General features: G+C 39.0%; 1 protein-coding gene and 1 non-coding gene across 21 annotated transcripts; both read left to right on the top strand.

Moving 5' to 3' along the window:
* The first annotated feature begins 35,479 nt into the window (after positions 1-35,479).
* On the top strand, positions 35,480-35,586 carry LOC123285377 (U6 spliceosomal RNA). Its single transcript, XR_006527128.1, has one exon. It is a non-coding gene; the product is annotated as a U6 spliceosomal RNA (small nuclear RNA).
* Positions 35,587-81,066: 45,480 nt separating this feature from the next.
* On the top strand, positions 81,067-287,847 carry RBMS1 (RNA binding motif single stranded interacting protein 1). 20 transcript variants are annotated; one of them, XM_070507950.1, is made up of 15 exons: positions 81,069-81,782; positions 196,067-196,242; positions 242,881-242,939; positions 248,428-248,519; positions 257,569-257,726; positions 260,197-260,276; positions 273,940-274,046; positions 274,891-274,940; positions 275,067-275,160; positions 277,633-277,680; positions 278,573-278,623; positions 281,346-281,456; positions 282,825-282,905; positions 284,426-284,510; positions 285,224-287,847. In XM_070507950.1, the coding sequence occupies exons 1-14, from the start codon at positions 81,708-81,710 to the stop codon at positions 284,501-284,503; spliced, it is 1,260 nt and encodes a 419-aa protein (XP_070364051.1). In that variant the 5' UTR covers positions 81,069-81,707; the 3' UTR covers positions 284,504-284,510; positions 285,224-287,847. The 20 variants fall into 20 exon arrangements, with proteins under 20 accessions (XP_014715484.1, XP_070364051.1, XP_014715474.1 ...); XM_014859938.3 differs by having other exon boundaries at positions 81,212-81,782; positions 273,940-274,055; XM_014859949.3 differs by having other exon boundaries at positions 81,315-81,782; positions 196,070-196,242; positions 273,940-274,055.
* The last annotated feature ends 511 nt before the right edge of the window (positions 287,848-288,358 follow it).

Genomic DNA, 288,358 nt, shown 5'->3' with positions numbered 1-288,358 from the left:
AAAATTCATATGAAAATTCAAGAGACCTAGAATAGCCAAGACAATCTTGAAAAACAAAAGCAAAGTTAGTGGACTCTCACATCCCAATTTCAAAACTCAAAACAAGACAGTGTGGTACTTGCATAAGGATAGATAAAAAGATTCAGGGAATGGAATTGAGACTTCAGAAATGAAACCCATACATCTACGGTCAATTTATTTTCAGCTAGGATGCAAAGACAATTCTATAGTCCTTTCAACAAATGACACTGAGGCAACTGGATATCTTTATGCAAAAGAATGACCTCATATCATACAAAAAAATTAACTCAAAATGAATCAAAAACTCTAAAACTCTTAGAAGAAAACATAGGAATAAATTTGATTGGATTAAGCAACAGATTCTTTGATATGACACCAAAAGCACAAGCAAGAAAAGAAAAGATAGATAAATGAGACTTCATCAAAATTAAAAACTTTTGTGCTTCAAAGAAAGTGAAAAGACAATCCATAGTATGGAAACAAATAACTGCAAATCATATACCTGATAGGGAACTTGTGTCTAGAATGTATAAAGAACCCTTACAACTCAATAAGAAAAAGACAAATAATCCAATTAAAAACTGGGCAAAGGGGCCAGCCCTGTGATGTAGTAGTTGAGTTTGGCACACTCCACTTCAGCAGCCCAAGTTCACAGGTTCAGATCTGGGGCCCGGACTTACACCATTTGTCAGTCATGCTGTCACGGCAACCCACATATAAAGTGGAGGAAGACTGGCATAGATGTTAGCTCAGGGCTAATCTTCCTCAGCACTGGAAAAAAAAAAAAAAACCCTGGGCAAGGGATGTGAATAGACATTTCTCCAAAGAAGATATTCAAATGATGAATAAGCACATGAATGGATGCTCAACATCATTAGCCATCAGGGAAAGTAAATAAAAACCATAATGAGATACCATTTCCTACCCACTAGAATGACTGTAATAAAAGGACAGATTACAAACAAGTGTTGGCTAGAATTGGAGAAATTGGAACCCTCATACATTGCTGATGGGAGTGTAAAATGATGCAGCCACTTTGGAAACCCAGCAGTTACTAATAATCTTAAACATAGATTTATCATAAGACCCAGCAATTCCATTGCTAGCTATGTAAACCATTTATCCACACAAAAACTTGGGAAATTAAAACTTATACTCACAGAAAAACTTATATGTGAGTGTTCATAGCAGCATTATTCATAATAGCCAAAAAGCAGATACATGTTCACCGACAGGTGAATGGATAAATAAAATATGGTATATCCATACAGTGGAATATTATTTGGCCATTAGAAGAAATGAAGTACTGATACATCCTTCAATATAGAGGAACCTTAAAAATATACTAAGTGAAAGAAGACCACATACTGTGTGATTCTATTTATGTGAAGTGTCTGTAATATTCAATGCTCTGGAGACAGAAAGTAGATTAGTGATTGCCTAGGGCCTGGTGATGAGTTGGGGAAAATGAGGAGTAATTGCTAATGGGTATAGGATTTCTTTTTCAAGTGAAAGAATGGTCTACAATCAGTTATGGTAATGATTGACAACTTGGTGAATATACTAAAAATCATTGAATGCTTTAAATGAGTGAATTGTATGGTATGTAAATTACATCTCAATGAAGCTGTAACTGAAAAAGGGGAGAGAGAAAACAAGAGGAGAATTAGAGGACTTTGAGGAGACCAACTCTTTCATGGAATTTTCTATAAAAGGACAGAGAAATGGGACAGGAGCTGGAAAGAAACGTGGGGTCAAGGTATGACTAGTCTCTAAGTGGAAGATATTACATACATTTGCATTTTAATTAATGTTCCAATGGGTGGTGATGCAAGAGAGAGAGAGTGCACTTAGAATTAGGCAAGAGGTGATGAGATCCATTGCAGAGTAGAGGAGTTGGTCTGAAGTCAAAGCACAACCTTGCAGTTCAGCTCATCCATCGCATCGGGGCAGGCAGAGAGTGTGGTTACAGATGCACAGAGGCTGCAAGATTGGTGCTACAGGCATGAGGAAATTCTTTGTGAAAGGGAAGAGAGAAAGTGGAAATAAGAGAGAGAGAGAGAGACAAAGAAGGAGCAACAGGGAATCCAGGCAATGAGCCTGAGGGATCTAGGTGGAGGAAATGGCACCAACAGAGATGTACCAACAACCCAAGACCACTGCTCCTGGTAAGCCCTCCCTGACCCCAGATCCCTAGGGATTGTGTTTCACTCAACAGGAGAACAGATATAATTGAGAGGCAGCCAACTCCCAGCTCTAAGCTGTCAGACCCCAAGAGAGGAGTGAGATAATAAAGGCACTGCCACAGTACGTCTCTAGCCCCATGACAGTCTGGCTGCATTTTACTCACCCTGGTTTCCCTGTCTGCTTGTCATGTCATCCACCCTCTCCCTGCTGGGCCTCTATCTCAGCAAGATTGATCTTAGATTCATCCACATACTTAGACATTGATATCTCCACTTGACTTTGACATCTCTCCGCTATGAACTCACTATCTAACCCCAGCCTGCCCTGAGTCTGCTGTCCCTTCACAGATGCCTCCCTGCTCCTGACTTCTGACCTCAGCCTACCCTGGCCTTGGTATGCTGTTCCCAGCTTGGCTCTGGAAACTCCTAGTGATCTCACTCCACTGCAGAGCCTAGATAGGACTGTTGTGTTCTAAAAGGTCACCAGTCAATGGGGTGTTTGGAACTCAAAGAATTTCCCCATAGAAAAAAATATTATAAATAGTGGTATGGTTCCCAAGCCAACCCACAAAGGCCTATTTAACCAACCATGATGCTGGCATAGCTGTCCTAATCCACGGGGTCCAAGACCAGCAAGGTTGACCTAGAGGGGAATAGGCAAGCAAGTAGAAGCCCCTGGCAATTTAACAGTTCCCATGGAAACAAGAGAGGAAATTCCAGTGGCAGAGGAGGCAAGAAAGAGATTGAACAGTATCTCAGAGGGCAACCAAGCAGAGGTGAAGGTTGCAGAGCAGAGGGCACCCCTGTCTAGAGAGGGCTCACACAGTGGGGGCTATCACAGACTGGGAAGAGTCGAGTGGCAGGGGAGCAGGGGCAAGCCTTCTAGATCTTTCATAAGCAGAATAACATTATGGCAGGTCTCCCCTTAGCTGCTGCGTATCTGCCCTCCAGCTAACTCTGTCTCTTTCTGCAGCTGTTCCTATGAAGTTCCTGATTCTTCTCTGGCCCCTTGACCTCATCCTGCTTACTGGAGGGCCTCTGTTTGCTGGCTGTTCGCACAATGGGATTGAATTTCCTTGGTTTGCTTGCTTTTCGGGTGAGGGAGTTGTTTGTTTTGACAGCCCACATCCACTCCCTTCCATATTCTTACTTTCACTGAGGGCACCATGAGTTCCTTACAGAAATCTCTCTCTCCCACTGGATGCAAATGGAGGGATTGTTGATCAAGATGCCATAGCCCAGGAAACTGCTAGAGAGATTACCTGCTGTACCTTTACCTCCTTTTGGTCTGGCTCACTCTTCAGCCTTTCCTTCAATCTGCAGGTGCCTTCCTAGCCTTTCAGTGAATTGCTTTGTGCTTGAATCTGCCAGATTTGCAACCCATGATCTCTAATACACACAGGATATCACAGTGTTCTGTTCATGGCTCATTTTAGACTTTCTATCACACTCCCTGAATGTTCTCCTGCCACTTGGCCCCAGTTCACTCTTGCACAGACTCTTACACTTCTACGTGCCCTGCTTGCCTGGTACCCCCAGATTGCTGCTGTTCGGACCCCCTGTGATCCCTGCCATTGCTCTTCCCAGCAAGGTTCGGGCTGAAATGAAAGCAAATATCCATAAGGCTGCTGTTTTAGCTCCTATCATGTCTTCCCCTTCAAACTACAGCCCAGGTGCTCGCAAAGCCCACAGTCTAGGAAACGGTGTAGTGTGGTAACTCCAGTCATTCCACGCACCTGTCAGCTTCGCCATCCACAGCGGCTGCTTCAGCTGGTGCCCTGACAGAATCCTTCTGCCACCAGGTCTCAAGGTTTTCAGTAAATATCTCCTCTACTTTTCGTGGATAGTGAGAGAAACTCGAACAGAGAATTGGTAACAGGAGTAACAGATAACAGTTTCATCCTCATGAATCAATTGGCAAATTTTAAAGTTAGTTTTCACCAAGTTGAAATTTTTTTTTTTTTTTGAGGAAGATTAGCCCTGAACTAACGTCTGCTGCCAATCCTCCTCTTTTTGCTGAGGAAGACTGGCCCTGAGCCATGCCCATCTTCCTCTATTTCTTATATGTAGGACGCCTACCACAGCACGGCTTGCCAAGTATTGCCATGTCCGCACCCGGATCCAAATCTGTGAACCCCAGGCCACCGAAGAGGAACATGCAAATTTAACTACTGCGCCACTGGGCCGGCCCCACCAAGTTGAATCTTGGTGAAATTTTTTTGTGTGATGAGGTGGGAAGAAATCTACATAGTGATAAAGTTGCAGATATGCTGGTCAAATGTTATGCAAAGATACACAAATACAAAGATACAAAAGATACACTTACATCCATTCCCTTTTTGTCATCTTTCGACAATCCAAAGAATTAAAACCCTCATGCACAATGTAGCCATCCCAACCCACCTGGTTGGGGGAATAGAAACAAAATCTCAGAGCCTCGGATTGGTAAACACTCAGTAGGTTAAAACTGGCACAGAAAAGCCTTTGTGGACCCATCTAGGAGGAACAGCCCGCATCAAAGGCAGGAGGAGGGATTCTTACAGAGCACAAAAGGATTTTCTAGTCCTTGTTTCTGCCCTTCTGTGCAATGGAAAATAGCGGAAGTGGTTGGCAACAAGACAAAGCAAATGGTCTTTCAGACTTTTGACAAGTATTACATTACATGCAGTTCTTAATGATATCTAGTATTAATCTAAAACTAATACCCAAGGCCGACTCCACAGTGTATTTTACGATCGTGAAATGATACAACATTCGCAATGTCTGGGAACAGGCATTTTTGCATGGGAGGTGGCCAGGATTGCTAGCTAAGAAGCTTGTTTTTCTTTGTTTCAACATTTTCCTCTCTAACTTCCTATCACTCCCTTCTTAAAAAAAAAAAAAAAAAAAACTATTTGTAGTAGCTGCTCTAGTTTCTGCCCTTAGAAATCTGCTCTATTTATTAACTACTCCTCCGGTGAAGAAATTCCACTGAAATTCCTTCAGGGCCTGGCTGCCTTTCAGCTTCTCTTTGCACATTCCTGCCTCTATGTATGTCACCATCTTAAATAGCTGAGCCTTCTGTGTTTTAATAAGGTCTCTCTATAATCTCTCTCCTTTTTTTTAAGAACACAGACCTAGTTTTGCTAAGTTTCTGAATACTTCAGGTTGTAAAGACCCCATAATATTCTAATTAATTTCTGTTCTACCTCGTCTGTGTCCTCACTGGTCGGCTAATAACATAAGGACCAGAACTGACCTCATTACAATAACTTCTTACATTTCTTACATCGTTATCAAAATGATTCCTCCAGGCTGGTATTTGAATTACATCCCCTCACCCCACTCCCGTCCCAGCCCCCTAGAGGTAACATGTTAACGATTTAGATGTGCATTCTTCATAGAGTCCAATTTTCTGGGTTCCAAATTTGGGGTACTTAATTTTCCAGGAGGTATATTTTTTTTCCTTGCTAAGTTCATGACGTGTCCAAGCATTGCACTGTCTGCATTAAAAAACCCAAACATCTCAAAGCATGGTTCTGAATTATCATCAGCCAGAATTTACCGGAAAAAAAAGAAAGGGAGAAAACTGCAAACATCCTATTGTCTTTCTTATGACAGGGACTTCCTTAAAAAAGCTCTCAGAAGCTCTAGAGCATCCCACTCTCGGGGTATAAGCAGTCAGCAAATATTTCATCTTCATTTTACCCAGACAGAGGCTATCAAGGTCCAGTCCTATGAGAAAATCCCAGAACTCTTGCCACAAATTCAGATTAGTGAAGTATTGTGTAAATGCTTCTTCCCCTTCCCCACCCCCACCCCATCGCTTTTCTTCAATTACCTCCAGATACTTGACTGATACTTGTAGTAAAACCCAGTAATGGAGCACAGAATTTACTGGCTCTTTGGCTGGTTCCTGAGCAAGGTGAAAAGTACCCAGTCCCTTGAGACACCTTCAGTTTCCTGCTCAAGTGGCCTTCTGACATCTCCCATTGAGCTCCGGTGCATTCTCAAGGCAATGGTGCTCTGTAGCAGCTGTATATTTCACCGTCCTAAACAGTAACATATCCAGGTCTAATGTGGGGTGTGACATGGCCCTCCTCCGGCTCCTTCAGCTTTCTCTCTCCCAGGGAAGAGATCTTCCTGTACCTGTACAGAAAATACCCACGACTGGTGATTTTTAATTTATGGGTTACCCTGTATGGCTTGGGCGGCAATATGATTTTCTTGCTGAATCATGTTCTACAGTTTACATTCAGTGCACACCGTGTCCTTAAATCATGTCACACAAAAGAAAACTGAACGTTAGGGAGACAATTATTTAGACACTTTATTGGAGGCAAAGTTATGTTTGAGGATCTCCCTACTACATTGGGAGGTGGCAGTTAGGATTTTTGTCTCATAGCATGATCCCCCATCCCCTTTGAAATATAGCCCTCTTGCCTTTGAGGAGCTCCTGTTCTCCCAGAGATCCTAGAGGCAGAGCTTCACCACTATCCCTGAAAGACAGGGTGAAGCTCACATGGGCTGAGATGGCCCTTCCCCCTGGGTGTCGCTGGCGCCTACTCAAACGAAGCCAATTATGGTCTTTCCCTGAGAGTGACACTCAGGTGCTGGATGAAAGCAGCCCTCTTGATGTTGGGTTGGATAACATGGAGTGATGCAGCCCTGGAGTCAGTGACAGCCGTGTTCTCCACCCTATGGAGACACCCCAGCTGCAAAATGAGGCCAAGCGGAGGCAAGAGTCAAGAGATTAGGACACAGTTCTTGTCCCTGAGGCTCTGGTGCCTAAAGTTCTTCTCTGAGCTAGTGTATCTTCTTGACCTTCTTCTGTGATCTCACTTCCACGAGTCTCCAGTATCCTTAAAAATCTATGAGAGCCAGTAAATCACGTTATGCTTAAGATCACTTGACTTGAGTTTCAGCCACTTGCAAGCTAAAACGCTCTGACTAAAACCTCTTCCCTTGTGAATTGTGGAAGTGTTCAGGAGGCTGCATAGTCCCCAAGGCCATTCCAAGAAACATGAGAGAATGCGGCTCTCATTTGATTAAGGTGAGCATGGGATAGGTTGAATACTAGTGGAGACTAGTGGAAATGTTTGTCACAGAGTATTAAAAGCATCCAGGTGAGGGCGTTAACCACAAGATCAGCGACTGCACAAATTGGCTGATGCCAAAAAGGAAAAGAGAGAATGGGAGGCAGGAGCTGCAGTATTGAAAATAAAGTAGGATGGAGCAGCCACACAGGAAAGATGGAGATAAAAACCAGCTACTGGTTTCACCTGTAATAATAACAGTAATATACACGTACCTCACAGAGTTGTTGGAAGGACTAAATGAGTTACTATAGAAAAAGAGCTTTGAACAATACCTGATACACAGTAAATTCTATCAAAGTGCCAGCCACTATTGTTATCTTCCCAGCTGGGTTGGAAATACTAGAGTGATGCTTGGCTATGAGGTAAGAGACCAGACTAGGTTTTAAAACTCTTTCCCAGAAGCAGCTTCCTATGGCACAATATGTTAAGAGAACAGCTTAACCCCAGACAGAGCCAGGAAATGTGAGACGCATCTTTCCATTACCCAACTCCTCCTGCCTCAAGGCACATCGCACGCCCCTACTCTACCTCAGTGGGTTTTTCTGAGAAGAGTTTCAAACTTTTTAACAGCAGGATTTTTTTGTTTCCAAGGAAATCAGAAATGTAATTCCCCTTCATTGAAAAAAAATGGTAAGCATTCTTTTATTCTCCTCAGCATCCAATTTATTTCCAGGCTGTGTCTGGTTGGCTGGTCGATTATTTTATTCATTCACTAGTTTCATAGTATCAAGAAAATCCAGATTACCGGGGACAACTATTGCAAATGGTATTTTTTTAAAAAAGTAGATTAACTTGCATTCTTGGGAAACTCTTCAATTAAACAGAAATGGCAAAAGAGTTTTATACTGAAGTCTACATAGAAATGGTATATACTATACTTGAGAATGTGTGGGTTTTTATTATGAACTTCAGTTAAAATATGCATTCAATAAATTCTAATCCAATATTTGCAATACCCTTAATTTACCTCGGTAATCTTGTGGTAGACAAAATTCTAACATGGCCCCCAAGAATTCCATCCCCTGGTGTATATACTCTAATCTCCTCCCCTTAAGTGTGAGCAGGACCTGTGACTATGATGATATAACACTCATAATTAGGTTAGATTATGTGGCAAAGGTGGAGAGATTTTGTAAATGTAAATAAGGACCCTATTCAGTTACCTTTGAGTTAATCAAAAGGAGATTACCTTGGGTGGGCCACCTGACCTAATGAGGTGAGCCCCTAAAAGAGACTCAAAGCAGTAGCAGCTACTTTCCCCCAGCCTTGAAGAAGTAGGATGACATGTTGTGAGAGGACCACATAGCTAGACAGCCTCTAGAAGCTGAGAGCGACTCCCAGCCAATAAACAGAAGAAAATGAGGATGTCAGTCCCAAAATCTCAAAAAGACTGAATTCTAGTAAAAAGCCATTGAGCTTGGAAGAGAATCCTGAGCCTCGGATGAGATCCCAGCCCCAGTCAACACCTTGATTTCAGCCGTGAGAGACCCTAAGCAGGGGACCCAATTAACCCATACCTGCACTCCTGACCCACAGAAACTGAGAGACAGTAAACGAATGCTACTCTAAGCCACTAAATTAGGACTAATTTGTTATTCAGCAATAGAAAACTAATACAAACTCCATCGAAGACAGTATGCGCTAAATAGTGGAGGATGCCCCCACAGTAGTCGGGACGTCCTAGGAGAGTTCCCTGAAGTTGATACGAGGTCTTCAGAAAAAAGCCACTGTTCAAAAGGAGAAATCTAAAGATTGGCAAAGCCCACACAGGGATAAGGAAGCCTGAGGAAGGAACAGCAGTGTTTGTAGTCTAGGGAAAGATTGCTGGCTAGGAATCTACTAGAGGAGTCAAAAACACCTTCTGCGAGCACATGGGAGAAAAACGGATATAAAACATGAAAGAGGACTACAATGTTATAAATAACATTTATCTTTTGATTCTATTATTGAAATAATATACACTCATTGACCAAAATTTAGAAATGAACAGCAAAGAAAGTATAAAAGAAAATACAGATTTTTCACATAGTTGTAAACAGATATACTTTGTGTCTTGCTTTTTTAACCTAATGAGTCAGTATTATACTGGGTCATTACATTTTGTCATCTGAATCATTTTTAAAGGCTGCATACTATTCTATTTCATGGAATATGCTGTGACGTGCTTAACCATTCCCCTATTTTGGGGAGTTAAAGCTGTTCTTAATTTTTAAATATTTATTCTGAACTTGGGAAAAGTATTCAAGGATCAAAACCTGTAGAAAACAGTATTTATCCCTGGAAATTCTGGCCCTGGCATTTGACTATATTTGCCACTTTAAAACAGTCCAAGGCCAATTCAGCAGGGGTTCCTGCTGTGTAAAATCCTGTCTCATCCTTAGGGTTTCCTCTGTTTGGGTATTCTTTTCGCTCAAACATGCTCTGGCTTGATCCAGATTAGTTGTTCTCATTGCAATTTCCTCCCCTGGGAAATCTGTTCTTTCCTGGCCTCTCTCCCTCTGTCTCCTTTGTAAACATTAAGGTATGATACGAGATTTGTTCTAAGTAGTGTTTACTTTCTCCTTTAGTGAAAGGCATCTTCCATCTCTGAGAAAGCCCTGTTGTCGCTATCACTAATAACTCATTCCTTGTGCACATGCAAAATAAGCCCTACAAGCCTCTAGGCGATCCTCCAGTCCTCCCACCGTATGACTTTCACTTGTCATATTTTCCTTGCACTCTCTTAAATTTACTTTGTATTCTCTCCAGCTTGCCTCTGTCTGTGCTGTCATATGTTTACACTCAGAACAGAGAAGCCACAGGAGCTAGAGGCTAGTGGCTTAATCTTGAAGGCAGGCCTTGAGTTCTGGTCTCCCTTTGATGAGTGAGTCTGGAGAGACGTTCCATAAGAAAGCTGCCCTGCATCTTCGGGTTTAAAGTCAGACAGACCTGAGGTGAGGTGTCTCGGGGAGTGAGGTCTGGGTAGCAAGCCTTTAAAAGCACCCAGGTGATGCTAATGAGCAGCCAGGATTGGGACCCGTTACAACAGCTATTCTGTTGTGCCAAGACAGGAAGAAGAAGGAATTGACAAGGGATGAGGGCCTCTTACATAACTAGCTGCTCCTGTGGTCCTTTGTCTGCTGGCTTTCACAAGTTTTCTGGCTAATGCTGAACTGAACTCAAAACCTGCAGCTTTCTCATAGGGTACTCTGAGCTCTTCAGAGGGCTCTAAGTGCTTCCCTGCTGCTCTTCTGTGAGGATCCACTCCCAGATGACCCTCCTCAACTTCCTCAGCTCTCACCACCAGCATTTCCCCCACCTCTCCCCTTATGGTTAGGATTCCCTCAACCAGGGGCCCTCTCTTTTGAGTGGAGCAATAGCCTGAAGACTCCAGCCTAATGATACTTGTGTGATATTCCTTGGCACATGGGAAACTCAGGCCAAACGGTGGCAGTGCAGGCTTCTCCATTGTACCCTCTGTCTTTGCCCTGCCATCCCTGTCCCATCCCCTTTTGCTCTGTTTGGGCAGAGGATGGGTAAATCAACATGTCTTCTGCCTAAGCAGACATCTAACTGGGGTCTTCCTATGGGATTCTGATGTCTATATACAATATTAGAGCACTGCCTACCCATTTAGCTTGGCAGAGGTTGAGTAGGAAGCACCAATAGCCCCCTGGTGTGGGAGCTATTGGTGGTGCGGGGGCGGGGGACAGGGGCGCAGAATAACCTCAGATGATGAACATTGTAACCCGGTAACTCCTACTCTCATTCTCCTCTCTCTTCCACAGTATTCTGCATATACAACCAGGTTTGGGGTTGGAGATAAGGCCATGTTTAAGAATGCCTTAAGAATGAGCCTTAGAATAAGCCTTGGGACAGCATATGGTACCATTTTTTAGCAGTTCTTTTTAGAGTTCAAGTCTAGCTGAACATTAGATTCATCTAGAGCTCTTTTTAAAAAATATTTACGCCCCCAGGTCCAAGTCCTAGAGACTTTATTTTCAATTGGTCTAGGGCAAACCTCAAATTTTTCTGATTTTTTTTCCTCTTTTAACTTTTTTCAGAGGGAGGAGTATTAAAATTTTTTTTGAGATAATTGCAGATTTGCATGCAATTGTAAGAAATAATACAGAGATCTTATGTACCCTTTACCCAGTTCTCCCCAATGGTGACTTCTTGCAAAACCATAGCACAATGTCATACCAGGATAATGACTGTGATAACGGTCAAGAAACAGAACATTTTCATCAACACAAGTTGCATAAGTTGCAACCACTAATCTGTTTTCTGTGAACATAATTTTGTCATTTCAAGGGGATCATAGAAATGAATCATACAGGATGTAACATTTGGGGATTTATCACTCAGCATAATTCTCTAGAGATTCATCCAGGTTGTTGCATGCATCTTGTGTCAGGACTTTGTTCCCTTTTTATTACTGAGCAGTACTCTGTGGTACAGGTGTACCACAGTTTGTTTAACCATTCACTTGCTGAAGAAACTCTAGATTGTTTGCAGTTTGGGGCTATTATGAATAAAACAGCAATGAACATTCATGGACAGGTGTTTACACGAACATAAGTTTTCATTTCTCTGGGATAAATGCCCAAGAGTGCAATTGCCAGGTTGCATGGTAGCTGTACATTTGGTTATATAAGAAACTGTAGGGGCCGGCCCATGGCCGAGTGGTTAAGTTTGCGCGCTCTGCTGCAGGCGGCCCAGTGTTTCATTGGTTTGAATCCTGGGTGCGGACATGGCACTGCTCGCCAAAACCAGGCTGAGGCAGCGTCCCACATGACACAACTAGAAGGACCCACAACGAAGAATATACAACTATGTACTGGGGGGCTTTGGGGAGAAAACGGAAAAAAATAAAAAATCTTTTAAAACAAAAAGAAAGAAACTGTATTGCTTCATGGTCCAAAATAGTTTACTGAATGCCCATGATCATTGCCCGAATTCCAGATGACAGAAAGGAGGAAGCACAGAGGGCAAAAAGGGTCCCCTCCAGTTATGTCACTTTTCTTTATGCTGTTTTCCCAGAAGTTATAGACAATTCTTCCACTTATGTCTTATAGTAAGCACTTAGTTATTGACAATACCTAGCTGCAAGGGAATCTGGGAAATGTTATCTCATCTGAGTGCATTGCCACTCTAAATAAAACCAGGGTCCCGTCTAGCAGAATAAACTAGACTATGCCGCAGTAACAAACGACCTCAAAATCTCACAGGCTTGACACATCACAGACTTATTTTCCTCTCATATTACACGACCGTCCTGGATGGTTATGGCTCTAATCCATGGTGTCTTCACTCTACAACTCAGAACCACTATCAGAAACATTGCCAGTCTTCATAGCAGAGAGAGAGAGAGAGAGAGAGAAAAAAAAAGAACATGAATCTCATTCTGGTTCTCAAAGTTCCCCTTTTATTGGTCAAAGCAAGTCATATGGCCACATCTAAATACAAAGGGGCAGGGAACCATAATTCTACCATTTATAAAAATGAGTAGAAACAGAAATATTTGGTAAATATGACAAATAACTTACCACAGTTAAGGAGGAAGGGGAGATGGGCGTTGGGATAGGAAGCAGTGTCTATCTGCTTTTGTAAACTGTTTATTTGTAAACTGCTTTTGCTCCATCTCTTGTATATTGAGGATCCTAGGGTTTTAATTGTCATTACCTAAATATGCTATGCTACTTCATTACTTAGTAAGTATATTAATGGAGTTTAGTCTCCCTGGAATGTCCTCCTCTATTTAACTCCAGTGTTCTCAAGACTCTGCTTAAATTTCCTGAAGTCCCATGCCCTGTCCCACAAGACCTTATCTATGCTTACGTATAGGATTAGGTACAGCTGTGAGTAACAGTTCCATAGTCCCAACCTAGTATGGCTGCTCTGTTCCACAAAATCATCAGGGATGCAGGGTCCTTCTACTTTGCACTCTGTCACTCTTTGCATGCCACCTCATGTCAAGTTAGCTGCTTGAATTCCAGCCATCACATCTTTACTCCAGCCAATAGAAAAAATTAGAGGTCAAAGAATGGCACACAGCTCCTTTCCTAAGATCCTTCTTATTAGTTGCAAATGATACTTCTGCTTACATATGATTAACCAGAACTTAGTCACAGAAAGCTACACTCTGCTGCAACGGAGTCTGAGAAAACGTAGTCTTTTTCTGGTCAGACATGTGTCCAGGTCAACACTGAGGTTCCATTACTAATGAAGAAGAGATTATATTGAGAGGGATTGAGGGATAAATAGCAGTCTCTACTGCAAAGATGGACACATCAGCTCATTTTTTCATCCGCCCTTTTAGTCTTTATTCAATAAAAACTTATCTTTTGAGTTCCTACCGTCTAGCAGTAAACATCACAGATATGGTTCCTACATTTATGGAGTTTTCAAACATTAAACAAAAACCACCAAGATGAATATATGATTACATATTTTGATTAGTGCAATAAAGGAAAATTTTGCTAGGAGCGAGACTAATGGGGATCGGGGCTAATTTAGATGGCAGAAGGGATCAGGGACAGCCTTTTGAAGGTTGTAGGGAGAAGTATGATAGGGGGACGCTGGCACAAGGATCAGCTGGCAGTGGATTGGGACATTTTCAGGAAGAGGGGGAAATATCTGCAAAGGCCTTGAGGCACAAAGGAGCTTGGCATATGTAAAAATGAAAGGAAGGCCAGTGTGGTTGGAGCCCTGTGAGGGAGGGGAGGAGGGGTGTGAGAGGCAGCTGGAAATGTGGACAGAGGCCAGATCCTGGGACTTTGCAGGTCATGCTAAGGATTTTGGATTTTATTCCAAATACATTAAAAAGGCATTGGAGGATTTTAGGAAGAAGAGTGACGTGATTATCAGATACTCAGCAGATAAGGAAGTTAGAAAATAAAGATATCTTATTATTCATGTGTTATTTTTTTCCCATACATTATGCTGCTATTTTTATCGATCTTTGTATAATCACTTCTCCTTAAACATTTTTCCTTCTGCTATCCAGATTCACGCAGCAGTATTTGCAGTCTTCTGAATTGGCCTTATTAAAAAACATCATTGGTTTATTTTTATTCTTTCTTAGGTCTCTTGTTTTCATTTGCCTATGCTCCAAAAGAGGCAGAAAAACAGAGATTCATTCAAGAAAAAGAAATGGTTATTTAATGTACCGAATTTAAGACTAATCCCCGGTCTTCCTTCTTATACAACTATTATCAGCCCTATCTTGTAACTTCACAGAGCCGGTACAAACTATAAACTTCTAGATTCATCACTGGCCTGCATAGCCCCAAAGATGAGATGGAAAGAAGGGCACAGCGGAATTCTCATGGCTACTTCTTCAAGGTTTTGGCCCTGCTGTTGTTCCCACGTCCTGATTTGGATGTTGGCCCTTGACTCCTGGCAATGACATACCCTGGCCTGATGATTTCTGTGACCTCATTAGACTTCTGTCCCCGGGGGCCCTGATGCCGATCTGAGGATCTCTGCTTCAAGCCTTGAGTCTTCATGTTTTGGATATATTTTTACATCTTTAATATTTTTATACTTATATATAGCCATCACAAGTCTGGGCAATAAAGGAAAATTTTGCTAAGACAGAGATTAATGGGGATGGAGGCTAATTCAGATGGAAGGAAGGATCAGGAAAAGCCTTTTGAGGGTTGCAGGGAGAAATGTGGTTGGGTACTCCCTTGAGTGGTGTGGGGGCACATGTACTGATGTCAGCACTGTGCTAGAGACTGGGATTCAAGTATACGTTGTCTGAGAGAGTCAAGAAAGGACTCACATAAAGACAGCTCTTCAGCTGAGACTTGAGGCAAGTGAGTACGTACGACATGGAGGGACATTCCAAGGAGGAGGAACAGCATGGGTGCAAATGTATAGATAAAAGAGGATAGCCTATCATGGGACTGTAATGGGGGGGGGGGGTAGAGCTAGTGTAGAGGACACAAGGAGCAGAACATCAAGATGTGCTAGTAGAGAGCCAAACAACACATTGATATGAAGGGCCTTGTATCCCGTAGGTGATGGAAAGCAATTAAAAGATTTTAAACAGGAGATTGAGAGGAGAAAATCTGCATATCAGAGTGAACTTCTGAAAGCAATGTGGAAGAAAGATTTGAAGACAAGGCAGGGGGGCCGGTTTTTGAAGTAGTCTACATGAGAGTTAGTGAAAAACTGACCTTGAGTAATGGTAATAAGAGTCGAGTTATTGCAGAAGACACAGCCAGGGAGGCAGAATGGACACATTAGGAAGTAATTGAATGAGGGGTGTGAGTGACAGTCAGGGGTCAAAGATGAATCCTCAGTTGGTGGTTGGTGCTATTGAATGATGCTAATCACTAAGTTAAGCAATAAAGGGAGAAGAGCAAGTTTGGTAGGAAAGATGATGAGTTCTCCTTCAGACATGTTCAGTCAACTGATTTGAATGGACAAAAAGCAAGTTGATTTTAGTTCCAACCCATTTCTATTTCATTGTTTCTTCACTGGATGTAAAGGCTAAGAGTGAAAGAGATTAGCAAAAAAGAAAGAGATCAGTGAAAGAGGAACTAGGATATCAGAGCAAGCAATCACACTGCTATAAAACTCATGGCTGGCCATTCATTTCACAAATGTTCACAGAACATGTACAATCCTCACGATAGTATTCTATAGAAATTACAAAGATCACTAAACTATGTATATAGAAAACATAAGTTTAAAATGTAATAGAAATACGATACTAACATCCAATTAGCTATCATACAGGCTACAAAAATGCCCAAAACAAAATACAAAAGTGCAAAATACCCTTATAGTTGACTACTTGTAAGATCTGGTAGTCATAATCTTATCTAAGTGATTAAACATTTCATCACTCATAGTGGAACATCCTGTCATGTTGTTTCCTGGTGTGACACAATATGAAATAAATAGCAGCATCTACAAAGCATTCTTGCCAAAAATTTTTTACTTGAATTTAATCAAGTCTTTATTCCTAACTTCCAGGTTATAAATAATGTAGGGAGTTTAGAAATAAATCCAACAGCATCAGGAATAAAAAGTCAGAAAAATCCAAATGTGGAACATTCTAAAAGAGCTGATGAGGTATCTTCAAAAAGTCAAAGTTATGAGGGAAAAATTGCGGAATTGTTCCAGATCAAGAGAAACTAAAAAGACACAGCAATCAAATGCAACGAGTGAACGTTGACTGGAATTAGTTTGAAGAAATCACCTTAAAAAACATTTTGGGACAAGTGAGGAAATGTTAATATGGACTGGAATATTAGATGATATTAGAGAATTAGTAATTTTCTTAATGATAATGGTATTGAAGTTGATAAAAGAATGTTCTTTTTTCAGGAGAAGCATGTTGAAGAATCTAAAGGCTGCATTATTCAGAATCAGGAAAACAGAACTCACAAGAAAAGGAATTCAAAAGAGGAGATTCAATCAAGGGAACTGTTTTAAAAGGTGCTGGAAGAGTTAAATACAAGGGACAAAGAAGTGACCCACTGATTAACAAAAGTAGAAAGTCACTGCAACCCCTTTGACTGGAGGGACAATGGGAGAAGATGGTGTTACCAGAGCCCAGGAGCCAGGGCTGTTCAGTGAGAATTGGCAGGGGCTCCCCAGTGGAAGCCTGGACCATGGAGAAAGGGACTGTTTGACAGAAATAATCAAAGACACTTCCCAAAGCACAGTGAGGATAATAGAAATATCCTGTCTTCTCCTCTCCTCTTACCATCCAATCTCCAGCCACTACTTCCCATTGGCCAAAATCTAAACAGAACCCTTTTGCAAGGGAGACTGGGAAATGTAGTTTGGAGGCACTAGCTCCCAGGGAAACAGAACAATACAGAAGAACAGGAAATGGATCAAGCAGGCAAGTGACTGGCTCAAGGGAGAATTGTCATGATGCTCGTAACTTATTTCCAAATAGTTCACAGAACAAAATATATACATATAAATACAGAGAAAGCAAATGTGATAAAGTGTTGAATCAAGGTGGGTATATGGGTGTTCATTATATACTTCTAGCAATTTTTCTAAGTTTGAAATTTTTCAGAATAAAAAATTACTGAAAAATCCATTCTAATTCTCTATGAAAGAAATGATAAGGACCTAATGCAGGGTCTTGGCCATGGGAATGAAGACAGGAACTAATCAAAGTGAATTTAACAAATCTTCTCATTAAAGTCTTATAACCAAAATGGAAAAACGTGGGCTGGAGCAACATTTATCATTTTCTTCCACTGTCACACATTTGAGAGTTGAGTTTTCTATTTGTCACTCTGGGAAAGACATATCCACCATTATTCCCATGCCAGCTATAACCCCTACTTTATTTATCACACTCAAGACTTAAGTTTGATAAAATGTAACTGAATGAGTGTGGCTTTAAACTGCTGGTAATCTTTAATCTGCTCTATTTTTTTAAGAAACGAATTAGTTATGAAACACCTCATAGTTGATTGCAACACCAGTATATTGTGACATGAGAGTTGAGAAATCTTCAGCTAGAAAAATAGTATAATTATAAAGCCACATATATGGTTGAGTACTTTTATACAAAGTTGTTGCTTAATGGATAGATGTCACCCTGGAGGGTGGCTCCACATGGTGCACCACAGGGTCAGTCTTAGTTTGGGTCTGCCTAGTTTTACATTTTTGTCAGTGTCTTGGATGAGATTCAGAAAGCAAGCTGATTATAATTGCTGATGACATGAAACCCAGGGTGAGACTGAATCAGATGCCAGCTCAGGATCCACAAAGATCCGGATCAATCAGAGTGATGAACCAATGTAAATTGATATCTAATAGACATATGTGACCAGCCTTTTACTTGAGCCCAGAAAAGCCAACTAATTACAAGATCTTGTATATATGTGACTAGAGAGCTTGAGTTCGTTCTCTGGTTCTGCCACTAACAGCCTGTATAAACTTCAACAAATTACTTCTCTCTCCTTAACTGCCTCAGTTTCCACATGAGTAAATGGAAATAATAATAACACCTAATTCGTAGTAGCTTACGTGAGTTACTATATGTAAAGCAGTTGAACAGTCCCTGGCACAGACTAACAGAAAAAATGTTAGCTGTTAGTAGTGATGTGTATATGGGAGTGCTGGCAGGAATATTACCTGGTAAATAGCTATGAAAAAGATTTAGTAATGAATATTACATCCAATAGATTTCAGTTGTGGGACAGAGTTGCCAAAGGAGTCCATGTCATTTAAGGCTTTATTTAATTAGAATCCCACTACCTGAAATGAGGCTGATGAAGTCATGATTTACTCTGCTCTGCTCAGGCTGCAACTGGAGCAAGAGGTTGAGATCAGGTGTCATAGCCACAAACTTCATAAGCAAATTGGAGTCTGCTCAACACAGGGCTGGAATGCAGGAACTGTTGACAGAATTGGAAATGTCAGTCTGTCTTTAGAAATTTAATGAACTGTGGAATAGAATTTTGAACTTGTTTTGTGGGGCTCCCATTGATTTCCCCAGAACCAATGAGTAAAAATTACCATGACACAGATTCTGAGTCCACATAATGAAAATCTTCCTCGTGATCAGAGTTAGCGGGAACTGTTTTGGAGTGTGCTGAGTTCCCTGTCCTGCAAAGATAATCACACATCAGGGTGACCACTTGGCAAGGGTGTAATGGGAGTCAAACCCCAGTTGAGTGATTGGATTAGGGGTCATAAGACTGATCCCCGAAAATCCTGAGATTTTTTCCAATGCGATCTGAGGATTCTAGACTTGTTTTTAATTACATACTTAACTGCTTCCCAAACTGCTACCTCTTAAGGTCTTATTGGGTTTTTTTAGGCTGTGGGCCAAAGGTCTGTACTTTTTTTTTCTACCAGCAAACAGCTTAAATGCTCGGTGTGCTCATTTTTTAGGAAATGAAGTTGAAATGATTAAACAGAAAATATGCACTTAGCTCCTAATGTTAGCTGCCTCAAGACAAAATCAATTCCATTTCAAATGGAATGCTACTGGAGAGCCGTTTAGAAATCTGTTGATAGGAAAGAAATATTGAAGGTGAACACATCAGGGTCAGGAAATGAGAAACTTAAAGATATCTTGAATGCTAAAAGGCACTCTGTCTTTCCTGTCCTCAAAACCTTGAAGAAATCTTTAAAATACTCTGCTCATTTGAGTCATAAATATGTTAGCCTAAAAGCCAATGACACCTGGATAAAGAACCGAAGTTTTCTCTGCTAGACCCTCTACAGAAATTCAGAAATTTGAATTCTGAAGATGACCAAATTAATGACCAGACCAGAATCCATTTATATGCAGTGGAAGAGGGAAAAAGACCCAGAAAAATCCTGCTAGTTCTGGCACCTTTACATGAACAAGCTGATTGCTCATATCCCACATGGCCTCTGTTTTCAATCGATAAACATTCTTCTTAAGCCTGAGAAGTAGCATTCACACATTCTGTGGAGCGGTGCCTCATTTCCTTCTCCATAGCTGGCTCTGCTGCTTGGCCAGGGGAACATTTTCCAACTCTTTCAATGCAGTGGAGAGCTTTATACCAAACAGTATGAGTTTTTCAAGTTGGTTCACCTGCACTTAGGTTTGTGGGTCTTATAAAATAACTAACAAGGACGTTCAGAATCACTGACCTCCAATCAAAGACAAAGATGGAAGCATGAAATCTAAGTTGAATATATTATATCTTTATTCTGTGTTAGGTTTTTGTGTTTTAATCACAGGGGGAAAAGCAAAACATATATTTTAAAGGGTTATCTTGAGGGGAGGGGATATTTTTTAATCTTGAAATTTAATCAGACTATCCTTTCCAAATTTTAGAACACAGATTGATTTAACACAGCATCCAGAAACCAGTAATAGATGAAATTGATAACGAACAAAACTTTGTCTTGTAGTAGTTTAAAATATGTTCTCTCATGAGAAGTTGGATTCTTTGTTTTCCGGGGCTCACATTTTCCACCTCTAGATCCAAAACTCTTTAGTTCACCACACCCTGGATCAAATGCCCCAGCTTCCTGATTAGAAAGCATCTATGCCTTTAGGTGCAAGTGCCTTTAAAAGGAATTGGAAAATTGTCCCTCCAGACCATATTAAGGATATGGGATGCTTTGTTTTGTTTTGTTTTATCAGGAATTTCATCAGAGGTGAGACGGGAACAGTCAAAAACAAGAATATATTGCTATTAATAGAAATAAGATAGTTTATATCACCAAGTAGGTCTACTTTTTAGAATTTTTATTTTTTATGACGAATGTCATACACAATCCTAAGAAGTAAGTATTGGCCAGGATCTATTATAGCAAATAATTTCTCTATGGCATTATTTTAAACAGTAAAACTTTTGAAAACAGGTAAGTGAACAACAATAAAGAAATGCATTTTAATTATTTTTACCAAGTGCATGTAACAACATTGGAAATTTGGAGGCTATTTTGAAAACCCTTACTACTTCTTTGAGACTCAGCTTAAATCTTAAGACAATAAGATTGAGAAAAAATGTTTTATAATTCTGAAATGGGTGGTTAACAACTTCAGCCTTTTCTTTATCTATTTGTGTATCAGCAGGTTTCTTTGACAGCAAAATATGGATGTGAGCAAAGTGGACAGAGTGCATGGGAGAGTAAAGAAAAAGCCCCCAAAAAGGACATTTCTCCATCTCTAGAAAACCTTGCCAGTAAAGTGCTTGTGAAAATTTTGCCTACTTCCTAACTTACCCTTGCTTTCCCCATCAATATCACCCCCCAAAATCTTTTTGATATTTAATAGAGAACAACTTATAATTCCCAAAGATGACCATCCATAGATTTGAAAGAGCCTACTCTTCTAGAGAAAATAAAGGTCTCTTATTTACCTTTGTCCTATGTGGCTTGCAATAGACACTTGATAAATGTTTATGGAATAAATCAATGAGAAAATAAATAAAAGAATAGATGGAAGAAAAGTAGAAATACCATATAATGAGAAGCTTAAAAAACCCTGAGTTTTCAAAATGTAGAATCTTGTAGATGACTGTAATGATTAATTAAGGCAAAGAGCTATCATAATCCCACACCATTTTATTTAGTAGGTTTTCTGGTTATCCTTTAAGCATATGCTTAACAAGCAAATATTCCCCTGTTCATAGTTATTATGAAAAATCCATACTTAGAAGTTACATGATCTTAGACAGGAAACTTAGGCTCTCTGAGACTCCATTTCTTCGTCTGCAAAATGGGAATGACTGGTGTAGTGAAGTTACATGATTCATATTCATAAAGCACTTGCAACAGAGCCTGGAATACAGAAAGCGTATGATAATCATTAGTTAAAACTGTGATTAGCGTGACTAATCAGGTAAAGTATATGGCAGAACTGGAGTAGAGAGTTTTGCAATGAAGATTTTTTGCAGAGAAGAAAAGAATGTTGAGAGAAAGTAGACCTCATGCTTGGAGCTACACAGGCTGCGTGTCTATAAGGAAGGCAAGAACCAGATATTAGTAAAAGGCTGCTGACAGACTTCCTGAGCTTTGGCATGAATAAAGACTCCTGAAACTTTCCTATGCACCACACAGATGAGATCACTTAATCCATCTTTACAGCAATGCCACTGGAGAGGCGCATTAGCCTCATTCTGTAGATGAAGACGCTGAGTCATACAAAGGTTTAAAATGTTCCAGGGTCACAGCTAGCAAAGGCAAAGACAGGATTGAATCCAGGCAGTATGACTCCAGAAACTGTGGGCTTAAACACTGTGTGACACTGTCCTCATGACCAAATATATATAATTCTCTGTATTGGAGCAGAGAACAAGATGTACTTAGTTGACTATGCTGAAAGGGTTAAATAAACGCTAAACAAAAGTTTTTGCACCACAAGATTTCTACTTATTTTTCATCTCCAGACCCAGAATCCTCATTCAAACTGAAAACCAAAACTGAGTCAAAAGTTAGAAAGGCATTGATTATTTGAAAGAAAGACAGGGAACAGGAAAGGAAAAAAAAAGAAGAGGAAGCCTCTTCATATAAATGTTATCCACAGCATTCGCAAACAAACTTAATAAGCATCTTATTGAAAGGAGTAAAGGTGTAAGATTCTAAAGATTTCTTTAAAGTATCTTAAGGCAGTAAGGAGAAACCAATTACACACTACTCAGTTTACACACTGTCGCTGTTGTTTTCATCTGCCCATAAACTATACTTGTCTTCTGAAAAGAGTCTCCCGGTTTTCCTTTGAGAAATCACCCTCCCCCCATCTCAGGGCAAATTCTAGTGAGACTGAGTTCACTCCCAACCTGGACCCATGACCCCGATCTGGTCATTAAAAGTTCTGCATGGATTTCTATACTCCAGTAATGAACCAACAGAAAAAGAACTCAAGAACACAATACCATTCACAATCGCAACAAAAAGAATAAAATACCTTGGGGTAAATTTAACTAAGGAAGTGAAGGACCCATATAATGAAAATTACAAGGCCTTTCTGAGAGAATTGGATGACGACATAAGGAGATGGAAAGACATTCCATGTACATGGATTGGAAGAATAAACATAGTTAAAATGTCCGTTCTACCTAAAGCAATCTACAGATTCAATGCCATCCCAATCAGAATCCCAATGACATTCTTTACAGAATTAGAACAAAGAATCCTAAAATTCATATGGGGCAACGAAAGACCGCGAATTTCTAAAGCAATCCTGAGAAAAAAGAACAAAACGGGAGGCATCACAACCCCTGACTTCAAAACATACTACAAAGCTACAGTAAACAAAACAGCATGGTACTAGTACAAAAACAGATGCACAGATCAATGGAACAGAATTGAAAGCCCAGAAATAAAACCACACATCTATGGACAGCTTATCTTTGACAAAGGAGCTGAGGGCATACAATGGTGAAAAGAAAGTCTTTTCAACAAATGGTGCTGGGAAAACTGGAAAGCCACATGTAAAAGAATGAAAATTGACCATTCTTTTTCACCATTCACCAAAATAAACTCAAAATGGATCAAAGACCTAAAGGTGAGACCTGAAACCATAAGGCTTCTGGAAGAAAACGTAGGCAGTACACTCTTTGACATCAGTATTAAAAGGATCTTTTTGGACACCATGCCTTCTCAGAAAAGGGAAACAATAGAAAGAATAAACAAATGGGACTTCATCAGACTAAAGAGTTTCTTCAAGGCAAATGTAAACAGGATTGAAACAAAAAAACAACCCACTAACTGGGAAAAAATATTTGCAAGTCATATATCTGACAAAGGCTTAATATCCATAATATATAAAGAACTCTCGCAACTCAACAACAAAACATCAAACAACCCAATCAAAAAATGGGCTGGAGACATGAACAGACATTTCTCCAAAGAAGATATACTGATGGCCAATAGGCACATGAAAAGATGCTCATCATCGCTGATCATCAGGGAAATACAAATCAAAACTACACTAAGATATCACCTTACACCCATTAGAATGACAAAAATATCTAAAACTAATAGTAACAAATGTTGGAGAGGTTGCGGAGAGAAAGGAACCCTCATACACTGCTCGTGGGAATGCAAACTGGTGCAGCCACTATGGAAAACAGTATGGAGATTCCTCAAAAAATTAAAAATAGAACTACCATACGATCCAGCCATCCCACTACTGGGTATTTATCCAAAGAGCTTGAAGTCAGCGATCCCAAAAGTCCTATGCACCCCAATGTTCATTGCAGCATTATTTACAATAGCCAAGACATGAAAGCAAACTAAGTGCCCAGCAACAGACGAATGGATAAAGAAGACGTGGTACATATATACAATGGAATACTACTCAGCTGTAAAACAGAACAAAATCATTCCATTTGCAATAACATGGATGGACCTTGAGGGAATTATGTTAAGTGAGATAAGCCAGCGAGAGAAGGATAATCTGTGTATGACTCCACTCATATGAGGAATTTAAAATTACGGACTAAGAACTGTTTAGTGGATACCAGGGGAAAGATGGGGTGGGGGTTGGGCACAAAGGGTGAAGTGGTGCACCTACAACATGACTGACAAACATTAATGTACAACTGAAATTTCACAAGATTGTAACCTATCATTAACTCAATAATAAAAAAAAAAAAAAAAAGTTCTGCATGGGGGCCAGCCTGGTCGTGCAGCGGTTAAGTTTGCACATTCTGCTTCAGCAGCCCAGGGTTCACTGGTTCGGATCACAGGTGCAGACGTACCCTCTGCTTATCAAGCCATGCGGTGGCAGGCATCCCACATATAAAGTAGAGGAAGATAGGCGCGGATGTTAGCTCAGGGCAAGTCTTCCTCAGCAAAAAGAGGAGGATTGGCAGCAGAAGTTAGCTCAGGGCTAATCTTCCTCAAAAAAGAAAGAAAACAATTCTGCATGACTCTGATCAACCTATATGGGTATTTCACTGGAATTACTGGGAAAGAGAAGGATTCTTCCCTGGGATTGCCAAACTGATGTGCTCTAGGCCTGGACTTGGTGGTGCCTATCTTTTTGCACTACTGGGAGAAGCTGTCTGAAATGAAAACAATTCAGGGGATGTCAGGGAAGACAGAATGGGAGGGACACAGATTTCTGAGGGTCTCATGTGTGTACCTGAATCTAACTGAGCCTACCAACTTGACTTTTTAATTACATAGACCAATTTTTAAAAAAGTTTTTAAGTGAAGTCAGTTTGATTTGGCTTTTTGCCACTACAGCAGACAGAATCCAAACTAAAACACTAATATGAGATGTGTAAAATGCCCAATGATAGTCTCTTTACTTAGATATGTTTATGATTTTAATTTTGTGTTCACATTTATACAAATGTATAAATGAATAGTTTCACATAGGACTTTAATCCTCTTATCTCTTTATTCCTTTAAATTCTAACATTTTTCACCTGTGAATTCTCCTTCCACAGTGTTTTTAGGAACCTAAGCCTCATAAATCAGGTGAACTATCATATAGCATATTATATATTTACTCATACAGCTGTTTTATCAGGGTGTTATTAATAAGTGCACCAGGTCAAAGACTTCGTCAAGAACTTAATATTACAGAATTCCTTAAACACTGTACTAGATTATTTAGGAAATCTCATTTTAAAACATTAACGTATCCAATGGAAATCTGAAATTAATGAATATAGGTGGAACAGTGACCCTCAAATTTGAATGTGCATAAGAATCACCTAGGAAGCTTGATAAATGGCAGATTCCAGCGTCCCATCCTCAAAAATAGCCATGGGAAGTTTGGGCATAAAATCCAGGAGTCTAAGTCTTCACTAAGCTCTTGAAATGATTCTGATGTAAGTAGTTTCAGACTAGCCTTGAGGAGGTCTTCAAGTTCTCATTGAGCATGAGCAAAGATGTTAGCTTGAGTTTGTAAATTATGGATCTGTCATCTCCAAAGATAATCAAGGATCATTAAGGATAAACCGGAAAATTTTCCTCATTTTACTTTCTTATAGTCTAGTCAGGATTAAGTGACATAATGCTTATAAGGGACTTCATATAGTTAGCATGTGCTGAGAGCAATTATTTTTAACATGCTTATTATAATGGAACTAAAAAGAACAGACTTAATCATCTTGTTATATTTAGAGTCTAGTTCTCTTCTCTCTTTAAAAGTGTTAAGGCTCAAGAAGGTTAAATACTGTGCTGGTTTTTAAGCTTTTGTCTCTTGGTGCCCAACCTGAGAATCTCAGGAATCAGAGGAAAATATATAGCACATTTGTGAGTGCTTCTCTGACCCATTTACCAAATAACTTGTATGGCTGCAAATTTTGAGTGGGCTCCAAGTAAGAAAAGGCTCAGCAACAAGTCCAGTCTGCAGTGCAAGCTGCTGTCTTTTGGACTTTAGAAGAAAAAACTAGTAGAAGTAGATTCATTTCACCCGAGACAGTCAGAATGAGACACTCCAGATGCCAAAAGCCTCTCTTTGCATCTCACTTCTTTGCATATTTTTGGTCTTTAACTCTTGGTTATTTTCTTCCTTCTTAGCTGGTTTAAGGTTCTAAATAGTGCACAGGAATCCCCAGCCTTTAATCACAGCTCTCCTAAGATCCTTACCCATGGCAGTCACTAGATACAGGACTGACTGTTCAGACGCTGGGTAAACCGAGTAATCCATATTCAAATTAAGGGAAAATGTTGCGTGATTATCTAAGGAAGATTCACATGGATTATAAGACATGTCTTCACGGCTCAGATTTAGAAGTCTAATATTTTGTTCTTCAAGTGCCATGCAAACTTTAATAATAATCCTTTTTCAGTATTTGTCTGTGTTTCAGAAGCCAAACATGTGATCTCCAGAGTCTTAATTGTTGCTGTATAACTGCTGTCATGCCATGTAATTCAACAAGTGATTATCCAACAAAGAGACCAAGAAGGTTGACGATTAAAGAGATGAAAACAATTACCGCTGAAAGCTCAGTACATAATAATGACCTCTCAAAGAACAATGCAGAGCTGGATTGATCACATCCCCAGAAGATAATAGTCCATCTTTTAGAAAGGGAGTCTGATGAAGGGAGAAAAAAAAAAGAAAAAAGCCCAAATGATAGCCATGAGGGGGTATCTGAAAATTGAAGCAGAAACCGCAATTTGCAAAATTGTACCAGGACTCGCAGAACAGATAACCATAGCATGCAAGACCGATAATCTAAACTCATACTGTTTTAACACAGCTCATTCAGATCCCTGTGTTCCAGGATAAGATCACTGACTAACTGATCCAGTGGGAACTGCATGGACTCCTATGTTAAAGATAAGACCACTGACTGTCCCAGCAACTTGAGTGATTTACAAATTCTGATGTATCCCTGACAAGACCATTCTCTGGCTAACTCCAGCACCCTAAACCCTATAAACCTTCCTTGATTCACCCATTGTCACACACCCCATGGTTCCCCAATGGTGCATTCTCCCTTGTAGCATCAAGCTAATAAATTTAACTGTGTTTCTGGTGACCTGTGGCTAGCAGGATATAACCAAGTACCCCATCACCCAGAAATGATTGGTCTGATACAAAAGTAGACTAACCTACTGAAGATTCAGTTACAACACCAGTTACGAGACAATATCCTGAAATGTTTGGTTTCTCCCTTAAAGACTACAGTATAAACTTTGAATCAGTGACCAATATGGCACGGTTTCTCCCATAGCCAGATTAGGTGGGTCCAGGGATCATCAAAGGGTAGAAGCAGGATGGCTTCTTTCAACATTATAACCACTCAGAAACTATTTGACGCCTGTTCTCCCAGTTTTGAATTCTGCAGATTTGGAGGTCTGAGAGGAATGCTTCCACCAGGGATACAACAATGATTCCACTGAATTGTAAACTCATACCTGGCCATTTTGAGTTTCTTATGCTACTTTTTCAACAGCTAAAGAAAGGAGTCACTTATTAACTGGTGCGATTGGTCCTGGTCACCAAGGGGAAGTTATTTGCTGCTACAAAACGGGGGCAAGAAGGAAAATGTATGGAACCCAGGTATTCTTTCAGACGCCTCCTAGTACTTCCATTTCCAATACAAAAAGTTACTGGAAAAGTATAAGAATGAAAGAAAGTCATGACCACTAAAGATTTAGACAGTTTAATAGCGAAGATTTGGGTCACCTCACCAGGTAAAGGATTTAGGCCAGCTGAAGTGCTGGGCTAAGGGCAAAGAAAACCTGAAATGTTTAGTAGAAGAAGGAAATTATAAATATCACTACAGCCTCGTGAAACTATGACTACAGCAACTATGTGTATTTTCTTCCTTGCTTGTTACCTAAATAAATATATATTAGATGATATATTATGATAATATTTTGTTACTATACTTTACATTACATATTATGTAATATATATACTTGCATATATTAACAAATTTCTTTTTTCCTTCCCCCTTTTTTTCCATTTTCTTTTGAAAGATTATTGGTGGTGATTAACTTCATAATTTAGTCATTAGATTACAGAGTATTCATATGGGACTGGGAAGAAATTTAAGGAGGAATTAATATTATCTAGAGATGGACACTGTGATCGTCCTCATATTAAATACTAAATATGTTAGGATATTATTTAATTTTACTATTGTGACTCTATAGCTCTGCTTTTTGAGTAGAAGGTGAAAACAACTTCTTTTGTATGACAGGTAGTTGCATATATTCGTTATTGTTGGTATATAGAAATTCAAATATGTTTAGAAAGGATGCCGAGTAGCCCAAAAATTGAACTATGCCAATTTTTCAGCTAATGCCACTCAGCTCCAAACCTATGCTCAGCTTTGGAGTCTTGTCGATAGAAATCTGCAAACTGTATTCCTCCTTTGCTAGCTGGTTCCTTGATAGCCTCTATTATAGAGGGCACTAGAGGGAGACAGGAAGGCGAGAGGAGAGAGAAAGGACTTATCCTCTCCTGTTTGCTTGCTGTTCTTATCCATGTCACCCCAACAATGCCCTCCATCCTGTCAGCAGCAGTGGTCATTTTCTGTCACCCCCACAACCAACCTCATTATACCTCCTTAAACATACGAGCTGCAGACACATAGTGGCAGCTCTTTGTTGGCTTGATTTCCAACCCCTCAGAGTCTCTATCCAACTTTCTAGCTTCGAATAATTCCAAAATCTTCCCTTTGTCCCTTTGTTCTTCCAGTCCTGGAGTGATAGGTCTTCCTGCCATTGCCACATCTATCTAAAGACGTTGTTCTCTTTCTGCTTTTTGATTTTCTAGCAACCATTTAACCAAGGTCCTAGATCAAATTCTCTCTCTTAAAATAACTAGTATGGTTTCTTTTTCCTGACTGGGCACTAAGGGATGCAAATATAAACAGCACTGTTGACTTAAGATGGCATTTAGCAAACAGGTCCACTTACTTAATTAAGTTGAGAATTCCAGTACTAATAACATTCTACTTTTGTAATACAGGTCAACAAGCCCTTATTCAAAGTTTTCAGGGCCAGAAATTGTCTCAGAATTCAGAATATTTCAGATTTTAAAAGGTCATAGTATATACATTAAATTGTGTGATAGGTCCAATGGGGTGTGGGACAGTAGTTCCCTCGTCATTCAACACTTGAGGGGATAAATAGTCCCTCAGATCAGTTCAGTTCAGGTTTTGCCACCAAATGAGTGACCAAAAGAAAAAAAAAAACTCATGGTTTTCAGAGTTTTTTTTTTAAAGATCTTTTAAAAATTTTTCCTTTTTCTTCCCAAAGCCACTCAGTACATAGTTGTGTATTTTTAGTTGTGGATCCTTCTAGTTGTGGCATGTGGGACGCCGCCTCAGCATGGCCTGATGAGCGATGCCATGTCTGCGCCCAGGATCCGAACCAGTGAAACCCTGGGCCACAGAAGCGGAGCACGCAATCTCAACCACTCAGCCATGGGACCGGCCCCCAGCTTTCAGAGTTTTTTAATTTGTATTTGTGGATAAAGCATTTTGAACTTGTAAAGGAAAAAACTACTAAAGGATCAATTTTTTTTTTTAAATCTCAGATTGAATTAAAGTGTTTTCAGGAAAACTCTGAGTAAATCTGGGTAGGGAAATGATGTCTGACTTAAACATAAGGTGAATGACAGAGAAATAAAAAGAAAGCTTTTGAAGACTACTACTCTGGGAATCTTCAGGAAGAATTGTCCCCATTTCCCTGAGAGTCAATGAATCAGTTTTACGGTGGAAAGGAAGATCTGCTCTGACAGCAAACTGTAAGGAATTCATATCTGAGACTAGGTTACTGAAGTTCCATGTAAATTCAGGCAGTGCAACTCTATCAGGAGAATCAGGGCATGACCCATGCAACATGTCCTAACGTGCCAATTTGTTTTTCTTTTTTTATGTATTGCAAAATAAACCAAGAAAAATATATTTATATATAAACTCATTCTTGGTGATTTAAATATGTCAAGCTAACTGCCAGAACTCAAAAGAGAAACGGATAAAAAGATTGCTCTTGGGAAGCAGAGCTGAGAAAACTGGAAATGGGGCAGGGGCAGAGAAACTTTTATTTGGGCTTTTCTGTCTTATTTGATTTGTAACTAGGTGAATATATTTATTTAATAAAAATTGGTAATTACTGCTCTAAAATATATAGACAAACTGAAACACGTCTCTGAGTTGTGAAGAACAAGTGCTTAATTTAGAGAAAATAAACAAACAGTTTTGTAGTTTCTGAATAACGATTTAAAAGCTGATTTAATAAAATCAATTGAAGTCGAGTTGACTCAACTTTTAGTTCTAGGTGAGCTTCTCAAGACATTTCTACCCCTGCTGTCCTCCCTGAAACCAACCTCAACAATAAGAATGATAAAAACGGAGACAGAAACTTCAGCTCCAATGAAACTGGAAAATAATCACAACCTCAGACCATAAACTATGAAAAGAGGCTGCCAAAAGACGGCAGATTCTGGACCAAATTGAAAGAGGCCAAGAGGAAAGACACCAAACTGACAGATCTCATGCAGTGGGCCAAGTTCCCCAAAAGCAGCATGTGGCCCTGAAGGGCTCAATCAGGGATGCCTCGGCTGGAACAGCAAATTCTTGGAGTTTGCCCAGGAATATTCCTGAAGTCTGTTCTGATCTGCCAGCAGTAGGAGATGTAGAGCTGAGTGGGAAACACTGAGACATGACATTTCTACAAGAAGTCTGCCCATGTGACAGGATGGAGAAGAGATGGTAATAAACAATTGTATTTTGTAGCAGGTGATCATAGACAATTTTATTTATTTTTATAAACCATTAGTTCTTGTTCTTTGCTAAGAGCTGTTCAAGGTATGTTACAAACTCATTTAATCCTGATAGCCCTACGAGGTAGGTACTTTTATTATCAACATCCCTTAACCAAGTGAGGACACTGAGAGGTTAAGTGACTTGCCCAGGGCCACAGCTTCTGAGTGACAGAGCCTGAGTTCAAACCTAAGCAGAATGGCTCCAGAGTTTGTGCTCATAACCACTAATTTATAGTGCGTCTTTGAAGGGAAATATGAATGAGTGAAAAAATGAAGGAAGGAAACATCAGCACACGTGAAAATCTTTGTCAGTAAAAAGAAAGCCAACCTGCTCACCCAAGGATAGCACAGAGAATGTTGAAAACACTGGTAAGAGATATGTTCACAGGCAGAGCCCTTAACAGAGAGTGCTAGAAAGTGTTCTGAGGTTTTCAGAGTTTCCACGAACTCAAAGATTTCTCAAATTACTGTTACCTCAGCTTAGTCCCCTGAGTTGAAACTGCCTGCTGCTTCAGCTCACTTTCTGGGTCTCTTTCCTCCGAATAGTTGAGGTCATTGCGAGTTATGACCAGACAATCCTTTCAAAGATGAGTGATAATCAGAAACGGAACTGTGCAACCAACGAGCAGGAAAGCAACAAAACAAAGAAGACTGATTAGACTGCAGAAAGACATATAAAGTGAGCAGATGAAAGAAAATAAAACCAATACAGAAAACAAGCAGGAAAAACAAAATGTAGACTGAACAGTGTTTAAAATAGAGTCAAGGATATGGAGGGAAAGGAAATCTAAATCACACACACACATACACCACACACACACACATACACCCCGACATAGGAGAAATCACACCATCCCAGAGACAATGAATACCCATAGGCCAGTGTGCTAAGGAGAGAGTTTCCAAAGAGTCTAAGATTTCTCAAATTACTGCTACCTCAGCTTAGTTCCCTGGCTCTTCCTCCACATTTCTCTTTAAAAAATAGCTTATTCAGGAAGAATTCCCCTAGTTTAGAAATCAGTAATTTTCAAAAACAGAATCAGCTTAGAATCTACATGAAAATAATTCAAGTAAAAGAGCTAACAAAAACCAGATGAACACACACAAATTTCTCCCATAAAATAAGCTAAAGTGTTCTCCATTAAATAAGAGAACTTTGAAGAAAACAATGGTCTTTATGCAACAAGAAATCAAAGCATATAGCTAACGTTTACTGAGTGATTATTAAGTCCGAGGCACTAGTCTAAGTGAGCTTAAATGTTTAAAAAGATATTTTCGTGAGAGGCCAGGCAATAATAATAATAAAATCACCTGGAAGAGTTAAAAAAATAAAAAAGAGTAGCTTTAGATTTCTTCACAGCAGTGCTCAACTTTAGAAAACAATGGAGGAATATCTACAAAGATCATAGGAAAAAAGCCAGTTAAACATTCTTTCAAGTATTAAAAAAACCCCAGCTATTTTCAAACATGAAGGAATTTATAATACAGTTCACCTCAATCTTCTTAAATAAATTTCAAGAAGCACTTCACTAACCAAGAGATAAATAGAGAAAACGTGGTTAAAGGACTGATAGTCCTCTTTAAATTAACTTAAATGTAGAACTAAGACTAAGCAGCCAATATAAAATGTACATGTTATAAACCAAAGCAATATAGAAATAATAGCATTACTCACAAAGTCTAGAAGCTAATGGGTAGAAATGGACTTAGCTTTCATGGAAAGGGGGCATAGTCAATTATACTGTTTAAAAAACAATGAAGTTTACAGCCTATATTGTACTTAGTGATAAAAGGCTAAATGCTTTCCCGTTAAGATTGGGAACAAAACGAGGAAGTCCACTTTCACCATTCCTATGCAATATTGCATTGAAGTTCTAACCAAAGCAATAAAGCAAGGGAAAGAAATACAAGACACACAGATTGGAAAGGAAGAAATAAAGTCATTTCTATTTTCAGTCTACATTACCTCCTCCATAATTGGCAAAAAGCTAAAAAATATGAAACATTGATGAGGGAAATCAAAGACATAATAAATAATTAGATATACTATGTTCATGGATCAGCAAATTCAACATCATTAAGATGTGAATTCCACCCAAATCCATCCGTAGATTGAATGCAATTCCCAATCCAATTCCCAAGAGACATTTTTGTAGAAATCAACAAATTGATTCTAAAACTTATATAGAAAATCAAAGGTCCTAGAATAGCAAAAATGACTTTGAAAAAGAAAAATAAAGTTGGACTCATCCCACCTTATTTTAAGACTTATTATAAAGCTACTATAATCCAGAAAGTGTGATGCTGGCTAAAGGATAGACATACAGATGAAAGAACAGAATAGAAAGTCTAGAAATAGACCCATGTATCTATGATCAAATTTTGACAGAAGTGCCAAGGTAATTCAATAGAGAAAGGATAGTCTTTTCAACAAATGGTAACATCTGTATGTTTAAAAAAAAAACAAAAATAAGAAGCTTGACCCATATCTTCAATTGTATACAAAAGTTAATTCAAAATGAATCATAGACCTAAATTAAAACTTCAAACTATAAAACTTCTAAAAGAAAATATAAGAGAAAATCTTTGGAACTTTAAGCTAACAAATATTTCTTAGTACACAAAAGGCACAAACTATAAAGAAAAAAGTTGATAAGCTTGGTCCATATCTCACACCACATGCAAAAATTACATATTTTGTACATAATTATGTATTTTGCACCTTCTCCTAGGCACTCCCTTGTAAAATCCAGTTTTAGCAAGAACCCTTTTATGTGAGTTTGACCAGAACTCCCCACCTCAATATTTGATCGAGTTCCTTGTCCTCCACCAACCCCTGGGTGATGTCTGATCGCCCTGGCCTGTCTTCAGAAGAAATCTGTTAGGCCAGCTTAGCCAGAATCCCCCTTACCTCTGATATTTCCTTTCAGTAATGTTCCTTCCACTGACCGCCACCCTGCTCCTAGGCTATAAATCCCCCCTTGCCCGTGCTGTATTCGGAACTGAGCCCAGTTCTATCCTGAGGTCTCTTTTCCCCTAATGCAACAGTCCTGAATAAAATCTGGTTTTACCTCTTTAACTACTGTCCAGCTCTGGTTTTTCTTTGACACTATAAAACTGTTAAGGGGAAAAAACAAAAAGAAAATCTTTGTGACATTGGGCTAGCAAAGATTTCTTAAGACACAGAAAGTATAAACCATAAAATAAAAAATGATAAATTGGAGTAGTACCCAAGATATATAAAGACTCTCAAAATGCAATAACAAGAAAACAAACGACTCAATTAGAAAAAAATAAAGTAGAAGATTTGAAGAGACGCTTGAACAAAGAAAAGATCCAAATGGCAAATACGTGAACATATGTTCAACATTATTAGACATTAGGGAAATTCAAATTAAAACCTCAGTGGTACGTGCATCTATTAGAATAGGTAAAATTTTAAAAAGTGAGAATACCTAGCATTAACAACGAAGCAAGGCAACTGAATCTCTCACACCTTTCTGCTGGAAATGTAAAATAGAAAAGCCACTTTAGAAAACAGTTTGACAGTTTCTTATAAGGTTAAACATACACTCAGCAATCCAGTAATAGGTATTTATCCAAGAGAAATGAAAACATATGTCCATACAAGTGCCTATGCGCAAATGTTTAAAGCAGCTTTATTCATAATCCCTAAAAACCAGAAACTATCCAAATGTCCACTCACCTGGGAATGGATAAACAAATTGTGACATAACCATGCTTAACAACATAAAGGGAGAAACTACTGACACATGCAACCACATGGATGAATCTCAAAATTATTATACTAGGTGAAAGAAGGCAGACACAAAAGATTACATAATGGATTACTCAATGTATATGACATTCCTGAAAAGCAAAACTGTAGGGATAAAAACCAAATCAGTTGTTGCCAGAGTTTAGGAGTGGGGTAGGAGGTTGATTACAAAGGCCTACAGGGCACTTTATGGTGTGAGGGAAATATTCTACCATATGGTCATTGTGCTACTGGTTATACTACTGTACCCATTTATCAAAACTCAGAGAACTATACACCTAAAAAGGATGAATTTTGCTGTATGTAAATTATATCTTAATAAATCTGATGTTCAAAAAAGAAACCAGTTTATACATCATGTAAATTATAGTTGTAAAGAAGAATTAAAGAAAGTAATACAATTAATTAAAATTAGGTGTTGGATGAGAGGTGTATGGAAGTGAACACAAATTAGTTTTCTCATTCATAGCAGGGAGGCAATAGGTAGGTAGTGTCAAAAGTTGACAAATCAAAAAATGTAAGCTTAAGTATATTATTAAAAGTTATAAAGTAACCACTAAAGGGCTTAAAAACACTTTATAAATCTTCTGAACTATCAGAACGAAAAGACACGTACACATTTAATTTTAAAAGGATAGATAATTTAGCAAGACAGAAAATAAAGCAGTAACAGCAGAAATCACACAAGATAAGAGAACTAATACCAAACACATCTGTGTAACAATTTATGTAAGTGTAACAATATATGTAAAAGCCCACCTACTAAGTGCTCGCTTCAGCAGCACATATACTAGAACTGGAACGATACAGAGAAGATTAGCATGGCCCCTGCGCAAGGATGACACGCAAGTTCGTGAAGCATTCCATATTTTTTCTGTATGACTTCACTCATATGAGGAATTTAAAAATGTACACAAAGAGAACAGATTAGTGGCTACCAGGAGAAAGGTGGGGTGAAGTGGTGCTCCTACAACACGACTGACAAACAATAATGTACAACTGAAATTTCACAAGATTGTAACCTATCATTAACTCAATAAAAAAAAAAAGAAAAAAAAGAAAAAAAAAAAAGCCCACCTATTAAAAGGAGAAAATTCTCAGGTTTAGAAAACTAAACTCAACTATTTGTTGCAGGCGAGAGATACATTTCAGGCAAGATTAAATACTGCGCATTTATGTCAGGCAATTACCTTAAAAAGGCTAATAGAGTGGTTATGTTATTAAGATCAAACAAAGTTGAATTCACAGCAGAAAGCATTAAATAAGACAAATAAGTTCTCTTTATAATAATAAGGGAGTCAATCTCAGTGAAGACCTGTCATAGATCATTAATGCCAAAGATCCTAGCATGAAAATTCTTAAAGTAAAAACTGCATAAGATACAAGGAGAAATAGAGGGAAATACAGAAGTAACAGGGAAAGTTCACTTATTCGAATTCTATAATTCATAAAGTCAATCTAAAATTTTAATCTCTCTAAGATATACCACACCCTTCACCCTGAAAATAAAGAATACTCCGTCTTTAAGTACCCAAAGAACATTCACAAAAATTTAGTTTATGTAGGACTCCAAAATACTCTCAAAAAATATGACAAATAAAAACAACACAGATCATCTTCTCAAATTATGGTGCAAAGAAAGTAGAATTGATTTTTTTTTAATAGAAAAACAAAATCCCCAACTGCTTAAAAATTAAGGCTATTTAAAAAGTTGACTTAAAGGCAATAGAAACTGAAATTGAAGGATATTTAGAAAATAATATTAATGAAACACTATGCGTCAGAATCCATGTGTTATGGCTAAAAGCAATGCTTTGAGGAACAATAATTCAGAGCCTTAATAAATTAACAAACATGAAAGAAAATAAATGAGTTCATATTTAAAGCAAGAGGTAAGAAAAAGAATAAGACTATATACCTAAGGAAAGCAGAAAAAAGAAATTAAAGACAAAATCATGTATTTATGATTTTGAAACAAAATATAAATGAAACAAACACAACTGATTACTTGAAAAATATCAACAAAGTGGATAAGATGGTAGCTTGTCTCATTTTTTAAAGGATGTGTGAGAAAACCATAAACACAAGATCAGCACTTAGAATGGTTTAAAACAATAATTAGGTCTAAGAACATACTTTGCATAAAATTATGCAAATACACTTGAAAATCTAGACAAAATAAATCAGTTTCTAGTGAAATATAAATTATCAAATCTGACCCTAGGAAAGATTTTTTAAAACAAACAGACCAATTACTAGTAAGAACTAGAGAAGGTGATCAAAGATTAACCTGTCACTGAAGCACCAGGCCCATGAGTCCCATTGACGACTGCAGGAACGCCATAAAATATAAGCAAATTAACAGATTAATATACAATGATCAAACAGGGTTTATTCTGGGAATGCAAGGGATAGTTCAAAATTAGAATATCTATCAATTTATTATTATCTCATTAATAAGTTAAAGGAGAAATCCTATTTAATCACCTGAATAAATGGCAAAAATGTATTTTGCAAAGTTGAACGTCCTTCCCTAGTTTAAAAAACATATATATATTCACATATATGTATATATGTCTGCATATATACATATATATACACATAACCAAAATCTAGCATCATACATAATGAAGAATCATTAGAATTACTTCCATTACCATAAGAAACAAGATGGATAATAACAGCCCGCATGAGAACAGTATCAGAGTGAGACATCAGGGGAAGCCCAGTGGCAGTTGGTAAGAATAAGAACAGTGTCAGAATGGGAAGAAGGACATTTCAGTGTCAGCCAGTACCTGTGTCCCACACAAGGACACTGTCATAATGGGATGGCAGGGAGAGCCCCTGGAGCTGAGTTCTCACTGATGGAGATGGGGAATACGAACATGGAAAAGATGAAAGTAGAATGACTCCTGCAGTATTGAAATGAAATTGGAGTTACTTGAACTCAAGGAGATATTTATGTATAAAGATTTGTCTGTATACCTCCTGCTGCTCCCACTGAGAGGGTCTGGGGGCAGTAATACTCCAATAACCATGAGCACAGTCACACCCAAATCCTGGTTTCCAAATCAAACTCTCCACTAAAAGGAACCAAGACTTCTTGGAGAAATGGCTAATTGCAGGAGTGGACAGAAAAGATACAAGATGAGCCTGGAGCATCCTATTATGCCAGAAAGTAAGCAAATGCTCAGGGGTTGGCCTGGTGGTGTAGTGGTTAAGCTCGCATGCTCCACCTCAGTGGCCCGGGGTTTGTGGGTTTGGATCCTGGGCACAGACCTACACATGGTTCATCAAACCATGCTGTGGCAGCATCCCACATAAAGTAGAGGAGGACTGGCACAAATGTTAGCCAGTAACAATCTTCCTCAAGCAAAAAGAGGAAGATTGGCAACTGATGTTAGCTCAGGGTCAAACTTCCTCAAAAAAAAAGAAAAAAAGAAAATGCTCAAAGAGTGATGGGACATGTCAAAAGGACATATGGAAGGCAGCTTGCAGGAACTTCTAATATCCAACTCTGGGACAATCTGAGCATCAAAATAAATAAAAATAGTGACGGATTACAAGTAATTGAATAAAATAGGAGTCCCTGAGTCCACACTGACATAAATAAGTAAACAAATATGGAGATGAAAAAGAGATTTCTTACCACAGAAAGCTGAAAAATGAATGCAGAAGAAATAATGGAATTAGAAAATCATTTGGCAATCATCAGAGTAATGATTCAGATAAATATTGATGGATGCTAGAACTCATGGGTAAAAGTTGAATAAGAAATTAAATATTCACATACTCTCAGGAGCATCTCCTCAAAAAATGCTTACTAATTTACAAAGGGAAAGAAAAGTAACTTGAAGGTGGAGATATTCAGCAAACACTTCTTAATTAAGTACTCACAGTTAAGTTCATGAGTAATGGTACAAATGGACTCCGTGTAATACCAGATAGCATGCAGTGAGAACACAGCTTCACTTCTCTGATATACCTGGGTTCTATCATGAAAAAACATTGGACAAACCCAAATTCAGGCACATTCTGAAAAAGGAATTCACTGTAATCTACAAAAATGTCAGTGGCGTGGATCTCAAGGATAGGCAAAGAATGTGTTCCAGACTGAGAGAGACTATAAAGACCTGGCAACTGGGTGCAACACATAATCATAGAATGGATCCTCTTGCTGGAAAAGACATCATTTGAACTTTACTGTAAGTTGATTCAGTTAAGAGTTGACAACCAGATTCTCCTATTGTAAAAGAAGTTTTGTTTTTCCCCCAACAATTAGCAGTAACGGGATATTTAGGCATCATGAGACAGTCCTTCTCTACAACTACCTTTCACCTAATGATTTCAGTCTTAGCACCCATGGATCATTCTGCCAAAAATCAACTATTTCATTGGGAATTGCAAAATGACAGTTTTCTAATTCTCTCAGTTCTTCTACATTTGTTAGCTGACATTCTTCTATAAAGAAGAGCTTCCCCTTATCATCTTCTAAAGAGACATGGTAAATGATTATTCTTTTCCTTTAATTACAGATTTTCACAGTAAGGACTTGACGTCAAAGTCACCTTCAATGTGACAAATGAGGCATGCGCGCTCTCTCCTACTCTTTTGCACTACGGATCTGTGAACTATAATCAATGACAGTTGATACTCTTTCTAATCCTAAAATTGTCCCAAATTTGGTCAATGGGAGCCTCTTCAATCTGACTCTTATATACTTTGCTCACATGCCCACTGGTCTTTGAGCACTTCCTTGCTTTCTATGACTGCAAAACATCCCAGATTCACTTTGTACTTTTCCTGTCGTATGTCTAAGGATCGGTCATTTCTCCAAGGAGCTGATTCCTTTCAGCTCCAAGGTATTTAGAAACAAGATGAGGATGTTAAGTATAACTGTTGTTACTGGGGTGTCATTGATTCTACACAGTTTCAATGGGTAAAGTTTAATATAAAATCAAGAGTTTTATGTTGAGATGTTCAGTTCAGATTTAAATAGCAGAGGGCCTTTTCCCTTACCTTCTTTAATTTTCTCTTTTACCTCCTACTGCTTACATTAAAAGATCTTGCTTCCTAATAAATAACATTAACAAATTATCTCATTTGCTTCACTCTACCATGTAAGAAATAGCTTCAAAATTACAATAATAATTTTACTATTAACAGTAAAACTACTGAGTTATATTTAAATTTTCTGGATAGTTCTATTTGTTTTCAAAATATCACACCAAGAATGTCATCAGGGAAATGGAAATCAAAACTACAGTGAGATACCACTTCATACCCACTAGGATGACTATAATAAAAAAGACAGATAATAACAAGTGTTACCTAGGATATGAAGAAATCGGAACCCTCATACGTTGCTGGCAGAAATTTAAAATGTTTTGGCCTCTTTGGAAAACAGTCTCACAGTTCTTCAAATGTTTAACATAGATTTACCATATGACCTAGCAATTCTACTCCTAGCTGTATACCCATGAGAAAAGAAAACATATGTCCACACAAAAACTTGTACCTGTATGTTCATAGCAGCACTATTCATAGTAGCCAAAAAGTGGAAACAACCCACTGATGAGTGAATAAAGAAAACGTACCATAAGGCATTATCATTACTATCATTATTATTATTATCATTCTTAAGCGATAAAAAGGAGTGGATTATATGCTACACCATATATGAATCTTGAAAATATTATGCAAAGTGAAAGAAATCAGTCACAAAAGACCACATATATTGCATGATTCTCTTTATGTGAACTGTCCAGAATAGGTAAATTTATAGAGACAGAACGTAAGTTAGCGGTTGCCACTGGGAGAGGTGGGGGGGGGGGGTGGGAGGAGGGGCAGGGATTGCTAGTGGGTACAGGGCTTCTTTTTGGGGTAATGAAAATGTTGTAAACTTAGATTGTGGTCATGGTTGCACAACTCTGAATTTTATGGTATATGAATTATATCTCAACAAAGATTTTTCAAAAATAAAAAAGAACTTCTTCAACCTGATAAAGGACATCTATAAGAATCTCAGACAATGTCAAATTTAATAGTAAAAGATTGCCTTTCCCTTATGATCAAAAACAAAAAAAGGATGTCTACTCAAACCACTTTTTTTCAGCATTATACTGGAGCTTCTAGCCCATGCTATAAGCCACACAAACAAACAAACAAACAAACAAATAAATAAATAAAAATTGAAAGAGAAGTAAAATGACATGATCCTAAATATTCTACAAAGGAGTTACTGGAATTAATAAGTGAATTTAGCAAGGTTGCTAAATACAAAGCAAATATATATAAGCCAAATGTATTTCAATATATAATCAACAAGCAATTGGAAAATAAAATTAAAAGAATGATTCCATTTACAGTAGCATCCAACACATGAAACACCTAGAGATATATTTAATAAAAATATGTATGAGACCTGTGCACTGAAAAACGCAAAAAGAAATTAAACATATCTAAATAAATGGTGAAATATAATATGTTTCTGGGTTGAAAGACTCAATATGGTTCGGAAGTCATTTCTACTCAAAGTGATCTACAGATTCAGTGCAAGCCTAGTCAAAATACCAGCAGACTTTTTATGTAGAAATTACAAAGATCTAGAATAGACAAAACAATTTTAAAAAAGAAGAACAGAGTTGGATAACTTGTATGTCTAATCTCAAAACTCATTATAAAGCTAAAGTAATTAAGACTTACTGTAAAGCAAAAGACAGTGTGGTATTGGCATAAAAAGAAAGGTATAAATAAATGGGACAGAATAGAAAGTCTAGAAATAGACCCACACATATATGGTAAATTGATTTTTGACCAAGGTGCCAAGGCAACTCAGTGTGAAAAGCACAATCTGCAACAAACAGTGCTGGAACAACTGGATATCCACATAAAGAAAAGTCAATTGATATTTCCTTCACACTATACACACAACCAAAAAAATCTCTAAATAAATCATAGACCTACATGAAAACTAAAATTATAAAACTTTTAGATAAAAACATAAGAGAGAATCTTGCAACCTTGTGGTAGGCAAAGATTTTTTGGCTAGGACACAAAAATCATAAGACATAAAAGAAAAACTTGATAAACTGAACTTCTCCAAAATTAAAAATTTTTCTCTTCAAAAGATACCATTAAGAAATGAAAAGGCAGGTCACAGACTGGGAGAAAATATTTCTTGAATCTAAATTATGTAAAGAAATCTTATTGCTCAATAATAAAAAAAATAGTAATCCAATTCTTTAAAATGGGCATAAGATTTGAATAGCTACTTCACAAAAATAGAAATATAATCAACCATTAAGGACATAAATAGGTAGTCAACACCATTAGTTCCAAGGAAAATGCAAACTAGAACCACAATGAGATGCTAAGGCATACCAAAATTTAAATAGCTGAAGTTAAAGATTGAAAAGTCGAAGCCTTAGTGTGTATCCCCATGCTTTGCTGGTGGGAATGCAAAAGGCTACAGCCACTTTGAAAACACTTTGGCAGTTTCTTATAGAGTTAAACAGACACTTACCATACGAGCCAGCAATTCCATTTCTAGATATTTACTCAAGAGAAACAAAAACATAGAAATGTAAATATATATAAATGCTCCTAGCACTTGGCTATGTCCACTTTGGGTACAAGGGGGAGTGGCCCAAGGTTACAGTATACATGATTCAGAGAAGGTGGCAACAAGCTTAGCTTTTTGGCCAGAGGCCAAAAAATGGTCAACTGTTCAGAGGCCTGGAAAACAAAAAATTTGAAGATTAAGTACAATGAGGTGTAAGATAGAGACATGTGGATCAACATACACGAGTGGGTGCAATGTGAAGATCTATGTTTCACATGTCTGCACCCAAAAGAGGGCCATTCAACATAGAGGAGACACTAATCAACTAAGCAGACAAAATGACTTGGACAGCTGACATCAGCAGTCTCAGTCATTGGCTGCATGGACCCTCCATCCTGGAAGGGCCAGAAATTTGTCCTACCAGGAGTAGATACATATTCCAGTTATAGGTTTGCCTTTCCTACCTGCAGGATCCCAGCTAGATCACTATGAAAGCTAATAGGGTGTTTGGTCCACCAGCAGAGGATTCCCACACAGACCAGGGGATCCACTTTACAGCAGAGAAGATGCCGTAGTCTTCTAAGGCTATGCGATCCCCTGTTTGTATCACATCATTTCAAGGTCACTCTTGAATTCTTGGTTTGTACCCACAAATAAGGCAGATCCACCTATAAGCCAAGTTTAGGTTATTTCCTCTTCCATCAGCTGGTGGTAATGAATTCCCATACAACCACAAGTGTCAGCTGAGGTGCTTCTTCAGACATGGGGTCTGGGGTTTTTGCTCCCACAGCTTGCTTGTGCCCTCTGGTCCTGCTTGTGCTCAACCCCAAGTGTATCACTGCCATATCATGTTGGATGGCTACTGGGCCTGCCCGACATTGCAACTTGGTGGGATGACAGAACTCAGATGCTGAGGGCCAGTTCCAAATCCATGGTCTCTTGGTGAGGCACTCCATCTCTACCAGGACTCAATTTCACCTTTAGTAAAATGACATTTTCAAGCATTTCTATTTTCCCAGAAAGCAGTTTTACTATGGAGTCTCTAATTTCTGTCTCTGCACACTCCTGAAACAACATGCACAAAAGTTGAAAAGTGAAAGTCAAACAATAGACATATTTCTTAAAGAGTGCTGTTCTCAAAAATTAAAAAATATAAAAATCCTAATCTCACCTTACATTTGAATCATAATCTTGTGCTTTGTTCTTGTTAATTTTGTTCTTGAAATTGAAAACAAAGCTTAAGTTCAAATATGACTAAAGATTTCCATTTTTGGCATGCTTTATGGTTTGCATCTTTGTCTCTATTTTATTAAGCATATGAATGTCCCCATGATTAATATTAACACTTCTACTTTTCATTAAAATTGGGGCAAAAATCAAAATAAAATAGACAACTAATTGCCCAATTCAACCAATTGACAAAAAGTGTCAATGCTGCCAAAACTGAGCTATTAATGAGCTCCCAGAATTCCCACAGAAAAGCTTAATATTCATCCATCAGCTAATGTATGAAAAAATCTAAATTCAATATAAAGAAGGGTTTTAGGCACTTAAACTTGTATATACAAATAAAGGTTGTCCAAAAAGTCAAACACAAAAATCTAATACCACCCATGTTAAATTAAATTTAAAATTTAAATTGAATTACTGCCTTAATAAAAATGGTATTGGACAAGCCTTGAAGCCTACACGTGAAGAGCCTTTCTAGGGGAAGGTTGCTATGAGTGATTTCTTACACAGAGGCACTGAGTGCAGTAAATGCTACAGTACCAGCTCAGATCCCTCAGGCCTGAGCACTTCAGTGAGCTCCAGCACTTTCAACTGCATCTCTTGGCCTGAGGGCGCAAACACTGGAGTATGGAAAAATGAACATCCCTCTTCTACCTCCCTCCCTGCAGCCCTTAACCATTGATTAAAGGAGAGTTGGTGTATAAATACCCCAGCTCCCTTGCCCTTCGTTGAGATAACACTGAGACATGTGTTTTATGCCATTTTCCTGGATTTCCCCATGGGATTAAACTCCAGTCACCCACAGTGCTTGATAATGCACCCTTTACTGGCTGCCTTTCCTTCCCTGTCTCACTCCCCCACTCCCCAACTAATGTTTCCTGCACTTCTTGCATAAACTGAGTGCACTAGAATCACCAGGGTGTGCTTTGCATCATTTGACCCCATCACCACAGCCACGACTAATTGGAACAGCAGATGACTTACCAGTGACTTCTAAGTGCCCTGTTTTGAGACCTAGAGGATTGCCAAATACTGAAGAAAGTGACCATCCAGCCAATCTTCTCTTGGGAAGTTTAAATGTGAAATACCTGGAAATAGACTTGATCAAGGCAGCAGAAACTCAGAGACACACTAGCAAACACTAAGATGCTAAGATGCAGTGGCACAAAACACCTTTAACTCTTGTGGGAATAAAGTTTTTTACATTCAAGGTTTCATTTTATCATGAATGAACCTAGAATTGAAACCAATGTCTTCTGCCTTTAATGTATTTTCTCAGCTCTCCACATTTTTTCTCTGTAGTCAACAATATCTTATATAAATTTCAAATATATTCAAGTATCATTGCATCCCTAAAAAGTGTTATTCTATACCTGACATTCCAAAGGTTCAATAAAGTAGGTTAAACTACTTTGTCAATTACCCCAAAAGGCCCTAAGCCAAAGCCAAAGCCAAAGTTTTTATATTTCAGGACTTAAAAAGTATAATCTTCCTCTTCCTCTTGGATTTTGCTACTTCCCACATTTCTCTGAGTGTCAGTAAAAACATTCTTTGATGTGAAAAACAAACAAACAAAAAACCCCACCAAACTCATACAAAAAGAGATCAGATTTGTTGAGGGTGGGGAAAGTAGAAATGGAGGGAGGTGGTCAAAAGGTACAAACTTCCAGTTATAAGATAAGTAAGTACTAGCGAAGTAATGTACAACATGATGACTATACTTGACACTGCTGTAGGAGATGTAGGAAAGTTAAGAGAGTGAATCCTAAGACTTCTCATCACAAAGAGAAATTTTTTCTCTTTTTTTTTTATTATCTCTGTATGAGATGACTAATGTCAACCAAACCTATTGTGGTAATCATTTCACAAAATATGTAAATCAAACCATCGTGCTGGTTATAAACTGATATAGTGACATATGCCAATTATTTCTCAATAAAATGGGGAAAAAAAGTTCTTCAAAATATCAGCATTTTGCTTCTGGTTAGAGGAGGTATAACTTACGTCTTCCTCTGAAGTCACAGCCCAAGCTGTAGCTAAAAACACAGTTCTGCAGTTTCGGACTGAAGAGATTTTCAGAGTTTACAAATATTAATTATGCTTCTTAAAGCTATTTATAAGGAAATGCACTCTCCTTTGCAGTCTTTCCAAGCCTGATATAGATAACAACAAGGCATTAGAATTTTTAGGAATGTTTATAGTCGTTATCTCGTGTTTTCCATACAGGAACCCATGAGCTAAGGAGGGCAGATATTATTACCTTACCACTGAAACACGAGGAAACAGATACTACATGTTTAGTTAACTTCAACAAGGTTCAAATGAAGTGTTGGTAAGGCCAGGACCTCAGCCTCCTGGCCTGGTCTTTCTTGTCCTCCACCACTGATGTTGGGTTATCTGTAATCTATGCTTTTTAAATCGTGAGTCCTTTGAAGGCAGGGTCATGTCTTCCGATTTAATGGCTTAGAACAGTGTGGTACATATGGAATGCCCCATATAGGCATTCATTTCTGATCTTTTAAAATATTTCTAATAGGCTCAAAACATGTAAAAACATCTTTGAACAAGAAATAATCCTTGAAACTCACATCAGTTTTGAGAGAATGGATTTTTATTTTTCTAAGTCAGAAGTACCCCCAAGATTAGCCTCTCTCTTCAAATGTTCAACCTAATGCTTTCTTTTAAAAAACCTGGAAAGAAATCTTTCATTTTGAAAATGAAACAAGGCTTTTAAGATTTCTAACTAATTCCAGCAGCATTGTGTCCCATTTTGTCCCATAATACTTCTAGGCTAATGAAGATAATAATGACTATAAAGTTCTTAAAGTTATATTAAAGAAATGTCCATCACAGTTTACTATGATTTTATAGTTTAGAGCCTATGTGTTCTATTTTGAACATAAGCTTGAAGTTTTCCTTTCATACATTTAAGTATCTGGCACTTTATTTCTATACCCATGAAACAAGGAGGAGCAGTGGAAAGATTTCTACCAATGTTTCATTTTAAGGAAAAAGTTTATGAATTGAAACACAAGGCCTCCCCTACTCCTGTTCCTTCATACTTTCCTCAGGACAAGGATTTCTAGCTGAACTGTAAGTTAGATGACCTTTACTTCTGGCTAACAGCAGAATGGGAGCTTAGGAATCTCATAATTATACCCTGTGGACCAGCTCCAGAACCAGCTTGCAAGGAGGCTGTTGGAGAGTCATTTCAATGACAATCCATGGTTTGGGGGCAGCAGGAGCCAATGCTCCCTTTTACAGCAGCTGAATCTTCTCCTGTTCTTGAAGGTTTATTGATAGCGCTGCCATCTGATGCCTAGTCTCCAGGTTCTCCAATATTTATTGCTGAGATGCCAGCATTTTAAACTGTATTTTCAGAAGGCCAAAGCACACATCTGGTAAAATCCAAAATTCTTCTTACCTTAAATTTAGTCTGTGTATCTTTCTAGGCAGTGTTTGTCACCCTGTTTTCACCAGATGAAGATTGCTGTCCCGTTCCCAGCAAGGTCATCTTTAAAGCCCCTGTGAAAATTTTTGAATGTGTGTTGGGTTTGGGCTGTCAAAACATATTCCTCAGATCACAAATCATTCCTTTTTCCTTCTCCTGCACAATTCCTGGAGCTCAAAACAAGCTGCATTTTGAACTGAGAATTCTTGAACTAACATTGATTTTCAATATGGGCTTAGTATCCTGATAACCAAGAACAAATTCGTTTGTGAGGATTATCAACAACCTCTGACAACATTATGTCTTGGGAAAGACTGAGTATAGCATATTTAGATGTGAATCTGATTCATAAAATTCTGAACTTCTTGCGATGTGTATATTTGCTTTACTTGAATGTTAATTTATTGGGTTTATAGAAATGAAATCTAAGGAAACACCCTGGATAACTTAACCAATGGCTCTTGTTCAATTGCAGACACACAGGAGAAATCAATAAATGAATGAGCAAATAATTACCTAGTAATTAAGAGAGTCACTTAACCCCACCACCTGTTAAGTCCATAATGTATTATAGTAAGCCTTTATATAATAGTATGTGTTGAACTTTAATATGCCACTAAAGATCATATCTATGGTGGACATTGGTGATCTCTGTCTTTGTTATCCACCTCTCCTTCTCATCTGCCCAATTTTCCTATGGACATATATTTCTGAAGCCAAATGATTGAGATCCCCTCTCCCTGTCCCAATCACAGCCAGGGTCTGGGCAAATGACTGACTTCTCCTAGGGCTTTGGAAGCTGAGTCAGGAATAAAATTATTTTGAGAGAGTTCAATAATATCTCAAGAGCAGAAGCATGTGAACCAGATCATTCCCATAGCGTGACCAACACTACGGGTTGCCTAGCTCTCAGACCGTTTCGGCTCTTGCCCACTTTCTAAACCTTGTTCTCAAGCCTCCCATTAATTCTCTGCACCCTGATATCCTTCCAACCCTCTTCCTCCCCTGCCAACTCCTCCTCCTTCTCTTCCATCTCCTCCTCCTCCTTCTTCTACAAGAAAGGCCGGGTTGTTTTCTGTTACTTTAAAAAAAAAAACCCAGGCTTATGCTGTGCTGGATCAGTCAGGATCCCAGAAGAAAACAGAATTCTGTTGACATGATTCACCTGAAGAGACTTCTATGAAGAGACAATTTAGAGAGGTGTAGGCAGGGTTAATGGGACCAAGAAGGGGTGTTGAGGTACCCAGAGATTAGCACCATTACCAACTCTAGGCCTGAAGGGAAAAGGAGAAGAAATAGTGTTACTGGAGCCCAGCAAGAACAGAAGCCAAGAAGGATGGGGCTGCTCAATCAATGGGAAAAAATACTCTAACCTTTTTCTCCTCTTGTCTTCCGATCTCCTCTCTATTCCTCCCACTGGCTGAGCACTATGAGAAGCCTGTTGACAAGGGAGAGTGGGTGAAGCAGTTTGCAGAGGGTCAGACTCCTAGGGCACAGTCAGGACAGAGAAGGGCAGAAAATGGATCTGAGGAAGGGAGCGTCGGAAGACAAACAAAATAAGTAACACAATAATAATGGAGAAGCTTGAGGTCTTTAAATTTTTCTATGTCACATAATAATTAACTACAGACATATAATCCTGTAACATTGTCATCCATATGTCTTATGCTATTATTTGTAATTTGTATTTTATTTACCAAAAGTTGTTGAGACAGGCATCTTTCTGAATCTATACCAAAAATAAATTGAAGGCAGCTTTTATAATTTCCCATTGTTAAAATGTTATATTATGACACCAAATTTTTAAAAATAATCTTAAATTTTCATATTATTTATTTTCCATTTCAAACCTATATTTTGAAATCATATCACATGAATTTATATAAATTTTATAAGATAATTCTAAAAATGTAAAATAAGTAGACTATGTATTTAACGTAACACAATTTTTAAAGAAAAATCAAATTATCAATATTGACTTCTCTCAATTGATTTCTAATAAAGCTAAAGTTATATGGTGACACCAAATGATAGGGTCTTAGAATCAGGAAAATTCAAACAAAAAGAAAGCAGTGATTACAATATTAATACCAGTCCAAAAAGAATTCAAGGCAAAAAATACATTGAATGGGATAATTACATAATAGCAAAGTGACATTATATATTAATGAAGGATGCAATCAACAAAGATAATAATAGTTATGAAACTATATGCTTCAAATAAAATATATAAAGTAAAAAAGGTAAATAAACAACACAATGAATGTGGATGACTTAAATATCTTTCTCCTTTACATATTAATCAAGGAAAAAATTGAAGTGCTAAATAATGTAATTAATAAGGTTGATTTAATAACTACAAATTGAACTTAGTACTCAACAGAAAATTCACTCTCTATTTTAAAGACCCATGGAAACTTTATGAAAATGATCATGCATTAAGCCATAAAGAAAACCTCAGAGAATTCCAATAAAACAGAAATCATATAAGACATAGTCTCTGACCACAAATCTTTATAACTAGAAATTAATTTCAAATACGTAAACTGAAAAGCATCATTTTGAAATGAAAAGAAAAATCACTAATAAATAGCTCTTGGGACAAATCTGAAAGTATAGAGTACTAAGAAAAGAGCAATAATGATAACATAACATGTCAACACCAATGAGGCGTAGCTAAAGCATTTATCTGAGGCAAATTCAGAACACAAGAAAAAAGGTGAACTAAGTATTTAATTCAAGAAATTACAAGAGTGGGGGGGGGGAAGCAAATACAAGTAAAGCAGGAAGAAGGAAATAACTTAAAAAGAAATAAAAATGTGACCTGAAAAACAAGTAGATGTGGTAAATAGACAAAGAAATTTAAGAGCTGCCTATTCTTTGGGGGAAAAAGATACATTAAAATAGACAACTCTCTACTTAGTCTAGTAAATCAAAAGACAGACAAAACATAAATACATAAAGATAATAATAATGAGGATATAGCCACAAACATACAGAGAGATTTTTAAAACTATAAACTATATACAATGCAAAGCATACATTTTTAAATCTCAAGAAAATGAATTACTTTCTAGAAAAATGCAAATGACCAATACTGACTCAGGAAGAGATAGACAATCTTAACAGACCACTAACATGGAAGATACATAAAAAGTTGTCAAAGCCTTATCTACAAGAAAAGCGTCAGGTCCAGCGAATCAGATGAGCAAGATTTTTTGAACTTCAAAGAACATACAATTTCCATACTCTCTGAACTGTTTTGGACCATAGAAAAATATGGACATTTTCCAAATCCAAATTCTGAAATATAAACCTTACAATAGGAATAGATAGACACATGAATAAATGGAAGAATGATGGATGAATGGATGGATGGATGGATGGACAGACAAGCAGGCAGGTGAATGGATGGTTAGATAAGTCTCATTCTTGAATATAGACATAAAAATATATGCATAATCTGACCACTTCTTACTACTTCTGCAATAACCACCCTGGTCCCAACCATCATTTGTCTCTTAGATTATTGAATGATCTCCTAACTGCTCTTTCTGCTTTTGCTTTTGCCCCTTATTGCCCATTTTTCACCAGAGAGATTTTTTAAAAACGTAACTTATAGCATGTCATTTCTTTGCTCATATCCCTCCAATAACTTGACATTTTCTCAGAGTAAAAGTCCAAGATCTTACAATGGTCTGTCTCTAAGTGTATGCGTGATATGCCACACGCACACATACCCCCATCTCTCTGACCTCTTCTTCTAATACTCTCCTTCTTTGCTCAGGTCCAGCCACCCTGGCCTCCTTGCAGTTCCTCACATATGAGAGGGACACTTCCACATGTCTCTATCCTTTCCCCACCTGCTATGAGAGGATTCTGTCTTTGTCAGCCTGTATGCTAGGCTTTAGGGTTGCAGAATTTCTAAAATGCGTAGAAACTGAACTGGAGAAGGGAAGATGGCGATTTTAAAGGGGGAAAAAGTGGAAATTAACAATAATTACCTTGGTGTGATGGGATTATGATTGATTTTTACTTTTTTGTGGTTTTTCTTATTTTTCAAATTTCTTTACAGTAAACTAGAGTTTTCTGTAAACAAGGACAAAATTAGCTTTTAAAAAAGGGGAAATTAAATAGCACCACTATTGTAGAAGATGAAACAGTAAGTTGTTGATGAAATAGAATGGAATATTTTCAATTTAGGAATTAACATGGAATTTAGACTGCAAAAGTGTAAAAAAAAAATCAGGGTTTTTGGTTCAAAATAGTCACTGAGCACATCTGTTTTGTTCCTCACCCTCCTGAGGTCACATTAAAATAAGAAAGAAGGTTTTAAAAAATAAGAAGAATCTCACAAAAAGAGAAAGGAAACGTGGTGGCAGAAGTTTTTAGCTGATAAGAAATTTCTACAAATTTCTGGAAGACGAAGAGAAGATGGAAAAGAGTGTAATACTGCACAAAAATCAACTCAAAATGGATTAAAGACTTGAATGTAAGACCCGAAACCATGAAGCTTCTAGAAGAAAACATAGGCAGTACGCTCTTTGACATCGGTCTGAGCAGCATATTTTCAAGTCCCATGACTGACCGGGCAAGGGAAACAAAAGAAAAAGTGAACAAATGGGACTACATCAAACTAAAAAGCTTCCGCACGGCAAAGGAAATTATCAACGAAATGAAAAGATAACCTAACAATTGGGAGAAGATATTTGCAAACCATATATCAGATAAGGGGTTAATACCCAAAATATACAAAGAATTCATACAGCTCAACAACAAAAAAACCAACAATGCAATTAGAAAATGGGCAAAAAGATCTGAACAGAGATTTCTCCAAAGAAGATACACGGACGGCCAACAGGCATATGAAAAGATGCTCAACATCATTAGCTATCAGGGAAATGCAAATCAAAACTACAATGAGCTACCACCTCACTCCAGTCAGAATGGCTATAATTAACAAGACAGGGAACAACAAATATTGGAGAGGATGTGGAGAGAAGGGAACCCTTGTTCACTGCTGGTGGGAGTGCAAACTGGTGCAACCATTATGGAAAGCAGTATGGAGTATCCTCAGAAAATTAAGGATAGATCTACCATATGATCCAGCTATCCCACTGCTGGGTATTTATCCAAAGAACTTGAAAACACAAAGGCATAAAGATGCTTGCACCCCTGAGTCCATTGCAGCATTATACACAATAGCCAAGACTTGGAAGCAACCTAGGTGCCCATCAAGGGACGAATGGATAAAGCAGATGTGGTATTTATACACAATAGACTACTACTCAGCCATAAGAAATGATGAAATCTGGACCTTTGTGACAATATGGATGGACCTTGAGGGTATCATGCTGGGTGAAATAAGTCAGAGGGAGAAAGGCAAATACCATATGATTTCACTCGTAAGTAGAAGATAAAAACCACAACAAACAAACACATAACATTGGAGATTGGATTGGTGGTTACCATAGGGGAAGGGGAGAGGGCGGAGGGCAAAAGGGATGATTAAGCTCACATGTGAGGGGATGGACTATAATTAGTTTTCAGGTGGTGAACATGATGTAATCTAGACAGAATTCGAAATATGATGTACATCTGAAAATAAACAAATAAATGAAAAAAAAAAAGAAGAGAAAAGAGTGTATTAATGAAGAGAAAAAAGAAAGCCATCACTCAGAAAACATGTGGAAGGAAGTGCAGCCAAGGAAAGAGGCAACCACCCGCTAAACCCAGAAGAGAGTCAGCCAAATAGGACCAAGCGTGCAGGGTAGAGACTGTGGCTGAAAGTTGGGGAGTCATTTCTAGATGAATATGCTTAACAATTAACCCCTCCCACACTCTCTCTCCATGTACTTAATACAAAGCAATATAATTTGAGGGTTTTTCTCTAAAGAAATTGAACCAATTATCTAGGCAGAACTAGAACATGGATGTTGGTGACCCATAGTGAAAGTCTCTTCATTTGGCTTAATTCGATGCCCGTTTCTGACTCTGCTAAAACTAGGCTTTTCAGTCAGCAAATTTCACCCACAAAAACTGAGCTCCCAAGTCAACTTTATAGTCTCACATTTAAAAAACAGGAATGGGCAACCAAGATTCATTAGTCATATGAATAAAGCTTGCAATGTAAAAGAAAAGACCAATAATAATAGCTCACACTTATTAGGTGCTTACTATGTGCTGGGAATTGTCTAAGTACACTCATAAACAAACTCTCTAAATCTGTACAAAAATTGTACAGCTTAATATAACTATTATGCCCCAGGAAACTGAGGCAGAGATGACTTATGTAACTTGACCAAAGTTACACAGTTAGCCTGTATTGAAGGTGAGATTTGATCTGTTTCCAGTCTGCACTGATAAACTACTCTGCTATATTGCCTCTCATGATGCACAGAAAACTGGCCCCAGAGAAAAGAGATAACTTATATCAAACAAAATGTTTCATTAGGTGTTCCAGAAAATATTACACTTGTAAAATAAAATGAAAAAGGAACAATTACTGAATAAATAAGGAGCTCTTGAATATTTCAAATATAATTTCCTCCCAAAAATTATCAACCCAAGGTAGAAAGATAAATCATGGAACTTCTTTTAAAAAATAAAACAAAATGACAGAGAGAAAGGAGACATAGAAGATCAATCAAAAGATCAAATATCTGTCTAATAGGCATGCCAGACATAGAGAACAAAGAAAACAATGAAGAAAAAATAATTAAAGAAATTACACAAGTAACTTTCCAGAACTAAAGAGAGATACATGTCTTCAATAGTGGGAAAACCCCTATTCTGCCAATGAAAGAATAAAGACCAACACTTGGTATACCACTATCTGACTTTAGAACCAAAGATAAGAAGAGTCCAAAGACAGAGAGAGAGAAAGGAAGAAAGAAGGAAGGAAGAAAGGAAGGACGGAAAGAAGGAAGGAAGGATGAGAGAAAGAGAGAAATAAAGGAAGAAAGACAAAGAAAGAAATCTTGCACAAAAGAATAATTATCAGTCCGGTATCAGAATCCTCATCAGAAACTGAAAGATTTGGAAGAATGCCTTCAATATTTTAAGAGACTCTTTTTTTCTCCTGTATATGAGTGACAGGGATTTATTTGAAGGAATTGGCACATGTAATTGTAGGAGGTCCCCTAGAGGGGTGGCAAGTCTGAAATTTGTAGGGCAGGCCAGGAGGCTGGAAAATCAGGCAGGAGTTGACACCGTAGTCTTAAGGCAGAATTTTTATTTTTATTTTTTTGCTCTCAAGTCCATAGGACTGATTGGGTGAGACCCATTCACATTATCAAGGGTAATCTCCTTTATTTAAAGTCAACCAATTGTAGATGTTAAGGAATCTACAACCTTCACAGCAACACCTAGATTCTCTTGTGATTAAATAACTGCGTACTATAGCCTAACCAGGTTGACAAGTAACTAACCAACACAGGTGCCTACTTTAACCTCCTTTACCCATCTTTTTTCTTTTTATTCTGGTAAAATACACGTAAGTTAAAATTCACCATAGCAATGTTTAAGGGTCCTAATTTCTCTACGTTGTTGTTACTTTCCTCCACCCCTCCCCCACCCCCGCCCAATGGCCATCCTAGTGGATGTGCAGTGGTATCTTGTGGTTTTGATTTTGCTTTACATTTTCCTAATGCCTAATGATTTTGGTCATCTTTTTACATGCTTGTTGGCCAGTGGTATATCTTCTTTGGAGAAACATCTGTTCAAGTTCTTTGCCAACTTTTAAATCAGATTTTTTATCTTTTCGTTGTTGAGTATGAGTTCTTTATATATTCTATATACTAGATCTTTATCGGATATATGATTTACAAATGTTTCTTTCCCGTTCCATGGGTTGCCTTTCATTTACTCTCTTGATAGCGTTTGATGCATAAAAGTTTTAATTTCAATGAAATCCAATTTATCTATTTTTTTCTTTTGTTACTTGTCCTTTTGGTGTCATATCTAAGAAAACCATTGTCAAAGTTAAAGTCATGAAGATTTAGCCCTATGTTCATCTAACAGTTTTATAGTTTTACCTCTTTAATCCATTTTGAGTTGGTTTTTGTATATGGAGTGAGGTAAGCCCAACTTCATTCTTTTTTGTGGATATCCAGTTGTCCCAGTACCATTTGTTGAAGAGACTTTTCTTTTTCATTGAATGGTCTTGGCATCTTTGTTGAAATCAGTTGACTATGGGTTTATTTCTAGACTTACAATTCTGTTCCACTGATCTATATGTCTATCTTTATGCCAGTATCACAATGTTTTCATTACTGTGGCTTTGCAGTAAGTTTTTAAATCAGGAAGTGTGAGTCCTCCAACTTTCTTCTTCTTTTTCAATATTATTTTGGCTACTTAGGTTTCCTTGCAATTCCATATGAATTTGAGGGTTGACTTTTCCATTTCTGCTAAAAAGGCTATTGGAATTTTGATAGGCATTGCATTGAAGGTGTAGATTACTTTGGGTAGCATTGCCATTTTAACAATATTAAGTCTTCCAATCTATGAACATTTTGTGTCTTTCCATTTATTTAGGTCTTCTTTAATTTCTTTCAGCAATGTTTTATAGTTTTCAGTGTACAAGTCTCTTACCTCCTTAGTTAAATTTATTCCTAAGTATTTTATTCTTTTGGATGTTATTGTAAAGGGAATTGTCTTCCTAATTTCTCTTTTGGATTGTTCATTAATAGTGTATAGAAATACAACTGAATTTTGTCTGTTGATCTTGTATCTTGCAGCTTGCTGAATTCATTTATTAGCACTAATAGTTTTGAAGAATTCTTTAGGATTTTCTATATGGAAGCTCATGTAATCTGTGGATAGATAGTTTTACTTCTTCCTTTGCCATCTGAATGCCTTTTATTCAGCTTCTTGCCTAATTGCTCGAGCCAAAGCTTCCAGTACAAAGTTAAATAGAAGTGGCAAAAACAGACAACTTTGTCTTATTCCTAGTCTTAGGGAGAAAGCTTTCATTCTTTCACCATTGAGTGTGACGTTCGCTGTGGGTTTTTCATAAATTCCTTTTATCTTATTGAGGATGTTCTAAGGGAATGTTTTTTGCAACCCAGAATTCTACACTCAGCCAAGCTCTCAATCAAAGGTGAGAGCAGATAAAAGACCTTTTAAAACTTGCAAAGTCTCGGAACATTTGCATCCCGTTTATCTTTTCATAGGCAGTTACTTGAAAATGTACTACAGGAAAACAAAGGTACAAAGTAATCAAAGGGAAGATGTAGAATCCGAAAAATAGTAGATCCGTCCAATCAAGGAGCACAAGAAGAGGAAGCTCTAGAATGACATCAAGTCTAGAAAGCCACTCCAAATTTTAATACTACTAAGATGAAAGAATCCCAAGGAGATCTTTGGTAAGAGTTGGGAGGGAGGAGTGAGGGTAAGTATGAAAATATTGATCCACAAATGAAAAAAACAGTCAAATTAAAACAGAAAGTCAAGAGACTTAAGAGAATCAAATGGACTTCAAGTTATAAAGAGTAAGAGACTATTTCGATATACAATGGGGAAGGCACCATAAGAAAACTGTCTGAACTAGACATTGTGAAACAAACAGAACTGTGAAATAATTTTAAGCAATTGGTGGCATTAAAAAGGCACTTTCATTTGAACTTAACACAAGAAACTGTCCTTGGAATGACACCAAAGTCATGAAAGTGTACCACTGGGAAGCCTCTAAGCGACCAGTATTTACATACTTATAATAATGTTAAAGCTGCTTATTGGTTTTCAGTGTTCAAAAAGGAAATCAAAGGAAGGTTTAATTATGGTTAGAGAACAGAATAAAAATATAACCAACAGTCTGAGGGGGAGACAAAAGAAATGTTTAGAATTTTTTTCCAACTGTCTCTTACTCAGGTTGGGTTTTTTATGGTAATGGACTCTACCCACAGGCCCTTCCAGATGTGTGGGAGGAAATGGCAGGTTTACAAGGCTATGTGAAGACTGTTGGCATGAAGTCTTAAAAAGGATATGGAAGGGACCTTTTCAAAATCATTGGTTTAAAAAAGGAGAATAGTCTGTCATCCTCTAGGGTAGAAAGATAGAACTGTTGATAATAAGTATATTTGAGGTGGAGGGAAAGAAAGCTCCAAGAAAATTTGCCAGATTACTCTGAAAGTTCCATCACTATTTAACTAGTTTCTAACTTTTGCCTGAAAACTGAGAATGATATATCACATCCAATTCATTTTAAGCATAAATTTGAATCCATGAATAAAGTTTTTTATTTTTGCAGACACCACACCCTTTTCCTGTTCTCTAGTTCTTTTCAATTTTGTTCCATCAGACAATTGTGCCATTATGCTCCATGGAAACCATTCCATGCATTCTTGGCATTGGCTTTTGGTTCTCTTGGTATCTATAACTCCCACTAATATGAATGAGCATGACATCAGTATCAAAGAGTCATTTAGTTTGGTGTACAACATGAGATATGCTCACAATGAATTATTTTCTTCTGCATGTAATATATACAATTTAAAGCTTACCCAGAATATAAATAGTTCTTGAACATATTCTGTCCTTTTTGAAAAGCAATGCTGTATTTATATGCCAAATCCCATGATTCCTCTAGCCATTTTGGACATATTATATGTGACTTCACTAGAAAAGGAAAGTGTAAAGTTAAGCAATTATCCAATGAATGTATTTAATGGAGACAGTCAGTCTGTACCACATAAGCAGTAAAATATTTTCTCAGAATCCCATTTTGAAACTTGAATTATCAATACAGGCCTTGCAACCCCTAAGTTATTTGAGTATGTGCTGCCAATTGCTTGGAATGTGATATTAAATGGCAGTATTTTGCCTATTTTCATAGAAAAAGAAGAAATTGACCCCGTTTAAGTAAATTTTAAGACCTTTCAAGGGAGACATTGGCAAGTTTAATTTTTTTTCAGTGTGGTAAATGATGTATTGCAAGCTCTAGATGAATTCTGAAGACTGTTGCTCTTCCTGGGGGCCTCCTTCAAAGACAACATTACCTAACACTCTAGAAGTAGAAGGAGAAGAAACTCCCCTAGAGATTTCAGTGACTCATCTTAAATGGTCTTTTGCATGCATGTGTACTAGTTAAGAAGCCTAGGGCTCAGCGTGCAAATATGTAAAATATATAAATAAGCACCTTGAGTGAAAAGCCAAGGTATGTTTTTTAACCAGCACTGAAATATGAGTAAGCTCTCCCTCCCACTCTTCCACTCCCCTTTGGGTGGACCCACAGTAAGAAGAAGAGAAGAATACTTTGTTTTCCATTTTCTCCAGCCCTCCTGTTCTGTCCCAAGCAAAGGCAGCTCATTAGAGTTATCCCCAGCAGGCATGTTACATCTGAGAATGAGGAGGAAGCTGCTGAGAACTGAGTTTTGATAGCTTCATGTTTTCTGGAGCCTGGTGTGGGTGTACGATAAATACTCAGATGACATCAGTTATAAAAGATAATATAAAAATTCACTTAGCGTTAGTTACAAGGCAAGGCTAAGCAAATATTCATTTGGACAAAATTTTCCTCCTGTTTTTAGGATTGATTGGTAACATAATGTAGTTGAGAAATCTCTGCAATAATCTACTGATCACTAAAGCACTCTTCCTCGTTTCATGGGGACTTCAGTCTTCCTCAGTGTGTGTGAGCACCTTCATGTACCACCCCTAGCATTACTCTTCCTAATACTGACCCTACAGTCTCTTAATCAACTCATTTGCCATTTCTCCCTTCTCCACTCTGACTCTGATACTCATGAGACCATGTACCTCAACCTCCAAAGTTCCCTACCTCAAAATCTCCAAACTAAAATTCCCCATGACAGGAGAACCTCCCATTTGATCTCTCCATCCATCAACTCAACTCCATCTGCATTTGTTTATCACTGAATCTGAAATATCTGAGTAACCACATTTTCAGTTTTTGTCTCCATCTTACTCTGTCCATCTGGGCAGCCATTTAAAATTTGTCACTTAAAAAAATTGTTCTTTGTTTTTTCTACTTTCAGAAATAAAACATGCTCATGAACACCTCTTTCTTTAGCTGTACCTTGCCCACTGTAACATGGCTGACCATTTCAACAATGTGTTCATCTGGAATCCTTGAAATATTTGCTGTTTTGCCAACCACTATCTTCCCTCAGTAGGTTGTGTTCTGTTTTCTCCCTTTCCTGCTTTCAGGCTGATAAATATTATTAGAGTGAGTCACAAAAACCTGTTGATGGAACCCATTTCTAATTCCTGCTCTCCAAGCTCACCTGGATCCTTTTTGATTTTTGGCAATCTTTTAATGCCTTTCTTGCCAAGTCACTATTTGAATCTCAACAACTACTGCTCCTTACCTTCTTCACTTTCCTTAACTCCCAGTTTTGCCCTTGATATTCCTCTTTCTGGGAAGATGATTTAACATCACATTTTACTGAAAAAATAAAGATCATCTAATTTGATGTATCTTTCAGAGTTCCTTGTGGTCTTTGCTCCTGTTATCCTATAGTAAAAACAAACCTTTCCCAGGCTTATGCCTCATAACTTCCCTTGGGGCCTTGCCCTCCTCTCTTACTTGCTCTTCCACAGAGAAGTTAAAGAGCTTGCCATCTTCACACAGCTTGTAAGTGGCAGAGTTGGGCTTCAAACCCGAGCAACCCAGCCGCAGACTCTTGTGCTAACCGCTGTACACTTCTGCCTCTCACTCATGCGACTGCTTTCTCTCTTTTCCTTCATCTCCCAATTTTCTGAAAGAATAACATTTGCCTTTGGTTAAATCCTTACCCTTCACTCTTTAATCCTTTGCAATTTCCCTGTTTTTCTCCCAATATTCCCTGCAATTTCCCAATTTTCATTGTCCTGAAAATATTCTCTCCAAGGTGCCCTCATTGAGAGAATTTTTCTTGCTTGCTTCATTCTCAACTTTTCTAGAGGATTTGAATCTATTGGTAAGGAGAAGGGACATGGGAAGAGAACCCTCATTTCCTGAGAGAGAACTCTCATTTACTGAGTGGCTATTAGGTATTGGAACCTTTGCATATTATCTAGTTTAATTTAATTCTTACAACAGCTCTATGGTATAAGCAATATTTCTTTTTCATAGTTGAGAAAAAGTATTTGCAAAACACATTCACTAACAGATTTGTTTAAGTCAGAACATATTTTAAAACAAAAATAAACCTCTTAGGACTTGATAAAAATATTTTTAAAAGCCCAATTTTTCAAATGAGCAAGAGAATTGAATGGACACTTTACCAAAGAGTGGCAAATTAATAATAAAAAGATGCTTAACATTATTAATCTTTAGGAAACTGCAAATTAAAAAGATACCACCTACACACTCACTTGAATAAGCCAAAATTAAGAAGACTGACAATACTAAACATTGACAAAGATGTAAAATAGTGGTATACAGTGCTTGTGGGAAGGTAAAATGGTACAGCCACTTTCAAAACAGTTTGGCAGTTTCTTATAAAGTTAAACATACATCTACCATACAACCCACTAATCCCACTATGAGGTATTTATTCCAGGAAAATGAAGCTACGTGCTCACACAAAGACTTGTATGTGTATGTTTACGACAGTTGTATTCATAATTGCCAAAAACTGGAAATAATTCAAATGTCTGTTGAACTGGTGAATAGATAAACAAATTGTGGGGTATTAAAAAATGGATAACTACTCAAAAATAAACAGGAGTGAGCTATGACACCTGCAACAACATAGATGAATCTCAAGAGCATTGTGCTGGGTGAAAGAAGCCAGACACAAAAGACTACGTATATGTGAAATTTTAGAAAAGCCACAACTATATTGATAAGAAGCAGATCAGTTGTTGCTAGAGGCCAGCAGTGGGAGGAGGGGATTGAGTGTAAAAGGGTATGAGAGAATTCTGAGCGGTGATGGAAATGTTCTATAGCGTGATTATGGTGGTAGTTTCACAGCTGTAAACATTTACCAATAAACATCAACAATTCATGTAAAGTTGGCGAATGTAATGTATATTATAATAAAGGCATAATAAAATTAAAATAAAAATTTTAAATATATTTTAAATTATACCTCAATAAAACAAATAAAAAATACAAAAGGAATGAGAAAAATTTGGAAATACTTAGCAATTACAAGAGCTACATTGACCTTCACTCTTTTTCCTCTTCTCTCCTCATTACTTCTTTTCTTCTGGTCCCTCTGTGTTCTTCTATAGTCTTTTTCTCATCCCTCAAATTTTTATTTCCACAAGAAGTGATTAGCTCTACAATTATCTGGTAATTTTTGATCATAGTGACGGGTACACGAACGGGAGAGGGAGACAGCCTTTATGGAATCGTGCTGCAGAGTTTCTCATGACTAGATAAGCAGAGCTCTGTTCGAGTGAGATGTAGATGTAACTATGTTATCATAATGATGCTGCCAGGAAGGTAGAACCAAATTCGATGCTCAATCACACACAGCAACTCTATTAACCCTTGAGGTTGACATATTTGCTTTCTCCTCCTTTCCAGGGTCTTGACTTCGTATTTCAATTTCATCATCCTTATAATACATCTCTTCTCCATGAGCCACCTAAATTCCTTTTGAGAAATAAAAGGAATATAAATAAGAGAAGTACAATTATAATAATGATGATGATGCTTATGATAATGGGATTATTTCTATATATGGAAGGGACCATCGCGGTTTGTACTCTCCTTATAGTTCTTTTCCCAAAACACAGAGGTAATTAGTATTTCCCAGTACAAGTGTGTAACGGAATGAAATTACAGGAAAAAATGAAATATGTTCTCATTTTTTTTACATATAGAAAAAGCTAAACTTACTGCTGCACTTGTGAAAGCAACCTCATTTGAACCTCTAACTTGAGAACTTATCTGTTCCTCCTCAGGAGTGGTAATGTCCTCATATGCCCCTCCACATCCATTCTGTACCCTTCTCCTTTATGGACTGCATCACTGGGCATCTTTTTCTCTGGCATCCATTTTGACTGGGCCAACGAAAAGCACCAGTAGGAGGGTGGGAAGAGAATAAAATTGGGTACCTATTCCCTCAGTTTTCATTATGTCAGTTTACTCATTAAGTAAAATTATCTTTCAAAAGCCACACTGCTGTCAGGTGCCTCCCTTCCCACCCTTCAGTTACAGCCGCTGGCTCTAGATTCCACTGAGTGCTTCCTTTTCTCTCTTGCAGCCCTACTAAAGACAACCCCATAGGACTTCACTGTCCCTTGTTGGTTTCCCCCAATCCTGCTGTGGTGGGTTGAATGATGGCTCCCAAAAAGATATGTCCATGTCTTAACCCCTTATTTGCAAAAATGGTCTTTGCAGATGTAATTAAGTTGAAGCTCTTGAGATGAGGAGATCATCCTGGACTATTTGGGTGGGTCCTAAATCCAATGACAAGTGTCCTTATAAAACAAAGGCAAAGCGAAATTTGACACAGACAGAAGAGAAGAGGAGAAGGTGATGTAAAAACAGAGGCAGAGATTGGAGTGATGTGGCCACAAGTCAAGGAAGCCAAGGAATACCAAGAGCCGCCAGAAGCTGGAAGAGGCAAGGAAGGACTCTCCTCTAGAGCCTCCGCAGGGAGTGCAGCCCTGCCAACACCTTGATTTTGGACTTCTGGCCTCCAGAAGGAGAGAATAAATTGGTGTTGCTTTAAGCCACCAAGTTTGTGGTAATTTGTTACAGCAGCCCTGGGAAACAAATATATCTGCCCTATCTTTGTAAACAGACCCTCTTGAAACTCTTGCCAATTACCCAGTTTGAGTGAGCTGCCTATGTCCCGGCAAGGTCTGCTGGATACATCTGGCAATGAATGAATGCCTCGTTACTATATCTCTGCACTCTAGGAGTGTTCTGGTGACATATATGCAAAATTGGTATTTATTGTACTTATTCTTATTAAATAGTATTTAAATTTGTATACACTGTTAACATTCCATCCAGCATGAGTAGGTCTAGATGCATAAGTTATGTTACAAAGTCCTGGAATGACTTTACGGTGGGGTTGTTTCTCCTGTATGATAGTTCCATAGTAAGGGTTATAGTTTTAAAAATGTTCTGTGAAACGTCGTGTGCAGTGGGAATTGATATTTGGAAGAAGAGATTGTAACTTTGTTTCATGAGTAAGAATTTTCATATCTAATTTCCAAAACTATTATCAAACCAAGAATAGAGTTGCCAGGTGGCCTACTAAAACCACCCCTGTGGGAGAGATCAGGCCAACAGATAGTTATGTGAAAGTTGTTTATAGAGAGGTAAAGCCGTGATGCAGTGCAGGGAAAATTAATCAGAGAAGAACACTAGGACAGCTCTTTGGGGAGCACCTATGTTTAATGTGCAAAAGGTTGAAGAAGCAGCAGAAGAGTAGTTAGGAGTGCAGAAGAACCAGGAGACTGAGTAGTTTCAGGATACCCCAAAATACGGAGTGTTTCTAAATCTGAACCTCAGAGGTTCAGAGGAATGAGCACTAATAAAAGGCCATTAATTTGGGGACTTTCAGGGAAGTGCTTGGGACAAAAGCCAGATCGCAAGAAAAGAGTCTGCTGATTGCTGATAAGGGTCTACTGTGCTGGGTCAACTTTCGGATACACAAACAGCAACTATTTCAGAGCAATGGCTCTCAACATTGGCTGCACATTGTAATCCCCAGGGAGCTTCTAAATAATACCAACACTGGGGACCCCTCCCAGACCAATTTGGGGGAGGGGAGTCCAGGCAATACCATCATTTAAAAGCTCCTGGATTCTTCAAATGAGCATCAAAGATTGAGAATGACTGCCATGGAGGTGTCCACAAAGAATAGCCCAGGCCCAAATCCAGCATGCTGACTGTTATTGTAAATAAAGCTTATTGGAAAACAACTGTACCTCTTGTCAACTGGTATATTGTTGGCGGCTGCTTTCATGCCACAATGGAAGTAGTTGTGATGGAGACTGGGTGGCCCACAAAGATAAAAATATTAATTATCTGGCACCTATGGAAAAAATTTGCAGACCCTAGGTATAGAGGAGAGTTTCTCCACTTTGGCACTGTTGACATTTTTAATGGGATAATTCCTTGTTGTGGGGGGCTGTCCTGTGCATTGTAGGAAGTTTACCTGCATCCTTGGCTTTTACCAACCAGATGCCAGTGGCACCCACTCCCATCCTCCACCCTCCACAAAGTCATGACCATCAAAATGCCTCCACCTATCACTAAGTGTCCCGTGGGGTGCAAAATCACCCTAGTTGAGAATCATTGCTAGATTATCGAAGAATATACAGAGAGTTCTTGTTATGCACAGCAGTTATGTTCTATAAAATCACTAGAAACACTGAATTAATGAATACTGAGCCATTGCTCTTAGCGGAAATACAGGGTTAGGTTCCTGTGAGCTTCTGGTCACAACAAAATCAATACCTAACCTTGTTTTATGTGTGTTTCTGTTTAAAGACAGTATATTTAATATATACTTCTTACAAATGATTATATGCAGTATTTCCTTATAATAAAACACTAGCCAAGACAGGTTTAACATTTTCCCAACCCTGGATAACATAACTGTAAATTTTGTTAGTTTTCAGCTTCACAACAATACATCATCTCATGAATCCACAAGTTTGGCCACTTTTCTGTCTTTTTCTTGGCTTCATCATGCACTGTAGATGTTACTGTTGCCCTTTCTGGAGCAGTCTCATGTACAGATTAGTGAATTTTCTCTCTCTTTTTCTGGGTGTACCACAGTGTTGATTCATAAACATTAAACTCACAGCCAACAGTACTATAAATCTTGTCCAAACAAAGCTTATCAAACACACATATTTTCTCTGGAACATCACAGTCCAGTGTTTAGGAACACTAGCAGCACTTCAGTACTACACTTGAGGCCATTTTAAACAGCAAAATCACCAATAAAAAGCACAAAAATGCAAAAAATGTGGCAAGAAACAGACTGCAGAAAACACACTGTTTACAGTGTGAGGGATGAAACAAGAAGGCAGAGCATCGCCTGGTTCAACTTCAACAGGAAATATGTGACCGGGGACTCAAATTTTTGGCCACCCTACACATGTCTACAAATGACTTCAAAGCACCACAAGTATTGATTTTGGAATTATGAATAAATGTTAGTGAGTAAACTAAACAATAATGAGGATCAACTATATAAGAGATCAACACCAAATTACCAGAGTATAAATCCGATATGGACAAGGACCATTGTTTACTTATCCCTATATATCAAGTGCTTAACACATAGCTGGTGTTCAATATATATCTGTCTAATAAATAAATGAACACTAAAAATGAGAAAGTATTCTAATCTGCTTGTAGTTCTTTTAAAATTAAGCAATTCTTACAGATAGCGCAAACAATAGGGAGAATTTGCAAAAGATCTAGTGATGTTTACTGACTGTTCCAATGCCACCTGAAGAAATTTGAGACTTGGCAACTGGTTACCCAAATGTGGAGAACATAGATGAAATTTGAAGACAGCACCATGGGACAAGTAGAGAGGGTGACAAGTATGAAGCTAAGGCAGCTTGCGGGTCCCTGTAAACCAAAGGCAGTTTGGAATATGGATCCCATCCACCCTGACTTGTGCTGACTGGCTCAGGTGAGGCCAGCTGTAGAGCTCTCAGGAAAGTCACAGTTACGCCTGTGACTCCCCAGGATGGTAACTGAACCTTAAGATTCAGTTAATCATAAAACAGTGGTAACTTTGCCCAGTAAAGAGTAAATTCATTTCTTCCTGTTTGCACATCTTCTAAGAGTTCCTGTGCCATCTGGAATCTCTATGAAGAATTTCTATTCTCTTGGGAATCACTTCCAAACATCACAATTTTTGCTAATGGCCAAGATCAGTAGAATAATTGCGGCAATGAGATTTTACATTTTAAAATTAGTAATAATAGCTAACATATATAGTGCTTATTATTTCCCCAGTACCCTTCTCAATGATATATACATATATGATATGAATAATATCTTAATAGTCATATGTTTTGAATATTATTCAATATATTCAAATATATACTTATTCATATTCATTTAATACAACCTATGAGTAGGAACAATTATCATCTTCCCCATTTTATTCTGAGGAAACTGAGGCACACAGAGGTTAAGTAACTTCCCCAGGGTCACACAGCAATTAAGTGAGAGAGCAAGGTTCAAATCTAGGTCTATCTCCTACCTCTCACCCACCAAGCCATCTTCATACACAACGTAAAAATACTATAGTTGGATGTGATCAGCAAATAAACCTTTGGCTAAATTTTCTGAGTCTGCAGACCTATCAACCACTCAGTAATATTTGTTGATCATACACCTACTGAACTCTGGTAAAATATAAAATTTCATTGCTCTTGAGGAGTTTGTACATTTTTAGCAGAGCCTGATAAGAAAGATATCTTGTTTTCTGCTTTGTTTTTGTTTTATTTTATCTGATTCAGACTGTTATCTTCTTTGTCTCTTTTTTACTAAAGTAGCTTGCCTCAAAATTAGTTATAACAGGAAAAATAAAATCATGTTTTTATCACAAGATTTTATAACTCATGGAAAAAGATCAAGACAGTCTGTCAAAGTGATATTAACCATTTTCATAAATATGAAAATATGGTCCTGGAAAGTCCAGGAGATACGGCAGCATGAATGGAAGAAAACAACTGTTTCAATTAAGACATACTCTACCACACACAAACTAAGGTGATTTAAGGGCGGGAATAGCTTTATATGGTGACTGCCGGAGGAACCTAGAAAACACACTCTGTTTTGCCCATAACAAAATTAATCATGTGCAGAACAGCTGAATCTGATAGAGAATTCTTATCTAGTACTCGTGGCTGCCTATCAGCCTCGGTGCCAATAAAAGGAAGAAAGAAAACAGACAAAAGAAGACTGCATCAAGGGGCAGTATTCGCAATTGTTCACATTCTTCAAAACAGAAATTGTCTAAGAAAAAGAAAATGAGGGAACCAGGCCTGTCAGAATGTTGATATGAGAGAAAGGCAATCAATCAATTTTTGTAGAATAAGTTTATAAAATACACTAGCCAAAACTACAGCAATAACTCATGACACTTTAGGAAAGCATGTCCTTGTCTGTTAAGAAAGCTTCCTGCAATACCCAACAAGCACTTGACTTTGGGAGGGGGCCATGCAGAAAAAATAAAAGTAGGGATGCTGATCAGGTCCGACTTAAAGTAGGCACTTCTATCTTTGATTACTCTTCATTCTTTTAAGTCTCCTCAAAATTTTCAGCTTCCTGATATTTAAAAGAGTTAAAATCAAAGCTGATGGGAGGCAATTAGCAGAACACAGGCAGAATGGTAAATAGAGATTTTTCTCCCGAAGCAATCTAACCTCATTGAACGAAAATAAAACTGTATTTGGTGTGTGGAAGGGGGTAGAATGGTTTTCATTACTGTGTGTCTTAAAAATAAACTTGCTCAAATATAATCTCGATTACATATAATCTAATCTCACTAAGCAAGAATGAAATCTTTTTTGAGGGGTGAGTGAAGGGTGTGACACTATCTTCTCTCTTAAATATAATCATCCGTTTCTAGTCAAATGTCTTAAGATATTTAAGATACGTATTTACATTCACAGAATTCAGGATTTTTAGGAAATAATATTTGCTATTGCATGTCCTAACATTACAACATAATATGACATTATACTAGCATATCTAAAGTCACAATCTAAAAGACATTTTGTTGTCTATTTGATCCATATTTCTTACTTTCTTAATTTTAAATTCATGAAAGTGTTTCATCTAAAGTTGTAAGAAGTGCATGGAGATGTCACTTAATTGGGTGAAAATTAAAGTGTGGGTAGGATTTGAAATGAGTTACTGAGGAAATGAGGAATGCACCCAGTCCCTGGGTCTTGTTAAAAATAGGACAGAGTCTCCTCTGTCTGGGCTGGTTTGGGTGTGGTCCCGACTGGAGGCAGGAGGATGGACTAGAGTAGACGACGCGCTCTGTCTCCGACATCCTGAGGAATCTATGATTCTACAAATGCTTTGGACTTGACACCGTGGGAGTATAGGAGGGAAAAACTCCTCTGAGTTCTTATTGAACCACCAAGGCCTGAGAAGTAAGCACATCCTTCATTCCTGTAGGTTTCTGTAACTGAAAAATGTCTGGAATATATGGACAGCCTTGTTTCACCCAATCGATGTATTAGTCATGGTGGTGCTAGAAAGGATCTCAGGAAATATCTAGCCTTAGGCAGAGCTTCACACACTCACATAACTCATAATTTTAGGAAACTGAATCCCCTGGAGACTCAGGGGGACGTACTATTTAAAGGAATTTTATATCGAATCCTTTCGTTAAGAAAATATTCACCCTCTGTTTTGCTTTTTTGCTTGCCCATAATTTTGGTTTTTCTAAAGTGAGGTATACTTGTATGGTACTGTCTTAATCTTTATTATTACATGAATTTTTTTTAATGATTGAATATTTACTGACCGTATTGTTGTGTAGCTACTAAAATTATAACTATAAAAATTATTCAACATAGAAAAATGTAAATGAAATGTTACATGAGAAAGGTGGAACTTGAAATTGTGCATTTGTTATGATTACAACTATATAAAAATTATAATTATATCTGAATTAAGGTCAGAAGAAGTTTTTATAAGATGAGGGGAGATTAAAACACAGTGTTACAAAAAATTTACATAAAAGTGCCTACTAATTTCAAAATTAATTATAAAATGAATTAACTGGATCATTCACATCTTTTGTTGGCTCTTTGCTTAAAGTGAAATAATGAAGCCTAATCCATGGTGTATGAACTCAGTTCAAATCCTGATTCTTCTACTCTGAAGCCTCGGGAAGTGGTAACCTCACACAGCCTTTGTCTCCTCATCTGCAAATGCAAAGATAGTAACCTACAAAGCAGGGTGACTGAGAAAATTAAGTGATATAACATTTAATAAATGGCTGACATTGTGCAAAAGCTATCCAGTGTAAAAGATTCATGGAAGTCATATGTTAGCATGACCTCCAGGAAGCCAGCTAAAAAATGGCTGTTTTTCGGGCTAGATCCTGGTGGGGCAGCGATGCCCTGACCTAACCATACTTTGCCCATTCCCCACAGATGCCAATTACCCACTAGGCAATCAAGTCTCTCTGCACAGCATTGATTAAGGAATGTTAACTCCACCCTTTGAGCACATGATACCAGCCTTTCAAAGAGTTGAAATATCCTAATGATTGCATCGCAGTAAACACCACTGCCTTGTAATAGCATTACCCTGGAGTCTAACTTACTTCCTTCTAGACATCAGGGTGCAGGTACTGTTTTCTGAATGCTAGATTAGATTTCCTCCTCTCCCTGGCCAGACATCTCCCAAATACAAGGAAATCCATCTAAAGCATCTTGACAGCACAGGATTACTTGCATTTCATTATCGTTGCTGTGTCAATCACAATATATACCAAACACAGAAAGTCCTGACAAAGATTGGACGGTTTACAATCACTGCATTCTGCAATGCACATGCAGGAAAGGGAGACGATTGAGGTTTGTAAGAGCTGGAATTTAGTCCACCAGACAGATTTACAGTCCTGCTTATGCTCCAATATCCATTAAAGTGGGAAGGCGGCAAACACAAAGAGGTTCATGCAATCCTAGAAGGATAATTTGATGGAGAGTAATGTCCCCAAAAAGTCCAAGTGAACAGCTTAGTGTCAATCTAATTGAAAGCTACCATACTGGGGTGACTTTTAGGTCCCCAACGTTGTTCAATATTCCTTATCAGTGAGAAAATGGAATTGGGAAATTCTCAATTCTGGTATGACAGTAAATATGACAAGATTATAATGTAAAAAATACAAGAAGAAAATCGAAAGTGTTCTTTATAAATTAGAGATATGTGTAAACAAAGAATTTTGAGAGAAAAGTACAAAGGCAACATTAACAAGTGCCCTGATATTAAAACACTCTCTGCTGATACAATAGAACAAACGATGATCTAGATATGAACATCAATACCTGGGTTTGAGATTACAACGGAACACAAGTTAAAGATACTGATAAATCAATAGTGGATTTGTCTTGTTCCTTTTTGTAATAATAGAACATGACACTATCTTAAAAGAAGGGCAGACCATAAGAGCTTGGTAGGGTACATATGTTATTGAGCATGAGACAGCACTTTACTAGACTATCCAATTGAATCAGAAAATGCATCTAGATACTAGAAAATATTTAGAGAAAAGATGAAAGACCTGAAGTTATTTAGTCAATAGAAAAGATGTCTGACAAGTTATTTATACCACAGAGCACTGACTAAACATTATCCATCTTCCACAGGGCAGGATGTGATTTGTTAATATCATAAATTGCCATTTGAGCACCTAGAAAGAAGAGATTTCTTGAAAATAAAATGACTAAACTCTTGAATAAGTTATTGAAGGAAGTTATGTGATCTTGCAAAGTCTATAGGTCAACGATAAATGAGAAGCTCTGCCTAATGTGAGCTAGTTTGATGCTTGAGGAGATTCAAGGGGTTGGAGCAGAGCATGTCTAGAGGTTTTAGCCAAGTCTTACATGCTTATAAACATCTTGACTTAACTCCTACCTTCAGTCTCCTGCTTTTTTTTCTGTACATGCTCTCATTAAGTGGTCTCATCTCCTCTCTTGGTTTTGACCACAACCCATATATACTTCCTGACTCTAAGTCTATCTATATCTCTGATATCTCCAGAGAGACTCCTGACTCACAGACTCACAGATACAAATACCTGCTGGACACATTCACTCACGTATTCACTGGCAACTCAAAAATCAGTATGCCCTCAAACAAATACTTTTACATGGATGTTCATAACAGCACTATTCACAATAGCCAAAAGATAGAAACAACTCAAATATCCACCAGCGAATGAATGGATAAACAAATTGTGGTATATATATGCAATGGAATATTATTCAGCCATAAAAAGGAATAAGGTACTGACACATTTTACAATGTGGATGAACCTCTAAAATATGCTTAGTGAAAGATGTCACACAAAGAAAGTCCCATGTTGTACCATTCCATTTATATTAAATATCCAGAAATGATAAATCCATATAAACAGAAAGCAGATTGTTGGTTGTCAGGAGCTGGGAGGAGAGGGGGACGGGGAATGCTTGCTTAATAGGTAATTTACTGAATTAACTTACATGTAGCATACAGTGTTTATTATATGAGTAAGTAAGTAGAGTAAGCAAAAGAGTAAGTAATAAGGATGTGTTCATTTGAACTTTCTATATACATTATTGTATATAGACTCCAACAGGCCTCCAATGATCCTCACTCCTGGTATTCACTTTCTTGTGTAATCAGTTCCTTGCCAGATGTGACTAATAGAATATGGCAGAAGTGATGGTATGTCACTTCTGAGATTAGGTTATAAAAAAACACTACAGCTTCTGTCTTGGTTGAGCCTTCTCTCTCTCATAGATAGATAGATAGATAGAGAGATAGATAGAGATAGAGATAGCTGTCACATCATGAGTAGTTCTATAGAAAGGCTCACATGGAGAGGAACTGAGGACACCAGCTAATATCAGCCAACAGCCACATGAGTGAGCTTAGAAATGGATGCTCCAACTTCAGTTAAAACTTCAGGTGACTACAATCCCAGTTGACAGCTAAAACTCATGAGAGACCCTGAGCCAGAATCATTCAGCTAAGCCACTCTCAAATTCTCGACCCTCAGAAACTGTGTGAGATAATGAATGTTTGTTGTTTAAGTTCCTAATTTGGGGTAATTTGTTAAGCAGCAATAGACAACTAATACAATTATTAAAACTCACTGGTAACCACGGCAATTGTTTGGAACTTAGACCAACAAAAGATTTTTTCAGGGAGGAGTGTTTTATCACTAACATTGTTTAGTGATACAAGTTGTGCATGGCGATAATATAAAGCATACTGACTTTTAGTTAGCTTTCTTATTGTTACGTTCTCCACAATGTACCTCCTTATTGCCTGCTCCTGCTGCTCTCCTATATCCCTGCTCGAGTAAGCCATTGTGATCTCTTCCCTAGAATTACTGGAGTTTCTGATTCTAGTCTCCCCCATTGAATCTATCCACCATACTGATGACAGTGTAATCTTTCTAATCATAAATCTGACCTTGTAACTCAGATTATGTAAAATCCCTTAATAACTCCATTGCACCTACAGAATGATGCCCAGGTGAAAATACTGGAAAATTTCTTATATTGCACTATATGTGCACATACTAATCTTTTGCTGGATTTTTCCAATTCTCCTCCAACTGTACCCCTACTCCATTTCAATTGTACTGCTATTTACTCGATGAATTCTTTTTTTTTTCCCCCACAAACTATAGCTAAAAATGTCTCTTCTTAGAGAAGCTTCATTGGACTTCCTCAGTCTAAATAAAGTGCTTCCTCCTTATCCAGCTCACCATACTCTATAGCAATTATAGTTTACATATCTGTTTTCTCTACTGGACCAAGAACTACTCAAGGACAGAAATTATATTCAATTCATCTTTAGTGCTCTGTTGATTAACACAGTGTCAGGCTACCCAGGAGGCATGTGCTTAACAATGGAATGAATAAATATTGATAATTAAAGCAACGACAGCAACAAAAACTATCCACTATCACAACACCCTAACTCACATACTAGCAATATTTACACAAGCATTTCCATATTTTTCTAGGTAATTATTTTATATAAATTATCAATTTCTATTCATAGCATTTGGACAGTTTAGTATTCTGCATTCATTTTTCATTTTGGATAGCTTCTATTGTTCTCTGTTCAAATTCACTAAACTTTTCTTCTGCAGTGTCTAAGCTGCTGCTCATCTTTTCAAGTACACTTTTCCTCTCAGCATTTTTTAAATAAATAAGTAGAGATCATAACTTCAATTTAAATATACAGCACAGCATGGTTGTCAGCTAAAATGTGTCCCTTTGTGCTATAGCACATAAATTATCCTTTCCTTCTTTCTTACCCTCCTTCCTTCCTTCTTTGTCATCCTATTAAAAAAAATTTATAATCATAACTTCCTTTCAAGTTTGTTGATAACTTAGTTCATCACACTAGTGTTTTTGGTGGTGATGTTGGTGGCACTGGTGGTGGAACAGATGGTAAGGATGATGGTAATGCCAGGAGAAAGAAGAGGAAGAAGAGAGAAAGGAAAGGATGAAAGAGAAGAAAAAGATGAGAGGACAAAAGGGAGAAAAAAGAGAGGGAAGAAAGAAATCTTAAAAGAAGCCCAATCTAAGTGAGAGGATAGTACTGACAATACTAAAAAAAATAGGGCTTTTAGCATCAGAAGTCCTGGGATTTGCCCTAGATTGTTAACTTACCATAAACAACTATCTTGTTAGGCCGATTATTGCATGTCTCTGAGCCTTGGTTCCTTTCATATATAAAATAACTAATAATAATTAATACTTTTATAGTGCTTACTCTGTGCCAGGCACTATTCTAAATGCCTTATATATATTAACTCATTTAATTCTCTCAACAACCTTATTTTACACCTTCCTAGCTAGGAAGTGAACAGCCAACTTTAAACTGAGGCAATCTGACTCGAGTCTGTGTCCTTAATAACAATACCTACCTGGAAGGACTTCAGTGAAGACCAAATGAGGTTTATTATGTGAGAGGGTTTTGTAAACTAAAAAGTAATTAAGATGTTAAAATAATTTCAAAATAATTATTATAGCAACGATGGTGAGAAAGTTCAGATAAGACTACAGGAAGTCTTAAGAGCAAAAACAAAGTATTGCTGAGAATTCTACTATAATTTAGATTTGGAAAATTTACAAGTGCTAAAGAAGCTAAAGATGATGCTTCCTTTATGTGTTCTTTCTTTCTTCCTCAGCTTTCTAATTCTGCAGCAGCATCAAGTAAATAGAATTACCAGTGCCTTCCACCTTAACTTGGCGAATAATCTATAATGCCAAAGAACCCATACTCTGTGGTAGATAAAAATTGATGGAATTTATAGTCTTGGATTTTTATTTTTATTAAATATTTCTACGTGATTTTGAAACACATGTTATAATCTTTTCATTTCAGTACTCATTGAAGAGGATATACATACAGATGTATGTATACACACACACAATTTGATGAAATCTCAGTTGAAAAGATAACCCTCAGTAGACACATGTTTAATAACATGATTTTGTTGGTCTTTTTAAACCATTTTTTAAAAAATGATGCCATTAAATGATTTTTATCAAAAGCGTTTTTAAAACATGGAAAGCAAAGGCATAAAATTAAAAGCTATCTTTAAGAAATATTGGCCTCCACAAAATCCAAATTTCCAACAGAAAGCAGCTTGAAGACTGCTAACCTATAAGAAAGAAATCAGACGGTAAAGTGAAAGAATTTTTTTCCCTTCACATTCAACTGGCTTACTCCCTTAACTTTTGAAAATTTTAACTTATTTTGGGCTTTGATGTCATCAAAGGTTATAATAGTACTTATCAGCAACTGTTTACAAACACATTCATAGGATCAGCTAATGAGTGTAAATAATGGAACCATGGTTCCTTGAGGGCAAGGTCTATGTCTTTACTCCTCTCTAGAGGCCATCCACAAATAGTCCCTTGCATACTGATGATGCTTACTAAATGCTTGCTGGATGAATTAATTAGTTACTAAATTATTTCATTTGTCCCTTTGTAGAGATGGTCATCTGGGTATGGTGATAACGGGGTGAAACCTTCTTTATGGACCACCCATCACAAGAACCGATTGGGAGAATGTACGTTCTTGGTGGTCAACTGAGTCCTTAGTTCCACCACGTTCTTAGATAGCAGCATCCAACTTAGTGCATTACTTACTAAATTTAGGACATAGTGGTTCGCCATCATAAACATGACTAAATATTCACTGTAACTACGTTCCTCAACTGTGCCAAATTTTAGCCCTCATTAATAAATTTATCAAAAGCAATCTTTAATTCATATACAATTTTTGTTTATTTCACTTCTTGGAGGAATGTTTTCCTAAAGTTTAACACTTACTGGTTGAAATATATGCTCCTTTTATTGGTCTAAGATACAATGGGGCAAAGAGAAAATATGTGAGTGGTTGTTAACACAGTCACTTTTGCAAATCAAAAAATCACTGAACTTCTAAATTGGAAGGGAACTTTGAGCACTTAAACATTTCTTAACAAGAATTCTGGAGGATGCCTACTCTTGACATTTCTCCACGTCCCTCCAATGAATTTGCACATTAATTGGATAAATGGTGATCAGAGAGAGGCTCAGACTAGGTGCCACAGGAAGGGCATTCAATCCAACATGGTGACTAAAGAAGTCTTTAAAAAAAAAAAAAAGATTGGCACCTGAGCTAACATCCGCTGTCAATCTACTTTTTTTTTTTTTCCATCTTCTTCTCCCCAAAACCTCCCAGTACATAGTTGTATAGTCTAGATGTAGGCCTTTTTGATTGTTTTATGTGTGATACTGCCTCAGCATGGCTTGATGAGCAGTGCCATGTCTGGGCCCAGGATCCCAATGACAAAACTCAGAGCCACTGAAGTGGAGCGCGCCAACTACCCCTGAAAGAAGTCTTGATGAAGCCGAGTCTTAAGAAAGAGTAAGAGAGGTGAAGAAATGTGAAAGGTGCTCTCAGCAGGTGGATCAGAAAAAGCCAAAGCTGGTTGGAGTCGTACAACAATATGGTAAGGATTGGGAGGAGCAGGCGTGGAGGGGAGGAAAGAATCACAAGCCAAGCATGGAGGGGAGGAAAGAGCTACAAGCCGAGAGGTAGTATAGTGGAAGGAAATGAATCTGGAAACATGGGAAGGTCTGGCCAGAAAAGGAGTTGTGAGCTGTGATAAAAAGTATGAACTAAATACTGCTTCTCAAACTCTAGTGTGGGATAAGGATTGCATTCTGAGAATTTTTAAATTTTTCTTTCATTTTGATGAAAAAAATTTTTAAGTATATTACTACTGATGAAGATAGTAAGATTTTAGTTTCTTAGGGCACGGCTCCACAAAATAGAGTCTGAGGAAAAATATCTAAGAAACATCAGGCTAGAAGATTTATACTTACCCTTCCCTGAAGACTGTAGAACAATTCCCTATTTGTGACAAAAGTTCATTGTAGATTATAACCACTGCTTCCCTTTCATCTACATTCTTATTTGTTTAACCCTCTGAGAACTCTAACGTATATGTCAGTCACACTTCCACCTTGCAAAAACCATGCGGCTTTTCTGCTTTAAGTGTTCAGTAAATGTATTACAGACATCACCTAGATGTCTAGTGTGAAAGCAAGAGTACTCACTGATCAGCGATTCTTCAGGTTCTGTGTGAGATCTTTCCAGTGAACCTAAATCCCATTTCCAATTCACTGATGCTCCAGCACAGCGGCTTTTTGTAGCAAAATTTCTAATTTTATCCTTCAAATATTTCGATACTCTCAGGCAGATGGCCTTAGAACAAAGGCATTAACCAAAGCTAATTTGTTTGGTCCACTTCTGATTAACTATAACAAAAAATATGTTGACCTTTGATTATAAGTGAAACCAGATTGGAGATCTTGGATGGGACAATCTGTGCCTCAAAGTTTTTACCTTGCTGCTGTTTTTGCAGGGACACACCCCCCACTCTTTCCCTCATACAAGGTTCTTGTGGCTGACCCATTCTCATTTATCATGTCTCGTCGTAGTGGTTTGCCCTGACTACTCTACTTAAAATTCCTGACCCAACTCTTACAAAGTTACTCTCTTCCCATTATCTTGTTGCTTTCTTCATAGAGGTTATCACAATTTATCCTTGTTTTATTTCTGTTTCTCTCACTAGATTGTAAGCCCCGTGCAGGTGAACACCAAGTCAACCATATCCCCAATGTCCTGCACATAGAGGATGTTTCTTAAATGCTGGTGAAGGTATACATGTATAACTTCTCTATTGGAAAGTCACTCAATGGCTCATGCTCTCCTAGGGGTCATCTTGGCACAAATTTCATTAAGAATCTTTTATGAGCTTCTTCCCCCAAATGTGACAAGTATGAAGAACACATTTTAAAGAATTTGTTTTGTGTGTGTGTGTATGTGTGTGTGTGAGGAAGATTGGTCCCGAGTCAACATCCATTGCCAACCTTCCCCTTTCTGCCTGAGGAGGATTGCCCTGGAGCTAACATCTGTGCCAATCTTCCTCTATGCTGTATATGGGACGGCTCCACAGCATGGTTTCACAAGTAGTGTGTAGGTCTGCGCCCAGGATCCAAACTGGCAAACCCCAGGCCACCGAAGCAGAGCACACAAACTTAATCACTGTGCCACCAGGCTGGCCTCAAGAATTTGTTACTATTAAAAAACATTTTTTTTAAGGTCAAGCTGATGTGTGTTTCTTAGAGAAATAGCTGATCCAGATTTGGGCATGAATTGTACAAGAACTTGGAAGAATTTTATTATGCTAGAAAGCAAAAAATGTATCAGACTATTGCGGAATGCTAAAAAAGACACAGGAAACAATTCAAAGGGTCTCCCATTGGCTGAAGAGGGGACAATTTGAGCATCAAAAAGAATAATGACTGCAACGGATTGAAACAAACCAAATACATAAAAATCCACAAGTTCAGAATGTTATTTAAAACTGGTTAGCTTGGAGTTTCCCATGGCATCAACTCATTATTTTGAAAACTGGTAAATAGGGGGAAATTTATCCTGCTTTTCCTATGCTAACTGTATTTCAAGTTAACCAAAGAGTTGAAGTGAGAAAGCTCTTCTCCATAGACAATTTGCAACCAGTAAGTGCAGAAGGAATGATAAAACTATAAAAACCACAACTTTGTAACCCCTAATGAAATAATGGATTGAGGTGACACCCATGAATGACTATTAAAACCATGGAACTTTTTAACAGGTAAATCAGACTGGTAATACCTGAACATCTGATCAATCTTAACGTTACTAAAAGTGAGACAATCAGACATTATATCATGCACATCACCGACATATGTTCAGAACCATCTATGAAGTATTCTTTGCCAAAAAAGTGAACCTGCATGTAACTAAACCTCTAGAACTAACCATCACTTTAAACGACACCATGAGGTTGCAGTCAGCTACGTGGGAAAATCTATAGGACAAATGACCTGATTTCTTCAACAAATAAATATCAATCTAAAAACTGAATGGGAGTGAACTTTGATATATTAAAATAGGTTTTAGAGATATAGCAACCAAATTTAATGTGGGTATTGTTTCATTCTAATTTAAAGAAATGAACTACAAAAAGCCATTTTTGGATAGTCAGAGAAAAATGAACGAGAACTGGGTATTAGCTGATCTTAAAAAATTATTGTCAATTTTGTTACCTGTGATCATGATGTTGTGTTACCAGATAAAGTTCTTATTTGTTAGAGATAGATATTAAAATAGTTGCAGATGAAATGATATGACATTTGGGATTTACTTTAAAACACTCCAGAAAAATAAAAACGTGTGTGTGTGAAACAAGAATGACAAAATGTTGATAAATGTTGAAGCTGGGTATTAGGAACAGAGGGCTCATTATTCTATTCTCTCTACTTTTGTATTTGTTTGAAAATGATCATGATTAAAATTAAAAGCTGAGTTTTGTTTTTAAAATGTGTTAATATAAAATATAGTGAACATACAAAAGAGTCTATGAACCACATAATGAAAAATATTGAAACATAGTCCTATGTATTTACAACCCAGTGCAAAACATGGGACAGTACCATCTCTACAAGGTCCCTTTGGCCCACCCCTCAACATCTCACCCTTCCTCTCCCTCAGAGACAACCATACAAATACTTGTAAATACATGCAAATACATGCAAATGAAATTGAGTAACGCTATGCTGTTTTCTAATGAGGTGGTTGTACCAATTTACATTTCCTCCATAAGCAGTGTTTTCAAGACTTTCCCCTTTTCTATATCTTCACCAACTCTTAATATTTTTAGAGTTCTTAATTTTGGCCAAACTGGTGAGTGTGAAATGATATCTCATTATTATTTTAGTTTGCATTTCCTTTATTGCTAATGAGTGTGAGCATCTTTTCATATGTCATAGGGACATTTGTGCTTCCTTCTCTGTGAAATATACACATTCATTCTTTTGCTCATATTCTAACAAGTTGTTTTTCTTTTTCTTATTGATTTCAAGGAGTTCTTAATATATTCTGTATATTAACCTTTTGTAGTTATATGGATTACAAATAACTATTTTGAGTCTTGCTTTTTCATTTTCTTTATAACATCCCTTGATGAATCAGTGTGCAGAATTTCAATATAGTCACACTGATTAATCTTGTACTCTTGGTCACTTTATTAAAGAAATCTTTCCCTACCTCAAGGTTATAAAGAGATTTTCCTATATGGTCTTCTAACAGCTTTACAGTTTTGTTTTTTACATCTAGGTCTTTAATTCACTTGAACTTTTTTCTTCCCCTTTTGTGAGGCAGGGTTCCAATTTCATTTTTTCCATATGGATTGCCAATTGACCCAGAATCATTTTTTGAAAAGCTCATTCTTTCTCCACTGCTCTGCAAGACCAACTGGGTCATAAATCAAGTGTCTACATAATTGTAGATGTGCTTCTGGGCTCTCTAAAACAGGCTGAATTTTCATCATCCAGAAAAAAATAGAACAGTCTAAGTTTGGTAATTTCCTTTCTCACCTCAAGCCTAGAACTTCTGAGATTGCTCTTAACTTGTTCTCTTCCTTTAGTCTCTCCTCCAAACCATCATTTCTAGTCCTCCCAGTTTCTTAAAGCACAAATTAGTTCATGTCCGTTCTCTGCTCAAAAACAGTAAAGAGTCCCGCATGGAAACAATAAAATGAAGTGTTTTAATCTCCTCTAGCTAGACGGTGAACCACTCCAACCTTCAGATTGGCATTAACCAACAGTGCCCACAATATAGCCGCTCAGTAAATACCAGTTTCCATAGAGGATTTCACATAAGTTAAATGTTCTCTCTCTCTTTTTTTTTTTAAGAAAACATGATTTGCCCCCCTGCATATCCAAATTGTTCTCATATGAACTTATTTATTTTGTTTTGTCAAAATGCATAAGCTAGAAATTTGTCTAAATCATAAAAAGATTATAAAAGTTTTAGTTCACTATTTCATTGTTTTACATATCTTACTAAACCTGTTTTGAAATGTAATCATATAAAAATGTAACTGTTTAACAAAATCATGCATTCCATTTTACTTTGATTTACCTTTGTTAGGTTACCAAAACAGACTTTCGGAAAACCAAAATGACAAAACAAAGTAATCAAGATCTATTCAATAACAAATGAATTTTTCATTATATTTTATTAGATGTGCAAGAACTTCAATTTGGAGGTGCTTTCTTACTTATCCTACTTGTACATTTTGGTATTCTCTCTTTTTGAGCTAGAGTATAAAAGTCGTCTACAGGCTTCAGGGACCAATTAACTCCATTAAATTATATCCAGTTACGTAGTGAACTGAACCACTGCTGTCTGGGGCTGTCCAGAGCTGTGACAATTAGGAGATGGAGAGAGGCAGAGAGAGATTGATGTTATATGTCACTGAAGCACACTGCAACAATATGCCAGCGTGACTTTCAAAATGGCCTTAAAATATTCCAAACTCAGGGAGTTTCCTTGCTCCTGAGTGGGAGTTGACAGACTGTCTGGCAGCATTAGAAACAGGCAGAGAAAAGCTGATGTCTATATTGTGTCCTCTAATAATAACATTCTGCCTCTTTGCGGCATCTCCCCCTTTAGAAGGATCCGGCTATTTGTTGTGAGGTGTGTGTGTGTTTGTGTGTGTGTGTGTGTGTGTGTGTGTGTCAGCGAGCGCGCGCGCGCGCGCGTGCGAGCTTTGCCTCTCCTTGTGTAAAGGGCATGATTTCACCTCTCACATCTGGGAAAACCAAACGGAAGGACACTAACCCTCCCAAGGTCACCTAGAAAATTAGTCTTGTGACCTGGGGGGAGTGGGGTTAACAGAACCCAGGTATCTCGACTCCAGCTTTGTGGTTGGGCACTAAATCACTTTCCTTCCCTTGTGGAAAAAAAAAAATTATTGGGCGGGGGGAAGTGAGAGATTAATCAGATTTCCTCCTTTTTCTCCTTATCTCCCCTCCCCCTTACGGAGATAAAAACTCATGCAAGCCAACGAGGTGTCCACTCTCCAGTTCTTAAGCTGTGTCCCCCGAATTCAGCCCCTACCCCCCCGACACAAAGCGATTCGGGATCCTAGGATTTCTGCCCGTCCCACCGTGAGCCTGGGAGGTGAGGAGTGGTTAAAACTCAGCCCTCACCTCCAGCCGGTCCCGGCTCCGCGGCGCCCAAGCCCCGCCCCCGTCCGCCCTTCCCCCACGGCCTCGGCACGCCAGCCCCTCTCCCCTCTCCCAATCGGGCGCACCCACCCCAGATGCCGCTTGGCACCGAGCGCAGCCACCGCCGCCGCCGCCGCAGCAACACTTTCCACTTGTATCGATCACCTCCCAGCCCGGCTCAGCCTGCTCGCCCGAGCGGAGCGCGGCCAGCGCACTAGCTCTTGGCAGCCCCGGAGCACTCGGGCTCCGGGAGGCAACTCCTTGGGAGCGCCCTGTCCGGGGTGCCCTCTGCGCTCTGCAGTGTCTTTCTCTCTGCCTGGGAGGAGGAGAAGGAGGAGGAGGAGGACGTCTGGTCCCGGCTAGGAGGTGGAGCAGCGGCAGCCGCCGCCGCCGCCGCCGCCGCCGGAAAGGGAGAGGCAGGAGACATCGAGACTTGGAAACCCCAAAGTGCCCGCGACCCTGCACAGCAGGCTCCCTTCCAGCTTCATGGGCAAAGTGTGGAAACAGCAGATGTACCCTCAGTACGCCACCTACTACTACCCCCAGTATCTTCAAGCGAAGGTAAAGGGGCGCTGGGCGAGGGGGGGCTACCGGAGGAGGGGGCGCCGCGGGCGCGCGCGGCGAGCCCCGGTCGGCCCCGTTGGAGTTGATGAAAGGTTGCTAACTATAGCGCTGGCCTGGGCAGAGGCGGGCGGCGCGCGGGGCGGCGGCTGCCCGGGGAGCGGAGTGCGGGGATCGGGTTACAGCGAGCCGCTGGGGGAGAGACTAGACAGGAAAGAGCCGCCAGCCCCTTCCTGGCCCGGGAGGCGGGGAGGGTCGCGGGGCCGAGCGGCGCCCCTTGCCGAGCGTTGGCTGCTCGGCCGCCGACGCCTGGGGCCCGCGGCAGGAACCGCTGGCGGCGCGGTCGTCGACCCCTTCTCCTGGGCCTCGCCTCGCGAGCAGTAACTCTTGGCTTTCCTCGGAGTGGCGCGGAGCCTCCTGCCCCCCGGGGACGCCCCTCCACCTCCCGCGCGCGCGGTGACTGGGGCCGGGGGGGACGGAACATTTTCCTCCCCGCCTCCGGCCCTGCGCCCCCGCCCCTCGTCTTGATCTTTGTGCGGTGTGGCACTTTACCTGGTTACTGATTTCTACTTTTACGCTGGTGTTTTGGGTAGAAGGGTGGTCAAAGTTCACTCAGCGTTCATTGATGTCCCTTTTAATCTTCTCTGTGGCTTTTGCAAAGGAGGGATAATGGGCAGATTTCAGTGCAGAGAAAGAAGTGACTTTGTATTCAGTTTAGAAAAATACTACCTTATATGTTTACCACAGATCGATTTCCAATAGTGCTTTCTCAAAAGTGGCCTTGAAACGCTCTTAGGTAACACTGATGACGTGAAGCCATAGAAATTGTGACTGGCTTTCTAGGGACCCTGGGTACTTTGATAGTGGACCTATCTTATTTTTACAATAAGAATTTGATGCCTCTTGAAATCGTTAAAAAAACAAATTAGGTTCATGAAGAGGGAGGGTCTCACTGCTTTGGAAGCTTCTTCCGTAATTTGGGAGGGCGGAAGTTGGATGCATCAGCCGCCTTCTGCAATTAGCATCTCCTGTCTCGACTCCAGGTTCCCTTCTAGATCACAAAAGAATTAAGTATGGATGCACTGTCTGAACTTTCTGTGGGAGATTGCAGTCTTGCCTTGCTTGCGGGCAGCGGACATTTCTGGCCTGGTACAAAGAATCTCTGATTCAACCTTGATAAGCTTTTCTTTCTTACAGTGTGTGTGGTCCACTTTATGTACCTACAACATAGCTTTGTGTTTGTCCATGTAAAAAGGACACTTGTCAGCATAGAGACCAGCAATTTCCTAGCTCTCAAGGGCCTCATTTTCACTCCCCCAATTCTCGTTTTACTTTGGGTCGCCAGAAAGCAGCAAGATGGTAGCGGTGAGGATACCCGTTATTCATTTCTGTGTGGTCCCCACGTATTGTTTTCAGGGACTGGAGAGAGGTGCTCGTTTTTTGTGAGCTACATTGTGAATATAAGTTATTCAAAGAAATTTTGAGGCATAATCAATGCAGTACCTTTTAAATATCATATGTGTTTAATGCACTTGTTTAAATTATGCAAGCATTGGGTGCCTAAAAGACAGCCTGTTCAACACTTAACTATATGAATAATAAATATATACACTCAGGTGAAGAAGAGAAAAGGCCATGTTTCTACAGGCACGTTCACCTTAGTAATTTTTATGTACCATTAGTAAGTTAGAAACCAAGTACATAGCATTTAATATAGCTAATGCAATGCCATTTGGCTCTTTTTGCCCCGTAAATAATTGAAGAGAGAAGCAAACGGCAAGAGCCTGCTCTAGTAATTAGGGTCGGATCCCAGAAAGCTTTAGGGCCCATTTTCTGAAAGTATGCTTCCTGCATAAAGCATTTCATATTGATTTGTGTTACGGTAAATGACATTCTCAAAACATATCTTGTTGTTTCTACTCTGAAATCTGAAATCCTATTACTCTGAATCTCTTTGTTTCTGGAGAAAGACATACTCACTTGACCTATATAACAGGGTATTAAAGTTTGATAATTAAATCTAAATTCCCTATTGTAAAGTATCTTGATTATCTCAGAAAGGGACAACTCCCAAAATGCAAAGTGACTAGATGCAGATTTTAGGTAAGCACAGTTTGGAACACATAGTCCTTTTTTCCCCCCCTCCTTTACGTATCTGTTGGTGACATGGTAGTGTGAGTCATTAAAAAAAATAGACACTTCGTTTGATTTATAGTTAGTTTACAAACAAATGTTGCCCAATCTACCTAAAGAGTTAATGAACTCACTTAGAATCTGTTGTCTACAGTGGTGATCCTTGCCTGCGTTTGTGTGTGTGTTTTAACCTTCCTGAAATATGGGATAGAAAACATCACTCTGTTTAAAGTACAGTGATGTGTTTGCCAGTCAGGGTTGTTTTGAAACTTCTGTTTGGAAGCTCTATCAAACCTGAGGAATAGCACGTTGTTTACAGAGTGATATTTGACTTAAACTTGTGCTCAAGAGAAGGATGTGATTGTTTTGAACTGAGAAATAATAAATGAATGGAATTTCTTTTCATCAGAAGGAATAGATACCAATGAAAATGGCCCTTGAAAACGAGTTTTGTTACCATACTTCAAAAAGTTAACATATGTCAAATCATTCTTCTTGTGTTAATCGTCTAATTAGAGTCTGTTTTGGAAAATTTATTTAGTAGTTTTCTCCCATAAAAACATATTAGTTACTTCTACATTTTATTAAGAAGGACAAAAATTTGTGGAACTGTATTGCAATGTATGACCGTGTTCGTATGCTCTGTGCTTTGACAGAAAGAGAAAATCATTAAAGGATTACAGCTGCATTAAACAAAAAGTACATTCGAGGATGCTATGGAAAGGCAGGACATGGGTGGAAATGAAGGCGATTGTGAAATTTCTTAATACTTAGTGTAGAGTAACATAGATTTCAAGTAGCCTGATTTTACGTGCTTGTTGGGTACTCATATTGCTCTGTCAGGATGGTCTTACCACAGCAGGTTCTCTTTATCATCTGACATTCATTGTAAGATGTAGTTTGATGTAGCTTCGTAAGTATTAGCACGTGTTGTTCTAAAGGATTTTCTAAGTTATAAAATGACTATACTATGACAAATTTAATTTGGTATCCACTTTTCAGCTACACAGGAAAAATTCTGATAATTTGACATATTTTAACCTAAATATTTGGATGTACACATTTTCAGACGATGGCTTTACTTACTCTAAAGGCACCCCTTGAATCATGGTCTGTTTATTTCAAAGATACTGTAACGTTCATGACTGCTAGTCGTGTGTGCAAATATTTATGGGAATTGCAATACTTATTCTATTTCTTTTGAAAAAAGGGAAGTACAAAATGTTCTTTATGTGGTTAGTGAATAGCTTATACCAACTAAAAGCAATTTGAGGCATTTGTGATGTTTATTCATAGTTATCAAAATATATTTCTACAAAATATATCATATTGAAAGCTTGATTTTTAAGCTTTTCATGTGTACAACAGTATTGTTTTCTATATTAAAGAAATGTTTGTTTTAAAACAAAAGTTTGTTTTAAAGCCATTTTTGTTTAAGTGTATACCAAAGAACAAACCTGAACCTAGCTTCAAAATCTGAAAAATAGTAAGTGATGTAATTTGGGATTCTTTTAATAAAGTCTACTAGACATACAGTTTTTCTGAATTGAATTTTTGCATGCATTAACTTTTCGTTGAAGTCCTTTAACCTTTTCTTAGTTGTAGTCAAATGAATATTGTGGCAGTCTGTTTCTCGAGGAATTAGGGGTCATGATTTGATACATAGAACTACTGAGTATATGAAGGTGGATTGGAGGGAGAGGCATGATATTAATAAGACTTGGGGTTCTTTGTGTCTTAAGAAGTAACCACATTTATGAGGTGAATAAAGTTTGCTTAAATGTATCTGTATAGTAATGCAATATTTTATACCATGAATATACCTTATTTCCCTTAGGTGAGTGGGATATTGTGGCTTTCTGGAAGCAGTGTTGAAAGACTCAAGGTCATGGATATGTTAAAATGAAGATGCATTATAATGCAATATTGTAGCATCCTTTCCTCGGATAGCTGTTTCTTGTGAATTTCTCATAATACATATTATTTTTTTTATGTGTTGGGAGCCAAATCTTAAGCAACTAGAAGGGAACAGGAAAATATAAGTGAAGAGAAGTAGGAAAGTATTCAGTCGTTTATTATCAGTATAATTAAATACATTTACATGTTTGGCACTCTTGGCTTTGAGTTTAAATTCACATATAGGCAATTTCCATGTAATATGCTTTCAAGAATTTTTTTTTTTTAAACGTTACTGGTATATCGCTCAGGCTTTGTATTTTGCTTAATGGTTGATTGAAACTTGAAAATTATCCCAGCTTACTTAAAGAGTGGTGAAATTTTAAGTTAGGGATCTTTTAGCCAAAGACGAAGGTTATCTTTTTTCCTTTTCTTTTTACTAAAGAGAGAGTTGCAAGAAAAAATCGTTTTTTTCCCCCTGTATCTGCTTAACCAGTAAAAATCATGTGAGGAAGCTCTAGAATGGAAGGATAAGTGCTTAGTGAAAATGATATGGACACTTAAATATCACTCATTCTTTTTAAAGATGAGGAGTTTCGTGTCTAGTTTTTTATTGGATACTTAGTTCACTAAATTTATTTTCCCCTAGCGTGGGATCCCTGTGTCACTGTGTCTCTTCAAAGGATCTCAACACCTTTCAGTTCTTTGCTGGATGCACACAACAGTAGGTATTAAATAAATGCTTGTTAGTGACTATTATTATTCTGGATAAGTACATGAAAAATTACTGTAGACCAGAAAAAAATTATAGGCCAAAATCTACAAATATAACACTCCAGCTTAAAATTTTCTAATGAAATCTCAGTATAGTTTGTTTTGTGTTTTATTTATCGTGTTCCCATAATAAAAACTTCCAAATGTTTTATGAATTAAGATAAATTGCATATCAGTTGGTCACTGCTTAATTTATGGAATCAAAACTATCTTTCTGTGCCGTCTTTATTAAAAAATGTGGTGCCAGAAAAAAATCTCGTAGTATTATGTTGGAGGAAGAAATGCTCCCCTTGGTGAATTGGTGACTCAGCCTGTCTTTGCTTCCTATCAATGGCCCCACCAACACAGTGCACACTTTTTCCTGCTTAATTTTCAAGGAAATCCCTCTTTCAGTATATTTCAGACTTGGTAAAAACATTTATTCATTTAATGGATAGTAACTAAAATATAAACTAGCACTGAGGTGTTCAGAATTAATAGCTATCTCAGTTACTGACTGTTGTATAACCCTAAACATGACATTCAGCCATTAAGGTTTTTATCCCATTCGTTGGGATATTGTAGGAATAAGCAAGAATATATCAAGTTGCTCTCAAGTGGAAATGTTTTATTCGATGTAACATGGCTTATTATAACGAAAATGTAGTAATGATATGTCAGTGATTTAAATGCAGTGCTATGATATTTGGTATAAAATCAAAGCATATATTCAAAATTGAGTGTTGAGCTTGGGGATTTTGTGTGGATGAATTTAAATGTTCTGTTTTTTCTGCTGTATCGTTTTAATGAATAAATAGTAAAACCTGATGGAACTCGGCTGTGCCTCCTGAGAGGCAGCACTTGGATGATAAACAGATGTTTACCTCTGAGAGTATGGTCAGATGACACACAGCGAAATGTCTTCTTAGAACCGCTTGTGTCGAACACATGCACATTTGAGCACACGCAAATTTGATAACAGAAACTAAAGATTTCTCAGTCAGGTTGATATGAGGGGAAACGTATAAAGGGGATGATGCCACTAAGCCGACAACAAACTGAACATGTATCTCCCATAATCGAATTCCTTATTTTTGCTTAATGCATCTAGCCTCCTTAACATAATTATATGAATATTTTAATTTTTCAAGCAAGCACTGGAAAATAGGCATGTCAAAGATGATGAGAGAGAGAGAGACACAAGGAGAGTGCAAAAATCAACATCCTAGACCTCCTAGGGGAGACAGTGTCTAAAATTGAACATTATCCTTCTCCATTCATTGTCTTTTAGCTAATTCTTAAATGGATGCCTTTTGTTGTTTTAGAGGATGGGGAATAGTTTTGTGGATGATGAATATGAAAACCTAGATTCTACAAGAGAGATTTGATGGTAAGATGAACAGTTAACTTGCTTATAAATCTGATACTGTAAACACACAAAATCAATGTCTGGTGGATGCTTTCCTACATTGGCTGTAACATCTTTATTCTGGAATTAGGTTAAGTTTTAAGCTAGTAGCTTGTTGGAAAATTGCTGAGGCTTATGAAGGGCTAGAATACTAACTAATCGATTGGGTTTCCTGAGTGCCCCCAAAGCAGCATTCTCTGCGCTTGACATTGGGAAAGGATAAGGAGTTTAATATCTGGTCCCTGCTCTCGAGCATCTCACCAGCTACCAGGGAAGACAGAATAGACACCGTACAAGAAACAAGTGAAGAATACTTATAAAACAGTAAACCCAGGAAGGCAGCATACCAACCAAGGGTCTGAGTAACAGAAAAGCACTAAGATCTATATGTGGGATTAAGAAGAATGCCATGCGTTTTGTGAGAAAACAGTGCTAATAAAAGCTACAGTAAATCTGGGAATTTTAAAAAGAAATTAGACTGTAATGAATGAAAATTTCTTGAATTGATAATCAGCATTGTTTTGCATTTTTTCTGCTTTATAATCCTCTTATGAGTACTTAGAATTTTAAACAATAACTTTTTTTGTACTTTATTTTAACTCCTTCCCCTCGAGTTTCATATTCAATTACCTTATTTTACATTATTATTTTCCACTGTTATGCTTTATAAATGTGCTGTAGGTCAACCTATTAGCTTGTGACAGGCTGAGGATATAATCCTTAAATCATACAGAATGGTTATACAGAAATATTACTTTTATTATTTTAAACCAATTGAAGTGATGTTTATTTGTTCTAATTCATTAGCCTTGCTCATGGCAAAGGGGAAAAAATAAGTTTGGGGTTTTGTTATGCTGCTAATTAGATCATTGTGTGCCTGCAATCTGCACATTGATAATATATCTAATGTGAGCTGGCATTTCTTCAGAAAATAGTAGATTTCTTATTATTTCTGATCTTTTGTAAATATAGCCATTTATTCTCCTTATTTGATCATTATGTAGCTTTAATTCATTTAAAATAAGCTGTTATTCACCTCTGCGAATGGAACTAAGTCCTTCAGGAGTCATGTTGTCCTCTGGTAGACCTTAGTGTGGGACACAGAACCCATCCCTCTGGCTGCCCGTTGAACAACACGAACTATTGGGCTGCTGGGTCCCAGATAAAGAGCGACGCCAGGGAAAGGTTGTGTAACAAACCAGATCATTTCACAGATTATATGGAATTATTACTGATCTTGAAGGAAAAATGCTTCGTTTCAGCTCTGCAAGTGTGGACCCATTTTATATGATACCAGTTTTTTTTTTAAGTTGAAAAATATAATAATTAGAATGGGCAGAATTGGATGGATATATCATGGAATAGTTGCTCTTCACTTGAGTTTCTTGGGGGGGAAAATCAAAGTTGCCAAAATGAATTTAGATTATAAGTTGACGTTTATGTTATACTCAAGCTCTTCAACCCAGCCCTGGTGGTCTAGGTGGTTAAGCTTCGGCTGCTGTGGTCCCGGTTCCTTTTCCCGTCAGGGAACCCCACTACCCGTCTGTTGGTTGTCATGCTGTGGCGGCTGCGTGTTGTATTGCTGAAATAGACTTGGAAAAAAGGACCTGGGCTCCTACCTCTGAAAAAATTGGCTATGAAAACTCTGTGAATAGCAGCAAGCATTGTCTGATACAGCTCTAGAAGATGAGAGGATGGTGCAAAAAGACTGGGCAGGATTCTGTTCTGCTGAACACAGGGTCAGAATTGACTCCACAATTCTAATAAAAAGGGTCTTCAGATGACACTATACTGCTTTCCCTGTTTAACACTTTTTAAACATGGTGATTTTGAGAGTTGCAATTGGGAGTATTTTTGTGCTGGGGACTCTCTAAACCCTTACCTGTAGAATGACAATGAAATATTTTCACTGTAAAATAAAGTCTCAGGTTACAATATTTGGCTATAAGGAAAAGTAAATTTTATTAGAAATTTGTAATACCGTTAACTTTACTTTTGTCTTCTCAACAGCAATATGGATTCATCACCAAACAAGCTTTTGACACATGCAGACATTTATAAAAAGAAAAGTTTGCCAGTTTTTATTTTCAGGTCATTAAGTGAAATTCTCCCAAGGCCTTCTCTACTTTCTACAAAGCACAGCTTTGATTAATTTCATTGTTTTAAAAATGGAAATCTTAAAAGGTTCCTACTCTCAGCCTCTTCATAGGTTTCATTCCACATGATCACTTGCCTGCTTTTATTAAGCAGCAACAACACCACAACACAGAAAGAATTGGCTACTGGGGAAACTTCTATAGCAAAAATTCTATAGCTGAGCAGATGATGTTTTCTAAGGCTCTCCGTGATTTGTGTAATGATTTATACCGTAACTTACAAGGATTTGTATTTCCAACAGGTTTTGTTCCAAGAAGTTCACTTGTCAGTTACTTAGAATTTGAAACTCATTTCCTGTAATTCGTATATAAGGGCCTGCAAAGTGGGAATGGGTGGGGATAAAGTCCCTTCTATTTTTTTCCCCTACTCCCTGCTTCTTCTCCCTTCTCCCCCGCTCCTCTGCCCCACTTTTCTTCCTGCACACTGAGAGCAGTGTTACTCTGGATTTATTTCTAACCAGCTACAGGTGTGTGCGTTACTGGTTGATTCATCAGGGTGCTTGTCACATATAAGCTCCTGCCACTGCATCTTCCCAAATCAGGGACCAAGTGTGCCTGACTTAATTTGGCTAAAAATATCTTTACTACCTCTTAATGCTACAGATTATGATTAAGAATTTGCTAACTACAATTGCCTCTTTGAATTGGATTTTCTTTCTGATTCCTTATCCAATTTTATGTGGAAATTTTAAATAAAATTTTATTTGGTGATATGTAAACATGTTATAGAAGCACAGACGTGATGTAATACTTTGAACAAAAGAGAACATAATTAGCATAATAGAAAGTATTTTGATGATAAATGTGTACTCCTAATGAGATTGGAATTTAAATATGACATAGTGAAATGATAAGCTGTTTGCATTTTTTCTTCACCAGTACTAAAATTTAAAATCACACATAACTATTTTTTCCGTTTCTTGAATATTTCACAAACCATTCTTTGTCTAAAAATAATAACAAAAGTTATTGTGCTTTTTTTAATTTGCAAAAGACTGAAAAAAGATGTTTCTCACTTGGTAATAGTTCCTCAGATTTTAATTTTAATAGCAGAAATCTTAAATGTTGGTTTTGATTGTTTTCCTTTTTTTAAGAATAGATTATATCTTAACATATAAATAGGATTTAAAATGACAGTGGGTGATATCTGGTGTTCTTTTCTACCCCTCTGTCTCTGTCACAAAATTCAAATTCATGTTTCAGCAGTACAGGATGTTCTTCAGCGCACATCCTTTGAGCCTTCAAAATTTGATTTGACTGTGTGGTCTGATGATAGCACGTTCAGATGAGTGCATTGTGATAGTAATCTCTGTGTCTGGGCCCTAATGAACATCTGCTTTCTAGGGCACCACAGCAGCACCTTCCTTTGTTTCCTCTTCTTTTGCCTTTTTGATTTGAATCTTGTTAAACCCTGCAAATGGGGTTGTTTTTCAATATGCAGATCTCGTATCTCCTTCTTTTGGGGAAAAAGAAAAGCCAGATATTTTTAAAATATGAATACATTGGGAATTTAAAAGGAGTCTGCAGGAAGCAAGCATACAGCTACAGTTCTACTATTGACAACTCAGACATGTTGTACTAGAATCATATAGTTAAGATCATATAGTGGGAACTACCTGGGCAGGCATTGTGTTAGGCCTATTGTATTAGGAAGGTGCAAATATGTAAATACGACATGATTTGTGCCATTGTGCAACACAATGGAATAATTTTATCTACTTGTTTATTTAAAATTTTTATTGAGTTAGACATTCATATAGTATAGTGTACAAATTTTAAATATATAGATTGACAATACTCATGTAATGGTCACCCAGGTCACTATATAACATTTTTAGCACCCAGAAAGCATCCTCTTGCCCTTTCCCAGTTTGCATTCCCCAGAGTAGCCACTAGTCTTCTGTCTTGGTAGATTGGTTTTGCCTGTTCTTGTGCCTCATAAAAATGAAATCCTATAGTACATATCCTTTTGTGTCTGGCCTCTTTAGCTTATCATTATTTTGGTTTGATTCATCCATGTTGTTATGTGTAGCAGTTGTTGGTTCTTTTTGAATGCTATGTAGTATTCCATCACAGAGTATACCGCAATTTATTTATCTGTTCTGCTATTAATGGGCATTTGGATTATTTCAGTTTGCAGTTATTATGAGTAAAATTGCTGTAATTATTCGTGTTCATATCATTTGGTCAACCTCTGCGTGTACTCGTAAGCGAGGAACTGGTAGATCATAGTATATATCTCTGTTCAGCTTTGGTAGATATTGCCAGTTTTTTGCTCTGACATGGTCTCAAGCAAAGCGTGAGAAATCTAATTGCTCTGCATGTCGCTAACACTTGGTATTGTCATTGTTTTTATTTTAGCCCTTCTGGTGGGTGGTATCTCATTATGGTTTTAATCTGCATTTCCCTGAGGATTGATGCTATTGAGTGATTTTTCATATATTTCTTGGCCACTTGGATAGCCTCTTTTGTGAAGTGTCTTTCAAGTTTTCTGCTCACTTTTTAAAAATAACAGCTTTATTGAACATAATTCACATAATGTACAACTCAACCTTTTGCTCACTTTTTATATTGGGTTGTCCTTTTGATTGGTTTGTAGGTTTTTAAATATAGTCTGGATGCAAATCCGTCAGATAAATGTATGAGAATGTCTTCTCCCAATTTTCAGTTTTCCCTTTCACTGTCTGATTAGTATCTTTTAATGAATAGAAGTTCTTAATTTTAAAGAAGTGCAATTTACCCATCCGTTATGATCATTGCTATTTGTGTCTTGTTTAAGAAATCTTTGCTTACTTTAAGGTCATGACGATGTATTCCTATATTTTTCTCTAGAAGCTGTATTTTACCTTTCACATTGAGGTCTGTACTCCATTTCTAATTAGTTTTTGTGTTTGGCATAGATAGGGACAAGATTTTTTTTCCCACATATGAATATCTAATTGATCCAGTACCACTTACTAAAAAGACATTTTCATTTTCCCCTTTGAATTTTACTGTTACCTTTATTGTAAATCAGGTGACCACATTTATGTCTTTTTCTGACTTTTTGTTTTGTTCCATATGTATCTTTGTGTCGATACTATACAGCCTTAATTGCTGTAGCAATGTGTTAAGTGTTTATTTTTCGAAGCATCTTAACTATTCTAGATCCTTTTCATTTCTTTATAAATTTTAGAATCTGTTTGTCAATTTCTATAAGAAAGAAATCTGATAGGATTTTTATTGGAATGGCATTAAATCTATACATCAATTTTGGGAGAATTAACTTCCAAACAGTTAAGTATATCTCTTCTTATTTATTTATGAACTGACCACTTTTAAGTAATTAATAGTAAAACACAATGGAAAATTCTAATTGTTTTAAGTGCTTGTTTCGTAAATACATCCAATAATTTCTTCAAGATCTGTAGTATGATAGGTGGCATACACTCTGTTAAGAAGATTATTCTTTTAAAGAGGGAAGGGAATGTATATTATCAGAGATCAAAATTAATTTTGGAAAGTAGCTTACTAACTGAAATTTACCCTTTCAGAACAGATGATATTCTTTTTAATTTTTCTTGAATGCATCTCAAAATATGACTATGTTTCTTCTTTACACTTTTTATTCTCCTTTTGAGGCTTTGTTTGATTGATGCTGTGAAGTCCCATCACCCTGTCTTATATATTTATAAGCATAATGATAAATTGAAAATTAGTTGTGTTTGGAGAATTTTCTGACATCCCTTGTAATTTTTCAGTATGCCCCGGATATTGTGAAAACAAAGATGGGGAATTGCTGCTTAGATACTAACTTGTAAGCAGTAGAGCATGCTGCTCTGTGGGCTTCAGATCGTTCAAACTTTTTCTTAGATGTTCTAGAAATCTTTCATATATGTTTTTCATGCTGTATATTTAAGATTTGAAAGCTTTGATTATTGCTGTATTTAGCCAGCCAAAAACAACCACATAGAGCTTTCAAAGCTTATTAGCTCTGGCTAGGTTAGCTTAGGTTGAGAAGGAAGTTGAACGATGGCTTCTGAAGTTCCTTTCAACTCTAAATTTTATGATTCTGGGAATTTGTAACATCCAAGAATCACAGAATGTTAGAACTGGAAGGAACTTTAAGATAATCTGGCCCAAGCGTCTCATCTTACAGATGAGGAAAGCTACCCAGAGTGAAGAGACAGCAGTAGAGCTCCAGAGGGTTGGGGGCAGTGGCAGGAGGGCCAGAGATGGAGAGGGTGGCAGCCTGACCTCATATGAAGGTCAGTGCAGTGACCTAAAGAGGAAGGAAGGAGAAGGGAGGCCACACACAGCTTTAGCGGCCATGCCAGGAAATTTATCACCAAGGTTGGACTGGGGTGTGAATGAGGCCAGCAGCATCAGCTGGTGTCTAATGAGGAATCAGTCGTGGTCACTCAGTCTGAGATCACCCCAGCAGGTAGGGCTGCCCAGACTTCTGCCTGTCCTTCCACCAGCACAGCCGCTTCTCCTGGTTTGCCAGAACAGTGTTCAGAGCTGAGTGTGCTTTGTTCTCATGTTTCTGACTTTGCAGATTAGCTGGGTAGCCCAGAGCGCATCCTCCATGGCTTCTTAACCTGTTCAGGGCCTTGTTCTGTTTCTGGATTTTTCTTGACAACATTCCTAAGAGTCTTTGATTTTAGAGCCCTGAGTCTGACGCCAAAACCCTCTTGCTTTTTCAGCATGCCTAGAGCTTTCCCGCACTGGCAAAATAGACTCCAGTCTACTTCATTCCTGCAAAATTTCCTCTGTCCTGCCATCACTACCTGTTATAACGTGTTTGGTCACCAAAAAAAGCCCCAGAGAGGCTCTGATTGAACCTTCTTTATTTGTTGAAGCCAACCCTCTTGTTCACCACTCTGACGGGAACCACGTTCTTCCTAATGCCCAGCGCTCCACCCTAGTCTCTGGTATCTCTTATTTTTTATGAAATATTTGAACACAGTTGGCAGCCTTTAGCACTAGTCAGATGATGGGGTTTCAGGAGCTATGTTTCCGTCAGTTATGTGGAGAACCTTGGAAAAACAGAATGCAAGTAGGTGGCATCAGCAAACCCATTGTGCTGCTGGGACACAGCTTTTCCCTCATTAGATACACTAGCTGAAAATATTGTGCCTGCTATATGCTGCGCATTAGGGAAATCAAATATAGGAGAAATTGAGATATACAGTGGTCCCCCCTTATCCATGGAGTATACTTTCCAAGACCCCCCAGTGGATGCCTGAAACTTCGGATGGTGTGCAGTGTGGATATGTAGGATAAAGGGGTGATTCACACCTGGGACAGAGCGGGACAGTGCAAGATTTCATCGTACTGTGCAGAACAGCACGCAGTTTAAAACTTAGAAATTGTTTATTTCTGGAATTTTCCATTTAATGTTTTCAGACCCTGGTTGACCATGGGTAACTGAAACTGTGGAAAGCGAAACCATGGATAAGGGAGGACTGTATTAAGGATATAAACGAGAATGATTTTTGCACGGTTTACAAAACGATTCGCCGGTGAAAATGCCTCCTGAGTTCATTTCCATATTTCAGGGATTATTCCAGGTCACTAAGTCTTTGACAGAAAGTATAATTTAGAGTTAAGCCGTCAGGAACTCTGGTTTATTAAAGATTAATTAGATATTAAGAAAAATAGTTTGTGAAATAATTTCTTAAGTTAGTTGGAAAGGATGGGTTCATTTTGCTGTATTTGATTTAAAACCAGCTTCTTAGGAGTGAAGGATTGAGGAAAGCAAGGTCCAACTGTCACTGGCTTCATTTTGTTCTCACTGTTTCAAGAGTCCTCTGTGCTGATTGATTTTGTCCCTGTAAGAGTGTGGAGCTGTAACTGGTGAACTCTGGAAGCCCTGGATGCACAGAAGGACATGACAGAAAGGGCTGTGGGCAATTTAAAGTCATGTTAGGGCCTCTATATTATCTGTAACAAAACCAATTTGTTTGCGGATCATTATTAGTTGACAAGTGTCAGAGTCAAGGAGGTTTCCAGTGTGGAGTATGTTTGAAGACTGGAAAGACACGTGCCTTTTTAAACATTTTAGCTTCCCTTTTTTACAGAGCTGTTGACTGGGCTAGAAAGTTCTCTAGTGGGATCAAGTGAAGCATCTTAAACAACATTGTTGATCCAACACATTTTGCTGTTAATAATGGTCATGTGTAAGTTGCTCTGAATCGCTCCGAAAACACAGCAGTACCCTTGTATTTGGATTCTCCTTACTTCTTTAATATTCAACAATGAAAGATAGGCGTGCTTGACACCTTAGAAGTCCTGTGCGTTATTTGTCTGAGTTAAACATGTACATATTCAGTCAGGGTGACCTAATGTGTAAAAGGAAAGTTAGGGTTCCAGTAAGCACATGAATAATTGTTACCCGTAGAAATACAGGGAATTTCCTTTCTGATCCAAGTTTACTTCCTAAACGAAAAGTTTCTGATTTTAGCACCTTTTATCTGTCTTCCTCAACATGTTATGAAGCTTTTGAGCACAATTTACCCACATTTTAAAGAATATACAGACAAATTAAGGCAGATATAGCAAATTCTTTGTTGGTTATATACTCACTCTTAGCTTATAAAGTCTTATTTTTAGGATGTTTAAAAGATGGAGATGTGAGACTAATTTGATATTTCTTTGATTATATTTTAACTTTCACTCAGTGGCATTTCATTTAGACTATACTGTATAATAAATTTCCATTATCATATAATTTACATGTTGGGGGGAAAGACTGAAAAAAGTCAGAAGATATCAGGAAAGAAAAAGCATGGCATGAAGATATATGTATATTTAGTAACAGTTCGATGTAGCATTTTGTTAACAGTAATTTGTGTACACGTGGTCTCCTTTGTAAGAATGTAACATTCTTAATATATCATGTTCATTTTTGTGCCTATTACAATGCTTTGCACATGGTAGGTAATTAATAAATGTTTATTAAATTGAATCTGTACTTTTTGTTTACTAACATGGTAAAGAGAAATATGAAGCACGGCCAGAATTCTTCAGGGATGAAATGCTTCTGCTTAAAATACACACATGATTAGGATCAAAACAGGCTTTTAGTCTAAATCACCTAAATAATTTTCTCAATCTCAAGCCTTACTATTCAACTCCTTGTTCGTACCTAGAAGGCTATCACTCTTCCTAGTCTAGTTTGTCATTGTCATAGAAGTACTTCATGAAATATAAAAACAAAATGTTCAATGACTATCTTAAGTTAAATATAGCAAATATAATGTGTATAGAGATGGATGGTCCATTAAAATGAAAATTTCTACTCTGTAAGTGTAGTTTTTTGAATTACATGTGGATGGGGTGTTATTATTAAAAAGCAGTTGAATTTTTTAAGAAGACTACATTTCTAAGAACGATATTTCCTAGGATTAGCTGGAATCTAAGGGCCTAGAACTGTCTGAAAGGATATATGACTATATTTGTCAGGGTTCTGACAAGAAACATGGCATACTTAAACTTGGTATTTAAGGGATGCTTAATAAACAAGAATACTCACAAATGTGTTGGCAGGACCAAAAAGGGGTAATGACGTATTCTGAGGCCAGCAAAAGATGGGCACCTTTACTATTCAGGATCTGAAGGGCAAGGGATGGGAGCAGTTACCGGAACCTAGAGGGGTAGCCCTGGGAAGAGGGCTGCCTGAGAGGAGCAGTGACCTTCAGCTGGGGACCAAGGGCAACCCATGTTGGGCAGACATCCCTCACTCTCCTCCCACCTTTGGAGCTCCTGCCATTGCCTCTAGGTGGAACCAATAGGAAGCGGGAGGGAGGACGATCTCTTTGATGCAGGGCATTTCGGGTGAGCCTCCCAGGGCACAGAATAGGGTGGAGAAGGTGGAGAGTAAACAGAGGGATGGGGATCAGTAAATATTTGTTGAATAAGTGAAAGAGTGCTTACTGCTTTTCCTCTCCAAGTAACAGTGCTGCTTATTTCTTAAAAATCTGCATTATTACTCAAATGAGATAAGCTGTATTTAGTAGGGTGCCTGCTGTGTGCAAAGCATTTTGCCAGGCCTGTTGCTATCCATAGAGGATAACTTTCTAACGAAATTAGCTGCTGGTGGAGTTGTACCTTGCTTTACATAATAGATGATACTGAAAACAACCAAACGAGTGTTGACATTAAATACTTTGAAGTGACGTTATAAAGAATCCAAAGAACCTCATTTCAAATAAATTTGGGAAGCTTGCTTTTTAAAGCAATCGTGTAGTTCAGCCCTGTCCAGTAGAAGTTTCTGTGATGATGGAAGTGTTCTATATCTGCACTGTCTGTTACAGTGGCCACTGGCCCCATAGAGGCTATTAGGCACTTGAAATTTGGTAGTGTGGCTGAGTAACTGAATTTAAAATTTTTAGCCACATGTGGCTAGTGGCTTTCCTATTGGACGATGCAGCTATAGTAGATTGTTAAGTAAGTATACACTATCTGATTTAATTTTTATATGAAATCCATTTTGAAGAAGTTGCATCTTGCATTTTTGGATTTTCAGATTGCTAGACTCCACATATAGGAACAGTTTGCTTGAGTGCTCTCTCTCTATCTTTGGATAGATAGATAGATAGATAGATAGATAGATAGATACGCACACATGTAGCCAGCACTGGTGGTCTAATGGTTTTTTTATAAGTTGAAAAATTTAATAATTAAAGTGGGCAGAATTGGATGGATATATCATGGAATACTGTGCTCTTGAGTTTCTTGGGGGGAAAAATCAAAGTTGCCAAAATGAATTTTAGATTATAAGTTTACATTTATAGTATACTTAAACTCTTCAAGCCAGCCCTGGTGGTCTAGTGTTTAAGATGTAGCTCTCTTGCCGCCGTGGCCTGGGTTCATTTCCCGGGCAGGGAACCACACCACCCATCTGTTGGTTGTCATACTGTGGCAGCTGCATGTTGCTGTGATGCTGAAAGCTGTGCCACCAGTGTGTCAAATACCGGCAGGGTCACCCATAGTGGACAGGTTTCAGTGGAGCTCCCAGACTAAGAAAGACTAGGAAGAAGGACCTGGCCACCCACATCTGAAAAAATTGAATGGCAGCGAGCATTGTCTGATACAGTGCCGGAAGGTGAGAGGATGGCGGAATAGACTGGGCAGGGCTCCAGTCTGCTGTACACAGAGTCTTTAGAAGTCAACTGGACAGCACGAACAGTGAAGCCTCCATATTTGGAAACCCTGCAAATACTGGTGACTAGGATGTAAAGGGAAAAGAAATCAAAAGCAACTAAGATTGAGCAGGTCCTAAGGCTTTGGCTAATAAAAGCAAAATAAAAGATGCAAGAACCCTTTTATGTTATATATGCTTTACAATGTAGGTTATATTTATTTAGTCTGAGTTACACTTAAAAATAGACCATTGTGTCCAGGTTTATCATCATTAAGAAGTCCGCTTCAATTAAAAAAAACCCCGTTTATTTCCATGATGTAATTATTCTGGATATTTGATCCTTAATTACCATACTAGTTGCTGCCATACATAGGCAATTGGTGACAAAGAAGATATTCAAAAAGTGAAGATAGGAAATCTATTATGTACACAGCTAGAAGAAAATATGACTGATGATATATTAAAGGCATGTGTATCTTCTCTTCAAGATTTTGATATTAGTGGCTTCATTTCATTTTTTTTGTTTATTTTCTTGGGTTTATTGGATATATGTCTATATACGTATTTATATTCAGCTCTATGATAAAATCTGAGAGTTCTCTTAGCCCTTTTTATAACACTTTTTCTTCTTTTTAGCTTGTCTTCAGAAATTTGCGTTGTCTTAAGTCCAGAATCTGAAAAGACGATCACTTGAAGCTCATAATTATTCCATAGGGAAAAACAGATTATCACGTCATAAATATGACATATTATCTGTAATTGAACTAAAAATACTTTTCGGGGCATTAGATTCATAGATATTTTTTCTCTGATTATCATTCTACTCAAGTCTGTGTTTTCCACATTATGCTTTATTTGATCTGATTTAATAGGACATAAGAATTATATATGAGACTATGCCTTTTAAAAGGAACAAGTTCTAAGTTCATTATGACACGTTTTAAAAATGGCTTTTGCTGTACAAACTCAAGAATGTGTTTGTTTTTGTTTATTTTGGTAACATATACATATCATAAAAGTTACCGTTTTTACTGTTTTAAATTGTACACTTCCGTGGCATTAGGTACATTCGTATCGTGTGCAGCCATCTCACTCAAGAACATTTCTTAATCCTTAATATTGAGAAAAAGATGTTTCCAGTTTCTTGGAGTTTCTTTTTCTCTTTCGGAAAGAAAAACAGCAAAATCTTCCAGAAATTCTCATTCATATCAGTAAAGAAACACATGCTAAAATCCTGTCCAATGGCATTTTAAAGTGGTATTAAATTAGCAAAGGTATTGTAGGCTTGCTCATCAACACACAGAAAGAACTTGTTGAAATAACTTTGTAAATGAAAACGGCACTTTAAATAGGAAGATGCAGTTATTTTTCTTTTCTCCATTTCACTTTTGGAGGAATTTTGTCAGAAATCCAGCTAACGCTATAGAGCAGTGATATGGTATGCTGAAGAAAGGTTGTGGTTGTCATGCATGGGATATGCCACACTTTGTGACTCACCTTCCTTTAATGTATTTTTCAAGTTTGTATAATAATATCCAGACTTAAGCTTCCTTTCTTTTGTTCATTTAATTGAGTTCTTGAGATGATACTAATACAACAATGAAATTTTAACTTACTTTTATGTGTGGTGAAACACATAATTAACTCATACTGTTTTGTGAAAATATGAAAGATAAAACCAGGTTTCTTCCACAACATGGGTTCCTCCTACTTACTGTTGCCATAGGAACCAGGTAAACACTAATAAAACCAAATGGGCATCAAAAAAGTTTCTCACATAATTTGTGTTGAAAATTCTTCATAGGATCTTTTAAAAAATATCTTGCCTGGGTAGGGAAAGGAAAGATCCAAGTAATAGAAGAGAAGTCAAACTTTATTTGAATATAGAAAGAGTTGAAGGGGTGGAAATCTGTATTACTGAGAAAAGGGTTTTCAGAGCAGACTGTTCTGGTATTTTATACCAATTATGTGCAGCTATTGCTTTGAATAAATTTTGCTGCCCTGCTGAGATTTCCTTTTTACAAATCCTGGAGCAATTATAAGATGGAAGTCTGGAATGTATAAACAATGTCCTTTGAACAGCAAATGAGCCTCATTCTTATAAAATTCGAGGGTAGGAATGTACTACCTTTTATTCTATAGTTCTCTGCCTTTCCTTCCTCCTTAATCATTGCACAGAAACTAGTGTCTACTTTGAGCTTACAAAAACACGTATTTTTGCCTATAAATACTTCTAAAATTATAATTTTCATCAAATTAACAAAAATCTCCCTGTTGCTCGATAACCAGTATACTTAATACCTGTTCAATATAGCTGTTGATAGTATATTTCTGTATTTCCAACCTTAACACAACAATCTGTAACAGATTATCTGTTTCTATAGACCTGGAAACAAAATACTGCACCAAGTCAGTGTTCCTGGGGAAAAGAATGACACCCTTGGAGCATAACATCAGGCTGTGTTTCCAAATGTCACCTTGTTTTATGTGACAAAGCAATCTGCACTAATCATGGTGAACAATATATAAAATCCTAAAGAGAAGTCAACTGTCACTTGGAGTTAACTGTAAAAAGCCTAACTCCACTACTTTGCTGAACTTACAGACCTTATACAATGTTTACAATAAGGTCTGGAGAGTTGCCTAGCATTGGAATATATACAATTAAACAGCACTGTCGAACGGCCCTTTTATGTCAGCATTGCTAAAAGACCGCCATTATGCTCACATGATAGTCATTCTTGGAACTCTTAACATAAACAGGAATAGAGAACATTCATTTGTAATTCTATCTAAGTGCATGCCAGATTTTATTTTATTTTATTCACATAAACCCCCATGGAAACTAAAGATAGCAATAATGAAGGGATCACTGAATGAGCATTATTTCTTTGACTGTCAAAAAATGTAATACTTTTGTTTGCAACTGAGCCTCAGCACTTAGGTCTTTGGACTTTTATGTAAGCTTATATAAACAAGAGGTTGTGTTTAAATTTATTACAAAGCGAAGTTTATTTGTTTGAAAATAACCTTACACTAGAAATTAATGCAAAATGCACTTCCTGGTTCCCTCTTTCAGACGGGTACTTAAAATAACAAATGAAAAGAAGCAACAGAATATCCTAGATTAAAGTGAAACCAAATGCATGCTAAGTGTTAAATCCACGTCATGTTTTGTTGATCTGTTAGACCAATTTAATAGTTATAGCTACACCAGAAGGGTCGATCTTTCCGTGTTGATGGCAACAATAAGAGGGACAGATACATAGCTGAAGCAATTCCCTTTTTTTGGAAAGTGGAATATTTAAGAGATTAATTTATAGTTCTGTCCTGCAGTAATATAACTGTATATTTTTAATACACGTATTGGGTTTTCCCTGTAGTTTTTTTTTTTTCCTGTCAGTTTCGCTGGAATGGTTGGCTTTATAATTCTTAAAATTAGTTTACGTGGACACCAAAATAAAACATAGCCATATCGCCTGGCAATACCAAGAGGGAGATTTGAGCTCAATTTAGGTCACCAGAGCCGGTGACTCCAGCTGTTTTTGCCTCTGTTTTCTAGTCTGTTGTCTAAAATTTGGAAATTTGTTAAGCATGTTTCTAGAGAGGTTTGAACTTGCTTGACAGAAAGTTGACTTATTATATGACACCCCTCCCTCCAAAGTGCTGTCAACCTGATATATGAAAGGTTTGCAGCATGATATTTGAATGACTGAGAGTTAGAGCACCTCAAAAAATTAGAAGGTTATCTGAAATATGGTTTTTCAATAAAAGAAAGAAATGTTTGCCTCCCCCTAACCTTGGCCTGAAACTTATAGTTTAGAACCCTCAGTACAGATAACTCTTTGTCGTTTACTTTCTCTTATAGTATAATTCCTTCTCCCCACTTCTCAAAATACGTGGTGAGCCTCCACTTATAATCAGAATATCTGAAAGGTTATATTGAGTTAGACCAAGGATTTCCCAAACATGGTCTTCACCCTTCTTTTGGAAATAAGGGAGGGACTTTTTGGAGCACTGGTTGTCAGTTGGACAAGGTCAACCAAATGCCCCAAATATCCCTTACATATACCAATGGATCAATCATCTGTGAGTGTGGCTAGCCCACTGTTGGACCGATTCATGTGTTTAGGACACAGAGCAACGTGATCCACACACATTTGTGAAGTTCTACTGGCTTCTTTTTTTCAAGAAGATAACAGATTTCAAATGTTTTCTTTATTCCTAATTGTCCATAATTTGAGAAATAAGTTTGGTTACGATTTTATAAACTTTAAAAATATCTCCTTCAAATTAATATCTTTCCAGAATGAATCATCCCAATTTTAAAATTATACTTGCATGGAAATATCTTTCTTTGAATCATTTTAGTTTTCCGTTTTGTTGTTTGGAAGGGCAATAACAACTTCCTAGAGTGACCCGGGTGCACTTGACATTCGTACATAGTAACATGAGGTTTTCGATCTTATTTCCATTAAATAACTCATACCTAGTGCTTATTGCTCTTTTGGGTTATGGTTCACGTTGGGCTGGTACCCCTCGGATCGTCCCAAATGACTCCCAAACACGGTCCATTTGTAACTGATAGTTTAGTGGGCTGTGTTAGTCTTAGTCTTATGGATATTGATGATCATCTGTCACCTTTTTGACCCACTTTCCCGCGGCTCATCCTCATCAGCACAGTGTGTCTTGTGATAAAAGGGTAGAGTGGTATATGCAGATGTGGCATTTCAATGTATACTACTTCTTTCAAGTGCTATATAAAAATGTGAAATTAAGCCAGGCATGAGTCTGAGAGACACCGTTCTTGGAACTTAAAAGAGTTACCTCATGATTCTTATGTGGGTTTCTTTACATTTCCTTCCATAATAAGGTTCATTGCACAAATGCTCTTAACTAGGCGTGTGGAGGATTCACAGGTCAGATGACATATCCTCACTCTTGGAGAGAGTCCGACACAACTAGGGGAAATAGCGTGTAATTAATAGCCGTTAACAACCTAAAATGAGGGCTGTGGATGGTAAGAGGAGAGTGGTCTATGGACAAGTGGAGAAACAGACTTCACTTCTGTCCAGGAGAGATAAAAAAGCTAGTGGATGGGGAACATGTATGCTCAACCTTGAAAGAAAGATAATGATCAGGATGGGTGGTATTGGTGGCAGAGCAGCCCTGGAAGGTGGGGTGGACTAGAGGAGCAGTGCAGGTACAGTCTGGCATCCACGGAGGAAGACGAGGCAAGTGAAAAGTTCTTGCTTCATCCTTCGGGCAGTGGGGAGGTTTTGCAGCTTTTAAGCTGAAGAATGACAGCATTTCAGGGGGATTAATTCAGCAGATGCATGAGGAATGGTTTGGAGGTGAGGGGAACTCTAAGCTTTGTTTGCTTGTATTTTAAAGTAGATTCTGCGGGAAACTTGTCAAAGATTTCTTGGAAACCGCTAACTGAGGTACTGCCTATATTCTTTCAAATAAAATTAGTGTTAAACAGTTCTTTTCACTCCTGACCACAAAAATATTTAAGTACAAAATCAAGGTGCTTGCAATTTGTACAAAAGATATCCAGCCAAAGTGATTCTACGTTTTTTCATTAATTATTTGAATTTGTAATTTCACCTTATCAGACTCAAGTACTATGTAAATCCATCCTGCCCAGCTGTAGGAATTTCCTGGCAGGTACAGGCTATAGTATAATTAGAATTCATTATAGTAAGGTAAATTGTTGCTAACAAAAATAACAAAAATAATAATGATTACAGCTAACATTTATTGAGTATTTACTGTGTGCCAGGCACTGTTCCAAGGAGTTTATATGTATGCAAATCACTATTGTTAAAATATAATGTATAGTTAAGTATGAATATATCTCATGTTAGAGTAAACAATAGAGAAAAGGGAAGAGAAGAACAAATTGAAATGCTTGATAAATAGAACAAACTTAATCTATAAATATAGTCCTTCATATCATCAAGAAAATGCCTGTGTACTAGGCACTGTGGGAAATGAATAATGTCACTGTTTTATACTGATAATTGAAAAAGTCTATAATATAGTTCATTAACATATGCTAGAAAGTAAAAATAAATTGGGTGTACAGAATAATATTTGGGGAGTGTGATGTGGAGCTATTCCAAGCAGAACACCAGCTTGGATTTGTTTTTCTTTTACATCTACACCCGCACAACAGCCTCATGGATTTAAAAATATATCTGTGCAGTTTCATCATCTTGGCTCTGGAGCACTACACTCAATGAAGATCGTAGTTATCTGCATTAGGCATCAGATGCTGCCAATGCAGACTGAGCATCTTTTATTAAGACTCTTCTTTCTCAATCCTCCTTTCAGAAATTTGTAGCCCTGACCTCTCTCCACTTTTCATTGTTTTATCTGTTCACTATGAGGTCAGCTTTTTGTCTCCTTAACTTTTACTTTATTTTTTGAAATGTCTTTTGTGCTCTCTTGCGGAATTACCTTCCAGAATGTGTAGCTGCTATAATCATATATGTTGCCCTGTGACAACTCTCTTGATGCTTTCCCAGAATGATTTTCGAGTTGTTTGCCTAAGTCTGTGGCATGAGTGAAAGTTAGATGGGTACCAGTAAAGTCCTAAGAGAAAACAGAAGGTCCAGATACAAATGCTGAGATTAGTGACTCCCTAAAGTAAAATGGTCTTTAGGGAGGTGGATACCAAGGTGGGCAATTAGAAACCTTTGGATGGTGATGCTGGTGGAGGGTTGTCCAACTGTGAAGAAGCTGGAACCTACTAGAGAAACTGTGAGTTTAGAAAACACTGGAAGCTCTCAAGGCCCTGCAACCCCATGCTGCCATTGAGGACCACGTGACTTGTAGGGACAGAGTCCAAGGAAGACTGGAGTCAGTGCTGTGGTGGCAGCAGGAACCCAGGGCATGAGAACCAGACCTAGGCAAGAACCTCCGGGTCCGGTCCTTCATGTCCAACGAGGCAGACAGAGAGGACTCTGGTTTGAGTTAGGGTAGAGAGTGAGGGTGAACTTAGAAAAGAGACTGAAAATGCCGTGAAGGAGCGATCTAATTCATAAACGTGAGCCAGACCATGTGAATTTGAGAGCGTGTACCTATAATATGTCTTATTTGTCTGTGGTTTAGTCCCCGAAATTCTCTTTATGTTTCTTGCAAACAGTCTCCGTCAATCATTTTGTCTATTTCAAATGACTTTCTGAACACATAGTGCTGAAGGACTCAGTGGGGATTGAGGGCCTTGTAAGAAAAGGACAAAGGCCTGAACCCAAGTGGCTCTGTTTTTGAAGGAGAAACCTGTATTCCTTCAGATGATGGTAACAGAACATTTCTCAAGAAGTGGTGTCAAACAGAGACTTTTTGTGTAAGGGTCCCCTGAGGCTGGGTTCTGGCATATGTTTGTGCAATAATCCCGACACAGGTAAATACTAACTCTGTCATGGGTGAGGGCAGAACGAACGCTAACAAATAACTTTTTCAGTGAGCTGTTATTGAGCTAGCCCTGCTACTTCTTTTCATGCAAGAGTTCGACTCTCTCTTGACCAATAAATTAGATGTTCATTTTTCAAAACTGAATTAATGCATGAAAGTTGCTTTAGTGATTTCTTACATTATGGCTTTTTTTTTTTTTAAAGCCTTCAGGATGAAGTTCCCTTAAACTTTCCTTCCCAAGAAAGAAGTTAGTCATATTTACTTATGCTATAAATTTTAACCAAATGATCACAATTGAATATCCCACATGTTGTATGTAATACTGTTATTTTGAGTGAAATATAGTCAAAGTAAAAAGAAAGTACCTTGTATGTTTTTTGTTGAAATTGGAGGGATGAAAATAAGTTTACTTCTATTAAAGCTGACTTTATATAGACGCCCTTTAAAAGCAGACCCAACATGGGGAGTGTGCACATTTACCTCACTAACTATTTTGTGACAGCACTATAACCATGTTGGCAAAATAATTCAGAAGTAAAGCAGACAGAAACATGAATCTGTGTTCCCAGAGAGATTGTTAGTGAGCTGCTTGTGAGCAAGGGTCACGCCTTCAATTGCTTTGAAACCTCTGTTATGCATGTAGTGCATACATACTAATAAATACTTGTCGAGTGACCCAGATCCATATATAATACCATCTTATTCTTTTTAAGAAAACAGCCACTGCATTTCTGTAATAGCAGATGCACACATTTCCCCCTGTATTTTTACCTTCCTGAAATCAGAGTGCGTCCTGTAGTTGATGGCATGTCTGAGGGGCCGTCAGCATGGATTAGAGCCCAGTTCTTCTGGAGAAGATGTGTGGAGAAGAATTATGTTTACTTGTGATAGCCACCTGGGGACATTACCAGTCTGAGACCACTTGAAATTAAATTCTCTGCTTGAGGTTTTCTTGGCCACACTGGTTGTGTGGATGCAGCACCAGCTGGTAGTTCAGATTCTCCGGGGAGATTTTTTTTTGCCTCTCTTCACCCAGTCACAAGTTTGAGACGGGGACATTTCCTTGCTGTCTCTTTCGGCACGGCCAGTTTATTTCTTGTTTGCCCTTCCCCAGAGAATGTGACCCTTTGGTGTCCCAGTTTTCTATAGCACTCTTTTATCTGATTCCTCATTTTAGAGCATTTTTTATTTCTAAGTGGTACATAAAATAATGGTGTATCCTATTGTTGATGGCATCTTAGATTTGATGAAATACAATACTCATTCAGGTTGCAGTTATCCATGTGATCCATGGCATTTAAAAGCCCAGACAAAGGTTCTGGTTGGCTGCCACAGGGACCAGAAAACTTATTTTGTATAGCATATGCTTATGATACCCTTGTGGATCTGAAGGTATGAGTCAGTCTGGATGACAATGTCTTAGCAGTGTTAACTCTGCTAAGCCTATTTGGGGTTTGGGAAACAAAGTCTCATTGTAGTTCCTTCATCCTGGATCCTCGTGTGCATAAGGTTCACTTTGAGATGGTACTCAAGTGATACAGTCAGGAATCCAGGTGGTGTTTAATCAAAAGTCCTGATTCTTCTCGTTAGCTCTCACTAAACACCTTTTATTTTGCTTTATAGCTCAGGGTCTACTTTACAGACTTACTGGTCAGCTGCATCCCTTTTGCATTTCTCATAGCAATTAGTCCTTGCCCATCTTTTTGCTGTCGCATGTGCAGACTAGAATGCCCTCCCGCATAGTAATCACCACTTAGTAACAGACTCTTCACTTCTCTCCTTCAGAAGTGTTGCCAACACTTTCTTGCTGCTTCTGTCCCCAGGTGATTCTCTTCTCTCCTCTCCCCAGATAGGAGGAAGAGAATTAACATTTATTTATTGCCTACTAATATCCTAGTAATGTGCCTTCTACTTTGTGAAATTATTTTATTTAATCCTCACAGCCACCCATGGCAGATAATTATCATTATTTCATTTTACGTAAGATGAGACTCAGGTTCACGGATGTGAAGCGCCTGTTGAAGGCTGTCCAGCAGGTAAAGCGCTGAGCCAGGATTTGAAACCTGTGTCAGACTTCAAAGCCAACTGTCTTCACTGTACCTCATCGCTTCATCTGAGGGCAGAGCTTCACTTAGGTTTTCTTTTTTTTTTTTTTTTAGCTTCTCTTAGGCTCGCTTAAGTGATTTATTCACGATAAGAGATTGAACACACATTTAAAATTCAACTAAAAGCAGATGCTGCATCTGATTGCATCATAGGTGTGGGCCTGGAAGCTTGAAATTTGCGCTTTCATTTTTGTGTGTGGGTGTGTGTGTGTTTTGTACATGTTGGTTTTTGGTTACTGTGTTAACATTTGAGAAATGAGTACTTTTACCTCAGATGAAAACAAGAGCTGAGGCCTCGCTAATTCAGTTCTCAAATTTAAAAATCTTAAAAGTAGCATGACATCTGCTTTGGCGTCTCATTTTCACATGGATGTCTACTGTAGCGTTTTTTTCCTCTAACTAGGACTTGGCAAAGCATCAATTGAAAGCAAGCTATATTTTATATTTACATTTAGTTGTGTTCTGAGAATCTCTAGAATTTACTACGATATAATCTATTGAGTAAATTTAATGTCAAAAGAAAATTTTAGAAACTTTTGTTTTTATATCTATGATTGACAGACATAATGTAACTTGGGATAGCAATAAATTGCAATAAAATTCTAATAAAACTCTTTGAGTGTATGTATACCGTATGATGATAATATGTGAATACACTTTAACAAAAACTTTTCTGATACGTGTTACCCAGAGAGGGAGGCTTTCTGGAAGCTAGATGACGTTCATAATTACTAGATAAAGGTTGAAATTCACAAGTGTTTGTGTGCATGCGTGTGTCTTTGTGGACACATACCTGTAGCCCTACCAAGTCCTAATTTATTTACCTGGCTTCTCCTTCCTGCTGCTTGATCGGACTCAAGCCGTAAGATTTTGTAATCTGAAGCAGCCGTCTAATCTGATGGGCTCTGCCGTGAACTTTGATGACTGATGAGCACTCTCAGGAGAAGGTGTTAGACAGAAGAGAGAATTCAGTCCCACAGTCCTCACACCTGGTTCCTGAGCCAAGCTTTAATGCTTCCACCCTGGGATCCCTCACTCCTGATACTGCCTGTGGTCTGGTTAATATCTGACTTGTTCTCACCCTTAGACATGGTGCCTCTTTGAAAGTAAATAATAGTCAGGGTGGCCTGACTGCAGGCCTTGGGGGCTGACAGGTGATGCTGAAAAAGTGGTGCCTCTCTCATCTGTATCAAATAAAAAAGTTGAATGAAGAGTATAGGATTGCTTCGGGCAGGGGCAATAATGTTGGAGTTAACCAACAATATCGGGGCTTGATTTTTTTCAGTATAGGTGGTGATGTATATTTGTGGTGCCAAGAGTATGCAAAGCTACCTTAGAGAAAAACAGGATAGACGAGACTTTTAGTCTTGAATTTCTACATACTCTAGTGGTAAGGTATTGGAGGTACGGGGCTGACCCCCTGGCCAAGTCGTTAAGTTCGTGCGCTCCGCTGCAGGCGGCCCAGTGTTTCATTGGTTCGAATCCTGGGCGCGGACATGGCACTGCTCATCAAACCATGCTGAGGCAGCGTCCCACACGCCACAACTAGAAGGACCCACAACGAAGAATATATAACTATGTACCGGGGGGCTTTGGGGAGAAAAAGGAAAAAAATAAAAAAAAATATTTAAATAAAAAAAAATATATCGGAGGTACTGTGGTCGTATTATGGTGACTGTGCCAAATTCAAGTTTCACTGTGTTACATACTGTTGTCATTAGTAGTGGCAGAGGTTGGCCAATTAATCTCCCTCTTTCAAAAACCTTCAAAGAAAGATGAACTTATTTGACTTTTGGTCATATGATTGTCTGTTTGATAATAACTCACTTTGGAACATCTTCAAAACTCATTTGCTTCAGTGCTCTTTTAAAAACTCTTGGCAAGAAGATAAAGATAAATATTGACAATTATAGTTTTGGAACTATAGTAGTATGCTATTCTGTAAATAAGCACATTGCACTTACTCTTGGGCAGTTTTAACCTAATGGAAATCCTTCCTTACTGTGTGCAGAACCTACGTTGCAGAATGTGACAGGATTCCTCAATAGGAATTAGCCCATTCGTGTGGGCCTTGCAAGGGCAAGGATCTTTTCTTCTTTTTCATATCCCAGAATTAATGACATGTTCAACAAATATTTGTTGACTGCATGAGTAAATGGGCAATTGAATGAATTTAAGAAAATGTATGACTTTTAAATAAAAAGTATTCAAAGCTACGCTATTTTAAAAAATCAACTTAACATCCAGAAAGCTGCAGAAAATAATGTAAGAACCCATATACCGTAAAGTATTAATAGTTATTAACATTTGCCATATATCCTTTACTTCCTTTTTTCTTTTTAATAAAAGAAATAAAATATTGCCCTCCCTCCTTCCTCAGAAGCACCTCTCGTCGTGAATTTTGAGACCACTCTTCATGTTCATGTCCTTGTACTCTTCCTACATTTGTGTGTATCAACAAAATAATATATGGTGCTGGATTACTTCGTGTTTTTAAATTTACATTTATGCTATCATACTGTATGGTAGAGTATCCTTCTGCAATTTTGTTCAAAGTTATGTTTTTGAGAAATGTCCATGGTGATTACATATATATTTATTTTATTCATTTTGTCACTTCGTTTTCTGTCTTATACCATAATTTATCTATTCACTTTTTGTTGCGTAGTTAGACTGTTGCAGGTTGTTTCACTGTTACAGAAATGTCCCCACGAACATCCCTGTATGGGTCTGTTTGCGTGCATGTGTGGGAGCTTCCCTGAGGACTGCTTCTGGAAGGTCTTGGTGTGTTACGTGGCCCATGAAAGGGCTGTCTTTACTTATCCTTCCACTGACATGCAGGAGAATACCTTTTCTCCATGTTTTTCCACGAGACTTTAGTATTTAGTAAAATATGCAAAGTGGGTTTTTTCTTTAAGTTCATGGTAGATGGCTTAACTGCTATTTAATTTCACAAAATTTAAATTTTTTTTTCATAATCTTAGAGGAGAAAGGAAGGCAACGTAATAAACAAAACACTTGTAAATGAAAAAAGGGGATACCTTGGAATAAAAGATGAGACGTTAGGTTAAAAACCCAGTTGTGGCTCTCTGTCGAACGTGGCTGTTCAGCTACATGAAGTGCATCTCATTCTGAAAGAGGTGTGGACTGAACCTCCTGATGACTAGCCTGGTTGAAAAGACTACAAAATAATAGTTTTTCAGCCCTAAATACTTAGTCTTATAGCAGCCTGAATGGATGCTTTTTGAGAGGTGTATTATAAAATGAAAGTAGATATCTAATGAAAGGTTCTGGATTAAATAGCGTACGTAAGAATCAGCTTCTACAGTTGTTGGATTAATCATCCTGACCACTGTGAACATCTTTTTGACCCCTTTCTTCTAGAAAAGATAACATCTCTTTTATTTGGAAACTCCTGTGAGCAGAAATGAAATTCTTGTTTTGTCGCAAGGAAAAACAAAAAAGCATTATGCCTAATTTTATGGATCGTGATTTTTTTTTCTCTCTTCTCCTGACAGTAGGTTCTGTTTTCTTCTCAGTTCTGCAGGAAGACTCCATTTTCTTGACAGGCTTTTCCTTTAATGTATAAATAGAAAGGGTTAGACTGCCTTTTTAACCTCAGATCTCTTCCATTCATCTGATATTTTCATTCTTTGACTGAAATGCCCATCTAAATCTTACAAATGACCGTGGCTAATATGATTTTCTTTATCTTTTGCCAAATTCTCTATTCCTCTTGCCAAATATTTTTATCGTTGGGAGTATCATTTCTGCTTTCCCAGCACTAGAGTCGCAAAAATCACTTGGTTGTAAAGTCTTCTTCCTAGGTCCCACTCACTGCTCTTGTCATCGGAAAATCAGCCTTTTCTCTTTCGTCAGCCCTTTCCTTTCCTGCCCTAATCTGACCAGTGTGATATGTTAAATTGTGGGTCAGGAGAAAGTCTCCTGAGGGCGGCTACCTTGAAACGCCCGGACAAAAGACAGATGTCGGAGCAGAGCGCAGGGACCATGTCCTTGTTATTTCAATATAGTACTTAGCACATTTGTGATGTCGGTAAATATTAAGCACAAACTCTCTAGTGTCCACTTGCCAGTTATCTGTGATAAATGGCACAAAACAGATTGATTTTCTTGACAACATAATATACTTTCAGCCTACTTGAATACCTTCCCCTAGATGAATTTGGTGCACACCCAAGTTTGGGGCCCATTGGGCTAAACAGAAGGGAGCTGGGGAAGGAAATTGGTGGGAGCTGAGCATGTTGAACTGTAACAGCTAAAACAATAATAATAACTTGTGTTATCTCTTCTTCTGGGTCATCTGCTCTGCCATTTGCCTTCCGTTGCCATAGAAAAGTGAATATTGATTGAAATTATTAAATCAAGAAGATGACAATGGTGATTCCATTCTGCTGCCCATAAGCCTGAGGGCAAGAAAGTTAAGAAAGTTAGTCTTTTACAGCTAAACAAATGGCCACATGGCTAGTGCCTGAAAGAAAATAAGCAGCAGGTCCAAGGGAAATTAAACTCTCTCTCCTTTCTCTGACTCCCTTTCTATTATATTCTACTGGAAATTTGTATTTGTGAAGAATTTCTGAGTCATTTGCTGTAGGCAAATACTTGTGTGGGCCTAATGGAGTATAGAGCAGTGAAAACGGAAGTGATAACTCAGGGAGGAAGGCGGTGAGTGGCAGTGATGGATGGGAGCTCAGGCAGGGTGTCTTCCACAGCCTTTGTGGCCCTGTGCGCTCGCTGCAGCCGCGAAGCTCTCATGAAGCCAGACCAGCTACAGTGGCTCTCCTTCCAGAGGTGATGGAGATGCAGGCTGTTGCCCTCCAGGGACCATTGTGCTGACTTTACAAAAGTAAAAGGAAAGAGACGGGAAGTCACACCCTGCCCCTCCACTCCCTTGAATTGGAGTGAAGTAAGTTCTAGAACTGTGGACAAGGCCACAGCCACCCTTTCTTGCTCTGATGTGTGTAATCCCACCATTTGCACTTTATTCCTTTCGTTAGAGCATTACCCCTGGTTTAAAAAGAAAAAGCACATTTTCTGAGTGGGATAATATTAAGCTTCGTTGCTCATTTAACACTCACTGTAGTAGAGTGGGTGAAGAACAAAGAGAACAAGAGGACGCTGTCTTTAGAAGAGCTGCAACAAGGTCACCATAAAGGGAGGCGAGGGGGGTGGTCATTCCTCAGGAAGCTTAGGGACCAAGAGAAAACATACCTCCTTCCACCTCACCTCACATATCCACTCAACATGATGGTTACATTAGTGCAATTAGAATAAGCTGAGTCAAGGATGGCCTTAAAGGGGAACAGAACAGCCAAAGAGAAAAATACAAAAAAAAGCAACCGGTTGTCTGATGGCCTATAGTAGAGGAGAGTGAGCACTGTTGTAGCAGCAGCTCCAGAACTTTCTTCCCCTAACTAGCCAGCTAGTGGACCTGTGGCCAAACCCCAGTAGCTCTACAGTAACCTTAACCGAGACTCGGCCTCTCTGAACCACAGTGTCCTTAGCCACAAAGTTGTCGTTTGTGGAACCCCTGGTTCTTGATTCCCTTACCTCATGGTGACATGGTGAGTGAGGAAGGCACCCACGTCTGGGCACCACCTCCTTCTCCTGCTCCTCTCACCTGGTGCCTCTCACAGTCATTAGGTGGCCTTAACTTCCTATTCCCCACAGAAAAGCAGGTGCATCCCCAAATTGATGACCAGAAGCAGGACATTCACCTTGATTGCCTTGCTTCAGGTTAAGGTTGGAACAGTTGGGGGTGGGGTGTGGTCATCGTTTGCTTTGGGGAGACTGCCTTCTCTGGGCCCAGAGATTTGTTTTAACTTATCTACAAGGTTAATGGATTTAATTGTGTGTTAGATTGTAATTAAAGATTCTTCCCAATTAACGATACTGGTGTAGGAAAGGCCATAAATTCTCCCATGGTTCAGCAAGCTTAGGCTTGAGGTAAAGTAGTGTTTAGAGGAAGTCCCTCTCTCCTCATATATGCTTTTGTGCCCGTTGGCTTCAATCAGTATTGACGAACTGATCTCTTGAAAGGAAGATAAGTGTGTTAGACCTTATCTCATCTATCCAGTAAGTCACTTGCTACACTTCGAGTATTAGTGTCAGGCACTATTCTCAAACTTTACTTTCCAAGTACGGAAAAGTGGAACAAATTATTTATTGAAGACTTTAGTCATAAAATGCCCCCAGATCATTAGAGGCAATAAGATTCACCGTATAATATATGAAATAATATATGATTTTGGTTAACAGTTAATAATAATAAATGGGTGGAAGAAAGAGGAAAATGTTTTCAAGTAGTTCAGAAAAGTAATGCTTATGTTGGTTCATACTTCTGATTTTTTTTTTTTTTTTTTTGGTGAGGAAGATTGGCCCTAAGCTAACATCTATTGCCAATCTTCCTCTTTTTGCTTGAGGAAGATGGTCCCTGAGCTAACATCCATGCCAGTCTTCCTCTACTTTGTATATGGGATGCTGCCACAACATGGTTTGATGAGAGGTATGTAGGTCTGTGCCTGGGATCTGAACCTGTGAACACCGGGCCTCCAAAGTGCAGCATGCGAACTTAACCATTACACCACTGGGCTGGCCTGTGTTTGAAATTCTTTAAAAATCAGCATGTGTATCATTTTCAGTTATTTGAAATAACGCCATTGAGAATTACAGATTTAAAGTTTCCCCCAAATTTATTTAATCTTTTAAGCATTTGTGCTTTTAAAAAGATCACGGAGGATCATGTAGAAGCATTTTAAATGTAAATCTTATAAGCAGGAAGAATGGCAGCACTTCGTGTGGTGTCTTGTTTACTTTTCTAAGATGAAATTAAATGTCGTGCATTTGGGAAGCCTACTGGAGTTTTTTTTCTGAGGGAGACAACAACTTAGTAACCCTAAGAAAGAATAGATGTTTGTGGGAAATAGGAATAAATATGCCTAGAAAGGAGTCTATAAATATATTTAAAGAAAGCTTGAATCTGTATGAATGGAAACTATCTAAAGTGCTATCGACACTCTATTAACAGGATGGTTTGGAACGTGAATGCAGACCAGCCACTGGCCAGGCAATCTCAAGATGTAATTGCATCACGAAAACAATTAGACCACATGGTGGGTATTAGGTCTTGTCTTCCAAGCAGTATCATAAAGGTGCTGCCTGGACTTCTAAGGAGCTTTTTTAGCGGATGCAATTTTTGCCAGGGTGCCTTAGATTTATGATTAAAAAGAGTCAAGGCAGCACATAAAGGCTGTGTGAGTCTAAAGTGAATGAAACGCAAGGGTCTGCCCCATCCAAGAAGCCATTTCTCCGCAACTCCCTGCATGTAGTATATATTATTGGCCTTTGTGTTTACAAAGTTTCTCTGGAGATTTCTTTCTGTCTGTGTGCTCTGAGATCCAGGACCCCAAGATGTGACCTGTTGTTCTTACTACAGATCTAAGGAAGTTCCTTGAGGTGTGGTTGCCATATGAAGACCTCTCCGCTCCTTGTAAAGACTTCAGTAACTTTAAATATTAGGAAATTGGGAAGAAAATGCTTTTAATGTAATTTTATGTATGAAACAACTTCTATGGAAAGTTTCTGGATCCACTTTTTAAATATTGACAATTTTAATGATCATTGTGAGTAAATGTACATGTTAATCCAGTTATAATCACTGTATCTAAGTAAACATCCAGGGTTATACTATAAAAGTCACCTATGTCCTGCCATCTAGAATAATATATAGCACAGAGTATCTACTTAATAAATATTGGTTAAATATATACGAGTTTGGAAAACCAGGCTGAAATAGAAGTAGGTCTAAATAGGAGAGATAAATGGGCTTCTGAATAAGGTGGTCAGTAAGCAAAAATTGATGCCGGCAATATTTTTATTCTAAAAGGTATTTAATATGTGTTAAAGAAATCTATATTTCTTTGCATAGCTATTTTATTCTTATGCAATAATCTGCCTCGAAAGTGGTGGGTTGCATCCAAGAGTGCCAGGAAATCACTGAGGAAGTCTTGTGATGTGTAGAAGTGTACATTCATGGTGTGTAAAGGTCATTAATGCACAGGCGGCACTCCCAGCGGATCATAAACTGTATGTTGCCTATTTAACAGTTTCTAGTCAATGCTCTGAATCTTGTCTTATAATTTCAGAGTAGATTTGTGATGTTATTCAATCCTTACCATACATTAAGGACATAAAGCAGATTGTGGCTCTTTCTTGAGACCATTAATACTGCATGAAATTGCTTTGTTTTCCCCTCCCGTTTGTTTCAGGGAAGCTTAGGAATCAGAAATCCTATGTTCAAATCCCAGCTCTGCTACTTATTAGCTGTGAAAGCCTGAGTGACTTGCTTAATATTTCTGAGCCTCAGTTTACCTCTCTGTAAAATGAGGATGCTCCGACGAATTCGTAGGATTGTCAGTCTTAACCTCCATTAAGCTACACAAAATCCCTCAGAACTAGCTCGCTGAGGTTTGCTGGAAAGGAAGTGTAAGTTTTCTTGGTTTGGGACAATCTCTCTACTATTATTGTTGGTAAAATAGCCCATGGAGGACAAATGCAGGTCAAAGTAGACTTTATAAAATATATTGGATTGAACTGGTTGAAATTCATGAGGCAGTGGATGGAGCAAGAGAAGGATGGAGAAGCAGCTGAACTGGAGGCAGGGCAGGGCAGATTGCTGCTCCAGCTCAGTACGCTGGCAGCAGCCGGAAGTTAAGAGTTGATAATCTGGCAATGAGGGAATAAACACAATATACAAATCAGAAACAACTCAAAGAACGTTTGGCTCCCATTTGCTGTAGGAACAAATAGTCCTACGTATCTTAGTATTTCTTGAAGTTGCTATTAAGGCAGATCTGATAGCTAATGTTTAAATTACGCTCAGTATTTTGTGAATTGTTAAGAGAACTTTAAATTATGCTCGGGATATTGCATTTAAGAAAGAAGGAAAAATCTAAAGTATGACTTAGAAAACTTTTCGTTGAAAGAGTTAAGGTAAAAATCTATATTGTGTTTTATTTAAGCCGTAATGATCTACATGAAAAACAACAAAACTTACCTGGAATTCATTTGCAAAAGCTCCAGTCAAACAGACCTGACGTCACATTCACATCGAAGCCTCCTCATGATTGCATTTAGCACCAATTTTCTCATCTTTCAAATTGAACTAAAATTACCACCCACCGTAGAACTGGTAAGAGGTTTAAATCAGATAACCCGTGGAAAACTCTTAGCACAGGCTCTAATACAGAGTATGTGCTAAATAAAGCTTAGCTTTTATTGTTGGTGTTCTTACTATGAATGTTACAGTTGCCATTTTACCTTTCCAAGAATTTGTTTCTGAAACTATTGAGTCCCACTCTTTTTAGATTACCTGAAGTTCCTTGCTCTTTACTTCCTTGATTGCTCTAGATTTCCTCATCTATCTTTGGTTTTTCAGACATTGTTTTTGTATGAGATAAACCACTGCCCATTAAAAGCTTGAGCGGGGTTTATATTACATTGCGCGTGATGGTTATATGTTTTCCTTGGTTTTCTTTCTTTTCTTGTCTTGGCTGGATGTTGGATATTTCTTTGGTGTCCTCTCCATGCGTGTTTTCGTTTTTCCTTCCCAAGCTCTAAGAAGCACCCAGGTAACAGCACTGCTGCTTGGCACCCCAAGTCCATATACTGAAGTGTGTCTGTGTGTTTCTGTTCATCTTGGTTCTATCTGCATCTCTATTCCTCTTCTTCCTTCCTCTCCCTATTTCTGGTTGTAACATTTCTCTTGGTTTAACAAAAATGTCACAAGAACATTCTAAAAATGATGCTATGCTTTATCTCCTTTTTGTGACGTAATTGTAGCTTGAGTGAATTTGTTCTTGACAGAGAGAAGGATTGTGACATTTCTAAACAAACGAAAATAACAGCCTTCACTGTTTCTTACATGCCATTCATAAAGCATCAGCTCAGGTAGAGAAGCCAAGTCTTCAACTGAAGTTAAGATGAAAAATTTAAGTTTCAGTTAACATCAGATACTAGTCTTTATCTTGACAGGAGGCTTGAAACACTTTGGAACAATAGTTCTGATTAAACATTTGTTGGCACATACACTGTGGCATTCTAGGAACCAGGATCTGTACTGTAACTTTGTACACCTGAAGTATATCATTCAGAAAAACAACAGCTTCCGGGGTGGTTTGGGTTTAACTTTTGAGAATGATCAGAGACAAATATTTGGCTGATGAATATAATATTTGACTGATGGATGTTCAAATAACTGTTATCCTAAGTGTACTGAAAATCAAATCAGCTGAGAACTTTTCGGTCTCACTAGAAATTCTACCTAAAAGGAATTTTAATTCCTCACTTCTGAATGTTATTTTAAAAACGTAAATCTGATCCTGTCACCCTACTCCCACCCCTGCCAACACTACCTAAAATCTTCAGCTGCCCATGGGTCCTTTTAGAAGACAATGCAGTCTCTTTCACAGAACCAGCACACCTTAGAAGAGCTGGCCCATGGCACTCCTGCTTCTTCACCAGATACCAGGCATACTGAGCATCCTTCACTTTCTCAAATACTCTCCGCTCGCTCCTGCCTCAGGACCTACCAGAACATCTTACCTCTTTTGTAATGCTCTTTCTCCCATTCTTTACAGGGTTAATTCTTCCTCAGCCTTAGCCTTCACTTTTCATTGTCACACTTACTTTCTTAGAGAGGGCTTCCCTGGTTCCTCGATTTAAATTAGAGCTCCAAAGTCCTCATTTTTCATGGTCTCCTGTTCTTTTCTCTTATGGCAATCTGTAATTGTATATTTATTTGTGAGTTTCTTTAGCATCCATCTCACAAATAGATTGTAAGCCCCCGGAAAACAAGGATTCTGTTTTATTCACAAATATATATGTAGTGCCCAGCACAGTGCCTGGGAAACAGCGAGCACTCAATAGCTGTGTGCTGAATTGATAAATATGTAACATTGCAAGAGAAGGATAAATAATTGAAATGGTTGGCATATGTTGTCTTTGTTTCTTTTCTATCTCTAGTTTGCTGTAAACATTCTACCTCTCATGAGGTTTCCTCAAAGAAACCGTTATGATATTATTTTAATTTGAGTAGCAATGACACAGACATTTATTGAGTTATGAGCTGGGTGCTTCTGCACATAAAGGTAAATTAGATGTAGCTTCTACTTTAATGGAACTCATAATGTAAGCAGAGAGAGAAACGTTTATCTAACTCTTTGGAGGACAATATGGGGATACTTTCCAAGGGTGTATGTTTTGGGGAGAGGTAGACAAGATAGGATAAACTTTTCATAAAGGAGATGACGTCGAAGCTCAGTGAATTTGGAAGAAGGAGCAGAATTTTGCTAGATGGAGAAGGTTGGAAGGCTGCTCTTGGTAGAAAAACTAAAATGGGCTAAGTAAGGCAGAGGGGCATCAAAGTACATGGTGTTGAGGAAATTTGGCGAGAAGCTCTGTGTGGCTGGGAGTGGTTGTGGAGAAGGGTGAGTAATGGAGGATAGTGGCAGGAAATGACACTGGAAGGATAGATTGGGCTTAGGTCCTGCATCATCTGGGTGATTTTGGTAAAGGTTTGGATATTATTTTGTAGGCCATAAAAGGCTGTGAAATGTTACAAGCAGGTGAGTGAGAGAGCCGATCTGTGTTTTAGAAACATCATGCCAGAGTTCTATCTGAAGACGTATCTGAAGAGAGCTGTTTTAGTGGAGTGGTGGCAATGAGTTGCCGAGTGAGCGGGAAGGGAAGGAGGAGGGCAGTGAACACCAGCCAAACTTTGTGGAAGTTAGGTTGTTATGGGAAGGGAAATAATGATGGGATCTCTTTTAAAAATATTTCCTTTTTTTTTTTAAATTATGGAAATAATACATGTTTAGTAGAGAAAATGCAGAAAATTATTTTAAAAAGAAGATAAAGATTACAATATGGTTTCTGGAAGGGAAAGCAGAGCCAAGGGAAAATGTTCTTAGGATGATCAGGGTGAGGAGGAACTTTCGGAAAGGATCCAGAAGGATCTTCCCTCGTGGAGATCCCTTAGTTTCTTTCTTTTTTCTCCATGGGTCCTGATTTTATCTGCCTAGAGGGGCCACCACCTTTTGGGTCTGAGGGCTTTTGCATATATGCATGTTTTTCCTCTGTCTGGAATAGTTCCCCTTGCTGTCCTTCCTCCCCTCCTTTTACCTGGCCATCTTTTAATCCTTCAGGCAAATAATAATAGTAATAATAAGCATCATCACCATAATTATTATAGAAATATATATTTATCACTTTCCAATGATAGGCACTGTGGTTAGTGCTTTCGTTTGTTATCTAATTTAATCTTCACAACAGTTCTCTATCTGGTAGTTATGATTATTATCCCATTTTACAGATGAAGATACTGAGGCATTGCCAGATTAACTGACTTAAACAAGCGTACGTATCACTGCTTATCGCGTCCTCAGGGAAGCCTTCCGCACCTCTGACCAAGTTAGGAACCCCTGTAATGTGATTTCATAGGCTCCTAATTTCTCTGGGGAGACTTTTATCCCATTGGCACTTATGTGATAAAAGTGGCTCTTCCCTGTTGGACTGTATGCCCCGTGAGGGCACATTCTATGTCTGTCTTGTTCCTGGCTATCCCCTCTAATGCTTAGCTTTGTGGTTACATGGCGCATGGTGGGGTGCTCAGTTGACCAGCCACTTGACCCTAAAGGTAGCTGTTCTTGTAGTAAGGTCCGTCTAAGTCTGTGGTACACCTACCTGGTCCAAGTGCCCACACTGGGAGGGGATACTTGTTAGCTTGGCTTCATGACAGCCCTGGGGCCTTAAGATATGAAGACTTTGGAATTTCCTGGGGCTCAAATGCCTCTAGATCAAACTCTGTATCTTTTTTACCATCTCATCTCAGTTCCCTTTATTCCGTGGGGCCTCTCATAAATGCAGTGATTTTCTAGGGCTTGAACTACATCGTGTCCTCATGCAGGTCTGGACCACAGGGACTCCAGGCCTGCCAAGATTGATATTCAAATTCTCTGAGCAGTTTTCTTTAAGAGTTCAAGTTTGCTTTTATACAGGTTTTATCCATCTGATTTTTATTGAACTTTTAAGGCTTTATAATTTGAAAAAAAAATTAGATGAAGATCATAGAAAGATGATTTTTCAAGATTATGTTGTATTGAAAGTTTCATTTTCATATTTTGCCAGATGGATTGGATTTAAGTAGATTTGAAAATTACCAATAAAGAAACTGAAGGTTTTTTTTATTACAAAAAAGGTAAATTATTGATTTTTACATTTCAATTCAAATGTAAGCTGTACTGTATATACAGAAGTAAATATATTTTTGGATTGGTTTTGGACTTGTTGCTTCTCTGTTCTATTTAGCAAGAGGTAAAAACTGAAGGCACTGGAAGGTGAACACTCATTTTAGCAGGTTAATCTCCAGTATTTTGAGCGCAACAACCCGCATCCAAAGAGCAAACGTATAAATTAGTTTTGACATAAACAAATTTGAGGATCCTGACTATTTCTTTACCAGTTAATACAAACTGTCAAGAAAAGAGGCACACGTTGTGAATTTTTTTCTAGTTTTAGACATTTAGTTGAGTTGGTTTTTTTCCCCTCTTAACAAAAATCGGTCACCGTAAGTAAGGGATTTAAGGCAGGTCAACATGAGTTTCAAAATATTGGCTTGGGAGCTACTTCAGTCTTTATCTTTGTCTTCCTGTTTATTTATAGACTGGAAAAGGAAGACAGCCTTTCCTGCTTTTTCAGTTTCCTAATGATGATATCTTGGTTTGTGATGAATTAATCCAAAGGAAGAAGGCATTCTTTCGATGTCTGCGGAAGGAACCACCACTGTTAGAAGCTGGAGTCAGGGTTGTGAAATTCAAGTGGTTAGGGGATTTCTACTATTTCACTTTATTTAAAAGTTAATGCAACTTTCTCAGAAATTTCTTCGCCCTAAAATATAGTGGAGCTGGTCGTAAATAGAATATAAGAATACAGTCATGCACCACATAACGATGTGTCGGTCAGTGACAGACCGTGGTCCCCTAAGGGTAGTTATAGAGCCTAGGGATGTAGTAGACCGCACCATCTAGGTTTGTGTGTGATGTTCACACAGTGACAGATTGCCTAATGACTCATTTGTCAGAAAGTGTCCGCATCCCCATCATTAAGCAATGCACAACTGTAGACAGCATTATAAAAGGAGATAAAAGTAATTGTTGTAAGCCATAGTAAAACTGACTCTTTGTTGGGATTTCTTGGCTGGTCCTGATATCAAATTTTATTACTTTGGGCATGAAATTAAAGTTAATAGAGCTTATGATCTGATTATCCTATTTATAACAATACTTTACATTCATTCATTTAACAGACAGTTTCTAAGGGTGCTCAGTGCTGAGGATTCAGAGATGAGTAAGACCTAGCTCCTGCTTTTGGAGAGCTCAGAGTCTAGGGGAAAAGGGGATGGCTTAATCTTCTCCATCGTTATGAAGGGCATCATCCAGTCCACTCTAAGGGTCACTGTAGCATCTCTTGACCTCCAGTGCTCAGAGGAGCCATGCTTCAGTATGTGTTGATCTTTGGGTCTTCAGGTTCCATTTCAGCAAGTTAGTTAGGAATAGTAGGAAGAGTGGGCCAAGACTCCTCCACTAATCCATTGACTCACAAGTATAAAATGACATTTATGGCAGAGTGGTCCTGTGCTACATCCTAGCAGTATAAAAATGAAAGCCCCATTGCTGTCCTCCAGGAGCTTACAGTTCAGCTGGGGAAACAAACAAGTCAACATACATAATTTTCCCATCCAGTGTACTAAGTGCAATGAGATCAGTAACCTTGGACTTTTGTGGACAGTGAAGTAGAGTGATCCAGAGATGGGGCTATGGATTCAGCAACTCTGTTTCATTTTCCTCTGGCAGTTAGATTTCCCAGCTTCTTTTGCAGTAAGAATGGAGCCCTGTGACTGAGTTGTGGTGAGTGGAATGTGGGCAGAAGTGATGTACACCACATCTTGGCCTGGATGGACATAAAATCCTTCACGCTGCTTCTTCTCTTTCTGAGGTGACCCTTGAGGCCAGATGTAGAAGATGGCAACATTATCAGACAAAAGGAGTCTGGGTCCTTGAAGGATTGTGTGTATTTCACTCACTCAGCAATAAACACTGCTCCTCCCAAATGATATCGGACTGTAAGAAAGTGAGAAATAAGCTTTCATTGTGTTAAGTCCTTAAATTTTTTTTTTTTTTTAAGATTTTATTATTTCCTTTTTCTCCCCAAAGCCCCCCGGTACATAGTTGTATATATTCTTCGTTGTGGATTCTTCTAGTTGTGGCATGTGGGACGCTGCCTCAGCGTGGTTTTGATGAGCAGTGCCATGTCCGCGCCCAGGATTCGAACCAACGAAACACTGGGCCACCTGCAGCGGAGCGCACGAACTTAACCACTCGGCCACGGGGCCAGCCCCTTAAGTCCTTAAATTTTAAAGGTTATTTTTTATAGCAGGTAATCTATATTGATTAATGTACTCTCTGTCCAGTCTCAGGATACCTGCGCCTAGTAAGCATTAGTTATGTGAAGAAGGGAAACAGGAGTGTCCCAGGTGGAGAACAGCATAGGAGAAGGAGAAAACTTGGAACTTTTAGGAAACAGTCAATAGTTTGGTGTGGCCAGGGAGTAGCAGGAGTATAGGACAGTATTTATGGATGGGACTGGAAAGGAAAGTCAAGGGCAAATCATGGAAAGCTTTGTGGGCCAGACTAAGGGAGGAGACCACCTAGACCTGAGGGAAAAGGAGCCTAAGAGATGGAGTGCGTAATGGTCATGTGCAAGCAACAAAGGATAGGAGCTAACCCAGCTTTGGTAAATGTTTTAATAGAAACAATTTCTCATAATAGAGATAATTTTTAGTAACAGACATGCTTGGTAGATTTTCTCACATACAAGGTCTCCAAAAGTGTGTGATTGTAGACCCTTCCGTTGATGCTGATGGGGACATGGACATTGATAGAACATGAGAAAAGTGAAGCAGTTGCGAATGTTAAGCCTGAAGAAGAGGGAACTTGGAAAGACCACAATCATTACCTTCAAGTATGGATAGCAGGTAGAAGAGGGTTATACTTGACTGAGTGGCCCCAAAGCCTAGTTAAGGCAAATAGGTAGAAGGATAGCAAGACAGATATGGGTTCAGCATAAGGAAGAACTTTCTGTCATATTTGCCTGAAGAGCAATCGTTCAGTCCGGGAGAAGGTGACAATGAGTTTTATGAGCAGGAAGGGTTGAAATAGACTGGCTTCACAGCTTGGAGGTATTGCCTTGGAGGTGGTTCAAGTATTAGATGAGGCTGGGACTGGATATTCCTTGATATTTATCTGAAATTTAAAATTTTATGAAGGCTCACTTTACTTGCATTCACCCTGGTTTCAAGGTCAGGGAAATGTATGATATAAGGGTTAAACACTTTCAAAGAGAGAGAAAACTGTGCTTACACAAATGTCTTTACCCAGAGCTAGCCATTTGGCACTTAATACATACTTTTTGTTGGGGCTGATGAATAAGCATTTTGTCCAGTTAACATGGCTAAATGACCTTGCAATGATATCACTGAATGGTATCTCCAGTAGAATGTCACACCTCAACAGCAAGGCAGTGGGGTGAATGAAAAGGCAGATACTATCTTCTCTGAGATATGGGGAAAGAAACTTTCCCTTAGCTCCCCTATTTATCCAAACCAGATAGCTCAGCTGTTCCTCTGAAGCTGTCAGAATTTCTCTCATTGCTGTCTCTGAACTGATGGATTGGGATTGATTGGTCTTGCTTTCCAAATGTGCATTGTAGCAAGACACAACTTTATTTAAAATACCATTAAGATGCAAACACATTATGGCTGCTCTGAAGGCCTTCTCTTACAACATGAATTATTCAAATAGCTTCTTAATAATTGCATTGATTTCCACAGTTAAAAGCAGATCAGATTATGGAATCTGCTCAATAACCACTTAAATGTTTATAGATGTTAGAGTTGACAAAGACCTTTTAGACACTGATAATTCCTTTCACTAGATCAGAATCCTAGAGATTTAGTATTACTAGTAATGCTCTGTGGCTGTTTTTAATAAATCAGGAACATTGTAACAGCAGCCATTTAAGATCTTCATTCTTATTCCTTTTTTACGCCCAGTCATTGCCTGAAAATCTAGTTATGTTAAAGATCTGACCAAAAACTTGTACATTTATATTGATCAGAAGCTTTTATATTTCTTTTGCAAAGATCAATGTAGTAAACACATCTTAACTTGCATGTATTGAAGCGTATATTTTAAAACTCTATGAATATTTATAGTGATAAAATCCAATAAGATTTCAGTTTCTCAGGTGCTTTTAGTATCCTATGAAAGAGGGTCAAGTTTACGAGTATGAGAAGAAATTAGAGATGAAGCAAAAATTAGATCTTGTGTTCCTTTTGCTTCTCCCCTTACTTGGAAGTTTCTGAAAAGATGATTTTATAGTGTTTTAGTCTGCTCGGGCTGCTGTAACAAAATACTGTAGACTGAATGGCTTAAAAAACAGACATTTATTTTCTCACAGTGCTTGGGGGCTGTAAGTCTGAAGTCAGGGTGCCAGTGTGGTTGGCTTCTGGCGAGAGCCCTTTTCCCGGCTCTTAGATTTCTAACTTCTTGCTGTGTGCTCTCATGGTCTATCCTTGGTGCTCAGGTGAACATGGAGAGAGAAGCCACCAATTCAACTGGATTAGGTCCCCACACTTATAACCTCAGTCAGCCTTAATTCTCTTCTAAAAGCCCTATTTCCAAATATAGTCACATTGGGAGTTAGGGCGTCAACATGTGAATTTTGAGGGGGACACAATTCACTCCACAGCACATAGGCAGTGGGCTCTAGAGTCAGACTGCCTGAGTTTGAATGTGACCTGGGGCAAGTTACTTACCCTGTTTCTCAGTTTTCTGTAGCTGAGAATAAAGATAGTAATTATTTCATAACCTTATTGTGTTGAATAAATGAGTTAAGACGTGCAAAGGACTTAATGCATGGCATCTACTAAGCAAGCGATAAATGTTGGTTTTTAGTAAATATCCAACTAGATATTTAGGCCATTAGCTAAGAATTTTGTGATTTTATATATGTGATCTCCAAGTATGTCATGTTTACATATGAAATGACCACTGGCTTTGGGAATTCACAGCATGCCTTGAAAATTTCCCCCCGAATCTTGATAGATGCTTAAATATAAGAGAATATAGTATATTTTATTTTACAAAATTCTTATAAAGAGTTGTTCCCATCAGTGTTGATCTGCCTTCCCCCCACCCCCTATGCTGTCCCATCCCCCAGCATGTCTGGTCTCCAAACAGACTCAGGACCTTCTCTGTCTATTATCTAAAGATTTCAGGATGATGCTGTGCACATTCTACCAAATAGCAATTGTGGAGTAACTTTCCTAGCAGTAGAAAAAGGAATTCTCTGCTTTTCCCGTTTTGCCACTTAGTCCTTGGACACACACACACACACACGCACACACACTTTTTCCTATTTGTACAATAAAAAATAGAACACATGGTTCTATACCTTATTGCTGTGGAAATCAAGGTACTTCATCCATAACAAGAAATTCACTAATCTTTGGCCTCTAACTCAAGGGAGTTTGAGGTCAAAGATTATCCTCCCTTAGTGTCTTGGAAAGCTGAGTAGAAAACGGTTGACAACTTACCAGTAGCTCCTAGGCCACCAATAAGTGGCCTAATTCTTTGGCCAATATTCTATTTCCTGTGTTCAATTGAACACTGACTAGAATTTGAATTGAATTAAAAGGGTGGAGAAAATGCACTTAACTGATTTTCAAATAATGAATTCTTTTCCAAGATTTGCAACACACACTGTCAGTCTCCAGTCCTTCCTGGCTCTTTGTAAGTCTAGAGCAGAAGCTAAATTTTCTACCAGCATCAAAGTCATTTCTGTTTGGCAGGCAGGGTTCAAAAAAAATGGAAGGAGAAAAAGCAAGAAAGAAAATGCTCATGAGTTCTCTTAGCCCCCTTCCTAGCAAACAGTTCTCTTTTCCTGAATTCATGTTGTGGAGTTGGGCCCATTGCTTACCTCTCTATGCCATTTTGAGTACGTGAACAAGTCATGGATATTTTACACTTATAAACATTTTATTCTAAATGGTTGTACTTATGAGTCAAATTGTAAGACTTTTACTAAAATTAGAAACGAGTCTTTTTATATCTGAGCTCCTGCTTTGAAAAAGAAATTGAAGTGAAATATTTATGTAGTGCAGTCTCTTACTGCTGTAGGATGTACAGCTCAAGTGATCTGTCTTTGTAACACTTTTCAGCATTAGGATGGCCGGTTCTCCTAGAATATTGAATGCAGTAGAAGATAACTTCAGCGTGGTGTGGGAATGTACAGTTTATATGCAAACTAAGGCGTATATAAATTATATTTCAAGTGCACTGGGATGCAACCATTTCTCAAACTATGGGCAAATATAGTATCAAGAAACAGTCTCTCTGGAAAAAAAAATGAACTTTGACATCTATCTCCATTCTAAAAAATTAATCTAAACTGGATCGTAGACCCAAATGTAAACTCAGAACCAGAAATCTTCTAGAAGACATAGGAGGATATCTTTGTGACCTCAGAGTAGACAAAGATTTCTTGGACACCACACAAAAAGCACAAATCATGAACTAAAAAATTGATAAATTAGAAATCATCAAAATTAAATATTTCTGCTCACCAAAATGTACCTTTAAGAAAATCAGAAGATAAGTACCAACTGGGAAAATGATCACAGCACTTATATCTGACAAAGGATTTGAATCCAAAATACATAAAGAATTTCTACAAATTTATGAGAAAAGGACAAACAACCCAATTAAAGACTTGAACAGGTACTGCACGAAAAAAGATATATGAATGACTAATAAGCTCAAAAAAAGTGCTCAGTATCATTAAGCATCAGGGAAATGCAAATTATAGCCACAGACAGGTGCCATTACACATCCACTAGAATAGCTAAAATAACAAAGACTGCCGATACCAAATGTTGTGGAGGATGTGGAGCCCCTGGGCTTCTCAGTCTGTGTGGGAGTATAAAATGGTCTAACCTCGTTGCAGAACTGTTGGGTAATTTCTTATAAAGTTAAACATACATCTACCATATGACCTAGCAGCTCTACTCTTAGGTATTTACCAATGAGTAATAAAAATATGGGCCCACAAAAAGACTTGCTTAAGAATGTTTATAGCAACCTTATTCATAAAGCCCAAAACTAGAAACAGTTCAGATGTTCATTAACAGGAGATTGGATAAACATATTCCTTTATAAGGGAATACTACTTAGCAATAAAAAAAAGAACAAACTACTGATTCAGGCAACAACAGATGAATCTCCAAAACATGCTGAGTGAAAGAAGCCTGTTGTAAAAAGGGTCTTATTCTGTGATTTCATTTACATAAAATCTAAATATAGGCAAAACTAATCTATCATGACAGACATCAGATAGTGGTTGGAGAGAGAAGTTCACAGGAAAGGGACATGATGGAACTCTCTTAGGGATGGAAATGACCTGTCTTGTTTTGAATTGTGGTTAGTCTACTGTATACAATTGTTAAAACTCATGAACTGAACACTTAAGATCTCTGTTTTGTTTTGTTTTTTTAACTTCTTTCTTTTTTTCTTTTGGAAGATTGGCCCTGAGCTAACATGTGTTGCCAATCTTCCTCTTTTTTTTTTCTCCCCAAAGACCCTGAGTACATAGTTGTATATCCTAGTTGTAGGTTCTTCTAGTTCTTCTGTGTGGGTCGCCACCTCAGCATGGCTTGGTGACTGGTGCTAGGTCTCTGCCTAGGATCCAAACCCACGAACCCTGGGCTGCTGAAGCAGAGCACGTGAACTTAACCACTAGGCCATGGGGCTGGCCCCTCTGTGTTTTATTTTGTGTTAATTATATCTCAGTTTAAAAAGAAAAATAAGAAGAATCTATCTTCCTCCACCAAAACGGTTGCAGACTGATGAATAATCCAAGATGGGAGCCTAGAGAATGTGAGAAAATGTTATATGTGAGATTTCTTGGAAGAAGAAGAAATTGGCTGCCTCCAATGTGCACAAATATGTCTATGCTAAGAGAACCCCTCACAAGAATCTTAGGAGGCTCTGTAGTCAACACCCTACTAAGGAAAGAGAAATGGAAAGTGCAGTTTCTGTACCAGCAGATCTAGAGACAACACTGAAGAGGCCATTTTAGAGTGAGCAGATTTTGATGAGGAGCTGGAGGGGCAGAGATGCTGACTCTCGTGCTTCATTCAGAGGAGAAGGCAGTACATGGAGATCTTCTGAGGATACTTTTCATGTTCCTCAGCTTGGCCGTTGACTGATGAAAAGATCAGTTAGTTGGTGAATGTTCAAGGTGGAGCTGAGGTGGAAGCATCCTGAAGTCAGGGACACTGGATTGGTTTTAGGTGTCAGAATTGCACTTTGGACTCTGTTTCTTAAGGCCAGGAATCTTGAGTTCCAAATCAGACAAGAGACCGGATCTATCAGGTCAACCTTTTTGATGGAGAAGAATTCCTTTATGTTTCCAGCTACCGGAAAGCATTGGTCCTTCAAAGATTGCCTTTCATCTGCATGAACAATAGACTTTATATAACTTGATTCCCCTATGGAGTCCGTTATAATGATCTCAATGAGTATTCTTGACTTCCGGATGCTTTTGATGTTGCTGAAAAGCAAAAAGGACTTGAGAGGAAGTCAGGGAGGGCATCAACATCAAAGTCACTTCTTCCCTTCCTACAATGTCAGAAACAGCAGAACCCTAAGGCATTTCTTATTTCTTGGCAGGTCCTGTCAAAAATCTCAGCTGATCACAGAAGTAAAAGTAGAATGAGTAGGGTGATTCTCCTGCATTTTTGGAATCAGGCTCTTGAAAACTGTTTCAGAGAAATTTGCTTGTATATTCTTATTCCCGTAAGTGGGGAAGTATCTAATACGGCCGTAATTGGAACTTGGCTTTAGAAAGACTATGAAATGTCACTGGGGTCCCTTAATAATCAGTGCCTCTGATTTTCCTGAATGATAGCAGTGTCTACTGCATGTGATATGGACTGTTCCTCTGTACTCAAAGCCGTCTCAGTTTGAACACTTCCTGTGTTCTAAAGATGCAAAAATGTTGTGAGACAGTGTCCACCAAACCCTTGGGAGGTTGATCCAGAAGAAAATGTCAGATTCCCTTTGTTCATATGGTTATAGACATTTCAAGATTCATTTGTCAGCCACAAAATTGGTTGTATTTTAACATCTGTTACTCCTGCATGTTCCGATGGAAAGATGAAGATTCTGTGTAGTGAATACTGGATGGGCCTGTTAGCATTTTTGACAGATTTTTCACTTTGAGTGAGGCATTAGGTAGATTTTGCTTTATGGATTATATATCACTTTACTATGGATTATATACCATTCTTGCTAATTATGCTAAACTGGGGGAGATTGAAAGAGAAATGAGAACAGTCTACGTACGCTCTCACCTCTCCCTCCCCCAGAGTACCTTTAGAAGGGCAGAGGTGGGAGTCACAAACTGGACAGAAAACTAAGGAGGTGGTGGCCGTGGTGGAGCTAACTCAGGTGTCACTGAGAGTAACCATGAAGGTCTGGGATCATGGCCTTGAGGACAGTAGTTGCCGATTTGCTATTCTATTTTTATGTAAGTTTTTTTCGCCTTTAACATCACTCTTTCAGGGTTCAACTAAGTGGAATCGAAGCTCTAAAACGGTTTTTACCTTGGAGGGGATCCCCCTTTAGCATTTTAGACTTCTCTAGCTGTTCAGCTTTTTTCATACCATTCATATTTATTTTGTTAAATATTTATTAAAATATTTTCCCAGCGTCATGTCATTGTAGGGAAATCAATCTGTCTCCTCCACAAATGAACAAGATTAATGTGCAAAGTTAGCACTTATCTACTTAGGTTTTGTGATGATTTAAAGTTTTAATCCCATCATTGAATTAAATATTCATGGTAAAAAAGAAAAGACATGACATAGAGTGGGGGTGGGGACGAGAATCTAGGATGTACTCCAGAGATGGACAGCTGGGCTGCTTGATTTCAGTTTTATCTGGCTATTTTTCTTCATCACCCTTCAAATTTCAATTTAATGACCTTAGCTGAGGATTTTTTTCTTTTTAAAGATTTTATTTTTTTCCTTTTTCTCCCCAAAGCCCCCCAGTATATAGCTGTATATTCTCCGCTGTGGGTCCCTCCAGCCGTGGCATGTGGGACGCTGCCCCAGCGTGGCCCGATGAGCAGTGCCATGTCCGCGCCCAGGACTCGAACCGACGAAACACTGGGCTGCCTGCAGCAGAGCGTGCGAACTCAACCACTCGGCCACGGGGCCAGCCCCAGCTGAGGATTTTTTTGCTAAACATATTTTTTCTGAACAGTATAAAAATGTATCCTACAGCTTTCCAGGAACCCATTACTCTGTTAGCTGACTTTTTCTTTTCTTTTTACTTGGTGGCGGCAAGAAGGGTGAGACCAACGTAGCAGGAAACCCCAAAGATGAGCTTTCTGCTTGAGTGGGCCATTTCTGTGGTGGCAACACCCTCAAAGATATTTGTGCACAGCCATGTTTAAGCTTGAGTGAAAATGGACAACTGAAACTTTCAAGTTATTTCTTTTATTCAGAATAAAAAGTAGAATTAGCAAGTTTGGTAATAAAGTATAGAATAGATAACATAACAAATCAACCCCAAACTTCACAGCTTAAAACAACAGTAATTTATTCTTTCCCGTGATTCTGTGGCACAGGAATTTGGACAGAGTTGGCTGCTCTACATGTCTTCAGCTGGGGTTCATTCATTCAACTGCATTCAATAGGCAGCTTGGATGGGCTAGAAGGCTGTGAACATTTCACTTTTAATAGCTAGTGCCTCTTGCTTTTCTCTTATCCTTTCTCCTCCTTTGTCACTTGGCCTTTGTCACAGGACGGTGGTCTCAAGATAGCTGGACGTCTTATATGGTGGTTGGCTTCCATGGGGAAAGGTGGAAGCTGCCAGGCATCACTTCCACCACATTTTATTGGTCAAAGTAAGTTACATGCCAGGCCAGATTCAAGATGAAGCGAGTAGATTCCACCTCTTGATGGCTGGAGTGGCATGTGCGTACAGGAATGGAAGGAATTGATGATGGCTGTTTGGAGATTATCTGTCATGGTTATTTACATATGTAACTTGGAAGTATCTTTGGGATACTGTAATGAATGCATTCTTGATTCTTAACAAATTTGGGCAAAGAAGATTAATTTAATCTAGACCTGAAAATAATTCTAGATTTCACATTATTGTACTCCAATTGACCATGTAACTCGTCTTATTTTTTCTCTCACTTCCTGGAGGAGAAGTATGTCCGTTTTCTCACAGCCAGAGAGGATCTTGAAAATAAGTGCCTTTTGTAGGAGACAAAACAAGGCTGGAATTCTAATGTAAAAATCTCCCCAAATATAAAGACTAATCTATAGCTTGCTGAATATAAACATCTGCTGTTCCTGTTGCACTCCGATTGTTAGACAACAAAATACATTGCATGATTGTTGTGTATTAAATATTTTGAAGATAGAGTCATGGAATAGGAAGGAGAGGATCAATGTTCTGGTTGCCTTTGTCAGGTCTCAGCCTTTTTCATAATCTGTAAAATGAGGAGAATAATTCTTACTCCACCTCCCTCAGAGAGTGTGTGTGAAATTTAAATGAATAAAAGTATTCAAGGCCACACATAAGCTATGATAACTGGGTGATAAGAGAAGTGTTGGGATACCAAAAAAAAAGTGAGAAAGAACTCAACTAAATATATATATATGTATTCCCGCCAGTGGATTCAAGTTTCCTTAGAGAGTATTTCCAGTGGAATATCTCATTAAGCCGTAGAGATCGTTTAAAATAATCCCAGTCATATCCAGAGAGAGCTAGCAAGACCTTTTCTTGGCAGTTCTGCTTGGCTCTGCTGGTTATGTAGAAAGTTTGAGCCAGGCTGAACTGCCCTGACCAAAATACCAGTCCCCTTTAATGTTCAATTCCCTGTCAGCGCTGGTAACATGGCAGAACAGTAACCGCAGGACTCAGGACTGGAATTGTCCTTTCTGCCGTGACTTTCTGTCATTTCTGGCCTTCCTTGACAGTACTTTTACTTTTTTATGGTTAAAGGTTCTTTTCATGATGAATTTAATAAGGATTTTAGAAGACTCTCAGATAATCGTCAGATAAAAATAATTCTAGACTCCTGGTGGCCGCAAAATAATTGCCACATTTAACTGATGGTTTACAATAGTTTGTGTTTCGTTTTTCAGAGATTCACTAAATTATAGACCTGTGCTATCTAATACAGTACCCACCAGGTATATATGACTACTTAAATTTAAATTAATTAAAATAAAAAATTTCAGTTCCTTAGTCAACACTCGCCATGTTTCAGGTGCACACTAGCTGCATGTGGCTAGTAGCCACTGTGTTGGACAGCGCACTTGTAGAACATTTTCACCATTACAGAAATTGTAATGGCTGGCACTATTATAGACTTTTTTCCTAACTCGTTTGTTGCTGTTTTTTCCCTGCTGTCTCCCTCAAAGGCGCTTTCTTTGGTGCTTGTTTGTTATGGATGAGCAACGGGCAAAAAAGAGATCAAACTCATGTCCAGTGTGTCTGTGTTTTAATAGTATTGATGAAATAGTTGGTAACTGGGTAAACTGAAACCATTGACTAGAATAAGATTTTTGAAATGTCTTTGAATTCCATTTATATTTATTGCCCAGCGGTGGTTGAAGAGGCGGCTATGTTTGTTTTTTAAATGGATTAGAATCATGCATTAGTTAAACACTTCTCGTGAGCAAGTGACTACACTTTTCCCATTGAGTATTGTTTCATTACTTCTAAAAATTTCAGTTTATTACGGACTCTTTTACTAAGTGAAAATTAGGCCACTATGCTCATATCTAGGTCATTTGAAGTAGGATGTGCCCTTTTCTCAGTTTAAACAAAATTTCTGATCCAAGATCTGTTTGGATGTTGATATATGCCAATTAAAATATTGACTTTAAACAAGGAGGTCATAAAAAATGTGAGATTAAAATGATTAGGAGTTGAGTCCTTATCACAAAACCCAAAGTAAACGAGGATTGCACAATTCTGGACGTAAGCAGCACAGTTCAGTTGCACAGGCATGTTCCGGGGTATTCCACACTGCTTTTAAATTATGGTGCTTCATGTTGAGAAATCGATATTAAAATAGACTTGGGAATTAGAATTCACTTATGATGAGTGGGTGCTAAAAAGGCTTTCAGATAGCACTGTGGAGATGTGATGTAAAAAAGAACAGTTTTCAAAGCCAAGCCACACGCTGAATCAGAACCAGAGACGTTTGTATAAGCATGTAGTTTACCAAACGGGTCTGCCGTCAAGGAAGCCTGTTTTTCACCTTAACATTGACATAATTTATGAAAAGCCAAGAAACAAGATTATACCTTTATGTCACTTGATGTTTGCTACATGGACCAATTTCAGTAATTTGTTTGTATTTTTGTGAGGAAGATTGGCCCTGAGCTAACATCTGTTGCCAATCTTCCTCTTTTTGCTTGAGGAAGATTCTCGCTGAGCTAACATCTCTGCTAATCTTCCTCTGTTTTATATGGGATGCCGCCACGATGTGGCTTGACGAGCGGTGCTGGGTCTGCACCTGGGATCTGAACCTGGGAACCCTGGGCTGCCAAAGCAGAAGGTGAGAACTTAACCACTATGCCACCCGGCCGGCCCCAAATTCCAGTAATTTTAATTGTGAAACTAAAGATAAAGTTTTGTTTCTGAAAACTTGAATTCTGTGAACAGACTTGCTGTAAGCCTGTTTTCCTATCTTCATATCAAAACCAGAAGAATAGGAACTCCCCTGGGAGAGTCAGCCAGTTGGCCAGGAGCCACAAACTTCAGAAGGAAAGAGTAGCTCACAGCTCATCTCATTGGACATCCTACGTGATGTGAACTGCTTGAGGATTGAGCAACGAGGGTGATGTCCTAGGTCTGCATCTGCTTTGTTCTAGGTAGTTGGGCAGGCTACTTAGCATATCTGTCCAGATTTCCAAACCATTGAATGAAATGCTTATCATCAGTGTTTTCTAATCACTGTGTCATGAAACATCAACGTGTCAACAAGAGTTCCCTGCTGTGTTGCAGCAAGCCTGGCTTTTCCTAAAGCTCTGGCTTCTTCATAAACACATTGCCACCAGGCTACCTGCCAGCTCTCTCCCGACTCCCAAGCAGTGTACATCCCTTATATCTGGACTTAGCCAAGGACTTTTCTTGGGCAGGGTTGGTTTGCAATTCCTAATCTGAATTCCTGCATGGATGCCAAGCTTCATTGCTGCAAGGATTTCAGTCTTGACACATACATCTAATAGTATATCATTAAAATACCATTTCTTTGAGTTACTCATTGCCTGTGCCTCATGAAATCACCATTTCTTTTATTTCCTAGAGTTTGGAAGGCATATGAGACACCAGGTGGAAAGGAAGATTGAAGAAGAGAAAAGTGTTTGTGGGGATGACAAAGGCTTGGGAATTTCACTGTTCTAGTGGGCCTGGAAAATGTGTTTGTGCAAATCTTGCTCATTCTTACAGGCCCTTTCAGAACCTTCTCCACTAAGCGTCCTACAGCCACCATTTGGAGTTAGTTTCCTTCTCCCTGTCCTTGCCCTGTATGTTATTTAGATCTCTGTCATATTACTGCTCAGGTTCTGCATGGCCACTTGGTCATTTGTGCATGTCTCTTTCTTAGTGAAACTGTCACATTCTTCTTTGTACCTTCAGAAGCACTTATAACATAACATAATATATGTTTCTACATAGACATGTATTTTTAAGTTCCTTAAATATTATAGATTCATATTCAATTCAACTCTACATTGTACGAGACACTGGTGAAGAAACAATGAACAAAACAGGTATGACCCCTTCTCTCAAGGAGCTTTCATCAGAGGATGGATATTAAATAATAATTTAAATTGCAACTTGAGGAGTCCAGAAAAGGAGATTGTACAATCTGATATATGTAAGACTGTGGGGTGAGAGGGAAGGTTTTTCTGGTAGAAGTGGTGTAAGTTGAGACTTGAAGGATAAGTATGAGTTAACCAGGCTGTGGTATAAGAAGAGCATTCCATGTAGAGGGCATGTGTGAAGCATGTTGCTGGACAGGTGGCCTTGCAGATATGAAGAGCTGAAAGACAGAATACCTGGGACTTAGTGAGTGAGGAAGAGAATGGTGGGATTCGGTGTGGGAGGAGTAGATAGGTGTCAAATCTTCCAGAGATTTGTGGGCCAGGTGAAGGATTTGGTTCTTTAGCCTAAAATCAAGAAACAGCCATTGAAAGGTATAAAATGGAAGATGCTTAGTCTACATATTTATTCAATTAAATTCTAACAGCTTTCACCTTCCCGCTTCTTTGACTACATTTATGCTCTTTGTTCTCATTTGCACTGTTGGGGGTGAAAAGAGGAAGTGGCATGATTTATACAGGTAATTGGAACCTCTCTACTGAAAGAAAATGAGATGCCTCCTCAGAAAAGAAGCTGACTAGTAGGTTGAAGGACTACCCGTTTGGATCCAAGGCTTTCAAAATTTGAATTTTATTCTGTCTTCATGGACCACTCAGTTTATTCTGAAAAACTGATTTCTAGCAATTGTCTTCCTACCAATTTCTTCTTGGACTATTGCCTGGATAAACTGGGCCATTCTTGAATTCTGAAACCATTCCTTCGCCCTGCCACACACAATACTCCCCACCCCCCGAACACGTGGCTGTCAAAGGGAAATTCCCAGCATTTTTCCCTTGCTGGAGCTATGTGTCCATATCAGTCATAATTAGTCTCCTCGTAAGCTTGAAGAAAGAAAAGAGCAGGGGGACCAAAATACAAAGAACTTGGTGCTAAGTGCTCAATCATTATTTTGTTGTACTGGAACTCCAACAGATAGGAGAGTTGCAAAATCTGCGAATGCAGTGAGAACAAGGAAGGCAAGACATTTTTAAGGGCATTTTCAAATTTAAAAATCCAGTTTCTAACATTGCTTGGAGATGGCAATGCTTTGTGCATAGACCTTTTCAATGATACCATTTCTCAAACTTCAAAACAAAACTAGAGGTGTGCATAAAGAGGCACAAGTCCAGAAAGGTAATTTTTGCTTTTTGAATCCTGAGGACTAGTAGAAATGAATAAATTGTTTAGATTAATCAGTTCTTAGTAAAAAGAAGTGCTGGAAAGAGTAGTTTTTAGTCACTGCTTGATTATTTGATAATCACTACTATACCAGATACAAAATAGAAAAATAGAGATACAGTATTTTCTTATGAGAAACATCTCGCTTTTAAATATAAACTTTGTCTTTGCTTTTAAGCACTCTTCAGCCCTTGGGCAACCTCTGACTCAATTTCCTACTGTGTGGTAGAGCTATAAGAGATGGTGGATGTGAAAGGACTTTTAAAAACTAGAGCACCATACAGATGTATCTGCTAGTATTGTTTAAGTTGTCTATTACTGAGGAAGAAATCACCTCGAATTTAAAACAATGATTTGCTATTTTGTACAATTCCTGGTTGGCTGGGATCAGCTGGGTGGCTCTTCTGCTCCATATGATGTTGGGTCACTCATGCAGCTGCACGCAGTTGGGAGCTTGGCTGTGGATGGAATGTCCAAGATGGCTGCACTCACATGCCTCACGGTGGCCTGGCTCTTGGCTGGAGACCCTCTGTTCCCCTCTACCTGGCTTCCTATTCTGCAGGACCTCTCTCTCCATGTGGGCTCTCTATCTGGAGAGCAGACCAGTCCAGATTTCTTTACATAGCATTTGGCTGAAGGCCTCTTAAGACCTAGACCAGCAAGTCATACAGCAGTACTTTTGCATTCTTCTGGTCCATCACAGGACCATCCCATATTCGGAGGGAGGAAAAATAGGTTCCAGCTCTTGACCAAGGAGGGCAGAGTCGCCGTGGGAAAGCATGTGCAGAATGGGAAGGATTGTGACGGCCATCTTTGGAACACTCTCCCACAGTTATTATTGAACTTTGATAAATTAAAAGATCCCCTTCTCAATAAATAAGCAATTAGAATCAAACTCTTCACTTAGGCTACTTCCAGAGATTAAAATTTTTGAGTCGTTTTTAATATGTTCTCTGCATAATAGCCATCGAATGTATTCACTGTACTTACTCTAGTTGGAGAGGAAAAGCATCCCCTAAAAATATAATTCCTGATTTAGTCTTATTGTTTAATAAAAAAGGAACGTACGACAATCTTTCTTTTTATTGTTTCAGAAGCTAAATGCACTCTACACATTTATTGATACAAAGAGAATTTTGAACTCCCTCTAGTGGCAAAAGATCTTCTTTTATTTTTTTTCAAAGAGCTTGCTTGAAATAATAAGATGGCTGACATATATAACACAAGACAGTTTCAAAAATGACTGGCTTTTACTAAGATATATGCTTTCTCCTGCGTGAGTTATGGTAGATTCTTTCGTCTCTTATGAGAAATGTTCACCTTCCTAAGAAACGTTGATCATATTATATGAAAAAAAATGGAAAGGAGACTTCCTGTTAACTTTTAAAGTATAAAAATTGCTAACTGCTTCCATCAATCAAGGTCTTAAGTAAAAATTATTGTATTTGGACAACTAAAATGTCTTGATCCCTGAATTGAATTTTAAATTTTTGTCTCAAGAATTATTTTTTGAACAGATAAATGTATTTAATTGTGAAAATCTTTAGAAAGAGAGCAATAGGTAGCTATTGAAATGTGAAACTTGGAAAGTACTAATAGCCAAACTGAAAAAAAAAAACAACAAAAAAAACCCCCAGAGGTACCAAAGCCTTATGCTTCCTCTTTAAAAAAGTTCAAATTTGGATTTTCGTAGCGGGGTGGGGAAACAATATTCATCATAGCTATCACTATCGCTCGGTGCAAAAGGAAACCCAACGTCAAAGGGTGGGAATAGAAAAACAGCTACCAGGACTTCGTAAATGAAGTTTTCCTATCCCCACCCCACAGCAAAGAGAGTTAATAATGCTCGTTAACTCACTCTGTTACCTGTCCATTCACAGACAGATTTATTCCAATTCTTTAAAGAAGGACATTTTCTGTAATGCTAGCAGAAAAAATATGCTTACAAAATGCTATTTTCTCTACTATTTGTCTAAGCTGATCCAGGTTACTTACAGTGCATTGTCTTACCTGGCAGGCTGAGGCTGGCATCCCTCTCTTCCCCTGCCCACAAAGATAGCAGAATGGCCAGGGCTGGTAGGTAAGGACCCATAGATTTTTCTCTTTTTAAATCTCCAGAAAGTGGAACGTAGCATTATCACAATAATTCCCGGAGATTTTGTTTTGTTTGGGAGTAAACTACGAGCTACTATGATTTCACGAAAACACTTAAACCGTCCAATAAAAAGTTAGACTTTGTTTCTTTCCAGTACCTCTTTTTCGTTCAACATTTATAATCGAGTAGTGTCTCTTGTGGTCTCGATTACATCCGGTGTTTTTAGCTGGCAGCATTTCCTCTGTTGAGGCCCACTTTATTTGCCAGGCTTCATTTCTGTGAATATAGAGAGAAAACCAAGTTGTATTGGAGAGTGAAATTTTACAAAAACTTAAGTATTAGTATAACTTTGATTTTTGAAACAAAAAAAATGCACTAAATTTGTTATAAACAAACTGGTCATCTGGTTATTAAAATATATAGGCTACAGAAGAATATGGAAAGTCTTATAGCCACCTTTTAACCACCGTGCATGGTTTTTTTGAATATTTATAAAAACCGAATTTAACTAACAAACGGAGACGAAAGATTTCCCTCCCATCTAGTTGCACAGATTTGGAATAATGAAAGTGAATTTGCAATTCTTAAAATGGTGTTTTCTTCCAGTTCTCGTAGAAGTGTTTTTGGAACAGTGGTTTGTGCTAACAGCTGTATTCAATCTTGAGTAAAAGTCACTTCCTGAAGAGAAGGAAATTCAACTTAACATGTGAACTTGCCTGGAACGTAATCCTGTAGAGTGAGCGTACTATGTGATTATGAAACTGGACACGGGCACCCTGCTGAGGTGCTTTCTTGTAAATAGTACCCAATAGGAACTGTTAATCAGTCTTGGTTTTTTTAACTGAAGATTTAATAATCTAAAAGCATTGCTTCTTCATACACATGAGCATCTTAATTTTCCAGAATTTTACTCTTTGGTATTTTGAAAATATAATTCCCTTGTGGAATTATATTTGTATGGAATCTATGTCTGTCTATTACAGACACTCATAGATAGAGTTTCTACATATGTTTATGTATATTTAGGCTTTTCAGAATTTTTAAATTGTGTCATTCTTGAGTTTCAGGCAAATTTATTTTTGTTTCAGTTTCATTCATTCATTGTGGTGAGCCTAATTTAAATAGAATTTCTGTTCCTAGCCTCATAAGATTAGTTGATTATGTATGTATGTGAAAGGTACAGTTTTAGCTATTTAATATCTGTTTTTAAAAATATCTTTTAGGTAGGTATTACTGACTTTTACTCTCCTACATATCATACTACTTAATTTAAAGAAAGAAAATATACGTCAATATAACTTGAATATTGCCAAACCTTAGTGGGATTATACCTTAGATAGGAGAGTTTTTACTGAATCAGTTGTTTTCTTTTTGGATCACTCTTTTGCTCTCTAAACAACGAATCAAGGCCACCAAATTGAAATAGAGAGAAAGTCTAACACATTAAGCCAGAATTAACAAACATACATAAAAATTCCAGCCTTCTCAATTTGTAGGAATCAAAACCATTTCCAGCTGTAGTTTGGTAACAAAGAAGAAGCTTGGCTTTCTTTCATTCCTTGACCAAATCTCGAAGACCTTGTTTATCATGTCTTCATGCATTCTTTTCCTCTTGACATGTTCCCCTCCCTCCAGTGAGATACTAATTAAAGAGAGGCCACTGTGACCTTAGTTTGTTTAGAAGTCACCAGGAATGAGGCGGCGGCACAAATCTGGACAGGAAGTGCTCATTCCTAAAATATAACACAACCCTTAAGGCCATCTTATCAAAAATCTCTTGGCTTCTAATAGCAAAAAAAGTGCCTCATTTGATTTAACATATATACACTGAAAAGCAAAATAGAATCCCTGAGACTTACTTAAACAATACATCATATATACACTTTTTAGAAGGATTTGCAACAAATAACATTCTCTCTTATATATCAAATGGTAGTTTATTTTAGAGACATTGAAATATATAAACATTAGAGACATGTTTTAAGTTTGATGAAGGGCAGTTTAATTTGTATGTGTTTTTTGGGGGAAGGGGGAGCTTATATGTTGTCATTCCTTTTAAAGAATTTGAGACAGCTCAGATTATATATGAGAAGCTTGCTCTTTGGACAACAGGTGATACTGTAATCAGGTTGATAAGAAAGATGAATGTAATACCTGCTGATCAGGTAGGTGCAAGTAGGGCAATTTTGTTATAATAAATGATTTGAAAGAAATGGAAATAATTTAGTAACTTGTCTTAAATACGCAGGTGGTGCTGCCTGACATGAAATTATTTCCCTCTTGAAATAACTTTATTGCTAAGTGCTAACTTCCAAGAAGCATTTTATTATACCACTTTGTTAGTATTTGTTTAGCAAGATGCTTTTGATTGCAAGTGATACAGACCTACTACTGTTTGTATTAAGTAGTGGGAGTGGGGTTGTTCTAAGAATATAAGGGCATCAGAAGCACAGTTAGGAGACCAGACCTCAGGGGAACCCCGGAAAGCTGCCTTCCAGGCCTTGGGATTGGCTGGAACCATAATGGCCGTGGGCCTTGTGGAGACCAACTAGATGATTGTTCTCAGTTCTAGGCACAAATTCCAGAGCAGGAGCTTTGAATTTTATCCCTTGAACTTGCACTATTTCTGTCACCCAGTTTCTCTGTTGTTCGCTGGTTTCTAAGCCTGGCTATTTGGCTTCTTGCTATCTACCAGCATCTCCTTCCTCCACTCCTTTGAGTCTCCATGTTGTTGAAAATCCCTGCCCTGTGAGTCACCATTACAAGGGATGAGTCCTCTGTCTCATTGTTTCTGCTCCTCCCAAATTCAGCTTAGTCATGGCCCCCCTCTGTACAGCACCCAACGGTTTGACTTTAGTAGGCTTCCTGTAAACGTTGTTTGAATGAATAGATAAGGAACATTTTTAGGGAGAAAAAAAGTAATGGTCTCTTTTAATCAAACTTTAAATGAGCTAATCACATACAAAATAACTGAAAGGCAGCTGGAAGAGGAAAGACATTTTGAAAATTTTAAGAGACTTGATGGTCTCCCTTTGGGTTAAAAAGATTTCACTGTAATAGTAGTGTGAAATTCTTTGTTTACAGAGGCATTGAAGAAATGTACATGTTTAAGCTTGAGAGTCTAGACTATCCCATTGAAAGACAGACGCGCCTTTAAATTCTCCCACTTCATGCTGCCCCATTTAGGCAGCTACACATACTATTGGCAATGGAGGTAATTTAACTGCAGATGCCAAGAAGTGCAGCAGTCATTTTATTGACCATATTCCACTCAAGAACCAAGATTAAGGTCTCTAATATGGGTCTGAAGACTACTTTTTTTTGGCTTTCAGATCTTAATCTTAATTATTTGTCTGTGAATAGATTATCAATTCCTAATTATCTTAAGGCAACCATCCCTTTTATGTTTGCTTTTTAAATCCTCTGCCTTCCTAAGCTGCTCATCTTTTACCTTTTGTTTGCTCAGGGTATGAAAATAAACACCAGGAATACATTGGATCCCCAGAACTTACTCATCTTATAACTGGAAAAAATAAAATAAAAAATAAACACCAGGAAAAGCGTTCTCAATTCTTCATTCCCTTTCTGGCTTTTTTTTTTTTTTTAATATGAAAAAGAGATTCTGAAGTTCACTCTGTAAAATAAAATCTTTGCTAGTTTCTGCCATTTGTATGATAGTTTATGAATAGACAGTAGACACAGTTAGACCCCAATGTGTAATTCTTCTTTTCATTTAAAAATTTTCAACTAAAAATTGCAGAACCTGAAAAGCAGTTTAAAATTCAGTTGTTCAGCTCCTCCTCTAAAAGTGTGAATGCCCAAAGTCACCAGTTAATGGGGCTTTCATTCCTCTTACACTTTGGAAATGATCGGCATTCTCAAACGCATTTGAGAATATTTTACCTTATTAGAGAAGAAGTGCTTCTCAGATTCTGAAGACTTTCTGTGTAAAAACAAAACAAAAATAAAATAGATAACAAATTCATGAGTGTGAGGAAAAGTTTCTCTTTAGTTTTATGAAAATGGTACTTTTTTTCTTGGACTCATAAGTCAGTAAATTTAAAATAACTGTTGTCTATAACTATAGACAAAACTATATATAACTATAACTGTGTGCAAGACATCAAGCTGGACCCCTAGGTCTTGAGAAGCTTACATCCCAGTGAACTGCACAGACAGATACAACCAAAGTACAATACAAGTGGCTGTGTTAGGGAGCATGTAAATTTCAGTGGGGACATCAGAGAGACAGAGCAGTGACTGCTGACCGGGTGAAACAGAGGCTCAAGAAAGTTTGAACCATGGGTCTGGTTTTCTAGAGAAAGGCCAAGATTGAATCTCTAGATGTGGACTTCTTTGTTTGGGGTAATTATTGAAGTGCTAGTCATGGGTGAACTCATATATGGAAATGAACCTCAGCAGGGAAAAAAAGAGGGCAAAGGAGGACAACCAAAAGAGTAGACATCTTGGAATTCCATGAAGGTGAGTTACAGAACTAAATTATGTTGGATGGGGATCAAGAGGCAGTTGTGGGTGAGTGGTGGAGGCAGAAGCCAGATTATAGTGGTCTGTAACTAGAATGGGAAGAGAAGACATGCAAACATCCACTGATGAATGGCCCTTTGAGGAACTCTGGCAATGAAGGAAAGAAGGAATAAAATAGCTTGAGAATCAAAGAAAGCATTTCCCTTTTCTTAGGATAGAGAAGACTTGAGCAAGTTAGTTTATAGAGAAAAAAGGCCATTGCATCTGCTGTTCTTATTTCTGAAAGGAAAATGTATTAATGTATGACTTTTATAGTAAAAAAAAAAATATTAAGTAGCTGAGAAAAGTAAAAGAAAGAAAGAAAGCCAGTACAGAAATTGGGTTGGGGAGAGAGGTGATGGTGTGGGGCAGAGGAAGTAATAGGGAAGTTCATTTGAAATCAAAGATAGAAATGGAAACCTATATTTTGAAAAGAACTAGGAACATTGCTATTACTAGGTAGAGAAGAATGCCAAGAAAAAAATATATAGAGATATATATTTGAGAAAGAACTGAGGGAAGTTCATGTAAATAATGTCACATGATCTCTACCTTAACATTTGGCAGTGAATACTGAGAGTTTGAGGGAAAAAAATAAAAGGTTTGGAATTAATTCTGTGTGGGATGGGGTAGGGAGCCACTTGGAAGTGAGTAAAATGAATGCTAAGCTTAAGCGAATTTTTCTTGAAGCCAAGAAGCATAATTATGATTTGCAGTTGTCAGCAACTCAGGAGGAGGCATAGAAAAATCTGATGGTCAAAGAGCTCATCTTAAAGACAAAATGAAAGGTCTGTGGATCCTGCGTACCAGAAATAACAAACTTGGGTTGCTTGATTTGGGAATTTAGATTGGTTGGAATTAAGTGAAATTTGGGGAAGGGTGATGGTGGTGACAGTGGTGATAATGATGACCTGATAGAGGAATGGAGAATAAAAAGAATGAAGGGGAAGCTTAAATTTCCACATCTGGAAGTGGAGAGAATAATGGTGGTGTGAAGATTAATGAGACAGTGCCTGTAAAATACTTATAACAATGTCTGGCACATATGCACTCAAAAAATATTATCTGATGCTATTATTTTTATTAATAAGAGTGCAGAATAGATGGGAGAATGGGAATTTCAGACTTGATGACATGCACTGATGTTAGTTATTGAAGCAAAGTGAATATTCAGGTTTTCTTGAAATGGAGTTCAAGACCTGTAAGGTTGGGGTTTTAGATGAAATGATACCACCTAGGAAAAGCTCTTAGCTATGTGCTAAGTTATCTGAAGGTAAGTAAATTTGGGCTGAAAGTAAGTAGGTGATGATAACTGATCTTTGTAATTTAACAAACTGAAGTGTCTTATTTGCTTCTCCCAAAAACTCTGTAGGTGAGGTATTATTATCTTTTCCCTTTTTTTTTTTAATAGTTAAATAGATTTAGGCGAAGACTGCTAAGCTAGCAAGTGGTAGAATTGTCTTTCAAACATGGCAGTTTTTATTGAAAGCCCTTGCCTTGTGCGCTACTCCATACTATAAATGGCAGTGGATCGATGGAGTACATTTCAAGGACTGTGCTGTTTTGCATTGAAGAGGAACAAGGAAAAGGCAGATGCCTCTCTGTGTGGGAAAGACAGAAGACTCAACCACTGGAGTTTCAAGGGAAGTTGTGTCATCAGGAAAAGTAATTCTCAGCTGCTTTTAATCATTGTAAAACACATTTTGGTACCATCTTGGGTTTTAATAAATACATGCTCAGCCAAGAAAACATTTAGTCATTCCCAAGCCCTCTTAGGTCAAGAGGCTATAATTTTCATGTACTTTATATATTATTTATCTATAATATATTTGTTATAGATATAGATATATCTACTATATAGAGAGAGAGAGCATGCACAAGCACACACTAGCTAGCTAGCTGAAGTTAAATACTTATCTTTTCTGGGTTCCTATAACCACTCTCTGGTTCATTCTTTATAACAATGCTTTTCAGATAAGGATAGGAGTGTATATTCTCATCACTTCTGACTCAGAGTCGTGTAAAAGTAAGCCACAGTGACTGATGGGAATAAATGGTATTCCTCAGGTGTGCTGGAGTGGAAAAGAGGCTGAGAACAACTGATTTATAGTGAAGCCGGGTCAATAAGTACTTGCTGAGCTCTCACAGGATGCCTTTCCATAGAGTAAATAGTGGAAAGCACATGGTAAATCTTGGCCATGGTTTCGTCAGTAGAAGAGTTTATAATGTAAAGACACTAAGTTGACCTAATTTAGGCATTATTACAGTCCTTAGAAAATATAGTGAGAGGTCTTAGAAAATGGATGAGAGTAGGAAAAACCCAGAGGGGGTAGACCATGAGCTGTGATTTCAACAAAGTAAACAGAGGGAGGGATGAATGTGGTTTGGCTGATGGAAAAACAGAGGCTGTTTCCTGGCAAAACTCAGAGCCAGAAAAGAGTGAGTTCATGGGCAGCCAAAACACAAATAGTAGCTGGAAGAGGTAAAGGGAGAAAGGAGTTAGAAACTAGAGTGCTTTACAAGTGATGTTCAGAAATTTGCACTTGATGTGGGAGCTTTGGGAAGTAGTATCATATGGCCAAAGAGGTCATAAAGAATAATTCTGGAAGCAATGTACACAATGATTTGGCATAAATAAGGACCAGTCAGAGGAAGAAACAGAAGAGGTTCCAAGCCGTTCTAGCTTGAGGAAACTAACGGATAAAAGAGAAAAAGAAAAGAGAGTCAGTAAGAACAATAGAGATGCTGCTAATTTAGACATTCTGCATTTTCACTGTCCAATGTTGAAGTTGGCTGAATCCTATCTGTTTAATCACTTGGATTTGTAGCATTTTCTAACAGATTCACTGTCACCTTCATATTATCCAGACTGTAGTCTCATAGATCAACTTTTTTAATGTTTCTTTTTCTTACTCTGTTTTGTTTTTTAGAAGAGGTTCATGGAGAAAAGGGTAAAATGAGCAGATAAAGTAGTTTTTTAAAAGAAAACTTATAACCAACTATGTACTCACTTTCTAGATGTTAGAGCAGCAAGAATCAATTTGTCTTTGTTTCTGGAATCCTCTAAGAATAAAACTCACAAGGCTTTTAGTACCCTGGTATCATCTAAAAATGTTTTAATTGCGGAAATTTTCAAACATACGCTAAAGGAGAAAGAATAGCTACAATAATTATCAACAATTTGCCATTACTTACTGATAGAATTTTTTGAAAATGTTATGTGATAGAATAAAACAAACCACATGATTTTCAATTACAAAACTTTGTATACCTACTTTAAAAAGTTTGATAGTCATCAAAAAGTAAAATTATGTTTTTTTAAAATAAAGGGGACAGATAGATACAGAAGTAGGGAAAACCAGTCCCTACAGTGATTTGCAATATTTTGTAGCTTGATATGCTTAATGATGTCATGGTAAATAGCTTAAGTGAATTCTAAGACTGCTTGAAAGAGCCCCTAAAATAGAATATATTTTCAAATCACTCAAGAGATCATGAGTGAGAGTACCTGGAATTGATACTCCTCAATAGTGAAGAAGTTTGGCTAATAAATTGGAATTTACAGTTTGTCATTGAATTAACATATCTCAAAATCGTAAGCTTGTTTTACTTTTATGGAATAATAACATCTGTTTGAATAGGAACTTGTGTGCATTTTGAAGATACCCCGTATTCATTTATTTATACATTCATTGAACCAATATTTTAATGCCTAATATGTGCCCGGCTCTAAGTTACAGGCTTGGGATATATTAGTGATCTGGTGTGTTAGTAATTCTCGTAAGATAATTTTCAGTGCGAAATCAATCATAATTTTCCCATATAACAAGGGAAACATTCCAGATAATGTAATTCATAGATAATCTCCAAGCTTCAATTTGACCAACCTATAGTCAGTTAATAAACTGACCAGTTTGTTTCACTAATATTGGTTTAATTTTCACACCAGCAGTGAAATGACTAAAACGAAAGTTGCACAAGGAAGAAGGAGGAAATGCAAGGGGACTAGTTAGTTCCTGAACAAATATGAAATATCAGATACTAGCATTTACTAATAATAGTCATTGCTTCAACTGGGAACCATTTATATCTTTTTCTGTAACTGGGTCATCTTACCTGCTAAGTTATTGCTTTTGATTCACTTTGTAATTTCTTATCAATTTTAAGGATTGTGATAACCATTTCAGATATATATCTTTTTATCTGACTTACCTTATTTATGTAAAAACTACTTTTCCAATCCGAATCCCTAGGCAGACTGAGAACTGGCGCTCCAGGTCCTGCAAAAACATGGAAATCTGTTTGTAAGACTCGTAGTTTGGATTTGATGCTGTGTGCCAGAACAGCACTGATGACCGGTCTTCTGAGTGTGTGTGTGTGTCCATGTGCATATGTGTGTGTGACTACAACTTGCTAAAGAAGTAACAGTCCAGGACGAATGTTCTCATGTTATGTTTGCACCTGACAGCTTTAAAGCACTAATAGCAGTAAGTGTAGCGTGGAGAAGTCTGATAAATATATAGAGATTTAGGTTCATCTCCCTTTAACCTTTCTTGTTCTATAAGTGCACTGTATATCTAAAACACTATGAATGTGATTGTGAGGAGATGGCTGAGAGGGAAGCAGACAGCTCAGCTTGTTCCTTTGTGATGGGTGCCCTTGTAAGATCAGGGTTGTTTCTCATTCTGACTCGGGGAGACTGTGCCCACACAAGATCTCCTTGGAAAAACTGAGTGTGTGATCCATTTACTTGTAACCACTTAGTAGCTCTGTTTCCTTAGGAAGGTTAAAAATGAATGTTTGAAAAAATCCTTTTCTTGAGCCCAGGCTATGAATAAAGAGAACACGTGTCTGCATTTGCATGTATTGTGTTCATGCACCTGTATGCCGTATTGCACAGATGCTAAGACTCCCCTTTTTCACATTTCAACATCTCTGAAATCAGGATGCATCTTATAATTTATGATGTCTTATAATTACTGTTGTCCATTTTTTTCAAGTGTTAACATCTCAGTAATTGTCAACCATCTTATAATCAGTGGTGTCTTAGATTGCATGACATACAGTTTATGTCCAAATATTTGTAGGAGACCTGGTCTCAGAGAGATGAGTAGGACATTTCTCTTTTCCCCCAAAAAGTAAAGCAGGAAGATTTATTCTGACAGTAGCAGTTGAGGTCAAGAGAAACCATTTGTTCATGGAATCTCATTTCCTTAGTAAGCCACATACAAATGCAAAATGCAGCATTTATTACAACCCCTCTTGTGATAAGCATGTGATCTAAAGATTAGGATGCAAATTCACCATGTTTAATATAATCTGTAAAGCTATTCTTTAAGATCTGATCACTCCATTTCTTACATTCAGCTCTTTCTAACTTCAGATAATCATGGTTTTGAAAAGAGGGTGAAAATCATCATTTCTGCTGTTTGTGTGTGTGTATATAAGAAAGCTTGCCTCATTCATTCATGCCTCCAACAAAACCTACCATGTGTAGGACAATGGGTTAAGTAACTCATTAGGGATTTAGAGACTGTTTAAACAATCTTACAAGATTGGTAAGGCTCAAAATGAGCCGATTCAGTGCTCACTTCTCTGGGTAGAGCAGTGTAGAATACAGAGAAAAGCACCATAAAATCCACAGGAGACATGGACTCTAGTCCTGAGGCAGGCCTGTGATGGATAGGTTCAGATTTGGAGGCTGTTTAACAAAGAACTTTCTAATAGATATGGCTAAATATGGATAGATGGAATGAATTTATTATTTGTCAAGGTGTCCAAGGGGAGACAGCAGCTTTCATACAATTACTGAGATTTATTGAATGATTATTATATACCAGGCACAGAGATTGGCCCTTTATTTTCTTTCAAGCCCTGAGATGCAATACTTCCAGGCTTCATGACCTATGTCGAGTTGTTTAACCTACCTGATCCTGTCTCACCTGTTCAAAGAACGTGGAGAATGCCTGCCCTGATTCCTTGCCTGAGACTTTAAGAGATTATGTATAATAAAACATTCTGTAAATTGTAACATTTTTATACCTTGATTCTGTCTCTGTGTGAATATATATATGTGCATGTATTTGTAATATATATATTGTAGGTTTGAAAAATATCTTCAGAAGTGATCTACTTCTTTCCCCTGGTGCTTTCTCCAACTCACAGGATTTTAATGCTTAATAATTCTTTGGTTGAAACAGCACCACATTTGCCACGAGATCCAATCCTAGATTGGGGGTGGTTCTGGGAGGATCTGTTTAGCATGTTGTCAGCATTCTGGGAGTGTTCTTTATAGTTTGGAATTAGAATTACTGATGTCATGATCAGTCATATTGTCATGGCAACATCAGAATTTCCTCATTCGCCTTCTCTTCGCTTGGGGAGTATCAGTTTGCCACAGGTCTGTCATCAGATTGCCCCATGTGTTAAGTGCATTAGATAAGCCAAAACTAGTCATTCTTAAAGACACTTAGGGTGGGGAATTTTTGTAAGCTCCTCCCGTAGCCCATTCCGGTACTCTTAACTAAATATTTTTATGTTAGAAAGTTTGCCTTCATACATATTCAGCTGAATAGAAATGCATTCCTAATTCTGTATTTTCTTCTTTGAACCTTTACATTGATAATTCAGTGGAAAATGAAAAGCTTTTCAGCATTCTCATTTACTTAAAGGATGTCGGTAATTGTTCTATCATCCTCCTCTTCAGGTGAAATAGACCTAATTCAAGGGTAATCTTAGCAACTGAAGAGAAGGGTAACTGTTTTGTTTTTTTCTTGCCGGTTTTGAATGCTTCAAGACCTAACTTGTGCTATGGATCCCTGATATTGGATAGACATTGGTTATGTCCCCTGGACATTTAGGAATGTCTTATGATAACCTTTTGTCATTCTTATCTTATATGAGGGTTTTGTTGTCCCAGGTACAGTTGTTGGCCCTGCACTGTCAAAGTTGTCACTTGAAAAGTTATTTTTACTCATGGAAAGGAGATGGTCATTCCAGGTTTGGAATTTTGTTTTTCCATGATTTAAAGACTTTTTTTGTTTGTTTGTTTTGGCTCTAGTTTTCCACAGATTCTGTCGATTTCCTAAGTACTTTCTGTCTCTTCCCAGGTCATGTAGCAAGAGGTGGATGTGATTAGCTGTTTCCACAGCACATCAACCACTCCCTTCCTCACCTCAGCTCTTATTTTTTACCCATAGTTTGCTCCCATACAGTAGATGGTTATGTTACTTCCATCTCTTTAGGGAAGCCATAGTAGCAAAGATTACCTAATAATATCTTTTTTTTGTGATTTGTAAGTCTTACTATAAGTCATGGAAAATTCATTGAATTATCTTGGAGTATTCTAAAAGTGAGCACTTACTTTTTGTAGGTGTACTATAGGAATGGAGAATAACATCTCCAATAGTAGATTTCCACAGTCAAAAAATATAGAGGATCAAGGCACCCATCCATTGCCATAGAAATGTCCTAAATGGTGATTAGGATTTTAGTTGACTATAAGCATCTATGAATCCCATAATAAAGCTAATCACTAATATGGTCTTCCACTATTTTTTGAGGGAAAATATGTTCTCAGTTCCATTTAGGCTTATGGAAATAGTTTTTACCTAATCACCATCCCAGCCTTTACAAGATAGTTCTTTCTGCATCTCTCCCAACTCCATCCTACCAACTATCCCAGAAAATAAAAGTAGTTGCAAGAGAGTAGTTACATCTCAGCGACCATCAGTTAAATGAGATCTAGGAGTTAGGTTAGGGCAGAATATATATCTGTACTATTAATGATATATGCTAATATAGGAGAGTTTGCCTTCATATTCAACTGAATGGAAATTCAGTGTAATCCCATATCCTTTTTTTTCGGTGAGACAGATTGGCTGTGAGCTAACATCTGTGCCAGTCTTCCTCTATTTGGTACATGGATCACTGCCACAGCATGGCTTGATGAATGATGTAGGTCTGCGCCCAGGATCTGAACCCATGAACCTGCACTGCCAAAGTAGAGCATGCTGAACTTAACCACTACACCACTGGGCCGGCCCCCCTCATATCCTTTTTTTAAGTGGCTTGCCCAAGGTCGCATACATGGTAACTGGAGAAGCCAAGATGCACACCTAGGCTTGGGCTCTTAAGTTTGTACTTGATCCACAGCTAATAGTGATAATAACTATCATTAGTATTATCGGAGGCAGGGGACTTTGGAAGCAGAAAGACCTGAGTTCAAACCTCAGCTCCATCATGTATTGAATCTGTGGCCTTGGGAAAGTTACTTAAACCTCTTAGCCTCAGTTTTCTCCTCAGTAAAATGGGATAATCATTCTTCTCTCACTGTGTGTGTGTGAGAGAGAGAGAGAGAGGAGAGAAAGAGAGAGGAACATGCTGAGAAAGTGCCTGGAATATAGTAGTTACTCAGTAAATGGCAGCTATTATTTATTAGTCCATACAGAGATGTAGCAGTAAGGCAAAGCCCATTTCTTCTGTTTTGTTCGCCAGGGTAGATTTAAGAACCATTGGATTATTGCTTCTGGTAAGACTCATCAGAAGATAGCTATGTTTATGTTGTTCTATATACTTTCTAGGATTCTAGCTATAGAGCTATGGTTTTATTTTATTAGAGTGGTTTCATTTTTATATACATGGGATTTTATGTGTGTCTAGGGAGTCTTTAGAATAAGAATCGTAGATTTTTTAAAAAGCAAAATAGTAAATAATAGAAAATATTGCTGCTACTTTAGAAATAGGGTACTTTATCAACTCTGTTTTGTACCAGGAAAGAACAGAAATTTTAAGAATCTGCTGACCTCATATTTTTTCTCTTTTTTTTTTCTGTTTTGCTGGGAGCCAGAGACGTTGTGAGCTTTTAAACTTAGAGACTCTTAAACATAAACAATTTTTTAGTGTGAACTGCTTAGACCAACCAATACTATACAGTTATATTTTATTCTTTAAAGATTGTAATTTGAAATAACGTCGAATGAATTTCTCCTCTTAATTCTGTTCTGTTTTTAATTTGACCCAAATAAAAAAATGGTGCTTGAAATGCTTTAGCAGTGAGAGAGAGAACCTGCTGTAAGTGTGTTCTTTTGTTGATAGAGGTGTTCTATTCTTATCTCATTGGACATCTTCTCTGCCCCCATTTTTTTTTTCTTCTTTCAAAGCTTAGCTTCCTCACCATACTTTCTTTGTAGTAATTTCATTCAAAGGCTCCTCTCTTCTCTGGGGCTCAGTAATGTGTGTATTGGAAGTCAGGGGAGGTCCCCTAGCCTCTCAGCTCTTCATCGTCTGCCCCTCTCAGGGAGTTCATCGATTAGTGATTTCAGCAGCGATCATCCCAAATCTACATCTACTCTCCTAGCAGCCCTCTGTCTCAAGTTCTGGTTTTCTGGTCATCTGCACAGTGCTTCTTTCTGAACGTCCCTCAGACAAAACATTTATACAGCTGAGCTTCCCACGCCCATGTTATATCCTGTATTGATCCCTCCCTCCCGTGGACTCCCATGGCACATAATTGTCTAGACCACTTGGCTGGCACTTATCACTTAATGCCTTGCATTATTAGTGTACAGCAGCCCAGGTGCTGTAGGGCTTACAAGTACTCACCTGGGAAATGGAGCATTATTTATAAGGCTTTCTGGAGATGTAACATTATAGAGTTGAAAGAGCACAGGGCAGTCTTTTAACCTTAGCTAGGTCTAGATTCTAACTCTTGCTTGCTACATACTAGCTCTATGGGTATGTGAGCCAGGCTTACTTTTTTTCCTCTCATCTGTAAATGGAGCCGAATAACTGTTCCAATCTCATAGGGTTGTGAAAGTGAAATGAGACGTGAAAGATTTATAAACGAAAGTCTCATTTTCAAATTGTTTCTATGAGACAAATGTCTTCTAAATTCAGATTCTCAAATTCCAGTTATACAAAGTTGCAGCTTGTAAGTCGCATCTCCTCTACAAGATTGCAGGCTTCTGCATGTCCTGATGGCTCCATCCTTACTACCCTCATTGGTGTACTCCTCCTGCCTTACAGAGTGTGACCTCTGATATTGCTCACAGTCTTGCCATTCATACAGAAATGGCCCTGGTCCAACACATAACTTCTTCAAAGGAAATGAGACAAAAACAAACGTGGGAGGAAAACTTCAGTGCACCTAGGCTATTGGAACAGACCTTTCTCCAGACTTCTTTTTTTAACTGCTTAAAGTTAAATCTGTGGTATACACAGCCTGAGAAAGCATATTCATTCAGCCTTTCAACAGTTATTGAAAAAAGCAGCCTCCCCTTACCTAAATTTGCTCTTTTTACTTGTTGTCAATTCCAACTACGCCGCTGCTCCTGCTCGTTGATGGTCAGCCAGACTTAGTAAGCATCAGTTATTTACACAGTTCACCCACTTAAAGCTACAAGCCACCACTATAAAACCTGGAAAAACAATAATAACAGCTGCCATTTATTGAGTTTGGCATTTTTGTTGGTACACTGTATATATACTTAAGACAATCTTGTGAGGGGTTCGGGACTCAGGCTCACTAACTTGCCCAAAGCCGTGTGGCCAGTAAGTGGGCAGCTGAAATGAGCCAGATCTGTTTGGCTGTTTTAATTTTGTTTCTTGGATTGCGAAGTCCAGATAGTTAAACTATCTGAAGTGGGGTGGGGGTTGGGGGGGTTCACTCTGCACTTGGAGGGGCTGTTGTCAGTCTTCAGAGCCAGAGCAGCTCTAGGGACTGATGCTCCCTCCATCATCTCATGGCCAATGGCTCACCCGCTCCTGGCATCTGCTCTACTCTCTGCTTGCTGCCAGTCAGCTTCCTGTTTACTCATAGTTTCTGCTTCCTCATAACCTTGGCTTGCATATGGTTTTGGCTTGTTGTGGCCCCAACTCTACCCCCTGGCACTCTTGGACTTTCTGCCCCTTTCCTAACCGGTTCAGCTCTTGGAGTTTTCTGAATCAAATTCCCAAGGATGAGAATCTGATTGGCTCTGCTCTTTTTTTCACTCCCAGACATGTCATAGGTCACTGGACTGTCTGTGGATTGGCTGCCCTTAGGTCAGATTCCCACAACTTTACCCACCCGCTGAGCTGGCGGAGGAAGGCTTGTGGGACAGCCCAGTTTCCCTTTAAAGTCTCAGTTTCCCTTTAAAGAGGATGAGTGCCTCCAGGACAGATTCCAAAGCCCTTATTCTTACCACGATAATTTGCAGTTTCTCTGGAATGTTTCCTTCCTTTCTCTGTTTTAAAACAATTTATTTCAAAGGTCAGTAAGCTTTCCCAGATGAATCTCACCAGGATCTATCCCTGTAATCACTTATAACTAAGCACTTGTGAATATCTATTATTGATTATATATATACACATGGTGTCATATTTCTGTTATTTCTCTTATGTTGGAATCATTTGGGCTTTAGTGACTGTTACATTTTATAGTCTTTGAGGGTAGAAGATCTGTCTTCTCCTTTCTTGTAATACTTTACTTAGTTCAGAGGGTAGCACCTACCTAAGTCTGGAACTTTTGAATCCTGGCTGGTAGATGTTGTTTTTAAAAATAGATACTTTGTATTCATTCCTTTTATGCATTCACCATTATAGAACACTACATTTTTTGATATTTAGATATCTTTTTTATTCTTAGAGTCCTTTTAATATTCTTTTAGTATTCTTCATATATTTTAGAATCTAGTATTAGAATTCTTTTAGTATTCTAATATAAATTGTATTATCACTTAAAATCTCATCTTATTCCTGTAAAACTATTGCAGCGTATCAAATCAAGTCTTAGCATTCTAGAATAGAACAATATCCAAAGTATCATGACCTTACAGCAGAGCCATAGAAAAATTAATCTATGCTGTTCTTTTGTGGTTTAGATTGTGGTTTCCTAAGAAACCAGTCATGACAACTGACATTGTATGTGGAATTTTTTCCATAGATGACAGGTCTGAACTGCTGGGGTCTTGGGTATTAAGTTCTCAGGAGAAGGAACGTATGAGTTGAACAGTTCTGCCTTAAACCTTATATTTTATACCTGTGTTCAATAACTAAAAGGTCCTAGTGAGAGAAGACAGCAAAGAGGCAGCCAAATTGTAAATGCACGGAGTTGCAGGAAGTAGTTCTAGCGTATATAATAACACACAACTGAATAACACACAGCTGTGCTGTGTTCACTAAATCACTTTAAAGGACAGATCTGTTTCTGTGGATTTTATTTAGCAAGTTCTTACTTGCCCATTGTGCACCTAGCACTGTGCCTAGAATAAGTTCCTTTGCTGCTGCTGCTTTTTTTCCATGAAAAGAATTAGGAATTATATGTGTACTTTGTGTATATGGTTGTTTTTAATTAGGTTGAGACTTGCTAGTTCTCATCACTTTTGCTGGGAATGTTGGCAGCACCTCGGAGTAAGGAGGCGGCTCACTCAGTCACCAGCAGGATATCTAGGATGGATATTTTTCAGTTTCTTGCTGCTGGAAAAAAAACCCTTGAATGACCACAGCTTTGCTGGAGGACTCAATTTCCTTACGGGATACTTTGTGTTTCTGTGGGAGCCAGAAGTGGAGTGCCTTCACTTCTTAAACAAGTTAGGATTTTTCATTATCATCGCAGATGGCCCTTTCCAAGAAGGTGTTAGACTTACCGCGACGATATTACCCTGTAATACTCACAGTTGAACAGGCCAACTTAAAAGTTGGCAAGCCTGTCCTAGTGGCCTAGCCAGAGACAGCGGGCTCTGCCTGTGGGACTGGCTGTGGAAGCCTTCTGCATTGCTCAGGTTCTAGGCTGCATAGACCAACGCAAAGGAGATCCAGAAAAGGGGCCTCTTTAGCTGCCTTAGATCATTTCAACTGGGAAACAAAGGAAATTACCTCCTCCTTTTGTCCCTCTTTTGCGGAGTTTCTCTGTCCCTTGAATAGAACACATTGGTGTTGCATCTGATAATTAACCTATAGAAGGATTACACTATTCCAGTTTTCAGGAAGCCTAACCAAACCGATGGCCTTAAATGAGTTTCGCTGTGATACTGGCATCTTGAAGGTAAGCTCGCAAACTCGGGCATAGGGATGAAGCATGGAACTTTAACCGTGTGCGTTTGCGGTGAGGGGATGGGGAGTGGAGACCTGTTTTCTCTGCTAAAATCTTAGCGTGTATTGGGGGAACGGGGTCTGATGGAGGGCTGGTTTGTTCGTTGAAGTAGGAGTGATCGTCCGCACCTTTTCTGGGAGGGGGGGCGGGGGGGGAAGTAGTTTGGCAGGATGAAAGAAAAGAGGGAAGACCTGGGACCAGTTCGCTTCCCACCCAGGTGTCAGAGTGATCCCCGAAGCGATGCCCTTAAAAGGGGCTTCGAGCAGGGGCGCAAAGCTGCCGCTGGTGCTTCGGCAAAGAGCCGAGGGGAAAAAAGAAAGGAGGAGGGGGGTGGCTACTCCAAGGAATGTGCGGCATGCGGGGAGCCAGACCCAACCATTGCAGCAGAGTGGGGGCGCCTGCGGCTCCCCGGGCCGCGCGGCCCCGGCCCCGGTCCCGAGCCCGGCAGGGAGCGCGCGGGGGTCGGCCGGCCGGCGGGCCTGCGGGCGCGGCGCCCAGCGGGCGGGCGCGGAGGCGCGGGTGGGCCCGGGCGCGGCGCGGGGCGGTGCGCGGCCGCCTCCCCGCCCCCGGCCGGCGCGCTCTCGGGGCGGTGGTTGAGGCCGCGGGAGGTGGGGACGCGGCGGCTCTGCTCCTCCGCTGCCGCCGGCAGAGTCCGCGGCGCCGCCAGCTCCGCGCGCGAACTCCCGTCCATGGCACGCAGGGCGGCGGTCGCCGGAGCTGCCCGAGTCTCGCCCGCCGCCGCCGCGCCGCACTTTTAGGCGAGTCCGGAGGTCGAGGGCGGAGGAGCAGTCAGCCCCGAGCTGCAGCCCTCGCCGGCCGCCGCCGCGCGGCGAGAGGGAGTTCCCGGAGCGGCCGCGGCCCCGGCCGGCCCCCTCCCTGCGCCCTCCCCCTCGCGGCTAGGCTGCCCCGCGTCCGCGCCCGCGCCCGCCGCCCGCGCCCGCCGCGATGATCTTCCCCAGCAGCAGCGGCAACCCCGGGGGCAGCAGCAACTGCAGGACGCCCTATCGCAAGCAGGTGAGGCGGCGGCCAGGATGCCGCGCGGAGGCCGGCGGCCCCGCTCCACAAAGGGCGGCAGCGCTCGGCCGGACCCCGCTCTCCGCCGCGGAGGGACCGGGCTGGGCGGTGACCTTGTTTCCGAAGGAGGCGGCCCGCTGGGACGGCTCGGGCCGGTGACCTTAGCAGGGGCGATGCCCTCGCGCCCGCCGGCCGGGCCGGGTGGGACGTGGAGGAAGGGGAAGGGGCGGAGAGGCGGCGAGCGCAGGAGCGCGCCGGGCCGGGGGCTTCGCCTGGCTCTGCAACAAGTTTGGGGTTTTTCTGAAACCTTTGTGTGTAGAAGAGTACGGTCATAAGTCGTAACGTTGGTCTGCAACGATCTTCGCTCGAAACCTCAAAGAACCTGCCTGATTCGTAGGAAACCCGGAAGACCAATTTGCGTGTGTGTGTGTGTGTGTGTGTGTGTGTGTGTGTTCGCGCGCGCCCCCCCTCCCATATATATGTTAAAAAAAAAGAAAAGAAAAAGAAACAGGAACTTCTACTGTCACTTTCTCAAGGTTTTCAGTTTTAAGCAGCACAGGGAAATCCTGTGACATCCTAGTTGCCGAGATACTTGGATAAGCCTGAGTCATACACATGCCTTTTCCTATTTTAATACCGTTTCATACATTTTTTAACAGATTGAACTCCAAAAGCACTTTAGTGGTTAGATCAAAATCCCCTGCCGGGAGAAGGAGTGGAGCTGGGAGCTTATAGTTGCGGCCTTTTGTTTTGTTTTTCATCTTTGTTTTTAAAAGGTTACTGAAGCCATGTTGTGATAAATCTCACAGAGCCTTTCAGCAGAAGCAATAACAAAACCTAGCTTTAAATTATGTAAAAAATGTGCAGGTCTGTTTAGAAAAGGTTAAACTGATTTAGAGGTCAGTGGCAAGATGCTTGTTGAGAAAACAGAAACGCTATTGCAGATATTTTTCTTCCATAATAAATCTCTTGTCTACATCCTTAGCCACTGAGACAAATCAATTAAGATATTATCCCAATAATGATACAAGTGAACTGTATCCTTCCATGCGGACCGTGCCTCTGTTAAGATCATGACAGATGACAGTGATGCCTGCTGGCTTTTCTGTAGACGTTCACAGGATTATTGATTATGTTAAGTCATTTTTGGGGGGTATGTCCTAGCATGAGTATATCTGAAAGTAGGGCTAATTTTGTCTAACAGTGACAGTGGCAAAAAGTATTGTTTTCCTGGTCTTTGGTTCTTTTATTTGTTAGCTTTCTCTTGAAAAGGCAGCAAACACACTCTGCTCTGTGTGCCCTTGCTTTCCAAGTCAATGGAGCTTTTACCTGGCTTCAGAAAAGCCCCTTCCTTTAATTAAAAAAAAAAAAAAATTCTGCATTTGTGACTTGGCTGAAGTATATGCTAAAATTGTCAAGATTCAGAAGCAGGCATCTCTAAACTCACTTCATGCAGCCTCACTTTAAAATAAATGCCCTCGGATCCAGCACACTTACATCAACTTCATCAATGAAGCCAATTTATAATAAATATTCTGCTCCGGAGCCCTCCTCCCCCACCCACCTCACTCTACCTGAAAAGATGGCTAATTATGTAAGGGCCTTGTGTATTCATTTATTTGTTGTCAAAACCCGGCGGGGTGTTAGCTCTGAAATGGGGGAAAAGCTCTGAGGGCGAGGCCCTTTGCTGTGAGGGGCTAGAGGTTTTGTGTGTGGAGGGGGACAGCCTGCTGGTCTGGAGCACGCTGATAAGATGCTCTTCTTTTCACTGGGCTCTCCTTAGATTCAGAGACTAAAAGGGCTGACTGAATCAGAAAAACAAACAGACTTTCTTTTTTCTATAGGCAAAGAAAGAAATGAATGTGTAGGCATTATACAGACACAAGACCCCGGGTACCAGTGGTATTTGAGTCAAAGGTTTCTTTTGTTAGTATTTAGCCATTCACTGGGAAAGCACACTTCCAGCTCGGGGACCTGGTTACCATGAGTGACTTTGTGATCTCATCCTGCCTTAGTCTAAACGGGAAGTCTAATTAATGCTTTTTATAAGATTTTGTGGTGTTAAGCTCGCATCTTTCAGTTCATATTAGTTTGTTCATTTTGATGAAAGAATTGGTAAATTTTAGGTGTTACAATGCAGTTCGATTCCAATCTAGAAATTTGTAATCAGCTGTTAGAGCTGATTTCAGATAATTTGCCTGAGGTGAAAATTGAATGTGAGGAATACTTAAAAATCACCTTTGGAAAAAATATAATGAGTCAGAATCACACTTGTATTATACATCTATAATAGTAACTACCCGTCATTGAGCACCTTACTGCCTGCTGGTTGCTGTTCTGTCCTTTAGGTGCATTAACTCTTCGTCATCTTGACAGTCCTGTGAGGCAGGTAATAGTATCTCCATTTTACGGTTAAGAAAACTGAGGCGTAGATTAAGTAACTTGCCCAGTCTATACAGCCCAAAATGCAGAGCCAGGATTTTGACCCTGGCACTCAACCTCTTAGAAACCACCACACTGCACCTGCCTGCTTACATGTACATCTCAATAGGAACTCATCCAGAGCTCACCTGTATCCCTGCCCATCGCCCTTCTAGCCTCAGAAGTCCAGTTTGGAAATTCCTCCCATGTTTTGGGGGCAGGGCGGGGGAGAGGACAGAGGTGGTGAGGTTGGAAGTGAAGGATGAGGTTAATAAATGGATGATGTGGCTGGTGGGTTCCTGATATTTGGAAGCAGCATTGATGTCAAAGTATTGCTTCACTGAATGACTATCCAGTTTCTTCTTAAAACTTTTTAAAGTTTTCCTATATTTAACTTTTCCTATATTTTACGTGTATAGGAGTCGGCCAGTTTCAGTTAAAGCACAGGTGGGTGGTGCTTGTCCCTCTCCGACCCCACGTAGTGTGTCGAGGGCCTCAGGGAGCATTGATCTCTGGCATCATCTAGGATAAACAGGATTTTCCTGCATCACAGGCATATGAGCGCTTTAGAAATACACCCGCTCGGCTCAGGTCAGAGTCAGATGCTTTTGAGCGGAGTGATAACCCAGTAGGTGGTATCTAGACAAAGATCGTTGGTTCAAGTCTCAGTGGAGAAGCATGTTGGTCCTATTGTTGTTGACTGTGACTTTCAGTTATATGATATTCCGTAATCAAGTCCAGTCTTGTTATATCAACACACTCCCACAACCAAAACGAAAACCATTTATCAGGACTTTCGTAGTTACAAAAATATTTTAGTGTGTTTCAAAAGAAAAAGTGCTTTATGCTGAAAAGCCTTTATTTATAGAAAATGAATATTTCCATTTACCTTTGAATTCTTTTATTAGCTACTTCTCTCTTCGTGTTTCCTTACTTCCATTTTGGAACTGCTTTCTTGCGGTGGTTGACTCAATTATGTGATAGACTTTGGTTTTTACAAATTGTGGCATGTAGCAGGTCCTCTGTTGCTAAGTAATATATCTTAGTGGTGTGCAGTGGAGTTTTGGGGGTAGGGGAGTGAATGCAAGAATTTTCGTGTGTGTATACATGTATATTTCTTTTTCTTTACAAAGGATCTTGCCAACTAGTAGCTGTATTTGTTAAATGTTGCCAACTTTTGATGAGTGAAGTGCTTATCTCCTCAGTTTAAGTAGATTTACATGGTTAGCTGCTTCCTTGAAGATTAACTGGGCGTAGCTGCACGTGAAGGGTTCAGCAGTGATTCAGTGTTTGGCCATGTTAGAGGATGACATACAAAGCTGTTGATTAATCCTCTTCAAGCAGTTTCTGTTCACAGCAATTTATGTGGAGTAGATTGGGTTTTGTTAAAGTTTGAAGATTAAAGTTGTACATAGAAATACTTAAACGAACATTGTCTGCACCAGTCCCAATTGGTTGTTTTTAAAAGGAGGTAAACCTACTCCTGCAACCGAGATTGGAGGTTTAAGGAGAAGTAGCAGAAAATTCAATTGGTATGCATAAGTAAGATCTTGCCTGTTTTTATATTAGACTATCTTGATGTCTTTGTGATTTATAATATTTATGAGTCAAGGTAACTTTGTTTTAAATGTGTATCCATAGCCATTTGAAGAGTACAGACTTCCCCATCAGTGATCACCGAGTTTTTCTGCAAGGCACCCCTTTTGGCATCTCACTACGTTTTCCCTAGTTCACTTCAGGCTTTGAACACATTTCTCGTTTTTGTTCTTTCCTTCCTTTTAGAGGGACTGCTGTCACCTGGGCTCCACCGTATATTGGTAGTACTTTTCAAGTCCTTTCTTGGTGATGCGGAAGAGTCTGTCTTGTCCAAGTTTCTGAGAATGCATTTCCAAAGCACTCTGCCAATAAATAAATATTTAAAGAAATCTACGATATCCCCTCCCAACTTCAGTTATATTTAATCTTCACAATATCTGTATTAAGGAGAGAAGGGTCAGGAATTCTGAGGCAGTGAATTTAAATGGCCTAGTTAGTGAAAGCTAGGTGTCTTGCGTCAAGGGCTGTGTCTGCTACCAGGAAAAAGAGAAGGAAGCCCAGTCAGGAACAGCTGTAGCCCCACCACACTTCCTTGTCTCCCAAAGACATGTGGCACACACAGTGTCCCAGATTTCAGCTTTGGGAATTGGAGCTCTGTAATTTATTAGCGTTTTTTCTTTCATGAAGGCTTTTACCCTAGGGTTGTCAGATAACATACAGGAAGCCTGGGGCTGGCCTGGCGGCAGGGCGGTTAAGTGCCCATGTTGTGCTTCGGCGGCCCGGGGTTCGCCACTTCAGATCCCACGTACGGACATGGCGCCACTTGGCAAGCCATGCTGTGGCAGGCGTCCCACATATAAAGTAGAGGAAGATGGGCATGGATGTTAGCTCAGGGCCAGTCTTCCTCAGCAAAAAGAGGAGGATTGGCAGCAGATGTTAGCTCAGGGCTAATCTTCCTCAAAAAAAAAAAAAAATACAGGAAGCCAAGTTAAATTTGAATTTCAGATAAACTACAAATAATGTTTTAGTATAGGCATGTCCCAAATAGTGTGTGGTACTGTGTATTTGTATTTGCTAAATCCTGCAACTCTATCTTTGGGGAATCCAATTCATTTTTTAAAACTAGTTATTAAAAAAATCATAATTATAAACCATATTATTCCTACTTTTTCCACTTAAAATTTTGCCTCTCAGCTTGTTCCTTGAGCCCTGATAATAATAATAAATTTCACGTTTTAAGTTCTTCAACCATGACTCTACTTAATCGGAAGACCCTGGCTTAAGTTCTTGCTCTACCAGTTGGATGCTTTTTCGCTTCACCTTGCTAAGCCTCAGTTTCTGTCAAGTAAAGACAATAATGCCCGCTCCACAGGGTTGTTGTTGTTAATCCTTCTAAGGTGTTATTATTATTAATGTCCCCACAGAGCAAGCAACAGGGGGTGGTCCTGGGAGGCTGTGTGTGATCCTGGGAGACCTTGACACAGCCTCTAAGAATGGACTGTGTTTAGAAAGTAGGGGCAGCCTCCCCAGGGTAAGGACTTGGAGCTTAAAATGCGATTCTGAATCACATTACAAAAAACAAAAAGAAAAAGTATAAAGTGCATCACACCATACTTTAAAAGAATTTTTCCTGTATTATATACTTTTGTTAGCAGAATTTTCCTTCTCTTTCAGGAAAGAAATCCTTTCAATTTTGTATTCTTTATATCCTTCAAATACGTGATTGGAAAAGGAAGAAAAAGAGCATTGATCCTCTTAGTGATGAACAATGCTTCCTTTTAATTTGCTTGAAAATGGACAGATTTGATTATTATATGCGTAATGAGTTCCTGAATTCTTTCCTTTTGTCTTGTTTGTATATTTGGTTTTCAAAGATGCTGTCTTTGTGTTACTCAGAAAAATAAACATTTGTTTTTCGTCCTTGGACATCTGTAGGTGTTTGGTGGGTGTTTGTTTTTAAACTCACGTCTGTAGAGAACGCTTTGCTTAACACATTCTAAAAGCTTGGTAAATTTTAAAATAGGATAGACATACCCTGAGGAAGGAAGCGAGCTTTTCCTGGAGTTAGGACAGAGTGAAAAAATTGAAGGGAGCAAACTAAATTCTGTGTTAAAATAATGAATCGATAAAGTTATTGTTATTTATCACTAAGTGGCGGCAGCGACAACAAACTTAGTGTTCTTCAGAGTAGTACCCTAATAAATAGAAATCTGTTTTGGCTCTGCTTTATTCATTTAAACATATGGAATTTCAGAACACTGTAACATAAACTAGGGAGGATTATATTTGTTAATTGTGCATGCAACACAGTCTCAAAAATGCATTTAAAAAAATAGACTGGAAGGAAATATGCCAAAATATTGATAAGTCTTTTCTTCTGTTGGTAGGTAGAATCATGAGTGAGTTATTTTTCCTGATTCTTTACAGTTTTTTCCAACCTTTCAGTCCCCATTGCTCCCCACAACATACAGTCCTTTGGTTATCAAGAAAAAGATAAAGTGAAAACAATTTAGAAAATTCAGTGATTTTTAATGTCTTAAAATTGTGGTGAAAACCCAAGGAATTCACGTCATTGAGAATTTCAGCAAGAAGTGTGTAGGTGCTGCTTGGTTCACTTGAGCTTTGAGATGTGCTCCTTTCCTGTTCTTTATGAATTTCTGTTCTTATTGTAAACTCCTGTACCACCTTTTTGGAAATCACCTATTTTTTTGGCAGATAGTTTGTATATTATGAACTTAGTATTTTCCTCTTTTATATGTGCTTTACACAGGCCTTCTTGCACTTTTATGAAAACATTTTTAGGACACCAGTTTATCTGTATGAGTCACTGAAGGGAAAATGTAGCTATATATATGGAATTTCATATTCTAGATTACTTTTCAGGAAAGTTGCTATTCTAAATATTGAGGAATTACCACTATTTTCTCTGTTTTCATTTGACTTATAGCTGCATTTAAATACAGCTGTTTCATGGACAGATAAATTCCCCTACATTTAATTTCTGTATTAAATGTGAAAACCCAAGACTGCTCTCCTACTTACGTCAGAATCCCTTGGGTTTATTCTAATATGAATACTCATGATTGTCTTCATCACACACCTGCCTTTTAGTTTTAGCTTATTGAACGCACAGTGGAATGGGAGGTGTGGCCCCTTTATGGGCGTCTTTAATTTGTAATGGAACAGTGAAAGTTTTGTAAGAAATACACTGTACAGATCATGTCAGCACTTTACAGGCTGTTGTTACTGTGTAACCCAGGGGGATTTTCAGTATATCTGGGGAGTTTTAGGTGTGCATTGTCGGCTGCAAGACTTCAGAGTGAAAGGAGGAGAGAGCGCCCAAGGGAGGAAGGAAGCGGTGGGGGCTGCTGAGTGAGAGAGAAAGAAGGAAAGCAGTGTTGCCTTGCTAGTTCTTATTTTATTAGTTGATGTGTCACCTTACAAAATCTGTTACAGTCTCCTTGTTTTGGTGCTGTGTAGGTTGGGTGCAAATGTGTAGCCTTCGTTGCTTTGTTTTATTTCAGATTCTTGCAACCCATTTTTTTCTTCCTATCATTCTCATCACCTGGAATTTCCTTTCAGCTCTGTTCTAAGACCGGATTTCTGTCTCTCCACCTCAGGGAACTACCTAAAAATCACCCTTTTGGAAGACCATTTGTATCAACCCAACCCTACCTAGTCATACATTCTAGAAACAACTTTGTCTCTACTTTCTCTCTCTGTACTCTCAATTTTGTAGGTCAGATGCATCAGACCAACTCCAAGGAGGTGGATATGTTCTTTTGTTCAACTGAAAGTTTAACAGAGACTCAGAAATGTTGAGTTAAATAATTATTGAGTGTGTAGCATAAATTAAGTGGTTTCTGGAACAGACCTTCTGTAGGAAGTAAACTGGTGGCATGCACGGGATACAGTGTTGCTCATTAGAGAAGATAGTAGTCAGATAAACCAGTTAGCTAGCTGTTAAAACAGCTGCGAGATGGTAAAGACCCCAAAGAAGACTGTTAAATTGTGGACAGGAGGAATGACCAAATTTTCTAGACATTTGAGTACATAAAGCCCCTAAAATCCTAAGTAAAATGTTGCATATATTACCACTTTCCTGGGGAGAGATTCATAGCTTTCATCAGTTTGCCAAAGGGATCTATGTCCTCGAAAAGATTTTATGACTGCGTGTGGAAAGAGAGGGAGCAGAAGTACTTAAAGATGATGCCAAAATGTCTAATTCAGGGGGTGGGATCTATGGTGGCATCATGGAAAGTGACATTCCAGGCAGAAGGAACATTACAGCAAAGATTTGAAGATAGAAAGAATGGGCTTTATTAGGGGAATAGTGAGTGATTCAGGTTAGCTGAACTGCGGGATAGATATTGTGGGGAAGCTTTATTAGGGTCAAGCTTGCTAAAATGGGTGAGAGGAGAGCCTGAGTTTAGAAGGTGTTGCCACAGTTGAAATAATGCTGTAGAGTAGAGTAGTGGCAGTGTGAATGGATGGATGGATTCAAGGTGTTGTACAGAGAGAATTGATAAGATTTGGTTGGTCTGGATGGATGGGGAGGGTCAGTAAAAAGAGGGGCCTAGGTTTCTAGTCTTAAATGATTGAGAAAATGAAAAGTCACTGCAACCTTGCTTGCTCTGGGCTCAGAGATAAGGAAGAACCCGGGCGTTCTCTTACAGGGATTTGCTACAGTCTTTTAGGTGTTAAAATAAATGAGGGGTGTCTTTGCTAAATTCTCCTGATACTCAATGCTCAGAGACCAGAGATGCAAAAGGCCTTTCTGTGTCCAAGTCAGTCTTACAAGGAAGAACTGTGCAGCCTCAAAGACCAGTAGCGCCCACAGTGAGAACCACTTGAAGAACTCACTTTGGATCTAGGAGATGGTTGTAAACATTTTTTTAGTGCTGTCCTGGGATTGTCTTCTTTTTTTTTTTTTTTTTTTTAAGGATTGGCACCTGGGCTAACAACTGTTGCCAGTTTTTTTTTTTCTGCTTTGTCTCCCCAACCCCCCCTGTACACAGTTGTATATCTTAGTTGCAGGTCCTTCTAGTTGTGGGATGTGGGACGTCACCTCACTGTGTGGCCTGACGAGAGGTGCCATGTTTGCACCCATGATCCAAACCCTGGGTTGCCGCAGCAAAGTGCACGAACTTAACCACTCGGCCACTGAGCCGGCCCCTGGGATTGCCTTAAAGTCAGCTTAGAGGCTGCATCACATGGGTGCATGGATTTTCATGTTTGGCCTGAATCCTCGCATTCTTTGGAGTGGAGCACTTTTACAGCAAATCTTTTTCTTGATAGTATATGCCATCTATAACTGTATAGTCATCTATAACATGTATAATATAACAAGTGCATGGGTTATGTTAAAAAAATCTCTCACTTCAGCAGGAGTATGGAAGATGGATGGGCGGGGTGGCGAAGAGGTTAGAGTATTCATCCTACCACAATAGAATAGTCACTTTCTGGGGAAAGATGATGAGCTTGGTTTGGCCATTTTAATTTGGCCACATGAAACACACATTACCACCCTTCCCACCCCCTCATCCTAGGCAGAAATGTCTAGCAAGCAGTTAGAAAAACAGAACTGGAGCTTTGAGCAAGAAGCTCAGAACCTCCTCAGACTTAATAGGTAGAAGATTGGGAATAGATTAGAGAAGAGAATGTGTACAGAAGAATCTGAACAGACCTAGAAGAGCATCGATTCTGTAGTGGGAAGGAGGGGGAGGAGCCCTTGGCAGAGGTGGCAAAAGAAATGGCAAAATGTTGGGGAATCCGGAGAGTGTCGCAGAAGCCCACGAAAAGCTGAGTTTCAAGGAGAGATGGTCAGCTCTGTTAAATGTTGCCTCGAGGTCAAGGAAGACAAGGGCCAAGTAAAAGGCTATTGGAAAATATCCATTGGGAGGTCTTTGAAAGCCTTTCAAACAGAAGTTTCAAAAGAGTAGTATGTGGGGGCTTCCCCGTGGTGTAATGGTTAAGTTCGTGCACTCTACTTCGGCAGCCAGGGTTTCACGGGTTCAGATCCTGGGTATGGACCTACACAACTGCTCGTCAAGCCATGCTGTTATGGTGTCCCACATACAAAATAGAGGAAGATTTCACAGGTGTTAGCTCAGGGCTAATCTTCCTTACCAAAAAAAAAAAGAAAGAAAGAAAGAAAAAGTAGTATGTTTGTGGTGGGGCTGGGAAGAGGGTTGAGGGTGAGGGTGATAGAAAGCACATCTCAAAGGGTTTAAGGAGTGAGTGAGCAAAGAGTGTCTGTCTTTAGTAAAATCAGAAGTTAGAAGGAAAGAGTCCCTGCAGACACCCTTGAGGCAAGATTATCTTAGTATCTTGACTCTAGTTGTAGATAAAGCAAGGTAATAGAAAACAGAGGGAATAATTGGAAATGGGTCTTTCTTTTAAGAAAGACTGAGACAGGGTTAGTCTTGCAGGAAAGGGATCTGAGAGTTTCCCATCAATGGTACAGGAAGCAGGAGGCTGGTTAGCCTAGAGATGTCCAGATTCTAGGCTAAAAGAGTGTGACAAAGGATTTGGAATAATTGCTCTTGAGAGTTTGGTGAGCATTCAAATAGAGATGAGAATAAAAGGATGACTAAGCTGTAGTGAGGGCCCCCTGGGAGTTCAGTGGCCCCAGTTGGCAAGATATTTTGACCCTTTTTCAGCAATAAATGGAAGGAAAGAATCTGGGTAATGAGTTTATGTAGGGTTTGGCATTGGTAAGTTAAATAGGTGTGAAAATTGAGAGCGCTGTTATGAAGGTTAAGGAGACAGGTAAAATCAAGAGAGATAATGAACTTTCAGAACAGGGAAGGGCGTGGGGCTTCTGATAAGATAAAAAGAAAAGTCCCTGGGAGTGAGGGAAGGAGAGAGATCATGGAGGAAATTCCATAGTCAAGATCTTTAAGTTGGAGTAGTTCCAGGATCTGCCTCCCGGAGTTCTTGGGAGGATTAAATGAGATAATACTCATGTGTCTGTGTCTGGCATGCTCAGGTGGTTATAATTATTAGGATGTGGCTCTTGTATAATTAATACCTCCCTATAACTACTGTTACAGAATTTGTGTAAATCAAATCATATTTCAAATACACTTCAACCAACCATGAACCACAAACCAAAATGAAATATTAATTTTTTTAACTGAACCACAAGCCCAACTTAAGTTTTAAAAACTTTCAAAACATCTTAGGTTGCTTTTATAGAAAAAAAGATGGACATGGATGTGGATCCCAACTCATCATTTATTATTTCTATTACTGTGAACACGTATTTTTTTTTCCTTAGGCTTTTTAGGAAGTACTGGTGCCCAGCTTAGGCCCCTCCTTCATTTTAGAATAGAAAATTGGATAGACTTATCCGTGATACTTTTCTCATCATCACCACCTTACTTTGTTAAGACCCCTCCTCCAGGAGCCTTCGCTCACCATTCTTTCTCTGACCCTGGTTATATTTAGCATCTTAGCTTCTGAACTATTGTTTCTAATTACTCCTCCTCGCAAAACCTGTAAGCCCTCTGAAGGGAAGGGGCTAATATGTACTGAGCGCTCTCTGTGAAGCAGGCAGGGGGCTGGGTACTTTTGCACCTTTCTGTCTCTTTTAGAACACCTCTGGGAGACGTTTCCTCATCCCTGTTTCACAGATGAGGACAGTTGAAGTTGTTCACCCCAGATCCCAGAGCGAATGGGTGTAGAGCCAGGATTCTTACCCAGCCTCTAGGGCATCTCTCTCCATTACACCAGCAGGAATGATCTCATAAGTTGCTTTTAAAGAAAAAAGGTGGACATGGGTGTGGATCCCAACTTCATCATTTATTAGTTCTGTTACTGTGAACACATTTCTTAAACTTTCTGGGTCTTAATTGTCTCAGTGGCAAAACTAGATGTAACAGTGACTTAATGTTGTTGAGAATGATTGGTTGAAGTCATATATGTGACAGCGCTTGACACGTTACCTGGCACAGGTGCTCTGTCTGCTTCCCTCCTTCCTTCTGGTGTTACCTAACAAGTCAGTTTACGTACCTAACAAGTCAGTTTACCCAAGAGTGTCTTGGAGGATGGCTCAAGGAAAGCCTGAAGTGATAACAGTGGTGGAAGATTGTGAGCATTCTGTTCATTAGCAGAAAATGTTTTGTGATGAGAAAAATCTAGAAGGGAAACTCAGTTCTCATTGGTAAAATGGAAATGATTCTTATATCCGTCCTTGACTTCCTAGAGTGAATGGGTCAACAAGTTAATATAAGATAAAGTGCTTTGTGACGTGTCAACACTATAGAGATGTTGCAGTTTCTGAAATGGGTGCCCTAAACTACTATGTGAGTATTTTGCTTCTTTCAGCATCTGATTTTAAATTCATGAAGTTTATTGTTTAAAGCTGCCTTTCCCAAATTGTGTTCACTAAGATACTCCAATTCTACTCAATGTTGAAAGTATTCCAGGAATTAAAATATTCAGCGTTCAAAGAAACTCTCGAAACACTACATACTATTTAGTATTGTCTTAGAGAGTTAACAGTATAAATTAACATAAAGAAGTTTCTGAGAAGTCTGGCAGTGAAGATATTTGTCCAACTTTGTGTATTTTATTGTTTCCTAGAATTATTTGATCATGGAACCACTTAGTCTAGACGATACTAACTGCATTTTATGGAGCAGTTTAGGAAATACTTATTTAAAGGAACTGTTGGAAGGGACCTTCGAGATTATTTAGTCTCACCCCTTTAATTTACCCATAAGGAAATTAAAATGATTTGTCCCAGATCTCACAGCTTGAAAAGCCTGGGTCTTCTGACTCTTAGAGCACCACCACCCTATCGCACACCCTTGCACCAATGTTTTCAGAATTGTTTTCGTATGAGTTTTTTTTTTAATTCTCTCAACAAGTAGGCCCTTAGGGATGGTATGTTGCGTGTTATTTTCAGACAAAATAAAAAGGTATCTGCCAACTATCATCTCTTTTGTTTTTAATTTTTCCTCTCTTAAGGTTAATTTTCTCACCTATTTTATTCCTTCTTAAAGCATTTATGAAATCAAGATTACTGACTTAGGAAATCAGTCTAGTTTAAAATATCAGTGATCTAGAAAACATGTACATTTTAATTATTAATGAATGCTCTTTTGCCCTAAATTTGTTTTGTCTTTTTCATATAATTGGCTGTGGGTAGATGAATTTACATATTTTTGACCCCTTCCTGCCTGACTTATTACAGCATGCAAAATTTGCTCTGTGGTTTCTAGGTTAAGTTCCTGTATAGAAGAAACCACAGTGAAGACTGTACACCCTCTGTGCTGAAGACCCATGTAGGACCTGCTGCTGTGTGTTGCTGAAAAATCTGAATGACCAGTTTATTGCCCTTTTTTATGATTAAGATATTTCGGGCACTAATAGTTCACTTGGAGCATTTCTCTTTTTATATATTTTAAGATTCTTAGTTGTTGCCTAGTCTAAAGAAAAGTGGATGGGTATTTGTCAGAGTCCCTCACTGACTCTTTCTGGTGTCTACAACATGAAAGTTTACCCTGAATGAATCCTCTGACTTGATAGTAGTGTTTGGGAGGAAGTGATATGAAATGATGTCTATTATATCATATGTATCAGAAAAGAAGCATAGAATATTAGTGCTGAAAGGACTTTAAGAGATCAGCTTTTCCAAGTACTCCTTTTAGAGGATGTTTCAATATCGCATGGCTTATTTGGAACAAAGCCTGGACTAGAACCCATACATCCTGACTACCAGTGCAGTTTGGACCTTATCAAACAAATCCAGCTTGGATTATCATTCATTCAGTCAATATTTTAGAGCCCATTATGGACCAGCCACTGTGTTAAGCCCTAAAGGGAATAACAAATCAATGATCCTCTTCTCAACCTTAGAGTCTAATAGGGGCTATGGAACAGGTATGTAAATTACTATATAAGGCAGAAGTTAATCACTGCCAGAAGAGGTGTAGAGATTTAAGAAGTCCATAGTAAAAATATGTCTCACCTGCAGCTGTCGCGCTCCAGTTGACCTGACGTTAGACTATTTGACTTCCAGGTGCATATGATTTGGTTCCAGGATAGAAACAAGATTCTCAGTTAGCTGATCAAGTTTTGTCGTTGTGTTGGTTGTCACCTTAGAGTTACTCTGCCCATTAATTGACTGTATTAAGGGGCTTATTAGGCTACTAAAGCAGAGTAGAAAAGAAAAGGAAGTATATCTTCCATGTTCTTGGCATCAATTCATTGCCAAATTTGGTTTTAGTTCTTTAAAAGAGATGTGGAAAAACTAGAGAGCATAAAGAAAGAGACATTCAAGCAAAAAAGATGCTATTTCAGTTTCTAAGAGGTCCTTCCTCTTTCCATTGTTCGCTGGTCAAATGTGTGAAGTAGGATTAGAAGCTAGTACTTGTGGAGTTGGGATTGTTGACAAGGGAAACAGTCATTAGCTTACGTAGGAATTGCTCATACGTTTCAGAGACTGTCCATAGCTGGGGTCGGCAAGGTTTTTTCTGTGAAGGGCCAGGTAGTAAATATTTTAGGCTTTTGGAGTTTATATGGTCTCTGTCACAATTGCTCAGCACTGCCTCAGCAGCTTGAAAACAGTCATAGATAATGCATAAATGAATAGATGTGCCCGTCTTCCAGTAAACTTTATTTTTGAAAACAGTGGCAGACCCCTGTAGTTTGCAGACCCCTGATCTATAAAATCCTTTTGTTTGTTAAGTCTTTTACCACAAGGTGCACAGAAAGAATTGAAAGAAAATGAGACTCAAACCAGATAATAATAATACTTATTAGCACCATCAAAATAGGGTAGGCACAGAATAAAACCAAGTGAATGCAGGTCTGATTCCTAGTTTTGAGCAAAGGTTTTAGATTAAAGGCTCCATCTGGACTGGATAGTTATTTTGTTTGGTTCTATTTGGGGAAGTATCCTTCACGTATCTATGTAGTCAGTACCACCTTGGTCATCTTTTGTGTTTCCAATCCCTAAGACTTGGCCATAATTCTGAAGTGGTGAGACAGAGTGCCATAGTAAAGTAGAAATAGCATCCTGGGAGTAAAATGTTAATTTTTAAAAATATTTTTTGGCTAAATTTGTTTTACTAATTGTTATCAAAACAACCTGGCCCAAGTAAACTATCAGTGTACCTGTGTATTAGTTTGCTAGGGGCTGCTGTAACAAAGCTTCCTAAACTGAGTCCCTAAACAACAGATTTATTTCCTCACAGGTCTGGAAGATAGAAGTCTGAGGCCAAGGTGTTGGCAGGGCCATGCTCCCTCTGAAGGGGTGAGGGAAGAATCTGTTACAGCTCTCTCTCCTACCCCCAGCCTCCACATAGTGTTCTCCCTGTGTGTGTGTGTGTATGTGTGTGTGTGTCTGAGTGTCTGGCTGTGTCCAGATTTTCCCTCTTTCGTAAGGATACCAGTCAAATTGGATTAGGGCCCACCCTAATGACCTCATCTTAACTTGATTGATTACCTCTGTAAAGACCCTATCTCCAAATAAGGTCACATTTTAAGATACTGGGGGTTAGGACTCCAATGTATCTTTTTGGGGGGACACAATTCAACTCATAACAACCTGCTACCAGACATTTCATTCAGCTTAGGCAGCTGGGCCCCTCGATTGGCCCAAAATAAAGCCAGAATGCTTCATGACTTACTCGTGATCACGTTAGGTTTCCTAACAGAGGTGTTGTGCTGGTGGCCCTGTTGTGCATAACATTTAAGGAAGTGTTTTGTTGTTGTTTTTAACGTATAGGATAAAAGGTATTTCTTTACAGAAATAGCTCAGACATGTAAATGTCTGTGGAAGACTCCATTTCCAACGTAGCCTTCAAGGACCTTGAGAACTAACTGCCTCTTCCTCTGATCTGCTTTGCCCAAGTCCATACCTGGCGTTCCAGCCAAAAGTTCTTCCTTGCCTCTTGAAGTCTGTTTTTCCTCCTCTCCGCCAGGCTTTTGTTAGGCTGTCCCAGATGGCCACAGAACTCCGTCCTCTTGTCTTTGAGTTCACATTCCTTTCTTTAAGGTGAAGTTCAAGGTCTGCCTCTTCCAGGAAAGTGGTTTCTGTGATCTCCTTTTTCTGCAGTTCCTGCTGTTACTATTGGAACAGAATTCTGATGTGATGGTTTTCCTTCACCCGAGTCTCAGTTGGGGGTTGGGGGCAGTGTGTAGGTGGAATGGCGAAGCAATGATGCCCTTATGTTCAGAAGGGGATGAGTTGCACCATTACCCATTAAGGCATCAGGTTACCCCTGGGGACTTGGAATGGGCGTGAGTTCCTGTAGTTATTAAGTCAGTCCTTCATAACAGGGAGATTCTTGCCATTTGTAAGTGTGTTTTGAAAGCTATTATAGAGCTGTAATTCTGTAAGAATGTGAAGTGGTATTAAAGCCTCTCCAGTCTTATACAAAAATTTAAAGATGTTCATATTTTCCATTAGAGGTGCCTCACTTTTGTTATTCTCTACCTTCACTTTTTTCTATTTTTGAGGAATACTGAGGACACATCTCGGATAGCACCATTTTTTAAAAAAAATCAGCTAAATTGGTTTTTTTTTAACAAAAGAATGCCTCATTATATATAATTGCTGCTTAATTGCTGAGTTCTTCTTTAACTTTTTCTTTGGGTGTGTTTCTCATTACCAACTAGATTATTTAATATTTTTGAGCACTGGAACCTGTATTTCTTTGTAGCATAGGGTTTATGTAGCAGGGTATATTATACGTATGTTTGCAGCACAATATTTGCACAAAATTCATATTCTCTTTAAAAATCCTGTTTCCTTCCTGCATTTAAAATATGGATTTTCTCTTGTAGAATTTTTCAGAAACACATTCAGTGTGTGAAGTTAGGCATACCTATCAGTCATTATTTCCACAAGAATCTAGCAGACACTGGTAGTGATGTGTGTCAGGGAATGTACTTTTCTGCCCAAAATAAGGTCATTGGGTTTACAAAAGCAACCACTTTCTGAAGTTTTTGCCACAAATAGTCACATAAACTAAAGTAAACATTGAGACAATTTGTGAAAGGAACATATGTGGGATTGACTCCATGACTGAATAGAAACAGAAGGATTTTGTCTAGTAACTGTGTGGGAGGGGCACCGTGGAAGGTCTCTCCCAGGGGAGTCATCCAAGCAGACGCATTTATATTTGTTTGTACCCAGTGAAGTATGAGAGTTGTTAACCTAGAGCCGGACAGTGAACTCTCTGCATGTCAGTTAGTTAGGAGCCACAGAAACCTCTCACATCTGAAGGAGCGTTGGTAAGAAGTGTCAGATCGGGGAACCGGAAATTGCTTGGATCAGCTGATGCAAAAGAGGATCTGGAGGGTGTGGCCAGAGAATGTGCAGTTTTAGAACCAGGAGACGCCTTTTCCTGCTGGCAAGTGAAAGGATCAAGTGTCGTTTGGAAGAGTTGAAAGATAGACCCTGTGGGGAGCGAGGGCAGAATGGCAGCTGCTTTGCAAGTGGCACCGTCGCAGAGCCAGAGAATAAGTGAATGGGGGAGCCCCGATGCCCTGAAGACTCAGATCAGCTGTAGAGACCATGGAGGAGATCTTCCAGCGTAGGAGGGGCACCAGGGTCTCTGAATTCTAAGGTGTGCTGTCTTGCTTCTACCCTTTACATAGGCATTTCCTAAAGTGTGGTCCCAGGACCACCTGCGTCAGAATCTCCTGGGGTGCTCATTAAAAATGTAAATTATTGGATCCCACCACCTCAGGCATCCTCAAACACTACGGGGACATTTTAAGGTCTTTAGATGATTAGAAGCTCACTGAAGTCTGAGGACCACTGGGTGAAATATTCCTCAGAGAAGCTCTGCCTGTTGGAATCTTTCAGTAATGAAGAATGAGCTCTGTTGTAAAGCAGTGATCTTTTAAGTCCAGGGGTGATGAAGGTGGGAAATGTAAATCCGTGCCAAGTAGAAAATGACAAATTTATGAGTAACTGAGTCAAAATTGGGTCCAAAGAAAAACTGAGATACGTCTCTTAAGTCAGAAAAGCTGGCAGCACATGTCCCTTGGCACCTTGGTTGGCCAGAGTACTGGACTAGCTGGGCTGTGCATTCAAGCCATTCTGAGTTCCTATAGGAAACTGGAAATGGTTTCAGAGGTCAGTCTGTAGATGTGCTGAGCCAGCTAAGATACCAGGGCCAGCCGTAAACCTCAGGGACCAGATGAAATCTTTGAAATGCAGGATACAGAAAGCTTTTTTTTTTTCCTGCTGAATTTTTGCCATGCATTTTTTTCCTAGGGGTCTGCCTAGGGGTCTGTATGTGTGTTCCAGGGGTGGGGAGGGTGGATCCACAGCTACCTCTGTGTTTCTTGTTTGGGGAGGACATGACAGGGAGGAGATTCTGAGCGTTCTCAGAGCCCAAAGACTGTGAGTGATGAGAGTGGGTTTCCTCTTTTTTTTTTTTCATTGACCCGTTTACTCACCCTCTCTGCTGTACACATAGAGTTGGCAAGACTGCCATTGGTGGCAGAGACAGGCAAGTTTCCAGAACTCACACCATCGCAGAGACCCCCACTCCCTGACACCGCCCCCAAGCTGGTTGGCTGCACCATCAGAGGCAAGCGAAGGACCATCCTGTCAGTGGTCAGTTCCTTCCACTCTCAGTACACTTCCTCTGCTTGCTTAGCCACAGTCCACAAAAATCGCCAGTTACTGTTAATTTTAGGAAACATTTACTAATTAAAAACTTGTGCTGAAATTTAGAGATTTACCCAGTTTTTATTCATTCTTTCTAAGGAAAGACTCAAAATGAACCAGTAAGATAAAAAGAACAGTTACTGTAATGTAATCTCACTTGCCTCAGCCTTTTCCCCATTATCACCACCTCCCTGACCCCACTTACTGCAGCTAATGACAGTGTTTTGAAATTTTTAACTTCTGTATTGACAACCATATATAGATGCATTGAATAGAGGGGAGACGAGGGGACTAGAGGGGAAAAGCAGCCGGGAAAATCTTGAAGTGGGGGCAGTCTTAGGATTTGATAAACCAGACAGTGAATGTGCTCTGATAAAATTTGTTGAAAACAATAACTTGTACACCATGTAGGAAATGTGCTTCTCAATCCTTTAGGTGACATCTAGCTAAGAGAAATGGTAATCTACATAGAATAACAATTAGCAGAAAGATATCAGCACACTGGAAGATGGCCCAAGTTACTAAAAGGAGGGTTAATAGCTATAATATTTCATCTTTTTCTTACTCTCACAGTAGTCTAGGCAATCTTTAAAAATAGCTAAATAAGCAAAAACTAAAGGTGAAAAAAGCATTTTAAACCATGACAACTTACTGAAAACATTTTTTTTTTTCTGGAGGATGAGTGTTATTCACAGTACTAATTGCTAACATTGTTGAATGTTTACTATGTTTTTGGTACCAAGCTAAGTGCTTTGTATGTATTCTTTCGTTTAATCAGAATAAGGTAGGTATGATTATCACCAATACACAGATAAGAAAACTGAAGTTAAGGGATTTTCCCAAGGTCCCCGAAGTGGCAATCTGGTTGTGAAATAAGGTCTGTCTGACACCCTCTTTAGGAGCTAAGCGGAAGAGAAAACGAGAGTAAGGGAGGGATGTGCCATTAAGTTTCACTGTATTGGGGGTCTTACTTGATACATAATTGCTCTGTTAAGGCTCTTAGAAAAACTGGCCTTTGCCATGAATAGTTTACCTATGTCCTGGTTACTAAAAATCTGCCTAACACTCATCAATAGAACATAACCAAAAGGTTTGGCTCAAGAAACTGGTCACGAAACAGTGAAACTTAGTGACAGATCCTTCCTTACTCCAGTGCCAACAGTACACCATTCTCAATATATGATATTTAATTTCAACAAAAGTTTAACATTTTCTAATATGATATTTCTACTTTTTTTTTTTGGTGAGGAAGATTGGCCCTGAACTAACATCTGTGCCAGTCTTCCTCTGTTTTGTATGTGGGATGCTGCCACAGCATGGCTTGATGAGCGGTGTGTAGGTCTGCACCCAGGATCCAAACCCAAAAACCCTGGGCTGCCGAAGCAGAGGGTGAACTTAATCACAATACCACCGGCCAAGCCCCTGATATTTGTACATTTGAATTAAAAAACAAATCTCCCACCAGCCTGTAAGTCCCTTGAGGACATGTGACCACATCCTGCCTGATAAACCCATCCTGTATAGCCCGGACCCTGGACAAAGAGCTTTATGTATTTGGTGAGGGAAATAACATAGATTGACATATGTTAGAAACCATGTAACTGTTGCAGTGATTAAAAGGCTGTATGTTGAACAGCTCTGGGGTATAAGGAGGTGAAAGGAGTTAGCAGCAGCTAGCTGGTGATGGAACCTAAGTATCTCAGAAAGGAGTTTGACGTCTGGGGAGAAATGCGTCAATCCTATCATTTCCCTAGCTGAAACAAGATCTCGACTTCCACTGGAAATCTGTTGTGTTTCCTCTCCAGACTGAAGCATCTCTGGAACAATTTCCCCACTTGATGACAGGTGGACTTTAAAAATTACGACTTTAGACTTCAAAACACCAGGGACACCAGACAAATTATGATTGATAGTGAGAATTATAATTCAGAGACAAATATGAGTCCTAATAATCTTAATCTTATTACTTTTGCATACATGAGATACGTGGGTGTCTGTCTTTTCAAAACAGATTAATCAGAATTACTATAAACCTTCAAGAACTTGTAATCACTTTGGGATCCTCCTGCCTTTGGTAATGGCCACATCTGGTCAGGCAGTTGTTACTCATTCTTGCCAGGATTCGCTTTATTAGACTCTCAATTGAAAAATGACACCTTCACTCCAATCCTTTTAATTGATTTTTAACCTTAGAGAGGTGTAAGAGAGAGTTATTTAGAGGACTAATTTCTTAATAGAGTCATCTGCATAGTCTGATAAAATTCTTTCAGATGAATCGCAACCCCCACCCCACCCCCAACACCAGCGTGGCTTTAAAAAAAAGACAAAAACTGCTCCTTGAAATGCCCTTCAACTCTTTAAAAAGTTAATTAAATGTAAGTATAGCCATCCCAATACAATTTAAATGTGATTAGTTTCTGTTAGGAAATTTAAAACTTACAGTTTGTCCACTGACATTATATATGTGCATTAAGCTATATCAAAGTTACAGCTAAACTATGAATGGAGAGAAAGTGGCAAATGACTGTATTAGTTTCCTAGGGCTGCTGGAAATTACCGCAAACCGAGTTGCTTACAACAACAGATCCCTATTCTCTCACAGTTCAGGAGGCCCGAAGTCTGAGATCAAGCCGTCAACAGGCCACGTTCCCTCTGGAAGCCCTCGGGCAGAATCCTTCCTTGCCTCTTCTAGTTCTGGTGGCTCCTGCTGTTCCTTATCTCCTGGTGGCATAATTCCAATCTCTGCCTCCATCTTCACCTGGCCGGCCCTCTGTGTCTGTGTCCTATCCTCTTTTTATAAGGACATTGGTCATTTAGGGTGGGCCCTAAATCCACTTTGGTTTCTTCTCAAGATCGTTAACTAATTATATCTACAAAGGTCTTATTTCCAAATTAAGTCACATTCTGAAGTTCTGGTTAGACATAAATTTGGGGGATACTATTCAACCCACTGAAGAGGCTTTCTCTAAAGGCTGATTTTGACTCTCCTAATCTTATTTTTAAAAATCTGAGCTATGTAATCAAAACATGTATGGAAAAAATTTTTTTTTTGAGGAAGATCAGCCCTGAACTAACATCAGCTTCCAATCCTCCTCTTTTTGCTGAGGAAGACTGGCCCTGAGCTAACATCTGTGTCCATCTTCCTCTACTTTATATGTGGGACGCCTACCACAGCATGGCTTGCTGGGCGGTGCCATGTCCACACCCAGGATCTGAACCAGTGAACCCCAGGCCGCCAAAGCAGAACGTCGCACTTAACCGCTGCACCACCGGGCTGGCTCCTAGAGAATAATTTTACATAAGCACTCACTAAGTTATGATACCAATTAATTCTTTAACCATAATTAGATCCAGAAAGAAACTTATACATCATCTTGTCCAGCTTCATATCCAAAGTAATATTTTTCTCTATGGAATAGAGGTTGGGTATAAAGGTGGGGGATCATTATAAGACAGCACATGCCTCAGTTTATTTCTAAAACATCTGTAATTGCTACAACATATAGCAAGTCTAGTCTTCCCTTCTCTTATCCAAATTTAAATCTTTAATGATAACTGTTATCCCTCCAATGTTATTCCTTTAAACTCCCAAAGAAATGACAGTAGCCAAACAACTTCTTTGGCCAAGATGACTTCTGAAGAGGCAGTATAGCAGGTAGGGTTGAAAGGGTGGATTCTGAAATCAGACTGCCCAAGTTCAGATCCCACCACTGCCACTCACTCACTATGACCTTGGGCAAAGGATTTAACATCCCCAAGTCTCCTCTCTCCATCTGTTGAGTGAAGATGCTACCGTCTGTTCTGGCTCACAGAGTGGTTGTGAAGATTGCACAAGGTCATCACAGTTGAGCCCTCAGTAAGATGCCAAGCTTGTAAGAAGCACTCAGTAACGGTCACCTGTGCTTGAGTTCATCTTTCTTGATGTCCCTCTGCAAACTTGGTGTCCAGATGGCCACGAGGGCTCTTCCCAGCACAGCCACCACCAGACCTAATCCTAAAACTGACTTGTACATACAAGCATCTTCTCAATCCCTCTCTTTCTACTGAGGCTCCTTTGCACAGCCACAGTAAAGAAAAATGGAGAAAACAGAAAACGAAAATGACCTTGTGGCTTCAAAGTGAAAGAAGCTGTGAAAGGCGGGTAAAACTTGGGGAGCTGATTCCCCAGAAAGGCTCCCTGGAAAAGTTGGCCTGATCAAACCATTCATACTCCCTGGGCGTTTTCACTTGGGTTAGTTTTACTGCTTGAAATTCCAAGTACAGATGCCTTTTGGTTAGGGCCCCTCTTTGAAATCCCAAAACTTCCAGGTTAGGATGTGGTGAAATAGTCATCACTTAAGACTCTCGAGAGATGCATCAACAAGGGAATTTAAAGATGTGCGTATGTTCCATTAGAGGTGCTGCACTTTTGTTATTCTCAACCTTGAGAGAGAGAGGAGGGAGAGTGCAAAAGGCCATCCGATTTACATTTTTCACTATGATTATTAGAGGTGAGAATGAGATTTTCTTCCTTTACCTAATGTACCATGTGACAGCCCTTTGCTCACAGGAGACCCAACTGAAGCTGACGCTGTCAGTTGTAAAATTCCATTAGAAGACTGGGCTTTGGGGCTAACCTGGGAACCCAACTACTATTAATAATATTTCACTGGGAAAACCTAGAAACCAAACTACCAAATACAATGTTTCTACGAAAAAAATGTGTTCTGGTTAAAAAAAAAACTCAACTTAGAGATGAACTTTTAGACTAAGAACTTTTAATGTCTATGCAGTAGGGTGATTTCATTTCTTAATCTAAATATTATAATTTTATTAACTGTAGGTAAAACTATACTAACGGTCTAAGTAGCTAAGTCAGTTTGTCCCCTAGTACTCATTTATGGTCAAGCCAACCATATGGGTCCTTTTGCACACGTAGTTACGTTCGATTTCCCTCGGTATTTTTCACTGAACTGCAAGGGTTAACTTCAGTTCCCTGAACTGAGAGCAGCTCCTGGGGTGCAGGGAAGATCAGAGTAGCTGCTGGGGTCCTCTCTGCCAGAAGGTGTGGACCCGCTTCCCCGGGTTCCAGGCCGTGGTGTGGAAAAGGCAGCTTGCCCCTTCACTGCTAAATTTTTTCCCGTATTTGAAGTTATAGTGCCTGGTTCTGATCTTTTTTTAAAAAACCCACCATTCTTCCGAGTTCATTCCTTTGCTCTATGCTCTGATTTTTAGACTGGGCAGAGAGTACTGTTTTGAGATTAAATCTAGTCCAAAATGGAATTATCCAAGGACTTGCATTTTAGGATTTGTGATGTTGGCTGTATGGAGAAATAGAAATTTAAAAAACTGTTTGTGTCCCCCTCTCATGTTTTTTTCTTTTTCAGCAAAATGATTTGATAATGTAGGGGTGCTCTGAAGTTTTTGGTTTTTTTTTCGGTTTAGGGCTCTTTATTAAATTATTATTTTGGGGGTTTTTTGCTGTGAAGTTTTGATTCTGCTGCTTTGTGTTGGCTGGTTTTGGAGATCCCGGCATAGCTGTGGGCCACACCTAGACGTTTGTTTCTCTCTGCCCCGTCTGGGGCAGATGCAGGGGTCCATGCAGTGTTTGGGTTCTGGCCTGTTTTTCTCTTTCCTGTGCTGGAAATGCTCAGTGGCTGCTTTGGTTTAGGTGGGGTGGGGGCAGAGGGCTGGTCCTCCGTCGCTGGTCATTGAGTATGGAGTCCCCTGAAGCCAATTTCCAGTTAGGCATGATTTTCTTCATAAATTTGTTTCTTTGTGGTGGGTGGGAAGGGATGATATTGTTTGCTTGTTTTGTGCATTCAGAAGGGCAGAGATTTTGAAACCCAGTTTGGGTACTTGTCACTAATTAAGGTTAATCTAGGATTGTGATTGAGAGGGAAAGATTATGTGTTTGATTAAGTACAGCAAAGCTAAAAGATATAATTTGATATTATAATTTGATATTATAATATAACTATAATGAAAGGAAAAAGGCTTGGGAAAATTCAAGCATAGTCACCAAGTGCTGTGCTGCTGTGGGCTGTGTGATCGCTACACCCAACCCCCCAGACACACAGAGGTTCTGGGTCTCCGTCCTAGGGAACCAGAACTTTATTTGTATTGTCCAAGATCCCTTGGAAAAGAAGGTCCCTCTGAAATTTTAATAAGTAGCAATGTGTACATTTAGCTCGTTTTGGTAAAGGTGATGAAACTGATGCTTTGTGAGTAACTTTAGCAACAGAAAATAGAAAGGTGTTTAGGGAGATTAATAGCCTCACTCTTTTTCTTCTTGAGCCATAACTCCCTACTTTTAAACAAAGAGTGTTGTGAAATAATTTTAAGAATAAAAGAAAAAAATTGCGTCTGGCTTACATAAATATTGAAACCATTTCCCAGATTCTGCTTACTGCAGAATGAAGTTCTGCTTCAGTTTTTCTCCTTCAGAAAAGACGAAGAGAGGAGTGAACCTTGCTAGCATTTGGGTTGGTTAGCTTCCAGGGCACCTAGTTCTTGCAGGATGATAGCATCACTCTTGAAGTGATTAGATGGTAGTACATGGGCTGGCTCCATAGAAGAGAGGAAGGTCTCAGGACTGTTGGTAGCAGGAGATATTCAGTCCAAATATGCAACATCGATGAGAAATCTGACATCTGAGAAAGTTTGTCCCTGCAAAAACGGGGAAATGCTTAGGTCAAAAGAGAAACAGTTCTCCAGAGTGTACTGGCCAGCTGCTGGGAGCAGGGTTCGCATAAATTTTTGGACTTCTGAAGGAAAACCAGTTCCTTTTAGGGAATTAATATGAGTATAGTTGTTGTGAAGCTTTAGGATAAAAGCCAACCCTGGATTACATGTAAGGAAAAGTTGTACAAATCTCTCTATTTTCTTTGTAAGGAAACTGAGAGGTTGAAGTTAACTTGTTTTAAGTGTGTGAATTGATGACGTATATAGGGAGACTAGACGGTGGGTGGACAATTCTAGTGATTCTTCAGAAATTTCTGATCTAAAGCTATTAAATTGCTGGTTGACTGGAATGTACTTCTCTGACAGAAAGGCAACAAACTGCTGTAATTAACTTGTTTGATTTTTGTGTCTTCCTGTAGATGGTACAGATAATGATTGTGTGTGCTGTTCACATATGTTTAATATATATACAAAAATAGAAATGGTGGCACTCATAAGCATTATTTAGGAGTTTTGAATTATAAATTTAATAGATGGGATGAATTTCCTTTCTTTTCCTTTTTTTTTTTAAGCGAGAGACTGAATATCCAGCATAGACATGGACATCCAAGTAAGTCAGCTAGAAGTTGACAGTGGATGAAATAGAAGGTGTAAAGGGGGCTGTACAAAATATATACTTTTTCTGTGGTGCCTTAACGGGACTGGCATATCAATTTCCGTTTTTAAAACTCATTAGGAAAACTTGGCATGTACCATCATCCTTGCTACAGTCCTTGTGGCAGACTAGAATTGGTGCTTTTGGACAGCAGTGGTGGGGACGGAAACCTAGCTCTGCCTTGAATTAGCTGTATGACCTTGGATATTTGCTTTGACTTCTCTGGGGTGAGGGATTGGATTAGATCAGTGTTTTGCAACATTTTTAAAGTCAAGTTCTCTGTGATAAAAATTAAAGTATTCCCCGCACCCCCACCCCACCTCCTCTCTCAGGATTCTATTATACTGTGTTAGAATTATTAGATTGCATGATCTCTGATGTCTCTCTCAGCTCGAACATTTTGTGATTCTGAGCAGATAGTGGATTGGAAATCAGATAAACAAAGGTTTTTGTTTTATTTTGTGAATAGATGCAGCTTGTTCCTCCTTATATTTGGAAGGGGACCTTTCAAAAATTCCTCCTCACACGCCAGGAGTCATGCCCTGAGTCTCTCCTTGTGCATGGGCATCGCATAGAAGCTTGCCAGAAATGCAGTCTTGGCCCCACCCCAAATGGCTGAGTCAAAATCTGCATTTTAACAATGCAGGTGATTCCTGTGTGCATCACAGTTTGGGAAATGCAGCAGACCACTATTTTTTAACCTGCAAGTGGCAGTGTTGGAGGGGTCCCCCATCAATTTAGTAGGTCAACAGTAGCATTTCTTTTTTAAGGAAATAGATGACAAAAGATAATATTAGGGTACATTGCATATGTAGTAAAGGAAAAGGACTACTTCACAAAATTTTTGTTTTATATGTCTATGCCTGTATGTGTATACAGGGTTTCGATCTCAGGCAAAAAGTTAATTTTTTAGTTGGATCTCAGGCAAAAAAAATTACAAAGCACAGTGGCCTTTTTTTTTTCTTGTAACTCAGAGACAGTGTTATCTCAGAGACAACCATCTACTCAATCCCTTCTCTTTACTCACACACAGACATTTACAGAGATACGTACACAGAAGTCCATAATCAAGAGCTGTTCTATACCGATTATCCATATTGTATCAGATGTAAACTGTTGGATTCTACCATGAGAAAGAAACAAATGTATTTGTTAATTTTTTGAGTTGTATTAACTCAAAAAGTTTTCCTGTTTGATAATATTTTACTTTGTATACAAATCATAACACTGTCAGATAAGATTTCATTTTTTTTAAGTTGTTATTATGAGGAGATTTCAAATACTTGTTCAGTTTTCTGAAAGTACAGATCATGCTTTTTTCTCTAGGGGCTAATTTGTGAAACTCATATGCTGCACGCTCATTCACACATCCCTTTGCATCTAAAAAAAAATTAACTTGAATAAATTCATGTGGGGTTTTTTGGGTAAGCTGACTCACATAATTTTTTTAAGTTTAACGTTTAGTTAATCACTTTATAATACTTTCGATAAGTGTTGTTTAATGTGAGGAAAGTGTATTTTAAAATAGGTAATTTCCACCCTGAGGACTTTGCAGTCTCAGCGATAATTTACTGACACGAAATGCTAGGAGAAGATACAAACTGTACTTTTAGACTTTTTTAGACTTTTAGAAACAGCTGGAAGGAAGTTGTCTGTGCTGGAATCCTAACTCCGTTGGGGTGAGGCAGGAAATTCAGAGCCTTGCAGAGGTGTTCTAAACTGTCATGATCAAGGCCGTGTGCACTCCCTGAGCAACTGTTCTCTTTTCATTTTATTTTGAGGAAAAAGGAGAAGAAGATGTTGTTCTTGTCCCTCTCACAAGGCTCTGTGCTGAGGAAGAAAACTGGTGTGGATCTGAAAATTCCGCATTTGGGGCTCAGCAGGTGGAGAAAAACACTCTCCACACACCTGCGTTCAGAATCCAGAAGAGTAATTAATTTCGCACCTGAAGTTGGGCAGAGTTTTATGTTTAGCATATTCTAATTAGCTGGTTGTTTCAGATGTAATTTGCATATTGTTTTCATTTTCTTTTAAGATGGTTTTGTAGCTTTTACGTGGTACTTTTGTATGTAAGAGATTAGGACGTGAAATGCAACTTTTTATACTGATTGCACGTTGAAACAAAAAGATGCCAGGCTTTTAGCTGACACAAGGTCTCGAGAGATGTAAGTTAAGGTGACTTCAGCTATCATATTTTCATTTTAAGACACTTCAGTTTCTGGAACTCTGAATATTATGTCATTAAAAAACAAATTGTTCCTTTAAGCTTTAGTTGTAATTTTAGTTTGGCTCATATATTTATAGTATTTTCTAAATAGGGAATCAGTGCTTGGCCTAAGTGATGTGCAAGGACAGCAGCGTGATTCCTGCCGACCTTCCAGCTGCACTGTGCAGCCATGTGTCTTCGTTCTTGGGTCTGCCATTTTAACCTCTTGCTGCCTGTCTCTGGCTATTTGGCTGTACCCAAGAGCGTGGCTGGGTTTTATCTGGATATGCCTTAGCTGGAGACTGCGAGAAGCATCATCCAGTCGAAGAATTTGAAAGCCAGAAAGGAGCTTAGAAATCAGCCAGTCCAACCTGTTCATTTCCCAGGTGAGGGACTGAGTGTCCACAGATGACATTCCAGTTACTGACCAAGGCAGGATTTGAATCCAGATATTCAGATTTTTCCATCCAGTAATTTTTCCTGTCTATATACCTTGTCAGAGAGAGGAGGAGGAATTATTTCCCTAGTTTTACATTTCCCCACCAGCCATCCTCTTCATTTATCATTTTTGGATTTTCTTTTCTCCCTGTGAGACTCTCAACAGTAATCTGTGCCATCATATCCATATTCTATCTCAATTTCTAGGTTATCCAGCTCCCTTGCTAGTACCATCCTCCCTCCCTCCCCTGCCCAAACCATCCGCTTGTCCTGGCATACCTAATCTCAGCTCCCCAAGGTGGTCTTTGCACTGGCTTCTTGAGGAATCATCCTTCCTGTCTCTATCTTTGTTGGTCCTTCCTCTCCTTTCCCCACACACTGCCCCTCTCAGGACTGCCATTCCTCTTGTTCTCAAAAACTTGTTAATATTCACCTTGTTCAGCCATCTCTCCCCTTTGTCTAGCCTTCTTCAACCTTTCTGTCCCAGGCCTTTTCACCCCTTCCCTTGTGTGAACTCTTTTTAGAAACTGGGCCATACCAGACCATTATATGTGATGAAATTAAGGGTACATAAGGCCAGGAACCCACTGTCAAATGCTTTTCCTTCCTTATGAATTTGTTTTCCGGAAGGAAGTTTTGAACCCATTACCTTAAGCCCCTTACTACTTTCTTGGCCCTCCAGTTTTCTGATGAATAACTTGCATTTAATGCCTCCAGTCTAGTATCTTCATGTTGTGTTATTTTTCATAAACACTATTTTTTAAGAGCAGTTTTAGGTTTACAGCAAAATCGAGAGGGAGGTAGAGAGATTTCCCATATACCCCTGCGCCTACACATGCATAGCCTCCTCCATTATCAACATCACTCACCAGAAGATGCTACGTTTGTTACCAAGGGTGAACCTACCTTGACACATCAAAGTCACCCAAAGTGTCCGTAGTTTACATTAGGGTTCACTCTTGATGTACATTCTGTGGGTTTAGACAAATGTGTGATGACGTGGATCCTCCATTGTAGTATCATAAAGAATAGTTTCACTCACCAAAAAATCCTCTGTACTGCCTTTTCATCCCTCCCCCCTACAACCCCTGGCAACCGCTGATCTTCTTATTGCCTCCATAGTTTTGCCTTTTGCAGAATGTCATGTAGTTGGAATGGTGCAGTATGTGGCTTTTTCAGATTGGCTTCTTTCAGTGGGTAATATGCACTTAAAGTTCCTCTGTGTCTTTTCATGGATTGATAACTCATGTCTTTAGCACTGAATAATATTGCATTGTCTGGATGTACCACAGTTTATTGATCCATTCACCTACTGAAGGACATCTTCGTTACTTTCCAGTTTTGACAATTGTGAGTAATGCTGTTATAAACGTCTGGTGCAGTATTTTTGTGTGGACATAAATTTTCAGCTCCTTTAGGTAAATACCAAGGAGTGCAATTGCTAGACTGTATAAGAGTGTGTTTAGTCTTGTAAGAGACCATCAAAGTGGCTGTACCTTTTTGCATTCCCAGCTGCAGTGTATGAGAGTTTCTGTTGCTCTACATCCTCACCAGCATTTGGTGGTGTCACTGTTCCAGATTTTGACCATTCTAATAAGTGTGCAGTGGTATCTCTATGTTGTTTTAATTTGCAATTCCCTGATGACATATGCTGTGGAGCGTCTTTTCATATGCTGATTTTCCATCTATATATCTTCTTTGGTGAGATGTCTGTTAAGTCTTTGGCCCATTTTTTTTATTGGGTTATTTGTTTTCTTAGTGTTGAATTTTAAGAGTTCTTTGTATATTTTGGATAACAGTCCTTTATCAGATGTATCTTTTGCAAATATTTCTCCTAGTCTGTGGCTTGTCTTCTCATTCTCTTGAATTTGTCTTTTGCAGCACAGAAGTTTTTAATTTTAGTGAAGCCCATCTTATCAATTATTTTTTTCATGGATTGTGTCTTTGGTGGTGTATCTAAAAAAGGCATCACCGTACTCAAGGTCATATAGATTTTCTCCTACATTATCTTCTAGGAGGTTTATGGATTTTCATTTTAGGTCTGTGATTCGCTTTGAATTAATTTTGGTGGAGGTTGTAGGTCTGTGTCTAGATTATTTTTTTGCATGTGGATCTTCAGTGGTTCCAGCACCATTTGTTGAAGAGACGATCTTTGCTCCGTTGTATTGTCTTTGCTCCTTTGTCAAAGACTAGTTGACTATTTTTATGGCGGTTTCCTGTTGCTTTGTAACCCCCGCACCCCCACACATTGTAAATACTGTTTCAAACACTACAAGGAACAAATAGCACAAGAACTCTACTGTGTTTCTTGGACCAGAGTTGTCAGTGGACAACTTGGGACATCAGTGGGGTTCTTGGGAGAACCCCTGGAGGGAGCAGAACAATTGAACTGATTTACATGCTGGAGCACACAGACCTTTAAAAGATATTTGAATGATAAGGAATCTAGTTTCTTGGTGGAACCTTGAAACAAAATTTGACCTCAGAACTCATGTTATATCTAAGGTAGGTTTTCTATGATGGATTTGAACACCTGCTTGCCCTTTCTTCATCTTACCCCTTTCACAGCTGCTACCTCCACCCCAAAAAGCTTGTCCACGCTGCTTTAATTTCTAAGGACTTTCCCTTTTAAGTTGATTTTCACTTGCAACATGGTCTCCATCCATTCAATCAGTTGTGTTCTATCCAGCAGATATTTATCTATTCAATGCAAGCTTTGAATTTGTTTCTTTTATTTGAAGTCTAAAAAAATGATGCTTTATTCATGGGCTTAGGTAAAGAGATTTCTATGTAGAGATTGCAGTTTTACATGCAAGAATCGGCTTTGTTAGGTATCTTGGAGAATATTAATTATAAAGTCTATTGGGAATTTTTATTTTTAGATTGTTTTTGAATAGCTAACGTAACAACATGGACCTCTCCCCTTTGATGGACATAATCCACCCAAAAGTATTGAATAATCTATTGCTCAGTTTCATAGTTTTAAAGGCTGAAAAGTTGGTTTCCAAACAAGGGATAGTGATGATATGAGAACCAGTTTCACTAATTAATTAGCTCTGCGATTTTAAGCTTTGATATCCTAGCATCAAATGGGGTTAAATGATGTTTGCCCATTTGCCCTCCTTCCCACATTATGGATAAGTAAGAACCTGCATGTATGAAGGGGCACTACTGTTCCTCATTAATATAGGCGCTGTCCTTTCACATCCTGGCCCTCCCGGAAGAACATCTGCTTCCTGGCCAGTTTCTCACCTCTCACTGTTTCACCTCCCACTTCTCAGCTGTGTGTAATTTCTCAGCTCCCTGTGCCAGCAGCTTTATCCTTCTCACCCACTATTCCTAGCCTTTTCAGGGCCATTCAGATGTCTAAAAGGAAAGAAAGAAAATACCCTAACTGAAATTGGCCCATTTGGATGCTTTTCCTTGCCTCCTGTTTGATAATTCCCTTAAATTCTGAAATTTCTTTTATATCTTGAAAGCTTATGGAGAGGAACTAGTGTATGGAATTTGTGTAGTATGCAGTGTCTCTGCATAGTACTCAGTTCCTGCCAGGCCTGATATTGTACGATTTCCTGGGGAAATGGGAATGTTCCATGACTGCTTTCTGCTCTCAGGAGCAACTGTAGTGATTATTTTGCTTCTGGAGAAAGGAAATAGTTGGTGTTTGGGGGTGTGTGTGTGTGTAGGGGGCAGCAGGGTGGAGATGGGGATTATGGATTATGGAATAACCTCCTTAAACTAGAATGGTAATAGCCTTAGGGAAGACTTGGGGGTAATTAAAAGGCAGATGCTAGGTTTCTTTTCTAAAAAATCCGTTAGAATTCTTAGGGAAGTTACTAAGTGTGAGGGGGAAGGGGCAGCTTCAGCTATAAGATTGGTCAGAGCCCTATTCTTTAGCCTATTAGAAATAGGAAGGAAATAAGACAATAGAATTTATAATGACAGGTCTTTGTTTTTTGATTGTATTTGCTGAATAGAATTCTACAACAATGTACATGACTACTAATATATTTTAGTTCACACATGGTTAATTTTGCCCTGCATTTGGTAAGAGACTTTCGACTTGTAGTTATATAGAAGAGACTGCTTGGTCTGGCACCCCACCCTGGGGTGGGGGATGATGTGATGGAGAGGGAAATAGATTTGCCGTGTTATGTAGTTGCCGTGTGCCTGTTGTTGATCATCCTGTCTTTGAGTGTAGGAGGCCAGTGGGCTTTCCTGGCAGGATGGAGGCGTCAGAGCTGTCCACACAGGAAGTCCTCCCTGATTGCTGACAAGCACTTCCTGCGGGTGCCCACACCCAGTGCTGCAGGGAGTGCAGAGAGGCTATGCTAATACAGCCTCCCCATTTATTCACCTCCAACTTTGTTCTTCTGTCAGTTTTGGCATCAAATTAAGCCCAGATAAATGTTATTATGGAAACTGAATTAGCTTGTTTTCCCTGCCCTTGGATAGACAGCTTGATAGGTAGCTTGTTTACCTGACCTGAAGCCCTGCAATTAGACCAGGGCAGGCAGAGATAGACCATAGGCTCTTGTGGGATGGATCAGTGCTTAGCTGACCACCCAGTTCCTTAATTAGATTGAACTGGTGTAAATTAGCTACAAGCCTCATCCAAGGGGGTGGGGGTGGGGGTGGGAGCATCTTTCCAAATTCCCAGGCAGCTTAGCGGTTTGGAGAGGCAAAATGTTAAAGGACAACCGGTGATGGAAATGGAGTTTGGTAAAATATCACCCCTTGGTAAGCTTTTTTGTTGTTGTTGTTAAGTTTGTGGTTAGTGCTGTTGAGTCATGCAAGGACAAATGTAATTGGTTTGAATTGATCAGAGTTTGAAGTTGTAGTTAGAGACTGGTCAGTGTTTGCATTTCAATTGTATTTCAGTCTGGGATTGAGAGTTTAATTCTTCACGAGTTAAGTGAACTTTCCTCAAATGCTGACTCTGATGTTCAGCCTTAGTATGCTGTAGCTTTCAAAAAAATTTTGCAGAATTCTTTTGTTAAAGATTTATAAGGTAGAATTTTAAAAAGTAACCTTTTTAAAGCAAACTTTGTTAAAAAACAACAACAAACCACAAACTGACTGTGTGCTCATTAAATTAACTTGAAGGCACCTTTGACTTTCTTTCTTAAAAAAAACATAGCTGTTGGGGCCGGCCCATGGCCGAGTGGTTAAGGTTCCATGCACTCTGCAAGCTCTGCTTATGCTGCCTGGGTTTGCAGGTTCAGATGCCAGGAGGGGACCTGCTTCTGCCATGCTGTGGAGGCATCCCACATACAAAAGATAGAGGAAGATTGGCACAGATGTTGGCTCAGGGCTGATCTTCCTCAAGCAAAACAAAAAGAGGAAGATTGGCAGCGGAGGTTAGCTCAGGGCAAATCTTCCTCACCAAAAAAAAAAAAATGCTATCAATGTCACATTTCATAGGAACTTGAATTTAATAATTAGGTTGCAGGAGGGATGGGCACAGAATGGTGAAATAGTACAAATAGGACATTTAGGATATAGACAGTGTTTGGGGTGCCTTTTAGAGTACTGTTTGAGGACTTTGGGATTGTTGTCCAGCAGACCTGGGTTTAAATTCCAGCCCTGCCGCCTACTAAATAGATGCCCTTGGCACATTACTTAATCTCTCTTGAGACTCAGTTTCCTAATCTGCAAAATGGGAACAATAATGTATCTGCCTCATTGGATTAAGTAAAATAATGCATGTAAAGCCCTTGGCACAGTGTCTGGCACATACTAATCATGCAGTACATGGCAGTAATGATTACTCATACTATTAAAATTTGCAGAATGGATATTCTGAATATTTTAGAGTAAACAGCTTTATTGTGTTGCAATTTTCTCCTCTGAACATGTGTCCAATCTTTATCAGGATTTAAATGTTTAATTTCAACAAGTTCTAAAAACTTAATCTTTGATCTAAAATTTTCTGCACCTGAAAATAAGAAATTGACAACCTAGAATAATTCAGTGCTTCTCTCTTTCAGGTATCTTTCTCTGTCTTCAGATAGTTCTGAGAAATAGTTGATAATAGGATAGTATTTGAATTTGAACTTATTCTGTGCAAGATTCACCAGAGGCTGGTTGTCCTCCTCAGGGTACATTCAGGAGCCCCCTTCTCCCGCCTGGGATCAGGGTGCTAGGAGATTTCTTCCCTGTCAGGCAGGCTAGAGGGCAAGTGGAGAGGGACAGGCTCCCCACCTACTTCCCGGAGTGGGAACATATTACTGTAATAAATACGGAGGCCTGTCAACGATATATTAAATCAGCTATGTAAATTCTGAGATGTAAATCATGGTTCTACTTTTGCCAAAAGTAAATACATAAATAAAAACCTATTACTTTCATGTCCAAATAATCTCCAAATAAATCATAGCTCCAGGTGTTTCTTTGAATCATACAAGTCCACGCCCGGCACTGCACTTTGCAGCCCAGAGAAAAGCAGAGGTCGGAGCTGATGCGGATGCAGACCTGGAATGCAGTCTTTCCAGTGGCTGATTTGCTTCGTGTTGGTAAATCCCACTGCGAGGCGGGGGTGGACCTGATCCACAGCTCCTTTCAGACCTCTCCACGTCTTATCCCAGCAGACCCTATTCATCCCCAATAGCTGCGCTGAACCTGCCAGGTCCTACTGTGAATGACAGTGTGGTTTGTGGCAAGGACAGGTTCTCGGACATTAATCAAAGATGATTTGGGAAAAAATTCAGTCTTGCTAGCTTCGTCCACATCTAAAAGTTCTTTGTGTAAATCAGAGGCTTGAGGCAGGGAGGCCAATGTATGTGTTACTTACCCGCACCTCTCTTCTTAACTGAAGTGAGAAAGAGGGGATGCCTGGCTAATTTCAGGTAGCAACTTGCAGTCGTATCGAGTGACTTTGGAGAAGGAACACAGGTCTTTGTGTGGCATAGCTGGCGGCCTGAGGTCTTAGTTTTACATCTAGAAAACAGGGTCTTTATACCTTAGAGAAGAACTAGGGATGCAAACAAAGGATATGAGTTCAATGCCATATTAAGGGCATAGTCAAATAGATTTGATAGGATATGACCTCAGGCAGGTTTTATATTGGATTTAAGCAGTACTGATGTTCCCAGTTCAAGTTCAGCCTTCATTTAAACACTGACTATTGTTAACCTTTCTGATACTTTCCTTCTGGAAGAGAATCTCTTGAGATAAAGTGGTGTTTGGACTTTATGATCTTAGCAAGGACTCTGGGCAGTGAGAAGAAGAATCTGCATAAAATAGGACATAAAGAAATGGTTACTTGTCTAGATTAATAAGGATCCCTGTGCGTTGGGATACTGTGAGATTAGGATGGTCATGGCAGGGCCCGCCCGGTGGCGCAGCAGTTAAGTTTCTCACATTCCGCTTTGGTGGCCTAGGGTTCGCTGGTTCGGATCCCGGGTGCAGACATGGCACCGCTTGGCAAGCCATGCTGTGGTAGGCGTCCCACATATAAAGTAGAGGAAGATGGGCACGGATGTTAGCTCAGGGCTAATCTTCCTGAAAACAAAGAAAGAAAAGAAAGGATGGTCATGGCAGAAACTAGGTGCAGAGCCAGATGTCTATTATGGATGGTTGAGATTCCTGACAGGGTAAGCAAGGTTACCTTTATTGCAAGGGGTCTGCTTTTTGAACATTCCAAAGTGGAATTTAATTGTGTCTTACATATGCCTAATTTTCTTATTTGTGGTAGTAAGAATCTGTAAGATTTGAAATTTTTCTTTAATGTTTAGTGACTATTTAATTTTATGTTTTTAAACTGTTAATATAAGTGGTATCCTTGGGTTAGTATATTTATTATTTAGAAGATTTGAGGTGAAAAAATTCCTGTCTTGGTGCAAAACTGCTGAGCATTTGCTGTGAGGGCATTTTTGGGGTGTGCTCGCTTCCATCTCAAACTGAACCATTTGACTTCCTCAAAAGTCACGTGTGTGGCATAGGGACAGAGAACTGTGGCTTCTTTGGATTGGTTAACAGAGAATTATCAGGTGTGAGTACGTTTTCAGACGTTCTTACTAGGTGGCTACTGACTGTGAAACCACACTGAGCCCTCAGTTGCAGGCTTCACAAAAGTTACGTTGGTTGCTGCGAGGCCGGAGGTTTCCAACTTCTACACCATTCTCACAGGGGTTAAATTTCACAAGGTTAGCCAGAGGGAAAGGCAGCATGCCATGAATCTTATCCAGATGTCTCAGTGAGGCTGTGTGTCTGTCTTAGAACTAAGAGAAGTCTTCCTTATTTGAGCATCTTGATAGAATGCTAACTTTCTCACACTTGAAGAGTAATCTTTTTTTCCCCCAAGAATCATCTTAATAAAATTATCAGCAACTTTCAGTCAAATGTTCTTCAAAATTTGAAGACCTTTTCAAAAGTCTAGTGCTTTCTAAATTATTGAATATTAAAATGATATTATCACATAACTTCATGCAAGTTAATTTGGAGTCTCAGTAAATGTGTTCCTTAAAATGTGTGACTGAATTAATCTTACATAAATTTAGTCATATTTAAGGTGCACGTAGAGAAGATGCAACTGAATAAAAAATCCTATTATTAATTCCATGTTGAAGGAGAGGGCTTTTTTTGGTAGTATGAACAGATCTTTTTTAAGGTGTAAATTTTGTATGTATTATAGTAGCTTAAGATAATCTGTGTTTCTATCTTGGTAACTTCGTTTCATTTTGGAAATCATACAGCCTCTGAATACCATCCATCTAGCATCTTAACGCTCCCCGTCTTGGTTTTCCAGCAGTCTCTGGTCCCAGCGCACCCCATGGCCCCTCCCAGCCCCAGCACCACCAGCAGTAATAACAACAGTAGCAGCAGTAGCAACTCAGGATGGGATCAGCTAAGCAAAACGAACCTCTATATCCGAGGACTGCCTCCCAACACCACAGACCAGGACCTGGTGAAGCTCTGTCAACCGTAAGTGGCAGTTCTTGTCTTTAGCTGCTAAATATTTCCTTGTTTGTATTATGGAGTGATACAAATTGTGTTACAAGAGAGGTTTAGTACCTGACAAATCTCTGGACCCTCATTATCGACCCATGGCAGGGTCTCCAAGTTTTAAGTCCTTGGACAGTTATTCAGTCAGTATTAACATCAACAGAATGCCTGTATAACAAAATTAATTGGAGCATTTTTTCAATAGAATGTGACTTTTGTTGGCACGTGAGAAATAAAACATGAATTATTTTAAAACGTATGGCTAGATCCTTTGAGGAGTGCTCATTTTTTGTGGAAGCATCTCTGGGGGCCATTCTGTCCCATAATAAGAGGAACTTTAGTTGTCGTTATTTGTCAGAAAGGTAGTTACTATCTAACCTTATCCTAAAAGTGTAAAACTGAATTCCAGCCGGACAATGGTAGTCTGTCTTCGCTAACACCTGTAGCTTTGTGGTCTGGGTTGTTCACCCTCATCTCTTTGGGAATTCTTATTCCCCAAATCTTATTCCTGTTCACACTTCCACCCTTTCTGAGTCTTGTGAAGAAATACGCAAGTGTGCATAAAGTTCCACAGTAAATTTGCATTATGTGCTAAGGTTGTTGATGAATAGAATATAACTGTGCTACTTTGCTGCAATTATATTACCTCGCTAAGTAAGAAAGCACTAATTTAAACTAAGGGGCCAGAAGCACTGTGCAGTGCAAGGATCACTGTGTAATAACTAAAAGTCTCTAATCAAGATTGAGCTAGAAAAGCTTACACTTAGAACAGCATCCTTTTTTTCTTTTTCTTTTCTCTTTTTTTTGAGGAAGATTAGCCCTGAGCTAACACCTGCTGCCAATCCTCCTCTTTTTGCTGAGGAAGATTGGCCCTGAGCTAACATCCATGCCCATCTTCCTTCACTTTATACGTGGGACGCCTTCCACAGCATGGCTGGACAAGCACTGAGTAGGTCCGCACTCAGGATCCGAACCAGTGAACCCCAGCCGCCCGAAGCGGAACGTGCGCACTTAACCGCTGTACCACCGGGCTGGCCCAGAACAGCATCTTTTATTTATCCAAAGACAATAATGGCCCCTTACAAAAGGAATTTTACCTAACTGTAGAAGATATCCGTTAGAGGATGTTTCCTACTCCCTGAAAAATATTCCCATTTCTAAACTGCTGATTAATAGCATCTCCTTTCTGATGTCTTGGTGAAGATACAGATTCATTTCTTCTTATTTTAAGGAAAAGAATTTTTTTAACTAACTTGGGCAGTATTTCCAAACTGGAATTAAAAGTAACATCTGGCCTTCCATAAGGAAGTGGTGGTGCTTTTGTTTTGTTTTTAGAGAGGTGAGCCGGGCAGTGGGTGGTGGTTCTTTAGGATCTGGAAAGCTTTCTGAAGGCCGTCACTCTTAGCCCCTCCCTGTGCCTTTCCCTTTAGCCTTTAGCATCCTTTCGATCAGCCCACATGGACGCTGACTGCAGCCTTTTGCTTCCAGGGCAGTGAAATAATGTCCTGTGCTAGGGACTCCTCTCAAAGCAAGTCCGGCTCTTGGCATTTGTCATGCCTGGCCAGAGTTAGAGGGAACTTGGCCAGGCGCGCCCTGCCCTATTGCAGCTGTTCAAGGCCACAAATGGGCCTCTTGCTATCTTGTCTGTTGCTGGCCTTTACTGGCGTCTTCTTATGCTTTTGCAGCGTAATTACAGGTAGATGGAGCGCCACGGAGTCTAAGGAGCTAAAAATATAACTTTGTAGGAAACAAAAGAATGAAGCTAACTCTCAAATCCTTGAGGTATAAGAGCAGGGGAAAGGATTTCACAAATTCTCCTTCAGCTGGTTTTGAATCATGTAAGGTGAGTTTTAACATCAAGGAGATAGAGTTAAATAACCATAAAAGCGTAATGCCATGTTTTATATACAGTGAGTATGTATTTGAAAAATTAAGCCACCAGTTTTTTTATCGAATCAAATCATATTCCAATGTAGAAGAGCATTTTATCATTTTTCCCAGAAAATTCATTTCTTTTTTGTTGTGTTCCATTTGATATATGTGGATTTTCTTAATGTGTAAACATCACTCTCTTTGCTATTATCAATAGCAGCAATAACCAATGCCAGTCTCACTCTTTCCTATCATTTATAAAACTCCAGGTTTGATATTTAGCTCTGATGGTAGTTTTCTTGACGTGTAGTATACACAGGCAAGACATACAGTGGAGGACTCTATTATATAATACAATGGAGTAATAGAGGACTCTGTCAATATCTACTGAACGCTTCATTCCCTTTAACACAGAGCATCTAATAAGTACCAGGTTTGACTTAGAGACAATTTTGTGTCTTAGAATGCAGAGAGAGCCAAAAAAGGACATTCCTGTTCTGGACTTAATTGTTTCCAATAAAAAATAGGTACTTGGTGACATGAAAGTGACAAGAAACTTATGGATAAGTAACTCCTCCTAGAGCTTAAAAAACCCAGTGGACATAATTAGAGATTTTTTTAGAAAAGTGAGTAACAGAAACTTTGCAGAAAGATGGGTGTAAATTCATAGCTCTAAAAAAACATGCTTTAGAAATAAAAATTTGGCACTATAATTACAAATTGACCTGATAGGGATGGATTGTAGGAGGGGCAACAATGGAAAAAAATAATTTGGGTCTCTAGGGGCTTGGGTTATCTAATAGAAAGATGAGGAAAGATACCTAAGAGTGTTTCTAATAGTAACTCAGTTCCATACAAACAATGCAGCAAGGCTAAAGGCAAGAATGGCGTGAGGGTTGTGAAAACTCAAGAGGAAAACAAAAAATATTTTTAAAAAGCCGTGCTTGGAGCAGAATATACAGATGCTATAGTGTCAGAAGAAATGACAGTGAAAAAGCAGATGCTCTGATGACACAGCGCAGGAGATGACAGTTAACAAGAGGTGACAGTGAAGAGGCAGCTTCACCCCAACTCAAAGAGAGACTCATGACACTGGAAAGTGTAGATCAACATGGTTAAGTTAAGAGGAAGGGGCTCACCTGGAGGACCGTCAGTTTAGGCTGCTGAAGGAGATAGCATCGAGGACCAGGCAGGGATGTGACTGTGGTCATGGTGCTATGGTGGTATGGATAGAAAGTAGGTAATTTTTCTGGGAGTATTTAATGAAAGAAACTGACCGGCTCTAGTTTATTTCTAATTTGTGAAATATATATATGAGAGATCTTGTCGGGACCTCATGACTACTTGCGGCTGCTGCAACTTTGCTCCCTATTTCTAAAGAGTTATCTACTCAGAAAGAGTACATCAGTACAGTTAACCAGCAAGTTTAGGAAATGGAATGGTCTGGCTAACAGAAAGGATTACTCTATTACCCCTTGACCTTCAGACATTCTTAATTCTCTCCCTTCTCTAAAATCAAGCCAAACACACACTTTCCTTGACTGTGTTACCATTTTATTTCTCTCATTCGAACTCTTCAGGTGAATTTTCTAGACAAATGAGTTGAGGTCTCTTGTTGCTTCCATTGTCTTGGCACCTTAACCCTTTATTTTGCCTTCAAGTTCTCAACTGAGACTGCACGAGCATCTTCCATCTGCCTTATTTTCTCTGGCTTTTTTTCGCTATTGACCACCTCTCCTCCTCCACTGTTGGCTCTTTTGATTCCAGTTTTCTTGGCTCATTCCTCTGTAGCCCCATCCTCTCATAGGATTATTCTCCACTGTTTCCAATTTTGTATAGATTTTTCCATGTGAATATTTTATTAGCTCCTCAAATTCAATATTATCTCTTTCCTCTCCAAACTGTCACTTTGCCAAATTTACTCTCCTCAACTTGGAGCTTTGGAGCAGTCGTTGACTATTTCCCGTCCTCCTCTTAGTCACCAAATCCTGTAGCTTCTTTGGGCTCTCTTCTTCCTTCTCACTGCCAGAAGAGTTGGGTGGTTCCTCCCTCCCTTCCTACAGTGTGACAAGCGAGAACCATTTGTCCTGCCGCTGCCTCACCTCAGGTGCCTCCTTTCTTGCTTCTTCCAGGCCAAGGCCAAGCTCACCCTGCCTCCTTCATGCTTGGACCACTCTGAACTCTCCTTGTTTCTTTTTATGTGTCACCACCACACAGTCAGCGTCTTATTTCCATACAGTTCTGTTCTTCAGGTGTCTTATATTATCTAGCAGCATGTCCATGACACTATGTGATGCTGACAGTGTATCATCTTCACAGATTCCTCACCTACATTATAAAATCATGGTGGTCACTGTGGCAAGTTTTTGGTACCCTAGAGTTACCCACCACAGTGCTAGGCAAGGACCTAATTCTCAGTAAGTAGCCTGTAAATTGGGTCAAATATGCTTATATCATGAGGTTTGATTAGGATTAAGTCAAGTAATCTAAGGAAAGGAACTGCTCTGCTGCCTAGAACACAGTTGTTATTGAGTGGATATTTATCTCCCCTGTGCCTAAGCCTTTGCTCCTCAAAATCCTAACTACCAGAATAAACTTATCTGTAATCCTACATTTAAAACTAAGGAGGAAAATAAAAAAATACCAGATTCTGATCTTGAAAGCTGAGAAAGCCAGGGAAGTAGGTTATGTTAACATAATCACCAGCCTCCTCCTTGAGGCTTTTTTTTTCTTGGCACTTGCAGAAGACTAGTTTCAGCCTCATGTGACCCACCCCTGATTTATTTCTTGTCATAATAATGACTGTTGCATGTAAAATCTTCCATTGTGTCCGAACTATCTTTACTAAAGATTTAAAAGACAACATTTGTGTGCAAGGTTTGGTTCATAGCTCTTCCTGGTCTATAGTGGGAGCAATGTGTGAGTTTCTGTTGGCCAGGGCTAGTTAGCTTAGAGGTTATGTGGTGTTGAAATCACATGAAAAGATCTAGATAACTCAGTGCATCAAGAACTTATGTTAAAGGAAAATTCATCTATTGATATTAGAACAAAATGAGATATTTCCACTCCTCCCACTTTCTACAGCTTTTTTCTCAATCCCAAACCAATCCTTTGTCAACGAATGTTTTTTTCTTTTCATTCAACAGATATCTAATTCATTTCAAAGTGCAATAAAGCATGATTTTTATAATATAAATGTGAAATTAAATCCAGCTTACAGTATGGTAGCCTATTACTAATTAAAAGGGAATATGTTTGAAGTATAATCCATGTCCCTGGTTGTAATAACCAATATATTTTCATTTCCTATCCCTTTGCTTTCTGTTCTTTGCAAGTTTTCCTTAGTCTTTTGAATACAATGCAAATACGTATCGAAAAGACAAGGCAGAAAAGCAGGACAGGTCAACAGAAGGAGACATACAAAACCATCCCTAATTTAAGACAGAATGAAGTGAATGTTAGAATTGGCAGAGTGTCCTGTGAGAAGTCGGAGGAAGGCTTCGTTATCCTTGGTTCCCCGGGGAGCAGGATAGCTTTCAAGGAGGAGATGACATGCCAACCTTAAAGGACAAGGACAGTTTCTTGTGGGATGGAAATTATGGTGTCCTCCAGGCGTCAGAAAGAGCCCAGGAGGTGTGAGAGTGCTTGAATGTTTAAGAAAGCACGAAGAACACTTCTTGGTGCATAGCTGTCAATCAGCAGTTGTTGGTTAGCCGGGGCTGCTGCTGCCCAGAGTGGAAAGTGTGGGTGGAGAAGAAAATGAGGCTGGAGGTGCAGGTTGGGGATATATGGTTAGCACCTTGACAAATAAGCTAAAATGTTTGAGTTTATTCTTTAGTTACAGAGGAGGAGTTAGCTCTTGGAGTCGGAGAGAAGCATAACTCAACGTTATGTTTGTTTTTCTCTCTCAGAGTGGTAATTCTGACGAAAGTAGAAAGGTTGGCTTGGAGAAGGAGAGAGATTCTCACAGGCGAGAGAGGATGCGACCTTGGCCCAGGGCAGTGATAGGAAATGGGAAGAGGAGAGGACACTGAGACTGCAGGCAGGTGTCTTGGACATAGGAACATTCAGACTCAAGCATGATTAAAAGTGGCTGTAAAGTTTTAGCTCTGAGTAAAGGGAAAACTTGAGCTGCATTAAACTGAGAGAGAGAATGCAGGAAAGGCACTGATTTTTGCTGGTTCTCTTTCAGATCCTAAACACCAGCCTCTCCCTGTGTTCCCCAGATGTGGCTGTGCTTGGATTCATTTGTACAACCCACAAATGGGGCCCAGTGAACTAAATCCTGTTCTGAAACCGCCAGATTATTTGTTGAACACTGATTTTAAAAGAATATTTTAAGTTGTTCTGACTGTTGTAAAAATGTAGGGCAACTATCAGGAAAGTGGACAACTTGAAATAATTATATTCTTTCTGTATACGTTTCCCTTTATCTCTGTAATTCTAAAATTTCTTAAGCAGTCTATCTGCTGAAAGTTATTTTTCCTCTGCCTTGGAATAAAATAAAATTTTATTCCAAAATGATTAGACTACTGTTAGGGTAAAATTTGAAAGTGAGGGCGTTCTAATAAGATGAATTTAGTTTTTTGTGCTTAATCAACTTTTAGCCTATTATGAAATTACCTTAAATGTTTACTCTGAAAGTAACAATGGGCCTGCCAGACTTAGTATTCTAAAACCTGAGGTAAACGTGAAATCCTTTGGAATTTATAGAAACAACGTGAAATGAGAGGATCTTAAATTCAAAACACAACAGTGATCCTGTGATGAAGTAGGAAAAATTTCACCCAAAAGTGATCTGGTTCTCATTTTCAAATTGAAGAGAGTATTTAGAGCCAGATGACCCAAGGTAAGCCTGAACATACCCTGAGTTAGTGCACTTATTTTAGAGAACACACACACACACACATTCCACATCACTTTCACAGTGGTGTATTCAGATAGCTGGGTAGACGTGAAAGACATAGACCAGAAATTTTATTGCCTACGTTCAGCATCATTCTAAAGTCGGGCATGTGAGTCTTCCAAACCCAAAGCTCTTGATGTAGGGTTGAATTAGAAGCTGGTATAAGGAGATGGTCTCTCTTTAAGGTATAATTTACCCTTCAAGTGATGTCTCCTAGGCAAGCTGAAGTAGTGTCTTAGTGGTGGTGCTGGTAATAGTGGTTGTGGTGTATTTAACTCACACACACCAACAATGAAAGACTGACAGATCATTTTTTCTTTGGCATCTATTGCATCTCAGATAATTGAGATTTGGACATATTGAACTGTATTCTATTCCAAAGCCAGCCAAATTTTTAGTTTTTTCTAAATTGCGTTTTACAAGTTTACTGAAAACTATATCTAGCAAATTTTTGTTTCTCAGATTCCTTTGAAAAACATGGAAAGAGAAGGAAAAAGAAAAGTTAACAGAAATGTAGAGTAGTGGAAAAATAGTTCTCTCATTAAGTGTGTACCTTTGAAAAAAAATAGGCTTCTTTATTGGCTGACATACTTTTTTCTTAAGCTTCCCAAAAAGTGAAGTTGTGTTAAGATGGTGAGGTTTCCACAGTTAATCATAGAAAATGCAGGCCATTTTTGTTTCTATTACTATTATATAACTTCTTGCCCATATGCATATTTTATTTTTGTTATAAATAATAGGATTTCTTTTAAGTTCCAATTTTTTTGTTCTGTAAAGCAGCTAATTTTTATCCTCTCAAGAGTTCTTTCTTCATCTAGAAGATTCTCAATACATCAAGTACTAATAGCAATAGTTTCTGGGATTTGGCTTTTCCTATAATTGCTAGCATAAAAGTATGACACATACTAAATAATTCAATGAGGGCTTAGAACAAGGAACTTGGGCATTTTACTGAAAAGTGTGATCTAAGATGGAAGTTTTCAGACTTTGTCTCATCCTTTTAAAAAGGCATTCCAGTCTATTGAGTCAAAATGTTGAGTCACTAATTATAATTTAACTCTTTCTTCATGGATGGTGTTCCAGTATGGTTCTGTATAGTCAAAGACTATAACATGATGCACTGAAGACAGCAAACTTTTTCTTCTTTGTGATCTTTTTTTCTAAAAATGGAAGTCAAAACAAATTTGAGAGTTTAGGAGAAACAGTGTATTTAACTAAATCTTGCCCCTGTTCATCTCTTGGATAAGCTATGTAGAATCATTTTCTTCTTCCTGTTAACGGCTTCATTTTTCTTCTTGATGTGAAAGAATTCTGACACTTTTAAGAAATAGTTTATATACAGTAGATCTTGGACATACCAAGTTATAGTCTGAAGACTTTTGGAAATCCCAGAATTTCACAAAAATAATTTTAGCATCAAAAAATTCCCCATGAATACCTACTTTCCAGTAGAGCGCCATCTCTTTCTTAGACCTCTCTTTGCTCTTTTTTTACTTTTATGATTACAACTATCACTTGGCTTTTTTTAGGGGGTGGGCAATTTGTTTAAAATAACACAATATTTAATCCCTCCTTGAGAGTTACTGCTACACAATTAGAGCAAAACCTTCTTGAATTATGGACCCTGGGTGATGGGTAATGCTTCTTCACTGGCTACATGGCTTGCTTCCCTCTGCCAAAGAGTGCCCACCATTCGAATACATGCTGCAGCCAAATTAAAAATTACTACATGTCACAGTCTTTCAGTGTTGTCATGAGTAGTTGAAACTACAAGTTTAATTATTGCCAAATACCTACTAAAGGGATGCATTTGATATTTTGGCAGAATATCTGAGTTCTGTCTATTTTCTAATTTATCCTTAGTGTAAAATCTGCTGGCAAGTACAGATATTTAGAGATTTAGCCAATCCTCCTTATTGTCAGTTGACCTTTTTCTTCAGGAGTTCTTTGTGTTATTCCAAGGCATGATTAAGAGCCATTCTCCCCTGTGTTGCCCAAAGAGTGCACAAGCTATTGGCAAACCAGTTTTAATATCAGCCTTAGCAGAAGTTGATTGGGAAGCCAGCTCTGAAGATAATGGCCATAACCACAAAAATTTTTTGGAGAGCATTTCTCCTTCTCTGTGAAAGCAGGTGAAATTTACTTTATGTCCATTCCATGTTCCTTTATATGAACCTTAGATTTCTGTAGCAGCAGCTTGGGGGTGTTTAACCATTATATGAAGGTGAATGTAGTGTCATCAGGAATAAAGGCCTCTAAAATCTTTGCTTGGAATTGTGCTCAGTGTGACTTAATAAATTTGTAGAATTTCTTCCTTAAAGAATTTCCTCATTGGGTTGCCATGAATCTTAGAAATTTACAACTTCTCCCTTCATCTTTCCCCATCTTCATTTTATAGTAAATGTATGTGAAAAAAATCCTGTATAATGTGTAAAGACCTGAATAATGCCAGCAGCTAACCTTTGTCAAATGCTTACTCTGTGCCACTAACTATGCCAAGTGTTTTATTAAGGCTAAGAACAACTTGATAGCAGTATTATTATCTCTATTTTAAAGATGAAGTTGAGAGAGATTTGTTTTTCTTACTGCTTAGGATAATACATCTGGTAATGGTGGAGCCAGGACTTGAGGTTGGACAGTCGGCTCTAGAGCCCATACTCCAAAGCCCTGTGCTTTCTACCTCCCCAAATATACTCTGAATGCTGGTTGGTCATCTTCATCCTTCCCTGATCATTGCCCATGTTCCTCTGTTTTCCACAAGCTACAAAGATTTCTTTCTCCAGAACTCTAGAAGAGATATTCAGCCATGATACGTTTCACAAGATTTTGTTAGAAAAGTCAGCTTTCCTTAAGTCCAGGTGAATAGTCAACAGAATCAAAAGCTCAAAGTAAAGGCAAGAGGATAGAGGAGGAACTCGTCTTTCCTGGCATCTAACAAAGTAATCCCTTTTAATGTAGCTGGTTATATGAGACGCAGCTCCTGATTAGCTGTCTAGTGTGCAGCTCCCCAAGATTATACAGCACAGAAGAGGTACGTAATTTGTTATTCGCTTGATGCCTGAGGGGGTTAGTGCATATACAAAAAAGAAACATTCTTTTGGGGATCAATGTCTGACAACTCCAAGCAACATTGCTTTAGAAAATAATGGGCATAATGTGGCAGTATATTTTTACTACACTTATAAATCTGATTAAAACATAAGGTGAAGCCACTTTTGAGGAGAAATTAAATAAGTAGAAGTGAGTGGCGATTACCTTTGATTTTGCTAGACTGTGCTTGCTAAAACACATTTTCTGTGCTCAAGGAGGTCCTTGTCTTATATAGAAAATAAACTTTACACATCATGTATAGCAGAATGTAATGTGTCATATGAGAGATAGAAAGTGCCACAGTGATTACAAAATGGAGAGTGATTGCATATGACTGGGGGCATCAGGAAAAGCTTGGCATTGGAGTGAGTCTTCAGGGCCGAGTGAGCAGCTGAAGCCCAGGTTTGAGGCCCAGACTAGTCTGGCTGCCCGCCTTGTCTGATCTTCATTAGGACTACCTGATCATGGTGGGTTTTAATGCCAGAGGAAGGCTTGTCCTTCACTGGGAAGGTGGGTGACACAGACTGTCTCAGGATCTGTCCTTTATGGAATGTCAGAAACCGGGTGGGTCCAAGGAGGAAGATGATTCAAAGATGAGTGTATGATTTTGATTCTAGGAAACTGGGAGTTTGGTAACATTAACAGACATGCAGATCAGGAGGAAGAGCTTATTTTTATTCTTGCCTGGAAATTCTCATCCACTCTTGGGAAACTTTCCAAATCGAGTGCCTGTTTGCTTCGAGAGTTTGTGTGCTCTTGGTGTGGCTACTAAAGGGAAAGAAATAATACATCCATTCCAGACTGGTGAATCTTCAGTGTGGAAGAGAGACTAGTAATTAAACATGTTTGTTTGTCAGCTGGAATACTGTATATTAGAAACTTTCAGTCCGTATAGTCCTTATGGTCAACAATGATAAGGTCTATATATTCTTCTAATATGTGATTATTATCTTAAATTTTTATAGTTGTTTTAGGGGCTTAGACTTTTTTAAAAGTTCCTTTTTGTTTAATAAAGTACTTTGTAACTCCCTTGATAGGATCATTTGGCTTCAGACTGGAGACTTTTGAGAAGAGATTTTTGTAAGCGAGCCATGGGACAGAGTGGGAGGAGAGCAGGATGAGTTTCTCTAAATGGGGTATCTAGAATTAGTGAGGAAGTACACTCATAACACAAACAAACCCGACCAAGTTCATGGCGCTGCCAGGGGACGTGGAGTCTCTCCTCCTGGCCATCTGTATTTACACTCACTGACCTGGCCATACCAGGTTTAAACTTGTCTAAATTGCTTATGGGACCGGGATCACCTGTCTTCCTCATTTTCTCTTTATGCCATAGTATCTTCCTGCCTCTGTTAAGTGTCAAACATTGATGGGGAAAACTGTATAGAAAAAAATGAACATTTTTTGGAGTATCAGAATTTACCTGCATAGTTTTAGATTTCCAGCTTACAGAGGCACTTTCTGATAGCATAAGGACTGTTTCTTTAAAGATGAAACAAAGAGGCAGTTATTTGTGATCCTAGAAACAGATTAGGCTCCTGGCTCATTTGGACAGGAGCACTGATCCTTTCCAAGGGTTTTTCCAAAATGTTTCATCTTCACCCCCAAATCTAAGCCATAAATTATGAAAATATTGTTATTGCCCTTTTATAGGCATAGCTTTTGCTCCAATGCTTAATCTACTTAAATGGCCCTGTGTAGTCTTTCTCCTTTGCTGGCTAGATAACATTTTTTTTCTTAAATTTTCCCTCCTATCCCTTTATTCATTATCTTTTTTGTTTGATACTATACAGTTAGCTGTTAAAAAGCCAAACTCATTTAATTTTGACTCAGATTTTTGAGGTAAAAGAATCTGAGCATTTATTTAATTATAAAATTTATTGCTCTTTTTTCCCCTGCAATCTGAATCACAGATCTTTACATCACTTCTAGTCAGGGGCCTGTTAACAAGGAGCATTCACGAGAATTAAAATGTATGTGCCCAGGCACTTCAGTAGATTCTGAGTCAGAAGATTCAGAGAGATACATATGGAGAGAGGCAGGATAACATGTGGTTGTACTACAGAGCACAGGCTCTGGAGCCTTCCACCTGGCTTTGCCACTTGCTTGGACAAATTTCTCAACCTCTCTTTGCCCCAGTTTCCTCACCTGCAAAATCAGAATAATAATAGTACCTACAACACAGAGTTCTTGTGGTACTAAGTGGATTACTACATGTAGAGTGCTCAGAACATTTCCTGGCATGTGTTAATGTTACTACGATCATTATGTATTTTTTAAAGCTCTCGGGAGGTTCTAATGTTCAATCCCAATTAAGAGCTTCTGATTTAGTCCCTTCATGTTATAACTGAGAAAGCTGAGGCTCAGAGAAGGTTAAGGGACCTTGAAGTCAAAATTAGCAGGTGGCCGGCCCAGGAATAGATCTCATTGTCTCCTGAAATGCCTCTTGATTTGCCTCCTTAGTCTTCATGAGTGAATGTAAACTCTGCCTTCATCCCTGTCCTTAATCACGAGTATGAAATATCTATGCTTCAACTTCTTGCCAAAGAACTTAACTTTGTCCCCTCCACTGCCAGCTCTTGTCAAAAGCTGTTGGAAGAAATCAGATTTATGAAGAATTGCCTGAAGGCTTTGTAGCTTCTTTGTTCATCACGGGAGCTGCCCAGCCTTATCAGGCACACATAGAAGAGGATGATGTTTGTATTAGATTATGTTGGTATTAGACTAGGTTAGATTGGTGCATCATCCATTGGCGAGGCTGCTCAGTGCTGGAAGTGACAGGCCCTGCTCAGTGTCCAGGGGTTGATGAGATCAGTATCTCCACATCTACCATAGAACTACCCCAGCAGGGGGATTTTAGAAATTTTTGAGTAGAAAAGCCCTTAGTCAAATGAAATCTTAACACATACCAATAAATCTTACGTATACACATATTTCAAAGTATTTGTTTTAGTGTATGTTTTATAAATAGAAATTTATAACATTTATAAAATTCATCAGGGAGAACAGTGATGAGGCAGTTTTGATGAACTAAAGCATTTGAGATTGGGACTTCTGGATGATAGTTGCAGAACGGTATCACAACTTAACATATCTGGGTTATTTCTGTGTTCCATTGTAGTTGTACAGTATTAGGAGAAATAGGCAGATACATAAGTAGTTGCAAAGGTAACAATTTTTTAACAGTGTTTTTTATCTTTGTAGTATCTTCTTGAATTAATCTGATCCAGAAGCTGGAAAGAACCAGAAATTTTTTGTTTTGGTGTTGAACCCTTAATAATACAGCTGTTCACATGGCTCGGGATAAATATAAAAGTCAGACCAGGAGCACTTGAAACTTAGTCAGTACCAGTCTTAGTGATGTCACTTTGTCGTGATTCAGTGTGGTAGGCAGCTTATTATTGTACAACTGGCTATTAGATCATGATGAGGGTGTACGCCAACTAGTTGTACCTGCTCTTGGCCTGTCATTTGTTTGAGCATGATGTGTGTGGGGGTCATTTGTACAATTTTATGTGAATGGACATGTGCAGACTTGAACATCAGAATACTACCGTAGAGTTATAACTTTCCTAATCAATGACTCATTTTTAGAATTTAAAATATATTCAAAGAGATAGTAGGTGACACATTTGTCTGGCACCTGCACTTAAAGTGGCTTAATATAAATGTGATTATCAGTGTGTTAAGATTGGTTGTGCTGGGTATGCTTGCATTTCCTATTTGTTTTTGTATTTAAAGGCTAAGAAATAAAATTCAAGCAGAAAATTGGTGGAACTCCTAAAGCACCTCTTCAGCGCCTAGCTTGATAACCACTGTTCAGGGAGTGTGGGTATTATCCCTCGATGCAACAGAGTTGACAGAGAGCCTGTTAGGTTAACCACTAGCTATTTGCCCTTGTAGAATTCCACACCAGCACCAGGGGGTACTGGAGCACCAAGTGCTCCTTGCCCAGACATTGCACATAGGGTGTGGCCGTTAGGAAGACCACAGGAGGAACCTCCTTCTGGCCTTAGAGCTGGGACAAATGGAAATTCTCCTGAGCCCCAGACTTGTGTTTACTCTCATGAACACTCAATGTTGTAATTGTTATTTCCTTCTTATTTTGACTACTAGAAAGTTCGGAGCCAAATTTGCATCCACTGTTGGCAGTTCTGAAGGAACTCACTTTCTGGTTCACAAAGCTGCCTAAGAACTCTACTCCTGAGTTTATTTCCCCTTCACCTTGAACTTTGCATCTATTTCTATCTTGTGATGTTGCTTATATTTTTGCCAGCAGTCTCAAACTTTTATGGGAAGGTGCATAAATAAAGGTTTCTCATGCTTTCTGCTTGACGACTCCTTTTAAAATCACCGTAGACGGAACATTGCTTAGTCATCTTCTGTCAGTTGGTGCAGCAATCATTTTTATTAACGTGGCTCTCTTAGAATACTGATATTTTCGAATATCTAATGACATTTCCATTGGAAAGGAAAATCTAGTCCCTTTTTTTCATGGCCCTATAAAGACATAAGTGGGTGCACAATGGTTCCCTGACTGTCAGTAAACATTAAAATTAGCGAATACCCAAAATCATGATTTCCAGCAACTCCTAGCTTGACTGACTTCTTCAATAAAAGGAAGGTTTTTCTAAATGTGCTTTTCTTATACCCATTCTCACTTGGAATTCACTTTGGCTTTGAATTAATTGTCCCTCTTAAAAGGTTTGGAGACAGGAAACATTCAGCAACTTGCCTGGATGTGTGTTTTAGGTGTAGAAGTTTGTTTCACCTGTGTTTTGGTGCCTTAATAAGTCACAATTTAAAGTATTTCGTTCTGTCTCCTAAACCTCTTGTGAGCTATGCATCTGCTTTTTTTTTTCTATTTTGAAGATTGGCACCTGAGCTAACAACTGTTGCCAATCCTTTTTTTTTTTTTTCCTGCTTTCTCTCCCCAAATCCCCCCAGTATCTAGTTGTATATTTACTTGTGGGTCCTTCTAGTTGTGGCATGGGGGACGCCACCTCAGCGTGGCCTGACAAGTGGTGCCATGTCTGCACCCAGTATCTGACCAATGAAACCCTGGGCCGCTGAAGCAGAGCGCGCAAACTTAACTGCTCGGCCATGGGGCCTGCCCTGCATCTGCTGTATTCTCTATCTGCTATGAGTTCCTGATAAATTCCTTGGTAAATTCCCAGACTTGAGCTTGAAGGAACACTCTTCTCCCGGAAGTGGGTCATCATGCCAGGGTTGTTAGCTTCCTGGCCTCCTCTCCTCTACTTCCCTCTCTTTTTCAATGTCTGTTCTAATCGCACCAGCCTTTACTGGGCTTTCGTAGACAGTAATGATATATCGGTTGTGAGTTTTTCAGGATTGGTTTTATTTCTTTATCAGTTTAATTTATACCCTAATCTTATTATATGGATTTAATGGTATTCTGACTTCTGATACTGCTAGAACAAGGTTTCCTCTGTGGGTTCCCCTTCTTGCAGGTGTCCAGGAGAAAGAATTTTGATTCCACGCTGAAGAAAAACGAAGGGATGACATTTCATAAATGGTCTCGGACTGCCGCAAGTTAGGCAACCCTTTGTTCTCCACTCGTATTGCTGTTACTTTCTAAACCTCCCAGCAGCAGAATTTTAGGAATGCTGCAGCTACACCGACACAGTTGCCAGGCTGTGTCACAACCTGAGCCTGTCTTTTCGTGTTATAGATCAATATGAACCATAAAGATAAACATCTTTGGGCATGTACCTAAAATCTGTGTACCCTGCTCTGCCCCGATCTGCACAAAATGTACAGGTAGGCCAGGTCTCTAAAGACTGGTAAACTCAGTTGTCCTGGCTTACCGACCCCAAATGACTTTTTCTCTTTGCGTATAATTCACAAGTCTTATGATGACTACAAGGCCGTATATTTTTTGTCCCCTCTCCCCATTATTCTTCTGACCTTATCTCCCCTTATTCTCCTTATTCTCCTCTCCCACTTCAATCCAGCCATTGGAGACTCCTTGGTGTTTCTAAAGCCTGCCACGCCTCTTGCTGCCTTCCAGCCCTGCATTGATTTTTGCTCCTCCACCTGCATGGCTCCTGCCTGGCTCCTCCGGACTTACTCCCTCACCTCCTTCAAGACTTGGCTCAAATGTCGCCTTCTCAGCAAGCGTCCCTGGGCCACCTTAAAAAAATTGTAATCTGCCTCCACTTCACCTTGGTGTTCTTAATATCAATCCCCCTTTCTGTGTGCTATTTAATTATCATAATCCCACCCTCTCACGTAACTGTGTAATTTGCTTATTTATTATAAGCAAATATCAGTAAATATTTTTGAATGAATGAATAAAACTCTTCTTTATATGGCACAAAGGAAGGCTGAGCTTATGAGCCCTAATCTCTAATTGCAGAGGCGTTGTTTTCGTGGTAGCCAAACTGGGGACCTAGTCCTGAGGTGCATTTTTGTGACACACGCACACATTCACACTCACTGAGATGAGCGACTAACGTATCAGTGAATTTGTATTACCCAATGCTGGGAAAGGCCGTAGTGAAAATGAAGGCTTTAGAATTTGCCACAAGGACAAACTTTTTCCTCCTCCATGATATATATTTTTTCTCTCTCATCATCTCATCTCTCATCATCTCTCTCATTTTTTCTCATCTATTTATCATTATCTTTTATGTGTTTCTGTAACACATCAAATAATTTTTATAATAAGGCAGGCTACAAATAAACCTAAAAAAGAAATGTAAATAAATAACCAGCCACTGTAAGCCTGCAGCTCCTGGTTGGTAATATCAGCAAATCGAGCTGAGATCAGGAATAAACAAGTAAGTAGCAACGTACCACCTCATTTCCTCTTCCCTGGCAGTACTGCTAATAAACAGATGAGAACACTCTTTCCTGCTGGGCCTGGCTGGGCCTCAGAATCCTTCCATACACACCGTAACCACTAGCAACTCATCAGAGTTGGTGTGCAAGATGAGAGCTATTTCAAACTCTTGGCAGATTCCTTCAGGCTCTGTCATCTAAGGAAAGGAGAAGTAAAGGGTTACTTTCTGTCTTTCTAGTGACCTGGAACCTTGCTTGTTTCAGTTGTTTTGGTATTTAATATCCATGCATAAAGCACATTAATAAACCCTGGGTTTGTAGCTCCAAGTAGTCAGTAACTAGGCTGTCTTCCAATTTAGTCAAGAAACAAGTTGTTTTAAGTAATCAAATTTTCTGATTCTAGTTTTACCTTTTATATCTTATATGAATTGTCAATTTTCAAACCAATAGGATGCACTAAGATACATTTTCCTCTTGTGATTCAGGTTACACTCAACACTTGCATTTCAGCAGCATCATTTGGACCAATTATCATTGAACTGTGCTTGTGCTGAAGTTATGATAGATTTCTTGTCACTCAGGTGCTTGTTCTCCAGGTCATTTGTTGTGTTGGATCTGTGGGCTGGTTAGACAAGCTCTTCAGGCTCAACCACAGATGAGAAGTCAGGCACTTGAAACAACCGATCATTTGTTAATAGGCCATTTCGCTCCTGCCTCATTTTCCCTTTAGCCTATGTTCCTTACCATTGATTTTTTAACCTTTATTTTATCTTGTAGGGTATGCCTTTCTGTGAGCTACCCTAAGACCTTTCTAGAACAGGACAGGCCATACAAGTACACATATATGTGTATGTATATGTACGTATATTTATATATACACACATGTATGCACACAAGCTTATATGTTTAAATGCATAAAACAGATGGATAAATGTCACTTTTACTTTTGTAAATAAAATAATGGAAATCATCAACTAAGAAACCTTTTCATTCCCCTGGTGAACGGAATATTTTGAATGAGGCATCTTTTGAAATGTCTTATAGGGAACATTTTGAGTGTCAAAATGCACACACCCTTTTTAAAAAAAATAGTCAGTATTGATTTTGAGTAGATTTATATAATGATTTCCTTTCACATTACATTTTAAGTGCAATAGATGACATTCTTTAATTGGATCACAATTAGAAAAACTTATTTAAGGTAACAAAATTAGAGATAATGGGGGGCCGGCCCGGTGGCATAGTAGTTAAGTTCACGCACTCCACTTCAGTGGTCTGGGGTTGGCAGGTTTGGATCCTGGGCAAGGACCTAGCACTGCTCATCAAGCCATGCTGTAGTGGCATCCCACATAAAACAGAGGAAGATTGGCACAAGATATTAGCTCAGCAACAATCTTCCTCAAGCAAAAAGAGGAAGATTGGCAATGGATATTAGCTCAGGGCCAATCTTCTGCACCAAAAAAAAAAAAAAATTAGAGATGACTGTGCAGGCCATTGTTCTCTTTTAGAATGGTCAAAGCTTGGAAATACTGCCCCTGACCATTGACTATGCAATGGGCAGTGTCTCATTTATTTACTGTTTATTGTAGCCTCCTTTCTCAGCCATGAACTCTAAATTAAGATTGAGATAATGAATATGAAAGCACTTTGTAAAGTATAAAGCCATCTATTCAAACAGATCCAGGAATCAGAGCTTCTATTGGTATGCTCTTGGGCCAGATTTGAGATATTGCCCATGAAATGCGGTAAAATTCACTAGTTTAGAAATGTTGTGATTCATGTGCTGGTATATGTGAAAGTGCCTTTAAATGATGCTAGAGATCAAAAAAATGTAACTCCCAAAATTATGCATTCCATGGATGAAATTGGTGGACAGACCCTTGAGGTGGCTGCAGGGATAGAGTTTAGGGTTGGTTATTTACGCTGGTACTTGATGCACCTCCAGTGAGGAAATGGGTGAGTCCTGCTTGTATTCACCACCATTCTGCTCCAAATACTCTCCCACTTCTACGGTCTTACTTGGTCTCTTGCATCAAAGAAATCCGTTATTAGAAATCCTCTTATTTCACTGGATATCATATGCATACTGTAAGTGGGGATAAAAAGATTTAAAAATGTGTTTAAATATAAGAAACAGCATGGTGTTAGAACCATTACATGAAAATTTATTGTTCGAGAAGCATATGTTTTTGCAGAGTTGTGTTCACTTTGCTATGCGGTTTGAAATGTCTTGTGAGCAATAAGCTGGGTGTTTCATTGAAACTTTAAACCATTTGGATTATTACAGCTACAGAGGCAAAAAAATGTTGCTCTAGTGTTCTAAGCAATTAATTGCTGGTCCTTAGAAAGAAATCCGTGGTCCCCACCTCTGCGTTAATACTAAAAGTGGTGTTATTCCTTTAGTTCAAAGTCATTCATTCTTTCTCTGATATTCATTTCTTACATGATTTAAGTTAGAGCGCAAAGACTTACTCTGATAATGGTTTTAGACTTTTTCCGTGGGTAATGAGAAAAGGTCTCTTTTTCGTAGTGCTTCTAGAAAAGGAAACAATTTTCTTTTGTAACCAGTCTTGCAAAGTTTGCTATTTAAAAAAAAAAAAAAACTTCTGAATAATAATTACATTTAGTTTAAATAGATTAAGGAACTAATCTATTTAAAATAAAAATAAAAAGATTTCTTTGGTGTTTTTCGGAAGCTGGCTTTAAGACGTTGTGGTCAGAGCTCTGTAGTGTTCAGAGGATTTTGTTACTGGACCAAGAGCACCAACTTCTGTTGTTGGTTCTTCCATTGTATTGTATTGCCTTTGAAGTCTTTGAAGTCTGAACTTTTAAGAATGGCTTAAAACAAATGAAAGATTCAGTCAGAGCATTAATCATTGAACAAGTTAATGTGTAGCATCTCTTGCTAATTGGCTGTTTTCACGCTAACCCCATTCCTGTGTTGGCTAATATATCTTTAGGAGGAAGAGACAGAATGGAAGCTCAGGCCAGTTTTAATGACATGGCAACTCAGGTCAACTTAGGTTAAATTTGGAAATAGATATAAAGGAGATGTGGATATTTTCTGTAATTTGTCTGTATTTTAAGGATATGTCCTGATTCCTATTTTGATAAACACATTTTCCTTCTTAGGAAAGAGGGTCATCATTCTGAAGGAATGAACAGGCTGGCTCTGGGCCCACATTCAGCACCAGGAGGGCCCACTGGCTGCTACCCCTTCTGATTGGTTGGTGCCTGTGTCATAAGAGTTAAATATTTTTAGCATCACGTCTGGGCTGGCATATCTGAGTTAAAAAGTACATTCTGATGGTGAATCATATTATAGCGCATCTCTGGTAAGAATTGTGAAGACCCACACCAAAAGAGATCAAGAGCTGAATCTCTGATTAAATGGATTTTTAGACTGGGCAGGCATGAGAGATATTCCATGCTTGAGGAGACCCCAAATACTGGAGAAAGCTTCCTAGATTTGGGGGAAATTTGTTTATCAAATAATTCAGCAAATATTCATTGAGAGTGCCTAGGGGCTGGGAGATGCAAGGTGAGGTTAATAACACAGTCCTTCACTCTGAACAGTCACTGTCTACTTAGGATGCTAATCACGACACCATGCTCGACATAGCGTGGACTGTTAAAGTGATGTCCTTCCTTCTGAAAGTGTTGAACACGGCATTGTGAGGGAAGATGATTCCTCCCACTCACCACCCCCTTCTGGAGTGACAGTCAAAATATTTAACAATTAGGACAGATTCTAACCAGTCTGAATAAGCACTGGCAAACTGATTTATTCCCATTCTGCCTACCCAGGGGGAACTTCCCTAATTTTCTAATGGGATTTAAAGGGATACAATTTACCTGGGCTGTCTTCTTGAAGAATAAGTAAAAAATAAAGCATATGATTTGGAGTCAGTTTAAAAGACCTGATTTCAGGCCCTGGACCTACCAGTTTCTAGTAAGGGTTGCTTACAAGCCAACCCTTAGGAATACATTAAATAATTAAGTTTCCGTTTCTTGACTTTTAATACGGAAATTATGTAATATGGAATGTGAATGCCTAACCCCTACTCCAGGTTCCCTCAGCAGTGGGCACTTTGAGGTCTCCCTACTGATCATTTCTGGTATGACAATATCTGGTATAGCCCTGTTTTTTCAGCTGCTTGCTGTCTTGTGTTTTTGTCCACTAGTCTGTGGAACCTAAGTGGCCACAGGTTACTCAACTTAGCATTGTGGGAGGAGAGAGGATTCTATTTTCTGTGTCCTTGTACTGAAGTTATTTTGTAATCTTGGACAGATTTGCCTGAAACTTAGTCTCCCTTTTTGTAAAATAGGGGTAGAATACTAACGTTCTGAGGTTGTTTTTGGGAGAGAGCGAGACATGTCCTAGCTGTCATGTAGACCACCTAACCCATGGACACTCACAGATGGAGGTTTCTGTTAATATGATTGTTGTCATCGTATTTTAAGTCAAGGATTAGTGGTGCATCACCTGTCCAGTCTGGGGAATCATTGTATACTAGGTTCAATTTAATAAACTTTTATTTGAGCATCTGCTGTGTGTCAGGCACTATGCTAAATAATGGGATCCTAACATGATGCTAAGCCAAACAGGCAAGGACCCCTGGAGCCCACTGCCCCTGACACTTACTCACCTGTATTATACCAAGTTTTCTTTTCTGTCCTCTCTAGTCTAGTGTCTGGACTGAGTGCTAGCGCACAGTAGGCGCTCAGTACATAGTTCTGAAATGTCATAGTTGTCGCATTTTTTGCCATTCCCATATGCTTGCTTCTTGAAAATGAAAGCCTGACCTCTTCCTTCTGAATAGCTTATGTTTGCGTTTTCATGGGACACATCAGTATTTCCATATATTGTTATAGTCATAAATTCAAATGCTCAGCAAGGCAGGCAGAACATCATAGATATGGAAAGGAATGTAAAAATGTATCTGCCCATGTTCTTTGTTTGAGGGAGGCCACATTGCAAGTATCTCAGAAAGGTAAGTGTTTGCTGTTCGGTTAAACTTTCTGGAGGGATGAGCTGTTGCCTCTTCCTTACACCTGCTGCCCCGCCCCAGGATCGTTGCTGACAGGTTACCTATTTTACCTACTGTGCTGGCTGTCGTGAGGACTATGCGAGATAATTAGTAATTAAAATACCAGAAATAGGTCCATTTTTATTGATTTCATGTTGACTTTTTAAAAATGTTAACTTTCAGGTTAAAAAAAGAAAATGTCCATTCAAATGGTAACAGCTTATTTTCCTTAATTCCAAATTGTTCAGAGCATTTGGCCAACAAAGGGTAGGATAGGAAATAAATAAATAGTTTTAAAACATATGTTGACAATTCCTACAGTATTGTTTTAAAGGTCAGTCTAATTTCAATCAGGAAATCCAGTTACTTGTAGTTCATGTCCTCGAACTTTGAACAGTATGCCATATAAAGAATTTGCCAAATTAATAGCACATGTGAAAATTAGAATAGATACACTGTGGTCTCGCCTTCAGGATGAATTTTGTTAAAGTTCTAGACAGGGGTTTAGTTGTAATAATTCTCCTAATGTCAAAGCAAAAACTATAAAATAGTGTTTTACAATCACAGATGCCTCACAAGAAGCCATTCTTTATCATCCTTACTCCTGTTTTCTCTGGTTGGTAATTAAATGTTACTCCAGGTGACTCATAGCAGAGATCAGAACTTCCTATAAGGGCAATAATGCACGTTAATAACTGTGTGGTAGCCAGTAACACAACCCTTAATTAGAACCAGTAATGTGATAGCTTTAGTAACGAAACAGGAGGCCCTGTTGAACTTGTTGCGTTTCCTCGTGCTGACCTAGGACAGAGCCACTGCTGTGATTTTGCTACAAGAAGACAACAAAATGTGGCAAATGCTACGATGCAAACTAAAGTCAGTTTGTCATTTTAATGTAGATTTTACGTTTGGTTGTTTTTTAAATTTGTGACATTCAAAGAGGATTTCTGGAACGCTGAACAGCCGTTTTTGAAGGTTCAAGAAATGGATACCCTTGATTTTACTTTTAGGAATATTCACTGGAAATCAGGTTCTGTCTTGCCTAAGATTCCTGAAAAGGGGAATTCCTAACCCTGTGAGAACTATGCTGTGTCCGTCCTTGGATGTAGCATTTGATTGCAGTGAGCATTTTTAACTAGGCAGTAGCCTTCTTCTCCATGTGGTCTGTGATGACAAAATTGCCTGGATCCTAGTTTGATTTCATCAGTAAGTTTGATTTCATCAGTAAGTTTCCATGAAGTGTGTTCCATGCCATGATGGCTTCGTGTGTCCCTTATTCCAGTTATTAGGAGGTAATCATTTTTTCATATATCACTTGAAAATGCCTAGTTTGGATTGTAGTGAGGTGATGAGAATGTAAAATTTTTCCTAAAAAAAAAAAATTTCCTTCCTTTACTGCCAACTTGATATATGCCTCTTAAGGACTCTGATAGGAGCAAATGATGTGGATGCTTCAGGGTGGAAGGAGTATCTGACCCCTAAGAATATGCTCTATTTCTTCTGTAATGCTGGTTTAACAGTCTTAAGAGGAGACTTTACTGTGTGAACATTTAAATAAATAGGCAGCTGGTACTATTAACAAATGAATGTAATAGCTTTAAAAAATAATCTCTGGTTGGGTTTTCTTAACTTTGTGTTACACGTGTTGCATCTTTCAGTCACTGTAAGGGACACTAGCGATGTCTATTTAGATGTTTAGACATAAATAGAAACATATCTCTCATATCATTTTTTAATTGAGATATAATTGGCATATAACAGTTTTAGGTGTACAATATAATAATTTGATACATGTGTATGTTGTGAAATTATGATAACACTAAGTTTAGTTAACAGCCATCATCACAATTTTGTTTTTCTTGTGATGAGAACTTTTAAGCTCTCTGAGCAACTTTCAAATACATAATACAGTGTTGTTAAATATAGTCACCATGCTGTACATGACATCCTCAGGACTTGTCTTATAACTGGAAAGTTGTACCTTTCAACCACTCTTAGAAGATGGTTTTGCCTCCTGAAGTTTCATGATACTATGCCAAGCATTAATAGAAGTTGTTTTCTTTGGGGAGAAAGGGTCAGCTATTTAAGACAAATTCTGTAAATGACAGTGATAAAACAGCTGCTCAGAACTTAGGGCATCTTAATTAGCCTTTTGAACAAGATGTTACTGTCGCTTGATTTCACAGGCAATCAAACATTAAGATGGTGAAATGAAGTTTATATGTAATTACTAGGTAAAACAAATGGTTTAAGAAAGGTCTCACCAGGTTTACTGAACTTTTCTTTTGGAGAGTAAGTTTTTTACTAAGTTTGCGTTTGCTCAATATTATTAGTGGGCCACGTTAAGTATTTTAATTTAGTTGCAAATGTTTAAAAACATATAACTATATTGGAGGTAAAAGTTCAACTTTGGATCTTGCTCACATTCATTTATCCAGTCAAATATTTATTGTGAGATATGGAATAGAAAGGAAGTTGAGATGTGAGGTAAAATTATTTGGACATTTTAATTTACCTTTCTGGTTCAATTGAAAACAGAAAATAGATGGTAGTATAGCTCAATGGTCCTATCCAGTCTGCATTTAGGGATCCTCATTTCTAGGTATTCCTAAACAGGGAAAATGTTCTCAGGTATTATCTAGTTAATATGTCTCTTCTTGTGTAACTAGATTTATGGTTTGTTTTTTCAGTTCTGATTTCTTTCTGGACCCCTCGCTCTCTCCTCTTCATGGTAACTATAAGATTCCCTTTCCCCTTTTGGGATGTCAAAAGGGAGAGTCTCTGTGACAGTGGTACCAAGTTATCAGCTTCAGTGTCAGAGCGTAGGAACTCAGTGCTCAGTGCTGGGCGGAGGGAAGGTAATTATGGGGCTGAAGATATGAGTAAAAGGATGTCTCTCACAGTGCCATTTATAATATTAAGAAATTAGAAACAACCTAAATGTTCAGAAATAGTGAATTTATAGTGTGTCCATTAAAACATATTATAATCATTACAGATCTTGTTTTTGAAGAATATTTAATGATATGCTCCAAATAGTCACAATGTATTACGAATTTAAAAAGATTTAATACTTGTATGTTCAACATGATCCCAAGTTTGTTAAAAATTTTTAGCTGTCCATCCACCTACTCACATGCATGTTTTTTTTAACTCTAAGAAAATTATTTTTTCCAATTTTATAAGAGCACTAATCCTTTTTTAATCTTTTAAAAAATGAATATTTCACAAAAGGGGAGAAATAATAGAAAAAAAATGAGAGTAGACTGTGAAACTGTTCTTAATCATTGGATTAAGAGCCATCATTTGGGGTATGACGCTGTCTATAATACTTGGGTATTTACATCAGCTTGAAGGTATTGATCACTCCTCTAGGACTTACATGTGTTTTAGAATAGCAAATTAAAAAAAAAAAATTCTATATATTTACCAACATACCCACGTGTATCCTGGTTTTCTAAAAGATTAAATTGGAAATTTAACCTTTTCGGTAAGAGATAGACACATATTACTAACTTCTTTAGCTCTGACTTTAAAGTTTGTTGGTTTTTTCTAGGTGGTAGTAACAGTTTGCCCATCGTTTATAACTTGTGTGTGAGAGAATTTTGGTTATCTGTGTTTCTTCATTGTTGAATTTGCTTCAGATTTTTCCTGAGTTATTGATTCCTCACACTTGAGCCTCCTCTAATTGTTATGGTTGCTTCCTTAGAAGTCTCCTTTCTTTCCTCCTCTCTTCCCGTGTACCCTGAGGTCAGCTGGGGTGTTTCTGGTGTTACTAGATTACTCCTTGGGGAACCAGAAGTCAGTGTGGGGCCTCCTGGGAGTAAGTTTTGAGAAGTTCTTACTTCTAGCGTCTTCCAGAGTCTGTTACTCACCGTAAGAACGTAGCCTGAAGGTGTCCCTTTGTAAAGCTGTCAGTGGGATGCAGCAGAATTAGAGGTGTTTTCAGATGTTTCTCTCATGTAGCTATTTTAATATTTTGGCTAACAGTCTTTAAATAGTGTGGCTCCATTAATAAATTCCAGCAAAGGAAATGGTATGTTTTAATACTTTCTCTCAAAAATAACATATGCTCATGAAAAAATGGAAAAATATACAACAGTTTAAAGAAGAAACTAAGACTCAAAAATAATCCCACTGCTAAAGAACCCCTCTCCACAGATGATTGTTTGATATTGAAAATACGTGTATTTAGTTAACCTAATCGGATTCGTTAAGGTCTACACAACAGAGTAGCAACTTTATGAGAGAGAGAGAGAAAAAAAAGAGAGAGAAAGAAGGAGACAGAATGATGCATAGGCTTCTGAAAGACAGAGGCTTGGGGTTGCATTGCACTCTGAATATTGTGAACATTTGAGCGCTAAGGACGGTCCAGACGTCACCAATCCAAGGATAAAATAAACTTTTTCTGTGTAATAAGAAAAAACTAATAAGAACTAGGCTAACTTTTACTAACTATACCTAATTACAGTTTATTTTAGTCACAAAGGCTATTTCATATATATATGTATACACACACACATTTTTTAATTGCATCACACACACAAGTGTGTACAGATGTGTTCATACATTGGGCATATACATATATTCATTTTTCTATTTTAAACAGTTTACTAAGAACTTTATTTTAGGCCAGCCCATAGTGTATAATAAATCCACCTTTGTATTTCAGTTCCTGGTAGTGTCAGAGTTAATTTTTAATTTATAAATGCCCTTCCCAGAACTTTTAGATCACCAGAAATAACTTCAGAGCACTAACATAGCTTTGACATCTATTTGTTTCCAACTACATCAGAAACACAGGAAAAACAACGGGTAACAAAACCATTGTTAACATAAACTTCAAAGACTCAAAAATAATTTGTTTTCCTGGAATTTTATATGGAATATTATGAAAATAACTTGTTCATCAATTTAGAATTTATGCTCAGATTGTAATGTTATTCATCATGAAAACAAACTTGTTCAGTAGAACAGAACAAGATATGTGACAGGTAAGGAAAAAAAGAAGATAACTATTTGGATAACATCATACGGAATTTGCATCCGGAGTCTGTATAGCTGGCATCTCGGCTTTTTCTCTCCCAGCTCCTCCCCCGGAGCCGAGGGCACCAGTGAAAGGGATGTGATTTGGCGTAGGGAGGCCACGTGCAGTCCCCGCTCCCTGTGTGATGGCTGGATGATGCTGGGCAAGGTGCTTTTCCTTCTTGGCCTCAGTGATCTGAGTCATAAAGTAGGATTAAGTGAGACAACGGATGTGAAGTTCCTCCGCCAGTGCTTGGCACAAATACGAGTGGAATAAATAAGGGTTCTTTCTTTCCTTTCTCTTGCCTTCCCTCTTCTGACTGTCCAGTGGTGATTGGATCTTCCTTTGTTTCACCCTGTTTGTGCCTCACGGCCGCTACTTTTTCTTTCCTTTTCACAGTTTAACTCTTTTTAGATGAATCAATTCAGCCATCATTTATTGATGTGAAAGGCATTGTGGCAGATAGCATAGGACATATAAATGAATATGGCATAGTTCCTATCCTTAACAAGATTATAATATATATGAGAGAAAAAAGATAGATGGACAGTAAGATGTGATGACTGTTTTCTCAGCATTGAAGGAGTATCAGGTTTGGTTGGGGAGACCATGAATTTGGCTTGAAGTTATTGCGCATTTTCATTTAGACCCTATTTAGATGGACAGTAGAATGTACTGTAACTTTTCATAGTACATAAGTAAAATTAGCTTGAGTATTCTATTCTGTATTCTGTTCGAGTCAAGTTATAGCAAAAGAGGAAAGAAGAAGTGTGTGATCAACAAGCCCCAGCTTTCCCAGTTGTATCATTAGATGGACTCTCTCAGAATTGTTTATTATGTGCCTCATAAAGATTTATGGGAAACGTTTTTTATTAAATTCATCATATATTTATTCCTATTCAGAACTGTCTCAACTCTGGAAACTTTGATGTACAACTTTATGTATAGCAGCAGTTTTACTTTTTGAGACTCTGATTTCTGCTCCTTCTTTTCTGCCTCACCTGTCCATAAGGAGGGCTGTCACCATTTTGTACTATTTAACGAGGGTGGCATTCTTGGGACTGATGTGCCTGAAGGAAATCTGTGACCTATATATTGGGCTCATTGCTATCTCCAGAGCTTGCTACCCGTGTCTGTTGTTGTATGCCAGCTGGGAAATTGTTCCCAGGACCCCATGTAAAATTGGGAACATTGTCACCTGCACAAGAAATGCCTGGCCAGGGGGTGTGTGTGGCTGAAATCCATCTCACACTCAGTCACCGAGTTCTGTGCTGAGGGATTTCCTCCTCCCATAGAGGGTACCTTTTTCTAATTTGCAAGAAAGGTGCCTTAAAGGCTAGTAGCTATCCCGGTGGCTCCCTTAACATCATGTGGTAGCATATGGTTAAAATGTGATGTGTGAGACACACAGAGGAGGTCTCAAATCTACAAGGTCAGTTGGCTTCAAATTTAGTCAGTTCCTTGTTTTTAGATAGTGAATAAATATGTGACTGCCTCCCGAAATTTTTTCTTGAAATAAGGCTTATCAAACAAATGTATCATTCTGACATGCAACTCTAAGTCATATGTGTTATTCGTTAAAGTCAAAGTTTATGAGTAAATCTCATTCAAAGGCCCCAAGGTTGGAGATGATAAGGGGAAAATTGTAGAATGTTCGGCCATATGTGTACCACAGGACTTCATTTATACTGTGAGAGGAACCATAAAATCTTATCAAGAAAGTTAAAAGGAAAATGCTCCTGGGACTTTTCAGGTATCCCTTGCTGTTCAGACATTCTCAGAGAGTAGCCCCTAAGGGTGAATGATTATAATCTCCCTTACAGGCAAGGTTAGAAAAATAACTTCAGAAGTGTGCCACAGTTGGATTATTATCCTGATGTGTGCCCACTCCAAAGCAGCTGCCATAAGCAATCTAAAGTAGTGGTTGCCAGCCGCTGAGGCCGTGATTTAAATGGTGCCAGGCTACTGTTTCCCATGGCAAGGGAAATGCTGAACTGCGGAAGAGGCAACAGCCCATAAGCATGTAGATCTGCGCCAGCAACAGGGTGGCCACCAGCCAGCCACATGTGGCTATAGAGCGCTTGAAGTGTGGCTAGTCCAAATTGAGATGTGCTGGAAGTATAAAATACACACGGGATTTCGGATACTTAGTAGAAAAAGTTTTAAACGTCTCATTTTTATATTGAATACATGTTGAAATGATAGTATTTTGGATATGTTGGGTTAAGGAAAATATCAAAATTAATTTCATGTTTCTTTTTACTTTTTAAGGTGGTTACTACAAAATTTAAAATTACATATGTGGGTCCTGTTTGTGGTTTACATTCTGTTTCTACTGGACAGCACTGGTCTAGGTATTTCAAGAGAAAAGAAGGGGAGATGTGTATGTGATTCTTCACAGTCTGTATCTCACAAAATACAATACCTTGTTCCCTCTTTGCTGGAGGCGTGGGCTGTCTCCCCACTGTAACAAGGACGTACGATATCATTGATTTTTTTTCCATCCCATGGCTGTTTGCAGTTTGCTTAGTATTTGGATTATTTGTGATATTTCTTGCCACAGAATCTTTGTATACAATCTTTGTAATTTCCATAGGAGAAATGGTTTTAAGCCTTTGCTCCGTTTTGCCAAAATTGCCCTCCAAGTGTGACCACGTTGCGCATACCAGAGGTCTGTGCCTTTTTTGCTATTTCCTCTGCAACCTGGGGATCTTCGTTTTTTTGTTGTTATCTTTTCCAATTTGATAGACTCTGTGTGTTATCTCTGTTAGAAAAGGAAAAACAACTAAATTTTACGCTCTGGCATGAGCTGCTCGGTATAAAATAACTGGAGGGGAGGATGCAGGACAGTTTACCCAAACCCACTTTAGATAGAGGTTTGGATTAACTTGCGGTTTATGCAGAAGTCCATCAGACTCCATGACCATTCCAAATTATATTTTTAATGAATGTCTGGTCCTCGTGCCATCCATGAAGACCCTAAGAAATAAATCATTTAAAATGCATGGAATACCTGGCAGGATGAATCTTGTGGGAACCAATCCATACATGTGCCCTAGAAATGAAAGGAAACCCAGAACAGTTAGCATTACGTGTAGTTTTAGAAGTACCTAATGAAGATCCTGGGGAAAAGAGTCCTTCTCGACTGGGAAGTTTTTAATTGGCATGGCTACGTGGAATAAAGTTACATCAGGATTGCAAGTCCAATTACCCAAGAGTTTACGAAAATCCGTTCTGTGCCTTCTGCACTGGAGAAGAACAAATGAAAAGAAACCCTGAACACACTTTAGCTTTCCTTCTTTTCATTTAGCAAGAGTAGGAACTGGTTTATGTCAAGAAATTGATCGTCGCTGTTGTCTCTGGCACATTAACGTTTTTCACACACGACAATTTGAACAGTTCCCTAGGAGGTTGCTGTCCTGTAATTGTCATGTCTCAGGTTTGCTGCGTGGTTGTAACAATAAGAGAGGCTCAGCCGGTTGATGAATTGGATGCTCCTAGACGTTTGTGCTGCCTTCTCTCTCCCTGTTCTCAGTAGAGGTTGATGGTACTTGCAGATCCTTGTGCCTTTGCATTTCTCACTTGGTTGATTAGTTCGGTCGTAAAATAAATACATTAAAAAATTTTTTCCCAAAAATAATGTCTTATGCATTGTCTTATCCCCCTTTCAGGTGGTGGATAGGTCACATGCCATTTCTCCAGAAACCATTTATTTCTCTTTGCTGAGCTTATGTGTATAAACCATATTCTTTAGATTCTAGACATTTCTTCCTCTTTCTCTCTTCTGCATACTAGGTATGGATGGATTTTAATCATTACTTCATTTTTGTTAGGTGATTAGCTGAAGGGCTTTGGCCTTTTTTTTTTTTTTTTGCGATAAATATCTTTTTCCCTCCATTTCAAAGTAAGGTCTTACATTACATTTTGGCTTTCTTGTTTGGCTTGAAGACTATAGTGTTGGGTTGTTTTTTCCCCCCAAATCATGTCGAGTCTGTACTTTTATTAGTATAAACTTAAAACTCGTGCTTTAAACTTAGCCAGAAATGGTGACTGAAGGGATAAGTTTTGGGTTTAAGTGTTTTAGTTTCATTTTCCTAAAGACGAGGTTGTGTTGCATTATTTCCTTGGCCTGACACACTCTTCATGGCGCAGGTCCAGTCTTGGCTCTAATAACCGTCTCTTCCCATTTTAGCCATTAACACACATTGTCGCTGGAAGTGGCTCCTCCGTGAGCTTCAGGAGGAGCCTGACTCAGACTCATTCTTTTTACTGAGCACCTACCAAATAACCTGGTTTTGTGCAGTGGAAAGATGAGTCACTTTCCCCCTCAGTCTTGGTTTCCTTCTCCTGTCGAAAAGGACTAGCCTCCTTGCCGGGTTGTTGTGAGGCTTGGCTGAGATATATGTGTGAAAGCCCTTATAAAATGTCAGATGTGACAGTTCTTGGAAAAGTTTATCACAGAAATCAAACGCATGTTGTAGCCTCTCTCCTGGTTCTTACCTTAACCGTCTCCATGTTCCTCATACACTTGTTAGACATACAAATTCCGCATTCATTAGCTCATTTGTTTACTCAAAAATATTTTCTTGAGGACCTATGGTACATTGCTACATCTTACTCTCCTTTTCTGCAAAATCTCCTTACATAATGTCATGTCCAAGAAATGGAAATCTTCAGGTACCATAGCTAAACACCCTGTGAGTAGTAACGGAGGATAAAAATATTTATAGAACCGAGTCCTCAAAATCATCGTCATTGCCAAAATGGATTTACAAATGTGGTCCTCTCATTACACATGGTACTAGATGAGGTGGTATAACCCTCGAGTCTCTGTCTGTTTAAAGTGAATGCACTATATATCTCTGTTTTCTGCAAGGTTTGCCATTCAGGGTTTGTGGTAAGAGTTGCATGCTTTCCTCTCTCTTAAGTATTTGTCGGTTTAAAAAAGATTGATTTTTTATTATCTCCTGAATTTCCATTGCAGCTTCTCTCTGATTCATCTGTGATTGGGTATCTCTTGTGTTTTATGCATAGGTGCTTGAAGGAAATTTAATTTGTCATTGACTGGACCTGAAAGTGCTTATTCCTGTGTACCACCCATTGCCAACTTGACTTGCCCTTCATTGCTGTCCCGTTGCCTCTGTCAATGAGGTGCATGGTTTGGGAAGGGCTTGGAGTCAGGCCTAGGAAGTGAGCTGCAGCTTGAGGCCATTCCCTGCTTTCCTTCTGAGTTAGGGTGTTTGTGAGAGGAAACAAGCAGGGAATTGGAGCAATTAGTGTGCCTAGTATAGCCTGGGTGTTAAGGGGGCAATTATCACCTTCCTCTGGATACAGTTTGGAACAGGCGCTGGCCTGGTGGGGACCTACCCAGGTAAAAGAAAAACTAATATTTTGATAAGCTGAGCTCTCAACAGTTAAGTAGTGGGAAAGGGTACTTAATTTTTACTTAGGATTTTGTCTTTTATTTTACCTCATTCTAAAACAGATAACCAGGTTTCTTGCAAGAGAGTGGGAATTAGTATTATTATTAAAAAATATAGATATTATTATAGATAATAGGTATTTGTCGAGTAAGCATAGGAGAGATATCCCTCAACTCAAACTCAAAGAAAGCCTACCTGTCCTTGCCATCCCCCGCCAATCCCCACTCGGCAGGGCCTAGGATGGGGCTGGGGAGAGTGAGTTCACCTCCACCTGGATTGCAGTACATATGAATCCCATTTTAATGCCAGGGGTGTTATTTACTCCTTAAAGTATAAAGCACTTTACACTTACCTGAAAAGAACTGTGTTTGTGTGTATGTATGTGTATATCTGTGTGCATATATGTATGTGTTTATATACGTAGAACTGTGTTACGTAATGAAGCTTTCTGGTTACTTCCTTTGACACTATGTCTTCAGTGATTTTCTAGTATCACTAGGATCTTGGCTCCCTTTGGAGGATCCTCTCCTTGCAGGTTCTGTGGGGCTTTTCTGAGGATCTATAAAATGCTGCGTTTATATTCAGAACGCATTACCTGGACCGTGTAAGCTTACAAGATTTAGTAAGTCCTGAACAACACAGGAAGTCGGGGAAGCCGAGGGTTGTGTTCTGCTGATTTCGCAGGACAGTTACAGGAAGTATCAGGAGCATCTTTCCTGGTAACAGTGCCCACTTAGTCTGACTCCTGGAGAGAACTAGCTGGAGGAAAGCTAGTCAAAAGTCTTCTCCCTGTTGTCTTATTTGTTTCTTATGTGTATTTTTATTTGGGGTATGGTCAATTCATATACAGTTTTACAGAATTTTATTGGGCTGTTTCTATCCCAGTTTATAACTTGAAATTAAAATAAATGGGGTGCTGGGAAGTGTGGTTTATTAAAAGATGTTTTACCCAATGATTCCTTCCACCTAACTGTTACTCTTATTGACAATAATCTTATTGATCATCCAGTCCAGTCCCCTTTTCAAAGCAGGTATATCAGCCTCCCACCCACCAACCCATCATATTTTGGTAATTGCCTTCATTTTTGGATTTTAAGGACCAAGAGACTAAGCAAAAATAGTTAGGGATCCAGCATAGAGTTAAAATTCTATTTTGTCAAAAAAGACAAACTGAAATAACCACCGTGTTTCATCACTCTCATAAAAAGAAAGGCCATTTATCACCAAAAATGTGGGATGTACATAATCTTAGATTAAATTGAATATTTTGAATAATTCGCTACACTTATTTTTCTGTTTACCACTGATGGTTGGTTTTTGTGAAACACTTCTCTGTAGCAGCATCCGTGACCCAGATTGGCACCTAGCTCTGTTTGAGCCCTGTCAGTAGTGGCAAACTACATCACTATTTAGAAAGGTCTTCCTTGTAGTCTTTCATTTTCCAGGTAAGCATCTGCACAGTCTTCAGCTGTTCCTTCCTCGTAGGATATGATTTCTAGACTTTTGTCTCCAGTGCTCACTCTCTTCTGAAAGAGCTCAGGCTAGGTAAAAGGAGATGTTCAAAACAAGTGTGTTCAGTGTTAGAAAGCACTCAATGAAAGCAGGCTATCGTTAGTCAGTCATTTATTCCCCCATTTCTGTTTTCTGAATTTTGACTATTTATTATTTACCAGGCTCTGTGTTGTGGCCTGATAGACAAAGAGGAGAGCAGTCCAAGGGCGTGCACCTAACGGGGCTGTAGACATGTAGGTAATGCAGTGGGGTGCTGGCTACTGCACTGAGATACAGTGGCAGAGTCCAGAGGCAGCTCTTAGCTCAGCGGGAAGGTCAGAACAGGCTTGCTGCCAGAGAGCACCATTCAGCTGAGGCTTGCAGAATGACGCTGAATTTCCCAGGTGAAGGCCCATCTTAAAGGTCAGGAAATCAAGATGGAGCAGGGCAGGCACAGGGCCTTGGAGAGGGATGTGTAGGTGAACCAGAGCTGTGTGAGTTTCCCAGGGCTGCCGTAAGAAAGTACCACAAACTGGATGGCTTAAAACAACAGAGATGGTTGTCTCCCAGTTCTGGAGGCCAGAAGTGCAACATTAAGGTGTCAGCAGAGCCATGTTCCCCCTGAAATCTACAGGGGAGACTCCTTCCTTGCCTCTTCCCGGCTTCTGGTTGTTTGCCAGCAATCCGTGGTGTTGTGCCTTGCAGCTGTATCCCTCTGCCTCAGTCATCACATGTCATTCTCCCTGTGTCCTCTATCTGTGTCCATATTTCCGTCTTCTAAGAACACCTATCTACACTGGATTAGGGCCTACCCTAATGACCTCATCTTAACTTGGTTGTATCTGCAAAGACCCTATTTCCAAATAAGATCACCTTCACAGGTACTGGAGCTGAAGACTTCAACATAATCTTTTTGGGGGACACAATTCAACCCATAATGGTAGGTGTTGGGGAATGGTGAGCAATGAGGCCCAAGAGCGTAATTTCTTTCTATGATCAGAATCATATGTTTTTCTCAATGTAACCTAAGTTTGTTTTTTCCGGAGAATCTGAACTTGTTCCTAATCAAAATACCCAGATATTTTCATGTAAGCCGAGGCTTTCCCTAAATTTGGACAGTTGATCTTTTCCCCCTTGGAACTTGTATGTAAGACTGATGTTTTCCCTGTTAAATATTATTATAGTGTTGGCTTTGGCCGAGTATTCATTCTAGCCTGTGGAAGTAATTTCTGAGTTTTAATGCGGACGTCTTACCTTCACCATCCCCCCTAGCTTTGGGATGTTTATGTATTAGTAAATGTGCTATCAGTTATCTGATTTATGTCATTCTTTAAATGTTGAAAAAGTGCTGGCCAAGAACAGAGCCTTGTGGCATATTGCTGGAGGTTTCCATCTGTGCTGACTGTGACCATTAGTGGACCCAGAGACTTCAGCTCACTCGCTTGTTTAACCAGGCACCCATTCATCCAAACCAGTTTTCCTCTTCCCAGATATCCTCATCTAATCCATGAACAAATAGGATTTTTATTTACTTCGAAGCTTTCCCAAACAGCCCTGTCTTCCTCACCATACCCCAAAATAGAAAGAACAAAAGTTTAATGTGCGTGACTTGCTCTTGAGCACTTTACTGGTACTACTTCTTTTCACAAGTCTCTTTACCTTCTATTTACTAATTCACGCTGGAATTTTGCTTCAGATCAGCATTAGCCTTACCTGCCTTTAATTTCTAGAATCTAGTATTTTATTCTTTTAAAGAATCTGAATGGCATTTTTGCCTTTCCATTAGTACTGCTCCTATTATGCAGGATTTCTCAAAACAAGCAAGGCTGGCAAATTCTTACCGACTAGCTCATGTAAATCAGAAGCACTTATTTAGCCCTGATCTCCGTTCACAACCCCCTTACTTGCAAAGTAGAATCAGAACATCTTCTGGAAAATGCAGGGACTTGAAGCTGTCTTGAGAGTGAGGCGTAGTATCTTGGTTTGGGATATGGTAAATGTGAAACTGATACTAAAGTAACTCACAGCTTTTCATCCTGTTTAGTTCCCTTCTTTCACATAAAGATAATTTCTCTGATTTTCTTAAGTTTTAAGATGATAAATTTTTAGAGCTATGCTGTTCTGTCTTTGGAATGATTGCTTATCTTTATCCGCAGTGTCTGTAGACATTCTTGTTCAGAGGCAAACCAGTAGGAAACCAGTGTGGGAGTACTATTTATCCTTTTCCATCAGGTCCGCTCTTAGAGCCATGACCATTGTCACGAGTGACCCTTGAACAGAATATCTGAGTTTAGAAACATCCACTGTGCTGGCAGGCTACATTAGCATTCCCTTGCTTGTACAGTCCAAGTGTATTTTTTCCTAGTGATACATTCATATTGTATCACCAGATTTCTTAGAACTGAAGTGAATAAACTAGGTATCATTTTCCTTTTCAGTCTGTTCTTCAGACTGGCTCTTGAAGGTTGTGGGACAGTCAGGATTTATTACTTTAGAAAAGGATAGACTGCGTTTGGAAATCAATATGCTGGTGCCATGTTTTGGATCAAAGCCAACATTAGTGTTCATCTAGAAAATGTCTAATTTGACTCCTGCCTTTGTAGCTTGTGTCAGAATCTAGAGAAATTTCTAGGTAATGTGCACAGAGTTTTAACAGTTGAAGGTAACTCTGTTTTGCTTCAGAGGGCATGTTTACTTTTACTCTCTGTCACGCTGTTCTTGTTTTGAGTGAAGCAGTCATTTATGGTTTGCAGTGCTGGAGTTTAATGCATTCGGTTTCTACAGACTGACAGTTCCTTGGTACTCTGTGTGTGTGTATGTGTGTGTATAAAAGGTTTCCAGTTTTGATTTCTTTTAAAAGGAGCAGGAAATGTAGAGATACTTGAAAAACAATCTAGAAACAAAAACTCTTCTAGGTTTTTTGGGTTTTTTTCCCCCCAACCTTTTACACTTTTCTTTTTGGTACTAATTTTTAATTCCATGTCAAACTCCTAATTACCTTGGTTCCCCCAGGTGTTTTTTTGTTTTAGTTTGGTTTTTAGATTTTGGGCTTTTTTCGGTGAGGAAGATTGGTCCTGAGCTCCCATCTGTTGCCAGTCTTCCTCTTTTTGCTTGAGGAAGATTGTTGCTGAGCTAACATTCGTGCCAGTCTTCCTTCACTTTGTATATGGGATATTGCCACAGCAATTGGTTAATGAGTGGTGTGTACGTCCACGTCCAGGATCCGAACCCACAAACCCTGGGCCGCTGAAGCAGAGCATGCAAACTTAACCACTGCGCCACCAGGCCAGCCCCTCCCCCCGGTGTTTTTATAAGCTAAATTGGGATAAAGTACAAGGCCATGTCTGTTTTCCAAGGTAAAATGTAGTATTTCCTTTCTCCCTACTACTGTCAACCTCCCTAATTCTCCACACCAGACACTTTAAGGGGAAAAAATTCATGTTATGTGTTTCTGTGTCATTCATTCAGCCATATATATTGTGTTTACAATATGCAGAGAACTGTCCTGAAAAGTAACCATAAAAATGGAAGGTCTATAGTTTTTTCAACCATAAAAATGGAAGATCTATGTTTTTTGCAGCATAGGACCATGTTGATAGTAAGGTAAGGAGGTGGTTTAGCTTAGTGCTGTCAAGTGCTAAGAATTAGAAGTGCCATTATTTGGAGGGTGGTGGGAGAAACGGATAACATTTATTAGTCATTGAATATCTCTTATGTATCAAACACTGTGCTTGCCCCTTAACAGCAGTCCTGGGAGGTAAATGTTATCATGATGCTTTCGGGTTGGGGATGCTGAGGCTAGACAACTACACGAGAATCAGAGCTGGTCATTGGCCGATTGAGGACTTGAGGATAGGTCACTCTGGTTGCAAGTCTACTTTCCAATATAATATTGTCTTCTTTATGATACAGTGAAGCTGAGATTGTCAAAGCTAATACGTTACAGGTTTCGGTGAGAGAGGAAAAGAATTTAAGAAATGCTCAATTATTATCAGTTCATAAATTCAACTCAGAAAAAAGCACTTTCTATAATCAAATTGCCTTTGTTTTAAAAGTTAGGCATTAATCAGCGTTTCGGAGTTAGGGATTCATTTTTATGATAGATAATCTGCATTTTACTTGCAAAATTCTGGGTTCCATTTTCAGCATGTATTATTTTCCTCTGACATATTAGTACTCAGGAGCACTAATTTCGGTCTGGCCATCTGTGACTGCATTCATAAGTGCTATAGTACAGTGACTTGTGGCAAAAATATTGTCATAAGATAATGTAAATGACCTTTTGTGTGCTATGTACTCTTAAAAGACCATAAGATAGTGTAAAGCTACTTTACCTTGATTGCGGATGATAATAGACTTGATACTAAATGATAAGAGCAAATCTCTGTAATAAATCAAATGCTTTATAGTGTACTTTTTGTTTACAAGAGAGATATGTTTGTTATAGAATATGGGGGGGAAGGGCATCTTAGCCATTTCTAATGAGGAAGTTTTAATGTTCATTCTATATTAATTATTTAGTTCAAGCCATACGTGCAATAAACAGCATCAATTTTTGCTTTTGTGTAGCATTTATAATGGATTAGTCGTGCCACCCAGGAATGTTGAAAAGGCAAATTAGCAGAAATGGTTCTAAATTTAGTCAGGAAAGGTTGTTAATCCCAAAATCTGGGTGTAAACTACCAATTTAAGTTTTGTTCTGAAAGGATGTGTTTATCTTAAATCTTAATTTCAATGTTATGGAAAATCAGATATGTAGATGTGTATATTTTCTCTTGAACAATGTGATATTGTGTCCCAAAGCTTCTGTAATTTATTCTCCGTCAGCTCACGTGCTATACGGCAACCACTTTAGCCGAGGGTTAGACCACTTGAAGGTGGTCTGAGCTCCTGCTAAATCATCTCTAATCTGCAAGCTCTCAATCTGAGGCTGGGGCTGAAACACACTGCCCTTTCCAGGATGGTTCAGAAAAGTGAACCATGGTAGTGCCTTTTCCCATCTCTGCGTTCACAAAGACAAGCCACTGGCTTTCCATAGCACCAATCTCAGGGTTACTTTTCTCAGATGTCAAATTAATTATTTAAGGCTAGTTCAAAGAAGTCCTCTGTCTTAAAACTCGTCTGTCCTTTAGAACCTTTCTATTCATTTGCTGGCGCTCCTCATCCCTCCATTTTAATTTCTTGAACTTGAATGTTATTACTTGAGTACAAAGAGCAAAAATTATATATATTTATATTTATAATAAAATGTGGCATCTCTCTGTGCTAATCCTAGCCATAATATTTTCATTAATCTTACTAAAATCTTGCTTTCGTCATATCATTCTGCAGTTGCAAAACCTCCAGCCACATTCTGTTCCCTGAGTCTTTTTTCCTGGAACCCAAGGCCCAATGAGACCTTTCCAGACTGACTTCTATAACCCTCCCCCACATACAGGTTGCATTAGACAGATTCTTCTGTTTATTGTCCTCCATAGCCCACCTGAATTTCTCCTTTCCCCAAGTCTTTCTTGTTGAACTTGACCTTCATCCTATGTTTATGCCCCCTTTATTTATCATTCATCACATAAAATCTTAATATTCTTAGTTACTTTTTAATATTAAAAATTCCTTACATCCCCCGATGGACCCCCTTAATGGCAGCAATGGCATTTTCTATATTTTCCTTAGGCCTTGTATGCTGAAGGGCATACTGTAGGCATGTGTGAATAATTGTGCGTTGATTTCTGGGTCTGATCTCTTTCTTGACTGTACTCATCTTTCCTGTGTTCCATTCACCTTCAGCTCCACATTTGTTTCTGACCTTTAGCGCTATAGCAGCTCTTCCTGCCAAGCGTTTTCTTCCTTCAAACCCCGGCTCCAATTCCAGCTGCCTAAGATGGAGCTTCCTGTTCTGTTCCATATACCAGGAATCATTTCTTCACCAAGGCACGCCCTGCCGTACAACTCAGGTGGAAGGGACAGTTATTGAATGTAAGAGTTAAAACAGCTGGAATGAAAAATGGAATGAATATCTTTAATATTTTTATATCTCAGAAGAGTCTTATAGAAACAATGAAAATCTTCAGGGGTAAAAAGTCTTACAAAATCTGTTTGATATTGATTGCCTGATTTTAAAATTTTACCTCTTGTATCTCATCTGCAAATACTGAACCACTTCATATACCAAGTGAACAAAGAAAGTATAACCAGCTGACTTACTCATGGTAGTGAGAATTCAGAAGAACGTGGATAAGTGACGACTCCTGTTTTTTTATTTTAAGCGTCATTCTCCAACAAACTTTTCAGTAATTTATACTATTTTTCTTCCCCTATTCAACCACTGTTAGAAGAACTAAAGCAAATATTAGGAAATCACGTTTTCCTGGGAGGCCACTGAAAAACTAAAGCAGCAAAGAAAGCAAGCTAGAAAACGACATGTACAGTATCACCTGTGTGTGGATGTATATCTAGGTATATTTTTTTCGTTTTCCCCCAACAAGTCCAAAAAAACAAGTGGTTTTGGCTTCTTGTCCCCAAATCCATTCCCACCAAATAGATACATGAGTTACTCCTTTTGAGCTTTAAAGCCATTCATGCGTTCTCCTCACTGATACATATGTTCTGTTGGGCATCTTATTCCAAATAGAACAATGTTGTCTACCTGAGAAAGTCAGATAGCTTTCTGAATGTTATCAGCATCTGTCTTAGAGACTTTAGCAGTTACAGAGTCTGCCCTCATCCCCTCACTCATTAGGAGCTGTGGAGTTTCAAAATGGGAATTGATTTGAACCTGTGGAGCAGTCTGTGGTCGATGACCAAAGTTTCTGAAGCTGTCAACATGGTTGGCCAGAGCAAACTTCCTGTCTCCCATCTTTGCTACTTATTAACTGTGTAACCTTTTACCAGGTCTCATACTCACTCTGCTTCTCAGTTTCACATCTCCAAAGTGGGAATAGTACTTTACGTACTCAAAACGTTGTGAAGATTAAAATAATTGACGTAAATCACTTAGAACAGTGCCTAGCATAAAATAAAAGCTGTATGCGTGTAAGCTATGACTTTTACTATTTCCCTGAATTAACTCACTAGGTCATAGGTTTTCCAATGTTGATTCTGGTCAGATAACCACATACTCAGAAGTTTTGTGGGGTTTTTTCCCCTCATTTCAATCCCCTGACCCTCCTTCTTGCTGATTATTGTCATTGGCACAAGCACAGCATCTCTCACAGGATGTGTGAGTCCTTCTGTGTCCTTCAGAGGCAGTTCAGCTATTAAAACAAAAACAATCATTCTACATGCTTGAGCAATGTGCCGCCCTTTTTCAAACTTAAAAATCTTTTTCTTGGTTTGCATTATAAGTATACACTTTTCCTTACTGTTGTTTTCCACACGCTCATTGCTTTTTCAGATTTAATACGGTTCATACAGTATTCCAAAACTAAACACAAACACTGCAGATGACCTCATGGTGCCTTAAATGAATTTACAACTGAAATGACCAGTATGAAAATAACTTAGCGACCATTATCGCCATCTGTTGGTGGTGAGTGGAGTGGACTCCACTCTCCAGAACCTTGGTTTGTAACTTAGTTTGGTGTTCAAAGATTGCAAGCTGCCTAGTAGAGGAGTGTGTGTGTGTATACGCACATTGGACAAAGTTTATAAGGGTATGTATCAATATGTTTAGCATTCATATTTAGGGCTTGAGGTGCTTTTAACATTTCAACCTACTTTTCTATGTCTTCTAATTAGAATAAATATGTATTTCTTTTGTAATTAAGGTAAACTAACAAAAAGGTAGAATTTAGGAGGGACTAAAATGATGAGGCAGAGGAGAAAATTAAGCTTTATTTACTAAGTGCAAACTAAAATATGCTTAGATTTTATATTACAGCAGATGAAAGAAGAGATATAAATGGAAATGAGGGAGAAATGACTAAAGCTGTGGTGTAAACAGAGGAAATTTTGATATATTCTAAGCAGAAGGTTTTATCAGACAAGTTCACTTGGGCCAATAGGTTTAAATGTGAGCTTTTGCTTGTTATCCTCTCCCTTTGAAATTCTAATTATTCTGTAGTCACATCTCTTAATTACTCTTTAACCTTTTAATGTCAGAGCTTCTAGAGTGGATTATCTACTCTTAGCAAAGAATATTATATTCGGGGTAGCCAAGGCTGTGGTCTGAGCCTTGTTACTTTGAAGCTGGATAAAACCCAAAGAATCTTCATATTCACCATTTTTCCTGTAAAATTCTACAGCTTGCTTTCTTGAGTGTGCATCTCCTTGGTGTTAGACAGCGAATTCTGCCAGTCAGGAGGCCTGTTTCTCTCAGTACATCATATGTCTTTGTTACTTGGTGATGACTCCCCACCCCCCTCACAAATTAAGCTGCATATGGGAACAAGGGAAGGTACAACTCTGGTTGCTTTATGAATTTTTACCCAGATATCTGTTACTCTCGTAGGCACTGATGAACAACAATAGAATTAGACTAAATGTTCATTATCTATAATGGCTTCTCGCCCCTCCCCCACCCCTTGCCCCACGTTATTAAATCTTACTACAAGGAAAATTAGTAGAGGGAAATGGTGACCACTCTGAGCCTGCTGCCTGCTTTCTCGTTTCTTGAGGAGCCATTTGATAGATGGCTCTTGCCTGAATTATAGATCCTTTCTCAGGTCATCAAAACTACTTGTTCTGTACTCCCTTCCCACGACGTGGTGACTGGGTCACCCACTGAGAAGCTAGCTTAGCCAGGGCCTGAGTGATTTGAAGTGCTCCATCTTCCAGTTCAGGGGTTGGTATTTTGATGAGAACCTCTTGTGTTGTGAGTGGTGTAACTGAGAGGACAGTCCAAAAAAGAAGGTATTTTAGGAGAGGGAAACCCTTCAGCTTCTCTCGGGTCACTCCAGATGAGCGTCCTCCTGCGCTGCTGCATTGCAGGGAGGCCATATGCAATAGTTCCCCAGGCAGAGTGAAAACCGTCTTCTGATTTTCTGGGAAGTCATATGGTCTTTCACTCTTAACCCACAAATCATGATGAAAACCACAATAGAAAGTAAAACTGATAAATTTCAGAAATCTCTCTTCTCCTACCCCTTCCCCCTTATTCCTCTTTCAACCGTGAACCACACGTTTATTTCTTGTATTTAAAACAAACAAAAAAGTTGCTGTGGCTTGAAAAATAAATCTATTCCAATACCTTAATAGAAGAGATCTTCCCTTTTGTTCCCTTCCTTTCATACTCTGAGTGTGTAAAGGAAACATTATTTCTCAAAATTATTTCATAGATAAATTTCAGTGAGAACTTAAGCCCAATTTGTTTTTGAGCTTTGGGATTTTAGGCAAGATTTTAGGCTCAAAACATCTATGAGCTTTTGTTTTCCCATTTGCAAAAATGAGAATAATAATACCTACCTCATAGATTGTTGTGAACTAAAGTAGATCATATATACCAAGTGCTTGGCACAATGCCTAGAGCCAAAGTAGGAACTGAGTAAATGTAATCCCTTTTCTGGTTTCTTACTACCTTCTTGTGGCACTTAAGGATGGGGACATTCTGAGAAATGCGTCGTTAGGTGATTTTATCATTGTATGAACATTGTAGAGTGTACTACACAAACCTAGGTGGTATAGCCTACTACACACCTACGCTATAGGGTACTTATCTTTATGGGACCACCACTGTATATGCGGTTCGTCGTTGACTGAAACATTGTTATGTGGCCCAGGACTGTAAATGTTTCAGGAGATTTTAGAGATGTTTCATGGAAAAGATAATATTTAAACAGGTTCTTCAAGTTCAAGCTTGGGTAGAATGGAGAGATGAGAGAGACGTGTTTAAAGTGATGTTTAAGGTAAATTAATGCAGCAGATGGGGTTGGAAGGACTAGAGGCTGGAGGCAAGGAGAACCATTATGTGCTTTTTGCATAGGTCCAGGCACAGTGAAGGGAAGGACTGAATATTAGAACTATGTCAGAGACAAAATTCAGAAGAGTTACTGACTGCCTGGATTCAGGAATGGCTGAGTTGATGATGTCTCAAGGACCTCACACTTGATGAAAGATCGAGAGTGTGACAGTGCTATTGAATGAAAAGAGACATGGAGAGGAGACAGGGAAAGGTGTGTTTGGAGTTCTTTGGGGGTGGGATTTAGAAAATAATGAACATGAAGTGACATTTAACTAGATATTTAAGTATCTTAAGATACTAAGATGTTTAAATTGAAAGGGAAAGAGACAAAAACTAGAGCTTGGTGGGATTAAAAACAAAAACCCAGGAAGGAGAAATGAGCATCATCAGAGAAGATGCATTAATTAAATCCATGGCCTTGGATGACTTTCCTAGGAAAAGGAAAGTTTGAATACCCAGTATTAAACATGGTGAACGTACTTGGTTCAGGAAGGAGAGGAAGAAGTTGAACGGGCGAAGAACCACTGGTAGAAAGCCCAGAAAGGTGGAATGAGATTCCGGGCCTGAGGGCAGAGGCAGAGAGAGGTGCGGGTCGCATAGATGTGTAAGTGAAGAGTAATGTTGAATACATCAAAGAGATCGAAGAACCAAAACCAGAAGGAAGAGTAGCATGGATTGATTGAGTATCAGGGCCACCAGGAGCCTTTTCTCTTTTCCTGCTTCTTGTATCTCCCTTTCTCCATGTCTTTATCTTTCTCATCGTTAATGTGGAGAGCAGAACCAGAAGGGTAGAAGGCCAGCTCTAAGCGTCTCTAAATTTCCCTTCTTCTGTTTGGTTTACAAAAGACCCTGAACTCTGTGACCTCAAGCAAAGTCTCTTAATCTCTGTGACTCTCAATCCCTTTATCCTAAATTGGAGTCATACCAACTTTCTTCCCTACTTTTGGAAAGGTATGAAGCAGGGATGCAATCTAAAACCACTTTCAGCTAAAACTCGTGTAAACGTGTGAGCGCTGGTTAATATCAAGCATGTAAATAACCTAGGTAGATAAATGGTTGCTGAAAGATGATCTTTAAATCACTTATTTTTTCTGGTTTGCAGATTTAAAAGAATTTTTTTTTTTTATTTGTAAGCTTAGTGACCTGTGTTAATGCTGTTATAAATCCTCAGGATCTCCATGGGGAATTGAAGGTGTTTGTGTAGCATTAGGCCTCTTGGATGTAATTGTCATTTGAACCTTAAATTATCTTTACTTTCATGCCTAGTTAGTAATTATTTGATTACATGATTACACAGAGTGAAAATTAACTGAGAGAGAGGTGGCTCAAGCCATTTGTTTCTTCTAGATAAATGTATTTCAGCTTGTCCAATGCATAAAATAGAAATCTACAATATTCAAAATGGTTTAAAATGCTACACGGATACTTACGTTTCCTAAAACTTTTAAGACTCTTTTTAGTCCTCAGAAGCAGTCATGAGAAAGCAGTATTACAGAAAATGTGAAATTTTTTTTTTTTTTTAAAGATTTTATTTTTTCCTTTTTCTCCCCAAAGCCCCCCGGTACATAGTTGTGTATTCTTCGTTGTGGGTCCTTCTAGTTGTGGCATGTGGGACGCTGCCTCAGCGTGGTCTGATGAGCAGTGCCATGTCCGCGCCCAGGATTCGAACCAACGAAACACTGGGCCGCCTGCAGCGGAGCGCGCGAACTTAACCACTCGGCCACGGGGCCAGCCCCAGAAAATGTGAAATTTTTAAAGTAAACATATAGGAAAGATAAATTTTTGAATTCACCATGTAAATGAGGAAGTGAGTCTCAGATATGTGAAGTTATGTGCTTTTCCCAAAGTCCCAATAACTTTTAAGTATTATTTTTCAAAGTTTTTTCCCTCAGTTTTTAGGAAACAAACATAGATAGCAGTGCTTTACATTCCGATCACCATGGTCACTGTGAAAGGGTGTAGGCTTAGTGCCAATATTTAAACTTATACCACCACTTCAATTTCAGTAGCAGTGCACTAAATTTTAATGTTCTGAATTTTTCTCCTTCTTCCCCCAACTTCTGTTTTACGTTAAGGAATTTGAACACATTTCTCATACAAACCTTCATAAAATTAATGCCTAATCCCTGATTGCTTTATATTCTTGGTTGTCCATTTCTTGCACATGCATACATATACACACGTGAGTGAGTGTACTGTATAACTATTATTACTGAGTTAAAATATGTGTTAATAAATATATTTATTTATAGTTATCAAAATCTTAGGTAAAAGAGGGGCCAGCCTGATGGCACAGAGGTTAAGTTCGCACGTTCCCCGTTGGTGGCCCAGGGTTCACCAATTTGGATCCCGGGTGCGGACCTATGTACAGCTTGTCAAGCCGTGCTGTGGCAAGTGTCCCACATATAAAGTGGAGGAAGATGGGCACGGATGTGAGCTCAGGGCCAGTCTTCCTCAGCAAAAAGAGGAGGATTGTCAGCAGATGTTAGCTCGGGGCTAATCTTCCTCAAAAAAAAATCTTAAGTAAAAGAGATCTCTTTTAAATATATCATCAAGTGTGTTAAACGTATATACACACACACACACACACACGCATCCTTCTGTGATGATCTGGATCCATGCAGTGCTGTCCACTCAACTAGAATGAATAGATGTGCAGGCAGCTTTCCCCCTCTTATTAGTTTGTAAAGGCTGTTTGGATCATAGTACTTTCCTTTAAGAATTCTGGAACCTTGCGTTTGGCTTGGTATTTGACCACAAACATAGCGTTACTAGAAGAAAGTATTTTTCATAGAGCTCACATTCCATTTTTTGTGGTCCCGAGATTGTCAGGTAAGTACAGAATTCCTCAAAGCTAAACATGAAAGTGTAATCCAAAGATTTAAACGGGAGGCCTAGCCATTCCCTCTTTTTAGTTTAGTTTTGAGTTTAGAATTCTCATTTCCTGTCCCCTAGAAAAGAACATTTTGTACTTTAAAGTTTGCAGATGTTTGAAAAGTATGTGTGTTCTCTGGACTTAGACATTAATAAGGGTTCCTTGATTATAACTTCTTCTTTCTTTTCTTTTTGTCTTTTTTTAGATATGGGAAAATAGTCTCCACGAAGGCAATTTTGGATAAGACGACAAACAAATGCAAAGGTATTTTTCCTTGGCTGATGATTTGCTAAATCATACCTTTAGAAAAATGATGGAATTTTAAACCTGATCTTTGGTTTCAGAACTACCTCCACTTTTTTAAAAACCAAGTCTTATACATCACCCAATTTCTATCTTACACGATGTCAGCATATTGCTTACATTTGTCCCTGGTCATGTTTTGGCCGGAAACCCAACAGCAGCTAGCAGTTTGCCAGAATTTCAGATTTGACGCCAGTGGAGTTAGCATGCAAAATACTGGTTGGCATTTAGCCCCTACTTTTAAAAGGGAAGTAGAGTTAGAAAATAGCTTTTTTTCCCCTAAGTCTGAGGAGATTAGAGCTGCTTACTGAAGACCATTGGACTGTACTAAAGAACTGAAAAGATTACATATTGTGCAAATTGGCTCTATTAATTAGAATAGAGTAGTTTTAAGCAGTACTTAATTACATGTTTCAATACTCCCAATTGTTCTCTGCTGAATGCCTGTTGACAATATTGGCAGCAGGAGGAGAGAACCATTTTCACTGACCAAATTGTAATAGGAAGGGGAGGTCATATGCCCCTTTGAAATATGCTGCTGCATTAATTTGATGCACTGACCTTCAGTTTTCTGTGTAATTAGGATGAGCTCATCCAGCTCCATGAGCTGGAAGAGGAGGCATCTATAGTAGGCAGCACTGATGCTCTGTGGTTCTGACTTTTAATGATCCAGCATCTTAACAATAGGCATGTGATTTCTAGGAAAAGGGAAGAATGGAGTCAGCTGACTTTGAGTCTAACTACTGACCCCGTGAATTGAAATAAGGTTGACAGGAATAGGCAGAGAAGGCAAATCTTCCCATTAATTAGACCCCAGTTTTTCAAGTAGTGGTGACGGCCGTGGCTTAGCACAGTCTGAAAAAGGCAAAGAACATAAACGAACCCTACCGTAGGGCCCCGCCTTAGAAGCCAGCCATTTCCTTTAATCTAGACTTGAAGTGGTTCATTGTGTTTCTGTCTCTTCTTCAAAGCTCCTAAATTTAAAAGAGCTATTGTGGCGAATATCTAAGCCCGTGTTTAATCAACATGGCACATTAGGGCAGTTCTGCCCTAAGACAGTGAATAGAACAATGCTTTATGTAGAGTGGTACTCAGCAAATATTTTAAACAAATTAAACTAGAGAGAGTCAAATTGTAGACTGAAATATATGCACTTAGTTGCCAAGATTAGTTTTATTTAACGTATTTGTAAATAATTTGGGAGAGCAGGGACACAAAAATGTTTGGTTTTATAAAGAAAAATAGATTTTCGCAAGCATAAAAGAGGAAGCTGATCTCAAACATTAGTTTCAAAGCAAGAGAGAAATCACAATAGACGAGTGGTTTTATGGCCTTACCCTGCTTTTCCTCCTTCCCCTACGCCCACCTCCCAAAAAAGAAATCTTACGCGGCAGATCAGTGTGTTAAAAAGTAGAGCCACCCTAGTTATGTGAGAGAGAGGACCCAGAGGGCTCCCTGGTTGAATTCTTTGCCGCCCCCCGACACTGAAAACTACCATTGTACACTCTTTTCCAATGAGAACCTGTTCCCTAGAAACCAGAATTCCACAAAATGCTCATCATCTAGAAAAGGTATGAGTAAAAGAATACTGATACTAAATCTAACGTATTTTCATAATACAAACCCATAACAGTTAGAAAGGGTCCAAAGGAGAGATCTGTGGGCTTTGAAATAAGGGTAGGAATAACTCAGAACTGATTTTTCGTACAGCATGTTTCCTGGAGACCTTCTCTCAAAGCAGGTCTCAGGAGATACTGCATTGTGTGTGGGAGCAGTGATGGAAACCTTCTGGGGGTCTTTGTCTCACACAGGCCTCTCAGGAATAGATGTCAGCAGATACTACCTGGTCGGTGGGTGGGAAGTGAGAGAGGGGAGAGAGTAAGCTAGAATGGGTTTATAAAATCCTGGAACTTAGAATGAGAGAGCTCCTGAAAAAAAGTAATTTTAGGAAAAATGAGAAGAAATAACACTTGATGTAGCTCATAATAAAGATAACATTACACACATTATAAGTAACTTGAGAAGGTAAGTAGGTGGGTGGGTGGATAGATGAAAGATAATGCATAAGAGATTATAGTGTATCACTATACGTGAAAAGTGCTTGTGTTGTGTACTAATTTTTTGAGATTGAACAGATCAAAGATTTTTTTATTTTTATTGAGAAAAACATTAGCTTATAACATTATATAAATTTCAGGTGTACATCATTATATTGTGATTTCTGTGTAGACTACATCATGTTCACCACCCAGAGACTCGTTACCATCCCTCACCATGTGCCCTTTTACTCCTTTTACCCTCTCCCCCCCACCTTCCCCTCCAACAACCACCAATATGTTCTATATGTTTGTGTATTTTTTTGTTTTTTTATCTTCCACTTACGAGAGAAATAATAATGATATTTGACTTTCTCCATTTTACTTATTTCAATTAACACAATACCCTCAAGGTCCATCCATGTTATCACAAATGGCACTATTTCATGTTTTGTACGGCTGAGTAGTATTCCAGTATATATAAACCACATCTTCTTTATCCATTCATCCATTGATGGGCACTGAGGTTGTTTCCAAATCTTGGCTATTGTGAGAGCAAAGAGTTTTAAACCTGGAAATTAAAGACCTTAGCAGTCACAGAACATTTTTTTGTCACAAAACATATTTTATAGTCTTTATCCAAGAGCTTACAAAGGATTGATTGTAATATTGATTAATTGATTATTAATGCTTACAGAGTTGGATGCAAGACCAGAATACACACACACACACACACACACACACTCACTCACACTCTCTCTCTCTCTCCCTCTCTCTCTCTCTTTCTGTCTCTCTCTCTCTGTCTGTCTCTCTGTCTCTGTCATGTAAGAATGGGTGAGGATAAATCAGACCAAAGAGAAAATAGGGGTAAGAGCAGGAAATTTTACGTTACTGCAGACATGGCCCTGTGTTTCCTAATTGCCAAAGCAAAAATGGAAACATAGCTAATCCCATGATTCAGTGATTACAATGTGGAGGAAAATCCAAGAAGCAGGAACGCCGTAACTATTCCTAGTCCTGAGACCTGAGAAGATCCTCCTGGAGATGTAGTGAACATGCTGTGTTATTTAGTGAATCATTCATATTTATATAATGAAACCCATAGAACCTGTGTAACTCCAATTTATATACTCTTATAAATTTACTTGAAAGTGAGAAAATGAGCACAAGGTTGCGTGCTTACCAGTTACATTTGTTTTCAGCAAATATTCACGAAATAGCAATGTGGTTGGAAAAGGCCAGAAAAGGATGTAAAGAGTTAACTGAAATGCAACCATTATGGATTTTTCCAAATGAGAAAATAATAGATAAAATAATACTAATAATACCTGAATGGTAATGACTTCAACTACAATATCATTAAATTGAGATCATCTGTTTATTGTAATTTATTGACTACAGCAAAATTGAAGGGAAACTTAAATATCCATCAGTAGGAATTACATCATTTCAGTGTAGTTGGTGTTCATTTATGACCAGCTGAAATTGTGTTTGGTATTAAAATATGTATGAGGGTGAGTGTGTGTGCCTGTGTGTGTTTCCATGGAGGGCTGCATGTTTAGATTTCTAAAAAACACCTGAAATATGATTAACCTAATTTCTAATCTGGCAGTTGAGTAGCATTCTCTGTTTTTACGTGGGTCATCCTCCTCTTTTTCCTTCCAACCTGGCTATTTCTACACTGTTGAAATCAAATTAAGCCTTATTTCAATCCACTTCCAAGTAATAGAAGAAAGCTGCTTCTTGTTTCAGCTTTAACACTCGTTTCTCCTAAAGCGTCTATTTCTGTAATTGAGAGTCTGCTCTGTTTCATTACGACCTATTTTGTTAGCAGGCAATTTTTTTGGTACTGATACTGCAAACTGTCCTTTGGGTCTTTTCCGAACTTTCTGTTTGGTCTTGTTGAGATGTGCGTCTATTTTGACACCAGTAACTTACTGTGTACACTACTGTATCTATAAAATGTCTGGCCCCTCTTCTCTGCAACCTGCAAACAGTACTTTTTCAAAATGTTCTTATTCATTTTTAAATTAATTTTATGATAGGTTTGAGTTGCAAGAAAATCTCTGTTGATATTTTTGCCTGGTATCCTGATCTTTTTAACAGTGTGCTAAATATAACTTAACCTTTTTCAATAACTTAGGAGTTATCACAGTGAAAACTCAGTGATTGCGTGTTTAATACAATGGTGCTCACAGGATCAGTTGAGGTTCATGGGGCTGTTGCTCTTATGCTGTCCTTTGTATAGTTTTCCTGTTTTATTGCTTGTTTTTAGTTTTCACTGCTAGATACCATCCATATGCTTACTTTGTAGCAGCCCTACCCTCAATGCAACCCCTTTTTTCCCTAATTTCCTGCTTTTCATTTGTTGTGGCCGGGAAAAATAGCTGACCAAGTTGTTAAAAATATTTGTAAAGCTATGGATAAATAAGCTTTGAAGCAGGGCCTCTCTTAGGGGGTTATTTGTTTGTTTGCTTATTTTGTTATGTCTTGTTTTTAAGACTTTAGGGCATGAACTGCTGAAATAGCTATTTTGGGTATTTGGAGACATTTTCCCCCCTTTATTTTGAGAGGAGGTCATAAGCTGTATTTTAGGTAAATAAGTAATGATGTTTTTAATCAATTACTACAATTCAGATTATTTTATATTTTGGATATCTAATGGTTGTATTTAATAAGTTATTTGAAAAATAAAGTTTAGTCTACAGAATAAACATAATCTTTATCTTTGTCATTTGTAAGTTCTGTAGGATGGCTCCAGTTTTCTTACCAAATCATTAAAAATGCACTTTCTTTGAAATTGATCCCCTCTCCCTTTTTTTAACCTTGGTTGGTAACTTAGATGTCTTTTTTATTAGTAAGTACAGGATACCCAAGAAAAAGATCTGCAAAAGGGAAAGGCTGGTTCTCTTTTTTCTTTTACTTTCAAGGGAAACTTGTCTAGCCTCTGATAGACAACAAGGAAGGACAACCTGAGGAGGAGGATGCTGCATTGCCACTGTTGAAGCTTGAGACCTGTCAGGATGTCAGAGTTTTCATTTAGTTTCTTTTCTTTCTTTCTTTTTTTTTTTTTTTTGCTGAGGAAGATTCGCTCTGAGCTAACATCTGTTGCCAATCCTCCTCTTTTTGCTTAAGGAAGATTCACCCTGAGCTGACATCTGTGCCAGTCTTCCTCTATTTTTTTGTATGTGGGTCACCTCCACAGCATGACTGCCAATGAGTGGTGTGGGTCTACATGCAGCAACTGAACCCAGGCTTCCAAAGCAAGTGTGCCGAACTTAACCACTAGGCCACAAGGCCAGTCTAGGGTTTTCGTTTGTGTTGCCTGCATCAGAAACCAAATGGAGTCAGTCTTTCACTCTTTACATAATGATAAAATAATGGCTTAAAACTAAGTGTGTTTTCCATTTCAGGTTATGGTTTTGTCGACTTTGACAGTCCTGCAGCAGCTCAGAAAGCTGTGTCTGCCCTGAAGGCTAATGGAGTTCAAGCTCAAATGGCAAAGGTGAGTTAAGAGCCAATAATCGCTTCTCTCGTCTCTGGCTTTGGTGCTGAAGCCTGACACATTGCTTCTCCATTCTCCCCTCCATCCCAGCTAACCATTGTTACTTCTGGACGCTTGTCCCATGCCTCCAGATCCTCAAAGAGTACTTTTAATGCAATGTGAGCTACAGATGCTATTTTGAATCTGTATAAGTCAAACATTTTTAGAAATCGGTTATGTATGGGATATAAATTACTCTGGTAGTTCTGCAGTGGCTGTATTCAAGACTTGTTTCTGATGAACTTTTAGATTCCAGATGAGGAATCTGTTGTTGAAGTGATATTTATGCCCCGGTCTTTATGGCCCAAATGTAAACTTGGGTGACATCATACCTAGTACCTATGGTGCACTTAAGATAGTCACATAATTATGTATATATTTTTTTCCATTTGTGGTCCTTCAATTGCTGTGGAAAATATTTTCAAGCCTGAAACTTGGCAGTTTGATATTTTGTGTATTCTTTTAGAGAGATCAATAATTTTATATTATCTGGCTTCTTGAAGTACAGAGAGAAGTAATTTTGTGCTGTCTTCTGCTGCTTCTGAATAGAAGCACGTGATCTTTCCCTGAGGAGCATTCCTATTTCCATAAGGAAAGAAATTTATGGAAGTTAAAGGACTCTGGTAAAGAGATAAGTTAAGTGCTAAGACCTTAAGGCTACTGAAGGGCATATATGCAGCTACCAGGATCGAGATTTATCTCGACTAAAAGAATCAACTTAAAGATTTCAGGAATAAATGAAAGGGATCACCTTTCGAAAGTAGTTCTGGACTTCTAATATTTTTAAAGCTGTGGATTGAGTTGGACTAATTTTAGCTTTTCTTGAACTCCAGAGTAAAAAGGTAAAATAAACAGGAACTGTAAATATTAAGCACCATGATTTTCAGATTATTTGCTCATAATATTGAGCAAGTTCCCTGTGGCGTTGTTGAAAGACAATGATTATGAAGTTTTAAATAAGTGTAATTGTGAATATGCAGTACCTGTGTTGTATAATGATTTGCAGAATGTTTAATCTGCCTCTGTCAACAATGGGTAGCCATACATTTTGTAAGCAGGACTTTTAAGGCACAATCAGAAATCAGCTCTATTTTTCCCTCTGCTCTGTCCATTTCTTCTGCTCCATGAAGCTCCTGCTTCCTCCTCTCTTGGATAAAATCCAGGGCAGTTCCCATGACTTTCCTGGCCACTCTCATTATTTTAAAAAGTCCCTTCAATTTCTGGTTAATTTTTTTCTGTCGAATGAATACCTCTTGATTTTTCATATCCAAACTTCATGGAACATAATTATCTTTCAATACATTTTCAGCTGTTTCTCTATATATTTAAACAAACCTCGGTGTATTTTAAAGAAGATGTTGTATGGGGAAAATCTCAAGTTACATTCCAAATACAATTTGTAAAATGTCAGAATCATGTGTAAAGGTTTCAGAAACTCTGCTGAGAGTCAGCAAAAGGGAGTGTGTCTTGGATGTTGCTGGTGCTGAAAGAAATCACAGCTTACAAAGCAGTTGTCTGTTAACAATAACAAATAATTATTTGGTGATCAGGAAGCAATGTTTTAAAGGTTTACATCCCAAGATAACCATCTATTATGTGTGCGTATACACACACATATACACACCTACAGATATGTAACAAATATATTTAGTTACATTTTAGGAAATTTGGGGTTGTGATTAATGTGTAATACATTATAATTTTTTTTATTTGAAATAATAGGAAATAAACTTCTGGTTAACATTTTGATGCTGAATTCTGATTTTCAAGAACACATTACTGATGTTAGGTGTGTGATACCTGTAATCTAAATGTCCAGTCCTGTTTATTTGATGAAATTTTGAGTATCCTTTAATGTTAAAGCGTCTCCCTTCCCCCAGCTCACGTCTGTTCTAAGTAGTAAGCCCGTAGTGGGATGGGAGCATGGTTAGTTTCTTTCCTGTTTCTGAACTTGTGTTTTTCCCACTCTTCCATCATCTGGCTAGCCGTGGTTTCTAACCCCTCCGGGGTTGGAGTAGTGGTAAGGATGGGAAAGCTTCTTGACCTGACAATGATGTAATCTGGTGTTGATTTCTCTGGCCAGACAGAGAGCTGACGCTTTCCCTCTTGGAATGCTTTGGGAATTTTTCAGAGATCTCTTACACCACTCCCCTCCCCTCCCAGTTGATCTTTCCTGGTTCCTTGAAGCTAGAGAATACCTATTCTCAGGCCATTAGCCTCAGCTCCTGATAATCTAAGGGTCTGTCTTCAGCCCCTTTCTGCTGGGGCCTCCTTGCCCTTCAAGGCAGCTTTCTTGGGAGAATTAGCACGTCCCTGGGCCTGCTCTGCATTGTGTGGCCCACATCTAAGGTATGTTTGCCAACTGTCTGTGGAAGAGTTGTTACTTCCCAACCAACTTTAGGCTCCTTCAGCCAGGCTTTTTTACCTTTTAGATTCCTCAGGCTTAAGTTGGACGTTGATCTGTTATATCCACCAAGCTCCATGGGACACAGATCAGGCCTCCTGAGTGATCTGTTGAAGCCCCTCTTACTTGCCTGGTGGTGATAGTGAAGCAGCCCACATGGGGAGACTCAGAACACATCGGCGTTTCTCTCCTTATGTTGATTCTCAGCCTCTCCAGGCTCTCATAGGCAGGCAGGAGGTGGGTGGGTGGTCAGCTGAGCATCCCAAACCAGCTCTCAGCCAGCTCCTCTGCAGACTCTCTTTAGGTGGTCTGGTTTTTCATTCTGGAATGTGCGAGTGCCTGATACCCATTGTTTTGTGGCTTCTACTGAAACAGTTAGAAAGAGGCCTGTTTTAACAACCTACTACAAATGCAGGGTCCTTATTTAGAGCAGCCCCGTGAACACTTACTTAGGCATCTTTTCAGTGCTGATGATATTAAGCTGCATAGTATATTAAATATACAGTTTATTTTTTAAATTGCTTTTTCTCCCCAAATCCCCCTAGTACATAGTTGTGTATTTTAGTTGTGGGTCCTTCTAGTTGTGGCTTATGGGATGCCACCTCAACCTGGCCTGACGAGCGGTGCCATGTCCGCACCCAGGATCCAAACCAGCGAAACCCTGGGCCACAGAAGCGGAGCGCGCAAACTTAACCACTCAGCCCCGGGGCCGGCCCCTACACTGTTTTGAAGAAGTCTTTACAGTACGTTTAGTCGAAACTGGCCTGGGTATAGATTGGCACTACATGTCATGTCAATAGTGTGCTTTGAATGCTAGCTTTCCCATGGGTTGATAATGAGCACTGTTCAAAGACCTCCTTAGGAGGCTTGGTCCTGTAAATTGGCTAGGAAAAATGATCCCTTCCCACATCATCTGTAGGGGAGGAATAGTACGCAGGTTCAGAGATGCTGGCAGTGTGCCAACATTCTGCACTTTATGAATTTCTTCACGTCTCTGTAGAGTGACTGAGTTTCCTGGACCTGATTTCTTTTTTGTTATATTATTAAAGGTACAAAAGGTATTTTAAATACTAGAGCATCCATTGTTCCATACCATAACCATGGATTTGAGTAGCTGGAGTTGACTTAGCCCCTTTACCGCTATCTAGATAAAGGAGCACCTGGCATGCACCTTTTGTGGAGACAAGTTTTTTTTTTTTTTTTTTTTTTTTGAGGAAAATTAGCCCCAAGCTAACATCTGCTGCCAATCCTCCTTTTTTTGCTGAGGAAGACTGGCCCTGAGCCAACATCTGTGCCCATCTTCCTCTACTTTATATGTGGGACGCCTACCACAGCATGGCTTGCTGAGCGGTGCTGTGTCCGCATCCAGGATCCAAAGCAGCGAACCCTGGGCCACTGAAGTGGAATGAGCAAACTTAACCGCTGTGCCACCAGGCTGGCCCCATGTGAAGACAATTTTTAAGAGAAGTTTATATCTGGCTTCTCTGTTCGAATGATGAGGGACCTGTCACAGTCCACTTTCCTCTAGTGAATTAATCAGGGTACTACAAGCTTTTAAAAATTCACATTGCTGGGGCCAGCCCTGTGGCCGAGTGGTTCAGTCCACTTGCTCCGCTGCAGGTGGCCCAGTGTTTCGTCGGTTCGGATCCTGGGCACGGACATGGTGCCGCTCATCCAGCCATGCTGAGGCGGCATCCCACATGCCACAACTGGAAGGACCCACAACTAAGAATATACAACAATGTACTGGGGGGCTTTGGGGAGAAAAAGGAAAACATAAAAAAAAATCTTAAAAAAAAAAATTTCACATTGCCACGTATTAAAGCCTTGCTTTCTTATGCAATCAGAAAAAACGAAGGGGCATTCTAGTAGGGGCGTCCAGGGGTAGGGGAGAATATAATACTGTTTGACATGTTGGCTACCTGAGTGGAAAAGGGACTCCACAGATACTAAAAACTGAATTGCAGAACTGCGAGTGGAGAGCATTAGGCAGCAATGACTGTTTCTTATTCCTGTTTTAATTTTCACTGCCTTGCTGGGTACCTGGCATATAGTAGATATGAAATGTTTGTTTTGTTGGTGATGAAAGAAGCCAGTTATGCAAGAGAAAGACTTTCTTCCCAGATTGGACGGATATTGAGAATTAAGAACGAGACATTTGAAAATTATATTTATTGAGCTCTGTCCATAGAGTACTCAGATGAAACTTTTCAAAAGATTTTCCCAAAGGCTCAAGGCCATTTCTGTTTATGTTAAACTTGGCATTCATTTCAGATGTGTGCATTTTTAAAATAAAAGAACCAGAATCTATGGAAAGAAGAGAAAAACTCAGTTAACGAGCTGAAAAGACATAAAACTCAGATCAACCTTGGTGATATCTGTAATAGAGTGACTTCTGTGGGCCTTTCAGCAGTACCGCTTAAGGCCTGCTGGGGGTCAGCAGTCATCATATGTTGTTTGCCTGGTAGTCAGCTTGCACGTTTTTGACAGTAAACAGGCAGTCAGTAGAGCAAGAATTTAATCCCCCTTCCACACAGAGGTCTACCGTGCTTCAAGCAGTTTGCATTCGCATGCCCGTAAGCAGCTATCTGCTGGTTGGTGAACCTATTCAGCACAAGAGAAAACAGATGTCTGGTCTTCCTGCCAAGTCCCTTTCTTGCATTTTAGGAACCATTCCACATGCACAGGGAGGTTTTTGTTAATTTCTTTCAGATGACGACCGAGTGCTTTACACTAGGCGGGACCTCCGAGCCCTGCTTTTCTACTCAAGTGAACATTAGTAGCCATTTATCCCTCTCACGGCCAATGTAGGATCTAGTTTTCTACTTGTTAGAGAAGCCATTGATCTCTCTCCATGCCTAGGGACAAAAAGAGGCCCGTTGGCCCCATTTTTATGTTTGGCCACCCATAATTTACAGAATAATTGTTTTTTTAGACATAGCATTGTGTGTAATAAAACAGAGTTATGGTTGTCACTGATTTTAAAGAAACTAAATTACCCTCATTCAGGAACCACCCCACTTACTACAAGTATTATATATACCATTCACTATGAATGTATGGTAATTAGAATGCATGGACACTGTGGGGATTAGATATTTTTGTGGCCAGTACTGCCAGCTTGGAGTTTCTTCTTGTACTTGGTTTTTGGTTTTTTTTTTTAATTATTGCAGCTTTGTGGTCAGTGTTTGCATTAGGATAAGCTGACTATTTGAAAAGAAAGATAAATAACGTTAGTTCTCAGGGTCATACCCAATGAAGAAACCTAATTAACTGAGTTGTTGCTATTGAAAACAAATGCCTTAAAATCGTAGGAAATGTTTACTTGTAGTTAGTCTGCTCCATCTGTTTATCAAAGAATGGGTCAAGGGCTCAATTTCTTTCTGGATTCTGACTTTAGCACTTACTGTATTTTTCTTCATTGGTGAACTTTCAAGAATCAAGACTTTAAAGAATATAATATTTTTATTGATATTTTAATAACATAAGCAACTAAAACAGATTTAGAAAGTGCTTAGTACCTACCTTGTCAACCCTTTTAAAAATACTTCACATATGACAAATTCTCCTATGAACGTTCTTAAATATTAGTCATTTAGATTTTTATAACTTAAAAAGAACTTCAAAAGAAAGCCAACAATATTTGTGTGTTTCTTATGTACATCTTTTTTTTATGCCATATCTTTGTCCAAGGAGCAAAAAAATGCTTTTTAATTAGGGGGTTCCCAGCTTTATTCTGAATCTGACAAAGCATGATTCAGACATCTAATAAGATAGATTTGATCATATCACTCTCTTGTTTCCATGCCTCCAAAAGCTGCCCATTTTTCCAGGCGGAGCTTTCTGACTGTGCTCCTCGCCCCTCAACCACCAGAGTACATGAAATCACAGGATAAACGTGGCTTACCTCCCTGGAGGATCAGTATTACTTGAAAGTCTTAGGTCACGAATACTGTTTGTGTGTTAAAGCAAACTCCAATATTTAGAAAGTAGATTGCAAAATTAATGTGACTTTTTTTTTTTAAGGTAAAGCACAAGACTTTAAGGAAATTTTGCAGCTCTGGCAAGCTACTTTTTGGGCCTCTGCCTACAGACTCTTCAGGATACATAGTCCTTTTCTTTGCTGTTAGCATTGCTTAAGTGGAAAAGTTTAAGCAGCAGTGACTGACAAAGTAAAATCAAACTTCTTAGTTAGCATTTCATAGTCTGGGTTCAGCCTTGTGACTTGTGCTTGTTTCTCAAGTCTCAATGTCATGTTGTCTGAAAAGTCTTCCCTAATCTTCCTAAGATAAGCGCCTCTCTGTCCTCTCATGTGATTTGTACACATCTCTATTGTAGCACTCGTTACAGGTGTTTCTATCTCCCCTACTTAACTGTTGGCAGCTAGAAGATAGGACTAGAGTCATGGTTGTTTTGTAAGGAGAGTCTGGGCCGTATGAGATGGACTGTAAATGTCCTTTGGCTGTATGAGGCTTCAGGGCTCCTCAGTACCCACCTTCAGAGAGAAAGGACCCCACATGCATTAGCCGATTAGGAGCAGACTTCCACAGGAATAAATACAGTCTTTCGCACCCGAGGAAAGCTTCCGGCACTTGGGACTTAGAGCTGACTTCAGAGGGCTGGTCAAGGAGCTGTGCAGTTAACTGGGCAGAGGTAGTAAGTGAAGTGGAAATAAGGAGATAAGATTCTACCTCTCATCCCACCTCGGAAGAATATGAAAATTTTAATACCTAAGACCATTTTGCCTTTCCCTATATTTTGAAACATTCTGTCTATTATTTTAGTGCCTTAGGATTTATTAAATTGCCTTCCACTTTTTATACATTAAAGATACACTTCATGTGATTGTCACTAGGAGGTTTTGCTCAGCGTAAGATAATCAGTGGTACCGTGCTGAATTCATCAATTTCAGCTAGAAGGAAAGGTAGTTGCCATTTTGTTTAGCCTATGAAGGGTTAATGAAGTTAAGTGTTTGGCTTGCTGTTGAGCATTTGAAAATTTTTAATTTTTTCTGTGGACCCACCCACACCGACACACCCCCGAGAATTTGAGTCACCCAGGCTGGGAGCCTCTGCTCCATACCTTTGGGACTGGCCTGGTGACATGCTGCCGCCTTCTGTCGGAACCAGGAAGCCATAGCGATGGTGCTTTTTGCCCAGAATTTCTCAGTCTTCGGTAACTTTAATTCTTGGGAATACTAGGGTATTTGCCATTCCCTCGGATACCAGATTGTTAGTTTAAATCTTGCCCATAAGTATAGCACAAAAGATCAGTGTTCACTTTTACTTGGAGATTTTATGAAAGGGCAGGTTTCATTTCAGGTTTAATTAATGCCTGGACACACTTGGAAGTAGAGACTTTGTACAATTCGAACATGTGTATGCTTCACATATATTTTTAAAAAGTACTGTGCATTTTGAAAATCTAAAATATAATGAGTATCCTCTCCTGCTGCCTAAGGCTAAAACATCAATTAATGACTTTACTAATAGTGCTTATTAAAGAAAACTTAGAAGCTTGCATAATTCAATATGTAAAGATCCAATTGGTTAATAAGATCAAAGGAAAGCCTGCTGTAAAATTAATTGACCATCCTAATCTCACAATTGCAGAGGTGAATTTTGACTTGGTCAGAAAATATTCCATTTGTCATATAAGCTTTTTCCCTGATGATTTAACACCATACTCTTAATAAATATATATAGCAGTTACTGGTTCTCAGAAAATACAGTTGCATATCTTTGGTGTCAGCTGATTCTATCTCGGCAAAGGAAAGATGAGTAACAAATGATCTGATTATTGCTTCTCGAACTTTCATATGCATATGAATCACCTGGAAATCTTGGTAAAACGCAGCTTCTAGTGCTGTAGGTCTTGCATGGGGCCTGGGCTTCTGCATTCCTAATTGGCTTTCAGGTGGTTCCATCACTGCTGGCCCCTGGATCGCTGTTTGAGTAGCAAGAATTTAGCAAAACTCCCTCCCCCATCTAGAGTTCAGCTTTACCCAGATTCTAAAATTTTCTCTGCCTTGAGTTTATCATTTTATATGGCTTTGAGTGTTCTTGTTTTTGTTAATTTAGGAGCTCTCCTTTTCCTATTGGTGATCCCAAGTCAGAAATAGTCAGGACCTTGCCATGGAGCAGAGGAGGGGAATTTGGGCAAAGCTCCCCTGGACTTTAGATGGGTTGGCCTGGAATCTGTTGTGTTTTTCTGGATTGAGTTATCAGCAGTAATAGCCTTCTGCGCAATATTGTGCCTGAGATGGACTGTGGAGGAGAGGGTTATTTTTGGGAACGCTGCAAACAGCTGAGAGTTGTGGTTCCATGAAGGCATCCTCTTCAACTCAGCAGTGCCTGCCAGCAGTTCCACTTCCAAATCTGCTAAGAATGGCTCAGTGGGACAAGTCTGACCTGCACAGATTGTCCAGGCTTCAGACACTCTTTTCAAGTGTCCAGGGTGACTTGGGCGTTCTGTAGTTCCCATGATCTTGCTAGGGATTACTGAAAGGACCTGAGCAAAGACAGTGGCTAAGTAAAAGTAGATGTGTTGACACAAATATCTCATCTTCTATGGGGAATTAGTGAACAATTCTCTGTTCTGTTTTAGCAACAGGAACAAGATCCTACCAACCTGTATATTTCTAATTTGCCGTTGTCCATGGATGAGCAAGAACTTGAAAATATGCTCAAACCATTTGGACAAGTTATTTCTACGAGGATACTACGTGATTCCAGTGGTACAAGTCGTGGTGTTGGCTTTGCTAGGTAAGCATGCTGCACTGTCTTTACTATGTCAACAACAACAGCTCTGCTCAGTTTCCTGGAAAATAAAAATTGAGCAAGAAGAGAGAATTTAAGCAGGGTTATGGGAGTCAGTTACACCACGAATTTAAATGTGTAAATACTGGTTTGCATTTTTCCAAATCTTTTAGAAGTTCATTAGGATTCTTGAACCTGAGGACACTAAATATTTGGTGACTCAGGGCAAGGAAATATCAGATGAGCGATAATTCTGAAAGTGTGTGTCCCTAATATTTTGATTAATTAGATCAGGATGCCTATAACTTCTTAAAAATAAAGATCTCAGGTTCCTAAATAGATTGGTATTTTTTTTGGCATTAGATGGGAGTTTGAATCATCATTGATAAAGTCAATGAATGAGATTATTTCAAACATCCGGAAAGGAAGACGCCCATCTAACCACCAGTTGCTATACTGATTGTAGCATTTTATAATTTTGTTTCAGATTCTTTTTTTAAGAAGTCAAAAGTTACAGATATCGGAAGTGCCCTCACTCCTTCCGTCTTATTTTTATCCCTTTCTCCCCAGAAAGGATACTCCAGTGTAATGAGCAATTTGGTTTCTAAAGGAAAAATCTTACACAGAAGGAGCTTTGATTTTTGACATAGTTCTAATCCAAAAACCCATGCACAAAAACTGATTTTACATTATTTAAGAACCTATTAATACTGTGCAGTAACAGATATGTAAAGTATTGACTTTGATTTTGAAGGAAAAATTGCTGACCTTTTTACGTTATCCTATTTGATGACAATCACATCAAACACAGACCTATGAGATAACAAAGCAAGCTTTGTTCACTGTTTACATAGAAGAAAATTGAGGCAAAGATGGGACTTTTCCACTGTCACCAGACTGCCAACTAATGAAGCAAGGTCTGGTACTCATTCTTCTGGCTTTTAGTTCTTTCTGTTAGCAAGATAATTTTATAATTAACTAAAATATTCTACAGGTAGAAAGTCACCAAGGCTAGCGTCTCCAGAGTATACTTCATTAGTTGAAAGGATCAAGATGAGGGGCTCGCCTGGTGGCATCGCGGTTAAGTTCACGTTCTGCACACTTTGGTGGCCCAGGGTCCGCCAGTTTGGATCCTGGGTGTGAACCCATGCACTGCTCATCAAGCCATGCTGTGGCAGGCATCCCATATACAAAGTGGGGGAAGATGGGCACAGATGTTAGCTCAGGGTCACTCTTCCTCAGCAGAAAGAGGAGGATTTGTGACAGATGTTAGCTCAGGGCTAATCTTCCTCCAAAAAACAAAGGATCCAGATGAAACAATGAAAAGATGGTCACCTAAAAATTGTCACCTCTGTGGGTGTTCTTCTGAAAGCAGATCAAGTAGTTTCAGTTCTACGTCCAAAGTCAGAACCCAGTTAAATTCAGTTGCTTTTTAACACTATCACTACCCGTTGAAACCAAGATGTAAGTCTCTGGGTAGTCCAGGAGTGTAGCACATTTGATTGGATTATGGAATATTTCTTCCATTAAAGAAAAATAAGTTGGGGTCGGCCCGGTGGTGCCACCGTTAAGTTCACACATTTCTGCTTTGGCGGCCTGGGATTCACCAATTCAGATCCCAGGTTCAGACCTACGCACCACTTGTGAAGCCATGCTGTGGCAGGCGTCCACATAAAGTAGAGGAAGATGGGCACGGATGTTAGCTCAGGGCCAGTCTTCCTCAGAAAAAAAAAGAGGAGGATTGGCGGCAGATGTTAGCTCAGGGCTAATCTTCCTCAAAAATAAAAAAAAAAATTGTTAAAAAAAAAAGAAAAAGAAGTCAAAATAATTTAATTCCCCTGAAATGTTTCTCGAATGTTTTTAGCCTCCTGCAGATGTAGAATGAGCTGTAGAGTTAGGCTTTTTCCTTTAATTACTCCTCCAAAGCCAAGATGACAAAGAAGGTAAATAGTTAACTTCACTAATTCAATTTTAAATGTGAAACACATATAAGGCACACTCTGATTCGCACTAGTTCTTATCATGACTTTTGACCCTGTCATTTTGTGAATATGTGAAAGGAAAGACCATCTTTCAATGACCAGTAGTCTACCAGCAGTAAATCCTGAGTATTTTAAACTGGTATTTTTGTTTTTAATTCAATACCATGACTAACAAAGCTATTGCTTATTGACTGTCCATTTTCCAACAAGTAGAAAAAAAATTGTACATTTGATATGCTCAATAGTGAACACTTCAATATAATCTATTTCTTTTTTGATTCAGAATGTACTCTGTGGTTATCAATTTTCATTTTACCAAAGAAGTACACAAACAACAATAAGATAAAAGATAGGATAAACCTACTTTTCCTTATTCACATTTTTGATAGATTTCATTTGTATCCAGTAAGCCTATAAGAATGTGTTCACATTGCACAGAATAAGATGAAAACTGAGACATCTCTAAATATTTGTCTTCTGTTTTTTTTAAATAGGATGGAATCAACAGAAAAGTGTGAAGCTGTTATTGGTCATTTTAATGGAAAATTCATTAAGACACCACCCGGAGTTTCTGGTATGTTGTTTGTCTAAAATTTTATCAGTAGTCTTTTATATATGGTGAATATAATTTTAGCACTTGATGATTCTTAGGTCAAGAATAAAAACCCTTCAGTTAGCTCTTTAAAATTTTTTCTTTGCATCTCCAAATAAGACTTAAAGACTCAAAAACTCACCTCTCCCCAAACATTGGGTGTTTAAATATGAGTGGAAGCAGACCCATGGTGCAGAGCTGTCTGACTTGTAAAGCGTTCAGAAACCTCTACTTGGATGCTTAAGCCATCCTCTAAGCCACCTTATCACCATCCTCAATAAATCTTCTGTCCTTCAGTCACATCCGTTGGGGACTGTGGTACTTTCCACCACAGCTCCTGCCTTTGTTCTGGAAGATTTCAACAAGTGCTACCCCTCCCTCCTTAGAATGCCTGGGCCTCACCTCCTACGGCCTTTCTGTCCACTTCCTCCCGTTGTTCTGCCTTGTGTTGTCAAGACCAAGAACACTGCACTTCAGGAGCTTCTCGTTCCACCCTCACACTCGCTCTAACTCCTACAAAACCTGATGTGAAATACAAAGGGATCCTTCCATTTTTACTCTTCATTGGTCCTTCTTTACCTCTTTCCTATCCCTACCAAATCTGGTCTCCATTTTTCCCACTAAAACCATTTATTTAGCAGCATACTCAGTTTCCTTGTACTCTATCCTTTGGTCACACCTGCCTAGCAGAACCCTGAACCTGGATTAATCCTACAGCCGTCCACCCTCACTGCTCCTGTTACATCCAGGCAGGTAAAGGCTGTCTCCAGCTTGACCAGACCCTCAGTATCACTGATCCTCACTCAGCTTTCTCACCCTTCCCTAGCATAATTCTTGTCAGTTTTCACCATCCTGCTCAGTCCCCTCCCTCATCCCTGACTCCCGACTCTAAGCAGATGACTTCACTTCCTACTTGATGAATAAAATTGAGATCACCAAATGAACACGCCATCGTCAACTTCCTGCTTCCTTCCAGCAAGGAGACCTACACCCACACCCGTTCTTGCTTCTCTCCTTCCCAGAAGTCTCCAGGACAAGGGGTTCAAAGCCAGGCTCTTGATCCCACCCCACTGGAACCTTGCTCTGCCACTTATTCCCTCCCTCTCCTATAATTTCAATGTCTTTTGCTTTTATTTTTTTTTTTCAACAAAACCAAAAACCTTTATTTTCAACTAATAACAGATCTCTGGCAAGATTAATTGATAGATAAATGGGAGAAAATGCATAAACAACACTAGGAACAAAAATTGTGAACGTAACTACAATAGACATTCTTAAAATCACAGAATATGTGAACAAAACTATGAACAACATTATGCCAATAAATTGTAATATATAATTTTGTAAAAAAATCTATCCATTTGTGTTTGAGATTATTCAGGTCTCTGTGATCTTGACACTAAATTAAATTAAGCACTCTTTAGCTCCTCACGTAAATCTTTTAAAAGTGTAGTCTCCACTTCCTCAGTGCCCATTCACACGTTGGCTCTCTCTAATCTGACTTCTTCTGCTAGGGTGCAACTGAAAGTCCTCGTGGTGAATTCACTGTATGAGTCTGCTAGGGCTGCTGTGACAAAACACCACAAACTAGGTGGCTTCAACAATAGAATGTGTCGTGTCATCATTCTGAAGGCTAGAAGTCCAAGATTAAGATGTCAGCAGGATTGGCTCCGTCTGAGGGCTGTGAAGGAGAATCTGTTCTAGGTCCCCCTTCTTGGCTTTTAGATGGCTGTCTTCTCCCTGTAACTTCACATTATCTTTCCTCTGTGTGTTTCTCTCTCTGTCCAAATGTCCCCTTTTTATAAGGACACCAGTCCTTGTATTAGGGCCCACCCTAATGACTTCATTTTAACTTTAAAGACCCTGTCTCTAAATAGGGTCACTGTGTGTGTGTGTGAGAGATACAATTCAACCCTTAACACTTACCTTCTGATTATCAAATTTGGAGACTTTCCTGTCTTTTTTATGCTCTGTCTGCCTGCTGTATGTGGCATTGCTTGTCTCTCACTCAGGCTTGAAATGTGTCCTCGTCTCTGTTTCACCTCTTTCTCTATTTTCTTCCCATCTTGTATTAATTACTTTTTTGTGGGCTTGTTTCTTCTATCTGCTCTTTAATTATTATTGTTTCCCTGAATTCCATTTTTGGCTCATGATTGATTTCATTCACTCTCAATATTTCAACTATTACTTAACTCAGACAGCTCTCAAACATTTCTCTCTCTTCCCAGCTTTTCCCCTGAGTTTCAGGTTGCCTGGCCTCAGTCACCTTACATTCATCTACTCCAAAACTCAACTGGTTCCCCTTCCCATCTAATCCTGCTCCTCTTCCTATTTTCCTTATCTTGGTTAGTATAACCAGTATCCACCCAGGGTACCCAAGCTGGGACCCTAGGACTGAATCATCCTGGGCTCCCCTCTCCCCCTCCGTCCGTCATCACTCACACATAGTCATTCAAGTCCTTGTATTTCTCTTCCCAGTTATTTCTAGAATCTCTCCTCTCTCCTCCAGCCCTCCTACCATGGCCTAGTTTAACCCCTTATCTCTCACCTAGGCCATTATAGTGGCCTCCTCATTGCCAGCCCTGTCTCTAGTCTTTCCTTTCTCGGATATTGTCCCTGACTGCAGCCAAAGAGATTTAGATAAAATGTGGGCCTCTGTGTCACTTTACTGCTAACAAATTCATCTTCCCCCAGAAGAGAAGACCCGGGACCTAGAATGACATTGAAGGCTGGAGGTGACAGGACTCTTGCCCACTTCTTCAGTCCTGTCTCCTTCTGTTCCTTGCCTTACTCTTTATCTTCCTCCAGTGCTAAGCTACAAATGGTATTCCGCACACACACTGCTTCATTTCTCTCTGCTTTCTCTCACATGGTTTCCAGTTTCTTGGATCTCTCCAGTTCTCTTTAACCTGGGTGGCCTCCTCACCTTGCAAGACTCTGTTCAAGGCTTGCCTCCCCCTGCAAGGGCCTCCTCTGATCCAGTTGGGTTACCTTCAGTTTGCACAGCACCCTGAGGACACCCATCTGTGTCACAGCATTTAATGTGTTTACTTGTCAGTCCACTAAACTGTAAGCTCCTCGAAGGCAGGAACTGTTTTCTCATCATACTGTTTTCGTGCCCAGCACAGTACTCAAACCGTACTAAGCAAGAGTAAATGTTTGTTGATTTTATGTGAATTTCACTACACTGTTCACCAAGACAGTGCTACCTGTTTATAAGCCAGCATGCTAGTAGTTGACCACAAACAAGAAGACATTTCAGTTTTTCCCCCATATGCTAGCTGTGCATGTGTAACTAGTGTTCAGTATTTATTTTTCTATAGCTCCGAGGTTCCAGCTTTAACTGGGTGGCTGATGATTATGACTAGGGATTCACTTTAATTTTCTTTCTTTTTTTTTTTTTTTAAAGATTTTATTTTTTCCTTTTTCTCCCCAAAGCCCCCTGGTACATAGTTGTGCATTTTTAGCTGTGGGTCCTTCTAGTTGCGGCATGTGGGATGCCGCCTCAGTGTGGCTTGATGAGCGGTGCCATGTCTGCGCCCAGGATCCGAAGTGGCAAAACCCCGGGCCGCCAAAGCAGAGCGCGTGAACTTAACCACTCAGCCACGGGGCCGGCCCCAGCACTTTAATTTTCTGCATCAATTGAGTCTCACTTCATAGAGAACCTATTTGTAAGTATGTGCAATACCACAGACTACCCTTCATCTTGTAATACTAAAACCTGACAGCATAAGGTTGGCATGGCTGTATGTGATCTTGAACTGCCTACAGGCACGAGATTGGAGCCTAAAACGTAAGACCTGGAAGTACACTACTCCAAGGAACTCAGCCTTGTGAAAGAGCTGCTTCTTTGTTTTTTAAGTTAGTTTTGTTTTCCCATCAACAACACTTGAGTTGAAAGAAAAAGAAAAGGGAGTGTTTTTACCCTCCAACCAAGTAAAGACAAAGGAGAGATTTCATACATGGGAATTTAGCCCCGTGCACAGCTGACGTCTGGTGTCCTCTTCGCTTCCCTGTGCCATCTTTTGCCTAGTCAGGACCCTGGAGTATTAGTCCATTTGAAGGGCTGCTCATCCACCCACCTGTGACCTTTTTTTTTTATTTTTTTATTTTTTTGAGGAAGATTAGCCCTGAGCTAACATCTGCTGCCAATCCTCCTCTTTTTGCTGAGGAAGACTCGCCCTGAGCTGACATCCATGCCCATCTTCCTCTACTTTATATGTGGGATGCCTATCACAGCATGGCTTGCCAAGTGGTGCCATGTCTGCACCCGGGATCCGAACCAGCGAACCCCGGGCCACTGAAGCGGAATGTGTGCACTTAACCGCTGCACCACAGGGCTGTCCCCAACCTGTGACTTCTTTACTCTCTCAGCTCATTGTTGGGTGCAACAAGGAAAGTTCAAGAAGGAAAAACATCCCAGCACACGTTTGTTTTGATGCTGTATCAGTCTGAGATAAGATCTGCCAGTTCCTTGAATGAAATCCAGGGTGTCACACATGGAGGTTGTTGGACAGTTTGCTTTTTTCGCCAAATGACTTCATAGTTGTGTCATCTATTTCTTTCGAAGTGGGTTTGAAGACTATTGGTCATACCCATTCAAGGAAACAAAAAGACCTTGATTTCCAAACCACATGTAAATGATTGTAGGATTTTCTGCATCTTTGCAACTAGTAGAGAATAGTTTCTTCCAAGTTGTGCCAAGTGTCAAATGGGGCACAAAAAACAGACAGGTTCCTTCTACATTGAGAGCATCGCTGTTGAAGGAGCAGCCATGCAGTTAGACTCTTCTCTTTGTTCTGAATCAGAACTTAATTTTATGCCATTTTCTAATATTTAATGATCTTTGGCGACAGGGGCTGTGTTTTATTTTTAATCTTGTGGTAGGCGCAGAAAGCCTGTGCATCGCCCTGGACCAGCAGAAGTTACCAAGTGGTTTCCAAGAGCATTTTTCATGTAGAGTTCCTACCAATAATCATGGCTATTTTGAGGGCCTTTTTGGATACCCTTTTGCACGTAGGCGTGGTTCACCTCTCTTTAGGCAGGAGCTTAAACTGTCCAGTGCAGGACTTGAAAGCATGCTGTTCAGTGAACTCAACTTTTGCCCAGAACAAGTCCCCAGTAAATAGGAGAACCCACAACAGAATTTGAAACAGTTTTCAACTTCTCTGGATTTTTTCCCTTGTTTTTGTACACATAATAGGAGAATTATCTTTGACTATCAGTCTGTTTATTAGATGCTGCTCTCTCCCTTCTATAGCTTGAATGACTACTCCATAGCATGGGTTTCTCCGTGGAGTGCATATGATTCTTTTCAGCAGAACCAGATGAAAAACGAAAATATTGTCAGGCAAGGGTAAATTGAATGAGCCTCCACTTTAATGTTTAAATAATGTAGGCTCATTGCTAGGCAGACATAACATTTCATAAATACAGTCAGAGGATGGTTTATTTAATGATGCAAGTTGTTTAGCTGGCATAAGCAGAATTATCCAGGATGGTTTCTGTCAGAGTACTCAGATTCTTGCACGACTGGCAATTTGCCTGTGACATTGGAGCCAAGTACAGAAAAGAAACCCATGTTAAACACAGTTTTCAAAAGCCTGTTTCTGAAAATTAACAAACTGGACAGTGAACTCATCTTAACCGTGACTCTCTTAAGAAAGTCTCTGTTTGGAAAAGCAGAAGGAAGTCAGCTATGCACGTGAGGTGACGCTTCTCAAATGCCACCCATCCTCCTGCCAACACACTCTTTTCATACCAGGGTGATGTGGCTGGGTTCCCCCACGCCAGACAGACTCCAACCTGGGCTGGAATATGGTACATAATGTAGTACATGTTTATAGTTGTATAAAAGTCCACGTCACAATTTTTAATGCAGTCTGTTTTCTGAAATTGCTTTTTAAAAATCTCATGCTTTTGTGTCTGATGTTACCATATTTTAGAGAGACTTTATCTTTTCTTATATCAAATTCTTCTTTAAACTCTTCAGAGTTTGTGTTGAAAAAAATAATTGTTCTTAAGGTCTTTCCTTGTGTCATTCCCTACCCAGTCTCTCACTGTTCCCCGTAAATGTTGAAGCATTGTCTGTTATTTGGATCTATATTGGTTTTGAGTGCTGGCTGGTTTGCAGTAAGTCAGATTTGCTTGGAAGGTCCCTACCCAGGGTAAAAGAACCAATGACTTCTTTGTGAGATGATCTAGGTGAATTCCATAGAGGTTTAAAATATCTACTTAATATTTGCTAGATAAAGATTCCATTATGGAGAAATAGTATGGTGGTGGTTTCCCACATTGTGAATGTTAGAAACAAGGGATGGGAAGTTTTAGTTACGTAGAACTGATGTCCAAATTAGGAGACATGCCTGAGACAAAAACACTGTCACTTGCGGTCGTGATTCAGGGATTTGTCTAAAAAATGCTGCTGCAGTACCTTCCTGGAAGAAAGTGCAGTCTCTGAGAAGACTAATGCACATGGCATGTGAGCTGGAACTCTCCTGGAGCTGCTTGCCCTGCGCCTGCTGTTTTTGCCTTTGTGGGCGACACACACACCCCTCATGATAAAGGTCACACGTGTTTAATGCTGCAGGAGGCAATGTGATCACCCATCTCTCTTTCTGGACCTCTCCATGACATTAATAGAGTCTGAATAAGTCCCTGTGTGCTAAGGACAGAGAATTAAAAAAAAAAAAAAAAGAAATGTGTCTAGTCACTGGATATGTGTTAGATCCTCAGCACTGTGCTGGCATCGTTCTGCCACATCGCCCAGAGCTTCGTCTGTGTCATGGAGGAGCTCCAACGAGGTGCGTATGTGACTGCTGGCTGACTCCATTCAAAGACCTCGGCTTGTTGTACATCTGCTTTCTGTGTTACCCTGACTTTTCAGATTGGGTTATGTGCCCAGCAGGGCTTCAGAACTGCTCTTCCCCACATTTCCTTACTCCCTGGGTAGAGTTGGTATTATTAGGACGTTGTCCTATGCCAGGAGGCAGAAAAGGTAACGTTTAGAGGAAAAATTATGACTCCAGTAAAAAGGCTGGAAATCTTTCAAGGGTTTTTATTGCCCATTTTGGTCCCTGAATATTTGTCTTAAGCATTGTTACTCTGTAAAAACAGAACATTTTGGCAGCTCTAGGACAAAAGAAACACTTGAAGTCATGTGCACTGCTCATGGTACCTTTAGGACAGTGGGATCATACCTTTGGAATTGTGGTCTGCTGACGTCCCCCCAACCCAGCATGTACAAGAGAGCAGAGTCTAAATGCACATCATATTGAGATGTCCTCTCCAAGGGCTGCACTCTGTGAGAAATCATTGCCATGAAAGCAAAAGTGTTGGAACAGTCCTGGGTGGCCAGTGGGTGAGGGCTGTCTTGCAGATGCAAAACTCAAACTCATTCTCCATTAAAAAGTGTCAAGGGACCCCAACTAGAAATGTGCCAGTAATTTAGCAGAAGATGCCCGAGGGCCACGCCAGGCTTAATGGGGCTGCCTTTGGACAATTATTATCACCCTCAATCATACCTAGCCTACAGCAGGGCCCTCAGATTAGTTTTACACCTTTACTTTATCAGGTTCTGTCAGGGAGAAACAGTGATGGAGTAAGATTTTATTAAAGCATCAGGATCTTGGGTGGAAGATGTAGGTGTTACTATGAAACAGTTTTCTAAAAGGCATTTGCCAATAACTTCAGCCTTAACTACAACTTGAACATTTATGTGAAGCCAAGGCAGCTGTCCTAACCAGCTCGTTAAATCTCACAGAATCAAATCCCATGGAAACAGGCCAGTCCCTAAAAATGTTTATAACTTTTGAACCAGAAGTCCCTCTCTTGAGAATTTATCTTAATAATTCAAAGGCAAGAGGAGGAGCCATAAATTAAAATTTTGAGCTCCTTCTGTTGTCATGGTAATAACAATGGTTAATAAGAGCTGTTCTAAGTACTTTATATGTTAATTATAATGATCCTTTGAAGTGAGTACTATTACTGTTCCCATTTCACAGATTATGAAACCAGAGAGATTGAGTAACTTACCCAGAGTCACTAGCTAGTAACTGGCAAAGCCAAATTTCAATCTCGGGGAGACTAATCTAAAGCCGGTGTTCTGACCATAGAATCTGACCACCAGTACAGCATTTGGCACTGGGATTGGAGAGATAAATGAGATACACACATAGATGTTCATACAATGTTAGTTGTAATAACAAAGAAACTATACATGATCCCTTTTCAAATAGAACATTATGTAACCATTTTTTCTTAAATGATTCTATAACAAGGTGGGGAAAAGTGCACAATGTAAATGGTAGAAGGAAAGGACCTATCATTGCAAATATGAAAAATAAATATAGAAAAGTAGTAAATATAGAATATTAAAATATTGATGTTGGAGTGATAGGGGGAAGTACTGCATTTTCCTTTTCCATTCAACCTGACTTTAATGTTGTTAAATCGTTATTTTACTGAAAGGTAAAGCTAAGTGGGAGATGGCACCACTATATAAGAGTCAGGAAAGGAGGAGAGACGAGGACCTAACCGCAGGCGTAGGAGGCCAGGGGCTGTGGAGAGCAGCTGTAAGTCTGGGCTGTGGTTGAGCAGGACAGCAGGATTTGGTTAGAAATGAAGAGGGGGCTAAAACAGGAAACGATCTTGTACACATAGAAAAATGGATAATATCTATTCAATCTTAGGTTGAAATTTTTAAAAGAAGAGCCCCAGGTAGTTCCTTGCATGTTGTTAATTGAGGAATTTTGAAAGTAGGCAACATTATCAGAAAGCTAGCTAATTATAGTTGTGAGTGGGCTAGTTGTCCACAAGTGATGGAAAAGCTTCTGTCGAGAGTAGTTCACATTTTACAGAATGTTGATTGGGGTAACATACTGTGTAACTAGAAAAATGGACATTTAGATGTAGCATTTTCTCCAGCTGTTAGAACATAGTGAAGAAAAGGTCCACGCTACAGAGAAATCTGAGTCTTCTGAGCCACTTGATTAGAAGTGTGAGGAGGACTCCTGGAGCTCACGTCATGATCTACAGGGCTTAGTCAAAGCAGGCATTCTAGAAGTGATTTATAGTGTGGCCATCAAGGCCACATTTGAGCCTCAATTACAGTAGAGTTTGAGCTTCAGAAGATGAGTAAGGAAGCTGCTTGGTAGAGATGTGCATTGAGTCATGATGGGCATCACCCATCTGGCACTTAGGAGGGATGATTAGTGCCTCAAAGTCGGGCATTGTAAAACATCATCCCACCCATAAAGCCCTGTTGAGGACACTGGAGAATCGAGTGATGCAGTGGCCTTAGATGGCTCTAAGAGGCACCAAAAAGTATTAGACCAGTGTTTGCATTTGTGGTGTTGCCTGCTGGAGGTAATAGTACAGTGGTCAAACTTTTGGAAGTCCGTGTTCCTGTTGATTCTGATGAACAAGAAAATAACAAGGAAGAGAATCTAACCTGAGAGATCTCACAAGACATCCCACGTGTACCCTTTACAAACCCAAAAGACTTGTTATTAATTAAGGAGAAATTCAGCCTAGAATACTCTGCATATTTGGCAAAATCAATTGATTGGGGTAATTTTATATGACTTTTGTATCCATTTAATACAGGAATATATCTGAAATCACAAATCGTTTGTTAGAACTCTTTGCAATTAATAGTTTTGCACAATAAGGTAAAGAGTTACTAATAGAAAAAATTGACCACGTAGAGGATAATTTTTTAAAGTTAATTTGCCCAAACTTACCTGTGGATCATAGTCATCTTACTGATATTCGTGGCCTTCCTTTTCTGCATGTCGGTCCTCCTCAATACCCCCTTTCTAAAAAAAAACTATCAAGGAGGTCACCTGAAGGGTCTGTTCTGTAGAGCAATGTGACGTCATGTAGGGTTTCCCAATCTTCAACCCAGAAACTGTGCATTAGGCTCCAAAACACAAACTAGAGACTATCGCCTGGTTTGGAATAAGCCACAGGATATACCAGTCAAGTAAAGGTCTCTCATTTTGAAACGAGTGCACACACTAAAAACAAGTGGGCCATGACACAGATCTGAGTGTGTGTGTGTGTTTGTTTTTCTGTTCAGAAATCTGAAATCATCTAACCCTTCCTTAGCTTAATGGTAACATAAATGTCTTAAAGAAATCATCACATAGTTGCTTTCCTGGAGCACATGGCGTAATCTTTGTAATAAATAAGAAATCAAGAACTTATAGGGATAAGCTGTTTCTCATAATGTCATCCAAGTATAGAGAGCAGCAGCTGTAAGAGAAATACGCTGTTCCTGTATCAGAAGTATTTCACTTCTGGGTGGCATTTTTATTAAAAACAAACATCTCTGAAAACAGTGCTGTGTCCCACAAATGGCTAAATGAGTTTTCATAAGATTGGGTGCACTCTTGTCCCCATTAGACTGCAAACCCTATGAGGTAAGAGCCTATTTTAGGAGCCAGCCTTGGTGGCATAGTGGTTAAGTTCACGCGCTCTGCTTCAGCAGCTCAGGGTTTGCTGGTTCAGACCTACACACTGCTCATCAAGCCATGCTGTGGCAGCATCCCGCATAGAAGAGCTTAGAACTAGGATATACAACTATGTACTGGGGCTCTGGAAAGGGAAAAGAAAAAAAATTAAAAAGAGAAAGATTGGCAACAGATGTTAGCTCATGGCCACTCTTCTTCACCAAAAAGCATACCTTAAAGAAAATGAAAAAATAAAAATAAACCAGAATGATTTTGTAAAAAAAGGAGACCGTATTTTATCCACCACTGTATCCCTAGTTCTTAACACTGTACCTTGCACATAGTAGGTACTCAATAAAAATTTCAGCACTAAATAGACCAAAGGGAATTTTAATAGAAGAAAGAAGCCATTAGAATTTTATGTTGCTTCACATGGAATACTGTGAACTGAAACAACTATTTTAAAAATGTTTCCCTGAAACAAGGGGCCAACAACTATTTTAAAAATGTGTGGTTTCTACTGGTTATAATTCTTATTTTAAAATAGGAAGTTTGCTTTCCTGAGGTATGAGACACCTGCCAGGATAAAAACTGTTTTAGCTACTTACCTTTTTGCTTGTAGAGGGGGAAAAATATCTTAATGACAGCACAAAATCATGTGGTAAATAGAATTCATTTTGGAAAGATGCAACTATATCCTGTTCCCTTTGTTTCAGTTTAAATGATATATTTGCAAACATGTCATTGCTCACCTAACGTTTACCTCATCATTATACATCTTCAGCAGGGTTTTTTGTTGCGTGAGATTGCTTTTTCTTCGACAGAGCGTAGTTGAGATGAACGAAATGTGTTGGAAGCACCTTACCACAGATACAGGAACACTTGGCCTTTCTGCAGATGTGGAGCTTTGGCACCCGCCAGGAATTGCTCCCTAAGTGCTTTCGTTCACACCTGCCCGTAATGAACTTCTGGAATCAGCCCAATCTGGTTGCCTTCTTTCTCTGGAAGAAGTGATGCCCATGAAGGAAGATGGTCCGTTTGCATTACTCACTGTGCCAAGTAAACTCTTTGTTAAAAAAAAAGTTGGATTTCAGTCCAGGAGCTAGTCTTTAGAAGGCCGCCAGATAAAAATGTCTCCTCCAAGTGAAGTCCCACAAAGGGCCAACATCAGTTTATTGTACTCTCTCTTGCCCTATGAGGTTATGGGGAGGCAAAATCCTGAAACCTCAGATGTCAGTGGAGAAAACATTCGATGTAGTAAGAACCTTTCTAGATCTGTGGACAGTGAGATCTTGCATCTCTGTCAGAGTTCTCGATTTGTCCTTAGAAATCAAGGTGGTGCATCCCCGGCCACAGCAGACAGACACTCTCCTCACTCTCAGGAGGGTTTGCACTTTCTCCCCTCCTGTGTGAACGCTGTGTTCTCTCGCCCTCGTTTCCATCTCTCCCTAAATGGCCCAGTTGTAGAATGAAAGGCATCTGTGATTAGAAACCTCTTTTGCTTCATTGCATCCGTTTACTTTACCTTCTGTGATTGTGGGTGAAGGTAGAAATTTCCAAAAGTCAGTTACCTTTTTCTGAAAAGACAAAGAGTGCAGTTCATCTGCGGTCTAGGATTTGGCCCCTGTCCATCTTGCATCACACCCAGTTTGCCTTAAATGGAAGTTCCTTGTTCGGGGAAAGCCTGGGGGTGGAGTCAGAAGGTAAACAAAGGTGCCCTTTGTGGAGCATAGGGCCCAGACTTGCTGGTGTTCTCACTAGCACCTCACAGTTTCGTCTCCTCCTACTGTAGTGCACTTGCCATTCAGAAGGGAGTGCCCATTCCAGCTGTCCCTCTGGAGTGGTTCACACCAGGGAGAGGAGACAGGAGCGCCAGACAACAGCGTAGACAGCTCACCGAGAAGGAATTGCAGTTGGGTTTTATGTTGTGTTCTGTTTTTTGGCAGAGAAGTGTTGAGAGGCGCTGTTGCTTCCACCCTGTCATTAGTGGGTGGGTAATAGTGATATAAAATAAGAGATGAATTAGGATAATAAGAGGCAAAGAAGAAAGGAGTAAATTTTCCACAAGTAATATTTTTCCCTTCATGCTTATTTAACTTTGAAACAGAACTTGAAAGTAGTAATCACAGTTCTACAGTAGACAAAGGACAGAATGTGAGAACCAGACAGGAAGGTGTGATTGCTTTTATTGCATTAAGTGGAAACATACAGAAACATGCACAACTTTCAGGAATACACTGCTATTTCCATTATAGAAAAGCAAAGAAAAGGAAAAGCCATGGGTGGCCTACTATGGTTTGACTTTTGTTTTTAATTTTTCTTTTTTTTTTCAACTAATGAATATGTATCCCTGTAAGATAGTCTCTGCGTCTTTTCCTTTTCTATGTTAGTTTCTTGAGTTGTTCTGCAGATCATTCTATAACATGGATATATAGTAAAGCAACATCACATAGGGTGGCAGAAGGCACAGAAAAATCTTTAAATCGAGTGGACAGGTGTTCTCAGCTTTCTCGCAACAGCTCTCCTCAATGCTGTATCCTAAAAATAAACAGATGAGACCTCTTTGTTTTCATTCATTGATTCAACCAAGATGTCACAAGCGCCTACAGCATGATAAACAAGACAGATGTCACTGCCCCCATGGAGCTTACACTCTGGAGGGCCCAACAGATCACCACACTCGCACATTGTTCTCAATGCTGTAAATAAAAATACAGTGTGAGCAGTGTAAAGGGGAACTTGTTTTCTACCCAGGAAGTGAAGGCCTCTCGGAGGATTTACAGTGGGAAGCCATGGAAGCATTTTTAAGTTGGGGGAGGGAGGCTGCTGCAGTCCTATTTACATTTGAAGGTTCGTGGAGGCAGAATCCAAGAGGGCCCAGAGTGAGGAGAAGTGGGTCTGCACTTAAGTGCAGAAGTGAATCAAAGGATTCCTTAACTTCCTCAGACTAGCTCTTTAAATCTCCTCATTACACTCTGATTTGAAAATAACAACTAGTACATTTTCTGTACTGTAGTTTTCACTAGTGGATAATCTTAGAAGGGTTGGAGTAAGCTTTGCCTTAAATAAGCATTCTATCCATTCCCTTATAGCACTAACACTGCTCCTGTTAACAAAGAAATTCGGTTCCATTTTGTCCTCCATACACACATGTAATTTTGGTTTCATGTTATTTCTCCCTGTTTATTCAGCTCCTACAGAACCCTTGTTGTGTAAGTTTGCGGATGGAGGGCAGAAGAAGAGACAGAACCCAAACAAATACATCCCTAATGGCAGACCATGGCATAGAGAAGGAGAGGTGAGACTTGTAAGTCCTTTCCTGAAACTTCAGTGTGAGTGTCTAATCGTGAAAGCCTGCGAGATTAGTGCCAGATTTGAAACTTCATAATCCAGATAATGTCAGATTAAAACTCTTCCCAGTAGACATGGTGCTAAGAGACTGGCAATTCTCCAGATTGCCAGATAAACATGAAAACAGCTGTGTTTACTAGTTAACTACATTTAAAGTAAAAGAGCATTTTAAATTGCTATAAGAAGTGTATGCATGTTGTTTTTTGTCTGTGTGTGTCATGGTTTCTTCGAGAGGGTTTCCTTTATAGTTGTTCAGAAATCACCGTAAATAACATTATTAAAATAAGTAGTATATTTGCTGTTGAGTGTTTTTGCCTAATTCTTTGTTCTTTTAAAAAGAAAAAGAGCTCAATTTCTTAATAAAAATGTCAGACCTCCATTTCCCCGTATTTATTGTCAATGAATTTTTTTTTTTAAAGGAAGATACTGGTTCAAGAATGTCTAGGCAAGTGCCATCTAGTAGAAATATTCTAGAATCTGCACTGCCCAATGATAACCACTAGCTGCATGTGCCTATTTGAGCACTTGACATGTAGCTGATAGGCTGGTGGGACTCAGTTTTTCATTTAAGTCTGAAGAGCTGCATGTGGCTAATGGCTACCATGTGGGACAGTGCACATCCACAGCTTTATTCTCGTATTGTTTGTAATTATGTTTGTCTGACAGAAACTCTCAATTTTATCAAATGCTACCAAATTATCACTGTTTTATGTTGCCATGACTCTAAGAAATGGAATTTTTAAGTCACACCTTTGCCAATGAACGTTTCTATTTCTTTCTCTTTCCCATAGGCTGGAATGACACTTACTTATGACCCAACCACAGCTGCTATACAGAATGGGTATGTCATTAAGATAAATACATAATGGGTTGAGGGAAGATGTGAAGGTGGAAAATATCAGACATTTGTTCCGTGAATTACTCTATTGAAAGGATTACTTAATAGAGGCTTTTTTGTTTGTTCTAGATTTTATCCTTCACCATACAGTATTGCTACAAACCGAATGATCACTCAAACTTCTATTACACCCTATATTGCGTCTCCTGTATCTGCCTACCAGGTTTGTACCTTCAGGATTCATCAAGAGTGCGACAACTTGCCGGCCATGAATCACTGCTACATTTTTATGTGTCTTAAAATTTTGAGCATTTATAATGAAATTTAAGTCAGATGTTATGCACCTTGGATACCCAATTTAGAATAAGCTGCTTTTTATTTGGCAGAGTGATTTACTTTTATGTATAGGAGAGTGTAAAACAAGGGGAAATGGTTGTGAGTTGTCAGTCCTTGAAATCAGAGCATTTTAGAATTGGGATGAACCCAAATACTTCCTCCACAACAGGCCCTGCTGTGGACACCGTGTGTCCCCAGAAATTGAAACTTAAGGAGAATTGCCATTAGGTAAAAAACAGAAGAGGTGTACACCTGCCTTTGTTTATTCATCAGGAACTAACAAAAGAGCAAGTAAACATGCTAACAAATAAAGATGTGTCTCCATTAGGTTAACGTTAAATGAGCAATGCAATGAGATTGTAGGCCAAAAGAAGGAAGTGAGTCGCTCTTTAGGTTATTTTGTGAGGAGGCCTTACCTTAAAAGAAATTCCCTACTTAGAACCAAGATCTCATTAAGCACCTTGTTATAATATTGATTTGGCTTTATTGCAGGGTTAGTTCCTATTCTCCATGACCCCAGTGGTGTACATGCATTTCTCCTCCTTTATCAGAGTGCCTCTAACAGGCTTACTGCCTTGGCCCAGACAGGAGCATCATAACGGAGTTCAGTTACAGACATGTGGGAATATAGTTCTCTTTTGTTGACTGTTGAGATCATGTGTGATAAACTTTTGTGTATTCTTTTTTTAAAACGATTGAATTAGATGTTGTAGCCCTGATTTCTGGGGTTAGGGGACTGCAGTATCTAATAACTGTGTTATTTTACTTCAGTAAGCCTCAGTTTCCTCATCTTTAAAATGGGGATAATAATAGTTTCCATCTCATAGGTTTGTTATAGGAACTAAATGAGACTATCTGTGTAAAGAGCTCAGCGTAACACCTGGCATATTATTAGCCCTCAATGAATGTTAGCTCTGATTGTTATCATCATTAATATGCAGGACTAGCTGGCTGATAAGAGTATATTCCTTATGCTTTTTTAAAATAATGGATTGGTCAACATAAGCAGTATCATAAAGGTGGTTCTGTCTAAAAAACATAAAAGTACCTTTGAATAACAAAGAAAAGTGATTAAAGGTACTAAAACTGAAGTTTTAAAGTAGCTTTCAGAGCCTTCCTCAGCTTTTAGATTCTTTTCCTTTCCCTGAGTTATCACTCATTTTCTCTTCTCTCTTCTCTCTGACTGTTTTGTTACTTAATGCTGGTGCTTCCGTCTGCTGGGCATAGTGTTCACTCATTTAGTGCCTCTTTAATTATTTTGGACTCCAAATTTCTCCATTTTCCTTGCCTATCAGTGAGATCTGCTCTGGTGCGTTTTCCCTAATTAACCATTCCTGTGTCTGATACTAAAAGGTAGTCTTCTTTCTTAACTATCTGAACTTGGAATCCTCTGCCATTTATGTATATTACTAAAAACAGAGACGAGTAGGCTTATTCTCAGGCAAATGAAAGGTTGTGCATATTAATATGAATGTATGCTGCTACAGATATACGGCTATTAATGCATCTCCCTACCACCTCTTTTTCCTTCTTTATTACAAAAGCAATGAGTGTTTTGGCCACAAAATTGTTTCATAGAATGTGAAAATTAGGAGACCAGTGTTGGTAATAGATTTTTCATACCTAACTGGAGACAGCATTTCATTTCAAAGCCTGATTTCTTCTCTTGAGCATTCTGTGTTTCCCTAAAATACATGCGGAATTTCATTCCATTTGGCTGACACTCTGTGCCATAACTCTGAAGGCTGATTCTTAACCCCATAAATTTAGGGACCCAGTAGGGTCAGCCGATGAGCTTGAAGTGGTCTGTGATTCCCTTAAATTGTTTGCAAAATGCGACTTGTATATATGCAGTTAGGTGGAGGAAAAGGTCTATTTCTTTCATCAGATTTTCAAAGGGATCCATCACCCAAAAGAGGGTAAAGAACCAATGGTAAAGAGTTCATAAAACATAAATTATTATTCCCATTTTATAGTTAGGGAAAATTGAGGAATAGAAATTGACAGCAGCTGATTTTGCTGCTTAAGAAAGAAAATTGGATTAGATGTCTTAGCTCCCTAACCTCATAATGCTGTAAGCCATTAGATTATTAAGACCACTGAAGCATACAAAAAATGGGAGCATCTGGCCCAAATTGGGGTCTATAGGGAGCTGCTCGCCTCCCCGTGATTTATTCAGTGAAGGCCTTGCACTCGTGTTGGAGTGGGCCTTTCTCTGCGAAACCACCATATGCTTATACAATTGGATTTGAGAAATTGACATCTGCAAGAAACCACCAATACCCCTTTGGGGAAAGGCTGCAGTCCAGATAACTGAAATGTTAACAAGGCAGAAGCACTTAACTTTGGTCTGCCTTAGGTGGCAAAGGAAACCAGAGAAAACAAGTATCGGGGCTCTGCTATCAAGGTAAATCACAATACATTCTTCCCCCATGACTCTTCCCCATATCCTCTCTGTAGAACCTCTGAAGTTAACAATAGGGGATAACATACAGGAGGGGTTTGTTGTTAAGAATTAGAGACTGAAACTTATTTTAAAAATTACATAGTCTCAGGAAAGCTCCAGGCATCAAGAAATGGACCGGTATTTTTTTCTCTTGAGTGGCAGACTGCACGTTCTTTCTTTCCTGCCACAGAACCTGACTCACATCTTATTTCTCAGTCCAGAGGGTCTACTATGTGGATGCCCTTTTGACTGTAGATGTCAAGATTTAGTTACTGGAGTTTAATTTCCCAAATCTGAGTTTCAGATTTTTATTTTCCACACTAACTAGAAATTGTTGACCACCAGACAAAATTTCTAAAACCTAAAGTCCTGGATATCAAAGAGGAATTGAATTTCATTTTTTTTTAAATAAGCACATACTTTAAGGATTCGTTTCTAATAAGATGTGCTGAAATTAACTCTCATGGATCTGTATTCCTAAAGCATCTAGTTCATACCTTGATTATAACACTTTTCACTATTTACTTGAGTTGTTCACTTGTTTATCTGCCTTCTTAGACAGTAAATTTCTTGAGGGTGGGGCCCATGTCTTACTCATCTTTTTCTCTTTGGTGCCTAATACTTAGTAAATACTTCTTGAGTGGGCAAATGGAACTTGGTTTTAAATAATCATTTCATCCTATTCAGAGTGACCAGTTTGCCAAGAACTCTAACTACTTTAATCTGTTTAATCATTGATAGTGTTGTTTCCTTATTTTCTTTCTATAGACTTTAACATGATTAAAAGAGTTCTAGAGAAATAGGTAGCATTCCAATGGAAATCAGTGTTTCTTTCAAAATCCTCCTTTTCCAGGTGCAAAGTCCTTCTTGGATGCAACCTCAACCATATATCCTACAGCACCCCGTAAGTTTTTCATCTTAATGGCTTTGTGGTTTGCAAGTAAGATATGTATACCTTAAAACTATTCTCTGGGTTAAAACTATTTGCCAAAGATGGTATAGGAATTGGGAAATTTTAAGCACAGATATAAGAATGTAGAAGTTCATTATAAAACTTCCATTCACCCTTGTCTTAAAACAAGTTGGTAGTTGACATTTAAATTAAATTTTCAGCCTGTAAGAACTTAAAATACATCCATATTCGAGGCAGGGCTCCATTTTCTTCCTCATACCAGTTCTGTAGGAGATTGTTCAATTGAGTTTTTAAAGTTTTTAAATTTTAGAGTTTTCAAATTTCTAAATTTTTAACAATACTTGGGATGAAACAGCTCTCATTTTTTATATTCGGCTTAATGCAAATATAAAGTGTTGAAAATTGAGCTAGAGATTCTCATCACTGTTAGCCTCTCTGTGAAAATTATAGATACCAAAGTAGTAACACCTTCTTTGGTAAATAACAAATGTGATTTCTTTAGTGGCGTGAGCATTTGTTGTAGCCATGTATATATTACATTTTTTTAATTGAGTTACACTTCACCTATTAGATAGTATATTTAATGTGTTTTTTAAAGATACATAAAACCAGTTGGTAGAATTAAAACATGGGTTTAAAAAGTTGAAAAATAAAGATGGAGAATGAAATCACAAAAAAGGCTAAGAATGCCCAACACAATGACCTACATGCTTGCCATGAGAAGGCCACACATTTGGCCCCAAGCTTTCTAGTAACTAATGCAAAATGAGAATCTTGATAAACAATACAGTTCACAGTACTTATAACATAAAAGCAGATCCATTGCTTAGGAAAAATACATTATTCTTGGCCTTAAGATGAGACAGGAATTTCTCTCAGGACTTCTAAAGAGGGTACTCCGCAATGTAAGGCCATAATTATGAAACAGCATCCAGGGAGAAGTTCTGAACAGGCAGTTGCTGAGATGACTGAAGGATCAATGAACATGTTTAGTTGATAACGGAAGAGCTCAGTGATGAGGTATGTCCGTGTGTCGTGTGTCTCTATGAATGTCTACACATATATGTCTCAGTGTGCACACGCACATCCCCAATCCCACACACACCGACACATGTATACTTACTGACACCCATGAATCCTCCAGACATGAACACCCACGGCGATCTGTGTCCCTGGTACTTTGTGCTGTCCTATGTTGGAATGCTGGGTGTCAACTCACTTTTCACTTAGGGGCTTCCTGGCACAGTGGCTCCTACAGATGAAGGAGAAAAAGGATCAGGAAAGCCCTTCAGCATATTCTGGGCATCTGAGTCATTTCCGTGTTACCATACACTATTTGATGACGCAATTAAAAACTTAAAAAGAAAAAATTTTCCTTAAGAAATGTATTAACTAACCATTTCTCACACACGTCTGTATCTTTCTTTTTTCCTGGCGACTTTTAGGGAAAAAGGTTGCACATATCTTAGTTTAACATCTCCAAGGAGACCATTGTGGTGTGTGCAGAAGGTTCCCCTCTGAGAACTCATTCCCTTCCCTACCCAGACTAGACTGCCTGCGGCCAGAATTCAAAGACCTGCACACTGATCTCTGCCCTCAGTGTGTATCTAATTATCACTAAATCACAGTGTATTTAAAGGATACGTCAGGTACAGTGATACCAAAAACATAACATTAATATTTGTAGCGTGTGTTGGAATAATTGCATTCTCAGTTACCTGGGTGATGGCAAAAGGGAGAGGAAGGATATTATCCATAAGAATATTATTTAGGATAAATTAGAGGAAATGCAAAAATCCAGAAATAGAATTAATTAAGTTTCACTTTATACAATCAGTGTACCATTATGTAATCATTAAGAATGACGATAATGATGGCGATGGAGTAAGTTAGGTAAATATTTATAATAGAATGTTTACGTTAAAGCAAAACCCGGGAGATGAAATTGTTTATGTACCCTGGTTGCAACTCTGTAGAAACACGCTGAGGCTAGAATCTGAGCATTAGGACCTGACGGTGCTGACAGTGATGTGTCAGGGAGGCTGCGTTATGGCGATTTTTTTTCACCCCTCCTCTCTGTTTTTTTAACTGTATTTTTAATGACCAGAATCTTTTCAAATGAAATCAAAGAATCTGAAGTTGGATCATGAAATCATATCTGAATCTGCTTCCCTCCCCGGCACCAAATTATAGTTGAAAGTTCTGAGAAAGTGAATGAAGAACGTGATCTTGATCCTAACAGTCTGGTCTTGAATCAAATGACTGTCTGTATAGAACATTTGTAAACAAAACACTGTGTTTGTAATATTCAATATAGTATATTGTTTTGTGTCTGCGTAAGACATCAACTGTCATTTATTTAAAAAAAAAATTAAGAAAGCGTTTTGTAACCCTAGCCAGCCAAAACTAGTTTGCATTTCCTATTACAGCTCCTCCTGCTGGACTAGCTTGCTTTACAATCAAATGAAGGTGAAGGGAGAGGTGTTCAATATAGGGATTTCTGTGATGTCAGCGCTCTCTAAAAAGTCCCAGGAAGCACAATCTAGAAGATTATTAGGAAATTGTTTATGATACCATTTACAAGTTTGAGGGGAGGTTATTTTTGCTTCGCATTCCTCAACAAACTAGGACATTTCCTTTGCAAAAGGTGATTACGGCCTCTCAACTCCCTCCCTCAGTTTGTCTTACGTTGCTCTTGTCTCTGACTTCCCAGGGTGCCGTGTTAACTCCCTCAATGGAGCACACCATGTCACTACAGCCCACGTCTATGATCAGCCCTCTGGCCCAGCAGATGAGTCATCTGTCACTAGGCAGCACCGGAACAGTAGGTGGCAAATTAATGTCATGTGTTGTGGCAGACAGAGGAGGGTGAATTAAGGCAGCCTGTGTCTTACCTCTCTGTTACAGGCTCTGCGCTGTCAAAGATCATGTCTGATCCCCTCCACCCCCTCACATTGCCTTCTACGTAGTAAATGCTCAGATATTTCTTAATTTATGGATGAACTACAAGTCTGTCCCCTGGGTATGTCTCTTTTACTAGAATATAACACCCTTACGTGACCACACCCAGCTCTAGTAACTAGTGACGTTCATTCACACTGGCAGACATGGTCTCCTAAAGCAAAAGATGAAGGTGATACATGGCGGTAAAGGCAGGGGATTTTTCCTCACTTTTTTTTTTTTTTAAATGAAATTTGGAGGCACCGAAGCACAATCTTTGTTTAGTATTGACTTATTTCCCCAAAGTCCAAGGGACTCGGTTGGATATTGAGGTTGAGCTGATACCAGATTACCTTCTAGGGTTGGTATGTGTAGCATTTAGATGGTAGCATGGCAAAAAGCTTTTAATTCAGACCATATGTATGGTGGCTTAAAAGAATAGTGTGTTTTCCCTGCTTATATTCAAAACCAACAGCAGCTTCTTGTGAAGGCTAAACCAGGGCCCCCCACGTCCAATAAGATTGACTAGAAAGCTCTCCTGCCTTTGGAAAAGGATGACTGCCAGCATCAGGAAAGCAAGAGTCTGTTGCCTATTCTGCAGTGACCTGTTAAAGATCTAAGAAGTCATTTACCTCTTGGGTCTCCACCTGTGCAAACAATTCTAGATACTAATTGAGAAGGCTACTGTCTTTTAAGGAGGGATTTAAAATGGCGCGTTAGGAGCCAGCCCTGGGGCCGAGTGGTTAAGTTCTTGCACTCTGCTTCAGTGACCCAGGGTTTCACCGGTTTGGATCCTGGGCGCAGACATGGCACCACTCATCAAGCCATGCTGAGGCGGCATCCCACATGCCACAACTGGAAGGACCCACAACTAGAAATGTACGACTATGTACCGGGGGGCTTTGGGGAGGAAAAAAAAGGAAAAATAAAATCTTAAAAATAAATAAAATGGCACATTAGTGATATTGAATTATTAAGGATGAGAAACCTTAATGATCTTCACTCATTTGCTTCTTTGTTAGGAAATCCAAGAAGAGGTGGGATTTTTAGTTTGACAAATTCAAAAAGTAGAAAACATTCACCTTGCCTTCCATATGACGTATTTATGTGCACGAATTAAACTTTGAGGTAGCCTGTTTAAATTTCTTCTTTGAGACTTCCAAATACTTGACATCCCATCTCAAAATTCCGCGAGTACTCAGAATTCTGCATGGCTTATCATTGCCCATCCTGACCGTGTTCTTCTTTTCAGTACATGCCGGCAACATCAGCTATGCAAGGAGCCTATTTGCCACAGTACACACACGTGCAGACGACGGCGGTTCCTGTTGAGGTTGGTACAGACCATCCAATGGCCATTCTGGCCATCAGTAGTTTCAGAAATGGGTAAATTAGGTAGAACTCAAAGAAAAGTCGATCAAAAGTAATACTTGGATAAAGAGTTGAGTTTAAAAAGTGTACAGTTAGTGGGGGCTGGCCCCGTGGCCGAGTGGTTAAGTTCGCGCGCTCCGCTGCAGGCGGGCCCAGTGTTTCGTTGGTTCGAATCCTGGGCGCGGACATGGCACTGCTCGTCAGACCACGCTGAGGCAGCGTCCCACATGCCACAACTAGAAGAACCCACAACGAAGAATACACAACTATGTACCGGGGGAGTTTGGGGAGAAAAAGGAAAAAATAAAATCTTTAAAAAAAAAAAAAAAAAGTGTACAGTTAGTGTAGCAACATCTAGGCCACACCGAATACTCGCAGAAGTATTTTCCAAACTTGTAACACAATTCCTACCCCTTCAAGGCTCTATCTTGTCTCCTATAAAATACTTACAGGCAAAGTTAAGATAAAGCTGGAGTTTGCAATCCTAGTACCGTAGGTTATATCAATAATAGTAATTACAAAAAGAAATCAGCTATAATTAAGATACTTGAGAAAACTGATGTTTCAGAATTGTCATGGAATGAGGAACAAAGCGTACCTGTTTTATAGAGCCTGTTAGTATAGCCAAATAACTCTTAGTTCTTGTTAGGGAAGATACTGGTATGATATTGATATAGAGGAAGGCTGATATTTGAATTAAGATCAGACAGAAAATATAGTTTTCCTGCAAAGTACCCTTAAAATTCCAAGGAAATTCATCAACCCAATCGATCCTGTCCACTAGGTAGATCCCATAGGTTGTAATTCCAGAAACAGCCCTAGGACTGTGGCTGGATGGGGGGTGGGGGAACGTTCTTGTTTCATTTTGTTTGCTTCTGCTTGATTTAAATTTGTGCAATTATTGTGAACCACAGTTACCAGAACCCACAATCCCTTTTCTACAATTCTGAAACACATAAAAGAATCTTAAAATAAAAATTATCTCAGTAACTACTTGAGCGAAAAACCTAACCTGTGGCCACTCCCAACCTGAAATGATGCAAGACAAAATCTTTACCCCACTTACTGTGCATATGCATATCTTTCAGTGTAGACCTGTTGTGTGTTTGGTTATGAGGTACAGCCCCTAGAACCCACTGGGTGTATTCTGTGGGTATACACCATATAAATGCCATATGCCGATTCTAAAATCTGAAAATACTGAATTCCAAGTCACATCTGGCCCCAAGGGATAAGAGATTTGTTTGATAAATTGTAGCTTCATATGAAGAGACAACTCATAAAAGTTGGAGTTGGAGGTTCCTTGGGTCTATCAGGCATTTTAACTCCTTAGGGAAATAATTAACCCTGAAAGCTCTACATGGCGTTAAGAACATCACTTTTAAAGAGTGCTTGTTTTTAAGGTGTTGGACTCAGGCAGACCTAGGTAGGGGCGTTTGGATTTCATTGCTCACCTGTCTCATCTGTTCTGCTTTGTTGTAGGAGGCGAGTGGTCAGCAGCAGGTGGCTGTGGAGACGTCTAATGACCATTCTCCATATACCTTTCAACCCAATAAGTAACTGTGAGGTATGAGGGAAAGCTCTCCATGACTGTAGGGCTCAAGAAAGGGAAGGTCTATGATTCTTTTATCAAAATGGACTCACTCAGATCTAGTCACACTGCTCTAATCATGGACAGGAAATCCAATGTTACTGAAAAGTTAAAATCAGTGCTTTTCTGGATTTGCGGATTAAATAATGTATATTTACTCTCTCCCTCCCTACCCCCCCCAGAAAATTCTGTAACATGTCGGAGAACACAATTTGTTCTACAATACATGTATCCTACATTTATATTGCTTTAGTGCTCACAAACTGAAGGAAATAGAGCATAAGATTTTGCTTAATCTAGCATTACAAGATGAACAGTATCTTGACTGTGAATTTAACGTCAGTATCCTTAGATTAAGAGACTGCATTCCTAGCTCTCACTTGGACCACAGATCTCAAAACCTTTCATATTGTCATGCAGATTGCCGTCAAATAGCTGTATGGATCTCAGAACACCAGGGTTTCTGGATTGCTCCTACAAAAGTATGTTGCGGGTCCCAGATTTGAAAGGCAGACTTGAGGCATAGAAAGCAACCCTCAGTTCCAGAGTTTGCATTTATTGGTCTACCACCAGAGATGAGCGTAGCCTTTTTCAAACACGTATATTTTTAAAACAAGAAAGATTACAAAGCTCTGTGGTGTATTATACCAAATGTACAAAAGCATTTGTGTTTTATTTTTCTCTTCCAGATGTACAGGAGGGTGTTCTTACATGAAGAAGGGTGTGAAGGCTGAACAATCATGGATTTTTCTGATCAATTGTGCTTTAGGAAATTATTGACAGTTTTGCACAGGTTCTTGAAAACGTTATTTATAATGAAATCAACTAAAACTATTTTTGCTATAAGTTCTATAAGGTGCATAAAACCCTTAAATTCATCTAGTAGCTGTTCCCCTGAACAGGTTTATTTTAGTAAAAAAAAAAAAAAAAACAAAACAAAAGATTTTTATCAAATGTTATGATGCAAAAAAAAAAAAAAGGAAAAAAAAGAAAAAAAGGAAAAGAAAAAAAAAGAAAAGAAAACTTCAATTTTCTGGGTATGCACAAAGACCATGAAGACTTATCCAAGTGCATGACCGGATTTTTGTGGTTTTGTTCCTTTTGTGTTGAATTTGTTTTTTTCAGCTGTATGAAATGGGCTTTCTGAAGTTTCAATAGTCTGACTTCACCCACCGTGTTCCGTGCTTGCAGTGGGAGTGTTGCTGTAATTCAGTGTTGCCGTCAGCGTCTCTTTTCTTAGCTTTCCATTTTTCTTTCGACGTAGTGTGAAGTGTCTTATCCTTTTCTATGAATTCCAATTTGCCTTAACTCTTTTGATGCTGTAGCTGTTTCAGTAAAAGTTAGTTCAAACTAATGATGTAGAACGCTTTGACCAGATGAGCTGGTCTATTATGCCTTGTAAAACAGCAGCATAGGGCTTTTAAAAGGTAGTCAATAAAAGTTGCTGAAATTTTGGCTTTTTTAAATATGTAGTAGGTGTTTTTAATGATTTTTCACATAATGTGTAAGGTAGTGAAATGCAAGAAGGGAAAAATGTTTTGTGTGAAACACATTTTCTGACTGGGGAACTTTTAATAGGGTAAATCGTTTGTAAGGCTGTACGCGAACAGTTTCCTCTGATAGTTTTGACTGATTTAGGATATCTGCTGTATGATGCAATGTAAAGTCTTTTTTGCCTTTTTTCAGGAAAAAAAAAAACTAACTTGATGTTCTAGATTTAGTGTAGGTAGCGTGGGGGCAGGGGTTGGGGGGAGGGGGAGGGGAGTCACTGAATGTTTCGTCCTTCCTTATACTAATGCTAGTGCTTTAGAATGAGACTTATGCCTGCGATCTGGCAAACTGAAAAACGTTGCTATTGCAACTAAATGACAGAAGCTAAAAGTAAGGATTTATCTTCAAACATAAGCTGAGATATGAGTAGAAGCAGAATGATTGGCTACTAGCTCTCTCTCTCTCTATTCCGTAAATTTGAGAAATGAAAATTACTTGGCACTTTTAAAGGTAACTTCACCAAAGACCGAAGAGCCAGTAACCAGTAGCTCCAACTTGTCTCAGCATCACATCTTCTGTGCTCTTTATTTTTGCCGGACCAGTTTGCGGTTAGGAGAATGTGCCTTTTTTGTACCTTTGCATTTAGGTTTTATAATTTTAACTGATGTATGGACACACACAAACAAACAAAAGAAGCATGAAGGAAGATTTGGATCCAAGCAGTGCCACACTTTACATCATCACTACAAGTGTTAAGTGTAAAGAGAAACCAATTTTGAAACTATGAAATTCCTGAGTCATAAATACACAGTTATTTCTACTTTAGTACATAGAAGATAATTCACTGTTATTCAAGCTCTTTTATGGAGCCAATGGCATACGTTTGAAAAGCAATGGTAAATTAAGTTGTCTTCCAAAACTGTGTACTTGTCTGGTCAACTGCGTGTGATCAGTTATCTACCTCAGAGTGTGTTTTCTTTTGTGCTGGTACAGGTTGCTGGCCCTCCCTGTTTCCACAGACCAAATCCTCCTAGCTCAGGAGCTAGGGCTAAGCAGTTTTTTCTTTCGAGTATTTTTTAGTTCTTAAATTTTATGCTTGTATTTGATTATAGATGTCAGTGACATTTCATAGTTTCAAAAGTCCTTGCTGCTCTGAGAAGTGTAGATTCTAGTGAAAATTACATAGTCATAAGAGAAATGTGTTTTGTTTTTGTTTTGTTTCCTTTTTTAAAGTTGTGGTATTATTGGTTCTATGCTCCCTGGAACGTTAACTGCTTTGTGAAAGTGCAGACTGAGCGCAGCGCCCTCCTGTACGTAGTGCGTTTGTAAACCTGGGTCTCTCACTACTTGATATTTTTGCATTAGTTAAGACAGGAATTTGATAGCTCGGTTAGAGTGGAGGGATGTCTGCTGCTAGAAATGTCTGAACTAAGTGCCATACTCGTCTGGGTAAGATTTGGGAAACATAACCTCTGTACATAAAAAAAAAATCAGTTAAACATCACATAGTAGACAGCCATTAAATTATAAAAAAAAATTAATTTATGAAGAAAGACCTTTTGTACAGATTGAAAAAAAAAGATTTTCATAGAGATATCTATATGATCAAGAGAGTTAATTTTTTATTTTTGTTTAACTAGTGCCACAAACTTGCCAGTGGTAACTTATTTGTCCGGTTCAAGATAACTCTGTAGTTTTCTTTCCTAGGATTTGTTGTTAAAACGCCAAAAGACATTTTTGAACTGTACATTTGATCAGATTGTTAGCTTTTTCTGTTTTATTTCTTTTGAGAACCTTTGAATAAAAAACATCTGAAATTTTATTTTTCCCGTCCGTTTTTTTTAAGTAGATTAAACGTATGTCAGAACTTCATTTCATTTCTGATCTCTTTATTCAGCTCAGTAAATTGGTTGGAAAGTGAGTTGAAAATTATTTCAGATTTGGTGTGTACTCAAAATGCATTTCCTTGAAAACAATTGGAAAAACCTGTCCATCACCTGCTTTCTGGTTATTTAAATCTGTGTACAGGGACCAGAGACATCCACCGTCCGCTCACCGCATTTCAGCTCAGCAAAAGTCTACCAAGAGCCAGACTCTCTCCTTCCTCCTTCCTTACTGCTGTCCTTTGACTGTGGCACTACTTGTCCAGCAAGGAGGACAGGATAAAAACAGTGTCCCATCTCTCATAAGCAAGCACATGGCTAAGGATGTCAAGATGACCTTCTCCAAGCCTTGATGACCGAGGGCCTCCTTTAGCGACCTCATTTGGCTGCTCCCACAGTAGGAGGCTCCAGTCCGGCTTTCATGGGGAGAGAGAACTCATCTTCCTCACA

The sequence above is a fragment of the Equus asinus genome, chromosome 4, assembly GCF_041296235.1.
Source record: "Equus asinus isolate D_3611 breed Donkey chromosome 4, EquAss-T2T_v2, whole genome shotgun sequence".
NCBI lineage: Eukaryota > Metazoa > Chordata > Mammalia > Perissodactyla > Equidae > Equus > Equus asinus.
The sequence above is the reverse complement of the archived record's forward strand: the minus strand, read 5'-3'. Positions and strand labels throughout refer to the sequence as shown.

Excerpts from the sequence above, each read along its gene's own strand:
- RBMS1 (XM_014859938.3), top strand. The coding sequence starts at position 81,708 with ATGGGCAAAGTGTGGAAACAGCAGATGTACCCTCAGTACGCCACCTAC. Across the intron at positions 81,783-196,066 it reads CCCAGTATCTTCAAGCGAAG|CAGTCTCTGGTCCCAGCGCA; the intron begins GTAAAGGGGCGC and ends TTGGTTTTCCAG. Across the intron at positions 275,161-277,632 it reads CTCCTGTATCTGCCTACCAG|GTGGCAAAGGAAACCAGAGA; the intron begins GTTTGTACCTTC and ends GGTCTGCCTTAG.